Source organism: Notamacropus eugenii, chromosome 5, assembly GCF_028372415.1.
Source record: "Notamacropus eugenii isolate mMacEug1 chromosome 5, mMacEug1.pri_v2, whole genome shotgun sequence".
In the NCBI taxonomy this organism is placed as follows: domain Eukaryota; kingdom Metazoa; phylum Chordata; class Mammalia; order Diprotodontia; family Macropodidae; genus Notamacropus; species Notamacropus eugenii.
In genome coordinates this window covers 335080232-335368589 of record NC_092876.1, presented here as the reverse complement: position 1 = coordinate 335368589, position 288358 = coordinate 335080232, and the positions used below count along the sequence as shown (strand labels likewise).

Below are 288358 nucleotides of genomic sequence, written 5' to 3'. Positions count from 1 at the left end.
TATTTGTAAAGCTATGAATCTCAGAAGTGGAAGGGATGTCCAGGTCCAATGTAGGATCTCAGAGGAGAAGAGGCACTAGATTTTTTTCTGCTTGTTCTCAGAGGGCAAAACTAAGTGCTAAGGGTGTTGGTTTCAGAAAGGTAGAGTTGGGTCTACCTTTTCAAATGGTTGTAACTACTAAAAAGTAGAGTAGATTTTCTAGGATTGTAGTGGCTATTCTTTCATGTTCTCTCATTGGGGTGCTGTAGAGCATATTCTTGTTCAAGTATGTGTTGGATCTGGACATCCTTTCCAATTCTGAGATTTTGTGGTTCTAGAATTTCATCATAGTATGGTATTAGGAGTATGGAGAGACATATTCATGATTCAAAACCAGAAATGGGAGATGTGTAGCCAGGAGGAGAAAGGATATGATGGGGGTATGAATAATATCTTCAGGTATATGCAAGGATATTATGTGAAAGGGACTTATTCTGCTTTGTCTCAGGGGGCAGAACGAAGACCAATGAGTGAAAGTCACAGAGAAGTGGATTCTAGGTCTGTTTCAATTATATTTCCTAATGAGATGTGGTGTTTCAAGATGGAATGGGGAGTTTCGGTTGGCAGCTTTCCTTGACACCGATGCTGTTCCATCAAAGGATGGACAGCCACTTGAAAGGTCTATTGTAGGAAGGATTTATGCTTCAGGTAGGGATGGAACAAAACTTTTTCTGAGACCTACCCCCATTTTGAGAATCCCAGTTTGGAATTCTCTGAAGCAATTTAAAAGTCAGTAGAAGGCAACCTATATATTAATGCTGAACTGAATATAAACAAGTGCCAGGATGGATGTACAGAAAATAAGTGCTTTGATTAAATGGTCTTTTGACCACATTTCTATTGGGCCACAGTAGCTTATGGTTTTTTGCTCATTTTGGTCTATTTGTCTTATATTGATTGTCTAAATATCTTTGATAAGCTATGGCATGCACAAGGGCCCAATCCTGGTAAACTATCTTGGCAGATGAGTTAGACCAGGTTGAGGATAGCCTATGGTTCTCAAACCTGTCAGTCAGTTAGGGAGGTTGTCTACCTCAACCTTGTGAAGATTTCTCCTGGTGAATGAGCAGATGAGAACAATTTGTTCCAGTGGCCATGAAGGTGGCCAAAATAGGTGCTGTGGAGCACTTAGGGCTTGGTCAGGCTTCAAAATTGCCTAGATCAGCCACTGCATCCCAGGCCATTGATTTGTCTTGTCACTGGACTTCAATGACTCTGGAAGAGAGAGTGAAACTGATGACTTTGTGCAACTCTCCTCACTTAAATCCAAATCACATGCAAGTCAAGACATCATTCCATGATGCCATTGGTCCTCTTCAGAAATGAAGAATGAACATCACAGAATAATTATTATGGACACAGATAGTTGGGAAATGAAAAGTTCATGGAGGAACCGGGACTTTAACTGAGCCTTGAAATTACAACAAATTGCCCAGGGTCACACAGCGAATAAATGTCTGAAGTAGGATTTGAGGCCAGGTCTTCCTAATTCCAAGCCCAGAAGTCTATCCTTTACACCATATTTGTCATTGCCCTTGCTAACCCAGAACTGACCATAGTAATACAGATGTGCACTTATAACAACAGAGGATAGAGACATTGTTCTATTAATCATGGTCTCTGTGTTCTGTCTCCCATTAGACTGTGAGTTCCTTGAGAGCAGAGACTGCTTTTTACTTTTCCTTGTATCTTCAGTACTTAGAACAGTTGCTGACAAACAGTAAGTTCTTAATAGATGCTTAATGACTAACTGGGTCTGGCCATTCAGTTAATTCTGAATTGATCTAACTGTGTTATCATCTAGCCCTTATTCGAATTAGAAATTCTAGCCTTCTAGAAAAGAGTAGCATATAGAAATTTTTTTTAATAGAGATTTTGGTCTACATAAACAAGAGTAATCCAGCTTCCAGTCTCATTGCTGCTGTCTCATTCTTCTCTCACATGGATGATAATGCTTGAACTGATTGGTGTGGAGAAGGCTGTTGAAGAAACAGAAACTCTATAGGTCAAAAGGAACATGTCTCTCAATCTAGAAATATCCACCAAAGGGACCTTGGCATCAATCTGTTCCTTGTGCTCAATTTCTTCTGAGAGCCAGATGATTCTAAATCAAACCTATAACAAGCCTGCTAGAATATATGTAAATTATGAGTCATGTTTTCCTTTCAGTTTTAGTGGCCTTGTTATTCAGTTATGTGTGACTCTTTGTGACCCCATCTGGTGTTTTCTTGGTAAAGATACTGGAGTAGTTTATCACTTCCTTCCCCAGCTCACTTTACAGATGAGGAAACTGAGGCAAACAGGCTTGCCCAGGATCACACAGCTACTAAGTGTCTGAGGCCAGATTTGAACTCATGAAGATGATGAGTCTTCCTGACTCCTCACCTGGCACTCTACTCGCTGTGCCACCTACTTTCCCCCTTTAGTGACACAGAGGTAATGTTTAACACATAAATATTCTCATTACAGAACATTTGTTGCTAAATTTTGGGGAATGAACGGGAGAGACAGATCATCTTTCCATCTCTAGGAGTTAGTCCTACAAACCTAGAAAAATTGTCTGTATAGATATCATAAAACCTTGTCTCATACTTGGCTGAAATCCAAATTTGCTTTGTCTATGGCATTTCTTGATTTAACAATATAAAATCCTGTTCTCAAAAGAACATTATATTAGAAAGTGATGGTCCATTCTTGATGAAACCATGCTGGCTCTTAGTGACTAAGTCCCTTTATAAATGCCTACAAATCATCTCTTTGATGACATGTCAGAATTTGGCAAGCATCAAAGTCAAGTTCATTGACAAATTGTTTGAATGTTATCTTCCCCTCTTTGAAAATCAGGACAACATCTGGCCACCTTTACCTTTGGTATTTTTTTATTCTCACCATTTCAGAGATCAGTGACCATGGCCCAGCAACCATATCCATCAATTCTTTTAGTACTCTAGTGAGTGTATAGTTTGTGCGGGCCTGGTGACTTGAACTCATTGAGGGCAGCTCGTTTCTCTTTTAACCTTTCAATAATGTTGGATTTCAAGTCCTTGCTAATCCTTTGTGTTACACCTTCTTACTCTGGACTTTCTTCTTGTTAGAGAAAGCAGAGGAAAAATAATTATGTAATTCTGCTTTTTCTGTCACTAGTTTTCCTCATTCAGTCTAAATCAAGCAGCAGTCTTCTGTTTTCTTTGACCTTTTGTCCTCCTGAGCTCTCTCCCCTGGCTTCTGTCTCCTGGACACATCTTTAGGTTGGTTAATGAGCTCCATGTATAGGCACATAGATCTATTTATATTAGTGCCAGCTTTGTATTTATTATCTTGTCAGAATTTCATTCCTTACAGCATCCCATCCCTCTTGAATTGACTGTTCTTGTAGTCAATTCTCAGATCCTACTAAGGCTTCCTCACAACTCCTAAAAATCTGCTTTCTCTAAATCTAAATTGAATGTTAGACTATGGCCCTCTTCCCCCTTCAATCTATCACAAACTCTACGATGGTGTGCCTACTTCCTTTTCAAGGTTTCCACCATTTTCACTTGTCAAATTTCCTCATTGTTGGCCAGAATTGAGTCCAAAATAGCAGTTCCTTTTGTTGTTTCCATAAGAATGAAATTGCCGTTGAACTAGCAAATGATCATCCTTCCAAAAAGTCAAGAATACCAGAGTTCAAATCCTGCCCGAGACACTTACTAGCTGTGTGACCCTGGGCAAGTCACTTAACTTCTCTGTGTCTCAATTTCCTCATCTACAAAATGAGAATAGTAATAACACCTGTGTGGTAGGGTGGATTAAATGAGTTAACTTATTTAAAGTGCTTTGCATACCTTTAAAGCACTATGCAAATGCTAGTTATGGTTACTGTTGTTATTATTCAGAAGAAAAGGTAAAGCAGACTCTGATTCATATATTTGCTAATTCTTTTTGTTTCTGTCTTGACCGGCATCTGTCCGATCACCCCTTCTCTTTCTATCTTGCAGATTCATTCTCCAAGTCATACCCACTAAAGGTAGCTATACCCCAAGATTCTGTTTTAGGGCCTCCTCTCTTTTCTCCATATTCTTTCTCTTGGTAACATTATAAGCTCCCATAGATTTGATTTCTGTCTTATGACTGATGACTCCCAGAGTTGTCGAACCAAGCTTGACCTTTCTCCTGAACTTTGTAAATTTCTGGGAAGCAGGGACTTCTGACTTTGTATTCCCAGAATTGTGTACAGTGCCTGGCACAGAGTAAGCCCTTAATAAATTCTTGTTGATTGAAAATTTAAACAGTTTTGTCATTTCAATCATAATTTTTAAAACTGGGCAATCAAGATATTCTCCATGGACAAATTTATCCTTAACACTTTCTAAGCACTTTTGGGGATGGGATAGTGTAGGGGACAGGGCCTGAGAAATAGAAGTATACATAGTTTTATCCCTTGAGTAACTGTCCACTTAGGTGGGAAGACAATATTAATGCCCATGAAACAACAATAAAGATTAGTGGAAATATGACAGAATATAGGCAAATGCTAAATTGTATGCCAAGATCTATAAGAATTTCATACTCCACTGAAAGCAAAGGTTGATTTCTCATCTCTCCTCCATAAACGTCTCCTACTTCTCTCTTCCCCTCCTTTCCCTGAAACTCACCTCCCCTACCCAGGATTCTGGCTGCCTGCCTCATCTCTCTGAAAACTCCTTTTGTTTCTCCTTATTCATTCCTACGGTGGCAACTATCCAGTGGCCTGAAAGGGAGAGATGGGAAGGGAAATGAGAAGCTTTTATGATGTATCCTCCCTGAGAATACTTTAAGGCTGCTCTGGGACTAGTAATTCTTTGCTCCCATTTCCTCACTGCCTGTGGGTTTTCCTTTGCTACAAAAACAACACTTAGTGGTCAGCTGAAGGGGACATTTCTCTGAACTGCGTTGGTTCACGCAATAGCCTGGTCAGCTAAACCCAGAGATTTGTTTTCCACCCTGGGAATTCTCTGGGTTTCTCTTGGTTTCAGTCTTTTATAGAAGATGCTGGCCTCAGAGTTCCTGTTATAGGAACTTTGTCTTAGCAATAAAATTTCCATTTCAAGAAAGTCTGTGTAATAAATACATGTTGTGTTGATGGTTGTCCATATTCTTTTTTTGTTTCTTTTCTTCTCTGCTGTGCATTTTTTGCTCTGTTCTTTATCCCTCCTTCCTCCCCCTACTCTCAGAAGGCTACAGTTAAGCCTGGATATATTCATATGTTTATGGATATAGATATCGATATACATATGTACATGCACATATACATATATACACAAACATACATAGGTACATACATACGTGCATAAATAAACATGTAGTTTTCCTAACAAATTCTACTCCTCATCTTTATGTTTGTGTATATCTCTTATTTCCTATCTCTGTTGACTCCTCTGCTTCACTTCTACCCAGTACCTTGCCCTCCTATTATTTAATCTACCTCTATTCCAAGAATCCCTCCCTTATCCTCCCATTTCCATAAATCTAAACACTGTTTTATGCCCCTCTTTGACCTATTCCTTCACCCTCTCCTCTAAAGATCCCTCTCTTATGTTCCCAAGGATCCCTCCCTTATCTTCCCATTCCCATTGATCTAGTTACCCTTCTATATCCCCCTTAACCTATTCTCTCCTCCTCCCTTCTAGAGATCCTTCCCTTGTTCTCTTCCTTCTCCCTATCCCCTTAGCATTTTATTTCTTTCTGATTTTAGAAGACTTTTATATTCTTCTAGATGTGTATATATATAGTTCTATATATATATATATATATATACTTCTATATATAGAAACATATATATATATATATAGTTCCTTCTTGAATCCATTCCCAATGAAAGTAGGTTTCCAGAACTAATAGCCCTCATCCTCCATCTAATTTCTTTGTGATTGATTCTTCCTCTTGCACTTCATTAGTATAAGATCTTATACCAGTGAAGTGCAAGAGGAAGAATTTAAAGTCATATCATAGTCAGGTCTACCCCAATCTTTCTTACAAACTATCCAATTACTAATAACCATCTTAGACATACATTTTACATATGTAAAAGGTAAATAGTCTGTCCTTATTGAGTCCTTTAAATTAGTTTTTGGTATGTACCTTATATTTCTCTTGACTCTTGTATGTCAAATCTACTATTAAGTTCAGGTTTATTTTTTTTTTTTTAACAAAGTCCTGAAAGTCTGACAATTCATGAAATGTCCATTTTTTTCTGTCAGTATTATGTTTAGGTGGGTATGATATTTTCAGCTGGAACCCTAGTTCTTTTCCTCTGTGATATATAGTGTTCCATGACCTCTAGTACAATTTGGGGATGTTGAATAAAAATAAGGGGGTGGTAGAAGTGTAAGATAAGAAGAGAAGAAAATTTTGAAAAACCATTCTCTACATGCTTCATTTGTTGTGTAACAGAGTTGAAGTCATAGTGATTACATTATTTTCCAAATAAAGACACAAAATATACGTTATAACTCATAAGTGGTCAAGTCCACTGACAGGTCTTAATCAACAAGTGTTGGCAGGCAATTGTTTCATGTATTTTCGGGAAGTCCAGCAAATATTATTTGGTAATTTAACACAATATTGTATTATCAAAATTTCAATGCAGGAAAAAAAACAAATAAGCAATAAATTATTGAATTTATTGAATTTAAAATGTGTCATTCTTATATATTTTTAAAATGATGCAAATTTCAAAAAAAATATTAAAGGGTTAAAGAAAGAAGGAACAGAAAGATAGATTTTCAGGGGAGCACTGAATAATTTTTTATGAAAAGGGAAAAGTAGGTCAAATACTTTTCAGAACCTCTGATCCAAACAATTTCCTCTAGGTCTTTGTCTTCTGGCAAGATGGTCTAGGAGCTGAACTCCTTCTCATCAGTGATCATCCTCTTTGATGAAGAAATTCTCTCTGTTCCAACAAGTTCTCCAGAAACCAATCAGTTCTGAACAACAGATCTTGGATTTTTAGTCTTCTCTAACTCACAAAGTTGCCTCCACATATGGACTTTTCCATCTCAAGGTCACTGTAAGATCACCTATAGTTGAGAAAGAATGAAAACAAAACAGCAGCCAGAAGACCAAGGCCATGGCTTAGATGAATCCAAGCCAACACATGTGTATTAGCAGTTATGCATTTAAAGTTGGACATTTCCACCAGAATTGGGGAAGGACACAGCCCTGACACCGTTCTAGGAAGAACCTCAAGAATGCTTAGCATGGTAGGACTGTGACCTGGTGTTCTCTTCCTTTTAAAGATACACTGAATCATCAGCCCTCTCTGATCAGTGATCAATGAGGAGATTCGCTTTGTCAACCCAAAGTTCAAGGCTCTTTAGCATTTCATCACACATATTCCTGGGAGCTTCTGGGAAAATTCTACTAAATTCTCCATGGGATGTTTCCCTCATTATAAGATGATAGTTTTAGGACTGGAAGGCATCTTCAAAGTCATCTGTGCTCTAACTTCAAATCTGGTGCTTTCCCCACCACATCCAGGATTCCCCATGTTCTCTCTTTCCCACATGCCTAGTATTTATAACACTATGGTACAGAACTTAGTCTTTCAAGGTGCCTTCCTCCCTATTCTGTGCTCTTCACTTGGGGAGGTTTTCAGTAGCACGTTCTTGCTCCTGATCTGGATGTGCTAGCCCAAGTTATCATAAATCCCCAAAGACTTGGAAGATCAGAAATCTGAGCCATAAACTAAGACCCAGGCCAAAGGCAAGGGGACAGGAATGGTGGCAGCAGACTGGGAGTGGGTACAGTGAGAATGGCCTGGGATGCTCATCATCTGGAAGCCTTCAGTAGGCAACGTACTGCACAGGTTCAGAAAGGGGATGATAGGGTTGGGACTTGGAGTACGCTGCCTGTGGTGCCACTTCCTAGTCCTTGCACACAAATCACTGCTCTTATTCAATGATTTCTTTCCTTTCTAAACTTTGGGAGGTGTGAGAAAGTGAGTATGTCAATCAGAAAGACAGATAGACAAATCCTCCTTGAACTAATTACATGTTTTACTGAGTGATATGAAAGCCATTGTGGCCATAGTCGCTCAAGCAGAAAGAATGCAAGAAGAAATACGAATTCTATTCAATCTCACTGCCACACACTAGGTTTCAGTCTTTGTTTGACCCAAGGAGATGAACAAGTAATCATTGTTGGTCTGCTCTTCCAGACAAAAGCTTGACCGCTGGATGGTCTGCAGATGTTAGGGCTTGTGTCGTTTTATCCTGAAGCAGAGGAAAGAAACTGGGGCTTCTTATAAATGAAGCAATTTCTAGTAGGCTAGAGAAGCGTAAACAGAGGGGTACTAAACTGCCTATTCAGAGACAAGAACTCTTGGATATCAGTTATTCTAGCAATCTCTCTGTCTTCCCTGTGTGGAGGGGACTGATCCAACCAGCCTGTATCTTGGCAATGAGTGATGCTATTTTACAATTTTTATTTCATAATATTAAGAAGTTTTGCAAAAACAAGACCAATGCAGTTACAATTAGTAGGGAAGCAGGGAGCTGGGGAAGAATCTTTGAAGCAAGATGCTCTCTCATTTCTAAGATTTGTAAGGGACTGATTCATATATATTAGGTTAAGAACCATTCCTCAGTTAACAAAGAATCAAAGCATATGAACAAGCAGTTTTGAAAGGATTAAATCCAAGCTACTAAGAGGTATATGAAGGAAATGCTCTGAATCACTGATAATTAGAAAAATGCAAATTAACACAGTTTAGAGGTTCTACCTCATGCACATCAGATAGGTAAAGTACACAAAAAAGGAAAATGACAGATGTTGGAGGGGCTATGGGAAAACAGGCATGTTAATACACTGTTGGTGAAGTGAGTTGTAGATATTCTGGAAAGCAGAGGGAGCTAGGTAGGGCAGTGGATAGAGCACTGGGCTTAGAAGCCAGGAAGATTCATCTTCCTGAGTTTGAATGCAGTCTCAAACACTGGCTAGCACTGTGACCCCCCTGGTTAAGACACTTAATCATATTTGCCTCAGTTTCCTCATCTGTAAAATGAGCTGGAGAAAGAAATGGCAGACTACTCCATTATTTTTGCCAAGAAAATCCCAAAATGGGGTCATAAAGAGTCAGACATGGCTGAACAATTCTGAAAGTAATTTAAGACCATGTCCAAAAAGCTAGCTAAGTCTTTCAAGAACCTTTTGGTGATTTACATAGGAGAAGCAAGTAAAAAAATCATTTGTATTTGAATTAAGTCTTGACTGTTACAAAACACTTCTACTCATTGAATTCCACACATTCAATTAATACTGAATTCTTATAATACCCCTGTGAGGTAGGGCAGGACAGATATTAATATTCCACTTTTCTAGATATTCCTGGTTTTATAATCTTGTAGCTGTTGTTAGGTTATTTTAGTTGTATCTGACTCTTTGCGACCCTATTTAGAGTTTTCTTGGCAAAGATACTGTAGTGGTTTGCTATTTCCTTCTCCAGATCATTTTACAGGTGAGGAAACTGAAGCAAACAGGATTAAGTGACCAGGCCAGGGTCACACAGCTAGTTAGTGTCTGAGGCTACATTTGAACCTAGAAAGAGGAGTCTTCTTGGCATTCCACTCCACCTAGCTATTTTATAATATCACTGTTTTATAGAAGAGAGAGGGTCATTCATTCATTCAACAAACGTTCACTAAATACTCATTATATGCCAAGCTTTGTACTAAATATTGGGAACTGAGACAAAATTGGCATTTGAGACAATAATTGGGAATAGAGACAAAAAAGGAAAGGGTCCTTGCCTTAAAGGAACTTATATTCCATAGGAGGAAACAGTACATAAACATAAAAATAAATACAAAAAATATAAAAAGAAAATAAAATCAGTTTCAGAAGAGGGGAGCACAGCATCCAAAGGAAGTAGGAAAGACCTCATGTTGGAAGTCCAGAGTTTAGTTGTCTGAAGTCACATGACTAAGAAGTGGAGGAATCAGGTATATGCCTCAGGTTTTCTGGTACCTAGTTCCCTACTTTTTTTTTTAACCATTATGTCACCTACACTCAGGCAGCTAGTTGGCAAAATGAGCACTGCACTTGAAATCAGGAAGATTCATTTTCCTGAGTTCAAATCCAGCCTCAGACACTTATTGGCTATGTGACCCTGAGCAAGTCACTTAACCCTGTTTGCCTCAGTTTCCTCATCTGTAAAATAAGCTGGAGAAGGAAATGAGAAACCATTCCAATATCTCTGCCAAGACCTTCCCACTCTACCCCCAGTGGGTTCATGAAGAGTCCAACACAACTGAAACAACAACTACAACACCCACACTGCCTGATTGTTAAAAGGCTAATGAGTGCCCCAAAGTCTGAAGCAACCTCCCAGGACTCTTATTGGGAACAAAAGGTACAATTCAGACTTTCAGTTCACAAGCTCCCAGCTGAACAGTGTGAAGGGCACTGAATCTGGAGTCAGAAGGACTGAGATCGAATGCCCCTTTGCTGCTGTGGTGGGCCAAGCCCCGCTGCAACCTCCATTAGGCCTGATTGCTGTAGGTAGATAAGTAACCTAAGGATGGTGGGCATAGTGAGAATTTAACTAGGTAAGAATGGAAAAACAAGGTTGTAAAATAGAGGTAGGATGAAAAGTAAAAAAAAAAAAAAATCCACAGTCATCATATGTAAAATAGGCATGTGCCACAGAGACCCTTTTTTGACAACTGCCAAAAATTGTTTCTGCTTCTCTGACCTGGAGAGACCCTCCCCTCACACTGGCTATCATCAGGACCTTGGATAAGTCTCACTGTGGGGGACAGAGAGAGGCATCAGACAGTCTACTGACTGCAAATGTTTTTGAGTCTGATTTTACATCATGTGTCCTTATCAAAGTGCCATCTTACACTTAAAAAAAAATCCCTTGTTTGTATTTGATCAATCATATTCTTATGAAATGGAAATGACATTAAAGAAGAGCCAATCCCCTCTGCTTTGCTGCTGCCCCTAAGGATCATGGGACCTTTCCATCTGACTTGGAGCTAAAACCTTCTATATGTGCTGTCTTCCCCATTAAAATGTAAGCTTGAGAGCAGGGACTGTCTTAGTTTTCTATCTCCAATGCTTAGCATTGTACACAGTACTTGCTTAATAAATGCTTTTTCATTCATCCATCTATTCATTCATCCATCCATTCATTCACTTTTAAATTCTCTTCCTACTAAGAAGTAAGCTATGAATCTCAGAAATCTGGATCTTGAATTCACAGTGAAGCAAACCTATGCTCTGTTCTAGTATAAAGAATACTTTCTATTCTTGTCAACTGGTTTCTGCAATTAAATGAAGTCCTTCTTTTACTCAAATTGCCCCAGCTGTCTTGCACATCTACCTCCCTGACTGGAGGAACAATTCCAAATCCCCCATGAAATAGGATTTACTTCCTATGTAGGAAGTAAACTGCTGGTCTAATAGAGAATGTCTGAGAAGAGGATTTGGATTTCTAGGCCATAGTTGAAAAATATAGGAACGATAACATTCCTGACCAGGGATGTGGTGGACCTAACAAAGGCTGAGAAGCAAGTATTTGTCGCAGCCTTGTAAATCTAATCCAAGTGGCTAATCTAAACTGAAGAGAAAGAGCATGGGAAAAAAACTGCTTAAATATATCTAATAAGTATATGTCAGTGAGAATAGTTATAATATTGGAAGAAGTATAGGAAAAATATTCAGAAATTCACAGGAGCCCATGACTCTCTATGTCTGTATACAAATGCATAAGCAGGGGTAACAAGTGCAGTGAATTAGAGATTCTAAGCAAAAGGGCAAATTTGACTTTGAAGGTATCACTAAGAACTGGTGAAACTAGACCCATGATTGACTTGTGGCTCTGAAATGGGCCACCTTATGTAGAAGGAACAGGATAGGTAAGTTGGGATGGATTGGAGGTGGGATGCCACCATATATAAAGAAGATACTTTCCCATGTGGAAATCCAGGAACCAGGGGAGGGAGGCATTTTTGGTACACATCAACAGAGGAAGAAATAAAAGCAAAATTATCACTACAGAATAGCAGTATGCTACAGAACATTTGGATAGGAGAGGAAATGCTGAGAAATTTGGGTGGCAGATCAAATGCTTGGTATAGTGGCGTGAAATGGCCATTTTCTAGGACTTAATTTGGACAGTTAGGTGACACAGTGGACATGCCAGACTTGGGGTTAGCAAGACTCATCTTCCTGATTTCAAATCTGAAATGCTTACTATCTATGTGGCCCTTTGCTAGTCATTTAATCCTGTTTGCCTTAGTTTCCTCATCTGTAAAATGAGCTGGAGGGAAATACTGTTAGTATTCCAATATCTTTGCCAAGAAAACCCCAAATGAGGTCATGAAGAGTCAGAGACAACTGAAATGACTCAAAGACAACAACAGGACTTGATATCATTTTTCTGCCAAAGAAGAACAACTAATGATCTCTAGACTTGCCTTAATAATAATTCCATCCTCCAAAGGGTGAGGGAACCAACAGGAGGAAATGTTATTCTTGATCAGGAAACCAGGAAAAATTGGTTGCTTGGGTAGAAACAATGAGAACTTTGGTGATTTCATTTCACAATCAGTGACACAGAAGGAGAGAAGAATTTGACAAGCATCCTAGGAAAGTAAATTTCAAAGGATTAAATGGAAGGACAAGTAGGATCTGATGGCTAACTTGCCAAGCCTTGAGCTCTTAGAAATTATATTCTAAAGATACAAAAATAAAGAATACTGATGAGCAAGTGTAAGGGGAGTTATGTGAAGAAACCTATGTGGGATCCACAGAAATCATTGTTCTTAACCAACTTAGATTTTTAAAAGGCATGTTAAGAGGAGAGAAGTCAATGAAGGGAAACAAGGGATGAATACAAAAGCCTGGAATAGTAAGAAGCATTATTCTGCATTATTCAGGACTGCTAAAACATTAAGAATCAAGAGAAGTCAGGAGAGGATTAGAAAATACCTGACGATCCCTGATGACTTTAAGTCACTGAGCCCAGAGGAACAATCCTAAGCTATGAAGATAACTGAGTTGCCATCAGTGATCTTTGAACGATCATGGAGAATAGGATAGATACCAAAGGATGAGAGAAGTGCAAATGTGCCAATTTTCAAAGAAGGGAAGAGAATACATAGTCTGCAAACTATAAACCAGGGAACTTGATTTTTATTCCTGGCATTATGGAAAGCATTATTAAAGGGACAGTTTGTGAACTACCTGAAAAGGAAGCAGCAGTAGCAAAAAGACAGTCTGGCTGCACTTTGATAGAATTATTATAGATGAGAGGAATAATGTGATGTAGAAACATTGGACAATGTCTCAAGTTACTCTTTAGGAAAGTATGGAGAGAGATTTGGGTGAAACGATAGAATAGTTAGGCATCATTAGGTTGATTTAAAATTGATTGATGGCTAGATCCAAGGAATCGTTGTTACTAGTTTGTTGCCACCTTGGAAGGCACGCTCCAGTGGAGTGCGGTCAAAACTACAGTTTGAACTTGTGCTGTTTAATTTGTTTTTGTCAATAACTTGAATAAAGACAGAGAAACTACATTTATCAAATGATCTACAAGGGATAGCCAAGGATATATTGGTAAATATATAATAACAGTCTCTCTGGCAAAAAAGAAAGGGTAGAAAGAACTCACCTTTAAATTTAATCTACATTTTTAATACACATTTTCTTAAGTCTAGAGAATCAAAAATAATAAATTAAGCCCTGTTTTGTTAAGTTTGTCAATTTCTCAATTGGTTCTCTCTGGAGCCAGTTTGAGCTTGCTTCAGCACACCTCTGGGTATTGTGTTTTTCCTTCATTTTTGAAGACTAGCATGATATCAGGGAGATGATGACGTGACTTGCAATCAACTTTGATGTGAGTGAGAGAGGGCTGTGCAAGGTCACCAAACTCACTTTCTTCTCTAGAGTCATCTGGATCTAGTAGCCAGATATTAATCAGAATGCCTGGAGATGGCCCAGGAAGCAATGGAAGACCCTGGCCCTTTTAGGCGAAGGCCTTTTCAGGTTCTCACTCTGAGTGAGGTAACACCTACTCGGTGAATAGGCCTCTTTAAGAAGTGAGTCAAGGGATGACCCCTTTAATTAAAAAAAAAAAATCAAATTGGGAGTGGAAAACCCTCAGGATTACTGGCCAAAAAAAACCTGTTACCATTTACATTCACTCTGGGCCAGGAAGGCCCAAAAGATTGTCATAAAGTGGTGCTTAGACAGGGACCTATTCTTGTCCAATCTATTACTTCAGCATGAAATGGGTTTAAGGTTTGGTCTTTGAAGAAGAGGAAAAGAAGGAAGGAAGGAAGAAAGAAAGAATGAAAGAGAGAAAGAAAGAAAAAATGAAGGAAGGAAGTGCAATCTTAATTATGTTAATGAGAGTTAAAGATCTTCCCCATCCACTAGCGGGCCTGCCCATTGGGGAAGCTTGTTTTGTAGGAAGGACTACACCTTTCATATATTTCTAATGAGGCACCAGTCTCAAGGTCCTGATGCCCTCTGGCTCTGAAAAGTGTATATATATTCTGAGGTGAGGTTTTGCTTTGGGGCTTACTCATGGGAAGTGTTCATTTGGCCAGTTGAGGCTCTGGGTAGTCATTAAGGAGCCCCCCTCCCCAACCCAGCTTTGAAAACCCAGATGTTGGTGCTTGTCTCTCTGGTAATTATGTATGTATATAATGATCAGACAGTTGGATGTGTCTGCTGATCTGTGATGTATGTATTGCTTATGGTCAGACAGTAAGAAGCCCTGTCTGTTGGTCTTTATTTCTCTGCTTGTATTTTCTCTGTTGGTATATATAATTAAAGAAGATTGCTGACCCCTTTAAAGTTGTTTTCCTTAGAAAAGCAGATCTAAGAACCTATGCTAGCAGACCATCCTGAATGTGTCAGGGTTCTTGCTAATACAGGAAGAAAGAAAGAAAGAAAGAAAGAAAGAAAGAAAGAAAGAAAGAAAGAAAGAAAGAAAGAAAGAAAAAGAGAAAGGAAGGAAGGAAGGAAGGAAGAAAGAAAGAGAGAAAAAAGAAAGAAAGAGAAAGGAAGAAAAAAAGAAAGAAAAAAGAAAGGAAGGAAGGAAGAAAAAAGGAAGGAAGGAAGTTTAGAACATTGAATTGAATTTAATAAGATGAAATTATAAATGTAAAGCATTCTATTCGGGTCCAAAAAATTCAAAATCACAAGTATAAGATGCAAAGTGATAGCCAGGCAGCAGTTCATCTGAAAAACATCTGAGGACTACAACCATTTCATAGTGCACTAGAAGCTCAGTATCAGTCAACAGTGTGATAAAATAATTGAAAAGGCTAATGCCGTCTTGGGATGCATTATTGTTGTTTTTTTAGAGGACCAATGACATCTTCTGCCCCACCTAGCTGCCCAGAATAAATTAGTAGCCAATAATTTTTACATATTTATTTTATAAAGCACTTTATAAACAATTGTTTAATAACTGAAAAATTATTTGTTAATCATATGATTAGGGAAAGGGACTGAATTTGTGATTTTGTTAGTACAAGGAACTCCCAGTGAGGAAATTCCCTCCTCTAATGTTGGTTAGGACTGTCTCTGCAATTTCTAGTCTAAGAGAGGTGTTTGGAGCCCTTAGAGGTTTCCCCAGGATCAGACACCCAGTAAGTATCAAAGGTAGGCCTTGAACTCAGCTCTTCCTGGTTCTGCGGCTGGCTCTCTATCCACTACTCAATCTCTAGATTTTACCACCATGTCTCAGCCCCTTTTCTCTGTCCATCTGGGCCCTTTCTGCGATTGGTAAGTTCTTCTGGGAGCCTCCATTTTGGGGAAGGAACCAATCATCCATCACTCTAGACTTTGTCACCATGTCTCTCTCCCTTGTGGGTATCTGTTTCACCCTCCCTTTTAACTCTCCTTTCAATGAACAGCCTTTCCCAATAAGCTATTTGAGGGCAAAGATTATATTTCTTTTTTTTTTTTTTTTCATATCTGTACGTTCACCACTTATCTTGGAACATAGTAAGTGCTTAATAAAAACTTGCTGAATGACTGTTGACTGATTAACTCATGACTCAATTTTGCCTCTCTAATCGTGCATATATTATTATAAACAAAAAGGGGGACCATCTGCAAGTAAAGTCTGGGCACCTGGTATTTCATGAATGTTCCAGAAAGAATTTGCTTTTCTTTCATGGGCCAGTTCCACACCCTGTAGTAATTTGAGAGCATTAAAACCAAAGATGTCTGTTATTTTGTGACCAGACTATGAGCCTTTAGTTAAAATCTGAGGCAGGAAGTATGCCCTGAGACTAAACAATGATCAAATGGGATAAGAGATATGAAAGCATGATACAAAAGGACAATTATCCTCTGTCACAACTAGAAAGGTTTCTGTTTATCTTGGACCCCTCCTTTCAGAGGACTGCATAGAAGAAAATAGTGAGAAAGTAAAAAGGAGAGGGGGAAGAGCAAAAGAGAGGGAAAGGGACAGATAGAGTCAGAGAGACAGAGACAGAAGGGGGGGAGAGCTTAAACATCATTCTGTTTAGATTACATCAGGCCTTTACTTCAACGACAGGGGTAGTGGGGAAAGATAGTGTAGAGGGGAATGGAAAAGTGGAAAAGAGAGGGGTGGAGAGAGAGACAGAAAAAAAAGAAAGAAAAACACAGAGTGTTAGAATTGGAAAGGACCTTAGAAACCCTGAAGAGGTCAAATCTCAATCTGAACCCAAGGATCTTCTAGGGCCACTCCTCCGTTTTAGGATATAACTGCTTATATCCATCCATCTGACATTTATTAAGTGCAAAGTGTTATACTTGGTGTTGGGATGGTGGAAATATGAATATGGCACAGCCTTAATCCTCAAGGAATTTATGATCTTATGATTATAAAGGAAAAGTCTAAAATTTTGCCCAGAAGGTAGAGATGAAAGGATATTCCTGCCTTTTTTGTATAACTGGTAGAGAGTTGTATGAATCAAATAACCGGTCAACAACCATTTATTCAGCATTTACTGTGTGCCAGGCACTGTGTTAATGAAGTTCAGAAAGATAAAGAAAAAGCAAAAATAATCCCTAACCTCAAGGAGCTTACTTTCTAATGGAGGAAACTACACAGAAGTCAGTATACACAAAAGAAATGTAGGGAAGATAAAAGGGAATTTTAGAGGGTAAGGCATTCACATTTGGGGAAGGGGTGGGAAGGGTGATACTCAATGTTTATATATTATATTGATCATATATATCATATAATATATAATATATATTTATTATTTATTATAAGTACCAGGTTCAAACTGTTCAATTTGGACTTGCATAGCGCAGGCCAGAAAAGGGTGAATGAACTTAAAAACAACAACAAAAAAATCCCTCAAACCCAAATTTATTATATCTTTATTTTTCACATTCTTTTCAACATATGGACTTCCAAATTCCGTCCCTCCCCCAGCCACTAAGAAGGGAAAGAAAATGAAAACAATTACATATCCAAAATCATCAAAACATATTTTCACATTAGCTATATCATATACAAAGCAACAACAACAAAAAAGTAAAGCAAGAAAGTTATACTTCAATTTGCATTCAGAGTTCATCGGGTCTCTCTCTGGAGGTAGATAACTTCTTTTCTATCATGAGGCCTTTGACATTGTCTTGGATGATTGCATGGCTTATTACTTAAGTCTTTCACGGTTGATTATCATTACAACATTTCTGCCACTGTGCCCAGTGAATCTCTTCTTCTCACTTCCCTTTGTATCAGTTCATTTAGGTCATTCCATGTTTTTCTGAAACCACTCCCTCATCATTTCTTACAGCATGGTAGTACTCCTTCAATATCTTATGCCACAACTTGTTTAGCTATTCTCCAATTGATGAAGAGCCCCTCAATTCTAATTCTTTACCATCACAATAAGTGCTGCTATAAATATTTTTATACATATAGGAACTTATCTGTTTTCTTTGATCTCTTTGAGATACAGACCTACTAGTTGTATGAATGGTCAAAGGGTATGCACAGTTTAATAGTCCTATGCGCATAGTTCCAAATTGTTCTAGAGGGTGATTGAATGAGTTTACAACTCCACCACTAGTTTATTAATGTACCAATTTTCCTTCAAACCCTCCAGCATTTGTCATTCCTGATAGGTGTGAAGTGGTAGCTCAGAGTTATTTGAATTTGTCTTTCTCTAAACAAGCATTTTTTCCATTTGACTATAGATAACTTTGATTTCTTCTTTTGAAAACTGTCTGGTCATATCCTTTGACCATTTATCAATTGGGGAATGGCTCTTATTTTCAGAAATTTGACTTAGTTCCCTGTGTATTTGAGAAACGAGGCCTTTATCAGAGAAACTTAATGTAAAATTTTTTTATATTACTTCATTGTCTATGGTACCTTTTAGCAAAATGTATTTTCCCTGATTATCTCTTTTATTCAGGTGTATTTTTGCTTTTGGTTTGTTTGAGATCATGATAGCTATCCTGCCTTTTTACTTCAACTGAAGCATAGTAGATTCTCCTTTAGTCCTTTGGATTCTGGGTGTCATTTTATTTCAAGTGTGTTTCTCGTAAAACAACCTATTTTAGATTCTGGTTTCTAATGCATTCTGTGGATTACTTCGGTTTTATGGGTGAATTCATCCCATTCACATTCAGAATTAGAATTTTTTGTTTAGTTGTTTTCACTTGTGTCCAACTCTTTGTGACCCTGTTTGGGGTTTTCTTAGAAGAGATACTGGAGTGATTTGCCATTTCTTTCTCCAGCTTTTTTTACAGAAGAGGAAACAGAGGCAAACAGGATATGAGATATGCCCAAGGTTACACAGCTAGTAAATGAATAAGGAAGATGAGACTTCCTGAGAGCAGGCCTGGCACTCTAACCACTATGCCACTTAGCTGCTCACAATTATGATTATTAACTGTGCATTCCCCTATATCTTATTTTCTTCTGTTTATTCTTTTCTCTCTGTTTTTGCCCTGTCCCTTCTCAAAAATCTGTTATGCTTCTGCCCACTGCCTCCCTTAATCTGCTGTCCATTCAATAACACCCCCCATGTCTTTTATCCCCTTTTCCTCTTATTTTTTGAGTCAGATAGATTTCTATACCCAACTAAACGTGTGTATGTGTATATGTTCCTTCCTCTTTTAACCAATTCTGATGACAGTGAGATTCAAGCATTAGTACTCCTCTCTGCCTTGGAGCTGTTACCAGGGTCCCTGTTCCCCTGTGACTGATCACAAGTGCTGTCCTCTGTCCTGGAGCTGCAATCTAGAACTGTTTAGGGGCAATAGAGTTGCCAATCAGCACCAGCTGTACCCAGTGCAAGCAAATATCCCCCTCTTTCTGATGAGCTGTCTGAATAGACTGAGAGCTCCCAAAGCTGCTGCCACTATTACTGCTGATGTTACAACTTCCTGTCAGACCCACCATCATGGGTACTCCTGCCACCTGCTGGGCCCCGCACCCACTCTGGTGTTACAGACCTCTCTTTTGGACCCCCTAAGTTGTCTTAGGTAGGGAAAATGTCTCACTTTGACTTTCTGTTGATGCGGCCATTACAAAATTTGGTTTGCTTATTGTTTTAAAATTGTTTGGAGGGGAATGTTGGGAGAGTTCAGCATGGTTGCTGCCATCTTGACTTTGCCCAGGTGAATAAGCTTAATCAATACCATATGGCCAATGGCAATGATGATTCAGAAGAAGGCTCTCCCTTGGACGCCAAGGAGGAAAAGGATGTTATTGTCCATGAATTTGATTTTAAAAGTATTTATTAAGAGCCTGCTATGGGGTAGGCATCATAGTACCCATCATATAGAGACAAAAACCAAAACAATTCAGGAAGATCAGAATGAGGAACAAGGATGGCATTGCTTGGAGAAATTGGGAGATGAAACAGAGCTCTTTGGAAACAGCAGGAAGGAAGCAGGATACCCAAGCAATTTCCGTGGAATTTGGAAAGAGGCTGACTGAGGTTACCCCTCTTGAGCAAGCTGACCAAAGGCAGAGTTGTATAGTTGATAGCCAGTAGTTCTGGAGTTAGAGAAACAGGGTTCCAATCAGACTCTGGCGTTTCTGCCGTGTGATCATAGGCAAATTACTTAACATGGTTGGATCTCAGTTCTCTCTTCTTTAAATTGTTAGGGTGGGTTTGGGAGGGTGAAGAGGGTTGGATTATGTGACCTGTAATGTTCCTTCCAGTTCTAGATGTAGGGTCCTTTGGATCAGAGACTACTGTAATGTTAGACCTGGAAAAGAGCCTAGACATCACTGAATCCAAGCCTTTCACGTGGGTAAACAGAGCCTCAGAGAACTGAAGTGACATGGCCATTCAGCTTGTGAGTGACAGAATCAGAGCTAAAGCTAGAGTCCAGGTCTATCTGAAGCCTAGTCTGGGAAACCCTCTACTGTAGCATGAAGAATTTCTCCTCAACCCTTCCAAATTCAGTTCCTTTCAGAAAATAGTTAACAATCTATTTTAAAATGAATTTTTATTGAAGTCTTTTGTTTTCATGTCATTTAGATATTCCCCTTCTATTTCCCCACCTCCCTCTTAGAGAACCAAATTCTATTTTTTTTTAGTTTTAATTTTTAAATTTTTTTTCGATTAATGAGCATTTATTTTCTCTCTTTTCTTCCCACACCAAACTGAAAAAAAGGACAAAAAAGCAAAATCTTTGTAACAAATATGCATAGTCAAGCAAAACAAATTCTCACCTTGGTCATAATGCATGGTTCATTCTAGGCAGTTAGGTGAGACAGTGGACAGAGGGCTGACTGGGTCTAGAATCAGGAAAACCTGAGTTCGAATTCAAGCTTAGATACTTACTAGCTGTGTGACTGTGGGCAAATCACTTAATCTTGATTGCCTCAGTTTCCTCATCTGTAAAGTGAGCTGGAGTAGGAAATGGCAAACCATTCTAGTATCTTTACCAAGAAAACCCCAAATAGGGTTATGAAGACTAGGACAGGGCTGAAATGACTGAACAGCAAAAACAGCACATGAGCCACATTTTATAACAAAGAATCTTTTTAAAAAGGAAAAAAAATCAATAAAAATGAACCAACATATTACCCAAATTTGAAGTCATTTAGTCCGTTCTTGTGGGCCTTTCCCCCTCTACAAAGGAGTGAAGGCAAGTGTTTTTTCACATCTCTTTTTGTTGGTTTGCCTAGTTACTAAGTATCTACATACTCTGTGAAAGGTGCTGTTCTGCTAGGTAGTACTTGAATAGGTCTTCAGCTAAAGAAGCCAAGGTCTCCCATTGCATCCTGGGCCATCTCCAGTCATCCTGATGAATATCTGGTCACTGGATCCAGATGGTTCAGGAGGAGAAAGTGAGGCTGATGATCTTGCACAACCCTCCCTCACTCAAAACAAAGTCAAGTGCAAGTCATGTGATCATTTCTCTGATGTCATGGTCTTTGTTGAGAACAAAGGATGAACACAACCTGTGAGTAGACTCTGCTGCCTGAATGGGGACCTAGCTAGATCAGTAACTCAGCTCATCCTCTCCTGTCTGTCTTCCTCTCTCTTTTCTTCTCTTCTTCAAAGGTAGGTAAATTTGGATGGCCAGTGGATTTCCAGTTAACTTGGGGTTTACTGGCTAGATTTCTTTCTTCCTCTCCTCCCCTCCCCTCCTATCCCCTCCTCTCCTCTCCTCTCCTCTCCTCTCCTCTCCTAAAACCTTAAACCTACTGCACTCTGAAGCCCATAGATTGCACAACAATAGGTCCCTGCCCAAGCTCCACTTCAGGGCTGTTTTTTGGGCGCTCCTGACTTAAGAGTGATTATTAATAGTAACTGTTGTTCTTTCCCTCCAAGCTTGATTTAGTTATTTTTCTTTCACTCATTAAATTAAATTAAATTAAAGGGCCCAAGGTCTCCCATTGCATCCTGAGCCATCTGGATCCAGTGACCAGATATTCTTCTGGATCACTGGGGATGGCTCAGGAGAAGAAAGTGAGGCTGGTAACCTTGCACAAAGTCAAAACAAAGTCAAGTGCAAGTCACGTCACCATTTCTCTGATGTCATGGTCTTCTTTGGCAACAAAGGATAAACACAGCAGCAACCTGTTCTGTTAGGTGCTGGGGATATCCCAAATCATATTTGCTTTCTAAGAGCTTCCATTTTTCCAAAGAAAAGAGGGATATCTTCTCAATGCCCCACCCTATTCATTTTCCCCAAACAGATGGGGAAACAAAAGAGCTCATTATATTGACTCTGCCTTTCCCCAATGCCTACTAAAAAGCCTGGTTATTCTATCTCCCAAGGAGCAGCTAGGTGGCTCAAGAGATAGAGCATCAGACCTAGCATCAAGAAGCCTAATCTTTCTGAGTTCAAATCTGACCTCAGACACTGACTTGCTGTGTGATCTAGGGCAAGTCACTTAACCCTGTTTACCTCAGTTTCCTTATCTGTAAAACTCCAGTACCTGTGCCAAAAAATTCTCAATGAGGTCATACTAGTCAGATATAACTGAACAACAACAGCAACCCCCTCCACCCTCCAGGAGTCTAGTAGAGAGACCCTGCTAGGTGGTCTACAAGTAATCCTCAGCCTTGGTCACTTGCTCTTCCTCTAACTAACCATATAACTCCAAGGCATCTCATTCATCTCTGATTTTAGAATCATGGAATCCCTGGAAACCCTGTAGAAGAGATAAAAATGGACTTCCCCCTTTGAGAAGAGAGCAGTTGAAACAAGAAACCTTAATGTGTCTTCAGGTAGGACACAGCTCTAATAGAAGCCACAGAAATAGCCTTATTTTTCCAATTTGATTGAGCTGGGGAAGCAGGAGAATACGTTATGCTGATGCCGCATGCCAAAGCATGTCAAACACTTACTGACCTAAAGCCTGTCTCAATCAATGGGCAAATATTTGCATTAGAGCAGAGGGGACCATAGGGATCACCTGGTCTCACCCCCTCCCAGGCCAGAGGAGAGCAGAAGCCCAGAGAGGGGAAGGGTCTTTTGCTTCATGTAATTAGTTATTGGCCCAGTTACATATAGGACTGAACTCCTGAGTTCTCATTCTGTTTCACAACAGCCAACTCTCCAGGCTCCACATGAGTAGGTGGAAATCAAAACATAGAAAGCCATGGCCTAGACGTTCCCATCCCCAGGTCCTGCAAAAAAGCAGTAGGCTGACAGTCACTACTGCTGCTGCCATAGAAAGCTTTAAGGAGAGAGCTGGGACTTGGGATGGAGGTGGTGGTGGTGGGGTTGGAACGTGGAATCTCCTTCTTATTCTGCTGGTACCTTCTTTCTGGGATTATCATCTATCTACTTCCGGCTTAAACTACCGCACAGCCATTAGCCCTCGCTGGTTTTTTCCTAATTTATCAAGTGCTCAGCAACACCACAAATATATAACTATGAAGAAAGCATGAAATTAATATACTATCATGAGGATTCCATTTTTTAAAAAAATTACCCAAGAAGGCAAATTGCATGTACATGCTATATTTAGAAAACAACCCTTTAGCAATCTAGGTCTTCCTTTTGCTTGGCTCTCTTAGATGGTGAAATTCTGTTCCTAGTCTATTTCTGCCCCAAACCTAAATCAAAACCCTTAGTCTCATGTCCCCAGTACTAAGGATATAAATTCTGTTTTTCTCTGGAGCACAATCAATCCTAGGTTCAGGATGAATTCCGTCAATAGTCAATAAGCATTTATTAAGCTCTAACTAGTGTCGAGGCATTGGAGACAACAAGCAAAGACAAAGCTAATTAAAAACAACCCATTTCCTTCTCTCAAGAAGCTCACATTCTAGTGAGGGAGACCACACATAAATAACTGACACACAAGCTTAAGTATTTACTGACCCAAAGCCTGTCTCAATCAATCAATTGAAAAATATAAGAAAACTTTAGAGATCTCCTGACCTTACCCCCTCACAGCTCAAATGTAGTTTAAGCCCAAAGTAGATGGATGGTAATCCCAGAAAGAAGGCACCAGTAGTTGGGGAGTGGGGTGGGGGTGCCAAGGAAACTCCAGCAGAAGATGGGATTTGAGATGAATCTTGAAGCAAGCTGAGGAAGGTACGAAATGGAAGTCAAAAGAGAGAGTAGTCCAGGTAAGGAGGGCTGTGTGGAAAGAATGTTTTACTATATTGCTTGGAAAACATCTCAATTATTATGATGCTTAAATCCAACTTTATGTGATTCCAGAGCCTCTGCCTCACTTAAATCCAATTCAAGTGCAAATTGAGACATCATCCATTACATTGTGATGTCATCAGTACCCTAAACAAAGGACCAATGACAAGAAGGACAGCAATATGTTAGAGGTTGTTTGTGCCCAGAATATCGCCTGGGCTCTAACTCTTTTAGGAATGTTCAAGAAGGTTACAAGATCTTTTGGGTTCCCTCAGATTCTGAATCCAATTACATTAAAAATACAAACAAACAAGCACCCTAATCCCAAAATGAGATCCATTCCAAACATCAGCTGCCATGCATTGGACACATGCATGGTGCCTGCTTTGAGAGAAATCAACACTGATACAACCTAATCCTGTTTGGCTGTCTCAGATTGAACTCTGTAAGTTGATAACATGTAATTTGGAAAAAAAGTAAAATACTTTTAAAAAATAAAAAAAAATGAGGAAATAGAGGACTTCAAAGAGATGTAGAAAAAACATTTATGAAATGATTGAGGGGGAAGAAAGCAGTCAGAAGAATAATTTATATTATAATCTCAATATTACAAAAACAGAAACCCTTGAAGACTTCTGTAAACTGTGGAGAGTGAAATGAATAAAACTAGGAAAAACAAGAGAAAACTGTAAAGACAAACATCTTTGCAAGTTGTAAGAACTATGATCAATAGAGTGACCTTCATGGTTCCAAAGGACCAATGATGAAGCATGCTACTCACTTCCTAATGCAGAGATAATGATTCAGGGTGCAGAATGAAATCAATTTTTTAACGTATGAGGGAATTTATTTTGCTTTACTTTTCATATTTGTTACAAGGAATTATTTTTCTTTTATTTTTTTAATGGAGTGGCTGGGAGAAGAAGAATTAAATTATTTACTTTAAAAAATAAAACAATATGTATTTAATCCTTTCCCCAATTACATGTTAAACAATTTTTTAACATTTGGTTTTAAAGTTTCAAGTTCCAAATTCTATCCTTCCTTCCCTTCCTTTCACCCCTTTCTCTTCCTTGAGATAGTAAGCAATCAGATACAGGTTATGCATGTGCAATCATGTAAAGCATTTCCATATTAGTCATTTTGTATAAGAAGACCTAGATAAAAAAAGAATGAAAGTGAAAAATAGCATACTTTAATCTGTATTCAGACAATATCAGTTCTTTCTCTGGAGATGGATAATATGCTTCATCATTAGTTCTTTCGGATTATCTTAGATCATTGTATAGCTGAGAATAGCTAAATCATTCACAGTTCTTCATCATGCAGTATTGCTATTACTATGTACAGTGTTCTCCTGGTTCTGCTCACTTCATTTTGCATCAGTTCATGTAAGCTTTTCCAGGTTTTTCTGAAATCATCCTGCTTGTCATTTCTTATAGTACAATAATATTTCATCGCAATCATATGTCACAGTTTGTTTAGTAATTCCCCTGGTGATGTAACCCAAACATTCTTGCTTTGAGTTACCACAACCAGGACTTGTTTTGGGTCCACTCAAGTTTGTGTTTGGGCTTTGTCCAATTTTTTTTCACATGTACTCATATTCATCTCAATTTACTTTGCTTTCAACTTGCCCTCTAGGTGCATTTGCTGAACCAAAGTATGTGTCATTAGTGTGTGACTCACGAGTCAAAATCCTATATAATGTAAACTTTTCAGGACCTGGGGAGAGGGAGCCATACCTCCTTTCCAGATCACTCTCCTCTACCAAATGACCTAATAAATTTCTTCCTAAACCCATTTGAGATTTTGGGGTTTGTTCTCACATGCAACAATGTCCAGTGAAAAAGTGTGAAGTGTTATATGCAAGGACCAGCAAATAAGCCTTGTAGAAGCTGGATCATACAGTGTGTAAAGGGGAGTAAAATGTAAGACTAGTAAGGTAAGGAGAAACCAGATTGTGAAGGACTTTAAATTGGGTCCTGGAGGTAATTGGGAGCCACTAGAATTCATTGAATGGGGTGTGGGGATGACATAGTCAGATCTGTGTGTTATAGATGGTCTGGATGATGGACTAGACTACCTGGAGGCAGACAGACCCACCAGCAGGCTACTGCAACAGCCTAGGTGTGAAGTGATGAGGGCCTGCCTCAGGGGTAGGGTAATGGCAGAGGACAGAAAGGTTAGTTTCTATCTACTGATGTCCAGAGCAGGAAAAATTCCATCAGTTTCCTTATGATGGAAGTACAGGTGACATTCACTGGGTCATAGAGAAATCATAGAAGGTACGTTAGATTGCCTAGGCCAACTTTCCTTGTTTTTTAGAAGAGGAAACCATTACACTCAAGACAAGTGACTTGACCAGGGTCAGACACTGAGTTAGCAGCAGAACTGTGGTTAAAATTCTCTTGACTCCCAGTCTGGCCTCCTCAGTCCAGGGGTCTTTCATTGTACCTTATTGTAGAAAGAAGTCAGTTGTGAGATGTACAATACATGGTGGGATCTTCATATCCTGGTGATAGGATTGATTTTGTGGCATTTTTTGAGAGGCACAAAAAAATGACTGCCCCCAAATAATTTCACCACAGGCTTTTCCCTGTGATACATTCCTATATTTGTCATTCTCTTGCACTACAAAATACAACATTAACTCTTAGAACTCATTTGTCCTTGGTCTGGCAGCTACCTAACAGTTCACTGAGAGAATAGTTTGATGGGACTGGGGCCTTAGAAAATATCCAGATTATAGGGTACTTAAGAAGCGGGACTTTGAAGGGGCAGCATGGCTTGTCTGCAGTAGGAACCAGGAGGATGTGGGAAAGGAAAGGATGTTTAAAAAAAAGGTAGAGAAGGAAGGGTTTTATTTTAGTCCTAGGCTAGGAGTCAAAAGGCTTTGGGGTTCTAGTCTTGGGTATACCTAACTGTATGACGTTGGACAAGTCACTTTACCTCCATTGAGATTTTCTTGTATAAAATAAGAGGGATGCTCCCCAATAGGTCAAGGAAAGGGGGAAAGGTTACATATGTAACATATGTATCAGCTCTTTTTTGTGGTTAAAAAACCCCAAGGAAATTAAGAGAATAACCAATGATTGGGGCATGACTGAACAAATAATGGGGGTGGTAGGTAATAGAATGAAATTGTACTGTAAAAAATGACCAAAGAGATAGTTTTAGAGTAATCTGAGAAGACATATGTATATATAAACACATACACACATATTTATATCTATATATATCTATATACTGATCAAGAGTGAAGTGACAAGAATTAGGAAAGCAATTTATGTAATTAACAGCAACATCATAAAGACAAATAACTAGAAGATTTGAGAACTCAGACCAACACAACGGCCAGCTAGGATTCCAAATGACTGATGATGAAACATGCTGGCCACCTCCTGACAGAGTACAGAAAGAGGCTTTTTTTCATGGCCACTATGAGAATTTATTTTGTTTGATTATGCATATTTTCACAAGGGTTTTGGTTTTTCTTTTCCAATGGGGAGGTTGGAGAGAGGGAAAATAAGCTTTTGTTAGTTGAAAAAAATTAGATTAAAAGAAAGCACAAAAATATGAAATATTTGTTGAATGAAATATTAAGTAAAGCTGAATGTGTACAAAACAAAACTAGGAGGATGGACTGCATCAGATGATCTAAAGTCCTTTCCAACTCTAACACTAAAAGTCGATTTCACAATTTTGCCTGCGACTGTCCCTCCTAAGAAGTCCCTGAACTATGGTCTGGGTCTTGTCTTTCAACCTTTATGCCACTACTTGTCCTGAAAACCAGCAATCCTCCTCATACTGTATCAGGCCACTACAGGCTACAAACAAGCCACTACAGAGTACTGGTGTTCTCTAGCAAAGCTTACTATGAAAAATGACCTCTCTTCTTTCATGTGGAAAGTTTTCCAGGGTCAACTCCATTACTGAGGTCACAGACCTCTCCCCTTTTTCCTGTTGGCTTTGGGTATGGTAAGCCTTGGGCTAATCATTAACTTCTGGAGCAAATGTTAACCTTTGGAACCTTCTTCTATACTTACCTGTTGTCTCCTAAGCCAAAGTTTGTCCTCAACAGTCTTGGAAAGGGAATGGCCGATTTGTCCCTTAGTGGTTTAAGTAGCTACCCTGTTTGCTCCCAATAGGAAATAATTGAGAAAAGAGATACAGGTTTTTTCCCTAATAGATGGGAAGGAACCTAAAGAAAACACTGTATTCATTCCTCCTCTCCTTCACCCTCCTCACTCAAATACTTTTGACAGATGCCCATTTCCTTCCAACATACCACCTGAACTCTCTATAACTGATCCTTCCCCTAACCAGCCAGCCTTGTTTCCCACCACTCCCTTACATTCTTCTCTCAGTTAGGGTAGTGGTCCTCACTGCTATACAGAACGGTCATATTCATACCCTACTCTTAATCCCTAGAATCTTGTGGGAGTCAGTGCTGCTAAACAACAGAATGCACCTAGAAAATACAATAGGTTTATCTGATTTACTGGGAGTCCTTAGGAATCCTAGTACCTGTGATTTTGAAAGGTACCTCAGAGATGATCATCTCATTCAATTTAGTAATTTTACAAATGAGGAAAATGAGACTGGATGAGGTTAAGGAACTAGTCCAAGGTCAGAGAGCTAGTTAGTGACAGAGTTGAAACTATGAGGGTAAAGAGACCCCAAGGATTGATTGACATACTGAATTTCAAATTGTCTTTCAAGTGAATAAGCTTATTATAATTTAATGCAGGAAGAGGCTTGATTCTCGGATTCCCAAAAAGTGAGGAGAGACATGAGGAAATGAGCCAGTTGAATCTTAACCAGAGAACTAACTGTGAAAGTCTGCTTCCCTTTCCTCCATAGAAAGGTCATAGAGACACCTATTTCCCATGACCAAGATCACACAGTGTTGAGTTTTTTGTTTTGTTTTGTTTTTTTGGTCTTTCCATTTACCTTGCTGAAGTTTTGGTATTTCTTATTTTTTGTGATCTTTCTTGACTCTACATCAATGCAAGAGGAGCCTTTCTATTTCTTTGATGTTTTGATTCTTCATTTCTTATGCTTGCATTCCATTATATTACATGCCCCAATTCATTTAGTCATGTCCCATAAAATGGTCATCTACTCCGTTTTCAATTCTTTGCTACTATAAAAAATGTTGTTTTGGATATTTTGGTGTATATGGGATCTTTTTTTCTGTCTTTGACTTCCTTGGGTTATATGCCTTGTAGCAGGATGTCTGGATTGAGGGGTATAGACATTTCAGGCACTTAAAAAGGCAAAATTCCACAATGTTTTCCAGAACAGTTCCAGAAGGGACCACTCTACAGCTAGACCAACATTGTATGCTTGCCATTTCACATCCTTCCACTATTGACTACTTCTATCCATGTCATATCCAATCACCAAGGGTGTCTCCTCGAGCACCGTCTTGGGCTCTTTTCTCTTTTTCTTCTGTCCTATCTCACTTGGACATCACATCAGCTCCCATAGGTTTGCTTATCATCTCTGCACAGATGATTCCAAGAGCAGACATATCCAGCTCTAATTGATCTCTTAAGTCAAAGACCCATACAAAGAATTGTTTTTTGGATACCTTGAACTGTATGTCCTCTACTCAACATGTCCAAAAATAAAACTCATTCTTTCCCTCCAAATCCCACATCTCTCTTCCTAACTTTACTATTACTGTTGAGAGTACCACCATCTTTCTAGTCACCCAGACTCACAACCTTGGTGTCATCCTAAGCTCCTCACTCACACTTACCCTCCCATATCCAGTCTGTTGTCAAATCTCATGGCTTCTACCTTCACAACATTTCTTGTTTGTATCTCTTCTCTCTATATTCTGTCTTCTTTCACAGCTAGAATTTCTTCAGTTGGATAACGGTAACAGTTTTCTTCTTCCTTTTTCCTCTTAGCTTTCTCCATTTTATTCTAAACATAAGAAATAAAACATTTCCATAACATGGTGAAATAGAGAAGATGATTGCACATGAAACTGCAAATCTATTATGTACAACTTGCTATTCCTTTTAAATGTATAATAAAGTTATCATGTAACTTTCTTTTTTCCCCCTTTTTTCCTTTCCTCCCTCCCCATGGTTACCATTAGACATGAGTATGTATATATATATATATATACACACACACACATATATGTATATATATACATATATATGTAAAATCATTCTATACATATTTCTATTTATCAGTTCTTTCTCTGGATGCAGATAGCACCTTCCTTCATATGTCCTTTGTAGTTTAATTTGGGTATTTAAAATAGTCAAAATGCCTGAGTCATTTACCTTCTAATTGGTATCCCTGTCTTAAATCTCTCCCCATTGCAATTCACACTCCACTCAGTTACCAGAGTGATTTCCCCCACCCCCAAATATAGATCTGACTATGTCACCTTCCTTTATCCTCTCCTCCTGCCCCCTGCCCTCACTCAATAAGCTCCAGTGACTTCCTATTACCTCTAGGATCAAATATAAAGTCCTCTGTTGGACATGTAAAGTGTCTCATAATCTAAGCCTTTCCAGGGGGTTTTATTTTACTCCCCTCCATGGCCTCTGATTTAATTTTGCTGGCATAATGGCTGCTTTTCCTGGATGATACTCCACCTTAGCTTGTGTACTGGTTTCCCCTCACATCTGGGATGGTCTGACCCCTCATCTCTTCTTCTTTATTTCCCTGGTTTCATTCAAGACAGCTCAAATCCCACCTTCTTCAGGAGGCCTTTCCTGGTTCTCTCAGCTGCTAATGCCTTTCCCTCTGATATTAACTTCCATCTACTATATTATATGAGCAGCTAGGTTGTGCAGTGGTTTGGCCTGGAGTCAGGAAGGCTCATCTTCCTGAGTTCAAATCTAGCCTCAGACACTAACTTGCTGTGTGACCCTGGGCAAGTCATTTAACTCTGTTTGCTTCAGTTCCCTCATCTGTAAAATGAACTGCAGAAGGAAATGGCAAACCATTCCAGTATCTCTGCCAAGAAAACCCCAAATGGGGTCACAAAGAATCAGATATGATGGAACAGTCAAGGACCATTTTTTATTTTTATTTTTCGCATTTTTTTGTACCCTAGTGCTGAGCTACAATGTTTGGCACACAGAACAATTAATTAGTGAATACTGACTGATCAGCATCTCGCTCTCCTCCACCCTTCTTTCCCCTCATCAGATACAGGAAGGCAGGAGAATTCAGCCAGAGAGCAAGCTGCCTTCTCCTCCCCATGAATTCTGGGAGGGGCTACCAGAATTCCAGCTACTCTGCAGTGCTGACCAGTTGATTCATTTTAGACAGCGGACAGGAAGCCCACAGTATGGGGCAGAGAGTAAGAGGGCAACAGGAACGAGCTGATTTAGGCATACAGAGGGCCTTTGTTTGCCATTATGTCACTTATAAATTGAGCAATATTTGGCAACAAATATTGGCTCAGAGCGGTCCTTCCTCCACCAGGTCCCTCCTTTCTAATCCTCTACTCCCAGGCCCTTTCAGTTAGTTCATTTATTTTTGTTTTTAAGAGGGCCAGCCCTTGGACTGGCTTTAGTTTTTTCCTTTAAATTGTTTCAGGAAATTATTATTTTTCTGGAAGGAGATTTTGGGCAAATCTAAACCCTGTCCAGTAACAGGAGATGATGAAAAGTATGCAAATAGGTGCTGTATTCACTTAAATCCTTCTCTAAAGCTCTCTCTCTGTCCTCCCCCTCTCTCCCCTCTGTCTGTCTGTCAGTCTGTCAGTCTGTTTGTCTCTTTCTCTGTTTTCCTTTCAGCTTCTGGGTGAGTGAAAAGAATAACTCCATAAAGAGAAGAAGTTGGCATGGTGAGATGAGAATAGCCCTTGGATAGAATACTAGAGACCTGGCTTTGAATTCTAACTCTCTTCTTACAAAGAATTGTGTTATAAGGGGTTTCTTTTCTTAATTTTGGAGGATAGAGGAAATGAGATGAGTCTGAGAAGAAAAATATATCATATTCTCAGTTTCCTTATCTGTAAAATGGGGCAAATAATATTGGCAGAATTTTGGTCCTAAGTCTTGCATGGGTTTTGATGATACATGTAAATGGCTGTATGATTGCCAGTTTAATAGTGAGTTTAATGCAAGAGAATTTAAGTACCTTGAGGGTAGGGACTTCTTCACTTACAATTTTGCGTTCCCAGCACCCACCATAGTGCCTCGAACATATAATAGGTATTATTTGATTAGTTACTTTGGCTCCTGATAGAGGGAAGAGTAGCGACACATTTCTGGGGAATTGGTGAACTTTTTATATTTATTTTCCAGGTTATATCAGGAAGTCAGTGTTTTACCTCAGGTCTACCAATGTGGGGGACTGTCATTTCATGCCCATGTAGTTGTCTAGTGCAAAGAGAAATGGTTCTAGAGTCAGACAGTTTGGGTTTGTTCGTATTTCATCTCTGATGCTTCCTCCTTGGGCAAGTGACTTAATCTTCCTGGGTTCGTTTCCTCATTTATAAAACAAAGAGGCTGGATTGGGGGGCTTCTAACATTCCTTCTAACACTCTTATGTTTGCTCTGTTAGCTCTGGAGAGGGCGAAGGCAGCAAATGATCCAGCCTTTCTGAAGCATCAGCTGAGAGCTTTCTCCTGCATCACTTTTTGGGGAATGTGTCTATGTGTATGTTTTGGGAGGATGAACTCCCATCTAGTTTATACCTCCGGATTTCATGCACATAGACTAAATCTCTCTTACTGCTGCTGATTTTATTTAGTTCATCTGGGCCTCTCACTCATCTGAAGAACACCTATAAAATGCCTATGATGGGCAAGGAGTAGTGTTGGGTACTGAGGATATAGAATTAAAAAAAGGGGGCTGGCCCTGAGGCAATTATATTCTAATCTCAAAAAGAGATAGTGGCCACTCTGGATAGGAAGATGCTTTGACAGGTATGACCACAGCTGTCTGGTTTTATTCTTTAGTCATGTTTGACTCTTCATGACCCCCTTAGGGGTTTTCTTGGCAAAGAATCTGGAGTGGTTTGCCATTTTCTTCTCCAGTTCATTTTACGGATGAGGAAACTGAGGCAAATAAGGTGAAGGGACTTGCCCAGGGTCACATAGCTAATTAGTGTCTGAGGCTAGATTTGAACTCAGGTCTTGGTGACTCCAGGCCTGCCTACCTTTGCCTCTCACTATTAAAGCTTTTCACATCTTAGCTTCCTCATCTATAAAATGAGCATAGCCATACCTGTCCAAATAACTTCACAGGGTGGTTACAGTCAAATTACACAATGTTTGGAGAAGTGTTATAGCTTTGTTATAGCAATGTGAAGTATTATTGATTACTTCCTGTCTTAACATCTCTCTCTCTCTGTCTGACACACACACACACACACACACACACACACACACACACACACACTCACAGAGAACTGGCTTGTTTTAGATCTTCCAGAAATGGTAAATGTGGACATTAACATTTCATTATTATTACTTTCACATGGGTTATTTCATTAGCTTAAGGAAACTTTAGTACCAATGCCGCTTGGCAATTGATAACCTTAGAAAGTTGCAGGGACCCTAGAGATTAAGTGGGCCTCGGAAGTTAGACCTGAAATCAGGTCCTCTCCACCCTGAGGCTGGCCCTTTATTCATTGCTTCTCAGGAATTCTCTGTACTAAGTAACAAGGGACTCTTGCTCTCCTAGTGTCCTTTGCCTTTGCCTCCTTATCTTTCCCTCTCTTCTTCCCATCCCACCCCAAATGTTTTGCTGTATCTGGTGGAGGGGGGGGAGAGGAGAGTCTGTTTTCTGTTTAAGGTGGAGTTGATTTTTACCATATGCTTACTGAGATGGAGTTACCACACAGAATAATAATGTGAGGCCCCCAAGGACAGGGTGGGTTCCATTACAAAACAGGATATTGGGGTTGATTTTCTCTAGGGGAGTGTCCAGCCCTGCCTGATCTTGGTGTGACCTTTAGAGGACTGTTTCTCTTTAGAGGAACCTGGGGAGGCAGAGTTTGAAAGATTCATTGTGCAGACTTTGAGAGGGCCAAGTACCTGCAGTTTGCCATCCTCTCCCCACACCCCCTCCAGCTTCCAGCCTTGGTGGTTCCTGAGTTTCAGGTTACCTAAAATCCTTTCTCAGGTGCTCCAAAGTTTTCTGCCACACAGCCCTTGGAAAGACTGCTCATTGTAGACGGTGGGGGTCTTGGGTGGTGGGTGAGTGGAAGCTCAAATACCTCATGCCCTCTGGTTCTTTCAGTTTATTTTTTAGAATCCTTTTTATTATTAAGAACTTTATTGGCATAATAAACATGACCATGTCCATGTGCAAAAAGAAGAGAGAATTCTCTGATTGTTCTACTTGTCTTACATATCTCCCTTTCTGTTTCGTTGCATCTTTTAATGTTTCATTGATGTTCTTTCCTTTATTTATTTTTGGATTGCTATCACTCTCCTCTCTTCTCATTCTCCCAACTTCTCCTTTCTATTTACAAATGTCCTTCTTAAAATGTGCCCACTATGGAATACAATAATCCGGATGATTTATGATAAAGAGAACAATGGAACTCTGCCTTCTTGTTTCAGGAAGCTCAGCCTCTTAATGCAACACAAAGTCACATTAGCTTTTTTGATTGCTAATATGCACTGCTGACTCATATAGAGCTTGTGGGCCACTAAAACCCCCAGATCCTTTTCAAACTCAATGAAGTTTAAGCATATTTCCTCCACCATCTTAGAATTTTAGAACTCCAAGGGACTTAAGAGATCATCTTCTCCAACATGATAATATTTATAGATGAGAAAATTGAGGATCAGAAGACATGGCTGTTGACTCCAAGATCTGTCCACTTAGGGTCTTTCAACTCATCATGCGCTCATCTGAACAAAAGTCAGAGCCTGGGCAATTCATCAGAATGTGTCTTCTGTACTCAGGAAACACAATAATCCCCCAAACAAACCAACAAACCCACAAATCTTTCCTTTTAGCATCCCAGTCTCACTCTCATTTCTATCCGAATCAGCTTTTGATCTGGAACCAAGCCTCATTCTAGGCCCTTGTTCAAGCTTTTCTGTGTGCCTTTGAAGTGGAAGGAACACATCTGGAAGTGGAAGGGTAAGAATATGAGAGAGAGAGAGAGAGAGAGAGAGAGAGAGAGAGAGAATGACATTCTCCAACTGATCAGGAAACACTTTTCTTTCTCAAAGATGAAGGAACACCTGACTTACAATGATACTTCACTCTTGTTAAACCTGACAGGATGGAAGCCAAGTTGCCTGTTTGAGCACAAGTTTCACACTCCTGAGGATTAGTTAATTTTGTATTTCTTCATTGTCTTTGAAATAGCTTTTTTTGTAACTTCTTTATGAAATCAATAGCAGTGCTTGATGTTGCAACAAGGGCCTAGCAATCTGTGTTTTTACTACCCACCTGACTCAAAATACCTTTCCTAGGGTAAGGTAAAAAAGTTGGTCCTATAACTGAATTCAATTCATTTTAATCAATCTTTCAACAAGTGTTTATTAAGAGACTGTTGTGTGTCAAAGACTGGGAAAACAAAGACAGCAACACAACAGTCCCTATTCTCAAAGAATGGCCATTCTATCCTATGGAAGCATATATAGATTACATGCAAAGTCAATACAGTGTAATGGTGGACAGGCATTAGAAGCAAGATGATTGGAAAAAACCTCATGGAGAAGATGATGCTTCAGTGTAGCTTAGAAGGAAATTTGGGAGTCTAAGAAGTTAAGATGAAGGAGGAGTTAATTCTAGGCATGGGGAGTAGCCTAGATAAAGTGTGACATATAAAAGGTTTGAAAAATATAGTTTCTGGGTAATTAATCATTTTATTACTTATGCTAACAGATAATTAATAAAAGAGTCAGTAGCATTCCCCAGTGCCAAGACCCCTCATGGAACCCACTCAATGCTTATATGCCATTGAAAGAATGGGTGTTTCTGAGGGTGGAAATCAACTCAGATTGGTAATGACAGAATGAATATTATAATAAAAGGTGGGTTTATTTTAATGAGGGTTTGTGGGGTGTGACTCTGATCACTCAGTCTTGGTCAAAGAGACATATATATATATATCCATATTACCCTGTTTAGGGTAATCTAGACAAAAGAGAGAATTTACTTCTACTCAGACAGGTCTGAGTAAAACACAATGGGCCAGAATCCATCAATTCACCTAAACTAAAATTTCTTTACCTTTTGAATAGATCTTAGTTTTCCCAGTAGGGCGAGTCTGCCCCAGATTTCAAATCTTTATCATCTTTGCCCTTCAAAGGCTCGTTGAATAACCTGCAGGGGACAAGGAAATAGAAGGGGGAGGGAATCTTAGTTCTAATTCAATAATTGGTTATTAATATGAGAGAAATAATAATTTTTCTCAAAAGGGAATATAGGATCGTAGATTTAGAAATGATGTCTTAAACCCAATATGTCCAAAACACATTTCATTAGTCCTCCCCTTTCCTTCCCACCCCTATCCTTCTTTAAAACTTCCTTATTCTCATCAAAGGCACCATCATCCTCCCAGTCACCCTGGTTCCTAGGTACCATCCTCAACTCCTTACTCTCTTTCCCCCTCCCACATCCAATTTGCTGCCAAGTCCTATTGAATTCTCTTGCATATGGTGCTGTCTTTCTTCTGACATTGCTGCCACCCTGGTGCAAGCCCTCATCACCTCCTGCCTAGACAACTGCAATAGCCTGCTTTGGGGTTGCCCTGCCTCATTTCTCTCCTCATTCTAGTCCAGCCTCCACTCAAAGGCCAAAGTGCAGGTCTGACACTCTCACTTCCCTATTCAGAACAATTTAGTGGATTCTCTATTACCTCTAGGATCAAATGTAAGATATTCCTTTTGGGTATTGAAGCCTTTCCTACCTTTCTAATCTTCTAGTCAGGGGATATAGGTGTTCAGGGAGGACCAGCACCTCTAGTGTGATGGCTGCCGAGCCCTTTTCAGAGCTACTTATCCACCTTTGGTGTCCACCTGTCACCCAGCTCTCACCTTTGACTCCAAGAAGCTGTAGCATGTTCAGTGGTCATACCCCAGTTACACCATCTTGGCAGATGAGCTAAACCAGGTAACCAACAGGCCTCAATCCCATCCGTGAGTTAGGGAGGGATGTCTACCCCAGGCTTGTGAAGACTTCCTCAGGTGGAATGGGCCAATGTGTTCCACCAAGGCTGCTTAAGTAGGCACTTAAGGTGGAATGCTTAGAGCTTGGTCAGACATCAAAGATGCCAATCATCCATGGTATCCCAGGTCATCCATTGCCAGTGGTCCTGACTTTTGTCAACTTTGTGCAACTCTTTCTCACTTAAATCCAATTCACCTTGTGATATCATTGGTCCTCTTCTAAACGAATGAACAGCAGCAGTCTTCTTACATTTTACTGTATCAAGTGAGAAAATAAATGACCAAAAAGTCACAGAGGCTACACAACCAGTTAACTTTTAAAATACCAAAAGTTCATAGAGGTTATCACAACCATAGTTGTGATATAACAACAGTTAACTCTAAGAAATAAAAATGAAAAGAAAATAAAAAATAGAGTCAAAGGTAGCCATAAACAAAACACTTTCTTTACTCTGTTGGAGGAGGGAAACTAGTCGGGACCTCCTCTAGAAGGAGACCCCTTTTAGTGTGGCCAAATCTGAATGCAAATAGCAACGGTTACACAGTGAGCTGTAGCCCTGGCAATGAGGGGCAATGAGACACGTTTGATCCATAGCCGGGCTTCATGACCAGAATGTGGGTCCTGCAGGTGCTTGGCCAAGATCAGGGACCACCTTGTGCTCATGTGAAACAATTCTGGGATTTTGCTGTAACTGAGATCATCCAGAGGGTGAGTGCAAAGGAGTGTTGTTATGCCAAGCTCAGGGCACAGCTTGCTTGCTAGGCCTTAGCTCTAGAAAACAGGGCTTCTCCTAATAGTAAAAAGAGAGGGTTGGTCTTGCCATGGGAATCCTGAAAACTGCCCTTTACATACTGGCCTCCTGGCTATTCCTAGCACAAAATTCTCTTTGTCTTATTTCCGTGCATTTTCATTGACTGTTCCCCATATCTGGGATGTTCTCCTTCCTCTCTGCCTCCTGGTTTCCCTGGCTTCTTTTAAGGTTCAGCTTAAAACCAACCTCTGGCAAGAAGTCTTTCCCCAAACTCACCCTTTTGGAGAACTCATTTACTATTGTTTACTCATTCGTCAAGGAGTTTTTGTTTATTTTGATGAGGTTTACTAGCTGCTTATTTCCAAAGTGTCCTTTCATTTGAGGGAAGATTTTCAGCATTTTGTGGTAAGCTGGCAAGAAGTTAACTGTTACCTTCCCTTTGAGAGAGCTCAGGGTTGTGGCTTTTACTGAACCCTAGGGATGTTTGATGTGTGGATCTAATTCTGGTGTCACACACCCCTTGGAGATGTGAGAATGAGCAGCCATGGGGGTTGTGGATCCTGTCTGTCTCTCACCCATTAGGCTTTGGTTACAGGGGTAGCTGTCTCCTTACTGTCAGAAAAGATGGAAATTGCAGTCTCCCTTAGAGATAGGGGGGGCTAGATACCATGTCAGAAATCTTTCCATGTCACAGGTGAGCCAGCCATATCTTCATATTAATGACCCAACAACACATATACTTTGAGTATAAATGAGGAAACTCATGTCAAATGAAACTAATTGTTTTGCCTAAGGTCACAGAGGTAGTGACAGAAGCAGAATTTTAACCCAGGCCCTCTGACTCAAAAGCAAATGATCTTTCCACCATACCACACTGCCTTTATGTGCTGAATTTTGAAATGTGAAACTTGTCAAAACAAGGTTCCCTCACCATCACCACCACCTACCTCTCTGCAATGTTCTTGCAAAAATAAATGCCTTTGTCAGACAGACTTTCCACAGGAAATAAGTTATGACATCTCTCTAGGGATAGAGTTCTTTCATCTGTAAGATGAGGCAGGGGAGGGTCTTGATTTCTAAGATCTCTTCCAGAGCGGACCTTCATTCTATGATGTGCCCAGCTAGAGAAGTCAGTGCCTCAGTGTTAAAGATCTAATGTGTCCAGAAAGAGAATGCTGTGACAGGGGGAAGCAGAATGGTGCCTAGTAAAGAAGGCTGACTGGGTGATGCTCACTACCTGTGTGATGTGGGGTAGGTTAGCTAACCTTTCCAGGTTTCATTTCCTCTGTAAAATGAAGGAGTTGGACTAGTTGGTCCAGATCAATGTTTAGAATCAATGATCTTGTGTCAGTAGAAATCTTCATGCTCTGATAAATCAATGTGTTGTTGTTCAGTTGTTTGCAATCCTATGTGATGCTTGGTGACCCCATTTGGTAAAGATGTTAGTGTGGCTTGTCTTCTCTGACCCGTTTTACAAATGAAGAAACTAAAGCAAACAAGGTGAAGTGACTTGCCCAGGGTCACACAGCTACTAACTATCTGAAGCAGGATTTGAACTAAGATCTTCCTTACTCCAGGTCTTCAACTCTATCCCCTGCACCACCTCTCTGGCCTAAAGTTGATGTGTATTTGTGTCTTAGTCTCTCTTTTTTCTTTCAATTATTGTCTTTTTTATTTCTAGTACCTTTGTTTTTGGGGGTTGCCCCAAACTTCTACCAGAAACAGAGCACCATCTTAATATTTTCATCATTCCACCAGTGCCTTAGTGTGGCTGTGATTCTGATCGCTGAGGATTCACATCAGGATTGCTCAGAGGGCAAAGGAAAGGCTCTCTGTTGTGTAAGAGAAAGCTACAACAGTGAAAAAGTAAGGAAGTGAAAAGGTCATCAGAGAAAGGTGTGATCTAAAAACTTCATGTGGAAGGATTGTGGTATAACAGGACCACAACCTAAGCCCTTCAATGATATCCTTGCAATGTCCAGGGAAATCAAGGAAGGCCCCTAGCATGTGGGGTGGAGCCCCTAGGCTGAATTTAAGGGAGGCCCTGGACAAAGGAAGGGTAGGCAAGGATTGACTGGGATCTGTACCACTGGAAGGAGCATTCATGATGAAACTTCAGATTTAATTAAGGAACTTGAGGGTCCTCAGAACCTAGTAGAGCGTTGTCTGTATGGGAGCTACTTCAATGTTTACTGAACTGAATTCCAGAGCCAAGGAGAATGTGCTGAGATTGTGAACAGGGCTGTGAGAGAGAAGAAAGAGATGAGGACGCCTGGGTAACCCATAATGGGTTGTCTTTGCATGCAGCACCAAAAGGGAAATGCAACTTCAAGTGTTGTGGTCTCTGGGATCATGTCTCATTGCTTTACCTTCAATTGAGGTTTTTTATTTGCTTTTTGTCTAGTTGTTTCAGTTGTATCTGACTCTTTTTGACCCCATTTGGGGTTTTCTTGGCAGAGATACTGTAATGGTTTGTTCTTTCCTTGTCCAGTTCATTTTCCAGATGAGGAAACTGAGGCAAACAGGGTTAAATGACTTGTCTAGGGTCACAGAGCTACTAAGTGTCTGAGGGCAGATATGAACTCAGAAAGATGAGTCTCCCTGATTCCAAGTCTAGTGCTCCATCCACTGAATCACCTAGCTGCCATTTTTTTTTTTTTTTTTGCCTCTGGATGCTTTTATTTGCCTTTGGAAACATACTTTGTCGATAAAAGCAATTCACCAAAGGTTGTTACAAGCAAGGGGATCTGGTTTTGAATGTGCATCTCCCCTATGATAGCTGCATCTGAGGCCTGCTCTTAAGGCCAGAAATACCAAGGCAGTGCTCTTTGCTAGGTAATCTCTTTTCTTTTTCCACTGATCAGAATAACTTGAAGAAGACTGGGAGCCCACACAGGTCCAGAAAGCTAAGTTGCTCTTTGATATGCCATTGGGACATAGATACCCACCAACTCTGGACTCCATGGAGCCTCACCACAGTAGACTACTTGTTCTACACATCCCGAGCTTTCCCACTGCTATGCCTGGACTTCTTCTGTACCTTGTGCTTGGGACATCTTCTCTTCCCCTCTTTCCCCTGGTGAACTCCTACCCACTTCTAGGTCATGTCTTCCCTGCCTTCTCCCCTCTCCTCATCCTCCAGCACACACACACTAGCTGTACATCCTTGGGCAAGCCATTTACCCTTTGAGGGCCCCTAGACAACTAAGGTTGTGAGTTGTACAGCAATTGCTGATCTGCGTTGGTAGGGAGATTTTCCTATACCAATGAAATCTTGGGTCTAGATAGAAAAAAGAAATACTATTACCATACTTGACAGTATGAGGGATTAGAGAGAAGATCCATAACTAAGGTTTCTGCTTCCTGAGCACACAGCATAGTGCCTACAGATGTCAAGCCCTTAAAAATGTGTGTGGATTTGTTGAACTTCACTCAACCTTCATAAGTCCAAGTGCTTCCATGTTTTTCTAAATCAACCAGTCCATCATTTCCACATCACAGCAATATTCCTTTCTGAATTCAAGTAACATCTTTGTTCATAGGATCCTTTAGGTTAATTTGGGTATTTATAAAAGTCAGAATGACTTGGTTGCTCAAAATTGTTCTTAAAACAATACTTCTGTTTGTCACAATGTTCTCTTAGTGTTGTTTATTTTACTCTTCATTATTTCATGGAGATCTCTCCATGCTTTTCTAAAATTATTGAACTCATAATTTCTTATAGCAGAGTAATATTCCATCATAAATATATACCACAGTTTATTTAACCATTCCTCAATTGATGGGCATCCCCACAAGATGCCATGGGAGATGTCTTGATTCACAGGTGAATTGAATTTAAGTGAGACAGAATTGCATAGAGTCATCAGTCTTACTCTCTCTTCCTGAGTCATGGAAGTCCAGTGGCAGGACAAAAGTCAAGATGACTGCCAATGACCCAGGATGCAGTGGATGATGGTGGCCTGACTAATATTTTGCGAAGCAGCTAGATAGCTAGTGGATAAAGTGCTGGGCTTGGAGTCAGGAAGACCTAAGTTCAAATCTGGCCTCAGACACTTACTAGCTGTGTGACCCTGAGCAAGTCAATTAAGCCTTAATCTACTGGAGAAGGAAATAGAAAACCACTCTAGTATATTTGCCAAGAAAACCTCATGGACAGTATTGGTGGGCTACGGTCCACAGGGTCACAAAGAATTGGATACAATACAACAGCTGCCACCACCACTACTACCTTTTGAATGTCCTCCCTCCCTCAGTTCCAGCTACTTAGCTGCAGCCCATCAAAGAGGCTTCTGTTAACCAGATGGCAAACAAACTGGAACTAATTACAAAGACGTCTGTACATGATCCAAAATTCATGTGGGAATTGTTTCAGTGGCACGCAATGCATGTTAATAAGGACTAAATTTATTGGGCAGTCCTCAGATGAGTAGTAAAGTCTCTTTCATCCCTGTGACCTAAGGGTCCTAAGGTCTAGGATTTAGTTTTGATTCTGATACTTGCTAGCTGTGGGACCTTGGACAAGTCATTTGATTCTCTAAATCACAATTGACTGGTAACACAGAGGTGGTAATCATCTCATGACCCACCTTACTAGGTTGTGAGGGTTGAAGGAGAAAATATATGTAAGTTAAAAATACTTATTATAATCATGCTCAGAGAATTCTCAAGCTGAAATGGTCCTTATAGGTTCTACGTAGCTCATTCCCATCCTATAGGATTTAGATCTGGAAGGCATCTTAGAGATCATTTAGACCAATCAATCACCTTATTTTATGTTGAGAAAACTAAGCCCCAGAGAAGGTAAGGGAGTTGCTAAGATCTCCTGGCAAGTAGCAAAAACAGAATTCTTCAATATAAATCCTCTGATTCCAACTCCAACGCTTTTTTCACTTTACTGAGGTGAGGCCCAGAAGAGCCCAAGGTCATACACTAAATAATGATGGAGTCAAGACTAGAACTCAACTCTTCTGATCCCTAGTCCAATGCCTCTTGTTAGTATTGTGATAAATGTGTATCTTGTTCTTTCCACATGCCACTAAAAAGATCTCTACTTAGTGAAAAGAACGTTGCACTTGTTGTCAGGAAGACTTGAATTAAAATCCAGCCTTAGATACTAGCTGTGTGACCCTGGCCAAGTCACTTAGCCCTGTTTGCCTCAGTTTCCAAATCTGTAAAATGAGCTGGAGAAGGAAATGACAAACCACTCCAGTATTTTTACCAAGAAAAACTCCAAGTAGGGTCACTGAGGAGTTGGACATGACTAAAATGACTCAACAACTCTAAGGATATCAGTTAGAGTAGAACAAAAGAAACATTATAGCCCATTTGTCATACAATTTGACTTCACTTAAGCAATATTCAGGATTTTCACAAGAAGAGACAGCCCAAATATTGGTTCATGAGAGAGACGCTGGTTTTCCCAAATTAAAAATGAACAAAACAAGGACTGTGTCTGAAAAATAGGCCATCTGGTAGCCTGGCATAAAGCGTCCAAAGAATACCAAGTAATCCCCCAGCATCAGCAGCAGAAGGGAGTTCCTTGTTTATTTTTACCACCTCTAAGGTCATCATAAGGGAGTTCCCTAAAGTTGACCCTGGTATTTATTTTGGGTAGGGAGTCTTCATGAGAGGTGGGGTAGGTTTAGGAAATTCAAGGAACAGAGACACAAAGCTTCATGTTCAAATAACTATGTTATTTTATGTTGAACTCTAACTAGAGAGTAACTGAGCTAATGGCCTCTTCATTGCCATTCCTGGCTAATCAGTTTAGTTTAGTCTGGGGAAGGGAAGCTCCATGGCTAGATGGCCAAGACCCAGGCAACCAGGATGGTTCAGACATCTTTCTGGTTCTGGATGACATACAAATGTTAGGGGGACACAATCATCACCCTGGTTCAGGTCCTCTTTCCTTCTCACTTGGACTATCCCTTGGTCTTCCTGCCTTAAAATCTCTCCCCACTTGAATCCACCCTCCAGAAAGACATCAAAGTGATTTTCCTAAAACTCAGATCTGGTCATCTTACCCCCTTTCCCTTCTACTCAATAAACTTCAATGACTCCCCATTACCTCTGGGATCAATTATAAAGTCCTCTCTACAGAATTTAAAGCTCTTTACAATCTGGCCCCTCCTTCCTACCTTTCCAGTTTTTTTTTTAACCCATTACTGCCTCTCTACACTTTGTCATCTAATCTTGCTGATCTACTTGCCTCTTTTAAAAAAAATTATTTTATTTTTAATTTATGAAATAAAACAAGCAGTAGAATAAAAAATAGAAGAATGAAAGTAGAATAAAAAAAGATGATTGCTCATAAGACTGCAAATCTATCATGTACAACTTCCTATTCCTTTTAAATATATAATAAAGTTATCATGTAAGGTTGTTTTTTCCCTTCCCCCCAATGCTGCCCTAAAGATAACTACAATTAGACACATGTATGTGTGTGTATAGATATATTAAATATATATATATATCTGTATGTATACACACAGATATGTAAAACCATTCTGAACAAACTTGTATTTTATCAGTTCTTTCTCTGGATGCAGATAGCGTCTTCTTTCATATGTGCTCTGTAGTTAATTTGGGTATTTATAATAGTCAAAATGACTTATTTGCTCAAAGTTGTTCTTAAAACAACTTTGCTATTACTGTATACAATGGTTCTGCTCATTTTACTCTTCATTATTTCATGCAAGTCTATACTTTTTAAGATCATTGAGCTCATCACTTCTTACAGCACAGTAATATTCCATAACAATCACATACCACAACTCGTTCAGTCATTCCCCAGTTGACAGGCATCTCAGCAATTTCCAGGTCTTTGCCACCACAAAGAGAGTTGCAATAAACATTTTAGAACATATAGATTCTTTTCTTTTTTCCCTAATCATCTTTGGAAATAGACTGAGTAGTGGTATTGTTGGGTCAAAAGGCATTGACAATAACTCTTTGGGCATAATTCTAGACTGCTGTCCAGAATGTCCTGCTTTTACTCTTCCTGGTTTAGGTATCAATATCGTTTGTTTCATAAAAGCAATTTGGTAGTATCTCTCCTTTGCCTATTTTTCCAAATATTCTATTTAACATTAAAATTAGTTGATGTTTAAATGTTTGACAGAATTTGCTTGTAAATCTGTCTGGTTCTGGTACTTTTTTCTTTGGATGGTCATTTATGGCCTATTCAATTTCTTTTTCTAAAATAGGTCTATTTAGATATTCTATTTCCTCTTCTGCTAATATAGGCAATTTATATTTTTGCACATATTCTTCCATTTCACTTATATTGTTAAATTTACTGGCGTATACTTGGATAAAATAACTCCTTAAAATTGCTTTAATTTCACCTTCATTAGTGTTATATTTGCTCTTTTCATTTTTAGTACTAGTGATTTGATTTTCTTCCTTTCTTCTTTCTTTTTCTTACATCAAATTAACCAATGGTTTATCTATTTATTGGGTTTTTTTCCCATAAAACCAACAACTAGCTTTATTTATTAATTCAATGAATTTTTTACACTCAGTTTTATTAATCTCACCTTTAATTTTTAAGATTTCCAATTTAGTGTTCAATTGAGGATCTTTAGTTTGTTCTTATTCAAGTTTTTTTTTTAATTGCATCTCTAATTTATTGGTCTGTTCTTTCTCTATGTTATTGGTCTATGCATTTAGAGATATAAATTTTCCTCTGATTATTGCTCTTGCTGTATCCCATAGGTTTTGATATGTTGTCTCATTATTGTCATTCTCTTTAGTGAAATTATTGATTGTTACTGTGATTTGTTCCTTAACTCACCCATTGTTTAAGATCAGGTTGTTTAATCTTGAATTAGTTTTTAATTTATGTTTTTGTAGTCCCGTAGGAAATATAATTTTTTTGAATTGTGATCTGAAAAGGATATTTCTTATATTTCCTGCTTTTAACTATAAAATTTTAATGTCTTAATATATGGTCAATTTTTGTAAAAGTACCATAAATTGCTGAGAATAAAGGTGTATTCCTCTTTATCTCCATTCAGTTCTCCCTAGATATCTATAATATCTAGATTATTCAAAATTCTATTCATTTCCTTCTTATTTATTTTTTGGTTAGACTCATCTAGTTATTAGAGGGGAAGATTATAGTACCCCATTGTTATAGTACTATTATCTATCTCCACCTATAATTCATTTAACTTTTATTTTAAAATTTTAGATGCTATAGTATTTGGTACATATAGTTTTAATATTGAAATTGCTTCATTTTCTACAATACCTTTTATCAAAATGTAGTTACCCTGTTTATCTCTTCTAATTAAATCTATTTTAGCCATGACTTTGTGTGAGATCATGATTGCTACTCCTGCCTTTTTTGCATTGGCTGAAACATAATAAATTCTACTCCAATCCTCCCTTTAAATTCTATATCTCTCACTCTTAAATGTCTTCCTTGTGAACAACATATTGTTGGATACTGACTTTTAATCCATTCTGCTATCATTTTCCATTTTATGGGTGAGTTCATCCCATTTCCAATCAAAGTTATAATTACTGCTTGTGAATTTCCCTCTATTCTATTTTTGCTCACCATTGTCCTTCTCAGCCTCTATTTTTACCCTATCCCTGTTACCTTATCCTCTCCCCTTACTTTTCTATTTTTTATTCTACCCACCCCCAAGATTCCCTCCCTTGTCTTATCCTCCCACCCTCCTAAATCTTAATCTTCATATTTTTCTAAAAGTTCTCCCTCATCCTGTCCCCTTGTCGTCTTATTTTTTAATATAAATTTAGAAGACTGTTATTCTCTTTTAAAGATATAAGCTATTCCCTCTTTAACACAGATGCCATGACAGTAGGGTTCCAGCACTACCAGCTCTTTACCCCCATCCATGTTCTCTGTATTAGTTCTTCCTTTCATGTCCCTATTTGTATGAGATAGTTGTTCCTTTTTACCTTTTTCTTCCCCATTTTTAAAATCACTCCATCATATTCAACTCAACTCTCACCCTTTTTCAAACTGCTCTAATAATGATGACTGTCTTGAATACTGGTAATATTTTCATATATAAGAAGTAAACTGACCTTAATGAGTCCCTTATAATTTGCCTTTAATATTTTCCTTATATTTCTTCTGGATCTTTTATATTGAATTTTTCATTTAGTTTTGGTCTTTTTGTCATAAATACCTGAAAGTCAGTTTGTTAAATGCCCATTTTTTTTTCTATTCACGATTTTACTCAATTCTGTTGCTAAATTAATCTCATTTTCAACTACAGGTCTTTGAAGTATAATGTTCCAAGACTACAGTCTTTTACTATAGAAGCTTCTAGGTCTTGTGAAATACTGATTGTATCTACTTGTTTTTCTTCACACATAACACTCCATCCCTGTCTTTATGCTGGCTGTCCTCTATATCTGGAATCTTCACCCTCCTCACCTCCAACTCTTGGAATCTCTGGTTTCCTTTAAAACTTAGCTTCTGCCTGAAGCCTTTTTGGGTTCCCCTACCCCATCCCAGTCCACTCCTCAATCTGCTAATGCCTATTTTCTAAAACTGGCTCGTATTCATTTTATATATAGTCTGTAGCTTAAAACTGCACTAAGCTTTTGGGACATCTGTATATGTACATGTCACATCCCCCATTAAAATGTAAGCTCCTTGGGAGCAGGAAGCATTTCTTTTGTCTTTGTAGCCCCAGTGGCTGACACACACAGTCAGTGCTTAATAAATATTTACTGATTGAGTGATTTTATAATTACAACGTAGAAGAAGAGAGCTGGAACCTTTTATGATGGGGCCTGCCATCTTCCTGTCATTGCCACCTTTTTGCTACACCCTCCCCTGCAGTTCCTGCACCTAGGGCTTTTCTGTCTGATGAGAGCTTACTACCTCCACCTGAGAACCAACCTCCTCACCCCCACTTCCAATGAACACACATTTTGCCCCTCTTGCTTTAGGTTGTTATTCAGTCATTTTCAATTATGTTCAACTCTTCATGACCTCATTTGGGAATTTCTTGGCAAATATACAGGAGTGGTCTGCCGTTTCCTTCTCCAACTTTATAGATGAGGAAACTGAGGCAAATAAGTTAAGTGACTTGCTCGGGGTCACATAGTTAGTATTTGTCTGAAGCTGGATTTGAACTGTCAAAGAAGAGTCTTCCTGACTCCAAGCCCTACATTCTACCCCAACTGTACCACCAGCTGCTTTAGAAGGAGTGGTCAAATCAAGACTATCATTGCTTCTGGAAAGGGATCATCAACCACCAATTACCCTATGATTCCACTCACCATCTATGGGGCCTTACATTTCTTGGCCACTACACCTCTATATGTGCTATCTTTATTTAAAGATTATCTTACAGGACCTAATGCAAAGTGAAATGAGCAGAACCAGGAGATCATTATACACAGTAACAGCAATATTGTATGATAATCAACTGTGAATGACTTAGCTATTCTCAGCAATACAGTGATCCAAGACATTCCCAAAGGACTCATGATGAAAAATGCTATCCATCTCTAGAAAAAGAGCTGATGGCCTTTCCCCCAAGATGATGCCAAAGGCAAAGGAGGAAGCCATTGTCCCCTCCAAGACAGAAGCCAAGTCCAAGGCCTTGAAGGCCAAGAAGGTGGTGTTGAAGGGTGTCCATAGCCACAAAAAGAAGATCTGAACATTCCCTACCTTCCTGCTACCCAAGACACTAAGACTAAGAAGACAGCCCAAATACCCCCAGAAAAATGTCTCTCAGAGAAACAAGCTTGATCACTGTGTCGTCATTAAGTTTCCCTTGACCACCGAGTCTGCTATGAATAAGCTTGAGGACAACAACACCCTAGTTTTCATTGTGGGCATCAAGGCCAACAAGCTTCAGATCAAGCAGGAGGTAAAGAAGCTGTATAACATTGACATGGTCAAGGTCAATACACTGATCTGGCCTGATGGAGAGAAGAAAGCCTGTGTCCGGCTTACTCCAGACTATGATGCTTTGGATGTTGCCAACAAAATTGGAATCATCTAGACTATGTCCAGCTGTCCCACTGCACCTACAATGAAAAGCTTTCCCTGAAAAAAAAGGAGCTGATAGAATCTGAATACAGATGGAAGCACACTATTTTTCACTTTCTGTATTTCTTTTTCCTTTGAGTCTGTCTTCTTTCACAACATGACAAATATGGTAATATGTTTTGCATGGTTGAACACGTATAACCTATATCAAATTGTTTACTATCTCAGGGAGGGCTAAGATGAGGGAGAGAGAAAATCTGGAACTCAAAACTACTTTAAAATGAATGTTAAAAATTGTCTTTACATGCAACTAAGGAAAATATGAAATATTATTAACTCTCCCCCACCCCACTACTCTGAGAAGAATCCCAAGTCTGTCACCAGACACACAAAAAGGTTGAGAACCGCTGGACTAGATAGTCTCTCTCAGGTCCCTTCTAATTAGATTCAACAAATATTTATAAAGAGTCTGTTATTATGTGTGCAAAATAATGTGGATGCAAAGACTAAAAATCCCAACAATCACTACATTTAAGTCAGTAAATGTCTTTTAAGGGGCTACTATGTGCTAAGCACTGTGCCAAAGACGGAGAACACAAAGAAAGGCAAAAGATAGCCCCTGCTCTCAAGGAGCCTACAGTCTAATGAGACCACATGGGAATACCTGTGTACAAACAAGATATATATGATATAAATCGGAGGTACTCACAGGGGGAAGACATGAGCATTAAAGGGGACTAGGAGAGGCTTCTTAGCTGGGACTTGAAGGAAGCCAGGAGGAGGAGGTGAGGAGTGAGAGCATTTCAGGTGTCTGGATTGTTGTTATTGTTTGTGTCAGTTCTCAAACAGAACTGTGACATCAGGCCATGACTTGGAAGTGAATTGGATTTGAGTGAGGGAGGGCTGTGCAAACTCACTGGCCTCACTTTCTCCTCTGGAGCCATCTGGGTCCAGTGGCCAGATATAGATCAGGGAGATGACTCCAGATGCAGTAGGAGACCTTGGCCTTTATAAGGTAAGGTCTTTCTGAGTTCTCACTTTGACTGAGGCAACGCTCATTCAGTGATTAAGGCTAAGAAATGAACCAAGGAATGGTTCCTTTTACCGAATAAAAAAAAAATCAGTCTGGGAAGAGAGGACCCCAGGGTTTTAGAAACAATTACTATTTATATTCACTCTGGATCTAGGGCCTAAACCAAGACTCGTAAAAGGTATTTGGGCTGGGAATTATTGCTGGCCAGTTGATGAGAACGAGTGAATTTGGGTTAAGGCATGACCTTAAGAAAGAAATCTAACCAGATATCCTAAGATATCTTGCTAGGTTTTGCCCATCAAAATATACATTTTGCAGGTAAAGGCATGGTATCCCATGTGGACAGAGGGAGAGGAAGGAGGGAAGGGAAGGGAGGAGGGAAGGAGGGAAGGAAGGAAAGAAGGAAGGAGCTGAGTTGCCCAATTGGAACTGGTCAGTTGTGTCCCCAGTGGGGCATCTCAGACTACTCACAGGTTGCTGTTTGTCCTTTATTCCTGAAGAGAACCGTGCCATGAGGAAGATGATGCCAGGACTTGCAAGCTAATTGAATTTGAGTGAGGGAAGTCTGGGCAAGGTTACCAGCCTCACTTTCTCCTCCAGAGCCATCTGGGGTCAGTGGTCAAATATAGATCAGGACGACTGGAGATGCCTGGGGCAGGCATCAGACACAGTCAGTGAAAAGGTAGTTTTCTGTGTAGGGAGCATTAGGGAAGCCAGTATCTCTGGCTAATAGAGTACATGCAGGAGAGGAAGGTGTAAGAAGACTGGAATGGTAGGAAGGGATTATGAAAGGTTTTAAAAGACGGAGGACTTTCTATTTAACTCTGGAAGTGACAAGGAATAACAGGCATTTCTTGAATATGGAGCTTCCAGTGTGCTAGGAATGAAAATTTCCATCCTTCCTAACCCCCTCTTCTGGCATTTTTGGTTCCTTTGAATTGTTTTCTGCACACATGTTCAGGAAGGGATCAGATGAGGTTTCCTCTGGCCCACAGGAGGAGAAGTGGGGGATGCCTTTCTGACAACACAGCTACTCCTCACTGATTCTGGCTGTGATCACTTCAGAATCTCAGTGTTTCAACTAAAGCTGGATTAGTTTATATCTTCAGCACCAGAGGGCAAGTTTCTATACACAAAATCAGAGGCGAGTATTAATATAAGGGGATACACTTTTTTAAAGCAACTTCAAAACACTGTAGAAATTCCTGTTTACATCCACACCATTGATAACTCTCTTTATTGCCTATTACAGAGCATTAGAACTTGTCTCTGAAGGACCTCTATTGGACAACATGCCTTATTGGCAGTTTGTCTGATTCCTTGTATAAAACAACATTTTAGGGCAAGTTTATAGGGGCCTAAGTTTCCTCATTTATAAAATGAAGGTGTTGGACCAGATGCTTTTCAAGATAAAAGCAGTAATGAAGAAGAAAAGAATCCAAGTTTGGGGTTGAATCAGTGACATACACAAGCTGTTTCTCACACATTCTCCGTACAAAAGAGTTGTTAGACCAGGAAAGAACCTCTCCCACTTGGGTTCTTGCCAAGCTGATCTCCAAGGTGGGTTTCTCTCCAGCAGCCTTTGTGTGTGACCTGCTGAGGTGCTTAACCACCAGAGGCCCTCACAAAATATCTACTTCTTTTCCCTATTCCTTTTCCTCTGGCACCATCCCCATTAATCAACATTCCTTCCCCTGGCTACTGCCCTGCAGTGCTGTAACAGAGCCCAAGCCTTCCTGAAAAAGCAGTGATCAGAGGAGGGCAGGGGGAGGGGAAGGAGGAGGAGGAGGGGGGAGGGGGCAGGGGACAGGGGGAGGGAAAAGGGAAGAGGGAGAAGAAGGTGGCTGAGTGGCTATTGGGCAACAAGGAAGGACAAACATGTTGGGTCACTGATTCTGCTAACACAGCTCCTGCTTCTCTATAAAAGGACCAGGAGAGCAGCTAAGAAGCCATCACAGAATCCAGGGGGTCATTCTGTGATAGAAGCCCCACCACCCCCTTGCTGCCAGACCCAGGACCAACAAAGAAATGAGACTCACTTTCTCCGCCTTATTATCCTTCGGGATAATAGGTAAGTGGCCACTGAATGGAATGCCAGGTTCATTTTTGGGGTGGGGTGGGGGTATGTATCATTGCCCATTCCACAATCTTTCCTGCCCATTCTTTGTAGCCCTCTGCATGTCTCCTAGTGTGAACTTTCTTTGAGGCCAATAAGCACATTGGAGGGTGTCAGGGATTGGATTCCCAGCCCTGTCTTCCCAAAAGAAATGTGAATGAAGAGGACCCATACCGGGGTTAAACTGTCCATGAGTGCAGTCTTGAGATATCCTGTTCTGTTTTTCCCTTGTAGATTTAATAATGAGAAGTCATTATTTATATAGCACCTTAAAATCTGATCCTAAGCCCTGTGAGATGGGCATTATTATGATTTGCATCTTATAGATGAGGAAACTGAGGCCAGAAAGGGGTAAGAGGCTTACTAATAGACATACATCTAGTAAGTGTCTGAGATAGAATTTCAACTCAGGTTTTCCTTACTCTAACACTGAGTCACCTGGACATTTAGAAAGTTTCAAGTGACCTATGAGGTCCCTCAAACTGAGACCCAGAGAGGTTAAATGATTTGCCCAGGATGACACAACTTGTTTGAGGGGGATGGGAGATATACTTCACAAGTTTATTTTGTAAGAGGAGGACCTGATAGAAATGCAGAGGTTATCTGAGTTTTCCAGATCAATGCTGCAGCAGTCAATAACCTGCCTTAGGAGGATGTAGAACTCTCATTCTCAAATTCAGATTAAAAAAGAATCATAGAATTATGACTTTAGAGTTAGAAGGTGTCTTAGAGACCATCTAATATAGGGGTTCTTAACTTTTTTTGTGACAGGGACCCCTTTGGCAGTCTGAAGAAACCTATGGATCCATTCTGAGAATAATGTTTTAAGCGCATAAAATAATGTACATGCGATGACCAAGGAAGCTGGTTTTTCAAAATAGTCATCAAGTAGTTTTAAAAAACAAGTTCCTCAGCCCCAGATTAAGAGCTAGTCAGATCCTTTCATTTTGTAGCTATGGGGAAACTGAGGCTCAAAGGGAGAGGCTGAGATGGAGGAAAGCTAAGGACTCTGCCTCCAGTCAAGCTGGTCAGCAGCAGAGGCTGCTTGGCTTCTTGTTACCAGGACTCCCTAGGAGGCTGCAAGTAGATGTTTAGGAGTAATCAAGGGGCAATAGTGCTTTGCCATTTTTCATAAGGCCCTAGGAGCTCCTGTCCCAGTTTGCTTCTCCAAATTCTGAAGGACACCAGTGCCTTCTTTCCTTGTCAATGCCCTATTACTGAGATTTTATATCAATCACTCAACAAGCATTTATTAAGTGCCTACTCTATGCTACGCACTGGGGATAGGAATACAAGAGTGGAGGCAGCTCCTGCCCTCAAGGACCTCACCTTCTAACAGGGAGAGACAACTTACTACTGTGACTGCCACTGAGGGCCCCTCAAGAGTGGGGAATGTTTGCCTATTTTTAAATCCCCAGGGCTGTCTTAGACAATGACTGGAACCCAGTAAGCACTAAATAAGTATTTGCTGAGTGACTGATTTTGTTTGGGAAGTTATCAAGACAGTGAGTTTTCCAAATAACTCTTTGCTCCTTTTGTTTCCTGTTTATAGGGTACAAAAATACTCCTCTTTCTCCTGCGTTGCTTTCGCTTTTGATAATCAGTCAAATGAAAGTTTTGACTCTTTAGTCCCAAATGTGATACAGCAAATACAAGATAGGATAGAGTGGAGATAGGCCAGCTCTCAGAGGAGAGGCTACAACCATCCGGGAGGAGGAGAAAACGTCAGCAATTGAACCGGGCTTTTGATTGTTGAGGCCAGCTTTCTAAGTCTTAGCCCACTTGAAGAATGAAGGACAAACACCAAGTCTCACTGCTTCTTAGCAACTCCTTAAGTAGGAATTTTTGTTCCTTAGTCAAATGAGGAGAATGGGGCAGAGCTGCCCCATGGAGGGATGAAACAGAGATCACAGCAGGTCTCCTCCTGGGTGCTTCCAGGGAAGCTAGGGGCTTCTGTAGACAGGAGGAGGGTAAAGCAGGGGAAGAGCTCACAGTAGCTATCAAAGTTAACATCCTTTTTTAACTAAGAATTCTAGATAACTAAATTCTAAAATCCAGCATTGAAGGGACTGGCTGCAATATAGAGGAAAGACCATTGGAATAAAAATCAAAGGACTTGGGTTCCTTCTGGCTCTCTGGCATTTACTTCCCATGTGACCCTGGGAAAGGGCGGAGGGTTACTTCATTTCTCTGGACTTCAGTTTTCCTCCATATAATATGAGGTTGTTGGAGTTAATTGCATTCAAAATCTCTCCCAGGTCTAAATCTATGTGGAGCACCCGACACATTAGATTAAGTGCCTAACGTGGCACTTGAGCCTAGCTTTGAGGTGAACAAGAGATTGTAAGAGACAAAGGTGAGGGGGGAGGGTGTTCCAGGTAGGAGGGATAGCCTATATAGACATAGGAGAGGGAACATCATATAGGAGAATGGCAGGAAGGCAAGATTGTCCGGAAGGCAGAGTACAAGTCTGCAAAGGTGAGGGAGAACTAGACTGGGAAGGGATTTAATGCTCAGCAAAGGAGTTGGAATGGTATGGACCTTTTTAATCCTCTAAGATACCTTAGCGATCTAGCCCAAGCCCTCACAGATGGAGGAGATGAAAACAGATGAAAATACTTTAGCTGCAAAAAACTGTATTCATTCTGGGCAAACTGTAGAACACTTCTCATGAGGACAAAGATATTTTGGGATATTTCATGGCATATTTTAATCCATCTCTAATGAATTCCCAGACTTTGTGTTTTGGTTTTCTGCATATTTGTAAAATATACTCTTTTTCTAAGCTACTGAGCATATGTTCTCTTGTTCTTCCATCGTGTCTGACCCTTTGTGACCCCATTTGGAGTTTTCTTGGCAAAGATACTGGAGTGGTTTGTCATCTCCTCCAGCACATTTTACAGATGAGGAAACTGAGGCAAATAGAGTTAAGTGACTAGCCCAGGGTAAGATAGTAAGTGTCAGAGGCTGGATTTGAATTCAGGTCTTCTTAGACTACAGGTTTGGTGCTCTATCCACTGTGATACTTAGGTGCCCTCAATGGCTAAAATGGACAGGCTAGTCCCTCCACTAAAGTCCTCCTCTGATGCTTCATCTTGCCATGAAGGTGATACTGGCTTCCTAAAGCCATTGTGAGCTGAGTTCAAAACCTGGCAGGTCCCATTAAGCTGGGAAGATGTCCAGAATGGTTTTAGTGCTATCCTAGGACCACAGAGTCATGACTTCAGAGGTGGAAGGAATCTTAGATTATACTAAGAATAACTGACATATATGTTGGTTTAATTGTTAAAAGCATCTAGTCCAACTCCCTTATTTTATGGATATGGAACTTAGAGGAAGTTAAATGACTTGCCCAGAGACGCAGGTTGAACCTAGCCTTCCAGCTGCAAATCAGTTACTCTTTGTTATTAGTAAAACCTAAACCACAGACCAGCCAAGTGTGGAGAGTATAGAAGGACAGGGGATATAAAAAGGGTTCTGAAAATGAAGTGAGGTAACTGTGTGACCTTGGGCAAGTCACTTAAACCCAATTGCCTCCAAAAAAGAAAAGAAAAGAAAATGAAGAAAGGACCAATGCCCAGGAAACCATGGATCTTTGAAGTGCTGACTTGCACATCAACAAAGCTGATTTGAACTTCTCTTTGTCACTTTTTTAAAAAGGCAATCAGAATTAAGTGACTTGTCCAAGGTCACACAGCTAGTAAATATCTGGGGCTGGATTTGATTTCAGGTCATCCTGACTCCAGGGCCAGTGCTCTATCCACTATGCCACCTAGCTGCCCCTAAGTCGGGGATTCTTAATCTAAGTTTTGCAAATTTTTCTTTTTTAAACTATATTCAATATAGTTGGTTTCCTTTGTAATCCTACACGTTTTATTTTATGCATCATGCTGACTGTGAAAAATAGTAGCAACATCAGCATTAACAAAATATAACCCGCTCACTGCACCCCCTCCCCCAAAAGAGCCACTGAGGAAGAGTGAAATACCTGGGAGAGAGAGGGGGAATTGTCTTTTTTTCTATCCCCAGTCCTTCCTTTCCAGCTTCTGAGGTGGTGGGAAGGAAAGGGGAGGCATCTTGGGAATGAGTTCTTGTGCCCTGGATAATTGAGAGCTGATGACTAGCCGGGGGCTGGTTTGCCAGCCTCAGTTTCTCTTTGGTGGGGACAACTTCCAATCTTGCATGGAGGCCCTGGAGGTCTTATTCCTCTGTGCTCCCTCCTGGAAGATGACAGCTGCAAGGGATCAGGACCCGGGACAGGGGCACCTTCTCTGCTCCTGGTTGAGAGAGGGGAGTGCGTCCAGGAACTCATTCCCCTCTGACTTTTCTCCTCTAGGGCTGTGCCTGGCTTCTGCAGAACAAGTAAAATGGTGTGTCATATCAGAAAATGAGCTGAAGAAATGTAATGAATTTAAAGAGGCCATGAAGTCTATCAACCATCCCGGTCTGGCCTGTATAAGGAAAACTTCCCACGTAGATTGTGTCAAGGCCATCTCGGTAGGTCACAAGCCCTCCTTAGTGGTGTGGTGGAGTGTGTGTGATTGTCTGCCTGAGGGAGAATTGAAGAATGTTCTCCTTGTTCTCCCCCAACTCTCTTACTTTGTTTTATTACACTGATACCTCCCTTCCATAAGGGTCTCTAAGAAATTCTTGCTATTAATCAGTTATTCAAGTCATATCTGACTCTTCATGACCCCATTTGGGGTTTTCTTGGCAAAGATACTGGAGTGGTTTGCCATTTTCTTCTCCAAATCATTTTACAGATGAGGAAACTGAGACAAACAGGGTGAATGACTTGCCCAGGGTCACATAGCTAAGAAGTGTCTGAGGCTAGATTTGAACTCAGGATGATGAGTTGTCCTGACTTTACCCAGCACTCTGTGCACTATGGTGCCACCTAGCTGCCCCCAAAGAAATGATTAGTGCTCAGTAATTCTGGAAAAGTGCTTTCCCCGAAAGGGAGCCTTGGAAGGGAGATGGAATTACTTGTGCTGCTGAGAAAGCAGCTCTATGGAAAATAAAGGAGGAAAGAAAAATAAAATCCAAAAATTATAACTGTAATGGTAGCTAAATTACTTTTCAAAATAAAATAAAATATACCATCCCTGCTGTTGCCTTGTATTGGCACAGAAGGGACCCTGGCTTCTTTAAGGCTATGACAGCAAAGGGCGAGCTCTGACAAGGCCTGCCAAGCTGAAAAGGCTTCAGCTGAGGGAGGGCCCTTGGACGGGGTGCCTGCCAGCTGTGACTCAGCCCAGATCAGTGCCGTGATGCTCATTACCTGGAACTTAGTTACCAGGTGACCCACCCTCCCCTCCTCCCTTCCTTCCTTCCTTCCTTCCTTCCTTCCTTCCTTCCTTCCTTCCTTCCTTCCTTCCTTCCTTCCTTCCTTCCTTCCTTCCTTCCTTCCTTCCTTCCTACAATCTTCCAGGGGTGGAGGAGAACCTAGGTGAATGAAGAATTCAAGTACAAATGGGAAAAGATCATAGAATCATAGATTTGGATCTGAATGGGACCTCTGAGGTCACCCTCGTTAAGCTCTCCCGAGGTCATCCAGCTAGTGTGTAGCAGAGCTGGGATCTGAACCTAGCCCTTTGACTTCAGAGAGTATGGCTTATATATAATTAATTATTCAATGGATGTACAAATGAAAGGGAATCTGCCTCACTCCTATGCACTTACCATTATCAGTTTCCATAGCTTATAGATTTAGAGCAAGAAGAAACCTTAGAGGTTACCTAAATTCAACCTCTTCATTTTACAGATGAGGAAACTGAGGCCCAGAGAGGTCAAGTGCCTTGCCTAAGGTCCCACAGTAAGTGGAAGAGCCAGGATTTGAACTCCAATTTTGGCTTCTGATTCCATATCTAACTTGCTTTCTCTAGACTTCTTGAGGGTAGAAACCAAATAAAATTATTATTTTCTGTGACCATTTTTTATCAGGAAGGGTTTGGTAAATGCTGTTTGGTAGGCAGGGTAATTGCAGGCAGGGAGGGGGAAGGAGAGAGATTTTCTTTTTTTCATTTAACAGGAGAGAGAACTTTTGGCATGATTATCTACTATTATGTTCCAAGGAAGGTAGGAAGGAGCTAAGCAATTATTAAATCCCTACTGTGCTAAGCACTTTTGATCCTCAAAACAACCCTGAGAAGTAGAAGCTGTTATTATCCCTATTTTACAGTTGAGTAAATTGAGGCAGAGAAGGGTTAAGTAACTTGCCCTGGGATCACATAGCTAGTAAGTATCTAAAGAGAGATTTGAAATCAAGTCTTTCTGACTCCAGGCACGGGACTCTATCCACTGAGCCACCGGATAAAAGACAATGTAGCTTTGTGAAGGCTTTTCTGGTCGGAGTTTTTCTATGATTTCCTGCCAAAACTGTCCCTTACATGTGACCATACTGTTCTTATTGAGAGGTGAGGGACGTCAGTGATGTTTACACTCATCCCTTTCAGGAAAATGAAGCTGATGCTGTGACCATCGATGGTGGGTTGATCTACGATGCAGGTCTGGTCCCTTACAATCTGAAACCCATCGTTGCTGAGGACTATGGTACAGAAAAAGGTGAGTTCTCCTTGACTTGCACATGTTAAATCCCAATCCAGGATGGAAGATTCTGACAACTCTCAGGGTGCTGACAGGACCAAACCCTGAAAGTCCAGAAACTGAGGCTTGTGTTATCCTCAAGAGAGGCCATTGATGAGAGGGAGAGATTGGGCTTCGTCTGTGGGACAAAACTTCCAGAAGTTCCCTGATTGTAGCAGAGGCCCTTACGTAAACAACTCTCCCTCATCTTCATACATGTCTGCCCCCTGACATTGTTTTCTCTCTGTGCTTCTGGCTCTGAAGAATGTAAGGAGCAGAGAAGGAAAGAAAAATCAATGACAGATATCATTCTGGTCACCAAAACAATGTAGGAATTTTAGCTGAGAAATCACCTGAAAAGCTACTGCAGAGCTGGCCAACAGGAACTAGGGCCGTGCATTTGCCTGAGTGGAAGCATTGGAAAAATTCCCAGCATTGAATAATTTGAAAAGGGAGAGTTCTCTCTTTTTAAAAAAAAATTGTTATTTTTAATTTGTGGAACAAAACAAACATTTCCATCATATAGTATAATGAAAAAAAGATTGCATGGGAAACTGCAGATCTACTATGTGCAGCTTGCTTATTCCTTTTTTATATACACAACAAATTTCTATTTTTTTCTTCTGTTCCCCCCAAGATAGCTATCATTACACACAATCAGGCATTTATATGTATACACACATGCATATATGTTAAATTATTCTATACATCTATTTATCAGTTCTTTCTCTGGATGCAGATAATGTCTTCATATGTCCTTTATAGTTAATGTAAATAGTCAAAATAATTTATTTGTTCAAAGTCTTCAAACAACATTTCTGCTGCTGTATACAGTGTTCTCTTGGTTCTGCCCATTTCACTCTTCGTTATTTTGGGTTTTAAAATACTTTTATATATGTTTATATACCATATATGTATATATGTGTGCAAGTATGTATGTGTATATATGTATGCGTGCATATGTGTATGCATGCATATGTATATGCGTATGTATGCACATGTATATATGTATGTATGCATGTGCACATATGCATATATGTGTATGTATGTGCGTATAATGTATAATGTGTATATATGTGTGTATGCATGTATATATGTGTATATATTTATCTGTGCATGTATATACGTGTATGTACGTGTGTATATGTATATGTGTGTATGTATGTTTGTATATGTATAATGTGTATATGTGTATACATGTACATGTGTGTATATATTTATTTGTGTATATATGTATACATGTGTATGTGCATGTGCACACATGTGCGCATGTATGTGTGCGTGCATGCATGTATGTATATATGTGTATATATGTGTGTATGTATGTGTGTATATGTGTATGTATGTGTGTATATGTATATGTGTGTGTGTATATTTATTTGCATATGTATGCATGTATATATATATGCATATCTTCTTCTTTCTCCTCAGCACCAGACCCAAGTCCAAGGTCAGAGGTTTTCTGGGATCTCTGCCCCACCTTAGGAGATTGACTCCTCATCTTGCTGTGTCTTCTGTCTCTTACAGCTCCTCTGTCTCATTACTTTGCTGTAGCTGTTGTAAAGAAAGGAACTAATTTCCAAATCCAGGACCTCAAAGGCAAGAAGTCCTGCCACACTGGCTTGGCCAGGTCAGCTGGGTGGGTCGTGCCTGTGGGGACATTATCTGATCTTAAGTTGTTGGACTGGCCAGGACCACCAGAACCCATAGAGGACGGTAAGTTGACAAGTACAACAGGGACTGTGAATGCAGTGGCTTCTAGCTGTAGGATTATTATTATGAATTCCCCCCTCCCTCCCTCTCCTTCTACCTCCACCAGCGAAATGAATGCTCAGAGGGAAATTTTGTTTCATGAATGCAGAGGAAACTGTAGCTTGTTAGCTTAGACTCAAGGTACCTAGGGCATTAAGAGTTTAAGGGACTTGTCTGTACATACAAGACCATGAACCCAGGTCTTCCTGATTCAAAGGCCAATTTTCATTTTTTTCTTTCTTTTTTTAAAAAAAACAAAATATTTTAGTCCTCAGTATTACATGTTAAAACAATTTTTAAACACTTTAAAAAAAAGTTTTGAGTTTCAAATTCTGTTCCTCCCTTCCTCGCTCCCTCCCCTCCCCCCTCTCTGAGACATTAAGTGATCTGACATAGTTTATACAAGAGCAATCATGTAAAATATCAGAGGCCAATTTGAGATCCACTTTCCCACATTCTGTGTTCATTGCACACATATATTGGCTACATACATCGGAAACTGGCACGCTAAGGACAGTGATAGCAGCAAGAAAAAGAAGGATGATCATTTGACAGTAGCAACAGTAGAAAACATTATTGATTCTTGTCATCAGTCATCAGCAATCTTTATTTTATTTAGTGTGCAAAATTTGAATACGCATGATGAATGAAAGGTAAATTTTATGTCAAATTTGCAGAAAAGGTTATCTGGACAAATTAGAAGGAGGAAAAGTCTGGGCATGATGTATCTTTCTTTCTGCGACTGAAAAGTGTGCTTTAGGGGATGCAGTGGAGAGAACACCAGCTTTGGAATCAGGAGGACCTGGATTCACATCCTACCTCAGACACTCACTAGCTGCGAGTCACTTAATCCTGACTGCCAATAAAAAAGATAGAAAGAAAATGGTGCTTTGTAAAACTAATATTGGCTTTTTATTTTTATTCCAACTTCTTGCCTGAGGTCTGTGCCCAGACTTGGATGGCTGTGTGCTTCCTTGTAGTATGCTAAGCATTCGACAATGCCCTGCAGCAGAAACTTCTTCCAATCCAGGGGCTCTTATCCTTTTTTGCGTGTGATATATCCCTTCCGCAGTCCGGTGAAACCTATGGATCCTTTCTCAGAACAATGTTTTTAAATGCATAAAATAAAATTCAAGGCTCTTAAAGGAAACTAATTTTATTGGACTATAGGAGGCAAAAAATATATATTTTTAAAGTCAGTTCATGGATGCTCAGTTACTGAATTAGTAACTATTAGAAATAATTTATTCTCTTTCTTGGTTTTGGGACTTTCCCAGGAACCAAGAGATAGATGTACAGTTGGAGCAGGGTATTGACCTAGAATCAACACTTGAAGGATGAGCCCAGGAATTGTTAGGAATATAATTATTGTGCTTGGAAGTAGATCATTGATCTTCTTGTGGACTCATTCATTCAAAGTGAAAAGCAAACGGCTGAGGTCACTATGTTCATGCAGATGTCTTCTGGGAGGAGGGCAGGCCTCGAAAGCAATCTTTGGTGGACTAGCCTGCTGTCTCTGTGCGTCCCTCTACATGCCCTTCATGCCATTTACTCCTGCTGTTTCTTTCTCTCCATAGCCGTGGCCAGATTCTTCTCTGGCAGCTGTGTTCCCTGTGCTTTGGGGAAGAATCCTAAATTGTGTTCTTTGTGTGCTGGAAAAGGTAGCGACAAGTGTTCCTGCTCTGACAAAGAACCATATTTTGGCTACTCAGGAGCTTTCAAGTAAGTTGAACCCTCTCCATAACTCCAGCGAAACTTCAACCATCAATAGGTCTGTGAACATTCTCCCCAACTCCTATGATTTTCTTGGGTCCCATCAACAGTCACACCTTAGCTTCAATCATCCTCACCCCTGGTTTCCCAAACAAGTCAGGCAGGACAGCAAGTAATCTGTGCATAGGTGCCCTCCTTCCATAGTCACCTCTACTTTTATTTAAATGAGGTTAATTTATGTAAAACACTTTGCAGAACTTACAGCATTATATGCAGAGGGGCTGTTATTATTACTATCATTATTGCTGGTTCTTTCAGTTTCTTGGGCCTAGTCTAGGTCTGAACTGGAGGAAAGCAAAGGGCCTGACTGAAAAAGCTTTCTAGTACTCAGCAGTCCAGCTGATAGTCCCTGGATTATTAGAGACAGGCTGACTGCTTATGAAAAAACAGGCCCCCACCCCCAGGCTCACAGTCTGGCCTACTGAAAAAAAAAAAGACTCTCTTTTCCCTATAGGCCAGTGTGGGCTGGCCCTGTAGGGCCCTTCCATTTATCCCTTCTGGCTGCCCACTTCTGCTAAATTTCTGAAATACATGTTTCCTACTAACCAGTTCCCTCTCCTGATGCTCACCTCACACTAGGGCAGAGCTTCTCTATGTTTATCAAATTACCTGTGCTTACCAAAAAAGGAACAAAAAAATGGATTTTTAACTCAAGTCAGTTAACATGGGGCCCTTAGAAGATGTGAAGTTTTTCTTCCATGTTACAGTCTCTTAAATTGTTTTACTTTAAAACACACACACACACACACACACACACACACACACACACACACACACACACACACACACTCTTCCAGCAAAAGTTGAGGGATGGCAGAATCTTGGGTCAGTGTCTGAACCCCCTCTGCTCTTAATACACCCCTGGACATTAGTTACATGCCGAATGCCCAGCTCTGAGTTAGGGACTGTGAGAATACAGAAGTAACAGAGGCAGATTCTGCCCTCAAGAAGCTCACAGAAGGAACATTGGATTGGGATGGGAAATCTAGTGGTTCAGTCATTTCAGTCCTATCTGACTCTTGGTAACCCCATTTGGGATTTACTTGGCAGAGGTACTGTAGTAATTTGCCATTTTCTTCTCCAACTCATTTTACAGATGAGGAAACTGAGGCAAATAGGGTTAAGTGACTTGCCCAGGGTCAAACAGCTAGTAAGTGTCTGAGGTCAGATTTGAACTCAGGAAGACAAGTCTTCCTGACTCCAGGCCCCCTGCTGTGTGCATTATGGCACCACCTAGCTACTCTGGGAAGACTAGATTGAGACCTATAAAACAATAGTCAACCAATCATGGCACAATGTGAGAAGTCTCATTGGCCCAGTGGAAAGACAACTGGATTTGAAGTCAGTAGACTCCAGTCTGAATCTTGACTTTCCCACTTTTACTACCTATAAGACGAGTCACTTCTCACAAGTAACTTTGGACCTCAGGCTCTTCATCTTTAGGATGAGGGGGCTGGAGTCAGTCTTTTCTAAAGTCCTTTCTAGTTCTGGATCTGCAAGTAAGTGGGACCCTCCCCTTAACTGCAGTTAAGTTTCACACATCAATAGGATTCATCAGTATCATTAAATGCTGAATGGGGTCATGGGTGCTAGAGGAGTGGGGTGAGGGATGGAGACCTAGGTTTGAATCTTGCCTGTAGCTCTTCATACTTGTATGACCTTATGAGCCTCAGGTGAACTAGGTGTTTGTTCTCTGGGTCCTCTTGCTTTGGAAATCCTCTGTACCCTTCTCTGTCTGTGAGGGCTATAGGAAAGCATAGGACAAGCTATTAATGATGGGCTGTGTCCATTCTTGTGATTTTCTTTTTTCCCCAGATGCCTGAAGGATGGTGTTGGTGATGTGTCTTTTGTCAAGCACACAACTGTGCTAGGTGAGTACCAGAGTAGAGAAGCCCAGCTCCCCACCACCCCAAGCCTAATCTCAGGCTTGTTCTATTTTCTGCCCTTGTAGTCTTTCTTATAACCCTTTTCTGAAGAGAATTTTAAAAAGTTAGTAATGGTCTTATGGTTATACCACTTATGATCTGTAGGAAGATAGGTGGAATTTTCTGCACTGGGCTTTTCCGAGTCTCTCTTTCATTGATTATTAACCTTTCCTACTTCTACATCTCTAGTCATACTCTGATCATTGTAGATTAAAGTTACTCACCTTGGTGCCTGGTCACCCTGCTAGATTGTAATGTCCTTCAGAGTGAGAAACATACAAGGGAGACAAAAATATGAAAGGTGGAATCACTGAGACTCAACAGCCAAGGGAGGTGAGGGCTGGAGGGGGTGGGGAGGAAGGTTGCTGGAATGTTCATGGGTAATTGGTTACAGCCAAGTAGTACATGCAAGATTTCTCATGGGAAAGTCTGGTCCTCTAGAAAGGTGATATCTAATTTGCTCTTAGGCCTTTGTAGTGTTGCCAAGACTAGAAACATGACAAAATAGTTGGCCTAGCATCTCTTTGGCCTAGAATTCTGATTCTACTATGGATTTAGTCAGAGATTTCTTCTTCCTTTTGATCTTTTGTTTTCAGTCAAAGTGTGTATCTCATTTAATGACCATCATAGTGCTTTGTACACGGTAGGAGCTCAATAAATGCTTGTTCTGTTTGAGTTTGTTCTATAGTAGATCTGGCCTCACTAGTCTTGCCAGGTTCAACCTTGCAAGAGGAGATGCTGAGACACTGATTCAAGGAAACCTTGGAGCCCTGCTCATTTGGAGTTTTTGCTTCTTCTTGCAGAGAACCTTCCAAATGAGGCTGAGAGAAACGAGTATGAGCTCCTGTGCCTTGATAACACAAGGAAGTCTGTAGAGGACTACAGGGACTGCAACCTGGCCAGGATCCCAGCTCATGCTGTCGTGGCCCGAAGTGTGAATGGCAAGGAGGATCTGATCTGGAATCTCCTCTCCACTGCACAGGTATTAACCATCTCTTTTTCCTCTTTTTTTTTAAATTCAATTTTATTTTATTTTCAGTTCTAAATTCTCTTTTCCCACCCATTGAGAAGGCAAGAAATAGAAAACTCATTATAAATATTTTTGGTGTGAGATGATACTTCAGAATTGCTTAAATTTTCATCTCTCTAATTATTAACGATTTAGAGCATTTTCATATAACTATTGACCATCTTTTCCTTCTGCTAAGTTTTCATCATGTTCATGTTTCCTATTCTTCTTTAAATCTTTTTAAATTCTGGTGATTTCGTTCCTTCCACCAAAGTCAGTCAGAGAAATAAGTATCTTGACAGATGTGAAGACCATTGGCTCTGGGGTTAGAGGGCCCATTTTCATATTCTGCCTTCCTACTCACTCATTTTCATTTCATCTCTTTAGTTCTCAGTTTTCCTATCTGTACATTGGGAGTATTGGACCAGATGGTCTTGAAGTCCCTCCCAGCACATTAGACCTTTGATATTATAAACACATGACCTGACAGAGTACATTACAGTTAACAAAGTATTATCTCCTTATTCCTTAAGAAGGTACAATACGATGGAAAATTAACTCAACTTGAATTCAAAAGTCATTTCCCATCTCTGTCACAATCTGGCAGAGTGATCTTCAACAAGTTGCTAAACTTTATGAACCTCAAGTTCTTTGTCTATAAAATGAACTTAACACCAGCATTCTCTATACCCTGCAGCTGGCTCCCTCCAAAATTTTGGGTGGATGGTGAAAAATGCAGAGGTTACATATTTTGGGGGGACTGCCTGAAATCCTTTGGCATGCTGAAAGCAGTCCGTGGGCCAGAGGTTGTGCAAGCCTGCCTTATAGGAAGGTTTTAAGGTATACATGAGCAATTATGCAGAAAATTCTTTTGTGCCTTGGAAAGGGGTATCTGAGTATAGGCTATTATTGCTTCTTTGGATTCTCATAATAACCCTGTGAAGGGACCCAGGCAGGTGTTACTGTCTCCGTTTTAAAGACTGAGGAAACCTGATGCTCAGAGAGGTTTAACAGAGGCTGGACTTCAATCCAGGTCTTCTGACTTTGTCTCCTACACTCTCTACCTTCCCATAGGCCATCTGTACTCTACAGAGAGAAATCTACTTCCTGTATTGCTGATGCACTGGCTAGGTTAGGATCTTATAAGCCGATGAATCTGTCTTTCTGTGCTAATATGCCCCAGATAGATTCACTACTGATGTTCCATGTGATAGAAAGAAAAAATAACATTTTACATGGCCCCTTAAGATTTGCAAAATGCTTCAGTTATTCAGTTGTTTCAGTCATGTCTGACTCTTTGTGACCCCATTTGGGGTTTTCTACTGGAGTAGTTTAGCTTTTCCTTCTCCAGTTCATTTTACAGATGAGGAAAACAAGGCAAACAAAGTCACATTGCTAGTAAGTGTCAGAGGCCAGATTTGAACTCAAGAAGATGTCTTCTTGACTCCAGACCCACTACTGTATATACTACACTGCCAGAAACCATCCTCATTTTACAGATGAGGAAATTTTGAACAGAGGTTAAATGACTTGCCCAAGGTCATACAACTACTCCATATCCGAAGCCAGATTTGAACTTTGTTCTTCTGGACAACAAGTCCAATGCTGCTGCTACACTCCCTCTGTGAATATTTTGGAAGAATTGATCAAGAACAGATGATTCTCAACATAATCAAAGTTGTCTATGATCATAAGGGAGAGCATTTTTCAGAGAAAAGAACTGAGAAAATACTTCTCCTCCAACTGCTCTAGGGTGAACATTCTTAAATGTTTTGGAAGAAAATTAATTAAAAGAAAGTCTTGGATAAGAGAAATGGAGATAGATAGAACTGGGAGATTAATGGGGGCATACAAAGTAGACAAGAATATAAGGTATATAAGATGGAATCGCTGATGTTTAACAGCCCTGGGGTTGGCAGAGATGACTGGAATGTTCTGAAAAAGAGGTAAAATATAAATGGATTGCAGGATCTAATCAGTTCCTCTAAGGAACATGCTTCCTTCAAGTACTTTCATTAACTAGATGAAGGTAAGGTTCCCCACTGCCCTTTGCTGTGACCCAATAATTATATCTAATTTGCTGTTAGGCCTTTGCACAATCTTCTAAAAGAAGCTAAATACAATAGTAGCTCTATGGTCTTTTTGGTCTTGAATCCTAATTCCACAACAGATTTTAGTTAGAAGTTCCTTCTCCCTCTTGTCCTGTTATTTTTGCCTTCTGGTTTCTGTTCACTTTTTGTAGGCTGATTTTCTTTGTCCCTTTAATAATCCAGGGATCAAAAATCAGTTATAGTGTGCCGGCTTTGTGCCAGGTACAACACTAACTATGTGCTGGGGACATAAAGACAAAACACATACATATATATAGGTTTACATAAGACATATAAAATAGATACAAGGCCATATGGGAGACAGGGGCAGCTAGATGGTGCAGTGGATAAAGCGCTGGGCCTAAAGTCAGGAAGACTCATCTTCCTGAGTTTAAACTTGACTTCAGACACTTAATAGCAGTACAATGCTGGGCAAGTCATTTAACCCTATTTGTCTCAGTTTCCTCAACTGTAATATGAGCTAGAGAAGGAAATGACAAACCACTCCAGGACCTTTTCCAGGAAAACCCCAACTGGGATCATGCACAGACACTACTGAAAATGACTGAATAATAGCAACACAGGGGAGAGGTAAACAACAGCTGGGGGGGGGGGAGTCAGGCTTAGATTTCATGGAGAAGGTGCACTGAATCTGGAAGGAAGCAAGGGATTCTAAGAGGCAAAGGTGGAGAGAGAGTGAGTTCTAGGCAAGTGGACATGGTGATAAAAGATGACATCTTCTGTATTAACAAACAGCAAGGAAACCAGTTTGGACCCTGGAATGGGCGAAAAGGAACAATGTATAATTAGGCTGGAAAGGTAGATTGGGGCCAGCATGTGAAGGACTTTAACTAATAGAGTTTATATTTTGATCCTAGTGGGGATAGACAGTCACTGGAGTTTATTGAGTAAGGAGGAGAAACATTGTCAACATCGAGCTTTAGGAATATCATGTTGGCAGTTATGAGAAGGATTTGTTAGGGAGGAAAGAAAAATGAGAGAAGGAGACCAATTAGGAGGTTTTGCAATATTATAGGGGAGAAGTCGTGAGGGACCTAAATAAGGTGGTCTAAGTGAAGAGGGAAGAAGGGGACGCATATGGGAGAGGCTGTAAAGATCATAAGATTAAGCAAGGATTATAAAAGTTGGGGGTGGAGGAAGGGAAGCCCTGAGGAAAACGCCAAAGTTGTGAACCTAGGTGACTAGAAGGATGATGTATCTCTGGACCAAAATAGGAAAATTTAGCTGAGAAATGGGTGTGTGGGACAAGACCACCAGTTCTGTTCTGAGTCTGAAATGCTTATAGAACTGTCCAATAGGCATTTGATGATGAAAGAAACAGACTGGAGCTCAAGAGAAATGAGGGCTGGATATAGAGATTGGTGAACCAATGACATGGAGATGATCATCCAAAGCATGGGAGCAGATTAGGTTGCTAAGTGAGAGAATATAGAGAAAAGGACCCAAACACTGGGTTACCTCCTCCCTTGTGAGTAGTTTTCATTCACTGCTCTCTTTTTCCTTGAATAGGAAAGATTTGGCAAGGGCAAATCAGACAAATTCAACCTATTTGATTCCTCTCCTGGAAAAGACTTGCTCTTTAAGGACTCTACAAATAGACTTTTGAGGATCCCTCCAAAGATGGACTATGAACTGTACCTGGGATACAAATATGTCCGGTCCATTAAGCCTATTAAAGGTAAGCAGAGACTAGTCTATACCAGGGGGCCCAAGCGGTCTGATGTCAGCATGTGGGGTAGGCCATGATTCGAATTCAGTTGCAGGCATTATAAGACCTCATAACAGTTCTAGGCATTTGACTTTTGAGAATTCCAAAGCACTCTCTAAAGATCGGTGGCAACTGATAAGACAGAGAAGCAAAGACTCAGAGGGGATAAATGGCTTTCTTCTGCCAGTCTCCTATAGGTCAGCTGTTAGATCAGATAGTTCTCAGTATTTGTCATCTGAATATGGTAGCCTTTTAGAGGATTTCATTTGAATGAAGGACAGTGACAAACATTTCAAGAACTATATCCTGAGGCTATATTGCTTGGCACAGAGGAAACTTTCAGAATTCCCCTCCCCAATCATATCTATGATCATCAGTTCTACTTTCCAGGAAATCTTCCTTCCCATCACAGTTCCAAGAAGAGAATGTCAGGGATAGAAGGGACTTTAGAGGTCATATATTTGAGAATACACATTCATATATTTGAGAGATCATATATTTGACAATCTGATCATATATCAGAGAGTTCCAATGGTAGAGGGGACTTTAGAAATAAAATATATATGAATGTATATGATGTATGAATACATACAATATGTGAATATATCATATATTTGAGAGATCATATATATTTGAGAATATATATTCATCTATTCAAGAGACCATATATTTGAGAATCTGATCATGTCAGAGAATTTCAGTAATAGAAGGGACCTTAGAAATAATATATATGTGAATATGAGATAGATGATGAATATATGTGATATATGGATACATATAACATACGAATATATATCATGTATTTGAGAGACCGTGTACTTGATCATATATATTTGAGAATACATATTCACATATTCAAGAGATCATATATTTTAGAATCTGATCATATATCAGAGAATTTCAAGGATAGAAGTGACCTTAGAGATCATATATTTGCTTCTCTCCTTTTAAAGATGTGAAAATGGAGGCCATCAAAGGATAATGACTCTCCCAAAGTCATAGAGGGAGGTCCTTGAAAGGTCAGGTCAAATCAATTAATTAGGAAGTATTTAGAAAGTAAGCTCCTGGAATATTTTGGTTTTGTTTTTTAATTATCCACAATTTCTAGCACAATGCCTGGCACATAGTAGGCACTTAATTCTTATTACTTACACTTGAGGAAAGTGTACCAGAGTGGAAATGAAATAGAAAATGGTCTGTTTCAGGGATAGGAGATCTAGGTTAAAACTGATATTTACTACCTGCACAATCTTAGATCAAGTCAGATAACCTTTCTCTGCTTCTGTTTCTTCCTCTGCAAAATGAAGGGGTCAGAGTAGATGGCCTTCGAGGCCTCTTTCAGGTCTAGATCTGTGATTCTATGGTGTGGTTTGTATTTCAGTTCTCATCTTAACTGTGTGACCTTGGACAAGTCACAAAGGTAAATTAAACTGCATCCTTGAAGCTATTGTACAAAGTTTCTTAATCTAGGGTACATGCACTCCTATGGGATCTATGGATAAATTTCAGGGGAGCTGTGATCTTGGATAGGAAAATAATACATCTTTATTTTAACTAACATCTACCTGAAATTCGACATTTCATTCAATTATTTAAAACCATTACTATGAGAAGTCATCATTATTTATCTTTTGTTCTTGAAAGACAGCAAATGATGTCATGAGAGTGATGTTTTGACCTGTGCATTTGCCCAAACACCAAGCTGACCAAGACACAAAAAAGGGAAGGAGCCTCTCTGGTAGTAATGTGCCACTGTTGCCACCCCATGAGAGCATGGCCATCTAGTGGGGTGAGCTGCAAACTGAAAATCCAGAAATTTAAATTTGATCTGTATGCAGGGATCCTGTTTTGCTGCTCTTCCTTCCCAGCCTCCCTTAGAGATTAAAGGAGTCATTTCTCCTTTCTAAAGATTATGGGATCAAATGATTTGCCAGAGGGGACCTTGGAGATCATCTGCTCTTGTTCTCCTTGTCTTAAAGAGGAGAAGATGGAGGCCAGGGGGATTCTTCCTGGATTGTAATGGGAATGAGGAGAAGGTGATGAGTTCAGTGTGTAAAGGCTCTTGAGTTCCTGGATGTTAAAGGAAATGAAAGAGTTCTTCTGGTTACTGGATGGATGATAACCTTCTTTTAATGCCAGAAACCCCAACTTTAAGCAAATGGAGGTAATTGAGGGGATGAGGAGAGCAAATAGTTCATTGTGAGAATTGAGTGAACCACATTGACTCCATCTTGTGACTCAATTTTGGATATAGTTCAGTTCCTTCCTATTCAATTATGGGTCTAATCCAACTTCCATCTTATGAGAAAGGTTTATTCAATTGTGGAAACTGGGAGAAAACTTTACTGTTTTCTTTGAACCTAGTCCTGTTTGACTGGGAAGTTGGACCACCTCTCCTTGCCTCTTAGAGACCCTTGCCCAAGGACATGGGTCATTCAAACCAGAAACCCTGTCAGACCCAAAGACTGATGCAAGGAGTTTTTTTTACAATTACAAACTCAAGCAACTCATATGTTTTATCTGAAAACTGACCCCATCCTGATCAGTCAGTTATTATTTCCATGTTCCTTTGATTGCTTACATTTGAAGGGAATGGGACACCTCATTTTCTGTACCTGTTTGCCCTTTCCTTCCCAATTTGAAAAATCCCTAATCTTGCATCTAATTAGAAATTAGATGACATTTTAATAATAGGTGTATTGTTGTATTTCTTTCCTTTTAATTAATTGCCCTTATTGGAGTAATTGTTTTTAATATAGTAAAGTCTGTCTCCTTGTATTTGGGGTTCAGGCCTAAGCTGAAGAGTCTAGTCTTGGTTTATCAGGCAGTTGCCATACATTGTTTAATAAATCAATAAGCTCAGAAGATCAAATTTTTGTTTCCTTAATCATTTCATCGTTCACCGACCACAGCTCAAGCATTTTCATAGTGCATTTTAAGGATTAATTATCAGGCCAACACTCTGACTTCTCTTCCCAGGTCATGCCCTAGATAAGCTCCATTCCTTAGGGGACAAGAAGGTGAAGTGGTGCACAGTGAACAATGAAGAAAAGAAAGTATGTGACAAGTGGAGCGTGTTCAGTAATGGAGTCATTGCGTGTGAGGTGGGAGAAAACACTGAAGAATGCATTTTCAAGATCATGGTAGGTGGTTCCCATTTTGGTGCAGCATCAGTGTTTTGGGGTCCTTCAGCCTAGAGGATCTGGGTTCTAGTTATAGCTCTACTACTTACCAGTTGCATGAGCCTGAACAAGTTGCTTGGCTCATCAGGACTCAGTTTCCTTGTTTGTAAAATGAAGGGCTTGGCATAGGTGATATTGAAAGTATTAACTCTAAACACTTGTCATTAAAAGTAGGAATTTCCTAACAGAGAAAGAAGATGATGAATACTAATAATAATATTTCTGCTGAGTCTGGGCTACTCTGTTAGGATATAATGAACTCTTTAGGGTACTGAACACTAACTTCCCAGGAGCCAAGTGTATGGCTGCCATTATTCAGACAATCTGTTCTGTACTGCCACTCAACTGAGTCTCCATGCCCAGGAACTCAGTGGAGCCATCAGACAGACTAATAAATGAATGCCTTCTGGTGCTCATGGGAATCTGTGCTTGAGAAGAAAACCTGGTTCACTGTTAGCCTCATGACATGGAAAGAAATGAGCCAAAGAATTTGTACTTTGTAGATAGTGTCTGAAAACTTTACTCCCTGTCTCAATGAAAGTGTTTTCTTTCATTGTTGTGTGTCCACAAAGATATGTTATTGCCCACCAGAGAGTCATAGCCTTCCCTTAGTATAAAAGAAATCCATACCCTCCCCCACCTCCACCATGCCAAAGAGAGTGGGATTTTCTTACAATAAAAGATGTGCACTTATAAAGCATAATATTTCATACTGGGTCTCCTGTGTTGTATCCTAGACTATTTTCTTACTCCTCTATAAAATGAAGAGGTTGTATTAGATGACCTTGGAGGTCCCTTCCAGCTGTAGATCTATGGTGTTAGGAGACTTAGAAGTGACTTTCAACATGTGGAAAAGCACAGATGGGGTAGGGATGGTATCTGAGCCTTCAGACAGTCAAGGTCAATTCTGCAGATCAGTGAAAGATTGTAGTCTCCATCTCTACGTGAATGTCTGTAGAAGGTAAGGGAGGAGAGCGGTGGCTAAGGAAAAGCACGAAGTTAATGAAGGTAATAGTGATTACAAATGACATTTACATATAATGCTTTAAAGTATGCAAAGCATTTTACATATGTTATCTCAAGTATGTACGAGCTTCACAACAATTCTGTGGCATAGGTGCCACAGGTATTATCACCTCCCCCCACACCTCCATTTTATAGATGAGGAAAATGAAGCTGAGAGAAGTGTGACTTATAACAACAGAAAATTTCCTTCCCCCTCTGGAATGACCACTTCAGATTCACCATTAGCAGGTCACACAGAAGTCAGAAAGAGTTGAACTCAAATCTTCTTGACTTCAGGTCAAGGTTATTATGGATTTCATTCCCATACTGGCCAATTAGCACCATTATAATTTAATAATTTAATTTAATAATATTATAATTTATATTGGGGACAAATATTCCATAATCAAAGACTGTATTCCTTAATCCCAAAGTTCACGAATAAGTACAGGAGTCATAGGAGAATTGGGTGGGATATTCAGAGAGAACAGGTAGCTTAATAACCTGGGTAAGTGAAAGAAAGTTATGAGGTGTCAAACAATCAGAAAAATTGAGGTAATAAAACAGAGGACCTTGGTTTGAGACCTGTCTCTATTAGTTTTGTGATCAGCTAACTTCTGTGGTCCATGGTTATCTCATCTATGAGACAGGGATAATAATTTAAAAATTGCACGGTGCTAGGGATTGTCATCAGGAAAATGCCTTCTAAACCATAAAGTGCTATATAAAATGTGAACTATTATTTCCTCTACCCTAACTGTCTGCTATGTGAAATTGACATACAAGGTAATTTTTGGGTGTCAAACCCCACCTAAGTTCCTGGACTTCCCATCCTTCTCTCTCCTTCCCCCTCCCTAATCAGTCAATCCTGTCACCAAGCATGTACTGCAGCAGTCCTGATGGAGGACTACTAAGCTGCATGGAACAGGGACCAATCCGGATGTTTTGGTAATGATTTGCTTTGTCCCCACAGAAAGGGGAAGCTGATGCCATGAGCACTGATGGAGGATATGTCTATATCGCTGGCAGGTGTGGGCTGGTGCCTGTCCTGGTAGAGAACTACCGTGAGTAGAGGGAAGATTTCTCCTTATGCTTGACTCTCTCTGGACTCTGAACAAAGCTCTCAGTGGTGATTTTTTAGGCAAAAGAAGGGTGGGAAATATCAAAGGGATAAAACAGTGTAACTAATAATCATTTAAACATTTAAAGTTCCAAGATAATTGAGAGAGCTTGGGTTAGCCCCTAGCTATATACTCTAAGGTAAAATACTATGTCTTCTTGTTATGCTTCTGGTAGAGAAGGTTCTAATAAGTCCTGAAATGATCGAAAAGCAAAAGGAAAGAGAAAACATGGACCTGAGTCATTCACATACTCTAAGGGTGGGACCAAAATGAGCATGCATTTTTACCTTTCATGTTATTCTGAAGTGTGGAGAATCAAAGATTCTCCTTCATGGGATAATATTATAATAGGATAAATATGTATGCTTAAGGAGACTTGATATTTAGTGAATGCAGATGGAAAGTGACTCACTCTTCCATCTTCTTTATTCTTTCAGCACCTAAGAAAGGAGAAAGCCATGGTCCTGATTGTGTGAATAAAGCCGCTGAGGGTGAGTCTGAATGGATAATCCTAGGGGTGGAAGGAAAATTTCTGTTGTTATAAAATGCAAAACTACAAAAGAGCGCCAGCAGATGAAATGGGTGTAATGCCAGTCATTGCAGCACGCCTGAAGACTGCTACTGTGAATGATTTTAAGGGTCTAATCTCATAGTATAATGAACTCTCTATTCAGCACCAAACTAAACATTGTTCAATAAAGTAAAGCATAGTAAAGCATGACATTCACAGCAACATCCTTAAGCAAAACATATCATCTAATACGCATATGTATCTGATAATATTCAGTATGTCATATGGTGCAGAGCATGTATCGTTCCATCCCCAAAGTCAGGGGGTCCTAGGTTAGGGTCTTTCCTAGCATGATGCATCCTTAAGGGGTAGCAGAAAATGCCACACCATCCACCCCTAGGTCATTGTAAAAACAATCGACAGTCCTCTCCCATTTTGACTTGAGGCTGACTTCCAAACCTCCTCCTTCATGGGCCAACCACTCCCAGCTCTTGCCTGGGTTCACACACAGGCAGCTCTCTGCTCTGGTCCCTATCTCAGCTCAGGGAGACTTTTTCACTCCAAACTCTTTCTGCTTCTGCCTGACAGCAGGCTCTAGGGCCTCCTGCCTGCAGCTTCTGTTTCTAGGGAAAAAATGCTTAACAGGGTTATAGTAATATTTATACGCATTAGTAGCACCATCATCTCAATTCACTCATAAAGACCAACAGAGAGGGTTTCTGTCTGAGGAATTAACGTAGATCAACAGGCAGAGTGCCAGTATCACAAACAATCTTTCTATTAGGCCTCCCCACAAACAAGGTCCCCTCGTCCGCTCAAGTTCGCTTCTCCCTGTCAGCTCTGCTTCTCTCTGTATTCCCTCTTCTCCCTCTAAGCAATACTCTCTCTCTCTCTCTCTCTCTCTCTCTTTCTCTCTCTCTCTCTCTCTGTGTATCTATCTATCTATCTACACTGTTTTCAATCAAAGACTCTTGATCAAAGCCAAGATTCAGTCAAAGGCACTTGATTGGCTAAAAGTCAATTCAGAAAAACAGCAAAAGTTCTACTTTGCTTACCGTTACAAATGGTGGAAAACCAAGGTCAGGTGTTTTGGTTTTTTTACTGAAGTTTATTTTGAATTAACAAAAATTCACTTATTCTCCCACTAAAAAAAGAAAATAAAATTAAAAGCAAAACTCTAAAGTCAGTTGCAAAGAGTCACTGGGGCATTGCATATATTCCTACAAATTTCAAGATGTAGGACATCTTGGTAGAGTTTCATTTCTTGGTTGGGGTTCATTCTTATTAGCCCTGTGACAGGCTGAGAAGGGGATCAAACTCATATAGGTATTTTTGCTTAGGAAACAGTAAAAACCAATTCATACACTTTCAAGCATCCAGGATTAAATGTCAAGTAAGTTTCTCATCTCCCAACTCTGAGACAGAAGATTCTCCTGGAGTTAGGGAGGAGAAAAATTTCTGATCACACACACACACACACACACACACACACACATACCTCTCTGTCTCTCTCTCTCCCCATACATATATATGTATGCATATGAAAGAGAACATAAATAATATGTTAGTTGAATAGAGATGCATTTTATATTACACATACATATAACTACATCACATATACATGTGTGTATGCATGCATATTGGGTTAGCTAGGTGGCACAGTAGATGGAGCACTGGACTTGGAATCAGGGAGACTCATCTTCTTGAATTCAAATCTGACCTCAGACCCTTGCTAGCTGTGTGACTGGGCAAGTCACTTAACTCTGTTTTGCCTCAGTTTTCTCTTCTGTAAAATGAGCTGGAGAAGGAAATGGCAAACCACTCAAGTTAACTTTGTCAAGAAACCCCAAATAGGGTCAAAAAGTCAGATACTAGTGAAAAATAACTGAACATAAACAATTAAATGAAAAAGATTTCCTTGAGAAATAATGGGTACTTTTTTATTCGAAATCTTTTGAATACAGCTAGGATAACTACTTGTTGGGTCTGTTATAGTGGAGGTACCTTTGTAGCCATAAGAAATGAAGTAGCTGTCTGCTGAAGTCCTTCTAACTCTCTAGCTCCATAATTCTGGGGACATTTACATGCCTGTTTCCCCCAAAGGCACAAGGTAGGCTTGGTCTAGTGGTACCAGATGACACCTTTTGGAATGCCTCATAATGCTAACTTCCTTTTTTGTGTGTGTGTGTTTTTTTTTTCAAGGCTATTATGCTGTGGCCGTTGTTAAAGCAGGTACTGATCTTACATGGGATTCTCTGAAAGGCAAGAAATCCTGCCACACCGCAGTTGACAGAACAGCTGGATGGAACATCCCCATGGGCCTGATATACAACAAAACCCATTCCTGTGAATTTGGTAAGCTGGTTCTTTGAGGAAGGAAGGTCTGACTTTAGAGATGTGGAAAAGTTACATTGCAAAATCCCTTTTCACCCTGAGAGGAGGGGAGTGCTAAACATTCTAGCCATATATGGCTAGAATCAGGTTAAAATACATATCAAGGGCAGATATGGAGAAGAAAAGTAGTTACCAAAGGACCTAGGTGATAGTAGCACCATATAAATTGACTTTCTGTATGTGAGCTTTGAGTCATTGTTTTTTTAAATCACCATTGGGTGGGGTCGCCTTCTCTCCATGTAAGGGGCCATGTTCCTACCTGCCTGTCTCTTCATCTCTGAACGTCTGATTTGTTTCATGTTCTGGGCTTATGATCAGATGTCTTCACTTCACTGAGACAATTATATAGTTTAAAGTTGAGGCTTTTAACATGGAAAGTAAAGGGAAGTACTCTTGTATTGATTCATGTAGAAACAACTGTCTTTTTCCTCTATGCAGATAAATACTTTAGTGAATCCTGTGCTCCTGGCGCTGATCCTCATTCCAATCTCTGTGCCTTATGTATTGGCAATCCAGACTCACCAGTTTTGGATAAATGTGCTTCTAGTACCAAAGAAACCTACTATGGCTACAATGGAGCTTTTAGGTAAGGGTATTAGTTCTAGCCCTATTAAGAAACCAGCCCCGGCCTCTTCCCCTTTTTTTCTGGACACCTTTCCAACTCCTCCTTCTCCCTAACAGCTTGGGGCTATACTTAGAAGGGTACCAGCCTTAGGAAACAGACCTTCAAAGAGACTGAAAGATGTACACAATGGCATGGTCAGGGACTGAAGTGTCCCTGATACCTGAGAAATATGCTCTTTCTCCATAGACCCCCAAGATGCTTTGCTTTCCTACTGCTTCTGTATCTGTTCTCTTGAAGCCAAGCCTTTTGTCACCAGCTCTTCATTATTACAGCTTACAAACTCTTGCCGTAATGTAGAATTGAAAATGCTACTGGCACAGGATTAATGCTGAATTATAAAATCATAGATCAGAAAGAACCCTTATAGATCAGCTAGTCTTAACACCTTCATTTTAGAGATGGGGAAATTGAGACTCAGAAAGGTGATGTGACTTGCTCAGGATTGTGTAGTTGATTGGGGGGCAGAGCCTCAGCTAATAGTGAGGTCTCCTAACTCTCATTAAAGGCTTTAGAATAGGTCAATAGGATGCAGACAGATCCATGGCTCTTCACATTCGATCATTTGTGGGTCCTGACAGCACTGATAGATTGGTTGGGTTTTTTTCCTAGTAGATATAACACCGTGACCTACCAGCAATGTGGCCTTTTGTTGCCTCTCAGTTGGAGTGAAGGAAGTATAGATTAGAAGCTGAATGGCTAAAGAGAAAGGTGGCATACTGCATTGGAAAGAACCCCAGTTCTGGAGTCAGAGAATTTACATGCCTCTTCTCATGCTTATTTACCTGTGGGATGTAGGGCACATTAGACCTCAGTCTACTCATCTGTAAAAAATAAGTATAGATCCAAAGGGTTCCAAGTTCATTCTAGAGATCATTCTAGGGCTACAGTTGCTTTGCCTCATTTGTGATCATGAAATGAACTATTGAATCTCAGGATTAGAAGGGAGCTCAGTGATCATCTAATCCAATTTATATCCCAGAAAGAATTCTTTCCATAACATCTAAGAAATGATTTAGATCACCCCTGATCTAGACTTGGGGAACAGAAAGTGATATCTCCTCCTGAGGTGCTCATTCCACTTTGGGATAGATCTAAATGGTTATTGTTCAGTTGTTTCAGTTGTGTCCAACTCTTTGTGACCCCATTTGGGTTTTCTTAGCAAAGATACCAGAGCGGTTTGCCATTTCCTTCTGCAGCTCATTTTATCGGTGAGGAAATGGAGGCAAACAGGGTTAAGTGACTTATCCAGGGTCACTTTGTTTGAGTAAGGGTTTGAGACTGAATTTGAACTCAGGAAGATGAGTTGTCTTGACTCTAGTCCTAGTACTCTGTGCACTATGGCTCCACCTAGCTGCCCCAAAGAAATTCTTAGTGTTCAGTAATTCTGGAAAAGTGCTTTCCCCAAAGGGAGCCTGGGTGGAGACAGATCCATGATTTCATCAGTTTGAAACTCTCGAGTAGGAAAGTGCAGATAAATCTCTGATTTATAATTTTTAGTCTTGATAGTTGCCTGGAGCAGAGAATTGAGGTGATTTGGCCAGGACCCCACAGTGAGTAAGCTCGTACATGTACATGTACATGTAAGGGGAAGGACTTGACATGGGGTCTTCATTCTGATTGGAAGGCTAGCTCTCTCTCAACTTTACCTGGATGCCTTTCAAAGGGACCATAGAATCACAGACTGTTAATACTAGAAGAGTCCTAAAACCTTTTATTTTACGGATAGGGAAACTGAAGGGCTGAGAGTCATGTGACTTGTCCAAGGTGTCATATATGCTATAAGTAACAAAACCAGGACTTGAACTGAGGTTTTCCAACTCCTAAACCATCATACCTTCCATAGCATCCAACTTTGGGGAGTTCGTTGGGAAATAAAAAGTTGTAATGTCAGACAAGTTTATAGGATCTTTGAATCATAGCTATGAAAGCAGGAGGAACCTCAGAGGTCATATAGTCTACTCTCTTCATCTTATAGAAGATTGAGGCACAAGGAGGTTGTGACTTGCCAAAGATTATCCGTCAGCTTTTTTAGTGTTTGTTTCATGTAATGTTGTATGTTCAGCTACCATGTTGAATAAATTATGATTGGTCAAAGTGGATTGTGGGACTCAAGCATTGGCACTTTTTTTGGTCTATAATGAATCACTGACCAGTTTGACCATGCTCAATAAATGGTGCATAATGACTTGATTGTTGGGCAGTCTTGATTAAGCTGAAAATAAAATATTTTGCAAAGATTTTGTTTTATTATAAAATATTTTATTTATATAGAGAAATTTTTTTAAAAAGCATTTATTTTTACATGAATTTAAAATCTGTTCCTCTCACTGTCCCACTCCTATTGAAAAAAATAAGAAAAACTGCATAATAAACATTCATAATTCAGCAAAATACATTTCTATATTGGTTGCATCCAAATCTCTCTCTCTCTCTCTCTCTCTCTCTCTCTCTCTCTCTCTCTCTCTCTCTCTCTCTCTCTTTCTCTGCATTTTAAGTTCCTCTCTGGCAAGAAGTGAGTGGCATATTTCATCAGCAGTCTCCTTAGTTGAGGTTTATTACCGCATTGATCAGAGTTCTAAAGTCTTTTGAATATCTTTTAAATATCTTTAGAATGTTGCCATTATATAGTTAGTCTTCCTAGTTCTGTTCTCTTTTTCTTGCATTAGTTCAAAAATGCCTTTCCAATTTCCTCTGAAATTATTTTATAACTGCAACATTTCATCACATTCATATACCATAATGTGTTTAGTCATTATTCAATAGGAAGACAGCCTCCTAACTAAAGAGTTACCATAGTATTTTGGTACATATAGGTCTTCAGGAACTTTCATTTTATTCTTTATCTCCTTAAGGTACAAGCCTAACAGAGGGATCTTTGGGGTCAAAGGACAAGAACTGTTTAGAAATTTTCTTTGCAGAATTCTAAATTATTTTCTAGAATGGAACAAATCCATAGCTCCATCAACAATGAATCAGCATGTCCATTTCCCCACAAATCCTCCAACACTGAATATTCTCACCTTTGGTTATCTTAGCCAATTTCCTGGATGAGAAGTGAAACTTCAGGTGTTTTTTGTTTTGTTTTGCTTTGTTTTATTTTATTTTCATTTCTTTGCTCATCAGTTTGAAACAATCTGATGTAGTTATTAATGGTTTGCAATTTCTTCTGAGGGTTATTTGTTCTATTCTTTGATCATGTATTCATTGGGGAATGGCTTTTGGTTTTATATATTGTGTTAGTTCCCTTTATATCATGAAAAACAGAACTATATCATAGATATTAAATGCAAAGATTTTTTTTTATCCAGTTGACCTCTTAACTTTATCATTATTATACTGATTGTGTTCAGGCAAAAGGTTTTCAAACTCATTTAACTGACTTTATTATTTGTTTTATCTTTTGTGATAGCTTCTATCCTTTGGTTCATAATTCCCTCCTTGAACATACTGTGAACAGTATTAGGGTAGGTTGTTACTATTAATATTATACGCCACAGCCCATTATGGATAAGTAGATAACACTGAGATGTCTGGAGAGGCAAAAAAACAAAACTGTTAATAGACAGTATTCTGATGATGAAACAAATTCACCATTCTAGTTCTGGTATCAAATCCCAAGTAGAGAAGAAATGCAAATATGGGGATAGCCATTTCCAATTTGTTTGCTTTTAGTGATCTTGATGCTCTGTGGGTATTCTCTTACCACATCGAAAAATATTGTTCCATAGCTATGACAATTTTGTGAATGATTCACAAGTAAAACAGAAAATTTAAACAAGATTCTAAATCTGAAAGCCAAAAGTGATGAACAGAAACCTATTCATCCTCTTCTTTCTTGTTCTTTCTCCCATCTCTCTCTCCCCTCCCCCCTATTGGCTTATATAAGATGAAAGAGTGGACATTGCTGTATCTTACAAAGACAGCAACTGCATTAAAATCTTTCCCAATGTTTAAACACTTGTTGATGGCAAACAATTCCACCCTTCTCATTAAATAGTTTATAATACTGTTAGGTTTTGGGAAAAAGTCCTCTGAAAATAGAAATTTAAAATTTTTAATTTGTCTTCTGTTATTTGCTATCAGTAGTTGACATTATAATTTTGTTTTAGAGATTCTATTATACAGACGCTACTAGAATTTTGTAGGAAGTAAGGGCTTCTATCACTGCTAAAAGAATATGAAGATAGCTTTCTTACACCAACAAAATGAATAGAAATGTATTCTTGATGAGAACATGGGAAAGATTACATAAATATAGTGGTCTCAGCATGGCACGGTAAGGAGAGCACTAGTTCTGGAGTCAGAGGATTTGGTCCTTTCCTCGGGCTCAATTTCCTTGTTTGGAAAATAAAGAAATTAGACTCAATGACCTCTGAGGTTCCTTCTAGCTCTAAAGCGCCTAATCTTATAAAAGAAAAGTATATGACTCTGAAAAGATTTTCTTCAAGAATGAGGATTTTATTATTGACTTGCTTTTCATCAGATTGTCTGTCTCATCTTTTGTAGATGCCTGGTTGAGAACAAAGGAGATGTTGCCTTCGTGAAACACACCACTGTTCTAGAGAATTCAGATGGTATGTGATTACCTCTATTTTTGACTACCCATATAATCATGCTCTCCAATAGGTTGGCACCTTTCTGAAAGTGAGTTAGATATGTGGGGAAATCCATGACCTCCTCAGGGCTCCAGATACAGTTCTGTTCCAGTGAACCATGAAGTCAGGACCAAGGGTGGCACATGGACGCTTATACCAAACTTGCACAATTCAGTGTAACAAAGAGTGATTGAATATATAAGTTAGGTGGAGCACTGTGCTAGGTGTTAAAGGAAGCAGTGGATTGTCATGAAAAGAACACTGGATTTAGAGTTAGTCAACCAATTTGAACCTAAGTTCAAATCTTGGTGTTACTTATCATGGCATTGGGCAAATCACCTCTCCTCTCAAGGTCTTAGTTCCTTAAATTATAAAATGAAAGAGTTAGCACTAGTTGCTTTCTTAGGTCCTTTTGAGCTCTAGTATACATATGCCTATACACACACACACACACATATTTTATATATATAATATGTATATTATATATATAAAGCATAGATGAGATTCAGGCTGAGATCTCCTGCAGTTTACAGTTTGATAGCTTAATGTGAGGCATTGGACAATCGATAGCATCACCTAGGACTTCAAACAGCTGACGCTATCTCTGTTACTTACCTTAAGAAGTAGTGTTAGTCAATAAACGTCTATTAAAAGCCTACTAGATGCTAGGCACTGTGCTAAGCCCTGGGAATACAAAGAAAGGCAAAAGACAGTCCCTGCCTCAGGGAGCTCACAGTCTAATAGAGGAGGTAACATGTAAACAGCTATGTAGAAACAAGCTCTATACAGGATAAATTAGAAATAATTAACAGAGAGAAGGCACTAGAATTATGGGGATGGGAAGCCTTTCTGTAGAAGATGGAATTTAGTTAGGACATGAAGAAAGCCAGGAGGTAGAGATGAGAAGAGAGAGCATTCCAGGTATGGGAGACAACTGATAAAAATGCCCCAAGTAGGGAGATGGGGTGTTTTCTTTAAGGAGCAGTAAGGAGCCAGTGTGACAGGGATGTCAAATGTAAGAAGACTGGAAAGATTGAGGAGGGAAACAAAGAGACAGGTTACTGAAGGCTTTGAATGGCATTTACAGTATTTTTATCTTTGATCCTGGAAGTGATAAGGAGGCACTGAAGTTTATTGATTGTGTGTGTGTGTGTGTGTGTGTGTGTGTGTGTGTGTATTTTTTGGGGGATGTTATGTGGTCAAATCTGGCCTTTAGGAAGATCACTTTGGGAACTGAGTGGAGGAGGGAGGGACTGGAGTGGGGAGAGACTTGTGGTATAACACGCTCAGTTTTGGACATGTTGAGTTTAAGATGGCTATAGAACATCCAATTTGAGATGTCTAATAGGCAGTTGAAGATGAGAGCCTGCAGGTCAACAGAGAAGTTGGGGTCAGATAAGGAAATTTGAAAATCATCCACATAGAGACTATAATTGAATCCATGAGAGCCGATGAGATCACCAAGAGAAATTGTATCAAACAAAAAGAGAAGAGGGTTTAGGGCAAGACCCTGTATGATATGTGAGGTTTAGAGAGCATGACCTGGATAAAAATCCAGCAAAGGAGATAGAGAAGCAATGGTCAGCTAAGTAGGAGGAGAATGAGGAGAGAATGGTATCATGAAAACCAAGACAGAAGAAAGTCTCAAGAAGAAGAGGGTGATGGTAATACCAAAGGCTGCAGAAAGATCAAGAAAGATGAGGATTAAGAAAAGGTCATTGGATCTGGGAATCAGATCAGGAATAACTTTAGAGAGAACAGTTTTGGCTGAATGAGGTAAAAAACTAGACCAAAGAGAGCTAAGAAGAGAGAGGAAAGGAAATGAAGGCACATACTGTAGATGGCTTTCTCAAGTAATTTAGTCAAAAAAAGACAGGAAATATATGGGATGACAGTTAACAGGGATGGATAGATGGATGAAGGAAAGTTTTTTTTGAGGAGGGAGGGAAGGGAACATGGGCATGTTTGTAGGCAGCTGAATAATAGCCAGTAGATGAGGAGAGACTGACGATTAGTGAAAGGAGGATTTTAAAGGGGGAAATCTGGTAGGGAAGACAGGATCGAAGAGGATCACTTACGCACATAGAGGGTTTTGCTTGGCAAGGAGAAGGGGCCTACTTCTTCATGTGAGACAAGGCTAGAGAAGGAGACAGAAGACAGAAGGCATTTGAATGATATGAACTGAAAAGAGGAAAAGAGGGAGCTTTTGGTAAAGGGAAAAAGAAATAGATTTGGAGTATGTAGACCTGGGTTCAAATCTCAGCTCTGACATTTACTGCTCATGTAACACTGGGCAAGTGCCCATATGCGGAATGAAGGTGGGATTGGGAGTGGGAAAGGAGTCTCCAATGTCCCTTCCATTTCTGAATTCATGACCCCATCATCATCTGTTTATCCACCCATACACAATTGATTCTTGAATATCCATTCTTTACTTACACTAGCAGATGGAAGCAGAAATACACACTTAAAAATTTTTTTCTTTCCTTTTTTTTGTTGGGATCTGTGATCTGTCCATGGGAGGAGTTCTGCCAGTGCAGATCAGCATCTGTCCTTGAGTTGGTCTTTAGAGGGAGGTGTCCTAGAGCTTATCTTTACAAGGATGCCAGGGCCACTGAGAGGCTAATTGACTTGCCTGAATGTGTCAGAGATGGAACTTAAACCCAGAGCATCTTGATTCCTAAAAGTAGCAATAGCAATGACAATAAATATAACGAGAGGTAGCATTTATTTAGTGCTTTAAGAGTTATTTAACAACAACCCTGGGAGGTAAATTGTATTACTCGCATTTTACAGAAGGGAAACAGAAGCAGACAGAGGTTAAGTGACATGCTCAAGGTCACATAGCCAGTAAGTGTCTGACACCGAACTTGAACACAGGTCTTCCTGACCCCAGGCCCAACATTCTATCCACTGAGCTTCCTTGCTGCTTCCTAGGCCAGCTCACTATCCCTTACTCTACAATGCCTCTCAAAAAACTATTAATTTCCAGTTAATATACATTTAGATTGATATGAAAAACAGTTACACATCTTAGATGCTCACAATTTTAGGTTTACTGGGCCCAGTCACATACAGGAGAGGGCTTAAGGTTAACTTAAAGGATCCATAACTAACTGCCAAATGTCTGGTGTGGACATTTGTTGTTGTTGAGTTGCTTCAGTCATGCCTGACTCTTCATGACCCCATTTAGGGTTTTCTTGGCAAAGATACTGGAGTGGTTTGCCATTTCCTTCTCCAGTTCACTTTACAGATGAGGAAACTGAAGCAAACAGGGTGAAGTGACTTGCCCAGAGTGACACAGATAATAAGTATACGAGGCCAGATTTGAGCTCAGGAAGATGAGTCTTTCTGACTGCTGCCTGGTATGCTATCCACTGTACTATCTAGTTTTCCTTTAGACACATAATTCAGAATTCAGTTTGGACTTGGACTCTTTCTCAGAGGATTTTGAGAATAATGATGGTTAAGAATTGGATGAGGAAAGGAAAAGGAAATGGGGCAAAGAAGAGGCATCATGGAAAGTGGGACAAGCAGGGCCCTGGATTTCAGGCCCTAGGTTTACATTCTTTGTAATCTTATGATTATCACCTTTTGAACATTGTACTCTTTGTGTTCTGCCCCCGGGTCTCAGTTTCCTCATCTGTTAAGTTAGGAAGTTGAACTAGACAGCAAGAGGCCACTTTCAGCTCTAGGTCTCCCTATGATTCATGCCCTCCAGGGGTAAAACTCTTAAGAGCAGAATGAGGGAGGTATAAAAATACAAAGCTTATGGAGGAGGTTGATTTTTGACTAGAGTCCAGATTCACACAAAGGGATAATGGGAGACAACAGCAGTCCTTGCCTGACACAAGGACTTGCAAGCTGACCACAGAGGTGGTCAGCCATTTACATGGTAGACAAAACCATTAGAATGAATAAATGAATTCTCTCAGGGACCAAAGGGATGTAGATCTACAGCTAGAAGTGACCTCAGGGGTTATCTAGTCAAACTTCCTTTTACTGATGAGGAAACAGGTTCAGAGGAGGTCCACATCATGGTTAAGACCACAGGGGTTATTATGGATAACAGTCAGGATTTGAATTCAGGTCCTCAGACTCCAAGGACAGAGTACTCTTTTCACTGTCCATCACTTCTATAGCAGCATGACAAGGGATAGATTTAAAAAAATGAGAAGAATGATGACAGAATCTATATTCACATGAGTGTGCTAATGTACACAGATATATGGTATTCTTTGAGAGTTTGTGAAGCAGCTTTCAAAAATGACTTCCCAAAGAATTTCATCCCCAACTGGAGCCTGGCAAGTAAGGTGAAGAAGCAAATGCCAAATGTCTGGGAAGCAATCAGAAGGTTCAAGTTCTTTTTCTTTCTTCATTAATGCTGAGAGGTACTTGGAAATGGAAGACCAAATTACATTCTTCTTGGTCTTGAAAAGAGAGGTTTGGTTTGAAACTCTAGAAAAAGTGTGATGGGTGGAGGTGGTCAGGAGAGGATGAAGGAGGTCATGAAATCTGAAGTTGAACTCTCCTCCTGGGGGGCAGTAGATCTTTTTTTCTTTTCCTACATCACTGTGGCACAGATGCATAGATTTTTATAAAGCAATAAACTAAATCCATAGGTATTCATAGGTTAAAACCTATGGATTAACAATTAGCCAAAGTCAAAGTGTTTGCTGTCGATAGTCACTTTCATTCTCTTTTCAGGAAAGAGTACAGAATCTTGGGCAGAAAACCTGAAAAGCAAAGACTTTAGACTCTTATGTTTAGATGGAAACCAGAAGGAAGTGGAAAAAGCATCAGAATGTCACCTGGCTAAGGCACCAAACCATGCTGTGATCTCACGGAGAGATAAGGCAGATTTAGTTCGCCAAGTGCTATTGGATCAACAGGTCTGTATCATTCAGGGTCCACCATCCCTTTTCCTTACTTAATTGGTCTTGAATCAGTTCCTAGGGTCCAGAACCCAGTCACTTGTTCTTGCTTCTATTTAAATCCGAAAGCAGGCAATGGTTGTCATCATATGTCTATGCTATTGCTCTGTGATGGATCTCTATGTGGAAAGAAATGAGGAACACACAGGAACTCTGTGTCACCCTCTGTGGGTGAGCTTTCTGACTCAAGAACAGAGGAGTATGAAGTTTTTCTTTTCTTTTTTTCTTTTTTTTTGGTATGAGTTTTTCAATCTCTGTTCCTCCTTGAGATTGTTGAGAGATATTGGGAAGGTCACCCTTACTCACCTTATTTCACTTTGTTCTTTCCTTTAATTAAAATAGAAATAGCACTGGTAGAACTTAGCAAAGCACTGGGCACTGTGAAAAAGACATTGTCTCTGAATTCAAGATATCACAAGAATGACAAGCATACCAGGGAAGGTCTTTACTTGTACATTGGTAGAGCAGGTAGCTGCTGCCTAACTGTATGATTAGAGGATCCAGAAAACCCCTCTGCTCTTCCACTTGGATGACACACTGCCCCAGATTCTACCAATTATTCCTTTGGATAAATGCATACTATCTCTAAGAAAGCCATTTTAAATTTCCCTTTGATAGGATAATGCATTAAGTGGAAATCCTTCAGCAACTAGTAAGACAGTAGCATAGCTGTCAAAACAAGGCTCTAAGGAGAAGAGATAGTGGACAAGTCAGCTTTGATGAGTAGGAGAGGTGTTGTTGGTAATATTTGGAAGGGAGAATGTTGACAATGTATGAAGAAAGACACCAGAGGTCAATTTGGATTGGTTTGAAGCTTCCTCTAAGGCTGATCCTGAGCAAATCATTTTTCTCCCATTTCTCCATGGAAGCCTGCTGATAACGTATTTCTCTCTTTAACCCAGAGCCAGTATGGAACTTATGGGACAGACCGAGAGACTTTTACTCTCCTCCCCAAAACCAAAAACCTCCTGTTCAAGGACAACACTGAATGCTTGGCAAGACTCCCAAATAACATCAACTATGAACAATTCCTAGGACAAGAGTATGTCACAGCTGTTGGCTCTCTCAAGAAATGCTCAAGTTCCTGTAAGTAGAAGAAATCCTCATGGGGAAACAGGGAACAAACAACTAAAAGGATTCCTTAGGGATACAGGAATCATAAAGTCTGACAAATATTGACAAATATCGTGGGTTCAGCACTGTCCACGGTGCTGAAGAGGAGACAAAAAGTAATCAAATGGTCCTCAACTTCTGTCTGACTGTTTTTAATAAACAGCCATGTAGGGAAGTGGCTGGTGACTACAGGGACTTCCCTCTAGCTTGCTCTTGGCCCTTATCTTCCCTTTTCAGTCTTAGGTTGGTCTGGGATATAATCTATGGCCCCAGGACTGGTGGTAAAGAGGAGGGTAGAAGAGAATAACTTAAGGCATGTCAGCAAGCATTTATTAAACACCTATGCCAGGCTCTTAAATAAGAGCTATGGATACAAAGAAAGTAAAAAACCAACCCGAAAAATCCATCTCCTTGCTCATCACAACCCTTGGGCCCACCCAAGATCCTACTCCTTGACTTTTCTGACTGCCCCTCCCTGCAAAAGTACAAAAGGGAGAGTCTGAGAATGACTTTATTTTAAAATTCAGATAACTCTCCTCAAAGAACTACCATTTGTACATAAGAATGAGACTCTTTCTAGGTTATGCAGTGGACAGATTGCCATGCAACTCAGGAAGACTTGAGTTCAAATCTGGTCCCAAACACTTATTAGTTGTATGACCCTGAGCAATTCATTTAACCTCTGACTCAATTTCCAATACAGGGAATCATAATAGTATCTCTCTCCCAGGGTTGTTGTGAGGATCAAATGAGATAGTATTTGTAAGGGGCTTGGTATATAGTAGGTGCTTAATAAATGCTAGTTCCCTTCCCTCTGTAGAGAAAAAAAAAAGGAAGAAAGGTGGATGGGACACAAAAGGGAAGCTCCCTCTTCTTTTCTGCTCCTCTCCTCACCAATTTTGTCAATAGGAAAAAAACATCCTTAGAAAATTTCAAAAGAGCCACGTACTATAATATGGTTGTTTAGGGAAAGAAAGGGAGTTGATGCAGAAGAGAAAGAAAAGTGGACTGGTTCATCTTTGGGGCACCCAAGAGGAAAAGGAATATTTGCCAAGGCAGTGTAATGGACATGGGAAGACGTGTCCCTGCAATTTTCCACTTGCAGGAAGCTCTGGAACTCCATAGCTTTTGCATTCCCAACTCCTCCAAGGCCCTCTACAACCTCTGCTCAGGCTGGAATCACTGCCTCTGGCTCACAGGAGGCAGCTCCAGTGGCTTGGAGCTTAAGAGGAGCTTTGCACAAGGCAAAAACTGAACTTGATGACCTTATTGGTTCCCATGCAGCCCTAAAAAATATGTGTATACATGTGAGTGTGTATGAATGTGTATGTGCATGAGTCTGAATGTATACATCTGTGACTGTGTGCACATGCGTATGCATGTGTCCATGTGTGTATGTGAGTGTGTGTATGTATATATGCGAGTGACAGCAGAATAAGTAAGAAACAGACACAGGAAAATATCAGAATAGGAAACTACTAAACAGCCCAATGGAAGGCTGTGCTTTTGTGGTGTGTGAGTTTGGATAAGGGTGCTCTTGGCAATTCAGTGGAAAGGTGCGAGTGGTAGGCCATGGCAGGTACCTTATCCCATTAAGAGATGAGTGAGGGAGAATCTTTCTAGGCTCTTTCTTCCTTGACTATAATTTCTAGTATTCTGCTATTTTACATGTTGCAGGAAGGTGGGGGCAGAATCATTTTTAGCAAATAGGTGGCAGAATCAGAATAACTGTCTATCTCATTCTTTCCCCACAGCTGTCCTACCTGTCTGTGAATTTCACAAATTCTAGAAAGCCAGGAAGGTGAGACGCCCTCCCACAAGGGACTAGCCACCAGATTGCTGTACTGCTCTTCACTGCTCTCTTTCCTGGTCGCCAAGTGTGGTGGGGACCTCCTTCTCATTGCCTTTTAACAGATGATCCTAGAGGGGAATAACATCTTCAACTTTCGCACTTCCCTGCTGTCATCTGAATAATAAATAAAGTGGAAGAATGTCACTGATTCTGTGTCTTCATTTTAACCTTCCTTCACACCTCGTGGTTTTTCCCACGTCTAGACTGCTCTGCCATATTGCAATCTGATTTTTGTTTTAGACTAGACATGTGATTTTATTGGTACAAGGAACTCTTATTGAGAAAACCAGCTCCCAATGGAGACCAGCTCCTGTACCTATGTGTGTGTGTGTGTGTGTGTGTGTGTGTGTGTGTGTATTTATTTTTAGTTTTCAACATTCACTTTTCAGCTACAGTCTTAAGAGTAGACCAGAGACACTGAGAGCTTGGTTGGCTTGCTCAGGGTTACCTAGCATAACTTGCACTTGATTTTGTTTTGAGTGAGGGAGGGATGTGCAGGTCACCAGCCTCACTTCTCCTCCAGAGTCATCTGAATCCGGTGACCAGATTTCGTCACGATGACTGGAGATGACCCAGGATGAGGCAACTGGGGTTAAGTGACTTACCCAATGTCACACAGCTAGTGAGCATCAAGTATTTGAGGTTAGATTTGAACTCAGGTCCTCCTGACTCCTGCACTGGTGCTCTATCCACTGCACCACCTAGCTGCCCCTATCTAGCAAGAAGTAAAACTGAAACTAGCTCTTTCAGTCTGAGGCTAGCTTTTATTCACTATATCTTGCTATTGTTTGCAACACCAGATCTTGAATGCTATATTCTTTACAACCAGATCCCTTCTTAAGTTTCCTCAGATGTGGGGGTAAGCTGGTGAATGTTTAACAACTGACTCCCTGAAAACACAGAACATACTTTAAAATGTCATCTGCATTATTAACCTTTTCAATATCACCTTAATTCTACAAATCAACAAAATAATAACTCGAGACCTGATTTGTAGCACTTACTGACTTCTGAAAGACATAAATGCTCACAGTGAAAATTTAACAATCGGCTCAGTAAAAGCTGACTTCAGTGTACACCTGGCTCTTCTTGTTCTCTCACAGTACCAGGGGCAGCACCCTAGTCAAGTCATATAAGTGAGAGACAATCAGTTTCTGCTGACAGGGTCTAGGTCAAAGGTTCCCAAACTTATTTAGTCTACTTCCCCCTTTTCAAAAAAAAATTACTTAGGAACCCCCTGAAATCTACTTTCTTTAATTCTTTAATAGTTTTTTAAAACTTTTTTAAAAAGTTATTTTATTTAAATAATTTTTTAAAAATTTGCATCATTTAAAAAATCATAAATATTTCTTCAAATGATACATCTTAAAATTTAATAATTTTATTAATTATCATAAATTTGCGGTGTTTATTCCTGCATTGAAATTTTGATGACACAATATTGTGTCATGTAACTGTATAACATCATATTGCAAACAAGTTATTACATGCACATATTCCTGTTGATGCATGCTGGACTTCCGAACAATGCACCACACACTTGCCTGCCAACATTTGCTTGTTAAGACCTGTTGGTGGACTTGATCACTGATGGGTTACAAATTGAATTTTGTGTGTTTATTTGGAAAATATTGTAATCACTAAAATAATGTAATGGTTTTTCAAAAATTTCTTCTCTTCTTGTGCTTCCACCACCCCCTTATTTTTATTCAATGTCTCCCAATTTCACCCAAGGCTACTCTTGCCCCTCTAAATTGTTCTAGTGCCTTCCATTTTGGGAGCCTCTGACTGTAGGCAGATACTTTGAAGGTAGTGAAGGATATGGTTCTTGAAAGAGAGAGGAGAAAAATATAGGGAAAATGTCTCTATTGTGATCTTAAATTAGATGTAGCAAATACAGGGGAAAATCTTCACATTGTGTGAGACACAGGATAAAAAGGCTTACTGTGCAATCTTAAAGATGTCTAAGGATCATCAGTTTTCAATCTCACCAAACTCCCTGTGTTATTTTCTAAATATTATACCTTTCCTCTGTTAACATGGGCTCTATAATGACTATGCCAATGTGTCAGAATTACACAACAACTAGCCAATCAAAAAGACTTCAGAAGCCCAAACCTGCTTGACATATTGGTGATTCTTTGTGAGTGAACTCTAGGTGAATTTGGAGATGCTTGTAGCTGCCAGAAACCATACAATTCAAGGGCAACCTTGAACAGCAGCTGCACATCTTGCTTGGGACTTTCTAAACATCCTGGCTTATTGTGTCCACACGTCTTCTCCCTTCTCCACCCTACTTTTTACTGTGGTGTTTAAAGAGTTTCAGAGACATAATTTCCTGGTAATTTAATAGTTTTATTAACAATGCTAGCGTTTTTAATAAATGGGCCAGTGGCATTCTTGAATGCCAAAGGCAATCATGGTGGTGGGCTCATGGCCTTTATGTCCTTTGGAAAAGGGGTATTCCCAAAGGTGGGAACTCTCTTTGGTTAACAATTAATGAGAGAATGAATATTACAATGAGGGACTGAGAGTGACATCATGCTAAAGAGAGGATATCCCTATACCCAGACCACTCCCAGCTTTGGGCAATCTATTCCCACCCATACCTGAGTAGAGCACAATGGTTTCCCCACCTGGGTGGGGTGAACAAGATTTTTAAGAAAGTTAGTCCAATCTCATTATCAGTAATGTCCTTCAAGAGATTGAACTTTGAAAATCAGGGTTATAGAAAAAGGAGGGAACTCTGGATCTCCCCAATTCATTGGTTATTAATAATCATTTATCATTTCTCTACCTGAAAGCTTCTAGAAACTGTATTATCCCCCTTTTCCACTTCCCTTTGATCAGCTGAGAATTCTTTCTCCCTCTCTGCTCCCTTGCAGTATTTTCTCTCCTTTACAAGCCTTTTCTCAGACAATAAAGCTTTGTAATCTGTGATGAGACCCTGATTTTTTTCAAGTCCCTTTATGGGCCTGGAGTTCTTGTGTTAAGCCCTCATATCCAGGGCCCCCCCCTGCCTCCAGTTTGTCTTGCCACACTCAATGCTCAAATGCTACAAAGCTTATGTGATTTATTTGGAAATTCTTTCCAATGATTCAGGTCACAACTCATCTATTCTTTCTTGCCAGTCCTGTGTGACTCTTATTCATCTCCTTTCATAAGTTTGCCACAAGGCTTCCACCCAAAGGGCTTTAAGGTCATCTGCCCTTTCTCCTGACATCAAGAGAGGCTTTCAGTGGAGTACTTTGACTATGTACCTGTCATCTCTTTCCCTTGACATATGAACAACCCATCTTGTCTTTTCATAATATATTTTTGATGACCTTTAAAAATAACATTTGGAAATTCTGAAACCCATCCCTCAGCAAGATCCTTCCAAGTCACTGCTGAGCTTTAATGTCTTTTTTTCTGGGGGAAAGAATCTTTTCTGTATGTGCATGTAAGGGAACTATTTATCTCCTTGTTATTAAAATGGGAATGGGGAGATTAGAGGCTGAGAAGTCAATTTAAAGGTCAGAAACTTAACTTTAAAAAAATATCATTGGCAACATAAGTGAGCACAGCAAAAGATTAAAAAAAAAGGGGCAGAAAACCTTAGCCCTCTAGGCAGTAGGGATGTTTATCTGTTCCAAAATATGACTGAAGAAGGACCTTTTAAATATTTTTCTATGTTTCTAGGAATAAGTTCAAAGGAGGCCCAAATCATCATGAAATTATAGTTGGAGGGGACATAGACATCACCTAGTCCAACATCCTGAGGTCCCAGATAAAGAAAGTTAGGGAAGTGACTTGTCCAAGGTCATAGTTAGTAGAGTTGTGCTTTAATCCCAGGTTTCTATCACTATGTGCTGACTAGATGATGTTGAAGAACCCTTCACCTCTAGAAGTGAGCAACCCAAAGTGATTATATAAGGATGAAGTGCTTACATCCTAGTGGGGGAGATGTTACAAGGATCAACCCTAATATCATCAGGAGTCATAGAATGAGCTAAATAAGACAGAGGTCCTGTAAGTGATTTTGATGATCTTCAAAAGAAGAAAGGAAAGGAAAAGGATACACTAGGGAAGAAAGGTGAAGTAACGGCAGAGGTGCACAGGCAGAAGTCTATAGAAAGAAGGAATGGAAGAACAAGTGTCACTTGAACCTCACAATTATCTGAACTGATCAAAGAGGAATAGAAAGTACATGCGCATATATGTGTGCATGTGTATATACATATGTATATATAACATATAATGTATATATACATGTACATATGTATACATAAAATATATATATAATAAGCACACATATGTATGTGTGTATATATACATGTGTGTGTGTGTGTGTATATATATATATATATATATATATATAGAGAGAGAGAGAGAGAGAGAGAGAGAGAGAGAGAGAGAGAGACAGACAGACAGAGACAGAGACAGAGAGAGAGAGAAAGAGAGAGAGAGAGTTTAGAGTAGAAATATAGGAACAGAAACAGAATGCATTAAAGGGAAAAAGGAAGAAATAGTACTGAATCCTTTTGGGAGTACCATACACATCATTGGGACTTTTCAAAGTTTGATTTTAAGCTAGCTCAATTGCCCTAATGAGGAGTGAGTTTGTACCTTCAGATGGAATGCCTTATTGGTTTCAGGGTCCATTAGAAAAGCTACAGGTGTTTCTATGTGTTGCTGAGATCCAGAATAATTTTCACTCAGGTAGTCTGGTTTCTACCTGAAGGTAAGGGAAAAACTTTGGATGAACCTCAGGTACCCAATCCCTATTGGCAGTTCAGTTAGAACTAGACTTTCCCACTGAGATGGAAGAGCTCAATTTTCTTTTTTTTCTTTCTTTTATTGACTTGGATTGGAACAGGCCTTATAAGCACCAATACAGGCAATAATAATTTCTGGAAGTTTTATAGGTTGGTGATTTTTTGTTGAATTGCGTAACAATGATTTCATGGTGAAAGAATCTCCAGGTCTGCCAGCTATGATAAGTCTGAACCCTCATTAAAGAAGATTCATTTTTAAAAAATACTTTTTTTGTGTGATTCTGAATCTGAGAAATACCAACAAAATGACCAATTCTATATAAAAGAATGAAAAAATAGAATTGTACATGAAATTTTGAATTTCCATTACATACAGCTTTTTAAAAAAATTAAAGAAGGAATTTAATTTCCATAAATTTTTGTAAAATTTCACATTTCATGTATATTTTGGTAAGACTCTTTAGTCCAAGGAATTAGGTCAACAATTCTGAACACCCTTACATTATTAGAGAACTGTCCAAAATTGGTATAATGGACGATATAATGTGTGCGAGTGTGTATGTGTGTGTGTGTGTATAAAGTTGATTAAAATTTAAATGATCAAGTGACTTCCTGAAGTTCTTAAGTGCTAAGTTCTTAAAGCAGTTAATTGTCTACGACTTTACCCATGTATGGAGTTGTGAAGATCTTTAGTCAAGCTTGGTGTGATTAGTAGGCAGTTTCACTATTGGCTGGATCAAGGATCAGTCTTACTCCTGGTGGCCCTTCAAAAGGAAAAAGACACTAGTGAGTGATGAAGATGGGAGACAGCTCTGAGAAGTGTGAGCTCTGGCTGAAGAGGACAGAGGCAGCTATGAAAGCTCTTGAGACGGGATGAACCTTAACTCTGGGAGTGGGTGAGGGGATTTCTCTCTTCTTCCATTCTGCACAGGCCAAGGCCTCTTATAACAGATGCATGTACTTGGCAAAAGATGTGGAACCTAGCAGGAAGAGGGTTAGTGAGTCAAAAAAAGAGACAGCTCTGAGAAGTATGAGCTCTGAGTGAAAAAGAGATATTTGTTTATGAATCATTCTGCTTTCTTTGCTATTTGTCTTCCATCTGAATTGTTCTGTTTCTTAGAGAATTCATCATTTCATTGAGTCTTCATCTAGTGTTCAATTAAACAAACATTTATTAAATGCCTTCTATGTGAAATGACACAAATGAAATGGTCCCTGCACTCATTGGATTCTAATAGTTGGATAAAACATACAGGTAAGTCAGTCTAATATAGGCAAAAGTAAGGACTGAGAAAGCATTAACAAGTGCAGGTGGGTAGGAAGTGACTGGAATCTTCATCAAGGAGGTGGTACCAGGATTAAGCCTTGAAAGAAGACAAGGATTCTAAGAGGTAGAGAGGTGGGAATATATTCCAGCCATAGGGAATGCTTGGGAAAATGCACATGTGAAGATGGAGTATAGATGCAACCTTGGCTTCAAGTGCATAGCATTTGTATAAAACTCTTCTCATTGGTAGAATGATGACGATGGTGCATGCCTGTGTGAGGGATTAAATTGGTGCAGGAGTTTGAGAGAAATGTGCTTCCTTATTCCAGAGAGAATACACATGATTCCAGACTCTCTTTGGGAAGAAATCCAGAAGCAAAGAGAGTAGACTCTGGAAGGAAGTTATGTAGGTGAAAGTCAGGGCCTTACTATATCCCTGATTTCTAGCTTGGTTCCCTAGTGACTTGAAATTTCCCTTTGGGTAAAATCAGAGTCTCTTGGATGAATTGAGATAACTCCTTTATGGTGGGAGAGATTGTAGACTGCATATTAGCTGGTATGTTTCAATCCATATAGCTTCTACAATTTTTGCTTATGATCTGTTTGGATAAATGATTTTACTCACTATTCACTTACTGTGATGGTCTTTTGCAAAACTAGCATTTGGTCAGGAGGGAATAAAGCCTTCGAATGAAAGCTTGAGGAATACCTTTCTGTTTAAAAGACAGTGTCACTGTAAAATTCAACAAAGGTAGACTGAGGCATGTAGTGACTGAGCAATATAATATTTTATTAACAGGGAATAAATCTGAAAATAGACTGAGTCTAATGACTGCCTCAATGAACCAAAAGACCAAGAATTGAAGATGAAACTCATTTTTATAAGCATGGAACAAAGAACAGAATAGAAATTACACAATTGGTTACGGGTTTGGCAGCATCATGGGAGTGAGGAATCATGATGGGTTATGTTAAGGAAAGGGTCTTTACACACACATGTGGGCCCCAGAAAACCCCTCTCTGTCTTAGAAGAATTGTTCCGTGGATTTGTGGGATCCAACTGCATCCCAAACCATTGATTCTGGATCAGGGAAGTAGATTCACTGGTGCCTGAGAATGAGATAAGACCATCCTTTAAATGGGCTTAAGATGGGGTCAGGTCAGTTTGTATGATCTCAAGGACAGCAAACAATTATCATGGGGATTCTCAGGAGTTGAAGTTATGAGGGATAACAAATTTCCTTGGCACAAAGTAATTTGCAGGTGGTACTGAAATAATTTCATAAGAGTTAGTGTTTTATGAGGGCATTGAATCTCTAAACATAGCTCAGAGTTTTCCTTTAATTAGCAATGGTTGTGGGAAAACTTAAATCTTTGCATCTAACTTGAGAGAGGGAGACAGAACATTTAAACTCATGAGTTTCTATATTCAAAGACAGAGAAAAGTAATAGGTTTATTACATAGATTATAGAATTTGATTACAGAATAGAGTCAATTACAGGTTAAAATATAATATGAAATACAGAATCAATAATTAATTTTCACAAAAGTAACCAGGAAATCAAATTGAACTTTTAAAAAAAATCAACATTTAAGGGGGCAGATATTTACACGTCTAGTCTACTATCCCCTCTCTGAAAAGGACAGAGTGACCAACATTATGGTCATTTCTCCCGCTCCTCTCTAGTGGGGAATCAAAGTCTATTTTGAAGATAAATGGTCAACATTCTCAAGACATTTATCAAAGCTTCCCCACACATACCATTTGAATAAACCCATGGAGTTTGGAAGACAGTTAATTCAATTTGACTGGAATGTAAAATTTGTGATATAAGGGTAGAAACATAAGTGGGAACCTAACTGTATAGGACCTTAAATACTAAGCTATAGAGTATAACAACATGATATGACACACACTTATTAAGTGCCTATTATGTATCAGGAACTGTTCTAGGTGCTGATAATACAAGTAAGAAAAAGAAAGCAAGAAACACTTATATGAACTGATGCAAAATGAAGTGAGTTGAATCAGGAGAACATTATACATGGTATCAGCAACATTGTGCTATGGTCAACTATGAAGCACTATTTTCACTTTATTTTTTTCATGTTTTTTTCTCTTAGCCTGTTTCTTCTTTCACAACATGACTAAAATGGAAACATGTTTTGCATGATTGTACTATATAACCTATATCAAATTGTTTACCATCTTAAAGAGGGGGGAGGTGAGGGAGGGAGAAAAAAATTTGGAATTCAAAATTTTAAAAAATGAATGTTAAACATCACCTTTACATATCATTGGAAAAAATACTATTAGAAAAGGAAAAATAAAGGCACTCTGCTTTCAAAGTATTTATAATTTAATAGGAGAGGAAAATAAAGAAATAGAAACTAAAAATGGAGGAGGAGGGCTGAGGGTATATGGCCATGAGTTTGATTTGAAACCAAATAGAGTTGAACCAAGGTGTCAGCAGGTAGGAAATTAAGCCTTAGCTAGGCTTCTGAGTACTTTTTAAAGGAAGGCTTAGGGAAGCATATTTTGCTCCTTCCTTTAGCCCTCCAATCAGAGGGGCAGAGACAACTGAGGATGCTGATGGTACTGATGGGTGTAAGTACGAAAGATAAAGCATTCTCCATAATGGTGCATTTCTTGGTGATGAGGTTTTCCTGATGGTAAAATTTAAAATTCCCACCAGTTGGCTGGTGGGAAATAAATTTGTATTTTTTCCTTAGGCAATGGGCAACCACGGAAGTTTTTGATCAAGAAATGCCAGGGTAAGGAAGATTATTTGGGTAGTGGAGGAGAGGTTGAATTAATGATGGGGAGAAATTTAAAGCAGGGAAACCAAGATGGTGGCTATTATAGTTGTCAAAAAAAACAATGATGAATGCCTGAACTAGAGTTTATGGCTATGAACATAGAAGAGAAAAGTGCAAAAAATATTATGGAGGTGGAAGAAGAAAGATTTGGCCACTGATTAAATAAAGGGAGTTAGGGAAAGGGAAGAATAAAGGATGACTGTTAGGACTGTGGTTCCCTCAACAGAAATAGAGAAATTTGGAGAAAGGTTGATTTAAGAGATATGATAATGGATTCTATTTTGAACATGATGAATTTAAAAAATTTGCAGGCTATGCAAGAGAAGATAGATATCCAGCAGGCAGCTCACAGAATGCTAACCATGTTTGCCTGGACTTTAGGAGGCAGATGAGTACTGCCTAGATAGATTTGGGAAATTTCTGTTTGAGCTCCAAGAAAGAGCATAGAGAGAGAGAGAGAGAGAAAAGAATAGATCTCATAAACAGAGATAAAGAGTCAGGAGATGGACAATATTCCAGCAAAAGAGACAGAAGGTGTGTTCAGGCAGGAAGAGAACTGTAGGGAGAGCTGTGTCACAGAAGTCAAGGGACAAGTGAGTATTCAGGGGAGATGGCAGACAGAAACAATACCTTCAAAGACAACACTTGAGGACTGAAAAAGAGTCATTGGACTTCTTAAGAGAATGTTGGTAACCTCAGCTGAATATTGGGATTGATAGCTAGATTCTAAGAAACTGAGAAATTAGTGGTTGGTAAGAAAGGGAAGGCAATGAGTATACATGATTTTTTGGCAGTGAAAGGAAGGAGAGGTATAGAGTGACAGTTTTAGAAGATGGCAAGATGAAATGAAAGTTCTTTTTAAAAAGGGGATGAGTCAAAGCACGCTTGTAGATTATAAAGAAAGATCTAGTGCATAGGAAAGGATGAAAGATGAGTCAGAGAAAGAATATGAGATTAGGCCAGTTCCTGGAAGATGTAAGAAAGGATAGGATTGAAGAGCTGCTGTTTGGCAAAGAGAAGACACCTTTTTTCTCAAGGACTGAAACAGAGGAGGGTAGGGTGGATGATTCCTCTTCACACAATACACCAACACAGGAACAAAGTCAACTCAATCTAGATGGAAGTGAGACTTGAAGGGGAATCCAGTTCTGGATGAGACTTATACCAGATGTCTGAAGTTGGAAGAGAGGCCAACTGGTAGAGCAGAAACATAGGCAAAGGGAGTCATCACAAAGAAAGACTTGTATAAGATGCATGAAGCTATTTTGTCTGATTGGGCATGTGAAGTGTTGGGGCAGATGCTATGCTGCTGAAATCCTCTGCCCCATGCCCCATGCCCCACCCACTATAGTCTCTAAGTTTGTAATCCTATATCTCCTCTTGCTCATTTGGATCCCTCATAAAACACTGAAATTTTTCTATCCAAGTAAGAAGAAAGTATGTCTACTTTCCTTTTAAATGTTTACTTGTCTTTATAAATAGTATTAACCACAGGACTTTAGGACTTTGTTAGTCTGGGTAAACTTATTAGAAATTCAGCTGATAGAAAACAATGGTCAAGGAACATCCCCAGAGAATAGAAATCTTATTATGGATGTGTTTTGCCAGAGAACCTGACTGGGGGTTAGAACTAAATATATATATGTGCGTGTGTGTGTGTGTGTGTGTGTGTGTGTGTATACACACACACACACACACACACGCACATATATGTATATATATATTGAGAGAGAGAATGACAGGAGTCTTTAGTATAATTTCCCAGAGCAGAGAAGGAGGATTTATACTAGAATATTGCATAGGCCATGAGCCAGTAGTAGGGTGCAGTGATGATGGGGCAAGTAAGAATGTTTGAACAACCCTGTTGACTATCCCTACTCCACCACTGCATGTTTACATGTTGTTTTCCCCTAATAGAATGTAAACTCCTCAAAGGCAGTGACGGTTTCATTTTTTTCTTTATATTCTCAGCACTGAGCACAGTGAATGGAACACAGTTGTTTCAGTCATGTCTGACTCTTCATGACACCATTTTTGGGATTCTCTTGGCAAAGATACTGTTTGCTGTTTCCTTGTCCAGCTCATTTTACAGATGAGAAAACTGAGGCAGAGTTAAGTGACTTGCCCAGGGTCACATAGCAAGTAACTGTCTGAGAACAGGTTTGAATTCAGGAAGATGAGTCTTCCTGACTCCAGACCCAGCACTCTATCCATCTAGCACCATTGGTACACAATGGACACTTCATAAATACATGTTGCATTGAACTGAGTTGATATATGAAATAGAGATGATGGAACTCGTAGAAGAGAGTCTCTTTTTTCAATAAAGTATGAGATGAGGATATATTTTGAAAGAAGGGAGGAGGAGATGGGAGAAAGTATTGGGAGCTTAAGAAGTTACTTGAAATAGCTGCTTAGGAAAGTGGGAGAATCAGTTAAAGGAGAATAAAAGGATTGCATGAAGCTTCAAGGACCCATTTGAGATCAGATAACATGATTGTGTAATGGAATGTTTCTAGTTGTCCAGGTATACCTTTTGGCTGCTCTTCTTTCATAGATTTTAATTCCATATTCATAGTTTCCAGATATGTCTTCATTTCTCTTAGTGAACTATAAGAGATGAGTTGACTAAATGGAATGAAATTGATCAGGGTAGTACTCTGATCAATTTTATAAGCTTATTGGAAGAAAAGTCTTTGTTTAGAGCTTTTGATTGTCCAGACAGGGCTCTCTTAATAGAGAGTATGGACATGACCATTGGTGCCATTTTGAAAGACAAGCTTGATTAAAACTTCCCTAAGATGCATAGGCTTGGGGCTGACTCTTGATGCCTCCTGAAGGATGGGTTTTAGTGACTGGGAATAGTTCAGTTTTGGGAATAGCTATGAATTACGTTTTCTGAGGGCAAGAGATTTTTTTGTTTTTGTTTTTGTATCCCCAGACCTAAGCACAGTGCCTGCTGGCATACAGAGAGTGCTTATTAATAAATGCTTGTTGAATGATTGATTCAGGGAAGACAATGGCTTTATTATTTTATTTTTTCTTGACTTTCAACTGGAGAGATCAAGAGCTCTTCAGGAGAAAAGTAAGAACAGGAGACAGGATTTCTGCATGTAGGTCTGCTCTAGAACCATTAATGGCTTCCTTGGGAGAGAAGTACAGGTGATCTACATGTGTTCACCCACATGACTCTAGGGGAGAACTAATGCCATTCCTTTACTAACAAGGGATGATTTTATGGGCAGTGCCTATTTTATGAAGTTTTAGGGAGGGGGATACCTTCATTGAGTTGCTATAAGGTAAAGTGTGAGGGAGAGCAGAGAATGAAACTATCTAGCTGTATAGGGTGCTCATTCAGTCCGAATATATTCTGTTTGACTTGAATATGGCCTGAGAGGGAACATGGGGGAAGTCTTATCAGCATATACATGAAAGTGGGTTCCTGAGTGTCCCATGAAGTGAAAAGAAAAGATGGGCTCCTTGTCTCCCTGTCTACCTATATAAAATAATAAGAACATGAGATCAGACACAAATTTCAAAGATACACAGGGTGCTGATTCCTTTTTATAGAGGAATGGATGTTTATTTAATTTCTCCTTGGCCACCTTTAAAATATTTTTAGCAGGAATCTGAGCAGTGTCCATTGTGTCCTTGCTTCCTCTTCTTTATTACTGTTAGTCATCATGGCCACTTCCCTTGCAAATTGCTGTTGACTTTGAGATGTGGCCCTCTTTGATGCCTGGGAATAACTAGTAAGTATAAATTGAAGTCAGTTTGCCCTTGCAGGTATAGAGAGTAGAGAGTCTGAGTGTGAAGAAGTTAGAAAGGGTGGTGAGTAATATACGGGCCTGGACAAGCCACAATGGGATGCTTGAAGGTTAAAAAAGGAGAAAGGTGTTGAGCTCAGTACTTGAGGACAAATTTCACATTCACCCCTTCCTCAGAGCCAGGCAGATGTTTTAGTGTGGTCAAGCAGTTGTGCTTCCCAAGAATAATTTATCCTCTGAATGTGGAAATAACTATTTGGGATACAAGAGGCACAAATTGAATAGACCATAGAATCACATGTGTTGTATTGACCAGGTTGAAGAGCAGAGGTTTCTCTTATTTCTCAGCGGGAGAGTCTTCTTAGAGATGTCATTATTAGTTTTCTCTTAAAGGATAATATTGATGATGGATGGCATGAACAGTTGCAGCAGAGACTGTCCCTCCTTCAGTGATGGATGTTTGAGTGTAATTTAAATGCCATGGAACTTGTGTAGTTTCATTTCTCTTGGTCTGAAGTTGGAGATCAGATTTATTGTCATATTTTTGGTCAGAGCTCCATTTATCTTCAGGTTGACGACTAGGACTTGATGGAAGTGTGGTGCAACATTCTGATCTTGGTGGAACTTTTTCCTAATCATTCATATCGGTTGAAACTGTGTCCAGGGAAGTGGTGGAGGCTGATTTATTTTCAGTCTGGGTTTCAGGAGTGGTTAGAAAGTGATTGTCAGATCACAACTGAGCAGAGGTATGATCTCTTGATCTGTACTCAATGACCTTTTTGCTGAGTGAGGTAGGTCTGAAAGAGGTGTGTTTTGAGTTTGGTGGTCTGAAGCAGTTTCTGACTTTTGGTTGGCATTACTTGAGGTATGGCCTGAGAGTTGGAGTTAGGGAGTCTCGTATCTTCAGGGTCAATGTCCATTAGAAGTATTGCTCCATGATCCTGGTGGGAAGGACTGGTAGTCTGTTGCCAATGGCATAGTTTCCCAGTGGTCTAATTCTGGTTTAACTAAGACCTGGGCATTGGTGGTTGGAATGTCACTCACCTTGTAGTCAGTACTCTGTGGAGGAGTAACCCAGTGGCCAAGTCAAGGTGGGGTTTTGTCCTAGTTAACTGTGTTCTTTCATAATCCTGAATGATGAGAGCTACAACTTCCTAGTTTGTTCCTGGTTGATTTGCTTTTAAGTGAACTTGTGTATGAAATGAAATTTGGGCATTACTGTCCGATGCATCCATAGCCTGGTGGTCAGGGCATGGTGAAGTTGGAGTCTGGTCATCAGGTCCAAGTAGAGCTATGGGCTTGGGGTCTAAGCTAAGGAGAGATGTTCCTTCAGACCCCTGATCTATAGGAATTATGGTCTGGTTACCTGTTCTTAGGGTATTGTTTCCCAGTGTTTTGTTCTTTTTGAAGTATGATCTTGGAATTGGGATCTGATGGATCCTTGGAGTCATGTGGAGTTATGTCATGATTGTTAGAGTCAGGCAGAGTTTGAGATTCTGGGCTGGTGGCATTGTTTCCTAGGAGCCTATTCATAGTTCAACTAAGAAGAGCTGGTCTAGCTGCAGGTTAAGTGATCAGTGAAGATGTAGCCCAATGCATAGAGTTAGATGGAATTGTGTCCTCATGGTCTAAAGACAGGGAAGGTGTTGCTTCTTGTTGCTGGATTGTGAGATTTTTTATGGCCATGTGGTCTATTTCAAGGGGTATCAATTCCCAGTGTCCTTGTTCTGGTTGGATTATGGCTGGAGTATTGGGACCTGGTACATTAGTGTTTTGAGAGTCATGGATGGATAGAACCAAGTTTTGATTGTCAGGGCCAGGTAGAGTTGTATCCTGGTGATTTTTGCTCAGTGGAAGTATTACTTCCTGATTGTGGGTTGTGAGAATTGGGGCCTGGTGTTCTATTTCCTGTGGCATTGTTTCCTGTGAGTCTTGTTGAAATATGCCTTGGGCATTAGGATCTGTTATATCCTCAGCTTCATGGTCAGGGCTGGTTGTACATGTGGTCTGGTAATCAGGGTCAGGTTGCATCATGTTGTGATGTTCTATACCTAGTAAAGAAAGTGCATCTTGGTTTGTTGGAGTCACAACCTGATATTCTAGTGTTCTTGTCCAAAATATATCCCGGTCTTCTCGTTCTTTTTGAATTATTTTGGCTTTAGGGCCTGGAATATCCTGGGTCTGATAGTCATTATTGAGTGAAGGTGTGTCCTGGTAGTCCAGTCTTGTCCAAAATGTGTCCCAGTTATCTTGTCCTTGTTGGAGTGTGACCTTGGAACTGGGCTCTGGTACAGCCCCAACTTGGTGGTCATTGTTAGATGGAAATATGGTTTGGTGCTCAGGATTAGATAGAACTGTATTCTGGGGCTCCATTATTCCCACTGAAGGTCCTGTCTGGGAGTGCTGAATTGTGGGATTTGTTACCTCTTGGTCTAGTACTGATGGCATTATTTCCCATTGTTCTAGTTTTGGCTGGAGTGTAACCTGAGCATTGGGCTCTGTTACATTCACATCCTGATTCTTATGGCTGGATGAGGGTGAGGTTGTATGGTCAGTTTCAGGTGAAGTTCTGTCTTGGTGTTTTATGTCCCATGGGGATGTTGCCCAGAAAACCTTGTCTTTTAGAGTTGTAGCCTGCTGGTCCACTTCTGTTGGCCAAAATGTTTCCTCTTCACCTGATTCTTGATGGAGTGTGACTTGGGCACTGAGGTCAGTTACATCTGAAATGTGGTTCTCATGTCTGGAAGGAGGTGTGGTCCCATGGGTAAGGGCAGATGTTCTTTCTGGGGGTTTTTGATCCAATATGGATGTTGCCAGGTAATCTTTATCTTTTAGAGTTGTGACCTGTTTGTCCAGTTCTGTTGACCAAAATGTTTTCTGTTCATTTAGTTCTTGTTGGAGGGTGATGTGGACACCAAGGTCTGATACATGTGAATCCTGCTCCTCATGGCTGAATGGATATGTGACCACAGGCTGAGGGACAAGTAAAGTTCTGTCTTGGTGTTTTATGTCCCATGTGGATGATGTCCTGTAAGCCTTATCTGTTACAGATGTGACCTGCTTGTCTAGTTCTGTTGGACAAGATGTTTCCCATTCATCTAGTTTTTCTTGGAGTATGACCTGAGCTTTCAGGTCTGATGTATCTGAATCATTGTCCTCATGGCTGAGTGGGGTTGTGTTTCCATGGTGAGGATCAGGTAAAGTTCTCTCTTGCTGTTTTAGATCCAATGTGGGTGTTACCCAGTAAATCTTGTCTTTCAGAGTTGTGGCCTGATGGTCTACTTCTATTGGCCAAGATGTTTCCTTTATGCCTAGTTCTTGTGGGAGTATAACCTGGGCACTAATCTCTGATACATCTGAAGCTTGATCTTCAGTTCTGAGTGGAGGTGTAGTCTCATGAATAGGGTCAGATAAAGTTCTGTCTTGGTGTTTTAGGTCCCATGAAGTTGTTCCCCTACGAACATTGTCATTTTGAGTTGTGGCCTGTTTGTCTAGTTCTGTTGGATGAGATTTTTCCCTTTCATCTAGCTCTTGTTGGAATGTGAGCTGGCCACTGAGGTCTGATACATCTGAAGCCTTGTCATCATGTCTGAGTGGAGGTGTGGTCCCATGTTGAGGATCAGGTGAAATTCTGTTTTGATGTTTTAGATCCAATGTGGATGTTGCCCAATAAGCTTTGTCTGTTAGAGTTGTGGCCTGCTGGTCTACTTCTATGGGCCAAAATGTTTCCCATTCATCTAGTTCTTGTTGAATAATGACCTGGTTAATCAGGTCTGATACATTTGAATTCTGGATCTCATGGCTGGATGGATATGTGATCATAGGCTGAAGGTCAGGTGAAGTTTTATCTTGATGTTTTATATCCGATGGAGATGTTGCCCAGTAAACCTCATCTGTTAGAGTTGTGGCCTGTTTTGGACAAGATATTTTCCCTTTTTTTTCTAGTTCTTGTTGGAGTGTGGTGAGGACACTAAGGTCTGATACATCTGAAACCTGTTCCTCATGTCTGAGTGGAGGTGTGGCCCCATGATGAAGGTTAGGTGAAGTTCTTTCTTGGTATTCTAGATCCAATGTAGGTGTTGTACTGTCAACCTTGTCTGTTAGAGTTGTAGTCTGCTGGTCTACTTCTGTGGGCCAAAATGTTTCCCATTCATCTAGTTTTTGTTGAATTGTGGCCTGGGTACCAAGATCTGATACATTTGAATCCTGGTCCTCATGGCTGGATGGAAGTGTGGATCCATGATGAAGATCAGGTGACCTTCTGTCTTGGTGTTTTATGTCTACTTCTGTTGGATGAGATGTTTCCCTTTCACCTAGTTCTTGTTGGAGTGTAGCTTGGGCACTGAGGCTTGTTACATCTGAAGCCTCGTCCTCATCTCTGGATGGAGGTATGGATCCATGATGAAGATCAGGTGACATTCTGTCTTGGTGTTTTATGTCCCACAGGGCTGTGGCCTGGTAAGCCTTGTCTGTTAGAATTATGGTCTGTTTGTCTAGTTCTGTTGGCCAAAATGTTTCCCTTTTAACTATTTCTTGTTGGAGCATGGTCTGGGCACTGAGGTCTGATACATCTGAAGCCTGGTCCTCGCCACTGGATGGAAGTGTGGATCCATGATGAGGGTCAGGTGAAATTCTTTTTTGGTGTTTTATGTCCCACAGGGCTGTGGCCTGGTAAGCCTTATCTGTTAGAGTTTTGGCCTGCTTGTCTAGTTCTATTGGCCAAAATGTTTCCCTTTTAATTAGTTCTTGTTGGAGTGTAGCCTGGGCACTGAGGTCTGATACATCTGAAACCTTGTTTTCATGGCCGAGTAGAGATATAGCCTCATGGTGAAGGTCAGGTGAAGTTTTCTCTGAGTATTTCATGTCCTGTGGGAACGTTGCCCAGTAAACTTTGTCTTTTACAGTTGTAGCCTGCTTATCTAGTTCTGTTGGATGAGATGTTTCCGTTTCACCTAGTTCTTGTTGGAGTGTTGCCTGGGAGCCAAGGTTTGATATATCTGAAGCCATGTCACCATGTCTGGGTGGAGGTGTGGCCCCACAGTGAAGGTCAGGTGACGTTCTGTCTTGGTGTTTTATGTCCCATGGAGATGTTGACCAGTAAACCCCATCTGGTAGACCTGTGGCCTGCTGGTCCATCTTTATTGGCCAAAATGTTTCCTTTTCACCTAGTTCTTGTTGGAGTGTGGCTTGGGCACTGAGGTCTGATACATCTGAACCTTGGTTCTCATGTCTGGGTAGAGATGTGGTCACACAGAGAAGATCTGGTGAAGTTCTCTCTTGGTGTTTTATGTCTGATGGGGATGCACCCTGGTAAGCCTTGTCTGTTAGAGTTGTTAGATGCTTGTCTAGTTCTTTTAGACGAGATGTTTCCCTTTTGCCTAGGTCTTGTTGGAGGGTGGACTGGGCACCGAGGTCTGATACATCTGATGCCTGGTCTTCATGTCTGGATGGAGGTGTGGCCCCATGGTGAAGGTCAGGTGAAGTTCTGTCCTGGTGTTTAATGTTCCATGGGGATGCGGCCTGGTAAGCCTTGTCTGTTAGAGTTATGGTCTGCTTGTCTAGTTCTGCTGGCCAAAATGTTTCCGTTTTAATTAGTTCTTGTTGGATCGTTACCTGGGCACTGAGGTCTGGTATGTCTGGACCTTGGTCTTCATGTCTGGGTGGATATGTAGCCTTAGAGTGAAGATCAGGTGAATTTCTGTCTTGGTGTTTTAGGTCCCACAGGGATGTTGCCCAGTGAGCCTTGTCTGTCAGATTTGTAGCTCGCTTGTCTAATTCTGTTGGATCAGATGTTTCCCTTTCACCTAGTTCTTGTTGGAATATGGCCTGGGCGCTGAGATCTGTTACATCTGAAACCTTGTCACCATGGCTAAGTGGAGGTATAGCCTCATGGTGAAGGTCAAATGAAGCTCTATCTTCGTGTTTTAGGTACCATGTGGATGTTGCCCGATGAACATTGTCATTTAGAGTTGTGGCCTGTTTGTCTAGTTCTGTTGGATGAGATTTTTCCCTTTCACCTAGTTCTTCTTGGAGTGTGGCCTGGATATTGAGTTCTGACACATCTGAAGCCTTGTTACCATATCTGGGTGGAGATGTGGCTCCATGGTGAATGTCAGGTGAAATTCTGTTTTGGTGTTTTAGATCCAATGTGGATGTTGCCCGGTAAACCTGGTCTGTTAGAGTTGTGGCCTGCTTGTTCAGTTCTATTGGCCAAAATGTTTTGCACTTGTCTGTTTCTTGTAGGAGTGTGACCTGAGAACTGAGGTCTGTTACATCTGAATCCTGGTCATCATGGCTAGATGGAGGTGTGGCCTCCTGTTGAAGGTCAGGTGATATTCTGTCTTGGTGTTTTAGGTCCCATAGGGATGCTGCCCAGTAAACCTTGTCTGTTATGGTTGTGGCCTGCTTGTCTAGGTCTATTGGACATGATGTTTCCCTTTTGCCTAGTTCTTGTTGTAATGTGGCCTGGGCACTGAGGTCTGATACATCTGAAGCTTGGTCCTCATAGCTGGGTGGAGGTGTGATCCCATGAAGAGAGTCAGGTGAAATTCTGTCTTGGTGTTTTAGATTCAATGTAGGCATAGCCCAGTAAACTTTGTCTGTTCGAGTAGTGGTCTGCTGGTCTACTTCTTTTGGCCAAAATGCATTCCATTCCTCCATTTCTTGTTGGATTATGGCCTGGGTACTGAGGTCCCATACATCTGAAGCCTGGTCCTCATGGCTGGGTGGAGGTGTGGACCCATTGTGAAAGTCAAGTGAAGTTCTGTCTTGGTGTTTTATATGGCATGGGGATGTTGTCCAATAATCCTTGTCTTTTAGAGTTGTGATCTTGTTTAGTTCTGTTGGCCAAAATGTTTCCCTTTTGCCTAGTTCTTGTTGGAGTGAGCCCTGCGTACTGAGATCTGATATGTCTGAAGCCTGGTCCTCATGGCTGGGGGAAGGTGTGGCCCCATGGTGAGGATCAGGTGAAGTTCTCTCCTGGTATTTTAGGTCCAATGTTGTAGTTGCTAAGTAAATCTTACTAGTTAGATTTGTGCTCTGCTTGTGTAGTTCTATTGGCCAAAATGTTTCCCATTCCTCTATTTTTTGTTTAGATGAGCCTTCAGAACTGGAGACTGGTATATCCTGGGCTTCCTGGTTATTGCCAGGTGGAGGTGTAGCCTGGTGGTCTGGTCCTTTTGTCCAAAATGGGCCCAAGTTATCTGGTTCTTGTTTGAGTGTGGTGTGTACACTAGAGTCTTCTGGGGTATCATGGGGTTGGTGGTCATTACTTGGTGGTGGTGTGGACTGGTGGTTTAGTTCTTGTGTCCTAAAAGTTTCCCCTTTATCTGCTTCTTGATGGAATATGACCTGTACACTGTGGTCTGCTGGCATATCCTGGGCTTTGTGGTCATTTTCAGGTGGAAGTGTGACTTGGTGGTCCAGTCTTGTTCTCTGAATTGTATCTGAATCATATAGTTCTTCTTTGAGTATGATACGTACATTGGAATCTTCTGGTGTATCTTGAGCTTGGTGGTCATTGTTTGGTAGAGGTGTGGACTGGTGATCTAGTCTTCTTTTCTGAATTGTTTCCCATTCATCTTGTTCTTGATGGAATATGATCTGGGCACTGGAGTCTACTGCTATATTCTCAGTCTGGTGGTCCTTGCTGGGTGAAAGTGTGGTCTGTTGTTCAAGACCAGATAGAGTTGTGTCCTGGGGGTCTATTAAGCTCTGTGAAGGTGTTTCCCATTGATCTTGGCCTGTGCAATGTGTCACTTCATAATCTGCTTCTAGAGATATTGTTTCCAAGTCATCTAGTTCTGATTGAAGTATGACTTGGGCTTTGGGGTCTGGTTCATTCTCAGTCTGGTATCTTTGACTGAATGGAGCTGTGGCCCTCTTGTCACAGTTAGGTGGAGCAGTATCATTGTTTTCCGTGTTCAATGGGGGTGTTGCCCAGTAAACCTGACCTGTTAGCACTGTGAACTGGTAATCCAGATCTTGAGGCATCACTTCACAGAGGTCTTTTTCTTTCTGGAGCAAGACCCGGGTACTGGGGTCTGTCATGTATGGCAAGTAGTCTTCAGAACTGGGTGGACATGTGATCTGATGCTTAGGAGTGGATTGGGTTGAGGTCTGTTTGGCTGGAACTTCAGCCATTTGGTGTTGTAATGAGGAGGGCTCAGAAGTAGCTGTCACCCCTTGACTAGCTGATCCGTTGTCCCATGGTTTAACACCTTGTGATGAGTCAGATCTTGTCCTGGCCTGAAAGTTTGAACTTGGTGATGGTAAAGAAGTGCCTTTAGCACAATGTTTGGGGAAAGATGAGTTTGCAGTGGTTGCCCTAGGTTTCTGGTTCAGGTATGCAGTCAGGGGCCTGGAATGGTGGTCAATATATCTTAATAGTGATACTGTTTCCCTGAGGCGGAAGTCAGGATATGATGTCTTAGAAGCTTTTGCCTGGACCCAGTGGTCCAGGACTGGTGTTTTCAATTCTGTAGCCCTGGACCAGTGACTAAAACAAAGTGATGATGATGTAATGGTGGCTGTATGTCTCAGGTCAAAACTTCTTAATGTAGTAGCAGTTGCAGCCCTGACTTGGCTCTGAGGCCTCCTTGCAACTTTAGCCTGGTTACCAGGACTCATTGAGATAACAGATGGCTTGTCCTTGACCTGGAAGTCAGGATATATTCTTTCTTCAGTCATGGACCTATGGCCCAGGAATGAGGAAAGCTCGGTCTTATTGTCAAAGAATGATGGAGATGGGAGTTGTTGGTTGAAGGATAATAGATTCTCAGTTGGATGGTCATAGCTTGGGAAAATCTTGGGAAGATGGTCAGAGACTGAAGAGGTCACTTCATGTTGGAAGGATTTCAAGGCTATTTTGTCCTTGATGTCATACCTATTATGTAAGGGCAAGACTGAGGTGACTTTCTGGTATTTGCGAGTTGGGGAGACTTTAGAAATATCCTGGTGATAAAGGTGAGGTAAAGGCATAGCTTTAGCCCTGGCAAAAGACTGGGACAGTTCTGTAGCTGTGGCCAGATGTTTTAGCCATGGTGAGGACACAAGTTCATTCTGATAGTAATAAGAATGTGGTGGAGATTTGGGAGTGATCCTGGCCTGGTGGTCAAAGTGGTATATTTGCTCAGTCTGGGACAGATGGTCTTTTTCCCACAGTGGTGAAATCCGGTGAGGGGGACATGGCAACAGCACTGATGTGGCCTGGTGCCAGTGGCTATTCTGAGGGAACTGGACCAAGTCTGTAGATGAAGGGAATGTATTAGTAATGGTAAGGAAATTATATACATACAAAGTGTATGGGAAAGGGAGCAATGATGAATTGGGTGGCCAAGATATCATCTTAGTAGTACCTCACACTTTCACATGTTATGTGAAAGCTAGGTTGCTCAGTGGATAGAGCCCTGGGCATGAAGTCAGGAAGACCTGAGTTAAAATGTGGCCTCACACACTCACTAGCTGTGTGAACCTGAGCAAGTCACTTAACTTCCATCTCCCTTAATCCACTGGAGAAAGAAATGGAAAATCATTCCAGTATCTTTGCCAGGAACCCCACATAGGGTCACAAAGAGTTGGACATGACTGAACAATGGGCAACAGCAACGAAACTTGAGCAAATCACTTAATGTATGTTGCCTCAGTTTCCTCAGTTGTAAAATGAGGATAATAATAGCACCTACTTTACTTGTTATGAGGATCAAATGAGATGATTTGCATATAGTAGGTGCTATATGAATACTAATTATTACTCTTAATGTCGTCTCATTTGATACTCACCGAAGCCCATGGGATATCTTTAGAGAGGCCTTCTTTTCCTGACAATAGCTCTGTAAGTTAAAGAGTACAAGCATAGTCAGATGAGTAAAACAGACGGGTTAAGTGACTTGCCCAAAGGTATAGGGCTGGTAAATGGGAGATCGTCAGGACTCTATCCTAGGACGTTGGAATTCAGGGCACGTGAGTGCCTCCCAAGGGCACATCAACAGGAATTCTGGTCTTATTTTTAGACTGGTATTCTCACAATTACATTATGATGGTTCTGGGATCATAGCATCTGGGTCAAATGGTTCAGAAGGATGGATAGGATGGGGTCACCACTAGTAGATTTGGGATGATTGAAAACTAATTTTCTCACCCTTGGAAAATATCCTTTGTTTTCTTCCCATTTGGATACTGAAGGATTTCCTAGAAAAATGATTTTTCAACAAATAAGTACCAAGCACATTGATTCCTCTGACATTCCCTCCCCCCCTCCATGGGTGGCTTCCCTACCCATTATCCAACAACTGGCTATTATACAACAGAGCTCACTCTACTCTGCCTGTCTGAGGCACCTTCCTTTTAAATTCAATGAATTCCTCTTCCCCATCCCAGGTAATTAATTTTAGACATAGAGTTGTTCTTTCTTTACCTCAGGATTAATTTCAATACGAATGGAAACAGATGAAACATTTAATCATTACCTCAATGATGGACCTCCCACCTTCTCAATTGTTTCCTGTATCCCATGTTGCCCTTAAAAACTACCCTACAGAAAGAAACTGAGAAATTCATTTATTTACAGATAAAGGACCAAGGAAAGAATAGACTTGCTATCCTTCCATGGGCATTCTACTAGGAATTGAAGTCATAAGCAAAAAGGGTGAAACTTCATGTGTTGATCAGTCAAGTAACATTTATTAATTAACAACTATGTGCCAGGGCACTGTGCTAAGTACCGGGATTACAAAGAAAGGCAAAAGACCTCAGAGATCTCACAGTCTAATAGGGGAGGTGACATGGACACAACTATACACAAAAAGGATATAGAGAGGATCAGTTGGAGCTAATCAGCAGAAGGGAGAGGCCAGAATTAAGAAGGATCAGAAAAGTTTTCCTAGAAAAGGTAGGATTTTAGTTGAGACTTGAAAGAAGCCAGGAAGCAGAGCATTCGAGGCATTGAGTGGGATAGGTTTAGTGAAGACTTCTCAGATTGTAATTCTTCTCCCAGGGGTGAGGTAAGGCCTAAAGGCTCAAGGTTACTATATTTTTAGAACAGAATAATTCCATGTAAGGATATAAAACTGTGTAGTACATTAGGGTCTCAATGATTGGATAAAGTTTACCTAATTCTTCATTGTCTTCATTTCAAAAGGGATTGGTTAGATTTCGTGTCTAGAATGTAAGATCATATTCTCAGCTAATGAGGATAATGGTCAGTGGGGGAGGAGGGGCTTGCGTTAAGGTCTATATAAATCACTGCCCTTTTCTTTGTCTTTGTCTTTCCTACTCCTACAGGTGAGCCCCGCTTCTCGAGAATCGAATAAATCACTTTTCTGTCATCACTTTGAGAGGCCTCTGAGTAATTGATTTATGTAGGGACCTGAGCCATCCCACACACATGGGCACAGCCAGTGAAAATGTCCTGAGCCTGGAAATGTAGTGTCTTGTATGAGGAACACAGCAAGGAGGCCAGTGTGACTATATCGCAGAGTATATGGCAGGAGGGTGGTAGTCTAAGGCAGGGGTGGGGAACCTGTGGCCTTGAGGCCATATGTGGCCCTCTAGGTCCTCAAGTGTGGTCCTTTGATTGAATCCAAATTTCACAGAACAAATCCCCTGAATAAAAGGATTCTGTAAAACTGGCACTCAGTCAAAAGGCTGCACCCAAGGATCTAGAAGGCTACATGTGGCTTTGAGACCACAGGTTCCTCGCCCTGGTCTAAGGTATAAGAAGGCTGGAAAAGTAGGTAGTACATGTTTTAAAACCTTAAAACCAACCTTCATTTGCCCATTGAGGCAGCTGAAAGCTAGGGAGATTTAGATGATCACCCAGAGCATGAGCCAGGAGGCAAACCCCAGGTCCTCTGCTCGTCACACCAGCACTACAACTCACTTGACCACTATGATTTCATGGAACATTTTCTTAGTTGAAGGTTTCTTTTCCTAGCCTCCTTGAATCACAAGTTGCCTAAAACTGACTCTCATATTCTTTGATTTTCTAAAATGATCCTATAGTCTCAAAATCCAAGTCGGTTCTTCCCCTCCACCCTCCTCAAAAGACTTTTCTAATGTTCTTCTTTCCATGATGATTGGTTAATTAAAAATGAGCTGCATATCAAAAACTTTTGTTGAGATCTATTATGCTACGTCACTCAGTCTTTTTTTTAAAAATCCTCATTTCCTTTTTCTGTCTTAGATACTTTCATCCTATTGATCTACCTTGCATTGCCTTCTGCACAGGGAGCTCATCCCTAAGTGACTCTAACTTGTAGGAACTATAAGAGCAGGAGGCAGGGTATTTCAAATGTCCCAAGATAGGACACTGTGATATCCAATTTTAAAGAGCCCTCAGACTCCCTAATTTGTGAAGGCTAAGAGAATGTATTGGTAATGATAAGCAAACAGAACCAAAAAGACTAAGAAAAAAACTAATCTCTTCCAAAAAAATATTCCACCCAACAATCATGTCTTGAAGGAGGAAATTAGATGTGTTCCTTCAGATGCCTCTAGAGCAGGATTACTATGGTGTTGACCCAGTTGGGTATTTGAGGTATCACTGACATCACAGCGTAGCACTAGTGTCCACTGTCAACCTGGTGAACGTTTTTGTGTAAGAGGGAATCTATGACATGGCCCTTTTCCCATGGGTTGTTATTCCTGACAAAATAAAGATGATTTCTTCCTGTAACAGTTAAAAAAGGAATTTCTTGTTCATTTCCGCCAGTGGATTTCCCTTTAATGTCCTTTGAACTGAAACCTTATTATTCTTCTGCTGTGACACTCTGAATAGTCTGCCATGTAAATAAGCATCAGTCATTGTTCTTTTACAGAAATTTATAGCCAGACTTCCCTGTCAGAAAATAGAAACCATATACCCATCTTTGGAAGTTCTGGGGAGAATTAGTGCCCCAAAAAGCAAATATTCTCCGTGTGTGTGTGTGTGTGTGTGTGTGTGTGTGTGTGTGTGTGTGTCTCTCTCTCTCTCTCTCTCTGTGTCTCTGTCTCTCTGTGTGTCTCTGCCTCTGTCTTTCTCTGTCTTCAGAAAGTCCAGAAAAGTAACATCCTGGCATTCCTGAATAACAAATAGATACTATCTAGGATTATCATAGACTATCTACAAGTGGTCTTTCAGAAGGAGCTTTGAGGTTAATCATAAACATGCCTAGGCAGTATTAGATAGGCAGCAATCTACGAGGTGACCCTGATAGCTATTTATAGGGATGACTCACAGGCATAAAACAGGAGCAATAAAAAGAATTGTCCTGGGTTGACAGAGGTACCCTACCAACCATTTATAGATATAGAAAGCCTAAATAATTCCAACATAAGGTTGACATGACATTAAGAAATCTAGCCTCTTGAGTAGCCCTTTTAAGGTGAAATATCAGTTTAAAAATCTGGTTTACATGACCCAGGGTTTTAGACTTAAGGAGAAGAGGGAAAGATAGCATTGCTTACTTGGGCAAATCTTCAGCCCTCCAAGAATTTCATCCTATGACTTTGGGTTTGTAGTCTCTTAAAAACCATGCATAAATATATGCAGTATGAGATGATCTTCAGTCATAATTATGTAAATGGAGATAAAGAACACAATCTTTTTTTTTTAGCTTTACTTCCTGAACATTTTTCTCATTTAGTGAAATAATCTGTGCTAACCCCTTCTCCCTTCCCATCCACCAATACTCATACTTTTAGGTTGTTTCTGTTGAAAGCAATGTAATGTAAAGAGGACTAATGCTGGAGCTGGAGGAGCTGGAGTTTAAATCTTTCTTCTACTTACTGCATGACTTTAGGTAATTCACTTTTAACCTTCTCTGTACCTCAGTTTCCTAATCTGTAAGATGAAGCTCCAAATAGAAGCTGGAGACTATATGTTGGACATGTTATAGTGGGAATTCCTTCTATATGTGGTTTGGAACTAGAAAGCCACCAAAATCCATCCTAATTCTTAAATTCTCTGATTTTGTATTTCAGTATAATTGGCTTCCTTTGTAATCCTGTGTACTTTGTCTTACACATGAATTTTTTTTTCCTGAGGTCTAATTTTTTTCTTTCTTTAAAATTTCTAGTTCCAAATTCTCTTCCCCCTCTCAACCATAAAGAAGGCAAGAAATATATCTCTTTGTTTTATACATTTTAAAACATTATTCCAAAAAGGGACCCACGGACTGCAAAAGTCTGGCTTCATCAGAGTGCCAAAGGGGTTCATGACACAAAAAGGTTTAAGAACCTCTAAATTATAATTATAGGCAATAATTCCCTCCCTCCTTCTCCCCAACTAAGACAACTCCAACCCACACAGAATAGTTACCGCAAGACTTCTTACTAGTAAGAATTATTAGAAGAGCAGGAATTTCCAATGTCCTAAAGATCAGGAATCTCTCAGTACAATTCCAAACTGGAGGTTCTGGATGGTACCTTTAAGCTTCCCCAGTGGAAGGAAGCTAAGAGGCTAAGCAAGTCCCCAGTAAAATAAACAAAAAGCAAAATCCAGTCTGTTCAGAAAAGTAACATCCTCTCCTGAGAAGACTGCGTCCTGGGATGCAGGGAAAACTAGATGTGTATTCTCGAACACCTGGAGGAATGAGCCTCTGGTTCTTGAGTATAGGTAGGAGGTCAGAGGCCTCCCTGACGTCATAAAGCACCAGTTGTCTTTCATTTGCCTTCCATCAGAGTTGCCCCACCCATCTCTAGGAAACCAGTGGCATCGAAGGCTGGGTGTAATCAGTGACTTTTAGATAGTGGATATTTGCCTATGTTTGTGCTTAGCATTTTGAATTCAAGCCACCTGTCTTGAAACTATGTCAAACGTAAATTCTCCTTGTTGTTTTTTCTTTTTAAAATTTTGAACTTAAACACCAAAAAAGAACACTTTTGTACATACAGCAGACTGAAAAAGAGGATTCTGTATTAAACTGTGAACCTCCATTTTGTACCAGTATGTACCACTTGCTTTAAAAAAAAAAAAAGCAGTTAGCAAACAGTAAATTCTGCATGTTATTTTCAAAGCTGTCCTGCTGGTCTGAGCTTCCGTATAAATTTCTCTTCTGTGTATTTGAAAGATATTTTAGGGAATCTTTTGGAGCGCATGCCAATTTGCTAACCATTTCTCCCTCTCTCCCCTCTTCCCACTAGAAACCGAGAAAAAGAAACAACCCTTGTAATAAATCAGCATGGTCAAGCAAAATGCATTTCCATCCATGGAAATGCACAGTGACCATGTCAAAAGTATATATCTCTTTCTGCACCTTAAGCCTATCACATCTTTCTGTCAGTAGGTAACATTTTATCATGGATTCTCTGGAAACATAGTTGGTCATTGCATTGATCGGAGTTGTTGTTCTAGTATAAATCGTTCTCCTGGCTCTGCCCTCTTCTCTCTGGCAGTCTAAGGGTATGGTCCATACCACCCGGACTAGTTTTTGCCTGGATTACTAGGTGAGGCTGTGGCACCATCAATAATCATAGGCCTTAGGCTAATAGTCAATAAACTTATTAAGCACCTGCCATATTCCAAATGCTGTGCCTTTAAGTGCTAGGAATATAAATATAAGAAAAATTAATCCTTGCCCTTCCATTACAATCTAATGAGGGATGAGCACAACTCAAAGGAAACTGACAGAGGAGGGGGTGCAGTTACCTGACAAGGAGGATATGGTGGAGAAGTCAGTAAGAGAAGTTCTACAGAAGGGCAGCCTGGAAAGAGATGAGATGTCTGAGTTGGAGTCTCTTCTTAAGTGAAAGTTTAGAGTTCATGACTCCACTTTCCAATCAGAGAGGAAGAGGGCAATGATTCCTCAAGGTTGATGGGATCTTGCAGGATGATGTGGCTGAGTCCAGCATATGCCAGGTTAGTCTGGGAACTCAGCTGTGTCTCAGAGGCCTCATGTAACTTTTCCAAGCTAGTTAGAATTAGATTCATTTGAAAGGTTGGAACAAGTAGGACATTTGGCTAAAACTTCTGAGAAGAAACTGCTTGGGGTGGGGGGCTTGTTGTGAAGGAGAGGTCTTCTCAACTCCAGCTTTGCCCCAGGTCTCTGGCTGGAGAGGGACCTTGCAAGTGTTAAAGGGTGTGGAGGATTTTGAACTTCCCATCTTCCCATTGGTGGCCTGGATAGGCAGTTGGGTGTCACAATGGATACAGCCCTAGGCCTGGAGTCAGGAAGACTTCAGTACAAATATGACCTCAGACACTTAAAACTGTGTGACCCTGGGCAAGTCACTTACTCTCTCTGCCTCAATTTCCTCAACTGTAAAATGGAGGACAATAAATAGCACCTGCTTCCCAGGGTTGTTGTGAGGACCAAATGAGACAGATAATATTTGTATAGCCTGAAGCCTGGTTCTGGAATGGGGGCACCCTTGAGGAGCCTTTTGAGCATGCCCAGTTTGCCTGATGTGATGTAGAACAGGCTGAAGGGCAGCTAGGTGATATAGTGGATAGAATGCTGAGCCTGAAGTCAGGAAGACTCATCTTCCTGAGTTCAAATCTGACCTCAGACGGTTTCTAGCTTTGTGACCCTAAGCAAGTCACTTAACCTTGTTTGCCTCAGTTTCCTCATCTGTAGAATGAGCTGAAGAAGGGAATGGCAAACCATTCCAGTGTCTCTGCCAAGAAAACCCCAAATGGGGTCACAAAGAGTCAGACATGACTGAAAGATCACACTGATTACCCTACCATGGAGATGGGGTCACCTCTTTAATTTGCTACGTGTCTAAAATTGCTGAGACTGAGCGATTCTCTCTCTTTTCTGCTCTTTTCAGCTGTGCCCAGTGTGGACACCACGAAGAGAACTGATGAAAAGAGAATTGGGAAACATCCTCCCCTGCTTAGTTCTCTTTTATCCCTGGCTCCGGTGGTCATTGCTCCTATTTTGTGTTGTTCATCCTCAGCCTCAGGTGTGGAAGGTAATTCTCATGGGACCTGGGACTTTGAGCCATGGAGCCAGAATTGTGGGGAGATACAGGCACTGAATATGGTATATTGAGTAAAGGAAACTCAATTTATAATAATAACGTTATTATAATTATATGCAATATATTGTAATATGGTATATTGTATTATTTTTACTATACTTATTATTATAAGAAAGGAAAATTGAACCCAAAGATAATTCTCTTCCTGTCCAAACTTCCATGGAGACTCATAGGGTACAGATTCAACCCATAAGGCTGAAAAATCATGCTAACCAACTTCGAATGCTCACCAGCTCAGATATAGACACATAAGTCTATAAGGGTTCTGATGGTCAGCCTGCATCAACTACTAGCCCTGGTATAGAAGCTAAGAGATCCGTCAGTAACGAAAGAATTGTAGTCTATTAGACTAATCCCTTGGCTAGTGAGTAGCCTAATTCTAATGACATTGATAAATCTGAAAACATAATTAAATATATTTCTAGACAACAATGTCAGAGATTCCCCATGTGAAAATGCGCCTTGCATGTAACTGTATTTGTTTATCGCATGTTTTATTATGTTTGTTTCTTATTTCCTTTTTATGTCCATTTGACTATGTTTTGTGTTCTGTTTGTGCTACAGCAATGTCTGCTCATTCTTTTGCGTATATGCTACTGCTTATAGTTAAGTTGTATTTTTATAGCCAATAGCTAGCTTTCCTTGTTAGTTAGCCATGTTTATTGCTTTTAATTGATCGCTATGTACTGTTGTTGAGATCAGGGAACCATATGTTGAGGTTTGGGGTGCTTGGGACCTCAAAATACTGATGCCCGGAATCCTGCCCAAATGAATTTGACTGAAGCCTTCTTTCAACCAAAGAAAAACAAAGTTTATTAAAGTTTTACCATATTGGGTTGACTTTTAAGGAGCCTAAGCATTTGTGATGGTTGTATTGACAAGCAGGCCAGATTGAATCTCAGCTAGGTTGAATCTGAGCACCTTCATGGAGACAAGAAGGATCTTATATACAGAAAGGCTGTGGGAGGGATCTGGGGATGGTCTAGTAGTCTGGGATGATGGGAGGAGGGATTTTGAGGAAGGGAGGGTCTTGAGGAAGAGTCTAAGGAGGATCTTGATGGGTCTGGGGTGACTAGAGGTCAGTATCAAGAGCATGGGATTTTGAATGCCAGATCAAGTGGGAAGAATTCAGTTCAAGGGGGTTCCCAGAGTGTGTACCCCATCACTGTGGCTATGCACATACATTTGAAATGTATATATGTTATGTATCCTGTATGTTGTTAGGCATATTGTTACTGTAGTATCTTTCCAGGTGATGCTCTGTATAGGACCATATCTACTGCATGTACTATTAATGTGCATTTGTCTTATTTCTATTTCAACAGTACTGAAGGCTGGTTATCTGGCTCACCAGGAAAATCATCTTTATTGTTTTAAAGTTCTGAAACTTGTGTTTATATTGTATAGTTGCAGGTTTTGAATCTGCTCCAGATGATCTTTTCAAGGAACTGCAAAGAGTTTTAGCCCAGGGGAGGAAAGTAATAGTCCTGAAGTCCATTGTTTGGGGACTGTCTCTCCTCATTGGTTCAGATCAATGCCTTGAGCCTGAGTGAGGGGTAGGGTGGAGCTGGTGAGACCTGGAGAAAGGAGAGGTTGTCAGTTCTCTTCAGGATTTTCAGGTCTTGAGTCTTTTTCATGTTTCTATCTCTTTGGGTTTGAGTCCAAGAATCTAGATTTTTTGGGACTTCCTTGCTGACCTGGCTGGCTGTACCATCCCCCTACAATACTGCCTCCATGACTGGAATTCCTGGGACCCATAGGGGTCACCTCCAGCAAACAACACAGGAGGGCATCAGAAGACAAAATAACACAGATCAGAATCCGCCCCCCCCCCCCCCCGCCCCCCGGCCCATTTCTCCAAACCAGAATAAAAGACAGGTTTAGCAGGAAAGGGTTATTCCTTCCCTTCTCACTGGGCTCAGCAGAAAAAAAAAAAAAACAACAAAAGCAAAAAAATGATGGAAAAGAGAGTGAATGATGCACCATTTGTAAAGATGCAGGCATCCAATCAAAGGACTGCCACATCACCTATGTAGTAGAAGACTTAGCTGGCTCCATGTCAGGTAAATTGGACATGCTCAAGATCTCCCTTGAGGATGCCCATATATCAGAACAGGCATGTTAAGAAAAACTTGGGGTACCTTTGTAAAGTGCTTAGCTTAGAGACTGACACATAGTAAGCACTGTAGCAAGTCTTATTCCCTTCATCCAACCTATATCTTTGGATTAGTTGAAGACACTATCTGCCATAGGAGCAAAGTCTAGAGTGGATATAGATTCACAGCTCTGCATTGGAGCCTAGAAAGGAACCACACCAGGGCGTAGTCAAGTTAATTACATTGTTACCTGAAAGTAAGGGAAACTTCTTTGACAACCAGGAGTTGCAGATTATTACACTTACTACATGTGCTGCCTAAGCTTGAGTTTACTTTCCATTAGACTGTGTATGTACTTGAGGGAGAAGATGTCACAGATTTTTTAGGGGATGTTTTGTACTAATTATTACCAACTTAACAAAGGGGTATTCCTTTTCTAAAAGCTATTTAAGGCTGACTTATTAAAATGGTTATCAACTCATAAACTTGGGAGAAGTCTACCAGTAGAGAGTAGGCTGATGTCATTAGAGAATCACCACTTTCCAATTAGAAAGGAAGAGGGTAATGATGAGGAGGAATATCAAGGGTAATGGAAATGTACAAGTAGATGATGTTATCCCAGTAATAAGCATTTTGGAGTATGATGTCAAACAAAGAAGTCCCAAAGTCATGCATCCAGATAGGAAATGAAGAGTTTTGAAATGAGGACTTAAACTTCAAAAAATAGTCCTTACATTTGCAGGTAGCTTTTTCTCTGGGTGTTTCTACTCATGGGATTATTCTAGGGTTTTTTGTTTGTTTGGTTTTTAACCAGAAATCCTTGACAGGGATTATCATTCTCTAGTTCTATCCTGTCAATTATTTAGATTCATTTACTCAAATACCTTTAGACATTATAATAACTAAGAAGTGATTCCTAAATTAGCTTTGTTTGTTAATCAATCAGCTAATAAGTATTCGTTTTATTTTTTATTTTGAATTTAACAAATACCAAAAAGAAAAGAAAAGAACATTCCTTTAGAAGAGAAAGGGTATTATATGTGAAACTACATAATTCTATTAAATTGTGATTTTAAAAATAAGATGTAAACTGGGGCTTGTCTATTAGAATAAGACTTACCTCATTGATGGAGATTAATTACTTGATTGTCTATATCTGCATGAGGGGTGGAGTTGGAGAATGCTTGGGACAGGACAAATCCTTGTTATGGAAACTGACTTTCAGCTTCAAAAGTATGCATTTGGCTCCAAATCTTCAGGAAATAGTTCCTCAAGTGAGAGAGACTCTGAGAAGCCAATATGTAGAACACCTGGCATCTCAGTCTAGCCCCATCTCCAATTTATTCTAGGGCAGACCTGAACAACATATGACTGGAAGCCGCCGGAAGATTTCAGACAGAGAAACAAAAGAAAATAAAGATGTGATGAGTGCTTTGTCCATGCTCCGCTTAACTGGCTTTCCACTAGTCATTATTATGTCCCTCATATAACTTGGTGGGTGGGTTGCCACTGAGCACTCTTTTCTGTCCCATGACTCCCAACAACCAACCATGTCAAACTGTCTCTAGTCTGAGAGGAGCAGGAATCACATCTTTTCACTGTGTTTTTGGTTGTTACTGGCACTGAACAGCGACAAAGTGAGTGCAGCTACACACCAATGTAACTGAGGCCTGCTATGTGATAGGTGGCAACCACATAAAGGCTTCTTCCCCTCCCTTGCTATGCAGTCGCCCTCCAAGTCACATGAGTATGTGGCTCTCTCCAAGGTCAGACAGTTTATTTCTTTGTATGTGAGCCGTTGCTGTAGAGACTTTTTCTTTCTAAATTAAAGTTTTTGGGGTGACTTTGTAAAATGGATGATAAAGAGAATAGATACTTGTTTACTTACACAAGAGACAAAATGTTGGGCCTTGTTTGCTGAGAAGAAATAACTGTTCCAAAGGAATACAATCTTCATCGCCATTTTAAATCAAAATATCCTGACTTAAGCAAATCGGACACCAATGAAAAACAAATTACGGTGTCCAAATTGTTGAAAAATCTTAGTGGGGAACAATGATTTTTTGAGAAAGTAATCTCAAAAAATGAGGTGGCTACTAAGGTTAGTTTTCAGATTTCTAAAGAAATCTATTTCAAACATGATTCTGGAGTATGATAAACTGATTGCTGACAAGAAGTATAATATGTCCCATTAACTAAATGTGAACAGCAAGAAAACCTGAAAACATGTATTAAAACTTATACCATTTAGCAAAGCAACTTTTAAAACATTAATGTGATTTCATGATAAATAAAAATCTTTTTTAAAAAATTTATTTATTTAACTTTTAACATTTATTTTCACAAAATTTTGGGTTCCAAATTTTCTCCCCCCTTGTCCCTGCCCCCCACCCCAAAACACATAGCATTCCAATTGCCCCCATCACCAATCTGCTCTCTCTTCTATCATCCCTGTTTGCCCTTGTCTCCATCCTCTCCTCTGTCCTGTAGGGCCAAATAACTTTCTCTACCCCTTTACCTGTATTTCTTATTTCGTAGTGGCAAGAGTAGTACTCGACAGTTATTCCTAAAACTTTGAGTTCCAACTTCTTTTCCTCCCTCCCTTCCCATCCCCTCCTTTTGGAAGGCAAGCAATTCAATATAGGCCAAATCTGTGTAGTTTTGCAAATGACTTCCATAATAGTCGTGTTGTGTAAGACTAACTATATTTCCCTCCATCCTATCCTGCCCCCCATTACTTCTTTTTTTTTTTTAGTCAATAAACATTTATTTATTTATTTATTTTTAATGTTTAACAATCACTGCCATATAATTGAGATTTTATCCCCCCCACACTTACCCCCCACTACCCCCCTCCCTCCCCACGACTGCATGCAATTCTGTATAGGTTCTACATATACTTTCCTATTGAGTACATTTTCACTATAGTCATGCTATGTAGTTGGACTAAAATAAATGGAAGAAATCATATAACAAATCAAAACATGATACACAAAAACATACACATACACAAACATGATCTGCTACATTCTGCGAATGACTTCCATATTTCTTTCTCTGAGTGTGGAAGGCATTTTGCCTTAGAGAACCACCATTGGGATTTTTTTTTTTCAGAAGTTCTTGCGTTATTACGAAATTCCAAGTCTACCAGAAAAAACTCTTGCACACTGTGGTCGTTGCTGTGCACAAAGTTCTCCTGGTTCTGCTCCTTTCACTCAGCATCAGGTCATATAAGTCCTTCCAGGCCTCTCTGAAGTCTTCTTGTTCATCATTTCTTATGGCACAATAGTACTCCATTACATTCATATACCATAATTTATTCAGCTATTCCCCAATTGATGGACATCCCCTTGACTTCCAGTTTTTGGCAACTACAAAGAGTGCTGCTATAAATATTTTTGTACATGTGGGACCCTTTCCCATTTTTATGATCTCTTGGGGATACAGTCCTAGTAGCGATATTGCTGGGTCAAAGGGTATGCACATTTTTGTAGCCCTTTGGGCATAGTTCCAAATTGCTCTCCACAATGGTTGAATGCGCTCACAGCTCCACCAACAATGAATTAGTGTTCCAACTCTCCCACATCCTCTCCAGCATTTATCATTTTCTTCTTCCGTCATGTTTGCCAATCTTATAGGTATGATGTGGTACCTCAGAGTTGTTATGATTTGCATCTCTCTAATCAATAGTGATTTAGAGCATTTTTTCATATGATTATAGATATCTTTAATTTCTTCTTCCGAAAATTGCCTGTTCATATCTTTTGACCATTTATCAATTGGGGAATGACTTGTATGATTATACATTTGAGTCAGTTCTCTATATATTCTAGAAATGAGGCCTTTATCCCTGACCTTAGCTGTAAAAATTCTTTCCCAATTTACTACATCCCTCCTAATTTTGGTTGCATTGGGTTTGGTTGTGCAAAAACTTCTCAGTTTAATGTAATCAAAATTATCCATTTTGCATTTCATAATGCTTTCTATCTCTTCTTTAGTAAAAAATTCTTCCCTTCTCCATAAATCTGATAAATACACTATTCCTTGCTTCTCCAGTTTATTCATGGTATCAATCTTTATACCTAAATCATGTACCCATTTGGACTTTATTCTTGTGTACGGTGTCAGGTATGGGTCTATGCCTAATTTCCGCCACACTGTTATCCAGTTTTCCCAGCAATTTTTGTCAAACAGTGAGTTCTTATCCCAGAAGCTGGGGTCCTTGGGTTTATCAAACAGAAGGTTGCTATATTCCTTGCCTACTGCGTCTTGAGTGCCAAGTCTATTCCACTTGTCTACCTCTCTGTTTCTTAGCCAATATCAAGTGGTTTTGATAATTGCAGCTTTATAGTACAATTTGAGGTCTGGTAGCACTAGGCCACCTTCCCAAGCATTTCTTTTCATTAGTCCCTTTGATATTCTGGACCTTTTGTTTTTCCAAATGAATTTTGATATTATTTTATCCAGCTCTAGAAAATAATTGTCTGATAGTTTAATTGGTATGGCACTAAATAAGTAAATTAATTTAGGTAGAATTGTCATTTTTATTATATTAGCACGGCCTACCCATGAGCAACTAATGTTTTTCCACTTACTTAAATCTGACTTTATTTGTGCAAAAAGTGTCTTGTAATTGTGTTCATATAATCCCTGGGTTTGTTTTGGCAGGTAAACTCCTAAGTATTTTATACTGTCTACCCTAGCTCCTCCATTACTTTTATTCTCTCTTTTGATCCTGTCCCTCCCCATGAGTGTCGACCTCAAATTGCTCCCTCCTCCCCATGCCCTCCCTTCCATCATCCCCCCACCCTGCTTATCCCCTTACCCCCCACTTTCCTGTATTGTAAGATAGATTTTCATACCAAAATGAGTGTGCATTTTATTCCTTCCTTTAGTCGAATGTGATGAGAGTAAACTTCATGTTTTTCTCTCACCTCCCCTCTCTATCCCTCCTCTAATAAGTCTTTTGCTTGCCTCTTTTATGAGAGATAATTTGCCCCATTCAATTTCTCCCTTTCTCCTCCCATATATTTCTCTCTCACTGCTTGATTTCATTTTTTTAAGATATGATCCCATCCTCTTCAATTCACTTTGTGCACTCTGTCTCTATGTGTGTGTGTGTAATCCCACCCAGTACCCAGATACTGAATAGTTTCAAGAGTTACAAATATTGTCTTTCCATGTAGGAATGTAAACAGTTCAACTTTAGTAAAGTCCCTTATGACTTCTCTTTGCTGTTTACCTTTTCATGCTTCTCTTCATTCTTGTGTTTGAAAGTCAAATTTTCTTTTCAGCTCTGGTCTTCTCATCAAGAATGCTTGAAAGTCCTCTATTTCATTGAAAGAGCAATTTTTCCCCTGAAGTACTATACTCAGTTTTGCTGGGTAGGTGATTCTTGGTTTTAGTCCTAGTTCCTTTGACTTCTGGAATATCCTATTCCATGCCCTTCGATCCCTTAATGTAGAAGCTGCTAGATCTTGTGTTATCCTGATTGTATTTCCACAATACTTGAATTGTTTCTTTCTAGCTGCTTGCAATATTTTCTCCTTGACCTGGGAACTCTGGAATTTGGTGACAATGTTCCTTGGAGTTTCTCTTTTTGGATCTCTTTCAGGCAGTGATCTGTGGATTCCTTGAATACTTACTTTGCCCTCTGGTTCTAGAATCTCAGGGCAGTTTTCCTTGATAATTTCATGAAAGATGATGTCTAGGCTCTTTTTTTGATCATGTCTTTCAGGTAGGCCCATAATTTTTAAATTCTCTCTCCTGGATCTATATTCCGGAACAGTTGTTTTTCCAGTGAGATATTTCACATTATCTTCCATTTTTTCATTCTTTTTGTTTTGTTTTGTGATTTCTTGGTTTCTCATAAAGTCATTAGCCTCCATCTGTTCCATTCTAATTTTGAAAGAACTATTTTCTTCAGTGAGCTTTTGAAGCTCCTTTTCCATCTGGCTAATTCTGCTTTTTAAAGCATTCTTCTCCTCATTGGCTTTTTGAACCTCTTTTGCCAATTGAGTTAGCCTATTTTTCAGGGTGTTATTTTCTTCAGCATTTTTTTGAGTCTCCTTTAGCAGGGTGTTTACTTGTTTTTTTATGCTTCGCTTGCATGTCTCTCATTTGTCTTCCCAGTTTTTCCTCCACCTCTCTAGTTTGATTTTCAAAATCCTTTTTGAGCTCTTCCATGGCCTGAGCCCATTGAGTGGGCTGGGATACAGAAGCCTTGACCTCGGTGTCTTTCCCTGATGGTAAGCATTGTTCTTCCTCATCAGAAAGGAAGGGAGGAAATACCTGTTCACCAAGAAAGTAACCTTCTATAGTCTTATTTCTTTTCCCTTTTCTGGGCATTTTCCCAGCCAGTGACTTGACTTCTGAATATTCTCTCCACACCCACTTTGCCTCTGGATCCTCCCAGCCAGCGCTTGGGGTCTGAGATTCAAATGCTGCTTCCCAGTTTCAGGGCTTCAGTGGGGGTGGGGCTGCTATTCAGTGTGAGATGAAGTTCAGGTGCTCAGGTGGGGGCAGGGCTGCCTCACGGGCTCAGTTCCCTCAGGGGATTTATGCAGAGACCTTCAACAATGGATCTGGGCTCCTGCCTGCTTGGGGAGCCCAGGTCTGCTCCCGCCTCTGCTGCTGCCTCCCGAGGGGGCCTGAGTTATGGGGGCACCCCACTCCCCTCTTGACCCGCCAAAGAGACCCTCTCACCGACCCTTGTCACCTGTGGCTGGAGGGACCTGCCTGGCCGCTGGAGATTCCGTCCCCGAAGCCAGCTCAGATCTGCTCCTCTTGGTGCCTTGCAGCCTCTGGGCTGTGCTCGGCTCCGGGTCTGTCCGCAGCACGACGGACCTTTTGCGAGAGGTTTGCAGGCTCTCTGGAACAGAAATCTCCTCTGCTCTGTTGTTCTGTGGCTTCTGCTGCTCCAGAATTTGTTGGCAGTTCTTTTTTACAGATATTTTATGGGCTGTGGGTTCGGAGCTAGCGTATGTGCGTCTTTCTACTCCGCCATCTTGGCTCCGCCCCTTGATAAATAAAAATCTTAAGTAATAAGTATAATTAACTTATATTAATTGGAATTTCCCCTTTTAAAAAATGTGGCTATTTGTTAAATAGTTTAATCAATAGTTATATCTTTACTTGGGAAGTGAACTGCTAAAAACGTATCTGAAGCCTGAAGTTTAGCCTATTTTAATTTTGCCCCTACCTACTGCCAAGTTGTACATGTCTCTTCTAGAGACTTAGTAGAATTTTGCCTTGGGAAATTCTGGAACTCTGTCTTTCTTATGGTTGAACTGAGATATCTCACTCCCGGTGGGAGAGCTATTTTCCATTGGTTTTGATAATTAATTAATTTGATGTTCCTTGTGTGTAATCATCTTTGTAGAATTGGGATGTGGTAGGAAGAGAATTGAATCTTTGCATATATGTGTGTATATACATATATGTATATATATGTGTATGTGTATGTGTGTGTGTGTGTGTATGTATATATATATATATATATATATACATCTTGGAGCCTTTCTTCTATATTAAAGGGATTGAGATCAGGAGAGTGTCTTGAACCTAAAAAAAAAAAAATTCCTCTAGGTTAACAATATTTAGTGGGGCAGATAGATATATTTCTAGTCCATTACCCACATTACCCACTCTTTGAGGAATCAGAATGACCAGCCTTGAGAACCCCATCTCCTGCTCCCCTCCTAGCAGGAATCAGACTCCTATGGAGAGGAGAAAGAGGAGGAGATTTGAGAGTCATCTATTTATACCTTACTGCAACCAGACAGACCCTTGTAGACACACATAACTTTTGGGCAACCCAAAGACACTGTACAAAAATATATTCTAACAGTGCCTCTGGCAAGACTTGGATTGGAGACCTTGTGAAGGGATCTAAGTCATTAACGACTTTGGAATTGTACTTTCCACTTGGGAAGAGAGAACTCTACTGTAGGACCAGAATTATAGGGCGGAGTTCTCCACTATAGCTGCAGCTTTAAAAATCTCTGTGGATGAGAAAGAATTAATGGAATCTAAATGCAGATTGAAGCATACTTTTCCTTTATTTTTTTCTTGTTTTTTTTTCTGTGTTTTCTTTCGCAACATGACTAATATGGAAATATGTTTTGTATGCTTGCATGTGTATAACATACATCAAATTGCTTTCCTTCTTCATGAGATGGGGAAGGGAGGGAGGAAGAGAATTTGGAACTCAAAAAATTTTTTAAAACAAATTTTAAAAATTGTTTTTACATGTAATTGGGAAAAAAATAAAATCTCTCTGCAGGAGAGAGGACTGATGAATCCTGAATATAGATTGAAGCATATTTTCATTTTCATTTTCTTTGCAACATGACTAATATGGAAATATGTTTTGTTGGACCACATTTAATGGACATATTGCTTCCCTTCTCAATGAGTCAGGGAGGGGATGAAGAGAGGGAGAGCATTTGGAATTCAAAATGAAGAATGTTAAAATTTTAAAAATATATAATATAAATAAATATAAATGAAAAGTAAAAATTGTCCCAAAAATTAAAATATAAATTTGCTGGAGGACAAAAGAGGAGGAACAAGTCTTGTTGGGAGAGTGAGGCAGTCAGCAGTAGCTATGGTATATGAATGATACTTTCCAGAATACTCTCTAAACCTCGTAGTGGTCTAAAGCTCTTTCCTTTCCCTGGGTTATTTCAGTTTATTAAGAGAATCCAGCAGAGTAGACTGAATTCTGAGATCTTGGAGGAACTGTTAGAACAAGGTTGAATGTATTTCACTCTCTGTTTCTCTCTTTTGTTCTACTGTTATGTGCAACTTGCAGCAGGGCTCATTATTAAGGGTCTCATTCCCATTTAAAGTGTTAGTAGAAAAAAGAAAATTTTACTTGCATCCTGAGTTTGTGTTTTTGCTAAATTGTGATAAGAAGGGAAATCTGGGAATAACTGATTACATTAAATTTAACTGGGTGATAGATCACCCTCCCAGTTTGGCAATCAACAGATTGACTAGGGGCTTAGAACATTTTATATTTCTTCAATCCATATTTTTAAACTTTTTATTTTAAATTAAGATTTTATGTAGACCAGTTGTATCAAACTCAAATAGAAATGGGAGGCACTAAACATAAGGATCCCTTCAGGTCATATATTTGATGCAGTGCAGGGTGTTGGGAACCCTGAAATGTAAGGGTACAGGGCAAGTCTGCCTGGAAAGAATTCGAGCACTCAAGCCTTCTTTCAGTCAAAGTAGAGAGGTTAGAGTGGGCTAGATTCCAAGTGAATCTACAACTTCATGGTGGGGTCAGGGTAGCACTCATACTTATATGCAAAGAAAAGACTGTGGGGAGAAGATTTGGATGGGATTAAGGAGTGGTAAATAGCATGGAGCTGCCCAGGTGCAGACTGTGAAAGGAGTTAAGTGACCTGGGCTGGGTCAGAGAGTCAAAGTGAAAGGACTATTGAAAGGACTGTTATGTAAGTGGGTAGGGATGGGTCAGATGCCTCAGGTGAGATGCCAGGGACTGGGTTGCTGAAATGTATGGGAAAATTCAGGGTCCAAGTCCCATCACTCCATCACACTGACTTAGAAAATCACGCATTTTAATGTATTTTAAAAATGAATTGCTAAATATTTCCCAAATCATTTTAATCTCCTTATGAGCACTTTTTGCTTTGGACATTTCCGTTATAGATTAATCTTATTACCTCTAAGTGGTATTTGCTGTTCAGTTGCTTCTGACTCTTCATGACCCCATTTGGGGTCTTTTAGGCAAAGATATTGGAGTGGTTTGCTAGTTCGTTCTCCAGCTCATTTTACAGATGAAGAGACTGAGTCAAACAGGTTTAAGTGACTTGCTTAGGGTCACACAGCTAATAAGCGTCTGAGGCCAGATTGGAACTCAGGAAGATGAATCTGCCTCCAGACCTGGCGCTCACCTTGTTGCCCTACCTCTAAGCAGCCAATGGACTATTCATTGAGGGTCTTTGAATTTTTCCCTATCCCCTGAAGATAGAAAGACATGATATCTATAAAAGTTCCAGTGAAATCTTTATGTTTTTATATCTCTTGCCCTAGGATGAGGAATGAGTGTGTGCTGCTTTAGTTCTGGAAGTGTCAGAAGAGGCTCTAAGTGCTGCTCTAATTCATTTCCTTTGTGGCTTTTGTCTCCTCCCACCCTTCTCCTCTCTCCCAGACTTCAGCGTCTCCTTTCTTCCACTTAGATTTCTTTATGAGATTGCGATTGTGTATGTGGTTGTGGTTGTGGTTTGTCCTTCATTCTTGAAGAGGACTACGACAGCAGGGAGGTGATGCCATGACTTGCAATTGACTTTGATTTAGGGTGGGGTAAGGCTGTGCAAAGTCACCAGTCTCACTTTCTCCGTCAGAGCCATTTGGGTCCACTGGCCAGATATTCAGCAAGAGGATAAGAGATGGCCCAGGATGCAGTGGGAGACCTTGGCTCTTTTTTAGCTAAGGTCTTTTCAAGTTCTCACTTTTGAGTGAGGCAACACCATTCAGTGAATAGGCCTCTTTCAGAAGTGAATCAAGGAATAGCCCCTTTAATAATAAAAATTAGACCCTCAGGGTAGTTGGCCAAAAGAGAAACAGTTACCATTTACATTCACTCTGAGCCGGGAGGGCTCAAAAAAATAACCAGTAAGTGGTGCTGGGGCAGCCATCTGTTGTCCAATCCATGAGATCCAGAGTGAATTGAGTTTAAGGCTTGGTCTTTGAGAAAGAAATCTAACCAGCAAACTGCAAGTCAGGTAGCTTTTGGCCATCAAAATAACATCTGCCAAATAAAAGGTTCTCCTGCTTTCAGCATGAATCAGCTTGAATTCTTCTGAGAAGCCCCACTTTTAAGTCACAGCAATGAACCATGTCATACAACTGCTAACAAAAAATTTAACGGATTCAATCCCTAAAAGGGTAGAATTTTAAAATAACATAAAGTAAAGATGGCCCTCTACCAAGTTTTTGCAGCTTTATAATGTGTTCACTGACGAAATCATAAGACTTTTGAATCATTGAAATATTGAAGTATAGAGCTAAAAACCTGGGGAAGTAGCTCAGAACAAAGAGGTTTATGGATAATACAGGTATATTTGATTAAACCTTGTAATGAGGGAAACATTCATTGTAACAGAATAATATTATGTTATAGAAAATGACAAACATGATAGAATTTGAGAAGCATGGAAAAGTTTACATGGTCTGATGCAAAATGGAAATAAGCAGAGCCAAAAAATGACATACAGAATGATTAAAACAAGCTAAGTAAAAAAACAACCACCAAACAATTAAAAACTATCTTAATATTATAAAGAAAAAGGTTGGCCCCAGAGATGAGATATGAGAAGACTTCTCTCCTTGCTGTTTTGCGGAAGTGAAATATCCACAAGTATAGAACACTAATTTTTTAAATCATATTTTGATTAGTTTTGCTGAATTTTTCTCCCTTTTTTAAAAAAATAAGTTTTTAATAAAGGATGATTCATAGGAGGGGAAGGGAAAGAGATATGAAAGAAGAAATCTATGTGATTTTAAAGCCCTCTCCCCCAAAATATCCCAATAAAAGCCTATTTAAAAAGGGGGAAAAATCCAGACTTGTCTTTTCACTATATACCTCTATCTCTCTACATAACATTTAAAAATGAGATGCAAAATAAGACTCAAGTTTTGAAGTCACAAGAAGGATCAGTTCCTTTAAAAATATATAATAACTTAATTTCTCCTTTGTCTCCTTTGAAATCTCTCTAGCAGAGATCTGAAAAATCTCTGGGGTCCTCTTCTTGGTTCATCCTCATCTCTGTTCCTCTTACTCTTCTTGGGTGACTGTTGGCATCCAGTTTTACTGGCTCTGTCCTGAGGCTGGAAAAAATTGCTAAGACTTTTTGATTTTTCAGACTGAGGAGTTACAGGTGATGCATGGGAAAATGTTGAAAATGTTGATGGGTGATTGTGTGAAGACCTGTAGAAAGAAGTGTTTGGGGGATCAGAGAGGGAGTATGTCAATGTCTGGGGACATCTGAGGACAAACTTCACAGCTATGTCTTTCTCAGAACTGGAAACAATTGGTATAACAACCAATTGTGCCCCGCATGGGTATTTAATTATTCCACGAATATGAGGACAGCCATTTGGGATCCAGGAGGCACAGGCTAGACAGACCTTATATTTACATGAGATCTGTCCACCATGATGTTGAGTGAAGAGTTCCTTTATTCTCTGCAGGAGAATCTGCTTACAGATGTCATTTTTGATTGTCTGCTGAGGGATGGAATTGATGATGGAATGAACAGTTACAGTAGGGATGCTTTCCCCCCCTTCAATGATATCTGGTTTGACATAATTTAAAAGCTTTGGAGCTTGCCTATTCTGCTCAGGCTGGGTATGGTATAAGAGTTCAGATTCAATTTCATCTACAGAGTCAGAGGTCAATCCAGCCCCCAGCTTCTGGTCACCGCCACCTGTTAGAATTTCAGACTTATTCCTAGGACCTGATGGATGTCCAAATATAGTCCTATACTTTTGGGTTGGTGGGTTGGCTTCCTGATTATTCATCAGATTGATGGGAGCTATTTCCGGAAAGGTGGTGGTGAAATCTGATTTAGTCTCAGGGTGGTAATCAGGAATGGATGGAGGATCAGGAAGTATGGAAGTATGGAAATATGGAGGTGTCACTTGATGGTATGGTCTCACTGACATTTCCACGGAGTGAGGTACATTTGATGGAGATATTATCTGAGTTTGGTGTTCTGGAGCCGCTTCTGACTGGAGGCTGGGGTTGAAAGGAGGTGTTACCCAACAGTTGGGACCAGGGTCAACATCCATTAGAGGTCTTGTCTTATGATCTTGACTTTCTGGTGTTGAGACTTGTTGGTCTATGTCTAGTGGTTTAGTTTCCCAGTGGTCTAGTTCCAATTGAACCGAGACCTGGGAATTAGTGTCTGGAATGTCCCTGGTCTTATGGTCAATGTTTAGTGAAGGAATGATGCATTGTTCAGGGTTGGGTGGAAGTATGGCCATGGGCTTAGGGTCAGGTGAAGCTGTGTTCTGGTTGTCTAACTCTGGAGGGGGTATTGTCTCCTCATCATGGTCCATGAGAGTTGTATCCTGATGATTTGTTCCCAACATTGGCATTATTTGTGAAGGTCCTTGTTCTGTTAGAAATGAGAACTTGGCATTGTAGCCTGGCACATCCTTAACCTGGTGGGAAGGACTTGGGGTTGTGCTCTGAGTTTCAGATTCAAATGAAGTTTGGGGGTCTAAGTCTGAAGGAAGAGTAGCTGGATGATCCTGGTCTGTGAAAGTGATCACCTGAGAGTCTTGGGGCACAAGGATGGCCCAAGAGTCTTGTTCTGGTGGCATGGTTTCCCAGGGGTCTGATTCTGTTTGAACCAAGTCCTGAGCACTGGTGTCTGGAATGTGGTCTTTGGTTTGGTGGTGAGGGCATGGCAGAGGTGTGGTCTTCTCAGGTTCAGGTAGACTTCCTTCATTGCTGTCTAAGTCCAGTGAAAGTGTTGCTTCAGAAACCTGGCCTGTGAAAGTTGTGGTCTGGTGGTCCATTCTGGGTAGCATCATTCTCCAGGGATCTTGCTCTGATTGAAGTGTGACTTGATCATTGAGATCTGGTTTCTCTTTACTGTCTTGGTCAGAGCTGAATAAAGGTATAGCCTGGTTTTGGGATCCAGGCAAAGATGTGTCCTCAGGGTTCATGCCCAGGGTTGCTATTGCACCATGTTCTGTTGTCACTGAAATTTCAAGCTGGTGGTCTGTTTCTAATGGATTTGTTTTCCAGAAGTCTTGGGGTAGTTGAACTGTTATTTGGGCATTGGCATCTGGAATACTATTAGTCCCGTAGTCAATAGTCAGTGGAGAAGAGGTCACATCTTCAGGGCTGGGTGGACATAGAGACATGTCCTTGTGGTCTAAGCTCAGTGGATGCATTTCACCATGATCCTGGGCTGGGAGAATTATGATGTTTGGTTGGTGTGTCCTGGCTGGCTCTGTTTCCCAGTAGTACTGTCCTGTCTGGAGGGAAATTGTAGTCTGGACATTATAGTCTGGTATTTCCTCATCTTGGTGGTCAGGGGATAGTGAAGTCAAGGCCTGTTCTTCAGGTACTGGTGAAGTTATGCAGGGGTAGCCTTCACTATGCTGCATGTTTTCCCAGTGATCTTGTTCTCTTTGAAGTGTGAACTGGCTAGTAGGATCCTGTTTGTCCTCAGCCTCAGAGTCAGGGCTGTTTGGAGGTGTTTCCCAATAGTCTAATCCTGGTGGAATTGTTTCCCAATTATCTTGTTTTTGTAGGAATGTAACCTGGGCATTGGAACCTAACAAATCCTCATTCTGGTTGCTAGGACTGGGTTGAAGAGTTGTCCAAGACAGCATGGTATTGTGGTATTCTATGTCCAGTAGAGGAACCATTTCCTGATGGTCCTGACTTGTGAGAGCTGCTTTCCCATTTTCTACTCCTGGTGATGGTGTTTCCCCATGTCCTTGTTCTGGTTGGATTGTGGGTTGGGTCAGGTAGTATGTTACATTCATAGCTTGGTCATCATGACGGAGTGAAGACATGGCACTGGGATCAGGGCCAGATGGAGTTGTAACCTGCTGTTCTAGCTTCAGTGGGAGTACTCTCTGGGGAACCTGACCCAGAGTCATAACCCGGTAGTTTAGTGTCAATGGCATTGCTTCCCACCGATCTTGCTCTTGCTGGACCTGGCCACTCCAGGCTAATGTCTCCTCTGATATATCCAGTTGTTGTTCAGGGGGAAGTGGATGTGTAGCATGGTATTTGTGACCTGAAAGAGTTACATCATCAGGGTCTATTATACTCGGTGCAGTTTTTGCACCCTCATCCTGGAGTGTGGGAGCTGTTATCTGGGAGCCTAGTTCTGGTGATATTTCCCAGGGTTCCAGTTTTTGTTGGCATGTGATTGGATCATTTGGATCTATTATATCCTGACCTTGGTAGTCATAGTTGGATGGAGGCATGTCTTGGTCATCAGAGCAAGGGAGAACTGTGGCCTGAGGATCTAGGTCCAATGGTCGTGCTTGCCAGTAATCTTGGCTTACAGAATTTGTCACATGGTAGCGTAGTTCTGAGGATATTTCTGAGGATTCCAGTTTTTGTTGGACTGTGACTGAGTCATAGGAGTCTGGTTCATCCTGATCCTGGTAGTCATCATCAGATGGAAGTGTGTCCTGGTCATCAGGGTCAAGGAGAGCTGCATCTTGATGCTCTGTGTCCACTGGGAGTGTTTCCCACTGATCCTGGTTTATAGTAGCTATCACATGGTGGTCTAGTTCTGATGACATTATTTCCCAGGGTTCCAGTTTTTGTTGGTATATGACTGGGTCAGAGAGTTCTGGTGCATTCTGACTCTGGTAGTCATGGCTGGGTGGAGGTGTATCTGGGTTGTCAGAGTTAAGGAGACCTGTGTCCTGATAGTCTTTTCCCAGTGAAGAAATGACATTATGACCCTGATCTATGATAACTATGGTCTGGAGGTCTCTTTCTGGTAGTCTTGTTTCCCAGGGGTCTTTGGTAATTGGACAGACTCCTTGGGTATTTTTGCCTGATGTATCCTCAACCTGAAAGTCAAGATTGGGAGGAGATATGACCTGGCAGTCAGAGACACTACGTAGAATCATGTTGTGATGTACTATGTCCAGTGGAATTAGGGCTGTCCTATTACCCTCCCTTATTGGAGTCATGGTCTGTTGATCTTGTCCAATTTCCCAGTTGTGTGCTTCCTCTTGGAGTTTGATTAGGACACTAGAATTTGGCATATCATCAACCTGGTGATCCTTGATGGCTAGAGGTGTGGTCTGGTTTTTGGAACTAGGTGAAGTTGTGTCCTGGAGGTCTAGTGAGCCCTGTGGAAGCATTGCCTGCTGTTCCAGGATTATGGGATTTGTCACCTCCTGATCTAGTCCTGCTTTCCACTTGTCTAGATCTTTTTGGAGTACAATCTGGGTATTCGGGTCTGGCATATCCTCAGCTTGGTGGTCATGGCTATGAGAAGGTGTGGCTTGATGGTGAGGACCAAGTGCAATTATCCCTTGTTGTTCTATGCTAAGTAGAGGTTTTGTCCAGTGAACATGACCATTTAGAGTTGTGGCTACATTTGCTTTAGGTGGCACTGTTTCCTGTTGGTCTGTTTGTGCTGGTACATCTTTGACTTGGTCATCATGGCCAGGTTGAGGTAGAGCATCAGGTATATGGTGATGTAATGAGAATGGCACTGAAATGGGCTTTCTCCAGTGACCAGATATTTCACTGCTCTGTGGGGTAGGTTTTAACCTAGACTGGTGGTTTGGACCTAGTGATGGTAAAAGTGTGCCTTTAGCCCAGTTTGGAGGGTTAGGAGTCGTAGTCCTCTGATTCAGAGATATTGGATATCTAACCAGCGTCCTGGAGGGGTGGTCAATACATCTTAATAGAGATATTGTTTCCTTGAGATGGAGACTGGGATAGGATCCCTTGGAAGCTTTTGTCTGGACCCAGTGGTCCAGGTCCAATGTTTTCATTGCTGATGGCCTAGACCAGCATTCAAAACAAGGTGGTTCTGGTGTAACCATGGTCTCATGTTGCTGGTGGAAGAATTCAATTGCATCAGCAGTCCCTGCCCTGGCTTGGCTCCAGGGCCTTGGTGAAGTTTGAATCTGATTACCATGGCCCCTTGGCATAGATAGTATGTCCTTGGCCTGGTAGTCAGGGCGTGTTCTGGGTCTAGATACAATCATTGTTCTCTGATTCAGGAATTGGGAAAGACCAGCCTTGTGGTCAGCAATTGATGAAGATAGGGGCTGTTGGTTGGAGTGTATCAGAGCTTTGGCCACTAAGTGGTCATGTTTTGGGAAAATCTTGGGAAGGTGGTTAAGATCTGAAGGCATTTCTGCCTGATAGGAATTTGACTCTACAAAGGACTCAAGCTGGTATTTGGAGCTGAGCGGAGGAATGTGGCATTGACTGACTGGCTTTAAGGCCACAGAAGTTACCCTGTTCTTTGTGTCACGCCTATGATGTGAGAGCAAGGCTGGGGTGGCTTCCTGATGCTTGTGGTGTTGAAGGTGAGGTAATGGCACAGCCATTGCTCTGTGACCAGGGAGAGTCAGGTGTGGCACAGCTATGGCCAGGTGTTCCTGGAGCCATGAGGAGGGCACTAGCTTGTTTGTGTAGCAGGTGTAGGGCACTGGTCTTGAGCTAATTTCAGCCTGACAATTGAGGTGAGACATCTGCTCAGTGCTAGACAGGTGATCTTTTTCCCACAATGGTGAAATCCGGTGAGGGGGACATGGTAATAGCACTGACTTGATCTGGTGACAGTGGCTTTTCCGAGGGAACTGGACCAAGTCTGCAGATGAAGAAGGAAATGTGTGAATAAATGGTAAAGAATAAGTAGACATACAGGGTGGGTGGGGAAACAGCAGCAACGTAAGGAGCAGAGATCTGCTTGGAGTGATACCTGCCCATTTGGATTAGAACCTGGCCATTTTCAACATTCCTCATTTCATCATCAGAGCAAACCCAAGGGACACTTTGACCTTGAGAGAAAGACTTCTTTTTCTGATAACTACCCTGTGAAGTCCCAAGAAATAGTACAAGCGCTGCCATTTTATAGATGAACAAAGCAGGTTACTTAAGTGACTTGTCTATAGGCATGGGGAAAGAAAGGAACAAGTGTTTATAGAAAGTTTAGGTGCTTTACACATATTATCTCATTTGATTCTCAGTCCTGTGGAGGCATGTGTTGTTATTATCCCCCTTTTACAGGTGAGGAAACTGAGGCACACAGTGGTTAAGTGACTTGTCCAGGATCCCATAGCTGGAAAGTGTCTAAGGCCAGACTTAAATTCAGGTCTTCCTAACTCCTAGCATAGTGTTCTATCCTTTGCACTACCTGGCTGCCTCCACAGGGCTGGTGGTCAGTGGTGGATAGTCTAGGAGTCCATCCTATTAAAGTTTAGTAATGATGGGGCACTAATGATGGACCCCTAAAAGGCCCTGGACTTTCCCACATGGCCCAGGGTCCCTGGTGTTTGCCTGGGGAATCTGGCTCTTCCCAGTTAATAATCCTTTCCGCTGCCCTTTCATTGGAGCCCCCATTGTCTGCACCTGGCCCCACCCTAGATCCCCACTCCTTAGTTCCATCTAGACCCCTTGTCTGTTACCTGCTAGTCACCCCAGCCTATTGGCCACTCCTAGATCCCCTTGAAATTTTCCCACAAAATCTTTTTCCCTTATAAAAGAGGTCAGGTTTCTTTTTTGTTTGTTTTGTTTTGTTTTTTTATCAAATGCACTGGTTCTTAAAAGTCCTGCTCACTTTTATTGGTGAAACAATAAATCTTGTCTCTGAAAGAAGGTTTGAGTCAAATTCTTTCTAGGTGGGACCTGTATCTTTTGCCCTTGAATTTTGGGGTTCTCAGCACCCCTAGACCTCAAAAGTATGTCAGTGCTTCCCACTGGTATGGGTCTTGTAACTGGCAGAAACAAGACCATGGTTTGTTGAATCTTATTGCCACTAAAATGCCCAAAGCCTGCTGCTGTGGCACCTTCCCTCATCTTTCCGGTCTTGTTACACTTTATGCCCCACCCCCTTACTATTCTTTAGACAAGACATTGCCTCTCCTGCATCTGTGCATTTTCACTAGCTGTCCATCATGCCTGGAATTCTCCCCCTCCTCATCTCAGGTTCCTTCTTGGCCTCTCTGGTTTCCTTCAAGTCCCTACTAAAATACTTCCTTCCTTCTACAGGAAGCCTTTCTTGATTCCCCCATTAATTATAGTGCCTTCCCTGTATATAGCCTGTTTTGTATATAGTTATTTGTATGTTGTGTCCCCTATCAAATTGTGAATTTCTTGAGATCAGGGACTACTTGAGATCTTTAACCTTTCTTTATATCCCTAGTGCTTAGTGAAGTGCCTGGGCTGCAGGAGGCATTTAATAAATGCTTTTTGACTAAATTGGTCTGGGAACTAACAACTTCAAGTTCAAATGAGTGGAGCAACCCATACAAAGGCTCAGAAGGAGAGAGTTGATGGATTTAAGTTGACTGAAAATTGATGTTTTCCCACCATCTGCCACCTTCATTCCTACTCACATGCGGCTGAATGGAATGAGAGAAAATGTTGTAATCATGTTGCCTGGGTCCACTATGAATAAATTTTTAAGTTAATTTCAACTGGATGCACTGCAAACAAGGCAATCTGCTCCTCTTCACTATAATCGGTTCCCTATTCTCTTGTAGCAATTGTTCCAACCTTTCCTTCTCTCCTTATGTTTCCCATGACACTTCCTTTTCCACCCCCCACCTCAGAATGTAGCTTCACACTTAGTTGAAAACATTTTGGTCATTCTGAAAGAGTTTTCTCTTCTCCCTTCTTCATCTCATATCCCTCTCCAGCATCATCCCCTATTGTTTCCTACTTCACTCCAGTCTCTGATGCTGGCATGGCACTGTTGTTCAGTTGTGTCTGACTCTTCATGACCCCATTTGATGTTTTCTTGGCAAAGATACTGGAGTCATTTGCCATTTCTTTCTCCAACTCATTTGACAGATGAGGAAACTGAGGCAAGAAGGATTAAGTGACTTGCCTAGAGTCACACAGCTAGTAAGTGTCTGAGGCTGGATTTGAACTCAGGAGAGGATGAGTCTTCTTGCCTCCAGGACTGCCCACTACATGGGCACATCTGTGACATGGCATATCTGCTTGCTAAAATCTACTCTTTCACAACATGTAACCCCTGATCCCCTCCTCTCCCATGTTCAGTAGTAGATTGCCCTCTGTCATCCCCCTTTTCTCTCTAATCTCCAATCTCTCCTAGATCTACTGGCTCTTCTGCTTACAAACATGTCCACACCTCCTCTTTCTTTAGAAAACCCCCACTAGACCTGGAAGGACTTATATGATCTGATGCTGAGTAAAAGGAACAGAACCAGGAGAACTTTGTGCACAGCAACAACCACAGTGTGCGAGAGTTTTTTCTGGTAGACTTGGAATTTCGTAATAACACAAGAACGTATTTTAAAAAAAATCCGAATGGTGGTTCTCTAAGGCAAAATGCCTTCCACACTCAGAGAAAGAAATATGGAAGTCATTCGCAGAATGTAGCAGATCATGTTTGTGTGTGTGTGTGTTTTTGTGTATCATGTTTTGATTTGTTATATGATTTCTTCCATTTATTTTAGTTCGACCGCATAACATGGCTATAGTGAAAATGTACTCAATAGGAAAGTACATGTAGAATCTATACAGAATTGTATGCGGTCGTGGGGAGGGAGGGGGGTAGTGGGGGGTAGGTGTGGGGAGGATAAAATCTTAATTTTATGGCAGTGATTGTAAAACATTAAAAAATAATAATAATAAAATAAAATTAAAAAAAAAAGAAACCCCCCACTAGATCTGATCATACCAGCCAACTATCATCTTATATCCCTATTTCTCTTACTCTTAAAAAACCAAAACTGTCTGCTAGTAGATGGTCTGCCTGCCACAAATCTCTCCTCCTTCCAATCTATCTTCCACTCAGCTGTTAAAGCTGTCTTCCTAAAATGCATACACACACAACCCTCCCTCAATTCAATAAACTCCAGTGTGGCTCCCTATCACCCCCAGGATCAAGTGAAAAAAAATCCTTTGTTTGGCATTCAAAGCCCTTCCTCATCTGGCCTTCTTGTGCATTTCCTATCTTCTTATGCCTTCTACCCCTATGTACATTGAGATCCAATGACACTGACCCGCTGACTTCCTTCTTCCTCCTGAATCAGTGTATTTTCACTGGTTGTTCCAAATACTCATAATTTTCTCCATCCTCATCTCTGTCTCTTGACTTTTCTGGCTTCTTTGAAGTTCCAGATAAAATTCTACCTTCTACAGAAAGCCTTTCCCATCCCCTCCCTCTTTAATATTAGTGCCTTCCCTTCTCAGTTATTTTCAGTTTTTCTTGTCTGTAGCTTATTTGTACATATTCGTTTGCATGTAGTCACCCCATTGGACTATGAGCTCCTCAAGGGCAGGGACTATTTTTGCTTTTCTTTGTCCCCAGTGTTTATTACGTTTGGCATGTAGCAGACAAGTAATAAATGCTTATTGACTGATGCCTCCATTTACTCTGTTTGAAGCTCTTTACAATCTGGCTCCTCACCTCATCATTAAATTGAATGTTACTAATTGAAATGGAAAGTTACTAATAGTCTCTTAATTGAAAAATCTAATGACCTCTTTTTTCTTTATCCTAGTCCTTCTTACTCTTTCTTGCACCATTTTTGCTATTGACCACCTTTTCTTCTCCTTCTCCTTCTGGATACTCCCTTTTCAGAGTTTTCATGATTCTGCTCTCTCTAGGTTCTTCTCTGACTTACTGTTCAGTCTCTTTTGCTGTATCTTTATTTGTGTCATGCCTCGATATGGTGGCTGTTCTCAAGGCTCTGTCATTGGTTGGCATCTTTTCTCTCTATGCTCTTACTTAATGACCTCATCAAGTGGATGATCCCATGGCATCCAATTATCATCTCTATGCAAACCACTCAGATTTATTTACCCAATCCTAATTTCTCTCTCTTAAGCTTTACTCCCAAATCCTCAAATATCTTTTGGACATTTTTGAACTGATCATCCATTTGTAACTCAACCTCAATATGTCCAGTCAGAACTCATTCTTTCCCCCCAAAACTCTCCCCTCTTCTGAACTTCCTTATTACTGTAGAGATGACTTATCATCACTCCAGTCCCCCAGGTTTGCAGCCTCAGGGTCATCCACGATGATTTTTCTCTCTTACTTACCCTACGTATCCAATTAGTTACTACATCTTTTAATTCCTTTCTCTACAACTCCTCTCCTCCATAGGTTTTCTATTTCTCACTCACATAGCTACCAACTTCACGATCCTCTCGCCTGAACTGTTGTAATAAAGCTTCAATTTTCAATTATAATGATGCCTTCTGAGATTACTTTCCATCTACTCTGTATTTGTCTGGTATATTCTGATTTGTATATCTGTGATCTTCACTGTTAGAATGAAGCTTTTGTTTTTTCTTTGTATCTCCATCTTAGTCAACAAAAGCAAGTGCTTAATAAATTCTTGTCAATTGATGGATTCATTCTTACCCTTGGGAAATATCCGGTGTCTTCTTGGCATTCAGCTACTGAAGGATTTCCTAGAGGGAAATGATGTGTCAACAAATAAAGTGCTAAGAACTCTGGTTTCCATAACTATCCCATTCTCCCAACTAAAGTAGTAGCAGCCCAAGAATGCCCTAATAGCTAATTTTGTACAGTTTCAGTCACTTCTTTTTCTTCTTTTTAATCCAGTTCTCATTCCCTTCCTGGGTTTTACTTTTCAATGTAAAGTTAATATTTTCTTACCTTCGAACCAGCCTCCACATAACTGATTAAACTAATCAATTCCTTCAGGTCACTTTCTGTTTCCTCCTTCCTCCATTTCATATTGGTGGCCCTCATCATTAAAAGTAATCTAAAGAAAGGAGCTAAGAAACTCACCTATATGTCAATATAAGCAATGGAGGGGGGAAAAGTAGAACTATCCTTCTAGTAACATTTTAGCAAAATTTAGTGAAAAGGATGAATCTTGAAAGGTAGAAATTCATCTATTTCCTGTGATTTCAAGTAGCTTTTTCTTAGTGGAGGATGGCTGGCTTCTCCCAGGCTCCCTAAATCTCAAATTGTCTGAGTAGTTCTACAATTCTTTGTTTTGCAAAATCCTATGGACCCAGGGTCATTACTCCAATGGCTCCCATCTCCACTTCTTTCTCCAGAGTTCTCTCACATATATTTTTATTCTTTATTTCACAAGAGATAAGGTCGGTGTATTGAATAAAAAGTGTTGGCCTCTAAAGAGTCAGAATGACTGGAGTTGAGAGTCTTGACTGTTCTACCCAGAGCAAGCCTTTCTTAACCCTTTCAGTGACTTTAAGCAAACCAACTCTCTAAGACTAAATAGACTGAGTACCCATCTGCAATGATAAAGGGAGTTGCCTATATATTGAACATACTACCCACCTTCCAATATTTTTTAAATGATAATGAAATACGTTTAATATTGAGATAGGAGATAATTTTTTAAAACAAATTTTAAAACATCGTTTTGAAAAAGGTCACCAGCTATCAGAGGGGTCCATGACACAAAGAATCTTGCTCTAAACCCTCCCACAGTCTGCCTGCTTTCCCATCTCCTCTCAGGGTGAGAGGACTGAAAAGAGTCTCCCATGGTGCAATTTTATCCAGGAGCCAGGGGGAAATTGCTTTGAAAGTCTAAGCAATTAGGACCTAGAGGCAGTCTCAGGTTGACATCAAAGAGGGAGAGAATGTGATAAAGCACCTACTCCGTCCCCTGCACACTGCTAAAAGGCCTTTAAAAATATGTTAGCTCATTTGATCCTTACAACAACCCTGTGAGGTAGGGTGCTCTTATTATCCTTCTTTTACAGTTGAGGAAACTGAGGCAAACAGAGGTTAAGTGACTTGCCATAGAATCACTTAGCTAGAGTAAGTGGCAGAGACTAAATCTGAACTGTTGTCTTCCTGACTCAGTCTCTGTTCTCTTTTCTTAGTAACTTATAGGAGCAAACAAGAAAATCCATTTTGTATGTAGATAATGCTCAGGTGGCTTATGTTTTTTCCCCAGAGCCTATAGGAAAGGGTTGTCCCTTAAGAGATAACTGTGACCTAGTTGTTTCCAACGGTGAGGACAAAGGAAGAAAAATCATTTCCATCTCCTATTCCTGGCATAAGGAATGTCTATCACATTTATCCCTAAAGAAAATTCCCTCCCACAAAAATATCCTCATGACCCCCCGGATAGAAACTGTCCTAATCTCCCCATTCCCACCCTGCCCCATAGTCTGGTATCCCATCCAACAAAGCAGGTACCATCAGGCCTCTTACCTATAAGAACTTCTAGAAAAACAGGAACTAGGCACTGAAGGTCAGCAGTGTAGCCAGTCCATTTCTAGCTTCTGCTTCCTGAAGAGGAACTGCTTCTACAGAAAAAATAAAGTCAGTGTTTTTTCTTCTCTCTTTCTCTGTCTCTGTCTCTTCCCCTCTCTCTTTCTGCCTCACTGTCTCTCTCTTTATCTCTCTGTCTCTCCCTCCCTCCTTTCCTGTCTCTGTTTCTGTCTCTCTCTCATGCTCTCTTGTTCTGTGATGGAGAGAAAAAACTAGATATACTTTCTCAGCGGTACAGAGCAGGACTAATCTGACTCCTGGTTTTCCTAGTAAGGGGATCTGAGGTGGCCCTGACATCACAAGGCACCACTTGTCCTTTGTCAGCCAGCAGTTAGAGTTTCTCCCACTCACCTCTGTCATTTCAGGCCAGAGTAATCAGAGACAGATGGATGATGTGTAAGATGGCTAGTACCCTGAACACAAGCCACCCTGGCTTGAAGGGGTTTCAAACTAAATTTCCTACTCATTCTCATCAAATAGTTTTATCACTTTTCTACCCACAGAGCATCTCAATGTAAGACTGAAAAAAAACCAAACCCAAAACTCTTGTGGTTTAATTTCTAGTTCTCCTTAATAAGGGAACAAATACTTGTGCCCAGCATGGATAAATAAGACTATGACAGGCTTCTCTCTAAAGCTTTGGGACACGTATTAGAAAGCAGAAAGGAAAGCTGATTCAAGGACACATATGTGGTTTCTTTTGTGATGGGGTTTGAAGTTTGATAGGCTTTGAATTCACATATCCATTTTGGGGGTCTCATGAATGCAGAATGGCACACAAATACCGTAACTCATAAGAAAATTCACTTTTCCCTCCTCCATCCCCTCTTCTCCCTCCATCTCCATCATCTCTTCTCCTTCTTTCCTAACACTATCCTTCATCCCCATTCATGCTCTTGAACCAGATTTTTGTCTAAGAAGCAACTAGCTGGTACAGTGGATAGAGTGCCAGGCCTGGAATTGATACAGTTTCGAGTGCTGGGAACCCCAAAATATAAGGGTACAGGACGGGTGTTCCTTGAAAGAATTTGACCTTTCAAACCTTCTTTCAGTCAAAGTAGCAGGGTTTAGTTGTGTCACCAATAGAAGTGGGTTAAATTCTAAGTAAATCTGAGCAATTTAATGGGGGTAAAATTGGCACTCGTATACTAGAAAAGATGATCCTGAGAAGGTCTGGATGGATTAAGAAGTGGTAAATAGCCTGGAGTGGCCCAGGGGCAACAGAGAAAGGGTCTAGATGGGATTAAGGAGTAATAAATGGCCTGGGGTGGGCAGGTGCAGACAATAAGAGGAGTTATGTGGTTGCAGAGACACAGTGAAAGGGCAGTTATGAAGTCTGGGATGAGCCAGTTGCCTTAGGTGAACCCTGAGGGGCTGCGTTGTGTGGGCTTTTCCTTTTAGGGTCCAGGTCCCATCACCCCATCATGCCTGGGTAAATTACTTTAATCTTGGTCAGCCTCAGTTTCCTCAACTGCAAAATGAAAATAATAATCACTCCTATCTCCAAAGGTTATTATGAGAATGAAGTGAGATAGTGTTTGTATAGATCTTAGCCCAATGCCTGGTACACAGAAGGTGTCTATTAAATGCTTGTTATTTTCCTCCCCACCTCTCACCCCTGCCCCACCCCAGTCACCAATTTCTTACCTACTGAAACCCTCCTAATAGAAGGATAGAGGCCATTAACAAATCTCATGGAGAATTTTGAAAGAGGACCACAATCTCTTTGGGAGGCCCTACATTATAATCCTTTATATATTTATGGCCACTTGGACTCAAGGTACTCTTGCTATCTATTGGGTCAAAAGTCAGACTCCCTTTGACTTGCCATCATGTCCCTAATCAGAGCTGTTGACTGATGTTTCTGTGTCCTTTCTTATCATAGCTGTATACAGGAGCAGCTAGAAATAATAAATGCAGAAGAATGTTAGAATTAAGAAGGATCTTCAGATAGAAGGTGGGATTTCAGCTGGGACTTGAAGGAAATCAGGGAATGAATCCCAGAGGCAGATATGAGATAGGAGAAAATTCCAGGCAGGAGACAGTCAATGAAAATGCACAAGAGACAGGAGAGGGAGTGTGTTATCTGAAAAACAGCAGAGGCTAGTAACTAAATCTTAGAGTACTTTGAAATGGGTCACTAGGTATAAGAAGACTGGAAAGATGATGGGGTGGGGGCTGGGCTTGATGGGTGGGCTTTGGGTGTTTTGGTGACAATGAGATCTGACAGATCCTATTTCCACTTTTGCCACTTACTAGACATGTGCCTTTGGGAAGTACTGAATAGCAGAGAGCTCCCTCTCAGTGGATTCCAGAGTAAATGGGAGGAAATAAGTTATAAGAAGATTGGAAAGGTGGGTGAGTAGGGGCAGTTCATGAAGGGGTTTGAATGTCAAACAAAATTTTATATTTGATTGTGGAGGTGATAGGGAGCCACTGAAGTTTATTGAGTTGGGGGTGGGAGGAGGAACATAGATCTGTTCTTCAGGGAGAATAATTTGACAGTTGAGTGGAGGCAGGACTGGAGCAGGTAGAGACTTGGAGCAGTAGACTGCTGCTGCATGAGGTGATGAGAACCGGAACCAACATGATAGCAGTACCAGATGAGAGAAGGGCACATGTGTTAGAAATGTTACAAGCACCAAATCAACTGATCCAGTCAGGCAATAGACTGCATATGGAGGCAGGGAGGGTGGTGGTGAAAGAGAGTGAGCATTTGAGGATGATATCTAGGTTTTGAGTCTGGTTGACTGGGAGGATTAAATGACGTCTTCTGTAATAATAGGCAAGTTCTCAGTGTGGGAAGATTTGGGAAGCAAGATGATGAGTTCAGTTTTGGTCAGTTCCGTCCTGCTTAACTGTTAAAATCTTCAGCGTATTTATACTTCAGAATTTAAAGTCCTGATGTATTGTTCTGTGGATCAATGAAACCAAAAAAAATCAAACTTTTTTGTTTAAAGAAAGTGATGGAGAACATGTAAATAATGTTTAAAAGTTTAAAAGTATGTGCTGCTTTTTTGGAGAGGGCTACAGGGGTGATTCTGAGGGGAGAGGAGGGAGAGAGAGAGGAGAAAGAGAGAAAGGAAGAGAGACAGACAGAGGAAGGGAGGGAAGAGACAGAAGAGAAAGACTGAAAGAGAAAGGAGGGAGGGAGAAAAAGAGAGGATAAGAGAGAGAGGAAGAGGCAAAGACACAGAGATAGAGGCAGACAGAGAACTTAAAATAGGAAGATCCTATAACATAATATTTAGGTTAGCAAAAAAAGATTAGCATTGACCAGGAGATAATCAAAGTGGCCAAGACACCTGAGGAAAAATGATAAAATAAGCCAAGGTTTCTTGGCACAGATTCTTTTGTTCTAGATCCCCCTGCTTTTACCTCCTCAGAATCTGATATTTAGTAGAGATTTTTTTAAAAAGTGAGTCCACTATTCCTGGGACTACTTGCATTTTAAAGGGGTGAGAGGTAATAGAGGGGGCAAGATAAGCCATACTTAAAAAAAAGTTTCTAATGGTAAATATTTTTGACTTGCAGTGTCTTTGAGTGGGGGAGATTTTTGAGAGCTGACAAACCTTCCTAAGGAGTATCAAGTCACGGGGCCTAACCAACTACTAAATCTTCCTGTCCGTAAGACTTTATCACTTGTGGTTGTGGGGGTAGAGCACCAGACTCGAATGTAGAGAACCTCGATTTTGACCTGAGTTTTAACACTTACTACTGGATTAGCTCTGGCTAGTCACTCTACCTCCCTGAGGTCCAGGTTCCTCATCCGTTAAATGATGGGGTTAGAATATGATTTTTAAGATCCAATCTATGGATCTTTGGACATCTATAGAGTGACACAGAGGGTTGCTCTTTGTATAATGCTGAAAATTATATAGGAACTGAGACTATTGGAGGTCCAGAATTCCCAAGATGAAGGAATGGTGGTTTTTAAAGAAAACCCCATGAAGAATCTGAAAAATCTTTAGGAAAACTAGAAAGAAAAAGCCTAACAGAAATTCAGTTTAGATGACATCTTTCACCATTTATAATTAAATTTCAAATATATACATGACTTAAATGTGAAAGATCACAGTATGAAAAAAGTTCAGGAGAATCAAAAGTGGTATCTTGCACTTACTAAACAAATCCTACCTACTAACAAGAAGCCTTTCCCATTCTTCCTTAATCTTAGTGCCTTACTTCTGTTGGTTATCTCTAATCTATTTTGTACATAGCTGTTTGCAAGTTTTCTCCCCCTTAGACTGAGCTCCTTGACAGCAGGGACCATCTTTTGCCTTTCTTTGCTTCCCCAGGGCTTAACACAGAGCCTGGTACAATGGGAAGTGCTTAATAAATGTTTATTGACTGCTTGAAATAAGCCATAGGAGTTATCATACAATAGAAAATAGAAAATTTGAATTACATAAAACTACTTTGCAAGAACAAAATTATTGCAGCTAGAATTACAAGAGAAGCAGTCAACTGGAAAAAATCTTTGAAGCAATTATTTCTGATAAAGATATGATATTCAGAACGTATAGGGAATTCAAACAAATATAGAAGAACAAGAATCATTCCCCAATAGATTAGTGGTAAAAGGATAGGAATAGGGTGTTTTCAAAAGAAGGAATGCAAGCTATCTGCAACCATATTAGGGAAGGCAAATTAAAATTCAGAAGTTTCATCTCATAATATCAGATAAGCAAAAAAGCCAAGACAAAAATGATAAAAGTTGAAGGGGGTAAGAGAAGATAAGTATATTAGTGAACTCTTGGTAGAATTGTACCTATCCATGGACCCACATGCTAGGCATATATCCCAAGGAGATAAAAGTCAGTCAGAATGGTCCTATAAATATTTAATATTAATTTCATGTAAATATTTATAAAAGCACTTTTTTTGAATTAAACAGAGTGCCTATTCATGGCAGGCAATGGCTGAAAAAAAATGTGGTTATGTGATATGGTATCATATACCCTAAGAAATCAAATAAATAGCAAGCATTTTATTAAATGTTTACTGCATGTCAGGCACTAGGCTAAGTGATTGGGTCACAAAGAAAGAGAGAGAATCCTGAATTCTGAATTCAGATTTGGCTAAGGATAAGGATATTGTGTTTCATATCCTCCAGAAGGTCAAGGCAGTCAACCAAGTCTATTTTGGTTCAAAGGGGACATCTGTTTAGGCAGGGGGAGAGGGATGAATCTGGAAGTAATGTATTTCCTAACAAACACTCTATCTGGTGAGGCCACTAGAGAACAAAGGTCATCCACAGAGTTATCAAATAGTAGTTGTCAAGTTGGGCCATCTACAGGATTAGAATGGGAGCTGGGGGCCAGCAGGTCTGAGGATGCTTGACAGCCTTACAAAGGTGGGGAACTTGTAGTCTTGAGGCCACATGTGGCCCTCTAGGTCCTCAAGTGTAGCCCTTTGACTGATTCAGTCTGATTCACACTTGAGGACCTAGAGGACCACATGTGGCCTCAAAGCTGAAGGTTCCCCCACCCCTGGACTAGACCATCAAAAACAGGTTTGGGTTGAGAGTTGTTACTGTGTCACAGCAGAATTCTAGAACTCTGGCTAGGTTTCAAGAACAGTATAAGAAGCCATTGTTTATATTGCTAGATGATAGATACCTTTTTATGAGCTATGTGTAATGATGCACTATGTAACTAATACATGTTATGTGTTAACATGGGGGCTGTGTTTGCTTTGTGATATACTTCTGCTCTTGTATTATGCTTCATTGATACTATGTTTATATGCTAATGTTAGATATATATTATTGACATATGTATATGTTTGGTTACTATATACACTGCTATTAATTCTTAATTCTATTTCCTTCCCTCTGCTGATTATCCTCAAGTTATCCTCTCTGTGTGGGCAGTTGTTTATACGTAGTTGTTTGATACTTTCTCCCTTATTTGACCATGAGCTCCTTGAGGGCAGGGACTGTCTTTTGCCTTTCTTTGTGTCCCTAGGACTTAGCACAGTGCCTTTAGTGTAATAAGTGCTTAATAAATGTTTATTGACCCATGTGATGTTATGTGTTATGAATTGCATCACATAATTTCTGTTCTAACATACAGAATATCCTTAAATATGTTCTTACATACATATAGCCTTCCTAGATACTTACTAGCTATGTGACTGTGGGCAAGTCATTTCAACTTTGTTAGCCTTTGTTTCCTCATTTGTAAAATGGAATTGTGAGGATCAAATGAGGTAACTTACGTGAAGCACTTTGCAAACCTTAGTTGTTCAATTATTTCAGTCGTGGCTAATTTTTCATGACCCGTTGGGGATTTTCTTGGCAAAGACACTGGAGTGGTTGGCCATTTCCTTCTCCAGTTCATTTTACAGATAAATGAGGTAAACAGGGTCAAGTGACTTGCCCAGGGTATCTAGTAAGTATCTGAGGTTAGACTTGAACTCAGGAAGATGAGTCTTCCTGACTCCGGGTCTGGCACTCTATCTACTGTGTCACCTAGCTGCCCTGCAAACCTTAGAGTGCTTTATAAATGTTCACTCTTATTATAGATGTTATAGATTAGGTCTTTGTATATGCTATTACTAGTAGCAAGCAATTCTAATATGAATGTCATTTATAAGATAGCGGCATATGTCTTGTTCTATGCAGCTGGGAATACCTGTGATTATGTTATATACTAAGTTAAAATATTTATGGTGTAAATTGGCAGATGATGCTCAAATACACCCCATGTAATTTATAGTGACTTTGTGTATTTTTCCCTGGGAAAAGATGTAACTGATATGCGGATAGGGACTTGCCTCTTCTTTTTTTTTTCCCCAGGGGCTTCACCAAGCAAAAGTGTGTGAGAGAACTGAAGATCTTTCCCAGGAGGTCATTCTAGGCAGAGGTGTTTTTGAGGTGAAGTTATGGAGCAATGGTGCTGTTGGAGGTGGGGGTGCGGAGTTTTCTTCATATCCTGGCCTGCTTTATACCAAGTAAGGGAAGTTTCCATTCCGCTAGCAGAGAAATCAACAGGTTTGAGTAGAGGAATAGGAGGATCCAAGTGGTCCAGGTGAGTCAAGGAGGATGTGCTTTCTGGCTTCCTTTAAATCTCGACTAAAATCCCACCTTCTACAAGAAGTCTTTCCCCATTCTCCCTTAATAGTAGTGCCTTCCCTCTGAGATGATCTCCGATTGATTTGGTTTGTACATCGTCATTTATCTGTTTTTCCCCCTTTAGATTGTGAACTCCTTGAAGGCAGGGAGAGTTGTTTTTTTTTTAACATTTCTTTGCATCCCCCAAATCTTAGCACACTGCCTGGTATATAGCCCCTGCTTTTAGACTTGACTAATGCTGAAGTCTAAGTATGATTACAGTTTGTACCAATAATAGAATAATGACTCAATTCAATTTAAAAAGCATTTACTAAGCAGCTACTGTATACTAGCCAGTGTGTACCATGGATTAAAAAAACCCCCAGTACCTGCCCTCCAGATGCTTATATTCTACAAGGGAAGCAGGGTGATAATATATAAGTACATTTTGAAAATGTGCAAAATAAAATGCAAAGTCATTGGTGACAATATATAAGTAAATAAAAAATATGAAAATTTTTTTTTAAAGCAACAGTACCTGCTCTCAGGATGCTTACATTCCACAGGGGAAGCAGGGTGACAATATATAAACCTGCAAAATAATATAATAACATGATCAATTAATTTAATAAAATAATAGTATAAGTGCAAAAATATGAGAAATGCAAAGTAATCTGTGGGAAATACTAACAAATTGGGGGGGGGGTCAAGAGAGGCCTTTTACAGGAGATATAATATGTGGGCTGAGGCTTGAAGGGAGCTTAAGGTTAATGAACAAAGATCCTAGCACCAAGTAGTGAAGAAAGCTTGAGTAATTCAAAGCCAGTGCAAGTCAGGAAGTTTTCTTGAGTACGTTAATTTTCTGTTTATTATATACAAGTAGCAGGAGCTAATGGCATTGAGGAATCAAGGTGGGGGCCAGATGTGGGAGGCTGTTCCTGATTTTGAAGTGCACAGTATTTGTGCTGACCATCCTTTTAATGAAATCTGATTAAACTGTTTTCTAAAGTAAAGCTTCTTTGTGTAGAGGCTGTTGATTGACAGCCTCAATAGAGAAGATGGAGTTAAGTAGTTGGCAGCATGAGCCTAGTGATTTGATTAGATTGATGTCAGTGGATCCAGCTCCCTTTGCCCCCATTTAAGGCAGAGTGTAGCCAGTGGACGGTTGACAGGCAGTTGTCCTGTGGATACTGATTTAATAAAATCAATGGCTCAGATAATATTCACAGCACCCTCTGGTAGTCACATTTGAATTCCTACAGAAGACATTCATTACAGAAATTTACCAAGAACCCACTGACATTTTTCCTAGATGGAATCAGAGATGTGGGCCAGAGAGTCCAGGATCATCTAAGGAGTGCTGTTTTATGTTTTTCTCAAGTAAGAAAAACCAAAGTGGGATTAGGACATATGATCATCGTATGAATGCACTATCTATTGCTCAGGGCATGATGTCATTCCATAAACATATTAGTAAGGGAGATGAGAGTGCCAGACACTACCAAGGTTGAAGTGAATCTAACTTCTGGTACTAGAGGTGACACTTTGACTTGAATTTTGGACTGAAAGAACCTGTTACTGTCATTGGCATGACTGATCTTTTTGAGAACAGATACTCCCCTTCTAAATCAACCAAGGCTAATAAAATTGCAAAATCAAATAGTATGCTAGCTTCTTCTCACCCAGGAAGGCAATAGACAATATAGTAACGCAATAAGTGTGGGGGCTTTGGGAGTCTGGGACCCAGTCAATCAGACCAAAAATCAGGCAGAAATATGGTGATTTTATGAGAAAATTAATGATGTAGGAAGCTATCAGTTGTAATGTGGATATAAACCCTGAATACATTGTGAATGTGAGACAAGAATTTATGAATGTAAAAGAAGGATGATAATTTCCTTTTTCACTAATTTAGTAGGGAAAATTTGTTTTGGATCTCTTCTTTTTAGTCAGTTACTGTTTCTTTTAATAGAGATATTGTAAATATTTTTCTTAGTATTTTCATAGCATGCTATTAGTTTTAGGCAGATGTTGATTTTAAATATGTACATAGATTTTAGGTTTAGGAAATTTCTAATTAGGATTATTGTATTATAGTAATAGTTGGGTATTTGCTTTTTAAAAATATTAATAGAATTAAAAATACCCATTCTTTGATTTTCCTTGTTTAAATCATAATCACCTTCCCAATAGACCCCTCCACCTTCGCCATTTTTATAACTGCATAAGAATGGGATTTGGTCTTCTCTTGAGCATTGTTCATTGCTTAGTCTGTAATAACATAGTAAAGCACCTGAAAATTATTTTAGCTGCTTTGTTAAACAATGACACAGATGTGAAGTGACTGATTTTTTTTTGTGGTCTAAGGCCAAGGTGGCCCTTGAGGCTCTGTGATTTTCCAGTTTGCTGCCTCTCTGGCCAGGTTTCTACCAAGAGGATAATTCTGGTTCTTATCAGAAATTCTAGAAAGGGCATTAAACATCCATTTCACCTAGTCAATAACTCAGATAAAATGTTTGGATTTTAGGCATTGAACCACCAAATATTTCCTATTTACGCTTGTTTAGCAATAATGTTCACAAGTAACATAAGAAACCCCCCAGAGAAACGTTTCCTCAACAATCAATAAACCAATTAATGAGCTACTGTGAAATAGACCCTAAGTTAGGCACCAGGGATACAAAATATAAAAGTCTGCCTTCAAGGACCTTTCTTTTCAAATAGGTGGGAGGCAAGACCACACATAACAGGAGGAAGACAATTGATGTCTTTAGGGAGTTTTAGCCAGAAATATGTCTTATCTAAAAAAACAAAACAACAGCAAAAATAAAAACACAGTGCACGCATACACAGTGCACACAACATGCGCAATAAGAATTCCATTGTATATTTTTAAATCTCCTATAGGTTAATACCTCCACTAAAGCATTATCAGACACACAGATACATAAGTACAAGACAAGGCAAGAAGACTAACCAGAAGGCTGTTGCAATGGTTCTAGCTTTATTATACTGTCCAACCGAGATGGCTCTGGAGGAGACGTGAGGCTGGTGCCCTTGCACAGCTTTCCCTCACTCAAAACAAAGTCAAGTGCAAGTCATGTCATCATTTCTCTGATGCCATGGTCTCCTTCAGCACCGAAGGAAAACACAACAAATAGATGCAGCTGCCTGAATGGGGACCCAGCTAGCTGGGTAACTCAACTCCTCCCCTGTCTGTCTCCCCTTCCCCTTCCTTCTCCTCTCCAAAGGAAGGTAAATTTGAATGGCCAGAAGATGCCCAGTTAACTTGGGTTTCACTGGCTAAATTCCCTTCTTTTTCCTTCCCTTTGTGTGGGATGGCTCAGGTCCCTACTTAAATCAATTACTCAGAGGCCTCTCAAAGTGATGACAGAAAGTTTATTTATTCGATTCTTGAGAAGCGGGACAGTCCTATACCAGTTCACCCGGAGTAGGAAAGCCGAAGACAAAGAAAAGGCAGTGATTTATATAGACCCTAATGCAAGTCCCTCCTCCCCCACTGACCATTATCCTCATTAGCTGAGAATACGATCTTACATTCTAGACACGAAATCTAACCAATCCCTTTTGAAATGAAGACATCGAGGAATTATGTAAGTTTTATCCAATCATTGAGACCCTAATACACTACGCAGTTTTATATCCTTTTATGGCACTATTCTCTTCTAAAAATATTGTAACCTTGAGCCTCTAGGTCTTACCTCACCCCTGGGAGAAGAATTACAGTCTGAGAAGTCTTCACTAAACCTATTCCACTCACCTTCCCTTTCCTTTGATTTCCCAAACTAGGCACCTGCCTAAGGGCTGTCTTCTGGACCCTTCCGGCTTCAGAGTGATTATCAATAGTAACTGTTGCTGTTTCCCTCCCAACCTGAGGTCTTCATTTTTCTTTGCCTCGTTAAAGGGGCCACTCCCTAGCTACTTCTTAAACAGGGCTATTCAATGAATGGGCATTACCTCACCCTAAGTGAATACCTGAATAGACCTTAACCTAAAGGGGACAAGATCTCCCAGTGCATCTTGGGTCATCTCCATTCATCCTGATGAATATTTGGTCACTGGATTCAGATGTCTCTGGAGGAGAAGTGAGGCTGGTGACCTGCACAGCCCTCACTCACTCAAAACCAAGTCAAGTGCAAGTCATGTCATCATTTCTCTGAAGGCATGGTCTTCTTTGGCAAGGAAGGATGAACACAACTACAATTCTGAGGCTGCCACACAGTGTAGAAATCAGCGTATGTTTTTGACATCTATGTCAGGTCTGTCAAGTCCTACCAAACTGGAAAGACTTTAAATATTAATTCACAGAAGTGTGCCATGCTGAAGTCCTTGCTCCTTACTTTGCTGAAAAATATTGACTGAGTCAGATGGCAGAGTAGAAGGATAGACCTGTAGAAGCTCTCCCCCCATAGCCCATAAAATACCCATAAAAATAACTCCAAACAAATTCTAGAGCAGCAGAAGCCACAAAATGACAGAGTGAAAGAGAGATTTCCAGCCCAAGAAAGCCTGGAAGTCTGACAGGAAAGGTCTATTGCACCAGCTCAGAGGGGAGCACAGCCCATGGACCACAGGGCAGCCTTGGCCTTAGTATGGCAGGGACAGGACTGGAGCAGGCTTCAAGACTTGGAATCACAGGTGGCAGCTGCAGTTCCCAGATTTCTCAACCTACAAATGCCAAAGACAGCTTCAAAGGTCAGTAAGAAAACTCTTTCACCTGGGTGAGAGGGGAGTGAAGTCTGGCCCAGCCCCAGGGTGGCAGAAGTCACTGTGGCAGAGTTCATTTTTGGAGCCTTCAGCCTAAGTACCCTGGGGGAATTGAGAGGCCAATCTGCGTCTCAGTTCTGTGTGGTGGTCCTGAGATGAGGAGGAATGCTGGTCTGATGGAGCTGGTGGAGGCTTTGGAGAGGATCTTGGGCAGAAAAGCTAATGGTTGTTCCCAGACCAAAGAGCAAGTGAGGAGAGGAGTAAAGTCCTCTCCCTTGATTGTGCCACCTTGGAGGAACTGAGAACTCACAGGTCCCTAGAGTATGCACTCCACTTGGCAAAGGACTCAAAAGTCAAGTAACTGACTGGGAAAATGTCCAAAAAAGGGAAAAAAATAAGACCATAGAAGGTTATTTTCTTGGAGAAAATTTCTTCTATCCTTTCGGATGAGAAAAGAACAAAGAACACTATCAGATGAAGACATAAAAATCACAGCTTTGACATTGAAAATCTCCAAAAAAAAAAAAAAAAAAATGCAATGGTCTCAGGCCATGGAAGAGCTCAAAAAGGATTTTGAAAATTAAGTAAGAGAGGTGGAGGAAAAATTGGGAAGAGAAATGAGAGTGATGCAAGAAAATCATGAAAAACTAGTCAACTGCTTGCTAAAGGAGATCCAAAAAAATACTGAAGAAAATAACACCGTTAAAAATAGACTAACCCAAATGACAAAAGAGGTCCAAAAAGCCAATGTGGAGAAAAATGCTTTAAAAAGCAGAATTAACTAAATGGAAGAGGCGTTTCAAAAGCTCACTGAAGAAAATAGTTCTTTAAAAATTAGAATGGAGCAGATGGAAGCTAATGACTTTGTGAAAAACCAAGAAATTACAAAATAAAACCAAAGGAATGACAAAATAGAAGACAATGTGAAATATCTCATTGAAAAAAATAACTGGCCTGAAAAATAGGTCCAGGAGAGACAATTGAAAAATTATGGGACTTCCTGAAAGCCATGATCAAAAAAAAGAGCCTAGACATCATCTTCCAAGAAATTATCAAGGAAAACTGTCCTGATATTCTAGAACCAGAGGGTAAAATAGAAATGGAAAGAATTCACTGATCACCTCTTGAAAAAGATTCCAAAAGAAAAACTCCTAGGAGTAGTGTAGCCAAATTCCAGAGTTCCCAGGTCAAGGAGAAAATATTACAAGCAGTCAGAAAGAAACAATTCAAGTATTGTGGAAATACAATCAGAATAGCACAAGATCTATAGCAGCTTCTACATTAAGGGATCAAAGGGCTTGGAATATGATGTTCCAGAAGTCAAAGGAACTAGGATTAAAACTGAGAATCACCTACCCAGCAAAAGTGAGTATAATACTTCAGGGAAAAAACTGGTCATTGAATGAAATAGAGGACTTTCAAGCATTCTTGATGAAAAGACCAGAGCTGAATAGAAAATTTGACTTTCAAACTCAAGAATCAAGAGAAACATGAAAAGGTAAATAGGAAAAAGAAATCATAAGAGACTTGTTAAAGTTGAACTGTTTACATTCCTACATGGAAAGATAATATTTGTTACTCTTGAGACTTTTCTCAGTATTTGGGTAGTTGGAGAGTAGTTGTCTGTACATATAGAGAGAGGGCACAGGGTGAGTTGAATAGGATGGGGTGATATCTAAAAAAATAAAGTTAAGGGGTGAAAGAAGAATATATTGGAAGGAGAAAGGGAGAATTGGAATGGGACAAATTATCTCTCATAAAAGAGGGAAGAAAACGCTTTCTCAGTGGAAGGGAAAAGGGGGGAGGTGAGAGGGAAAAAGTGAAGCTTACTCTCATCACATATGGCTTAAGGAGGGAATAACATGCTCACTGAATTTGGGGAAAAGATGGGGATAAGGGAAGGGAGGGATGTGATAGAAGTGAGGGCAGATTGGGGGAAAGTGTAATCAGAATGCATAGTCTTGGGTAGGGGGAGGGGAGAGATGGGGAGAAAAATTGGAACTCAAAATCTTGTGGAAATGAAGGTTGAAAACTAAAAATAAATTAATTATAAAAAAAAGCACACACACAAAAAAAGAAAAAATTCAAGCAATTCACTATGAGCCCCCTTTCCTCCCATTCTCTTGGACCCCCTTGACATCACCCACCTCACCCCCTCCCCACTTTTGCTTCATCTTTTCCTCAACTTCCCAGTTTGAGGTAGCTCTTTTTGCTAAAGCCAATTGATTTTCATGTGCCCTTAATCCCATCCCCTCCCATCTTCTTCAGAAGATTTCTACTTCAACTATCCTCTTTCTTAAATATTCAGCCTTTGTCTTGTGGTTCTTTCACCTCTCCCCTCAAACATGTGCAAATCTTTCGAATCCAAAATACCACTCCCAAAAACTTCACTGGACCTTCCATCCCTAAGAGGCCCATAGCCCTTTTCACTTCCTCAGCCAGACTCCTAGAAAAAGTCTTCTATGGTCCCTCCAGTTTTTCTCCTATCACTCACTTTTCAATCCTTTGGCTTTAGACCTTGTTGTGGAACTGAAATTACCCTAAAAGTTATGACACCTTGATTGCTAAATCTGATGTCTTTTATAAAGAAAAAAAAAAGTACTCATCCTTCCTGAATTGGCTGTTGTATTTTACACTGTTTACCATCCCTTCCTCTTCTTCCCTTCTTTTTGGGGTTTTGTGATAGTACTTTCTACTTGTTCTGCTACTTGTCTGAGCCTCCTTAATTTCTTTTCCTGGATCATCTTTTACATCTAGCCCTTTAACTGTGAGTATTCCTCTGACTCCAAAGCCAGACTCTCTTCTCTTCTCCCACTATGTTTTCTCATCTGGTAACCTAATTATCAGTTCCCTAAAGTTTAACTATCATCTCCAAGTAGATACTCCCTCTTCCCCTTTCTGCCTCTCCTTCTCTCTCCCCTCTTCTATCTCTCCCCCAAACTTTCTCTCCCCCCTCCTTGAAATTTGGTCCAGAATCACCAGTTGCCTATCCGACATTTAAAACTAAATGTCCCACTTATGATGAACAATGATATCCATCCCCAGAGAAAGAACTGATGGAGTCTGAATACAGATTGAAGTATACTTTTTTAAACTTTATTTTTCTTGTGGTTTTTTGGTGGGGGGGTGATCTATTTTTTTTTTTTACAATTTGACTAATATGGAAATATGTCTTACATGACTACACATGTAAAACATATATAAAATTGCTTGCCTTCTCAATGATGGGGATTGGGGGAAGGGAGGGAAAGAATTTGGAACTCAAAATTTTAAAAATGAATGCTAAAAATTGTTTTTACATGTAATTAGGGAAAAATAAAACACTAAATATATAATTTTAAAAATAAATTAAATATCTTAGCAAGGTCTCACACTCAATATATCCTAGACTGAGCTCATTATCTTTTCCCCCAAACCCTGCTCTTTCCCAAACCTCATTTCCATCAAAAGATCCTCACCTCCTCACTTTCTCTCATTCCACATAGCCAATTGATCGATAATCTTGCTACTTCTGTCTTCATAGCATCTCTTGAATCCAACTCCCTTCTATTCACACAGCTACCATTTTAGTTCAAACACTCATCTAATCTCACCTGAATTTTTGCAAAAGCCTTCTAATTGGTCTTCCTGACTGAAATTTCTCCCCATTCTAGCCAAGCAATCAATTAAAAAATATTTATTAAATGCCTACTATGTGTGTAACACTATGCTTAGTGCTGGAGTAGTTCCATAGTGATTTTCCTTAAGCTCAGATGTCACTCCCTTTGTCAGTAAACTCCAGTGACTCCTTTTTGATCTTAGGATAGAATTTATATTACTGTACAGTAGAACCTCAGTTTACGAATTTAATTCATTTTGAGATTCTGTTCATCATGCGATTTGTTCATATTGCAAAGTGAATTTTCCCATAGGAAATAATGTAAAGTCAGATGATCGATACCATATCTCCAAAAATATTCATACAAATATAGTTATTTATAATTTTAAGTATGTATTTTATCCCTAATGTTCCTGAAATACAATAGCAATTATTAATACACAATGTAAACTGAAAATAAAATAAATTAACCTGCACTATTACCTTTGAGAAGAGTTGTGGCTGGTGTGAAGGAGACAAGAGCAAGGAGGAGGAAGGGTTATTGCTTGGAAGGAGATTCTCCTTCCATGAGAACATCAGATATGTCAGTATTGGGAGTGTTCTCTCTATGTTACTTTCACTAAAAGTAAGACCAGCACTATTGCCTTCACTTATTTTTCAGTTTTTAGAATCACTTTCATGTTTTGACTGATTGTTTTTCTTTACATTCTCTCCTGACTAGAAGTCTAACAATGCTTGTTTTTGATGTTTTTTCAGATTGTCACAGAAATGTGGTATTGCATTATCATTAAAAAATATTCATGGCTCTCATTGCTACAGCCTTATTTGGGTGATGTTTTTCAACAAAATTTTGAAGCTGTATTGCAAATTTTTGTTCATTCTGCAAGACAAATTTTGCAAAAACTTTTTCCTCATCCAGCAAAGCATATGTAAACTAGGTTACTCATAAACTGAGGTTCTACTATATTTGGTTTTTAAAGCCTTTTACTTTCTGATCCAATTCATTTCTCCAGCCGCATTGGTTACTTCTCATTTTGTACTTTGTGATCTGGTCAAAATGGCCACATACTGCTTCTTATATATGATACTCCATTTCCCATTCTTAAGCTATCCCCCATGCCTGAAATGCCCTCCCTCCTCACCCCCACCTCATCATTTCCTTCTCTTTCTTCAAGATGTCACTTAAGTATCTACATTAAGTATCTACGTTGTCTTTCCTGATCCCAACTGCTAGTGCCCTTCATTCCAGCTTGGCATTTCTAGTTATTCTTTTTGTTTATACATGCATATATGTATATATATATATACGTATGTATATGTATATATATATACATATACACACACACATATGTGTGTATATATATGTGTGCATATGAAATGTACTTGTCTTCTCCATGAGAAGACACAAGACATATGTTTCTTGCAAGTAGAGACTGTTTCTTTGTATTTTGTATCCCCAGTGCCTAGCACAGTGCTTGGCACATAGTAATAAATACTTCATTGACTTGCATTTAGATAGGCTCACCACCAGAAGGTTAGCAATAGGATGAATTTCTTTTTCGTCTTATTTAAAGGTTGAAGAATTATTCATTTGTGGGATAAAATGATAGACCTTTTGAATAACTAATACATTTAGAAGCATGAAACTGTGAGCATGACATCAACTTGATTCTAGCAAAATTGATAAAATGTCATACTTTTCTTATTTTAACAATAGTACATATAATAGTACAGTACAAATGGAAGGATCCAGATATTAAATGGTAGGACTCAAACCATGGTCCTAATGATTGAATGTCAACATGACATTATGTTGCATCTGTACCCCTTGGTGGCCTTCTTGCCTTTCCAGCTTTCTTTTGTGTATCGTCTTCCTGTATTAAATTGTAAGCTCCCTCAGGGCAAGAACTGTCTTTCTTTTTTCTTATATATATCTCTAGATCTTGGCCCAGTAGCAGCCCCATAAGAGATACTTGTAATGAATTGAAATTGAATTGAACCTGGAGGGTCTTTAGTATAGTGTCCCAGGGATCTGTGCTTGACTTTGTGCTGGTCACTATTTTTGTCAATGACTTGCACAAAGGGATAGGTGGCATTTGTATCACATTTTTAGATACTTGAAACTCAGAGAGTTTGTTGACATACTGGATGATATTTCAGGGTTCAAAAAGAGCTTGACAAGCTAGAACTTAGTGCAAAATCGAACAATATGAAATTTATTAGGGACAAATAAAATAAAACCTTATGCTTAGATTTAATAATTTGACTTTACAAGCACAGGATGCAAGAGGTTTGGTTAGAAAGCAATTTGTCCAAAAAAAATGTAAAAGATTTATGGGATTTTAGGGGATTGCAAACACAAAATGAATCAACAGTATGATATGACATCTCCAAAATTAGTATTATCTTAGGTGGAATTCGGAAGTATAGTTTCCATAAATGAAGAGGATCTGATCATTTTGTTGGACTCTACTGTGGTCAGACTACATTTTGTAGTATAGAATTCAGGTTGGGATATCACAATTTAGGAAGGAGACTGGTGGCCTTGAGAAGGTCCAAAAGAAGGCTACCAGGATGATGAAGGGACTGGAATCTGTGCCACTGAGGACTGGTTGAAGGAACTGAGAATGTTTAGACTAGATAAGAGAAGACACAGTATTGGAGGTGGGCCAAGGTGGAGTGGGAGAAGCTTTCTTCAAACATTTGAGAAGAGATTTGATTTTTTCCTGTTCATTCCCAAGAGATCAAAAACAGGAGTAAAGAGTGGATCAGAACCATAGAGAGTCTTGATGCAAGGGAAAAATTCCTAATAGTGACAACTTTCACAATGTTGAATGGTCTGCCATATGAGGTTATGGGGTCCTTTCAATCAATTTTGGAGTATATCATCGTGGAGAGTTTTGTGAAAATGGATCAGATTAAGTGGTTGCTGAGGTTCCTCTCCCAACTCTAAAATCCTGTGATTTTGTAATGTTTGTGTTTCCTTTGAAGGTGTGACTTAAGGAAATGAGCTAGGATAAAGAGTTTCAAAGATAGTTTAACCTAGGAAAACATTTACTAAGTTGCTATAACATAGAGTGTGAGGAAGGGCAAAGAATGAAATTTTTCTGGCCCAGGGGGAGCCATTAATTCTAAGTACAGTCTATCTGGTTAAATAAGCAAATATACTTGTGATTTCATTGATCTAAATAGTTCCATCAAAGATGTAGGTTGTAACCCACTCATGCATGCCCATCCTGTATGACTATTGTCCATGTTCTCCCAAGTGTATCATAGGGGACTGTTGAGGTCAGAGTTGAGAGAGCAACTTCAGATATGAAAGAATTCACTTGGACCATCTGTTTTGGGAGCTTTTTGGGAGCTTTTTATTTTATGTGAAAAAGCATCCTGGACCTCCTTAGCAAGGAAGTTAAATGAGATGCCAATATCTGGGGAAGTTATGCTTATATAGGTTTTAGAATGATGATACAGTTTTAGAGGTTTTATGGGGGTTGAAGATTAGGGACAGGATGAGGAAGATAGATGACACCAGATAAGGGAGACAGGGGAAATTTTATGACCCAGGATGGGGGGAGACAAGGAATTTTATGGTCCAGGATAAATGGGACATTTTATGGTATTTCAAGATAAGAGGAAGAAACTTTAGGAAGCCTTCAGGTTAGAGAATAAACTAGGGAAAAGCACCTCTTAACTCTTAGGGCACTGTTTGTATCCTCATCAGAGCTTCATAAACTATGGAATGAGAAAGAGAAGAGAACTTGGAGAATTTACTCCCTGCAGTCTGTCACCTCCTGAACTGAAAAGAAGAAACAGGTTTATCATCGCCCTTTGTAATACCTCAGAGAACAGTAAAAAAATAAGACACAAATTTCAAAAATACACAGGGGGATCAATTCCTTTCAAAATAAAGACAGTCATTTAGTTTCCTTTTGCTTCCACTGAAATCTTTCCAGGAGTGATCTGAAAGATGTCCGATGTAACTTGGCCTTTTCCCCTTCTTTGCTGCTGGTTCCCTCCTCAATGACCTGGTCTATGGACAGTTCCAGGCTTTTGGTGATGTCTCTTTTCCCTTGTGGGAGAGACTTGCCTAGGATGAAGTGAAGCCACTTTGGTCTTGAAAGAGCAGGAATCATGGAGTCTGACTGAGATAATTCTGCACTTTCTGTTGACTTTTTCAAATGACTGTGGATGTTTGAGGTGCTAAAAAGGGAGGCGACTGTTGCCTGGGGGCATTTGAGGACAAATTTCACATCAATCTCTTCCTCAGACGTGGGCACAGGTATTGGAATGGCCAGCAACTGAGCTTCGCATGGATATTTCATCCCTTCATGTGGGCAGCCATCAGGGATCCAGGAGGCACAAATTAAGCAGACCATATAATTACACGGACTGTATCCATCAAGACTCGGAGGGAGGAGAATCTGTTTACAGATGTCATCTTTTATTTTCTCCTGAGGGATGGAATTGATGATGGCTTGAACAGTTTTGTCAGAGACAGTCCCCCCCTCGATGGTGTATGGTTTGATGTAATTTAAACGCAATTCACTCTGTCTCTTTGGCGTCATAAGGAATTGATGTGGGGGCCCAGGTTCAACTTTGTCCTGGTGGTCAGAGCTCATCTCAGTCTCAGGCTTCTGGTCACAACCTGTTGGAGCTTTAGTCTGGTGACTGGAACCTGATAGCGATACAGTCTTGTCAGGGCTTGGAGTGACTGTTTCCTCCTCGGTCACATTTTCTGGTGGTATGCTTGGCATGTCGGTGGGCTCTGTTCCAGCTTCATCCTCATTTTCTGAGGTGGATGGAAGAGTGACTGAGAAGTTAGAACTAGGTGGATGTGTGGCCTGTTCTTGACCCTCAGATGATTTTACTGAGTGTTCTCTATCTGTTGGAGATACAGCCTGGGTACTGAGATCTTCAGCAGCTTCTGACTGTCTGTCAGGGCTGGATTGGTGTTTTGCACAGGGGTCAGGACTAGATAGAGTCATTTCTTCATGGTCTAAGCTCAATGGTGGCATTACCCTTTGATCCTGGTCGTCTAGAGTGTTGTACTGAAGCTCTGTTCCTGGAGACATTGTGTCAGAGGAGTCAGGTTCTGGCTGAAGTGACACCTGGGCACTTAGATCTGGTATATCCTCAGCTTGCTGGTCAGGGCCGGGTAGAGATATGATCTGGGGTTCAAGGACAAATTGAGCTGGGTCTTCAGGGCCTAAGTCCACTGGGTGTGTTGCCTCATCCTCCTGGTCTGTAAGAATTTTGATTTTTAGGTCTGTTCTTGGTGGTGTCTTTTCCCCAGACTCATGGTGTCTTTGAACCACATCTTGGGCAAGGTCATGTGCTGTATCCTCACTCTCTTGCTTCTGGTCAGGGCTGAGGGATGGTGGGGCCTGGTGGTCAGGCCAAGGTAGAGCCTTTTCTTGGTCATCACTGTTCAAGGAAAGTGGTGTTGCCTCATAATCCTCAACTATTTGATTTGGTTCCTGGTCCTCTATTCTCAGTGGCATTATATCTATGATTTCAAATTTTTCTTGCTCTATCACATCTGAGATAGGATCAAGAACGACTGGAGCAGTCTCAGTTTCTGAGTCTGTGCTAAGCATTAATGTATCCCAGAGATTTGTTTCCTCTGATAACGTTGCCCACTGTTGTAGTGTCTGTTGAAGTACAGCCTGGACATCAGGGTTTGATATGTCCTCAGCCTGGTGGTAAGGGCTGGGCAAAGGTGTAGTTGCCTCATCAGGGCTAGAAAATGTTCTCTCCTGGATATCCAAGTCCAGTGGAGGTGCTGTCTCATGATCCTCATCTGTTAATGTTATTTCTTGGTGATTGGATATTCCCAATAGAATTGGCAATATTTTTTCCTGGTACTCTTGTTTTATTGGAACTGACTCATAGATGATAGGTTCTGATATATTCTTGGTGTCCAGATCTGGGCTGGATGGAAGGATAGCCAGGTGATCTGTTTCCTGTGGCATTGTTTTCTGTTCTAGTTCTGGATGAAGTGTGATCAGGGCATTGAAGTCTGGCATATCCTCAGCCTGGTCAGGCCTAGATGGAGGTGTGGTCCACTGAGGAGGACAAGATAGAGTTATCTTCTGGGGGCTTGAATCCAGTAGAGTTATCATATCATCCCGGTCTGTGTCCTGGTCTGTCTCTGAGAATATTGTTTCCCAGGGATCTGGCTCTGTTTGGATGGACACATGGATGGTAGGCTCTGGGACTGTGTCAGTTTCCGTGTCAGGACTGGATAGAGGTGTGTCTTGGAGGTCTGTTCTTGGAGATATTGTGTCCCAAGTGTCTGACTCTGTTTGGACAAACACATGGACACCAGGCTCTGGGGTCATGTCAGCTTCCAGGACTGGACTGGATGGAGGTGTGTCCTGAAGGTCTCTTCTTAGGAATATTGTGTCCCAGGTGTCTGGCTCTGTTTGGATGGACACATGGACACCAGGCTCTGGGGTCATGTCAATTTCCAGGACAGGACTGGATGGAGGTGTGTCCTGAAGGTCTCTTCTTCGGAATAATGTGTCCCAGGTATCCAGCTCTGTTTGGATGGACACATGGACACCAGGCTCTGGAGTCATGTCAAATTCCAGGACAGGGCTGGATGGAGGTGTGTCCTGAAGGTCTCTTCTTCGGAAAACTGTGTCCCAGGTATCCAGCTCTGTTTGGATGGACACATGGACACCAGGCTCTGGGGTCATGTCAGTTTCCAGGAGAGGACTGGATGGAGGTGTGTTCCGGACATCTGTTCCTTGGGATACTGCTTCCCAGGACTCTTTTTCAGTTTTAACTGAAATGGAAGTCTCTGATGGTGTAATTGAGGGCTGTGCATCAGTACTGGATGAACATGTTTCCAGCAGGTACCTTCTCAGCAGCATTGTTTCCCAGTTGTTTTGCTCTGTTTGAACTGAGGTATGGGCAATAGGACATGGTGCACGTGGCAGGCGAGGATTATACCTGTATACAGTTGTAGACCTGTTTCTCCTATTCAGATGTGATGTAGGTACAGCTAATGGTCTAGGACGACGGTCATGGTATTGTAAAAAGGACACTGCTTCCCTGGGCCAGAGGTCACGTGATGCCTTCAGAGGTTGGGCCTGGACCCAATAGTTTAGGACTGATGTTCTGAAATGTGGGACCCTGGTCCAGAGACTATAAGGTATTGATTTTGCAAGTGGATGGAGTACAGGGTCCAAGTTGAAAAGTCCTAACAGTGCATTGGTAGCCTTGATCCGGCGCCTGGGTCTTGGCAAAGCTCTGGTCCCCTGTGTGGTGGTTTTTGTCAAAGGTCCATTGGTCTTGGCCTGGGTGTCAGAAACTATTCTGGCTACAGTAGTAGCCCTGGGCCTGTGGCTCTCACCTAATGGAACCTCAGTCTGATGGTCAGAGAAGGGTGGATTTGGGTTATTTTGGTTGATAAGTGTTGGATTCTCAATACCTGAATGGTCACAGGCTGGAAAAATCTTAGGAAGGTGGTCAGAACCTGAAGGATTCTCCAAACGGTGGTCAGGATCTGAAGAAGAATCATGCTGGTGTTTGGGACCAAGAGGAGGTATAAGGCATTGTTCAATGGTAGCCAAAAGTCCAGGAGTTTTTTTGGTTGGGATATCAGTCCTAGGTAAAGGCAAGACTGGAGCCACTGTACGATGCTTGTGATGAGATGATGGTTTAGCCAGGTGATGAAGATGGGGCAATGGCACTGCCATTGCTCTATTATCAAGTTGGGGCATCTTAGAAGCAACGGCTGGATGTTTGATCCTGGGTGGGGGCTCTTGTATGTTCTTGTGGTAGTGACGGTGTGGTGGTTGGGGAGTACCAGATGGTTGTTTGAGGAGGGATGTCAGTTCAGCCTTTGACCGGTATTCTTTTTCCCAGAATGGTGAAATCCGGTGTGGAGGACATGGTAACAGCACAGATGAGGCCTGGTGATAGAGGCTATTTTGAGGGAACTGGACCAATTCTGCTGATGAAGAAGACACTACATGAGTGAGGGCAGCCAAAAAATTATTTACATATGCAGCATTTTGGGCAGAGGCATGGAGGGGAAGAAGAAATGGACCAAAGGAATGGACTTTTCTAAGCATAGCAGCAACTAACATTTCTGTAAGTACTTGACAGTTTTAAAAATGTTTTACATTTATTGCTTCCTTTGATCCAGAAATTCACGTTTCTCAAGTAGATATCATTAACCCTATGTGATAAATAAAGGAGATCATATTTATATAATAATAATATTATTTTATATAGTTATAATTATATTATGTATAATTAATTATTGGCTTTAATTAATATAACATACTTTATATATAATTTACAATTATATATAATACATATAATTATAATATATTATATGATTAATAATATATTATATATAAGATGATGTATTTCTATATTATATAATTATATTATACTATATATAATTTATAATTATAAGTGTTGCTCTTAAACCGTTCACACAGTAATAATAATAATAAAAATATAATAGCTAATGTTTATACGGTGCTTTAAGGTTTGCATAGTGTTGTACAAATATTATCTGATCTTATCCCCACAATAGTCCTGGGAGCCAAGGGCTATTTTTCTACCTGTTTAACAGATAAGGAAACTGAGATAAACAGGGGCTAAATGACTTGCCCAGTGTCATGTGTCTAATAAGTGTCTAAGGCCAGATTTGAACTCTGGTCTTGCTGGCAACAACTCTTTTAGGCAGAGTGTGAATATTAAGCCTTTTTTACAGCTGGGACTAAGTGAGGCTTAGATAGTTAAGTGATTTGCCCAAAATCTACCAAAAAGATGGACGTCCAGGCCTAAAAGATAGGACACTGAAATTCAGAGATCTTAAAGTTTCTTAGTTCAAGGTTACATGGCTAGGACCAGAACACAAATCTTCTGATTTTTAGATGAATCTTCTTTCTACTCACTATATCTCGTTGGTTCTTAGCATTCATAGGATCATGACAGAATGGATGAATGCTACCACAAATGGTAAAAAAAAAAAAAAAAAGAGAGAGATGTGATTGTGATTTTGTGTATGTGTATATGTGTTTGTGTATGTGACTGTGTGTGTAAGTGTATATGTGTGTGTGTGGTGTGTGAGGTTGGGCATTTAAGATTGTTGAAAAACAAAGTTCTCACCTTTGGGAAATATCCTGTGTCTTCTCCCCATTTGGCTACTAAAGGATTTCCTGGGGGGGGGAAATAATTTGTTAACAAATAAGTGGCAAGAATTCTGGCTCTAATGTCCCTTTCCCCTCCCAATGGGCTTTGAAACGTTAACAGTCAAATAAATTGGCTGCCATGAAAATTGACCCTACCCTGCCAGGGCCTTTGGGCCATTTCTTCTCTAAACCTGATTCCCCTTGTCCCCATTCTACAGTCACTGCTACCCTATGGATAAATTATCTCCTTACCTTAGGATTAACCTCTTAAAAAAAAAGTGAAGCCAGTGTCTGTCTTCCAGGTCTTCCCTCTTCTTTTCCCCTTTTTCAACCCCATATTGACTTCTATCATTGGTACGTTTATGGATGTTCAGTTGTTTCAATTGGGTTCAACTCTTTGTAAGCCTGTTTTGGGGTTTTCTTGGCCAAGATACTGGAGTGCTTTGCCATTTCCTTCTCCAGCTCATTTTACAGGTGAGGACTGGGGCCAACATGGTTAAGTGACTTACCCAGGGTCATATAGCTAGTAAAGTGTCTGAGGCTAAATTTGAACTCAGGAAGATGAATTTTTCTGATTCCAAGCCTAGCTCTTTATTCACTGTGCCACCTAGCTGCTAACATTGGTAAAATCTTTTCTGAAGAAAGGAACTGATTAAAGGAGAAATAGTCAAGTAGGAGCAATATTTGCATGTAACATTAGTGGTAAAAGTCTATCTAAAATTTTGCAGAGAATTGGCACACATACAGGGAACTGACCAATACAACTTGGTGTGTATACATCCATATGCACATACACACACGCACACACACACACACACATATGTATGTATATATATGAATTAAAGTAGAGAAAATCAAATAACCATTCTGATTGGGTCCAGTACAAATTTATGTTACACAACCTCAACTGGGCCCTCACCCCTGGCTAGACAATCCTATGATACTTCCTTTATCAATTCACTGTCCCATTCTCCACAGCAGCTCTTCCAAATTTTTTTTATCATTCCTCAAACCTGCCATGGCTCTTCCTCTCCCTACTTTTTCAGTTGAGATCCTCACCTCCTATTTCACAGAAAAAAAATGAGACCATTTACCATGAACTCCCTCTTCTCCCTTCTTCATTTCCTTCTACTAGGTGCTTTCTGCCACATTTTCCTCCATTACCCCTGTCTTACATGATGAGCTAGATTTTCTCCTTACCAAGACTGACCCATCTATCTGTTCAAGTGATCTCATTTCATCCCATCTCCCCCAAGAGATTGTCCCCTCTATTATCTCTGCTCTTTCACTTATTTCTGATCACTCCCTTATCTCCTGACTCATTCCCTATATACTACAAATATGCCCATGTCTCCCCCATCCTCAAAAAATTCTCACTTGATCTTACCATCCCTGTTAACTATCATCCTACATCTCTTTGGCCCTTTATAGCTTTATTCCTGGAAAAGACTGTCTACCACAGGTCCCTCCACCTTTTTTTCTTCTCACTTAACCCCTTATAATCTGCCTTTTGACCTTATGATTCTACCATAACTGCTCTCTCCAAAGTTACCAATGATCTCTCAGCTGCTAAAGCCAATGACCTTTTCTTAAACCTCATTCTCTTTGACTTCTCTGCAGCCTTTGATGTTACTGATCACTCTCTCCTCCTTGATACACTCTTCTTTCTAGGACACATTTTCTCCTGGTTTTCCTCCTACCTATATGACCACTCTTTCTCACTCTGCTTTGCTGGGTCCTCCTCTGGATCATGCCCTCTAACCACAGATGTCCCTCAGATGGGTCCTCTTCTTGTCTCCTTCTATACTTCTTCAGTTGGTCATCTCATCAGCTCCCACGGAATGAATTACCATCTCTACACTGATGATTCTCAAATGTACTTTTCCTGCTCCCAACTCTCTCCTGACCTTCTATCTCCAAATGCCTTTCAGACATCTCAAACTGGATGTCCAGTAGACATCTTAAGCTCATGATGTTCAAAACAGAACTCATTATCTTTTCCCCAAACTCTCCCTGCCCTTCCACCCCCACCTTCCTTGTTACTGTAGAGAGCAACACCATTCTCCCAGTCCCTTCAGCTTACAACTGAGGAGTCAGCCTGAACTCCTCACTACCTCAGCTCCCATATCCAAGGCCTATTGATGTTCCCTCTGCACTATCTTTTGAATATGCTCCCTTCTCCTCTCTGACACTGCACCATTCTAGAGCAAGCCCTTATCAACTTCCTGCTGGACTATCACAACAGCTTGCTGGTGAGTTTGCCTGTTTCAAGTCTCTCCTCACCCCACTCCATCCTCCATTCAGCCACTAAAGTAATTTTCCCTAAAGTGCAGATTCGGCCATGTCATTCTCTTCTACTAGAAAAACCTCTGTGGCTTCCCATTGCTTCCAGGAACAAATAGAAAATGCTCTGTTTAGCATTCAAAGCCCTTCATCACCAAGATCCCTCCTCCCTTTGCAATCTTGTTACACTTTTTTCCTGACATATACTCTATAATCTGGTGACATTGATCTCCTGCTTGTTCCATGCACAAAACACTCCATCTCTTGGCTCTGGGCATTTTCTCTGACTATCCCTCACGTCTGAGGCACTTGCCTTTCTCAACTCTGCCTACTGACTTCCCTTAAATCCTAATTAAAATCCCATCTTTTACTGGAAACCTTTCCCAGCCCCCTTAATAGTGCCTTTCCTCTGTTCAGTATTTCCCATTTGTTCTGCGCATAGTTTGCTTTGTATGTATTTGTTTGCATGTGGTCTCCTTCACTGGATCCTGAGTTCATTGGGGGTCTGCCTCTTACCTGTTTTGGATCCCTAGCTCTTAGCATAGTATCTAGCACGTAGTAGGCACTTCGTAAATGTTCATTGACCGATTTGCATACTCATGTATGAGTATACATGGTGGAGTTTATGCATGTGTGTCTATATTAAATGTATATGTGCATATATTTAAGTCATCATAGATTATACATTTAAGCTATTAAAGCTGGGTCATTCTCCAACTGTGTATATGTATGTGCATGTGTGTGTGGAGGGGAGAAGAAACAGGGGGAGGGAAGGAGGGACTGGAGAGAGAGGAAGAGGGAGAGAAAGATAGAAAGATAGAGATGGAGAGAAAGAGACAGAGTCAAAAAGACAGATAGAGACAGCAAGACTTCCTCTTACCAGGACCTTTCTATGTTGCTCAGAGTGAGTGTAAATAGCAATTGTTTCCGAACTGGCTAGGATCTCTGAGGGTCTTCTCCTCCCAAACTGACTGCTTATGAAGGCAAACTGGGCTATCTTTTGCCTCAATTCTTACTTAGCCTTTAATTACTGAATGAACTTTGCCTCAGACAAACTGAACCCTGGAAAAGAAATCTCAAGGTAACATGTGGCCCTCTAGGTCCTCAAGTGGAGTCCTTTGACTGAATCCAATTATCCTGTGCAGTTTGGATTCAGTCAAAGGACTGCACTTGAGGACCTAGAGGGTCACATGTGGCCTTGAGGCCACAGATTTCCCACCCCTGCCTTAGCTTAAAAAGGCCAAGGTCCCCCACTGTATCCTGGGCCATCTCCAGTCTTCTTGACTTATGTCTTGCAAAAGGACTCTGATGACTTTGGAGGAGAAAGTGAGGCTGATGACTTTGCACAGCTCTGCTTCACTTAAATCCAATTCACTGGCAAATCAAGACATCTCCCTCCTGATGTCATTGATCCTCTTTAAGAATGTAGGACCAACAACGAGAATCCAGCTCTTTGAAATCACGGGTCTGGTCAATCTAAAGCCTATAGCCAACACTAAATAGAAAAATTTCTAAAACAATTTTGAAAAGAAAAATTTATAAACTATAAGTGATTTATGAAAGTGTTCCTTACATCATAAATAATAAACCACATTTTGTAAGTCATTAATTATAAGAACATGTTTCAAATATTGTAGTGAGAGAACTGCAAATTTAAATCACTCTGAGGTTGCATGCATTCTGTGAAGACTGACAAAGATAAGTCAAAGATAAGGGCAATCGGTGTTGCAGAGGTTGTTGCTTCAGTCAGGCATGCACTAGTTGATGTACCTGGCTGATGGAGCTATAAAGTGGTCAGCTTGGCATTATTCAAAGAAAAGTGATTAGAACTATCTCTTTGACCTGGAAATCCCACAAGCGGGCATATTAATATCTCAAGGAAGTAAAAGAAACAAATGATCTGACGAATGTCAAAATGTTCTTAGTGATTCTCTTTATCCTACCAAAGAACAGAAAATAAAGTATAAAAATAAAGTATATGTGAATTCATTAGGGAATGATTGAAAAAAAATGCAGTCTATGATTTTTACAGAATGCCACCAGACAAAAAAATATGAATAAGAGGAAATCAGAGGAATGTGGGAAGAAAATATATGTGATCTGATGAAATAAGCCTGAATGAAAAAAAATAATATGTGCAATAACTACAACATAAATGAAGAGATCATCAAAATGATGCTGAACTTTTAAGTAATGGAAAAGTCAAAGATCTTAGCAGAGACTAAGGAAATAAGGCTGGAGAAGAACTGGGCAAATAAATAAGTCTCTTCCTACTCCTGAGGAGTGTAGCCTAGGAAGCATGGAAAAGTAGATGTTCTCCCGTGAACATCTAGAGCAGCGTTGTTCTGGTGGTTCTCACTCAACTCAGAGCATCTTTTCTCTCACCTCTAGTCCATCCAACACACATCCGTCAAAGTGAAACCCTCCTCAGTCTTGAGTGGAGGTCTTGGGGTGAGGAGGAGCATTGGCATGGTGCAGCTGGTGGAGACTCTGGAGAGGGAATCCTACTCACAGATCCTGCTCAGAAAAGACCAGACCAGAGCGCAGGCCAGGAGAGAAGTAAGCTCCTCTCCCTTGATTGTGACACCTTGGAGGAACTGAGAACTTAACAGGTCCCTAGACTATACCCTCCATTTGACAGAGGACTCAAAAGTCAAGTAACGGGCTGGAAAAATGCCCCCAAAAGGGAAAAAAGTAAGACTATAGAAGGTTAGTTTCTTGATGAACATGCATTTTCCCCCATCCTTTCGAATGTGGAAGAACAAAGCATACCATCAAAGGAAAGCATCAAAGTCAAGACTTCTACATCTAAAACCTGCAAAAAAAATATACAACAGTCTCAGGCCATAGAAGAGCTCAGAAAGGATCTTGAAAATTAAGTAAGAGAGGTGGAGGAAAAATTGGAAAGAGAAATGAGAGAGATGCAAGAAAATCATGAAAAGGGAGTCAACAACTTGCTAAAGAAGACCCCTAAAAACGCTGAAGAAAATAACACCTTTAAAAAATAGACTAACTCAAATGGCAAAAGAGGTCCAAAAAGCCAAAGAGGAGAAGAATGCTTTAAAAAGCAAAATTAGTCAAATGGAAAAGGAGGTTCAAAAGCTCACTGAAGAAAATAGTTCTTTAAAAATTAGAATGGAGCAGATGAAAGCTAATGACTTTATGAGAAACCAAGAAATTATAAAATGAAACCAAAAGAATGAAAAAATAGAAGACAATGTGATATACCTCACTGAAAAACAACTGACCTGGAAAATAGATCCAGGAGAGATAATTTTAAAATTATTGGTCTACCTGAAAACCATGATCTTTAAAAAAAGAGCCTAGACATCATCTTCCAAGAAATTATCAAAGAAAACTGCCCTGACATTCTAGAACCAGAGGGTAAAATAGAAATGGAAAGAATTCACTGATCATCTCCTGAAAGAGAGTCCAAAATGAAGATTCCTAGAAATATTGTAGCCAAATTCCAGAGTTCCCAGGTCAAGGAGAAAATATTACAAGTAGTCAGAAAGAAACAATTCAAGTATTGTGGAAATGCAATCAGGATAACACAGGATTTAGCAGCTTCCACACTAAGGGATAGAAGGGCTTGGAATATGATATTCCAGAGGTCAAAGGAGCTAAGATTAAAACCAAGAATCACCTACCCAGCAAAACTGAATATCACACTTCAGGGGAAAAAAATGAAATAGAGGAATTCCAAGGGTTCTTGTTGAAAATACCAGAGATGAATAGAAAATTTGACTTTCAAATACAAGAATCGAGAGAAACATGAAAAGGTAAACAGGAAAGAGATGCCTTAAGGAATTCATTAAAGTTGAACGTTTACATTCCTACATGGCAAGAAGCTATTTGTAACTCATGAGACCTTTTTCAATATTAGGGTAGTTAGAGGGAATATATGTGTATATACATATACATGTTTTATATATATATATATATATATATATATATATATATATATATATATATATATATATATACATATATATGTAGGTGTATATGGGCATGTATGTATGTGTATATTATATATATGTAGGTATGTATATGTGTATGTATATATGTGTATATGCATACACACACATATATGTACATATATACATATATATATACACACACATAGACAGAGGGCACAGGGTGAGCTGAATATGAAGGGAGAACACCTAAAAAAATAAAATTTACTGTTGAATGGAATATACTAGGAGTACAGGAAAGGGAGAGGTAGAATGTAGCAAATCATCTCACATGAAAGAGGGAAGAAAGAGCTTTTACAATGGAGGGGAAGATGGGGGAGATGAAAGGAAATAATTGAGCCTTAGTCTCATGGGATTTGGCTTAAGGAGAGAATAACACACACTCTATTGGATATGAAAATCTACTTTACCCTGTAGGAAGGCAAGGGGGAAGGGAATAGGAGAGGGAAGATAATAGAAGGGACAGCAAATTGGGGAAAGAGATAATCAGAAGCAAACACTATTGTGCAAGGAGAGAATGGAATAAATGGAGGACAGGATAGGACAGAGGGAAATGTGGTTAATCTTTTACAGCATAACTATTATGGAAGTGCTTTGCATTGTTACACATGTATGACCTATACTGAATTGCTTGTTTTCTCAATGAGGGTGGGTAGGAGGGAGAGAATATGGAACACAAAGCTTTAAGAATGAATGTTAAAAATTGTTTTAGCATGCAACTGGGAATTAAACTTGGAGTAGACAATGGAGTGTAGAAATCTATTTTTCCCTACAGGAAAATAGAAGGGAAGGGGGATGGAAGAAGGGTGGGTAATGGAAATGGGGACAGACTGGAGGAAGGGGTGGATGGGGTGCATGCTGTCCTGGGATGGGGTTGGGGAGAGATGAGAACAAAATTTTGAATTCAAATTCTCTTGGAAGTGAATGTTTAGAACTGAAAAATTTAAATATATATATAAAAAATGATACCCTAAAGCACAAGGTCTGATCATGTGACTCCTCTGTTCAGAACGTTCTACAGCATCTTCATTTTCTGGTAGCCTGGGCCCCTTTTTCTTTGGTGGTCTTGTGAAGCCTATGGACCCCTTCTCAGAATAATATCTTAAAGGGCAAAATAATGCATAGGATTACAAAGGAAACCAATCATATTGAAATGTAGTTATCAAAATATTGGAAAAAAACCTCAGTCTCATAGGCCCCAGGATAATAACTCTTGCAATATAATTTAAACTTTTTGAGGACACTATTTGGTTTTTGGTTTGCGTTAATTTTTTTGTTTCATTTGTTTGCTTTTATATTATAGCAAATCCTTGTTGAGTATTTTCCTTTCAGACATTTGTAATATCTACCCTGTCAAAGAACCTTCATATATACAACATTTATCATCAAAGCAAATCTTGGCTTATGGTGCCCAGGGAAAACCTCTGGGAAATCCAATACTGTCCATGGGGCTTAGACATAAACTTCAACAGATTTGATCTTGTGATTTTTGCTTAGCAGTCTCTCAATAAACACTTACTGGAATGTCTTCACACAATCAGTGAGAATGAAAACAGAAAACATAATTATTAGAGTCATCTTTGGTAGTTTGGGTTTATTTTATTATACCAAATCTCTTCTCCCCACTCTGAATCCTCATATGCCAATCCCTTATTTTCTCAAGATACTTAAAGTTGTTACTTCTATTTAAAGATATCATGATGGTGATTTTTTTGGGGCAGAGTAGAGAATTACTTGAAAAACCATTGAAACCACTTTGGAATATCACACTCAGGATAAGGATCAATGATCTTAATTACCTCAGTTTAGAGTGTGAAATGACATTAAAGGCCATTAAATTTTGACCCTCATTTTACAGATGAGGAAACTGAGGCACAGAGAAGTTAACAGATTTGCTCATTGTCGTTGTTATTAAAAGTCTCTTAAGAACCCAGATCTTTGTGATTCCCAATCCCATTAACTATCTTATCTACTACACTTTACAGTGTAGTATCTACTACATTTTGCAGATAAGGAAACTATGAAGTGACTTGCCCAAGGTGCATTCGAACCAGTTGGGATTTGAACCCACCTGCTGTCCCCTTGACTCCAGAAAGTCAGGCAGAGCTCTTTTCAGTGTCTAATCCATCCTTTCAAATCCTTCCAACTCTACAGAGCCTTGTATTTGCTTCTTAGCTGCTTCTCTGCTGAAGGATCAACAGGGGCTCCCTGATCTAGGTTTTTCAAGCTGATAAGCATGTTCTTTTCTCTGTTGAGCACAGATAGACCTTCAGTCCTTTCCTATTTCCATTTCTGACTACAAGAAAATTTTATCATTTTTACAGCTGAAAAAAAATTCTTCCCAGCACATAGAGCAAGCCCCACAAGACCTCTTACCAGTTAAGAACTTCAGGAAGAGCTAGAAACAGACTATGTCCTTTTGGCAGCTTTTGGTCCTTGGTAGCAACAAGCTTTTCCAAGAGAGAAAGGCAAAGAGACTACATCGCCTGATACAAAAATAGAGTGGCTAAAAGTACTATCAGTCAATTAAGAAAAAGTGGCACTCTCTCCTAAGATGTCTGCATCATAGGATGCAGAGAAAGAGAGGCTTCATCAGTTACTTATAGTTAGACTGAGCTTTTAGGTACCTCTATCCCAGGTAAGGGATCTGAGTTGTCCTTGACATCATAAAATACTAGTTGTCCTTTGTCCATCAGCAGTCAGAGTTGCCCCACCCATCTCTAAGAGACCAGTCATTCAGGGATGTGCAGAGATAGGTATATAACTGGTTCACTGAATACAAGTTGCTCTGTCTCAGCGCTATATTAACTACTAAATTTCTTGTTGGTTCTAACCAATTGGACACCCATATCCCCACTAGCATCCTCTCCATCCCTCCCCGGACTGCTTTCCACAGAGGATTCACTTTTTATTGAGCATAAAATTCATGAGTTTTTAACTCCAGTCGGGGAGTCTAGGTGATAGAGCAGAAAGATTTCTTGCTTTGAAGTTACAGAAATCTGTGATAAAATCTTTCCTTTGCTGTTTGCTGCCTGTGTGACCTTGGGCAAGTCACTTCCTCATCTGTGAAATGAAAGTGGTCTCTAAGGCCCATTCCAATTCTAAATCTATGATCCTTAGACTGAGTGAATTTGGGAGCTCCAGTATCCTCCTCTTTCCTCTGAGGGCAACATTTGTACCCCGATTGTGGATAGTTAGGATAAAATGCATGTCTTATGCATGTTCCCTGAAGTTTTTGGAGGTGTGTTAAATGCAAAGGAGAAAAAGTTGATTTAAAGATGGGTATGTAGCTTCTCTTTTTGGTAAAGGCACTGAATCTTCACATCCATGTTGGGCTCTCTTGAACACAGAGGACAAATTTAGTAGCCCAGCAAAATCAATTCCTTTCCTTCCCCCATAATCAACACTTTAAAAAAAATTAATTAATTTATTTGTTTTCAATTTTCAACAATCACTTTCATAAGTCTTAAATTTCTGTCCCCTTCCTTTCCCCTCCCTCCCCGAGATGGTATGCAGTCTTATATGGGTTCTACACATACATTGTTATTAAACACATTTTCACATTAATCATGTTGCATAGAAGAATTAAAATGAATGGGAGAAACCACGAGAAAAACGAAACCAGAACAAAACCTAACACAAGAGAAAATAGTCTGCTTCATTCTGTGTTCCAATTCAATGTTTTTTTCTCTGGATATGGATGGCATTTTCCCTCGAGTCCTTTGGGAATGTTTTATGTCCTTCCATAACACTTTCTCCCAACACTGTCCTTCCTCCCCATTTGCATGCCTTAAACTTGATTCAGCCTTGTTAGAAAATCACCAGCTCATACTACCTCTTAGTAGAAATATAGACACCAATAACCAAAGTTTCTAGAGAGCAATAGAGGGGAAAATAAATGGTCTTTTGTTAGAACCCTACAAGTGCATCCCAACATCAGCAGCCCTTATATATTTTTAGTTACTTATTTATTTCACTTTTAACATTCATTTTCACAGAATTTTTGGGCTCCAAATTTTCTCCCCCCTTGTCCCCTCCTCCCACCCCAAAACACCGAGCATTCCAATTGCCCCCATCACCACTCCGCTCTCTCCTCCATCATTCCTCTCTGCCCTTGTCTCTATCCTCTTCTCTGTCCTGTTGGGCCAAATAACTTTCTATACCCCTTTACGTGTATTTCTTATTTCCTAGTGGCAAGAGTAGTACTCAATAGTTATTCCTAAAACTTTGAGTTCAAACTTCTTTTCCTCCCTTCCTCCCCACCCCCTCCCTTTGGAAGGCAAGCAATTCAATATAGGCCAAATCTGTGTAGTTTTGCAAATGACTTCCATAATAGTCGTGTTGTATAAAACTAACTATATTTCCCTCCATCCTATCCTGCCTCCAATTACTTCTATTCTCTCTTTTGATCCTGTCCCTCCCCATGAGTGTAGACCTCAGATTGCACCCTCCTCCCCATGCCCTCCCTTCCATCATCCCCCCACCCTATTTATCCCCTTATCCCCCATTTTCCTGTATTGTAAGATAGGTTTTCATACCAAAATGAGTGTGCATTTTATTCCTTCCTTTAGTGGAATGTGATGAGAGTAAACTTCATGTTTTTCTCTCACCTCCCCTCTTTTTTCCCAAACTAAAAAAGTCTTTTGCTTGCCTCTTTTATGAGAGATAATTTGCCCCATTCCATTTCTCCCTTTCTCCTCCCATATATTTCTCTCTCACTGCTTGATTTCATTTTTTTTAAAGATATGATCCCATCCTATTCAATTCACTCTGCACACTCTGTCTCTATGTGTGTGTGAGTGTGCATGTGTGTGTGTGTAATCCCACCCAGTACCCAGATACTGAATAGTTTCAAGAGTTGCTAATATTGTCTTTCCAGGACTAGGGATGTAAACAGTTCAACTTTTGTAAGTCCCTTATGACTTCTCTTTGCTGTTTACCTTTTCATGCTTCTCTTCATTCTGGTCTTTTCATCAAGAATGCTTGAAAGTCCTCGATTTCATTGAAAGACCAATTTTTCCCCTGAAGTATTATACTCAGTTTTGCTGGGTAGGTAATTCTTGGTTTTAGCCCTAGTTCCTTTGACTTCTGGAATATCCTATTCCATGCCCTTTGATCCCTTAATGTAGAAGCTGCTAGATCTTGTGTTATCCTGATTGTATTTCCACAATACTTGAATTGTTTCTTTCTAGCTGCTTGCAATATTTTCTCCTTGACCTGGGAATTCTGGAATTTGGCCACAATATTCCTAGGAGTTTCTCTTTTTGGATCTTTTTCAGGTGGTGATCGGTGGATTCTTTCAATATTTATTTTGCCCTCTGGTTCTAGAATCTCAGAGCAGTTTTCCTTGATAATTTCATGAAAGATGATGTCTAGGCTCTTTTTTTGATCATGGCTTTCAGGTAGGCCCATAATTTTTAAATTGTCTTTCCTGGATCTCTTTTCCAGGTCAGTTGTTTTTCCAATGAGATATTTCACATTATCTTCCATTTTTTCATTCTTTTGGTTTTGTTTTGTGATTTCTTGGTTTCTCATAAAGTCATTAGCCTCCATCTGTTCCATTCTAATTTTGAAAGAACTATTTTCTTCAGTGAGCTTTTGAATCTCCTTTTTCATTTTACTAATTCTGCTTTTGAAAGCATTCTTCTCCTCATTGGCTTTTTGACCCTCTTTTGCCAATTGAGTTAGCCTATTTTTGAAGGTGTTATTTTCTTCAGCATTTTTTTGGGTCTCCTTTAGCAGGGTGCTGATCTGCTGTTCATACTTTGCTTGCAAGTCTTTTATTGCTCTTCCCAGTTTTTCCTCCACCTCTCTAACATAATTTTCAAAATTTTCTGAGCTCTTTTTGAGCTTTTCCCAGGTCTGATCCCATTGAGTGGGCTGGGATACAGAAGTCCTGACTTCCGTGTCTTTCCCTGATGGTGAGCTCCACTCTTCCTCATCAGAAAGGAGGGGAGGAGAAACCTGCTCACCAAGAAAGTAACCCTCTATAGTCTTGGTTTCTTTCCCTTTTCTGGGCATTTTCCCAACCAGTGACTTGACCTCTGAATATTCTCCTCACACCCACCTCGCCTCCAGATCCGCCCAGCCAGCGCTTGGGGTCTGAGACTCAAATGCTGCTTCCCAGCCTCAGGGCTTTGGGCGGGGGCAGGGCTGCTATTCAGTGTGAGATCAAGTTCAGCTGCCTGGGTAGGGGCAGGGCCGCCTCACGGGCTCAGTTCCCTCAGGGGGTTTATGCAGAGACCTTCAACAATGGATCTGGGCTCCTGCCTGCTTGGGGAGCCCCGGTCTGCTCCCACCTCCGCTGGTGCCTCCCAAGGGAGCCTGAGTCATGGGGGCTCCCCACTCCCCTCTTGACCTGCCGAAGAGACCCTCTCACTGACCCTTGTCACCTGTGGGTAGAGGGACCCGTGTGGCTGCTGGAGATTCTGTCCCTGAAGCCTGCTCGGATCTGTTCCCCACTTGGATCTGCTCCTCTCAGCACTGGGCGGCTGCGGCAGGGCTGTGCTCAGCTCCCAGTCTGCAGCACGAAGAACCTTTTGCGAGAGGTTTTCAGAGTCTCTGGAACAGAAATCTTGTCCGCTCCACTGTTATGTGGCTTCTCCTGCTCCCAAATTTATTGGCAGCTCTTTTCTACAGATATTTCATGGGCTGTGGGTTCGGAGCTATCGTATTTGTGTGTTTCTACTCCGCCATCTTGGCTCCGCCCCCTTATATATTTTTTGAGCTTTTTAAACCAAAGTTCATAGGCAAAGGAATTCTCCCATTAATGATCTTTACAATAGCAAGAAAGAAAATGTTCATGATTTTATGCATTCAAAAGAATATTTATATATGAAGGGCTTTTAACCTGGATCTGTACATTAAATTTTGTTCTTATTATAACTGCTTTCCTTTGTAATCCTACGAATTTTGTTTTATGCATTTAAAAACCATTATCCCGAGAAGAGGTCCATAGGCTTCCCCAGAATGCCAAAATAGCCCATGATACAAGAAGGAGGCAGAACTGCTTTTACTGAGAGAGATAACACTGAGTCCTGCTGCTGCAGATATCTGAGGCAACTCATCTAGTGTTCCCTGCCTCCCAGAGCACCAACCTCACTCACATTTTTCTGAGAAGACAACTTTTTAGAAAATTATTTGTTTTTAATTATGAACTTTATAGATATCAGCAAACATGAGCATTTCTATATACAAAGAATAGAAAAAGAGATTTTATATGAAATTCTGACCCTCTTACAGACTACTTGTTTTTTAAAAATATATATTAAATTTAATATGATAGTATCAATGCTACTTTGCTTGTCTGTGTACACAGCTTAACTTCCTTCAACTCTCTTCTGTGTTTTTTAATGTTTTATTCACACTCTTTCCCTCACTCCTTCTTTTCCTTCCTCCCTCTTTCCTTCCTTCCTCCCTCCCTCTTTCTTTCTTTCTTTTTTCTTCCTCCCTTCCTTTTTCTTTTTCACTATTATCACAACTCTTCCTTTCTTTCCTCCCTTCCTTTCTTCTTTCTTCCCTCCCTCCTTCCCTCCTTCCTTTCTTCCTTCCCTCCTTTTCTTTTTTTCCACTATCACAAATCCTCATTTCCCCTCCCCCACAATTCTTCTGTACCTTAAATAATCTTTGTATTAATTAACATAGTGGAGGGGAAAAAATCAGCACATTGTTTGTATCTAAAAAGTGCATGTCTTTTTGTACTTATATAGTACATTACTCCTCTAAGAATCTGCTTTATTTAGTCTTCTGAAGTCATGGCTCATTGATCAAAATTCTTAAGTCTTTCAGAGTCTCTTTTCTTTTCATTACTGAGTTTTTTGCAGTTGTTTCATTCCTATTGGAGATTTGTTTAAATCTCTCTATTGGAGATTTATTATTATTTATCCTTCACCAAGTAGAGAACTTGAGTCACTGAAACTTCTTGAAATCAGACTTTGCCAATGTCCTGAACTGGGAGCTTCTGAAATGCCTTGGTTCCTGCACTTCTTGTATCTTTGTTCCTCCTGCTGGTGAGAAGCATTGTGGGATGGGGGTTCCCTGATGGTATTACCAGGATTGTTCGCTGTGTGAGAGAAGGGAAGACAAACGGATATTAGAAGTGGTCTGGGTAATCATATAAACTAGTTAATTTTTTAGTCCTCATTTTACAATGATTCAGCTTGTTTGTAGTTTCCTGAAGGATTGTCACCTGATGTTTCACATCTTTAATATAAAATGTTTTTGATTCCAAATGAATGAAGAATCCAGGAACATACAAAAGAACTCTTTGTCATGGATGGGAACAACCTTGCATTTCAAGCCTAAGATTGTGGGATCATTTTATAAAATCAAAGAATGTTAGGGCTGCTCTTGGACAATTTGTTTCTCAGGAAGGCTGTAGAGAAACACTCTCTCAACTTAGAAAATACTAGCCCAAATCTCAAAGCATATATGTGATGAGGGTGGAGAGATGGGGGGGGGGTGGTGACTACAGGAACTCCAAGACTGAAAATGCCTGCATGGGCTGTCCAGAGAAGAATTCATGGACTCAAGCACTGTTGAGTTCAAGATGGTAAAGATTTATTACACTTTTCAGTGGGCAAGTGTTTTGAGCAACCTTAAAAGGGTACAGGTAAAGTTTAGGATATTATATAGTAAAATGTGCAAAATATGCAAATTAGGTGATTCAGGGCAGGATTAGGGAGTGATTAAAGAGTGGTCAATTCTTAAAGGAACATGCACTTTTGGTGTCTACTGCACAGATATTTTACCCAGAATTCATTGGGAAATAGCACAAAGGTGGGGCTACCTGGAGGTGTGCTTTTAGGCCTGAAACATCAATAAGTCAAATAGTGGTCAGGACTGACTAAGGAATACCAGGCTGCTCTCATCTGTGTCTTGTTAGACAAGATAAATGTAAGGGAGCATACATACATCTAAGTCTAGGATACATATGATTGGTCAGTGAGTAGTAAATGTCATTATGACCCAGTACACAAAAGTTCAGCCAGTACATTATTACTTCAGACTAATAAGTTCTATAGGTGCAACTGGCTACTGTATCAGGAAGGAGATAATGATTGTTGCTGGGGCAGGCTGTGTCCTTGGGCTGAGGAGAAACTGTTTGGGACAGTGTTTTGAGGCTAGGGAGAAATGTGATTTTTAAAGAGAAATGTGATTTTAGAATTGGGGCCCAAGCACATGTACCCAAGCACCCCATCATATGTAATTCCTTTCTGAGATCTTCATGCTTTTGAACTTAAAGTTTTGATTCTTGTTAGCATGCCCTGTAAGAGGTAGCTCTGTCAGTCAATTAACAAACATTCCCTAAGTGTTTACTATGTGCTAGGTACTGTGCAAGAACTGGGTTTACAAAAGAGGTAAAAGATAGCCCCTGCCCTCAAGGAGCTTATTATGTAATGTGCTATATACAAACCAAGCTATATACAAGATGGATAGGAAATAATGAGCAGAGGGATGGCATTAGAATTAAGATGAGTTTGGAAAGGTTCTCAGTAAAAGCTGGAATTTTGTTTAAGATTTAATGGAAGCCAGGGAGGTCAGTTGGCAGAACAAAGGAGGGAAAGTGTTCCAAATACGGAGGGCAACCAGAGAAAGTGCCCAGAGCTGAGAGATGGAATGTCTTGTTAATGAAACAGCTAAGAGGCCAGTGTCACTGGGATGAAGAGTAAGGTGTAAGTTGACTGGGAAGGTAGGAGGAGTCTAGTTCATGGAGGACTTTGAATGCTAGACAGAATATTTTGTATTTCTTCCTGGAGGCAATAGGAAGCCACTGGAGTTGAGTGTGTGTGTGTGCATGTGTGTGTGTGTGTGTGTGTGTGTGTGTGTGTGTGAGAGAGAGAGAGAGAGAGAGAGAGAGAGAGAGAGAGAGAGAGAGATGATCAGATAAACACTTTAGGAAAACCACTTAAGTGGCTGAATAGAGGATGGATTAGAGTAAGAAACTTGAGGCAGGCAGAATCCTCCCCCTCCCTCACACCAAACAGACTATTGCAATAATTCAGGTGAGGTGATGAGGGCCTGTGTTAAAGTAGGTACAGTGTCAGAGGAGAGAAGGTGGTATATTTGATAGATGTTGCAGAAGTGAAATCAATAGACCTTGGCAACAGCTTGGACATGAGGAGTGAAAGATAGTGAGGAATCCAGGATGACAAGTTGTAAGCCTCAGGGACTGGGAAGATGGTATTGCCCTCTGGAGTAACAGGGATATCACCGGTCTTCTTTGAAAATGAAGGGCAAACAACAGCAACAATAGGGAAGATAGGTAGTGGGGAGAGTTTAGGGGGAAAGATGAGCTCTGTTCTGCACATATTGAGCATTAGATATTTGCTGGACATCCAGTTTGAGGTTTCTGAAAGACCATTGCAGATATAAGATTGGAGGTGAGGAGAGAGTTTGGGGCAGGAAAGGCAGATTTGAGAATCATCAGCAGAGACATGGTAGTTCAATCCATAAGAGCTGATGAGATCATTTAGTGAAGTAATATAGAGCAGAGCTTCTTAAACTTTTTCCACTTACAACCTCTTTTTGCCCAAGAAATTTTTATTCGACACTGGGATGTAGAGGTATATAAAATACGTATGCAAACCAAATATTTGCTGATAATAAATCACAAAGAAATCTATTTTAAAATAATTCTTTGGTGTACACATAATTTTACCATTCATTAAAGAGGAAAGCAAATTTGCATACAAATGAGACAGATGTGCTTGTTTATTTTTGTATAAAGAATTAAATCTTGATACTGCAGGATGTGGAGCATCTCTAACATTTTTCAGAGTTGATATTTTGATTTTATAATTGTCAATACTGAGAATGCCTCTTCACATAAATACTTAGTACAAAATGGCAGAAGTATAGGGTCATTTCAGAAATTGTTGGAAATTCTGTCCTAATCCCAAGCCAAAATTCATTTAATGATTTTTTTAGTGAAATTTGAGTTTTAAACCTGTGTCACTTGATAACTCGGCAAATTCTTCTTGAACTTTTAGTGGCAGGTAACTAATGTTTTATATTTAAATTCAGTATGGTTTATGAACCCAACTTAATTTTTTTAAATCAAAATTTGAGGGGAAGTGTTTCTGAAACTGTGTCTCCAGCTCTTCAGATGGTCAATTATGTCTTAAAATTAAATTTTTGGGAAGGTTGTTTTCAATTATAAAATCATCTGTAGCTGCAAACATTTCTTTTTTTATTATTTTTAAATTTATTTATTTTTAGTTTTCAACAGACAATTCCACAAGATTTTGAGTTCCAAATTTTCTATCTCTCCCATCCTCCCAGCCCGAGACAGTGTGCATTCTGATTACCACTTCTCCCACTCTGTCTTCCCTTCTATCATACCCCTCCCTTCTCTTATCCTCATCCCCTCTATTTTCTTTCAGGGTAAGATAGATTTCTGTACCCCATTGCTTGTATATCTTATTTCCCAATTGCATGTAAAAACAATTTTAACATTTGTTTTTATAGCTTTGAGTTCCAACTATTCTCCTTTCCTCCTTCTGCACCCATCCCCACTGAGAAGGCAAGCAATTTGATATAGGTTATACATGTGTAGTTATGCAAAACACTTTCGTAATAGTCGTATTGTGAAAGACTAATTATATTTTCCTCCATCCTATTCTGCCCCCCATTTATTCTATTCTCTCTTTTGACCTTCTACCTCCTCAAAAGTGTTTACTTCTAATTACACCCTCTTCCAATTTGCCCTTCCTTCTACCATCCCCCAACACCTGTTATCCCCTTCTTCCCAGTTTCCTGTAGTGTAAGATAGATTTTCATGCCAAATTTAGTGTGCATGTTATTCCCTCCTTAAGACAAATGTGATGAGAATAAGGTTCACTCTTTCCCTCTCACCTTCCCCCTCTTCCCCTCCATTAAAAAAGGTTTTTATGGCCTCTTTATGTGAGATAATTTGTCCCATTCTATTTTTCCCTTTTTCCCCTCAATATAGTCCTCTCTAGCCCCTTAATTTTATTTTTTTCAATGTCATTCCTATCTATGCAATTCACCCTATGCCCTCTGTCTAGATGTATCTAATCCTTCCAATTACACCAATACTAAGAAAAGTCTCGAGTTACAAATATCTTTCCATGTAGGAATGTAAACAGTTCAACTCTAGTAAATCCCTTATGATTTTTCTTTCCTGTTTACCTTTTCATGCTTCTCTTGATTCTTGTGTTTGAAAGTCAAAATTTCTATTCACCTCTGGTTGTTTCAACAAGAATGATTGAAGGTCCTCTATTTCATTGAATGATCATTTTTTCCCCTGAAGTATTACACTCAGTTTTGCTGGGTAGGAGATTCTTGGTTTTAATCTTAGCTCCTTTGACCTCTGGAATATCATATTCCAAGCCCTTCAATCCCTTAATGTAATAACTACTAGATATTGTGTTATACTGATTGTATTTCCACAATACCTGAATTATTTCTTTCTGACTGCTTGCAATATTTTCTCCTTGACTTGAGAGCTCTGGAATTTGGCTACAATATTCCTAGAAGTTTTCCTTTTGCGATCTCTTTTAGGAGGTGATTAGTAGATTCTTTCAATACCTATTTTGCCCTCTGTTTCTAGAATATCAGGGCAGTTTTACTTGATAGTTTCTTGAAAGATGATGTCTAGGCTTTCTTTTTGATCATGACTTTCAGTTAGTCCAATAATTTTTAAATTGTCTCTCCTGGATCTCTTTTCCAGGTCAGTTGTTTTTACAATGAGATATTTCACATTGTCTGCTATCTTTTCATTACTTTGGCTTTGTTTTATAATTTCTTCATTTTTCATAAAATCATTAGCTTCCATATGCTCCATGGTAATCTTTAAGGAGTTATTTTCTACAGCGAGCTTTTGAACCTTCTTTTCCATCTGGCCAGTTCTGCCTTTCAAGGCATTCTTCTCCTCACTGGCTTTTTGGATCTCTTTTGCCTGTTGGGTTAGTCTATTTTTTTAAGTGTTATTTTCTTCAGCTTTTTTTTGGGTCTCCTTTAGCAAGCAGTTGACTAGTTTTTCATGATTTTCTTGCATTGCTCCCATTTCTCTTCCTAATTTTTGTTCTACTTCTCTTCATTTTCAAAATCCTTTTTCAGCTCTTCCATGGCCTGAGACCAATTAATATTTTTCTTAGAGGCTTTGAGTTTGTTGTCTTCTGTTTCTTTACTTTGGTCTTCCTTGTCACCAAAGTAAAATTCTATAGTCTGATTCTTTTTCTAGTTTTTGCTCATTTCCCCAGATACTTACTTGACTTTTAAGCTCTTTGTCAAGGTAGTTCTCTGCTTCCAGTGTGGGTGAGGGGTGTACTGTCAGCCATTCGATCCCCCTACAATCTGTGGGCCTAGAGCTCCAGAAACAGTTACTGCCACTGCTCCTACTCTTGCTTCTAGTGCTGCTGGGGGCTCTTCCTCCCTGGGTTCCTCCATCCCCTCCACCACCCTGAGGTGGAGGCCTGGGCCCTCTCTCACACAGGTCCCACAGGTTTTTTCCACTGACCTTCCAATTTGTACTTGGAGTTTTGGGGTTGTGAAGTCTGGAAACTAATATTGCTTTCCAAGATTCAGTCCCCCCAAAGCCTGCTCAGGTCCCATCTGTGCTCTTCTCCTAGTGTGGTATGATAGACATTTCCTGGTGAACTTCCAAGCTGTTTTGGGCTGGAAATTTGCCTCACTCCATCATTCTGTGGGTTTTGCAGCTCCAGAATTTGTTTAGTCATTTTTTACAGATATTTGGCTGGGTTTGTGGGGAGAGCACTAGCAAGTTTATGCTGTTATTCTGACATCTTGGCTCTGCCCCACTGTAAACATTTCTAAAGAACAATTCTTACATATATTAACTTTTTTAGTAAAATTTTCAATTTTATATTTTAACATAAATATGTTACAATTTTTTTCTTGAAGCAACATGTTTAAATCGAGTTTTTCAAAAATATCCAACAAATAACAGTTTTGAAAGCCATTAAGTCACTATGAAAAAAATTAATAAAATTTGATTTCTGCTCAGTCAAAAATATAACAACTTTCTATTTCAGTTTTAATAATCTGTTTGAACTTAGTCTTCTTGTGAGCCATGTGATTTGATATATTTTCCTTTTTTTGTCAACTTGTCATCTTGCACTGCAACCTGGTAGTGAAGACTCTGCCACCTTGTCATCAGTATTTTTACCTCTTCTGTCTAAATTTAGGCATTTATCCATAACCAAAAAATATTTTTCATCCTAAAATATGAAGAAATATTGCTAACTTCTCAAATAAATACAAGTTTAGTTTATGAAATTTTTAATTTAAAAAATTGATATTCACACTTACACATACAATAGTGATGATGGAGAAATATTATTAAAGGACTTTTGTCTTTCCTTGCTTCAATTAAACACTTACATGAATATAAAATGAGATAGCAACAATTTTTAAAATCAAACATTTAACACAATATAATCCAAAGATATACTAATTTGATACTTACATTCTGAGGAATGACAGTAGGAAAATCTTAAAAGTCTTTATTTTCTGTAATTAAACAACTATGCTTCTGTAAGAGCGGAAACTGTATATACAGTAAGAACCCTGCATCGTAATATACAATAGTCACAAACCAAAGTGTTTCTGGCAGTGTTTACTGGCACTGTATGGTATGATGACATGTGCAGTGCAGAGTACACATAGTATGTGTTCAGAACCAAGGCTTCAGTGAAGTTACATGATGCAACATTGGCAGACTCTACCAGAAACACCTCAGATTCATTATGTATTTGATTTTGAATTAATTTTTGGTCATTGTACATTTAGAAACCTTTTACTGTTGCCAAATTTTTTGTGACCCCCCCCCCCCCCACATTCAGTTATGCAACCCCCATATGAGGTCACAACCCACAGTTTAAGAATCACTGGTATAGAGGAAGAAAAGAATAGGACCCAGGATAGAATCCTGAGGGATACCTGTGGTTAGAGAACATGATCTGGAGTATCCATGCAAAGGAGACTGAGAAAGAGTGTCAGATAAGTAGGAGGAGAACCAGGAGACAGTGGTGTCCTGAATGCCTGGAAAGAAGAGTGTGTCAAGGAGAAGAGAGTGATCAATCATGTTAAAGACTGTAGAGAGGTCAAAGAGAATGGAAACTGAGAAAAAACCATTGGATTTAGCACCTAAGAGATCGTAAGTAATTTTTTTAATTTATTATTTATTTTTAATATTCTTTTCTTTGTAATTTCTGAGTTCTAAATTCTCTCTGTCCCTCCACCCACTGAGAAAGCCAGCAATATGATAGCAACCATATGTGTGAAATCATGTGAAACACATTTCCATATTAGCCATATTTCAAAAAGAGGCAAGAAAAATAAAGAAAATGAGAAAACTGTACTTCAGTTTGCATTCAGATTTCATCAGTTCTATCTCTGGATGTGAACAGCATTATTTTTTTATCGTGAGTTCTTTGGAATTGTCTTGGATCATTGTGTTGATCAGACAACATTGCTGTTACAATGATCTCTGAGTTCTTCTCACTTCACTTTGTATCAGTTCATATAGGTCTTGCCATGTATTTCTGAAACCACTCCCCTTGTCATTTCTTATAGCATAATAGTACATCATCACAATCTTATGCTACAACTTGTTCAGCCATTTCCCAATTGATGAGCATCCCTTTGATTTCCACCCCTTTCTGTGTCACCACAAAAAGAGCAGCTATAAATATTTTTGTACAAGCAGATCCTTTTCTTTTATCCCTTTGGGATACAAACCTAGTAATGCCATTGCTGAATCAAAAGGCATGTACAGTTTTATTACCCTTTGTTCATAGTTCCAAATTGTTCTCCAATATGGTTGGACCGGTTTAGTATTCCACTGGCAATTCCTTAATATACCCATTTCCCCCTTTTCCTCACCAACATTTGTCATTTCTGATAAGTGTGAGATGGTAGCTCAGAGTTGTTGTAATTTGTCTTCCTCTAATCAATAGTGATTTAGAACATTTTTTCATGACTATAAATAGCTGTGATTTCTTTTTCTGAAAATTTCTTTATATCCTTTGATATAAACAGTTGGGAAATGGCTCTTATTTTTATAAATCTGACTCAGTTCTATACTCAATATATATTTGACAAATGAGGCCTTTATCAGAGAAACTTGCTATAAATTCTTTGATATTACTTCACTCTCAATATAGTTTCCCTATCTCTTTTAATTAGGTTCACTTTGGCTTTTGCTTTGTCTGAGATCATGATTACCAACCCTGCTATTTTTACTTCATCTGAAGCATATTTGATCCTGCTCCAGACCTTTAACTTTGTGTGTGTGTGTGTGTGTGTGTGTGTGTGTGTGTGTCTTTCTGTTTCAAATGTGTCTCTTGTAAACGACATATTGTTGGATTCCGGTTCCTAACCCATTCTTCTCTCTTCTTCTATTTTATGGATGAGCACATTCCATACACCTGCATAGTTAGATTTACTAATTTTATATTTCCCTTGATTCTATTTTCTTCTCTCTCTCTCTCTCTTTCTCTCTCTCTCTCTCTCCTTTTCAAAAGTCTATTTTGCTTCTGACCTCTGTCTCTCTTAATCCATCCTCCTTCCTCTTATCTCCTTTCCCTCTTATTTCTCTGTTGAGTAGGTTAAATTTCTATACACAACTGAATGTGTGTATATATTCTTTCCTCTTTGAACCAATTCTGATGAGAGTATAAAGTTCAATAATTACCTACTATTTCCCTCACTCATTTTTCTCTCGTAAAAACTCTTCCTTGAGTGCCTCTTTTATGTGAGAAAAATTTCCTTATTCTACTTCCTTTCCTCTTCTCTCAGTGCATCTCTCTAACCCTTTCATTTTTGGGGGTGATCATTCCAACATAATTGACTCATATTCATGACCTCCGTCTATGTCAACTCCTTTTAACTGTTCTAGTAATGATAAAGTTCTTAGGAGTTACATGCATCATCTTCCCACATTTGAATTGAAACAACTTACCTTCACTGAGTCCTTTATGAGTAAGCTTTCATGTTTATCTTTTATGTTTCTCTTGTCTTGTATTTCAGTGTCATATTTTCTATTCAACTGATCTTTTCATCAAGAATGCTTGAAAGTCCTCTATTTCATGAAATAGCTTTTTCCCCTGAAAGATTACACTGTTTTGCTGGGTAGGGCATTTTTAGAAATTGTAATCCTAGTTCCTTTGCCTTCTGGTATATCATATTCCAAGTGCTCTTCTCCTTTAACATGGAAGCTACTAAATCTTTTGTGGTCCTAAGTGTGACTCCATGACATTTGAATTGTTTCTTTCTGGCTGCTGGAAGTATTTTCTTTTTGACCTGAGAGCTTTAGAATTTGGCTATAATATTCCTGGGCATTTTCATTTTGGAATTTCTTTTAAGATGTGATCACTGAATACTTTCAATTTCTATTTTACCTTTAGATCTAAGTTCATCAGGGAAGTTTAGCTTGATAATTTCTTGAAATATGGTATCTAGGGTTCTTTCTTTGATCGTGACTTTCAGACAGTTCAATAATTCTTCAACTATCTCTCCTAGATCTATTTTCCAGGTCTGTTGTTTTTCAAAGGAGATATTTCACATTTTCTTCTCCTTTTTTCATTCTTTTGACTTTGTTTTTTATTCTTTCTTGAAGACTCGTGGTGTCATTATCTTCCACTTGCTCAATTTTAATTTTTAAAGAATTATTATCTTCAGTAAGCATTCATACTTGTTTTTCCATTTTCAAATTCTGCTTTTTAAGGAATTCTATTCTTTAGTGAATTTTTGTACATGTATAAGAGTGAAGTTGATGAATGGTGAGAGTTATCCAGGCTGAGACTTGACTGGGTGTAATCAGTGTTATGATAAGGGTGCTAGGGATTCAAGAGAGGATGATAGTGTAGAATTGAATTGGTTTACCAAGGGATCACAATGTGGAGAAGAGGAGAAAGTAGCTAGCAAAAGAGAGATGGTCTGGAAGAGAACTGAGGCATCAAAGAAATTGGAGGTCATGATGGGAATGAAGAGGAAAGGAAGAGGAAAGAAGGAAAGACAGGGAGAGGTGAAAAGGCAAGGATTATGGTTGGATGAAAAGAATTTTGGACTTCTTGAACATGGAAGTGGAACATTTGTGGATTGTGGCAATATTGAAGACAGGATCATCTTTTTGGGCTAAGGTGAGGTGAGTTCAAGTCATTTTCCTTTATTCCCCAATAAGTTCAGTACTTGGCTCACAGTTTTTCTCCCCTTCCTGACTGCTGCCCTCAAACTGAAGGGCTTCAGCATATATATTGACTTTCCCTCAAATACCCTAACTACACAGTGCCTCAACCTACATGAGCTCACAACCTGAAGGGTTTCAATAGCTACTATGATTTAGATTGACCAGTAGATTGACTAGTAGGGAAAGAACCTGGAAGTGCCTTTGGGGAACAAGGAGGATTACAACTCCTCTGCCTTCACCAGTGAGCTAAGGAGAATGAGTAAAGGTATTATAGCCAATACTAGAAAGTATGGCCAGAGAGGCTATGTTATAGGGAAAAGCCAGTTTTCAGTAAGAGCTAGTAGATGGAATGCATGAGAGAGGTAAAGATTTAAGATGAAGAGAAGTTTATTGTCTATAGAACAAGTATTCCAGAGGGTACAGTGGAAGGATTCTTTGGAATTAGGTTGAAACTTTGGGTTAAGAGGTAAGAGGAATGAAAATGAGTAATCAGGTGATAGAGGGTGAGGAATGAGGTAGTTTATATCATGTAAACAAGTCTCATGGCTCTTTTCTTTAGAGTAGGTTCTAATGAGGGTCAACCTGGTAGTGGAGAAAGGGAGGCCCTATATGGCTATGGTGATGGGGCCTGGACTTGTAATTTTGCTAAAACAGGGAATTCCGTCTACTGAGTTAGTCAGGTACCTTCTCTACCATTTATAATTGGAGAATTGTCTAGAGTATGGAAGGCTAATTAATTTTCCCATAGCTATACTGCTTTTGTGTGTCAGAAGGAGGATTTGAACTCACACCAAGTTCTTCAAGAAAGTCAGCTGTCTATCCACCGTGGGATACTGCTTCTGGCAATGGTGAGTTTTTCCAATTTTTCCAATTTTGTAGAGGTAATGCCTTACACTTTAGGATGAATAACTTTAAATACATTAGCAATGACCTGGAATGTGGAAGCAGATTTACAAATAAATGTTACAAGAGGGGTAAAGCTAGCTGTTCAGGCAGTCACTAGGGACTACCATCCTTTTGGTTTAGGGACACTGGGGCCAGTAGGCCTTGGCATTTATGTGCAAATATTTATTTGTAAATAGTGTTTTCTCAAATAAATTTTTTAAATAAATAGAGAAAAAACAGATTTACATCCTAAAGGTGAGAACATTGTTTTAAATTTTTCTTCATTGGGTCCCTAATACCTAAAATCACAGAAAGTAGCCATCTAGTTTAGTTCATTTATGAAAGAAATACATATCACAATAGACTGACCAAACAATTGTTCAGACTCTTCTTGAAAATCTCCAAGGAGAGAGAAACCACCACTTCCTGTGGTACTCTTGAGAACCAGGATCATGATGGTAGACAGAGACCAATCTTATAAAAACCAGAGGACCATAATTCTCATCTTGTTTCGGTCACTAAATATGCAGATGTCCTTGTGCATGCCACCCAAGTGCTCATCGGTTTTCTAGTTTTAAGTCCTGACCATGCACCATTTGGGCAGGCAGGTGGTCTATTGGATACAGCACTGGCACTGTAGTCAGGAAGACCTGAGTTCAAATCCAGCCTCAGACAGCCTGAGACACTTAGTGTCCTGGGCAAGTCATTAAACCCCTATTGCCTCAGTTTCCTCATCTGTAAAATGAGCAGGAGAAGGAAATGGCAAACTACTCCAGTATCTTTGCCAAGAAAGGCCCAAATGAGTCATGAAGAGTCAGATATGACTGAAATGACTCAATGACAAATATACCATTCTTTAGCCATCAGTAGTCCGCAACTCACTTTACTTTTCTGTATGTCAGATTTCCTCATCTAAATAATGGGTCTAGACCTTTTTGCTAGAACTTTAATGATCCTTGTCCACTATACCCATTGCCACCACATCCAGACCACCATGTCAGAGTATTACCTGCCTCTGATAACAAGCCCTTGTTGCTACTTACCACTGACCACACAGCTGAGCTTTCATCAGATCCCAAATATTCACATGTGTACCCACAATAGGACTGTATCTTCAAACAACATCTCACTCAGTCCCAGAATTACCAAATTTTGCCTGAACTCAAGATTGCTTATGAGGTCTCATGAGGCTCAGCAAGTGTTGGCTCCAAGGCTGAGGATTTTATATATTCCCAAGCCTAGATTATACAACAACTAGAACCAGATTATTTGGAAACAATGTCACTGAGACCAAATAATCAGGCCAAAATTCCAACAGTCCAGCATCACTAAGCAACATCTCAAATGGACATAGACCTTTAAGATATGACAATACTTGGCTCAACCACTGGGTCTACTCTCTACTCAGCCCTAAGAATGAGGCTGGGGATACATCAGACTCTAATATTGAAGTCACTCTTTTCTTTAAATGTATTTTAAATTTTTGGAATAAAATAATATTTCTGTAACATAGTATAATAAAATGACGATTGAATGTGAAACTGCAAACCTATTATGTACGATTTGCTATTCCTTTTAAATATATAATAAAATTATCATGTAATTTTTTCCTTTTTATTTCTTCTTTCCCCTCCCCCCCTAAAAAATAACACTATGAAACATTCCTGGAAATGGAACTCCAAGCTATCATGTCTAGGATCATAAAGAAGCAATTCTACTATCTTTATGATCTTAAGACACAAATGTACTTGGCCCTTACCAATGAAGCACACATCTACCTACTCTTAACCACCAAGCCACATCTTCACCTAGTTGTGACAATTAGGCTCAAGATAAACCAAGACCTCCAGACCCAGCTCACACTTCGACTAGAACTATAACCCTAGGAAACAATGTCTTAGGGAACAGACCACTAGATCATTACTAATAGGCCAAGACCACTGGGAAACCTTTGCCTGCTAAGTATATACCTACCCAGGAAAAAATTGTACTTGGCTTTGAGTACTAGATCACATTCTCAAGTTAGCCCTGACCACCAGGCAGAGATAGAATAGATCCCAATGTACTTGGTCTATATCCCAAAGAGATTTTAAGAAAGGGAAAAGGACCTGTTTGTACAAAAATACTTACAACAATTCTTTTTATAGTGGCAAAGAATTGGAAATTGAGAGGATGCCCAATTGATGGGCAAGAAAAGACAAGCAGTATGATTTCAGAAAAACCTGGAAATAGACTTAGATGAACTCATGCAAAGTGAAGGAAGGAAAACCAAGAGGACATTGTATACAGTAACAAAAATATTGTACAATGATCAACCAGGACGACTTAGCTATTCTTAGCAACACAATGATTCAAGACAATTCCAAAGGATTCATGATGAAAAATGCTATTTGCCTCCAAATAAGGAACTATTGGAGACTGAATGCACTTTCTTGTGTGTGTGTGTGTGTGTGTGTGTGTGTGTGTGTGCGTGTGTGTGTATTTGTGATTGATATGGAAATGTTTTGTATGACCTATATCAAATTGCTTACTGCCTCAGGGAAAGAGGAGGGGAGGGAAAGAGAAATAACTGGAACTTGGACTTTTAGAAAATGAATGTTAAAAATTGTTTTTACATGTAATTAGGAAAAATATTATTTGAAAAAATAGATTCCCCAGTGGCTAGGTCTCATTTCAACCAGAATTAGGCTGCTGAAAATCAGTCTCACTGGAAACATAGCACAAGAAAACAAACTAGAGTAAACTAGGATTATAGGTCAACATCTCTGTTAACAAAAGTGGATATTCTTTATCTGGATGAATCACTGGAATATCTCCATTCAGCCCTAACCACCAGTCAGATATTATAGCTCATACCTTTCAGCAATCTTATCAGTGGGTCTGTACCGCCATATCATACCCTTACCTCACTCCCAAATCCCAAGTCACTCCTCTACCTACCTGCGAAAGCCAGAGTGAGGCAGAATCAAGTACCACTACCCTACAGGGTAGAACTTCTCTATTGCAATATGGGGAATAGTTCCATTAAGTCAACAGACTGTGTCTCCAACAGGTTATAATGATCAGCCAGAGGGTCAACTGAGTTTTGACCTCGAGATGAGGTTCAATCTAGACTCCAATACCAGATCCAGTCTAAATGAAATAGACAAGCTCCACATTGTTTGAGTTACATCAAACTATCCAGCTTTGGGGTAGGACTGTATGATGAGGAGGACCATAGCAGCATAATTTTAGATTTGGAAGGAAGATCATTGAGTCCAACCCCCTCATTTCTACAGATAAGGGGGAGGAGGGAAGTAAAGGGGAAAAAAAGAAATTTACATGATAATTTGTTGTATATTTGAAAGGAGTGGTAAATTGTGCATGATAGGTTTGCAGTTTCATGTGTGTTTTTTTATATTGTACTGTATTATGGAAATGCTTGCTCTATTCCATAAATTAAAAATAAAATTTAATAATGATTCAGAAAAAAGAGAATGAAGGATCAACAACAACATCTTCCCCTTATAAGATAAAACTCATGAAGTCCACCTTTGTCTTAAATATGAAACTAACAGTCCTTACTTAATCTCCCCATAGTTGCCAAACAGTTATTCAATTTATAATCTGGTCAATTGTAAATTCTCAAGCTCTAAAAACAGTCATGTGCAAAACTGCTGAGGAACCACAAATCCCTGCAATTTTAGTTCCTTCTCAGTCTTTAAAAAGGTCATCTCAGTACATTCATTTGAGGAACAGTTCTCTATCTGCTCCTCCTAACACTGTGTCTCCAAAAGGAACACCCCCAAGACCATAGAAACTTTGCTTCACAAGTAAACTAGACCTGGACTGGGAAATAAATCATTAGAAATACAAAGCTCTTTATGTTAGCTTCCAGATGGGATTAGATTATCTAGACTTCCTTTTGCCTTGTTTTGAAGGAAAGAAAGACTGATGTCAGCAAAAACTCCTGAGAAAAGTAATGCCATTGGGTATCAGTGCTTAACTTTCTCATTCATTCACTCACTCATTCATTCATTCATTCAATCATTCATTCACTATGAGATATATATGTAAATAAGGAACATCTTTTTGAAATGTGCTGCAAGACTACAGCTTAAAATGAATGAAGAAGTAGCCTGCAGCAACTTGGTGTCCTGGATAGAGCACCAGTCCCAGGGTCAGGAAAGCCTGAGTTCAAATCCAGCCTTAGATACTTATTATTTGTATGACCCTGGGAAAGTCACTTAACCCAAGTTGCCTCAAAAAACAAAACAAAAAAAAGAGGGTGATGGGGTGCTTGGGTGTATGCGCTTTGACCTCAGTTCTAAAATCACATTTCTCTTTAAAAATTACGTTTCTCTCTAATCTCAAAACACTATCTCAGGCAATCTCTCTCCAGTTCAAGGACAGCCTGCTCCAGCAGGAACTGTTAGCTCCCTTCCTGCCACAGTAGCCAGCTGCACCTGACTTTATCACTTAGAGCCAGCTGCATACTGACTGAACTGGCTGTGCACTGGGTCATATTGATATTTACTACTCATTGACCAATCATATGTATCCTATATTTAGATATATTTGTACTGCCTTTTCATTAATCTTGTCTAACAAGACATTGATGAGAAAAGCCTGATTTTTCCTGGTCAGCCCTGACCAATGGTTGACTCAGTGACGTTTCAGGCCTAAAACCACACCTCCACGTAACTTCTCCTTGGCCTATTTCCTGATAAATTTTGGGTAAAATACCTGCACAGCAGATACCAAAAGTGCATGTTCCTTTGAGAACTGACCACTTTTTAGCCACTCCCTAATCCCACCCCAAAGCACCTAGTTAGCATACTCGGCACACATCTTACTATAGAATAATCTATATAAATTTTATCTATAACTCCTTTAAATTGCAGTTTCTTTAAGAACTCTTGCCTACTGAAAGGTGTAATAATAAACTTTTTGCCTATTTGACTGCCTGAGTCCAGTAAATTCTTTTCAGACTAGGTTGCCAGGGATCTCCAGTGGCTACTGCACCCTTCTGGACCCTCATCAGGGGTAGCTAGGTAATGCATTAGATAGAGTGCTTATCTTGGAGTCAAGAGGACCTGATTTCAAATCTAGCCTTAGACACTGGCTATGTGATCCTGGCCAAGTCACTTAACTCCGATTGCTTCCCCTCCAAAAAAAGAAGTAGTGCCAATAGTATTAAAAGGAGTTACAGTTAAGGTAGAAATGAAGGAGGGGAAATAAGAATCTTGGCAAAATATACAATTATCCATTATAGTTTTTGAATTTTGGTTCCTCCTCAGATTTGAAAGGCCATGAGTCCCTTGTTCACTTCAAAGCGCACAAAAGGGTCTGTGTACCTCTGAACCCCTTTCTTTGCAGAGGTAGGGAACTACAGGTGTGAGACACTGTGTAAAATGCCAGACTTAATAGATTAGTTTTGCCAAACTCCCTTTTTCCCCACCTCTTTTTTATTCTTTTTTTAAAAAAATAAGTCATGGCTTCCCAGGAAAAGGAGGAAAAGTATATATTGGGAAATTGTTGTTTGTCCTTCATTCTCAAAGAAGACCAATGACATCATGAGGGTGATGTTTTATCTAAAAACAAAATATGTCAATAATGTTTTATTTTAAAGGGAAAATACTTTCAGGTGCTTCAGTATTGTTCTTTATCTTTCCCTTGCTGAAATGACATATTATTGAAAAAAGAACAAAACACACACAGTCAAGGAAAAAAATGAATTAAAGATAGTTAGTTAGATGGTTTGGGATATGATTAGGAAATGCAGTATCCTGCCCCTGAAAAATTATTCCAGGGCATCTTCCCCAGTTGTTGGAATCTCATGAGCTCCAAAGCAAGGGGATAGGATGCTGAGGTTTGTTGTTATAACTGTTGAGTCGTTTCAGTTGTGTTTGACTCTCTGTGATTACATTTGGGTTTTCTTGGCAAAGAAACTGGAGTGGTTTGTCGCTTCCTTCTCCAGCTCATTTTATGGATGCTGTCACTTGGAATCTCTCCCTGTCTTCCACCTGGAATTGAACTTGAAAAGCCTCAGGGGAAGAGAAGGTGAGGCTAGGTTATAAACAACAAAGGAATTGATTTGGTTCTTTGGATGATTCTTGAAAGGAAATACATTTTAAAAAGTTTATGAAAAAGTAGAAGAGATGAGGGTCAAGAAAGGTGCAAGAGCCACTAGAGATCCCTGGCAACCTAGTATGGAAGGAATTCACTGGACTCAAGCAATCTTAAGTCAAGCAGGCAAAAACGTTTATTATTACATGCCTTTCAGGGGGCAAGAGTTCTTAAGGAACCTGCAGTTTAAAGGAGTTATAGATAAAGTTTATAAACATTATTCCAAGTATGCTAACTAGGTGTTTTGGGGTGGGAATAGGGAGTGGTTAAGGAGTGGTCAGTTCTTAAAGGAACATATACTTTTGACATCCACTGTGCAGCTATTTTACCCAAAATTCATCCGGAAATAGCCCAAGGAGAAGTTACATGGAGGTGCGGTTTTAGGCCTGAAATGTCACTGAGTCAACCAATGGTCAGGGCTGACCAGGAAAAATCAGGCTTTTCTCATCAATGTCTTGTTAGACAAGATTAATGAAAAGGCAGTACAAATATATCTAAATATAGGATACATATGATTGGTCAATGAGTAGTAAATATCAATATGACCCAGTGCACAGCCAGTTCAGTCAGTATGCAGCTGGCTCTAAGTGATAAAGTCAGGTGCAGCTGGCTACTGTGGCAGGAAGGGAGCTAACAGTTCCTGCTGGGGCAGGCTGTCCTTGAACTGGAGGAAGACTGCCTGAATAGCGTTTTGAGGCTAGAGAGGAAAGTGATTTTTAGAGAGAAATGTGCCGAGAATATCAGATTAGACTCTTTTCTCTATATACGTATGTATATGATTGACTTCCAACTGTATCTAGCATGAAAATTCAAGTTCTGAGTATGTTTTAGTAATAAGTTCTCAGAATTAGATTAAGGATTTTACATATAAAATTGTTTTGATTATTATAAAGAGAAGTTCTTTTCTCATTTTAAAGTTTGTCTGATAATTTTAAAAGGTAGAAGGGTTCATTTTACAAATAAAACCGCCATGAATTTTTTTATTCTTGTTTTTGATTCTTATATCAAGAACAGGGTTTGGGTAAAAATAAAAGCAGCAAATGGTATATAAAATCTAAAATTCTCTAAAGCCTCAGATGGATTGTGGGTTGCTAATTTGATGTTCTTATAGATCTATTGTTAATGGGTCTAGTTCCATAAGTTTTGAAGTGATTTTTTTACCACATTACTGGAAAATAAAATGTAGTAAGTTTTACTAAATTGTATTAAGTCTTGATATTAGCAAATTTTAGCAGAATTATCTAGGATAAGTGATATGGAGTCAATGAAACAGAGACCTCTTCAGAGTTGTCCTGAGAATTAGGCTTGGTTTAGAATGTCCAAAAGAAGATATTTCTAAGGACCAGATGACTACATGGGACATCTGGGATTCAAGACAAAATGTGATGATTAAATGGACACTGGGAGTGGGTTACTAGGACATAAGGAGACTCGATGATAGTCAATATGGATGCTAATCATTGCATTACTTTGATTTTTTTCCATAGTGTTTATGTTGAAGTTTTCTTGGTTACCTTGGTGACATGTAAATCTCCCTCCTCAAATTAGTCCAATATGAGTCTACTAAGTAGTTTGATCTATAACCTGACTTGGGTAATTCTGATTATGAAGGTAAGAAAAGCCTTATAGATTTGGCTATAATAGGAATTGAGTGAACCACAATGACTTCATCTTGTGACTCAATTTTGGATCTAGCTCAGTTTCCTTTCTATTTAATTATGGGTCTAATCTAATTTCTGTCTTGTGAGAAAACTTTATTCAGTTATAGAAATTGTAAGAAAACTTTATTGCATTGTTTGAACTTAGCCCTAAATTCCTGGGAAACTGGTCCACTTTGACCTGTTGCTCAGAGTCCCTTAACTAAAGACCTAAGTTATAATGACCAGAAACCCAGTCAGATCCAAAGACTGATGCAAGGAGTTCTCTCACAATTATACATCTCAAGCAACCTATATTTCTTATCTGAAAACTGGCCCCACACTGATCAATCAGTTACTGTTTCCTCGTTCCATTCATTGAATACAGACACTTGGGGGAGGGGAGGAGAACATTTCTTTTTATGATTTCAGGGAATCGCATCTGTTTGCTTTCCCCCCTCCCAATTTAAAAAACCTCTAATTTTTACTCCAATTAGAAATCAGATTACCTAATCTTATATACTGGTTCATATCCTGTTAATTGTTTGCTTTCAATGCATAAAAAACTCTTAACACCCCTGTTGAGGTTTAGGGTGGTGGGGACCCCAAAATGCCGACACACCAGGTCTTGCTCGAATGAATTCAACACAAACCTCCTTAAAGTCAAAGAAAAATAAAGCTTATTAAAGATTTTCCATACTGGGTTGACTCTTAAGGAGCCTAACTGTTTGTAATGCTCATATTGACAAGCGAACCAGATAGAATCTCAGCTAGATAGAGTCTGTGCTGGATTAAACCTGAGCACTTTCATGGAGGCGAGATGGAATTTAATACAGAAAAAGACTGAGGGAGGAATCCAGGTGTCACCATGTAGTCTGGGGTAGATCAAATCCAGGGAGTATCCTGATGTGGCTGGCCTGTAGTCCAGACAATCCACAATCCACAATCCAGGCTGGGCAACTTGGATGCCAAGAGAATGCTAAGTAGTCAGGAAAATCAAAAGAATGCTAGGATCAAGTGTAGGAATATGAGGAGAATGCTAAATAGTCTGGACAACAGGATTTTAATAAGATAGGAAGTATTGGGACTGGGAGAAATGGAAGGGGAATCCAAGGAGGCCCCCCCAACAAGATCAGACTTTCCGGGGCCCTTCCAACAAATGGGACAAAAACCTTCCCAATCCAAGGGAAAAAGGTCTTGGCTTGGGCTTGTACCCCATCACCCCACCACCGCCACTGTATTCAGGGTCCAGTGCCAAGCTGAAGAGACCTAGTCTTGATTTCTTATACATTAGTATGCATTGTTTAATTAAATCGATATGCTTCGAACCTCAAACCTTTATTTTCCCAGTCATTTCAGATTTTACATACCACATTGGATATATTTTCTCTTTTCTAACTAACATATTTCAAAACTCCAAGAAACAACCTATAAAATTCCTTTTTCTTACACAGGATCTGGGTATAAATTCTCCTTCAGGAGAGATAAGAATGTTGGAGGCTAGTTAAATACTGAAGAAAAGTTGTATTTGTCGAAAAATGCTGAAACCTTTGTTGAAAGAGCTTATGGGGCAGGGGATGGGGGGAAGAGAGAAAGGAATCTGACTGGTGAAAACAAACAGAAAATTCAGTGTTTAATACAACATCAAACCAGGGTTGCTTATATAACCCATATACCAGCACTGTTCAGTAAGTTGATATCATTTCTCTCTGAGCACAGCCACTTCCAATGACTAGTCTCCTAGAGATGTGGGAAAGCTCTGACTTCAGATGGACAAAAACAGCTGGTCCTTTATGATGTCAGATTCCCTTTAGATGGGCTGAGGAACCTGGAGCAAAGGATCAAAGATTCAGTCCCATTCTAGGTGTCTGAAGACAGAAATCTCATTCCAGGACACAGTCTTCTCATAAGAGGGAGAGTGTCATTTTTCTCAACAGACTTTATTTTTACTATTTTCTAATTAATTTTTATTAGAGATCGAGTTCCTAAGGCCTCACTTCTTAGGGAAGCTTGTAGTTTCTGAGAATCATGAAGTAGAATTGGCCTCACTGAGACTGACCTTCCACACTTGTGAGATATCTGTTTCCTGCTCTTCTAGACATTCTTACTGGTAAGAAATCCTGTGGCATGTGGTTTTGAAGGGAACCGTAGGGATGGAGCACTTTTCTAAGGGACAAATGTATTAGGCAGGCTATTGGGCCAAGAATGGGAGACTTATCTGCTCTCAAAAGTAAGAAGGATATACTCCTCAAATTGGCCCCAGGTAAGGGCTCAGTTTCTATTTCTTCAGCCTTCTTCTGGCTCCCAGGGAAACCTAGACCAAGGGAACCTATCTTTATTTTAAAATAAGTTTTATCTATATTTTATTATGTTATATAATTATATAATATAATAATATATTATGTTGTAATATATTATTATATTATACCACATATTACATATTATTATATAATATAATAATATATTATATTGTAATATATAATTGTATTATACTGCATTACATATTATAATATAATATGTTATATATTATATAATATATATGATTTATTTATATCATATTCATTTCTGTGCTTAATATCCCTATTATACAGAAAAAGACTTGTTCAGAGTAACATTGCGTCTGAGTCGAGATCTCAGCCTAGGTGTTTGTGCCCCCAAGTTAGCGCCCCTCTAAGCTTTGCCTGATTTTCACTAGGCCATCCTGCCTCTGTCATAGTCATTGGATCTTTGCCCTCCTGGTTCTATTGATCACCCCATATTTGTCTAAATTCCTCGCATTCTCAGTTTCTTACTGCCCAATAATATTCCGCTATAGTGATGACACAGTGGATGAAGCCAGTCTGAGAGTTTGGAAGAATGTGTCTCACCTCTGACACATACTGGTCAGATGACCCTGGGCAAGTCATTTATTTTCTAAGTGCTCAAAGCAAGTCTCTAAGATCTTTAGGTTGCACAGAAGGACTCATTTGTATTGATAAAGGGAAAAGGAAAGAAGGAAGGAAGAAAAGAGGGAGGGAGAAAAGAAGGAAGGAAAGAAGGATTTATTAAGCATCTGCTATGTGCCAGGCACTGTGCCTAACAAAGGATCTAGGTGCTATTATTATTCCCATTTTTCATTTGAGGAAACTGAGGCAAGCAGAAGTGAAATAACTTGCCCAGGGTGCCACAACTAGTAAGTGTCTGAGACTGGATTTGAATTCAGGTCTTCCTGACTCCAGGCCCAACACTCTAACAACTAAACCGCCTAGATACCCTATCTTTGATCCAAACAAAAAAAAAAAGCTACATTAATATACCATGAGTTTGTTCATCCATTTCCCAGTAAATGGGTACTCACTTTGTTTCTAGTTCTTTGCCATCACCAAAAGTACTGCAATGACTATTTTTTAAATATACTCATGATTTTTATTCTGCCTTTTACCGCCTTAGGACATAATGCCCAGTAGTGGGGATTGCTGGGTCAAAAGTAATTTCTGAATTGATCTCCATAACGAAAGGAGGTTTGACAACAGGAACTCTTAGGCTCAAAACTTGAAGGGTTGAGAGAGGAGGACGAATTCTGGATCAGGGATCTGATATTCCCAATGACTTTTTCCTTGCTGCCTTCCTCTTCCTCCAAACTCTCAAAGAATGGCCTTAGTTACTAGGTTCTCCATTTTAATTCAGAGATTTAATTTAATTCAGAGATCGCCACCTACATGCTATACATGTTGATTAAGAGATTCCTAATAAGAAATCTTAAAGACAAATTTACCTTTGGGGATTCATGTTTAATTTTCAAATCTCAGAGCTGCTGGATTTCCAAGAGTCTGCTCCCTTTATTCATTCTAAGCTCTAATGTCTATTAGTAGTTGAGATATAAGAAGTACTTCACATAGGAAAAGGGTGATCTCTTCTATGAGATAGTTCTAGGCAGACAATGGACACACTGGTGCTGCTTTGTGATGTCAGAGACACCTCAGAGGTCTCCAGTAGATGAGTCAGGTTGTAGGATTGAGTCTTATTTTCTAGGGGTTGAAAGACATGCCTCTCATCTTCTTTGACTGCCCAGGACCATAAAGTCCCTTAGGAGGAGCTATTTTTTTTTTCCTGACACAATCTTATTTTCCGAGTTGATTTGTATCTGCTGAGGACCTATTCTATCAGTCTCACCAATAAGAGAAGCTTCAAGACCCAGAAGATACTTGGAATTGGGCTGTTCTAGTGTCCTGTTACTTTTGAAAGATACTACTAATAGTGAGTATGTTCAAGGCTCTGGAGAACAATGATTCACTTTCTATATTTTTCCCAGCTAGATTGAGGCTCTAGTCCTAAAGTAATTGTGTAACTGTTAGTCAGTTAGTCAGTCAACAAACACAGTGTTTGCCTGCTACTGTGTTATGTATTAGAGATGCACAGATAAAAATAAAATAATCCATACCTTCAAGGAGCTCATATTCTAGTGGGTATATGACTAGATATAACTAAGTATATAATAGGTATTTAACTAGACACATACATACAAGATATAGTCAGAAAAAATGGTATAATAATAGGTATAGAATAGATATATAATGAGATACATACATACAAGATACAGTCAGAAAATTGATATAGTAAGTATATGACTAGATGTAAGTAGGTACAGAATAGATATATAACTAGATACATACATACAAGATATAGTCAAAAAATTGGTATAATAATAGGTATATAAGCACATGTAACTAGGCATATAATAGATATATAATTAGATATACACACACAAGATATAGTCAGAGAAACTGGAAAGGAATTTCAGAATGGAACACTAGGCTACAGCAGCAGGGGAGTGTTTAGTGGGGGGGCAAGAAGGGGGTGGGGAGGACCAAGAAAGACCTTCAGAAGGGAGTGTTTGAGCTGACCTGAAGGAATGAATCCAAGGAGTCCAAGAGGTGGATGGAGGTGAGGGAACAGAGTATTCCAAGCATGGGGGAATGGGGGACAGACAACAGGGATAAGGGAAGGGATGGGAACAGGAGACACAGTGGCATGTTCAGAGAATGAAGGGAGATTTTAAAGAAAAGGGAGTAAAAGGTTAGAAGGTTGGGGAGACTGTGAAGAGATTGAAGGGATAACTGAAATCAGAATTTCTAGATGCTTATTTGATAACATTGGGGTTTTTTTGTTTTGTTTTGTTTTATGTTTTCCTCCAAGGAAATCCTTCTGTGGCGAAATGGGGAGAAAACAAAGGATATTTCCCAAAAGTGAGAATTTTTATTTTCATTCAAATCACTTCTGTTTCCCTCTTCCTCCCCCTTCCCTCATCTCTCCTAATCACTCTATCTTTGAGTCTTGTCTGTCCATAACTTACTTTGGGACTAATTCCCTAAGACTTACTAGGACTCAGTTTATGCCAGTCCACAAAATGGGGATAGTAATGCTTTCACTCCTAAACTCGAAGGTTGTTAAGTGGGAAAAACAAATGCATTTATTGCTTTGGTTTTTGTAATAGACCCGTGATTTTATAAATTGGGTAGGATAAGGTGGGGAAAATTTGAGTTCCAAATTCTCCCCTTCCCTCCTGCTCCTCCCCCACCCACTGAGAAGGCAAGCAATATGATATTAATCACACATGTGAAATCATATAAAACATAGTTCCATATTAGCCATATCACAAAAAAAAAAAACCAAGAAAAAGAAAGGGAGAAAATTATACTTCAGTTTGCATTCAGAGTTCATCAGTTCTCTTTCTGTAAGTGGATAAGTTTTCACCCCAAGTCTTCTGGAATTGTCTTGGATAATAGTGTTAATCATAATAGCCAAGTCTTTCACAACTGATCATCATCTGTTACTGTGCACAATGATCTGGTTTTTTACACTTCACTTTGCCTTCTCACTCCAGCCTCTCAGAGTCAGGCCTTGGTCTTCAAATTCTGCTTCTTCTACCCTGCATCAGTGCATATGTGTCTTCCTAGGTTTCTCTGAAATTGTCATCTGGTCATCTCTTATAACACAAAGCTTTCCATCACTTTCTCAATTTGTTGCAAACAATAAGACAATATTTTTCTCTACATGGGATCTCTTATCTTATCTGTCACATGGTGTGAATGATATCTCCCTTGCCTGATCAGGGCTTAGTGCATGGAATCAGTGGAGTGATGTATGTGAAAGGGTTTGGAAAGCTTTAAGATACTGTCCCAACTGACAAGGATTACATCATTTCCCTTAGACTTACCCTATTACTCCTTCATGGTTGCATTTCCTATATATTCTCTCTGTGTAATGTGTACTTATGACATATATTCACTTTCAGATGCTTATGGAGGTAACTCACATCTCTTATTCATCTACAGACATGGTCCAAGCTCCTCACACAGGCCTCTGTTACCAGGCCAAGGTGGTGTGGTTACCATGTCCACCACATCGGGTTTCACCACTATGGGAACAAGATCCTTATTTGAGGGCTGAGCAGATGTCCTGCAGGGCCCAGGAGAGAATCATCCAGCCAATTCCCCATTTTCGCCCCAGGACTGAACCAGTACCCTCACCACGTTTCCAACATCCAGTTATAACCATCCAGCCACCTCCTCCTAGAACAGCTGCGATGCCACTACCCCATCTCCATCACCAGAGTACAGTAAATAAGGCACCCTCAAGTTCCAAGCACCATGTGGTCACCTCAGTCTTGCCCATAAATAGGCCTGACATCCCATCCACCACGCCTGCTGTGACTCTGACGTTCAGTAAACAATGTCCTCCACTTCGCCCCATAAATCAGCCTGTGATTCCGTTGGATCCTAACCACCACTCAGAAGCTTCTTCTAGCCCTAACCACTTTTCAAAGATGTTTCCAAACTGTGGTCAGCAGGCTGAGGACTTAAGTCATCTGAAACATCAGGCCCCATTCCCATCATTTGCTGAGGTCCCACCACATGATGTCCACAGAACCATGTTCATAGCTGTACCTCAAAAGGTCCCTAACCACTCAGTGAGAGTCACAACTGTAGCAGTGAACCCCAGTCAACAGACTTTGCCTAAGCCCAGGCGTAGGATCAGGGCCACAAATGCTCTTTTAGGATTTTTAAAACTGGAACCAATGCTTCATTCAGCTGGCTCGATATCCACTGGTCCAAATCACTGCTCCAGAGATACAGCTTCAAAAACATCAGGTCTGGGCTATTGTGCCCAGCCCAAAAGACCTTCATCATCACATCCCAACCTTCTCTGCCCTTGGAAAACAGTTTCACTGCTCTATTGTAATGACCACCTTCCCAAATCTCTGGGGGTACCTTTATCACCTCCAGATCAGAAAACCAGGGTTACAAATGCATTTGTTCCTCATCAGCTACAGCAGGCTGGGGATGCAACATACCCTTTGGCCCATGGATTATTTCAAATGGAAAAAAAGCCCTTGGAAACAATACCAGTAAGAACAAGTCAGGATCAAGGGGCAAGACAACTTCCACTCCGCTTACACCTCCAAGGCAAAACTCTGCATGTCCCTGATCCCCAGGTGATACCTCCTCCCCATCCAGAGCAGCATTCACGCCCTGTTGCCCAGGTCTCACTTCAAATGGAGAAAGAATACAGTAAAACAATGCCAATGAGAGCTGGTAACCAGGATACAAAGCCTACAAGACAGGCTCCCTGGATCATCCCTCCTTTCCTGGGCATGGATGGCCAGAAAACAATTGTTTTTGTCCCTCACTATCAGGCTGAGGATGTAACACGTTCCATTGCTTATCCCTTGAAAGCCATGCCACCAAGAGTACAGCCCCAGGCCACAACTATAATAGGGGTTGGTCAGGATCTTGGGACAGCACCTTCAATGGTGTCTTATAAGCAAGGCATCAATCAACTTGGCACCATGCCCCAAGCCACAAATACACTCAACTCTGACTACCAGATTGGGAAAGTTGCAAACCCTAATGCTCAACTGATATATCAACCAAATCTAGAACTATGGGGAACAGTGACAGAGGGAACAAATCACCAGAACATGAGTCCCTTTGTATGGAATTATGGGGTAACTTCTCCCCAGAACACAGCAAGCAAGGCAACAATTCCACCTAGATTTGACCACTGGGCCACACCTCCACCCCAGCCTGAATTTCAGCCTGAAGTTATACCTGACCCAAATGTTCAGTTTTCATTTCAACCAGAACCAAAACACCATGAAACAAGGCAACCAGCAGTAGGCCATCAGTCTACAATAATTCTAACAGGCCAAAATCAAAGGATAACTGCAAATCCCCGAGGTGTAGATGACCAGAAAACAACTCTACCTGGTCCTAACTGCAGGGTTCCTCCCAGGCCTGAGCAACAACCGGCTATGGCTACACCAGACCCTGATGCACATGTCTTGCTTCAGCTTGAACAAGGGCATGGGGAACCAATGCCATCAAAAATAGAAATCTGGTCCCCAGCTGTAATAGACCAGGCTCTCACTTCAGTATCTTCACTGGGCTTAGACACCCAGGACTCAACTCTACCCATCTCCAAACATCAAGCCACACTTCTAGCCAGCCCTACTCACCAGCCTGAGGATATACTGGGGTACCCTAAGGTCCAGGTCTCCCTTCAAGAAGAACTCAAACAATGTGAAATAATACCAGAGGGAATAGTCCATCAGACCCCAAATTCCACTGATCTTGGTCAAGGGGTAACACTTCCTCTGAGCACTGATAACAAGAAAACAACTTTCCTGAGCCCTGACCACTGCACAATATTACCACCCATCCCTGACCACCAGCCTGAGGATATTCTAGACCATAATGGCCAGGATTCATGGCAACTAAATTCAGAACACAGTGAAACAAGAGAACCAGTGACAGAGCAGCAATCCAGAAATCCCATTGGTAAGGACCACAGGGCAGCACTTCCTCCTTTGAGCAAAGATAAACAAGAAACAATTATCTGTGGGTCTGACCACCAGGACATGCCTCATCTTGGGCCAGACTATCAAACTGAAGATATACAAGATGCTACAAGTGACCATGATTTAGTTCAACCAGAAGAACAACACTGGCAAATGGTCCAACCTGGAACAGGTCAACAGATCACAAATCCCACGGGCCAAGATCACATTGAAATAAGTCTGACTCTGGGCCCAGAGAACCCAGAAACAATTCTCTCAGGTGCTGACCACCAAGCTATACTTTCTCTTAGCCGTGATTTTCAGACTATAGATACAGCAAACCCTGGCACTGGGGTCTCATGTAAAACAGGACAGGAAAACAAGGAAAGAATGCCACTAGGAAGTAAACATGAAGCCACGACTCTCCTAGGCTACAATTTGGAGGCAACAGAGCCTTCGGTGGACTCTGACCCCCAGCATAAAACTCTGCTTGCCCCTGGAAACCATGGCTCACTTCTAGATAATGCTGACCCAAATGTGGATATATCAGGGCCTATCACTGAGACCTTGATGCAATCGGAGCAAGGTCTCTGGGAGACAATGCCATGGAGAATAGATGAACAGGCCACAAATACAACTGCCTGTGATCACTGCATAATGCCTCCTCTACCTGGATCTGACCAGCAGGACACATGTCCTCTCAACCTTGACCTGCCTGGAGCTCACATCTCAATTCAGAAAGAACAGGAAACATTGCCAAAAGAAACCAGCCACCAGGATGCCATCCTTTCCGAAGTGGATATTATGCTCATGCCTACGTTGGGCTTTAACTCCCAAGACAAAATTCTGCCTGGCCCTGACAATAGGGCTACCCTTTCACATAGCCTTGATGATCAGGCTAAAGATGTAATAGATCCCATTGCCCTGACCTGGGTTCAAACAGAGCAAGAGCCTGGGGAAACAATGTCACTGACAATAGACCAGAAGGTCATCACTGTAATGGGCCAGGATCAGGAGGCAGCCATACTTCCCCCAGACTTGGAATCCCAGAACACAGCTCAATATGGCCCTGACTGCCAGGCCACACCTACATGTAGCCCTCACCACAGGGATGAGAATACAGCAGCTTTCAATGCCCTGGTCTCACTTCAACCCCCAGATAATACATATGAAACAGTGCCACCGGAAACAGGCCAGCAGGCTGAAATTCTAATGAACCTGGGTTTCAGGACATCACCTCCTTTGCTGAAACACCCTGAGGACCCAGCTCTGCCTGGTTCTGACTATCAGACCATACCTCCATTCAACCCATCAGAAGCTTTCTCCCCTCCTGATCTTCAAAATGCACCTCTATCAGATCCCCAGTGCTTAGCAGAATGCTTAATGAGTCCAAACCACCAGGTCACACACTCATCTAGTCTTGACCCCCAAGTCACTCTTTTTCCCAGTTCAACAAACCAGGGTGAAGCTAAATTAGACTCTACCAAACCCAAGGGCACAACACCAACACAGCTATGCAATCAGGAAACAGCTCTACTAAGCTTCACTAAACACGGCACTGTTCTGCCCTCAGGCCCTGGCATGAAGAATAAATGTCCAAGAAGTGATCGTTCCCAGGCTGAAGTTAGACCAAACTTTGACCTCCAAGTTGATATGCCATTGAGACTCCAATGCCAGACCCAGCCCACGCTAAACAGAAAATCTTCCGGTTTAAATTACATCAAGCCATATGCTGTGGAGGGGCAGATTGTTCCTGACAGAATAGTTCAGGCCATCATCAATTCCATCCCTCAGGAGAAAATAAAAAATGATATCTATAAACAAATTCTTCTACGAAAGATGAGAAAATTCTCTCACCGTTCTAGCCGATACAGTTCATCTTACTATCCTATATGCTTACTTTGCGCCTCCTGGATCCCAAATGGCTGTCCCCATGAGGGAATGAAATACCCATTTGAAGCACAGTTACTGGCCTTACCTACTCCTATGCCTGGTTTTGAAGAGCTGGGGGTGAGATTTGTCCTCCAAGTGCCCCAGATTACAGCCTGCTCCTATCTTGACTTTCCTTATTCCCACTATAGTCTGAGAAGGCACCCCCATGGACCACCAGCCTTTTCATCATCATCCAACCCTGACCTTGGACTCTGTAGGTCTTCTAGGCCAAAGTGGCTACACTTCATTCTTGGCAAGGCTCACCAGCCAGGGGGAAAATGCCATGACTCAGAATTCATAGGAGAAATGCCCCTGAGGAACCATAGCCACAGAGAAGAAGAGACCAGGGATGGGAGGACATTTTTCAAATCTCTGTTGGAGAGATTTCAGTGGAAGCTGAAAGATTAAATGACTATATATTCTATTTAGAAGGAATTGTGCCCCTCTGTATGGTTGAAATGTCATATTTTGTATCTCATACTTGTTATTTTATCTAGTAAGTTAGAGAGAGATGCTGAGTCAGTCTTTTCTTTTTTTCAATTCAGGAGGGGAAGCCAGTTAGGGATTCAGGGGAATGAAGAAAATATTGGCTGAAAAGAGAAGGATTCAACATGGCAGATGACAATGTTATCTAGGGACTTAGCTGGTTGCCTCCTTCCCTACAAATAATAATTTTAAAGCGTTTCCCTGAGCCCCGAGAATTTAAGTGACTTGCCTGAGGGACCCAGCTATTAAGTATTGGAGGCAAGATTCCAACTCGGACCTTCCTGACTCTTAAGTCCAGCACCCTATCCATTATGCTACCTAACTGCTTTCTATCACAACTCGTATTATCCATAAAACTCTTTACTCTGACCCATGACATAGGTGGTCTCAAAGTCAGGAAGGCCTGAGTTCAAGTCTTGCCTCTGAGACAATCTAATGGCTGTGTGGCTCTGGGCAAGTCAGTCAACTCTCTGGGATCTGGACAACTCTCTTAAGAATCCTGCATAAAAGGAGTCAGACTGCCTTTGATAGAAGGAGTAGAGGTTACTTAGGAGTTCTCTATATTAATGAGATCATATGTCTAGTTTTTATTTTCATGCTATTGTTTAGAAAACCTTTGTCAATAGAGGGTCCAAGAGTGTCTTATTTTATTCTAATCCTGAGCCTGATCCACCAGACCAGTCTGAGTCAAGCCTGATTGAACAACTGTTATCGGTCTTGATACCTTGCATTTCTTTCTCTTCCTCTTCCCCATATTTGATGCTTTTTATGATTTCTTTAATCTATTTTTTTCCTTACTACCTTAAGATGATATGGGGGAGAGGGGATTTAGCCATGATCCCTGTCATTCACCCATCTTCCCAGAAGTTGTTGTTTTTTCTTTATTTCGCTTATTTGGTACCAGTTTCTGCTGAGGATATTGAGTAGAGTCTATGTCTCATAATTTTGCAAGTGAATTTATGCTTTTTCTCCTAGACAGCATTATCATCTGCCATGTTGAACCCTTCCCTCCACTTCAGCAATATTTTCTTCATTTAATCTGTGCATGGTTTGTTAAGTGGTGAGAAGAGTCTGATTGAATGATTGCTGAGGGGAAACTGATTATTAAGCCGTAGCCCAAAGACATAAATTTGGTGTAGAATTCAGAGTACTGGTAGTGGACCCAGTATATGCAATAATTAGATGATGCTGGATACAGAATGACAAATCTGAAATTCAGCCTTCTAAGTATGTTTTCCTACAGGGAAAAAGTTATGTCCTCTCAATATTTCTTCCTTTTAATTTTTTCTGGTATTTTTGTTTATATATTGCTTTCATTTCCAAATATCTCCTTCTAGAAAATCATCACTTGTAACAAAGAATGTGTGTGTGTGTGTGAGTGAGAGAGAGAGACAGAGAAAGAAAGAGAGAGAAAGAGAGGGAGACAGAGAGAGAGAGGATAATTCTGAAAAACAAATCACATTATAAATGGAGTCTGACAGCTTATGCAATTTTCCATAGTCCACCTCTTCAAAGAAAGGAAATATAGACATTTCCTCTTCTATTCTTTGGAGATGAACTTGATCATTATGTCTACACACGTCCGGTTCTGTTTTGTTTTCTTCTCTCCATTTATACTGTAGCCATTGAGTATGTAGTTTTCCCATTTCTTCTTACTTCACTTTGTATCAGTTCATATAAGTTTTCTGATGTTTCACTGTATTCTCTACATTCATCATGATATTCCATTACATGCATGTTCCACAATTTATCCATTCCACAATCTACTAATTTGCATTGATATGATACTTTAGTCAGTGGGAGCTGATGAAATAGCCAAGTGAGAGATTGTAGAGAGACAAGTGGGACCAGGACAAAGTCTTGGGGAACATTTACAGTTAGGTGGCATGATATGGAAGATGAATCAGCAAAGACTAGGAAAGAAGAGCAGTCATAAAGGTAAGTAGGAAGAGAAATGAGAGCAGTTTCATAAAAAAACAGAGGAGAGACAGTGTCTAGGAAGAGAGAATGATCAACACAATTAGAGGATGCGGAGGTTAAGAGGGTTGGATATGGGATCAAGAATATCTCAACTAAGACACCAGCAGTGTGACCCTGGGCAAGTCATCTCTTTTAACCTTAGTTTCCTTATTTTGGGGGATGATAACACCTGTCTCACAGGATAAATGAGATAACATGTACAGTGCTTTATAAACCTTAAGATCCTACATAAATGACAGCTATTATTATCATAAATGCAGCAAAGGCATCAAGAGGTCTAAAAATTGAGAAAAGGTGAACAGGTTTACCAATCCAATGACCACTGGTAACTTTTTGAGAAAGCAATTTTAGTTTAGTGATGAGATTAAAAACCAGGTTGCAAATGACTAAAAGAGGAGTTGGAGAGAAATTAGAAGCAATAAATGCAGGCTTTTTTTTAGGAGTTTGGATATGAAAAGAAGAGATATAGCATGTATAGCTGGGGAGCATGATAGGGTCTAGTGAAGGTTTTTCCGGATTGGGAGGCTTTAGAACATTTGCAAAGAGTAAGATATGAGCTAAGAGACTGAGAGAGATTAGAGTTAAGAGACTGGGGGGATGATAGTGGGTGCAATCCACTGGAGAAGGTAGAAGGAGATGGGATCATGCAAAAGCTCTTGAGGGATCTGAATGGGCAAAAATGTTAGACACAGGCACATAAGAAAGAAGGCCATTAAAAAAAAACAACTTTGCTTACTTTGAACTGAACAGTGTTTGCACTCCTGAGCCACCCTGGCCATTTTGACTGTTGCTACTGTTCAGTCCTAATATTTATTACCTAAATATATTCTGTCATAGGAAACCTTCCTATCTTGGCAAAGTCTGTATGGAGATCACTCTGTTACTGCATTGTCAAGGTATTCACTGCTAGAGGCCATGTTATTTTTGTATAGCAACTATAGCTCTTTCCAGCTACAAATTCTATGACATCTGATCCTATTAAAAAGAATATAGGTGGGGGGGAAGGAGAAGGGGAAAAGGATCCTTTCCCTCATTAGATCTTTCTGGGAGAAAGTGGGGAATTTGCCTCTCCCGTGGCAGTATTTAGCTGCAGGAACAAGGAAGTGTTCAACAGAATAGCTTTGTATAACTTGTAGCTAAAAGGAGCATATAGGAACTTTTTCTTTTTTTTTTGTTGTCTTTTCTCTTGTGAAGTTGACAATCATCAACAACCGTGAACACTGAGATATACGAATAAAAACAAAACAGAAGTTAAAATGTAAAACTATGAACTCTACTGAGACCTTTCTCATGATGAATGCTAATTAGTCATCCTGGGTCTACCACATTTGAGAATGTATTGCAGGTCTAAGATGCCAGCCACTTCCAAAGAAGTTAACCCAAAGCTTTTTTCCCAGTCAAAGAACCTATTATTTAAAAGTGGGGGCACATAGCAGGGATAGAGGAAGGGCAAGCTGAGACAACAGAGCATGAACTAAAGAACCATAAGGGAGTAAGTTGGAATTCATGGATATATTCAATTCAAAAATTGAATAATATGGAAGGCACAGAGAAATCATCAGGACAAGGGGGCTAATTCAAAGTGATTCTACTGGCTATGGGCAATGAATAAAATTTATATTTTAATTGGCCAAATTGGTTGCTGTTGTGAGAATTAGATTTCTTTTCTGGAATTTTGCCTAGGACAGTTGGTCCAAGAAGCTCAGAAATGTACAAGGGCTACTGATATTAGGATTAAGTATTTTGAATGCTCTAAAGAAAATTTGTTGCTGGCCTCTGTGCTTCTGATTTGTAGGCTTAAGCAATGACAGACTGGTTATAAAACTATGGTAGCAAAGTCCCATTCAGAGTAGTTTGTAAAGCGGATGAAGGAGAGGGAGAAAAACTTATTCCAGGGTTGTGTATCATTCCATATTCATGAGCTCCAAAGGCAGAAGTGTAGATTCAGTATCCTACACAAAAAAAGGAAAACCACACATCCATCCCTGGATCATCTACTGTAAGAATGTGTAGAGATTTCCATTTTAAGTAGGACTAAGAAAGCAAAAAAAAAAAAAAAACAACCCAAAAAAACAAAAAACAGAAAAACAAACAAACAAACTATAGGCAGTTTGAAGCTAGAAGCAGTTTTTTTTTTTAATTTGTATAATGTCCAGTATGTTAGCATTGCCTATATTTTATGTCTTGGCAAATCCAACTGACTTTTTCCTATGGCCTGATTGGGGTGAAAACTTTTCTACATAACTTTCAAAGCCTTCATAAAAGATAGCATCTTTAGATAGCCTTTCTAACTCTGGCTAAGTTGGGGAGGCAGACAAGGCAAATAAGAAGGCAGGAAATCTTTTTTTTTCCAATATGCAGAAATTTATGGCACTGCAAACTAAATTAGAGATTAAATTTGTGACTGAAATATAATTATTGCGAATTTCCAAATTGTGGTTTGAATGTTTTTATAAATGCTGAAATATTTTAGTGAATTTTGGGGTACCACTCTGTAGAATTTCTTAAAGGAAAAATAAGAATAAAACTTTGTTAAAGTTACATGGAAATGGCACTTAGTCCTTTTTAATCACTCTTTCCTAGAGTGACAGATTTGTTGTTTTAGTGAAAGAGGAAAGTGATTTTACTAACTAAAAAAATAATGGAACTGAAAATAGTTTGAAAGTGTTATCAGTGAAGTTCAAAAGTTTTTTTAAAAATGGGCTTGCAGTCTGAAGTTTTAAGTTTATTTGGTACGTAAGACCCTCCCCCTGCATTGTTAAGTCTTCACTTGACCATGAAAAAATAGAAGCTTGTCTAAATCAGGAAGCACTTGAAAGTAAGTAAAATTTAATTTGGGAGAGTGTTCTATGTTACCACTGTATTTTTCTCTGTGAATAATAACACAGAACTTCACTGTTTAGGTAAATAAACTAAAAGTAAAGTCACCAAAAGAAATTGGAGTAAATTACTCCAATTTGTTAGATTTGTAAGCTTTTAAGACCCCTAAAAGGTAAATGTATTGCAATTAATTGATTATATAATAAAAACTTGTACTAATTTACAATGGAGAAATTCAGTGGAATAAATATTGGTTCTTTAGGCAGTCTGGGATATGATTGAGAAATAAAAACTGAAGAAAACTGAGAAAGTAGAAGCAAGTAAGTGAAGTATCTGATCAGAATATGAAAGAAAACAAGAAAGATGCACAGCTTTGATCAAAGGGGGATATAAAAAGAAAGGAGGAGAGAAAGTTTAAGGAAGTAGGGATGACAATGTGAATAGAGGATTTGAAAGTAAAGGGTTTGGAGTTTGGGAAAAGAGATTTTTTCTCACTGAGTTAAAAACCATGAGAAACTTGGTTCTACTTTATGATATGAAAACATAATAATAAATTTACTGCATGGAATTATTTGGAGATAGCATACCAAAATTCTGTCTTTGTAGAACAATGAGAAGGGCATATTTTAGTCCTTATACAAGGAATGTACATTCATGATTTCACTACTACATAATAGTGGTTATGCTTGTGATTTTCATGGTTCAGAAAATCCTCATGGATTCTAAAAGAGGGCTAATGATATAAGGCTTCCACCTCAAATCTTTGACAATAGACTAAGTAAAAGTATTAGGTCTTATATTTTGATGTGTTATGTAGCACAGTGAATAGAGCGCTGGGCTTAGATCAGGAAAACTCATGTTCATAAGTTCAAATTGACCTCAGACACTTATTAGCTGTGTGACTCTGGGCAAGTCACTGAACCCTGTTTGCTTCAATTTCCTCATCTATAAAATGAAATGGAGAAGAAAATGACAAACTATTCTAGCACCTTTACCAGGAATACCCCAAATGGGGTCATTGAGAGTTGGACATGACTGAAATGACTGAACACCACCAATTTTAGAGCATTTTGCTTAAAATTTTTCAATCAATATTCATTAATGATATTAGTCTACAGTTTTCGATCTATGTTTTATCCTTCCATGTTTTATCCTTCCCTCGATTAAGTATTCAGACTGTGTTTGCTTTATAAAAACATTCTGTTAGGGTACTTTGTCAATTTTTGAGAATAAAATGTGTAATATTAGCACTAATTGTTTTTAAAAGCTTGATAGAATTCTTCTTTGAATCCATTAGGACTAGGAGATTTTTTTATTTCACAGTTCCTTTACAACTAGTTTTATTTCCATATCTGAGATTGGATTATTTAAGATATCTAACTGGTCTTCTGTCAGTTTGGGTGTTTTATATTTCTGAAATTATTACTCTATTTCTTTTGTGCTCTCAGTTTTATAGGCTTAACATAACTGCATGTAGTTCTGGTTTTTTATGCATTTTGTCTGGTTTTGTGCTGATTTCATCTTGCTTATTTGCTATTTTATTGACTTTCTTACCTCTTCTTTCTATTCTGATTAATTAAAGGTTTATTAATTTTATGTCTTTTCAAAAGAACTAGCTTTTAGTTATATTTATCACTTTTATGCTTTTTGGGGGGAGTTCTAGTTTATAATTTTCTCCTGTAATTTTGACTAACTCTCAAGGATTACAAATATTATCTTTCCATGTAGGAATGTAAACAGTTCAATTTTAGTAAATCTCTTATGATTTCTCTTTCCTGTTTACCTTTTCATGCTTCTCTTGATTCTTGTATCTGAAAGTCAATTTTTCTATTCAGCTCTGGTCTTTTCATCAAGAATGCTTAAAGTCTATTTCATCAAATGACTATTTTTTCCCCTAAAGTATTATACTCAGTTTTGCTGAGAAGGTGATTCTTGGTTTGAATCCTAGCTCCTTTGACTTCTGGAATATCATATTCCAAGCCCTCTGACCCCTTAGTGTAGAAGCTGCCAGATTTTGTGTTATCCTGATTGAATTTCCACAATACTCAAATTGTTTCTTTCTTTCTGCTTGTAATATTTTCTCCTTAACCTGGGACCTCTGGAATTTGACTAAAATATTTTTAAGAGTTTTCCTTTTGAGATATCTTTCAGGAAGTGATTGGTGGATTCTTTCAATATCTATTTTGTCCTCTAGTTCTAGAATATCAGGGAAGTTTTCCTTGATAATTTCTTGAAAGATGATGCCTAACCTCTTTTTTTGATCATGGTTTTCAGTTAGTCCAATAATTGTTAAATTATCTCTCTTGGATCTATTTTCCAGGTCTGTTGTTTTTCTACTGAAATATTTCACATTGTCTTCTATTTTTTCGTTATTTTGGCTTTGTTTTATAATTCCTTGATTTGTCATAGTCATTAGCTTCCATCTGCTCCATTCTAATTTTTAAGAAACTATTTTCTTCAGTGAGCTTTTGGACTTCCTTTTCCATCTGGCCAATTCAACTTTTTAAGGCATTCTTTTCCTCATTGGTTTTTTGAATCTCTTTTGCCATTTGCGTTAGTCTATTTTTTAATGTGTTATTCTCTTCAGTACTTTTTGAGTCCCCTTTAACAAGCAGTTTACTCATTTTTCATGATGTTTTGCATCATTCTCATTTCTCTTCCCAATTTTTCCTCTACTTCTTTTACTTGATTTTAAAAATCCTTTTTTAGCTCTTCCGTGACCTGAGACCAATTCATATTTTTCTTGGAGGCTTTGGATGTAGGAGCTTTGACTTTGTTGTCTCCTTCTGGTTGTATGTTTTTTATCTTCTTTGTCACCAAAGTAAGATTCTATAGGCTGATTTTTCCCCCTGGTTTTTGCTTATTTCCCCAGCCAATTACTTGACTTTTGAGTTCTTTGTCAAGGTAGTTCTCTGCTTCTACGGAGGAGGAGAGGAGGGATATACTGTCAGCTTCTTGATTCCCCTACAATCTGTAGGCCTAGAGTTCCAGAAACATCCACTGCAGCAGCCCCTGCTGCTGCTGTGGCTTCTACAGGCTCCTCTGCCCCCTCTGGCACCCTGGGGCTGGGGTCAGACTGCACTACTTTCTCACACAGGTCCCACATATTTTTTCCACTGACCTTCCAATTTGTTCTTGGCATTTTGGTGTCAAGAAGTCTGGAAACCACCACAGCTGCCACTGATTCAGTCCCCCTAAGACCTGCTCAGGCCTGCACAACCCATTCTGGACTGCACTCCACTCCCAGCCCAAAACAATAGACACTTCCTGTTGACCTTCCAGGCTGTCTTGGTCTGGAAATTTATTTCACACCATCATTCTGTGGACTCTTCAGCTACAGAAATTGTTTAGATTAATTTTTTACAGGTATTTGAGGGGTTTGGGAGGAGAGCTCAAGCAAGTCCCTGCTTTTACTCTATCACCTTTGTTCTACTTTATCCATCCTCTCTGTCTACTCTAGACCATCATTCTCTGGTTTATGGCCTCCATACTTACCTAGTCCCCCTTTATTGTTGGCTTCATTGTCTATCAGTTTCTGTTATAGGGACAAAATTATATATGCCCTACCTTACAGAGTTAATATGTGTACATATTGCAATGACTAATGTGAAATTTTTGCTTTAGAAAAGCAAAAAAAAGATGAATTAAGGTATATTTCTTTGTTACAAATGAAGGTCTTCAAGGTCGAAAAGAAATGGGTATTGATAGTGATACAAAAAAGGTGTCAAGACACTAAAACTACACAGAAGAAGACATGACTAATATGGAAATGTTTCACATAATTTCATATGTATAATAGGTATCATATTTTTTGCCTTCTCAGTGGGTTGTGGTAGGGAAGGGAGAGACTATGAGATAGAAAATAAAAATAAAATTAAAAATACACAAAAAAGAACAGATAGAAATTCAGAAGGACACATGGGCAAGCAGGACAGTTTTGTTACTGCTGTGTTAAATTTTATATATATTTAAAAAACTATACATAACAAGCTCACTGTTTCATATACAACCTTGTTTTCTAGTCTTTGGCCACTAAAATATTCATATTTGTTTATTTCAGTTGAAAAAGAAAATTGATATTAAAATGAAAATCAAAATGCACTTTCTAGATGTCTAGCATTAGCATATATGATAAATTTTCACAAGGAACTGCTAGCATGAAATCCTAAGTTATAGCATACTGTTAATAACCCCAGTTTCATTCTTGCTTTAGGGGAATATCTGTATATGCTTCCTTTAAAAATAATTCCAATCCTGTTTTCAGGATTGTACTTCTCCTCTCATGGTATTTTCTGATGTCCTCCATTTGGTTTTGACAATACCTCTCAGCTCAATAAGCTTATTTTATGTTTTCATACACAGTATCTTATCAATTTCTAAAGTTTTATCACTTTATACCTTTTCTTTCTATCTAATCAAAAGATAACGGCCTCTAGGATAGTAACCACATGAACTTCTTTTGTCTCTTACTTCAGAACTTGGCAGAATCAGGTAAGTGCCTGAAAAAAAGTTGGTTGACTGATCAACCATTACTTCTTTTTTCCAGGGGAAGGGAGAAGAGATAAGAAAATGAAATTCCCTCCCTTCAGCACAGTTGTGAGAGATTACAGATTTACAACATTACATATGATGTCATGTTTGATTGGTGTGTTGATTAACTCTCCTGAAATTTTTTAAAATTCTTTTTTAAACTTTTTATTATATGCAATGACTTTCTGGAAGAGGAATATATTTGAAAAATGAAAATGATATAAAAATGAAAGATATCAATTCAAATAAACTTAAAAATACAAATAAAATAGATAAATATCTATAAATAGATAAAAATCTATGTTGTATGGTTCTCGGGATAATGAGGGTATATGAAAGGGAATCAGGATGGAGGTTCCCTTTGCTGATCAAATCTCACTAGGAAAAAATGAAGACTTTTAATCTTGGGAGCAGTCAATAATATTTAGTCTCTGGTTTGGGTTCAACCTATAGAATGACTTATTGGGGTATGGATGCACACAAGGATAATTTTTTTGCTCCAAGAAGCATGCTAGACTTCTTTCAGTAATGACTCTGATAAGCCATTTAAGACTTGCTACATCTGAGAATGTGCCATAGGTCCAGGTTCCATTGTCCTGCCAATGTGCCAAGAAGGAGTAAGGTGATTTCTTCTAGGAATAGTTACCCTGATCTTTCTTTCCCAACCAAAAACACTGTTGTTTAGAAATAAGGATGATTAACAGAAGAAAGAAGGATGAACTGAACCCAACAGAGCATGAATGAAAGACTAATAATGAAGAAAAACAGACTTTGAAGCTACATAGTGGTAAGAAATTGAAAGATAATACAAGATCACTGGATGAATAATTAGGGAAATTTATGTTATAACATCCAAATTGGCTGCTGCTATGGGACTCAATGGGATATCACTTTCCCTCTGGTCCACGGATTAAGAGACAGAGATAGACAAGGATTACTGAATTGAGTATTCAATAAAGAAATCCAACATGACATTGCTTTCCTTTTTTTTCAAGAAACTTTCTCCATTACTTCCTATGGGTAAGTTTTAGACCATGATAAACTAATGGTTTCTTTTAGAGAGTAAAGTTGAGAGGGGAGTTAGTAGTTGGAGCTCATGTACAGAGAAGGGTGGGGCAACTCTGACTGCTGGTTGACAAAGGACAAATAGTATTTTATGATGTCAAGGCCAACTCAGATAACTTACGTGGGATAAAGAGACCTGAAGGCTCAGTCTAGCTACTGGTATCTGAGTTAGCAGGAATGAGTGTCATTGTTTTTTAAACTCAGTGAATTTTATTCTAAGATATCTTTTTCTTACTAAGGACTTAGTCTCTAATAGCATTCTCCTTTGATGAAAATTTGTAACCAACAAGATCTACCAGCTAGAATTGAACTGGTTGAGACTGCTGATCATCAGAGTATGTGATATATATCCTATTTCCTGTTCTTGAAAGTCCTAGTGGTGAGAAGTTTTGTGAAAGTTATGGAGGTTGGCAGTGGGGAATGCCTCTAGATACAAATGTGATAGATTTTTTTCCTGAGTCCAAAAGTGAAATAAAAGAAATGAAAGATCTTTGATGGTCTGTGCTCAATAGTGAGAACAGTCTTTAAGTCAGTCCAGAGGCAGGCTTCAGGTTGGATTTCCTTGGATTTGCCTCTCTTCTGGCTTCCTTGGAAAACTAGACCAGGGGAACAGATGAATCAGACCCTATAAGGGGAGAAAGCTGGGAAACAAGGAGATTGTGTATTGGGAGGATCTAGAGAGGACTAGGTGACCTAGACCACTAATCCCTCCCAAACTACTTTGCATATAGTGATAATCATTTAACATCATTTTTTGAACTTTAATAAGGGCCAGAGCTTAAATTAATCAATCAGAAGAAGAGCCTGGACCTAGCAGTCTCTTTGTTCTCTGAAGTAAACTCAGAGAATACCTTTTCTTATGTCAACAAGGCCAGATGGGGCCGACTTAGCATTCTTTTTGAGACCCTTAACCCGAGATACTATCTTGAATAATGGGACTTTTTCCTTATCTTAATATTTGGTGGATATAAACTATGTTATGGTATGTTAATGGTAAAGGAAACACAGGTATCCTGGGTCTTAATTTCAATTGACACTTTGTCAACTCTTTTATCTTATTGTATTTACAACTTAGTCAATTAAGAAAATTCAGACACCCTTGGATTCTCCTAAAACAGATTTAAGCCTGGTCATGTCAGCAGTTTCCTTCTGGCTCCATGAACATGTAATTGCTAGCTTTAAGGGAATAAACAATAATGAATTTAGCATGTTTGCCTCTTTAAACCAAACTTTCAGGTTGACAATAGTCACATTTCATTTATGTTGTACATACTTTATATGTACTTTTTTCTCACCCATTAGAATGTAAGCTCTTTGCAAGTAGAGACTTTCTTTCTTTGTACTTGTTTTTCCTATGTTTAACACAGTGCCTGGAATGTAATAGGCAGTCAATAAATATGTGTTGTTGCTGTCCAGATGTTTCAGTCCTGTCCAACATCTGTGATTCCATTTGGAGTTTTCTTATCAAAGATACTAGAGTGGTTTGCCATTTCCTTCTCCAGCTGATTTTATAGATAAGAAAACTGAGGCAAATAGATTTAAATGCCTTGCCCAGAGTCATATAGCTAGTAAGTAACTGAGGCTGGATTTGAACTCAGGTCTTTCTGATTGTAGAGTAAATGGAATGGAGAGGATGATGAAGACAGAGTAGATCATAAAACGAAATAAATTTTGGGAACTAAAACTAAAAGTGAGAGTGTTTAGCACATTCAGATTGTGGAAAATACATTCACTTATTAGGCATTTTTTTTAAATTTATTTTTTTCTCCAGAAAGCTGGGGCAATTTCTTTTTAGTCCTGTGCAACCTTAATTTATGATTTCTTAAAATATAGTGGGGGCGGGGAGGCTTTAAAAGCCCTTTGGGTTTCGAATAGAGCTACTTGACTAACTTTTAAACCCAAATCACTCTGGCTTTCATTGAATGGACAATAGTAATACCCAGTCCAAGTCTCTGTGGCTCATTGTTTATATTATGATGGCTTAGAATGAGTATAAATAGCTATTGTTTTCTGTTCTGGCTACAAACTCTGACAGTCTTTCCCTCCTAGATTGATGTATTTGTAGTGGTAAATTAAGCCATTTATTATCTTAATTCTTTTTAAAAAATTTATTCATTTATTTTTAATTTTCAACCTTCATTTCCACAAACTTTTGAGTTCCAAATTTTCTCCCCATCTCTCCCCTCCCCCACTCCAAAACTCCATGCATTCTGGTTATGCCTTCCCCCAATCTACCCTCCCTTCCATCACACTCCTCCCTTCCCTTATCCACATCTTCTCTTTTTTCTTGTAGGGCAAGATAGATTTCTATACCCCATTACCTGTATTTCTTATTTCCCAGTTACATGCAAAAACAATTCTCAACATTCATTTCTAAAACTTAAATATATATATATATATATATATATATATATATATATATATATATATATATATATATATATATATATATATATATATATATATATATATGTTGTGAAAGACTGTATTTCCCTCCATCCTATCCAGCTCTCCCATTTATTCTATTCTCTCTTTTGATCTTATCCTTCCCAAAAAATGTTTACTTCTAATTACCCCCCTCCTCTCATTTGCCCTTCCTTCTATCATCCCCCTCACACCCCACTTATCATTTTCTCTCCTACTTTCCTGTAGTGTAAGATAGATTTACATACAAAATTGAGGGTGCATATTATTCCTTCCTTAACTCAAATGTGATGGGAGTACACTGCACTTTTTCCCTCTCACCTCTTCCTTTCCCCTTTCACTGAAAATGCTTTTTCTTGACTTTTTTATAAGAGATAATTTGCCCCATTCCATTTCTCCTTTTCTCCTCCCAATACATTCCTCCCTCACCCCTTAATTTTATTTTTTAAAGTATCATCCCTTCCTATTCAACTCACTCTGTGCCCTCTGTCCATATATATGTATATACAGTTCAACTTTAGTAAGTCTCTTATGATTTCTCTTTCCTGTTAACCTTTTCACGCTTTTCTTGATTCTTGTATTTGAAAGTCAAATTTTCTATTCATCTCTAGTCTTTTCATCAAGAATGCTTGAAAGTTCTCTATTTCATTGAATGACCATTTTTTTCCCTGAAGTATTATACTCAGTTTTGCTGGGTAGGTGATTCTTGTTTTTAATCCTAGTTCCTTTGACTTCTGAGATATCATATTCCAAGCCCTTTGATCCCTTAATGTAGAAGCAGCCAGATCCTGTGTTATCCTGATTGTATTTCCACAGTACTTGAATTGTTTCTTTCTGACTGCTTGCAACATTTTCTCCTTGACCTGGAACTCTGGAATTTGGCTACAATATTCCTAGGAATTTTTCTTTTTGGATCTCTTTCAGGAGGCAATCAGTGAATTCTTTCAATATTTACTTTACCCTCTGGTTCCAGAATATCAGGACAGTTTTCCTTGATAATTTCTTGAAAGATGATGTCTAACCTCTTTTTTTGATCACGGCTTTCAGGTAGTCTCATAATATTTAAATTGTCTCTGGATCTATTTTCCAGGTCAGTTGTTTTTCCAATGAGATATTTCACATTGTCTTCTATTTTTTCATCCTTCTGGTTTTGCTTTGTAATTTCTTGGTTTCTCATAAAGTCATTAGCTTTCATCTGCTCCATTCTAATTTTTAAAGAACTACTTTCTTCAGTTAGCTTTTGAACCTTCTTTGCCATTTGGCTAATTCTGCTTTTTAAAGCATTCTTCAACTCACTGGCTTTTAGGGCCTCTTTTGCCATTTGATTTAGTCTATTGTTAGAGGTGTTAATTTCTTCAGCATTTTTAGGGGTCTCCTTTAGCAAGTTGTTGACTCCCTTTTCATGATTGTCTTGCATCTCTCTCATTTCTCTTTCCAATTTTTCCTCCACTTCTCTAGCTTGATTTTCAAAATCCTTTTTGAGCTCTTCCGTGGCCTGAGACCATTGCGTATTTATTTTGGAGGTTTTGAATGCAGAAGCATTGACTTTTATGTCTTCCTCTGATGGTATGCATTGTTCTTCCTCATCCAAAAGGATGGAAGAAAATACCTGCTCACCAACAAAGTAGCCTTATATTGTCGTATTCTTTTTTCCTGTTTTAGACATTTTCCCAGTCAGTTACTTGACTTTTGAATTCTTTGTCAAGAAAAGGGTATACTCGGGGGACTTGTAAGTTCTGAGTTCCTTCAAGGTGGCACAATCAAGGGAGAGGAGTTTATTCCTCTACTGACCTGCACTCTGGTCTGGGAGCAACTACAAGCACTTTTTTATGCAAGTAGAATTCCCTCTCCAAAGCCTCCACCAGCTCCACCAGTCAGTGCTCCTCCTCACAACAGGACCACCACTCAGGACTGAGACCCAGATCAACAGATCAGTTCTCCCAGGGTCTTTAAGCCAGGGCTCCAACAATGAAAGCTGCTGCTGCCTGGGACCAGGGCTAGACTGCTGCATTCCCTTCTCCCCCAGGTGAAAGAGCTTTCTCACTGACCTTTGAAGCTGTCTTTGGCATTTGTGCATTGAGGAATCTTGGACTTGCAGCTGTTGCTGGTGGCACCTTGAAGCCTGCTCCAGTCCTGTCTTTGCTGTGGTGCAGCCAAGGCCAGGCTGCACTCTGCTCTGAACCCAGTGTGACAGACCTTTCCTGTTGGCCTTCTGGGCTGCCTTGGGCTGGAAATCTCTTTCACTCTGTTTTTTGTGGCTTCTACTGCTCTTGAATTTGTTTAGAGTCATTTTTACAGGTGTTTTATGGCTGTGGGAGGAGAGCTTCTAGAGGCACGTCCTTCTACTCTGCCATCTTGGTTCCATCTCTTTTTTCTTAATTCTTATCTAGCACATAGTCTTTGAATGGGTATTGCCTGGGACAAACTGAGGTCAGGGAAAAGACCTTTAAATTTAAAAAGGTCAAGGTCATCTACTGCATCCTGGACCATTGCCAGTTGTCTTGAATTTTGGGGCTGACAACTTTGCTTCATTTAAGTCCAATTCACATTCAAGTCAAGATATTGTGATGTCATTGGTCTTCTTTAAGAACAAAGGACAAACAACCAGAAGCGTTTGTTAAGAAAATAGAAAGCAGGAGTAATAAAATTCTTTATGTCAAATTTCCATCATTGGGAGCTTCTGGATTTCCTAGAAGCTGATGTTGACTAATAAGAATTCTAAACTCCTGGTACACATAAGTCAGTATTTATTCTGATGTTTGATCTTGCATCTACAGTGGGCTATTTACTTAACTGAATTTCTCGCTGTCTGGATGGTCTTTTGCTAAAAGTGTTTATTTACATGGCAGATGGTTGTTGCAATGACTCACTCTCAGGACAAGTAGTCTTGGGTCTGTTCTTGGACCTAGAGGCTCATTAACGTGGAGATATGGGGGCCCCTCCAAGTGATTATCACCTTTCATATTTCTGCTTAGTAACATTTATAATTAGCTCCAATGGCCTTACTTGGTGAATTTCTAATGCAAAGACAAATGCATTATTATTATCTTGACACATCCAGAGAGAAAATTTTCTTTTGAGCCATTCTCTCAGGGCGCCACAATCAAAGATGAAGATTTTTATTTCTCCTAGAATGAGAAAACTTACTATATAAGTTATTTCCTTTATGTAAAAATATTTAACTGAGTGCCTATTTTTGAGGCATAGAAGATACAATAATGGAAAAAAGAGGCATTGCTTGTCCTCCCTGTCCAACAGAAGTGACCTCAAGAAGGACAGAAATTTACGTCTTTTCATTGTCAAAAGGAATACTGGATTCTGTTTTGAAAGGGTATCAAGAGATGAACAGTTGACAAGGGTCAGTTAATTACATGGAACAAGTGGATATTGACTTTGGAGTCAGAGGACATCAGTCAATGATGGATGTTTAATAACTACCTATCCAGAGGAGAAAAGATACATGTGTGTATATGTATATATGTATATGTGTGTATGTATGTGTGTGTATATATATAATATATGTGAATGACACCTTTTTCTTCAATATTTTTTAAAAGACAATCAACAAAACAATTAATTGACACCTGATCCATAGTGTTTGCTAATTTCTGCGGTGTAAATGAATATTCACATTGAAAATTTCAACAATTGGCTTTATAGAGCCAATAAAGAGCTAGTTCTAACACACCATTGACTTCAGCTGTACCCACTATTCCTACACCATCTTGGGCATATCACCTCACATCTTTAGACCTCAGTTTCCTAATCTGTAAAATAAGCGGTAGATGACTTCCAAGAGGTCCCTTCTAGTTCTAACACCATAAGAATCAAGGAATTCCATTTTTAACAGTTACAAGCTCAGGCTGTTGGTGCTCTAGTTATCAGGCGAGTCCCTAGGGAAAGGATCCTCTCTTAAAGCTCTCTTACATGAAATGGGCCTACGTAAACAATCCCTAGCTTGTTCTATGATGTGAAAGGGAATTCCCGTGTGGGTCAAATGACAGGATTCAGTCTTGTTCTAGGTATGTTTGAGAGAGCCCATTGGGTTTTTGACATCTCCCAGGGCAAAATCCTCTTACAAGAAGCTATGAAACAGATTTACTTTCTCATTTATTTTGTTTCTACTGGAGATGAATTCTTTTCATCTAAGGTTATTAAGGAAACTTTGAACTGAAACCATTTGGAACTGATATTGTTCCTGTATGTTGATTCTGAAACACATGAGATACTTTAAGTTCTCCATCATGTAGTAACTCCTCCTGGTAAGAGAGATTGTGAGGTAACCTGCCTGTGTCCCTCCCAGGCATGCCCAAGCTCAACTCTCATTTAATTTAAAATTAAAGAACCCCATCTTGGAGCTTCTGTTATGATGAGAGTTAAAGTTAGAGATTTGTCTACTCTTATTTGCTAAAAATCCAAGGAAAGTTCTTAGATTGAATTTTTATCAAACACTTCAACAAGGCAGTGTGGTATGCCACCAAGATGAATTCCTTGAATGAAAAGGAGAAAAAGCAGGGTTAGAAGCAGTCTTAACAGGTGATCTAGGTAGTATTTCTCAGCTTATTAATATAGTCTATTCCTACTTTCCTTAGATAGTATCATGAAATTCTATATGATCTCAAATTGTATTACCTGGGAATAAAGAATATATACTTGTACGCTTTCTATATTCAGTCACTTCAGTCATGTCTGACTCTTCATGAACCCATTTTTCATTTGGGATTTGGGATTTTCTTGCAAAGCTACCAGTCAGAGATTTGCCATTTGCTTTTCCAGCTCATTTTACAGATAAAGAGCTGAGGTAAATAGGATTAAGTGACTTGCCCAGGGTCACACAACTAGTAAGTGTATGAGGTCAGATTTGAACTCATGAAGATGAATCTTCCAGATTCCAAGCCCAGTGCTCTAACCATTGTATCACCTAGCTGCCCCTGCTTTATATGTACAGATATGTGTGTATGTGTATATGTGTGCATGTACATACACACATGTGTGTGTATTAGGGGATTGAACCTGAGAACTTGTAGCATCTTTTTACAAAATCCATTACAAAAAATTATAAATGACAAAAATCAACAAATTATAAAAATTTTTTTTACAAAATCAAAGAATGTCTTAGGGAACTTGTTTTTCAAGGAGACTGGGAGAAGATATTTCCCATGAAAAAAATATCCCCTGAACTGACAGGATGATATTAGAAAATCCCAGATGTTGTATAATTTTAATAATAATAACATTCAAATAGTAACACTTTTGCATATGCCATTATCTATGAGGTAGGTGCTATTATTATCCCCATTTTACAGATGAAGGAAACTGAGGCACTGTGAATCAGCAGACTTGCCATGTTATAGAACTAATAAGTATATGAGGCACGTTTTAAGCTCAGATCCTCCTGACTCCAGTCACTGCACTATGTAGATACTTAGGACAGCTTTAATTTAAGGCCACAAATCCTGCTAAAATGCCCCAAGAAGGGCAAGTCTATATTTAGTTGGCTGTTTGCACCTCCATGTTAATGCATTTCTCTATTTCTTTCTTTAAAGAAGGCTTTCATAAAAGTGACAGCCAAAAAGGTATAGAATGTATGATAGGAATCAGAGTGGAGAAAGAGGGGAGGCCTTGAGCCCATATTTTGAGTCTCATCTATGGTAAGGTAAGCCTAGGACAATTCCCTTGCTAGGTGGCACCATGGTGCACAGAGTGCCAGGCCTGGAGTAAGGAAAACTCATCTGTCTGAGTTAAAATCTGGCTTCAGACACTCATTAGCTGTGTGACCCTGGGCAAGTCACTTCACCATGTCTGCCTCAGTGTCTTCATCTGTAAGTGACCTGGCAAAGGAAATGGCAAACTATGCCAAGAAAACCCCAAATGAGGTCATGAAGAGTTGGATAACACTGAAACAACTGAAGAACAGCAACTGCTAGAGAATTAGAAACAAGTGGAAAAAACATTTTAAAAAGAATTATCTCAGGGAACATAAGCCAGGCTACAAGGACAGTGTAGCTATCATAGAGTCTTTTCTCTTTTAGCCTTTTGGGAGCCTTTCTTTGGGGCTCAATGAAACCAAAACTCTAAGCATTTATTTGTCAGCATTTTATTTTTTTCCAAGGAAATCCTATAGACACCAGATGGGAAGAAGACGGCAAGGATTATTTCCTAATGGTAAGAATTTTGACTTTCAGTAATCTCAGATGGGAACCATCACCTCTCTCCTTCTGGACCATCTCTCCTCAGAATCCATTCTTGCTCAATATGTGACCTTGGGAAAGTTCACTCAATCTCCATTTCCTAGGTTTGAGTTCTACCTATCTGCTGTTTGTTAGCCTTTCAGCGAGACCTTTAACCTCTCTGGACCTCAGTAATCCTCTTTTGTAAAGTGGGAATGATAATACTTATTATACTCTTTGTTCTCAGGAAAGCAGGTCTTTTTAAATAAACAGGGGAAATGTCATTTTTATGATTTTGATATGCCATTTACCAAATGTGGATCAAATGAGGCAAATGTGAAAAGTACTTCAGAAATTATAAAAGTGTTTATTTACTAGGAATATGTCCTGGCTCTCTAATCAATAACTGCCTTTCCTGTACTTGCTGTATGTCATATTTCCTTGCTATCACTCACATGGTCTCTCCTTTAGCTGCAGATTTGGTCCATTTCCCTCGGAAAGCCTTCTTTAACCAGGCAACATCAGTGCTAGTACCCTGTCCCCCGCACTGGATTTCACCACTGTGGAAACAAGAATACCAGTCCAAAGTTGAGCAGATGCCCTACCTCAAACACGAGGCCAAAACTAGACAATCATTAGCCTATCCCTATCACAAAGCCAAATCTGTCCCTGCCCAATGGCCCAAACAGTCAGGCATAGCTGCACAGATGCTCTACATGGATCACAGGGCTGTGCCCTTACCTTTTCTTAATCACCAGGGTGTGACTAAAGCTTCTCTACTCTATAAACACCATACAGCCAACTCAATTTTAACTACACCTAAGCCTGACCTCAGATCCAAGGCAGCTGCTGTACCTCTGACATCTGCCAAACAACATCTCATACCTTCTCTGCTTGACTCCAAACGCCAACATGAGGCTCCACTGGACTCCAACCATAGGATGGAGGCTGCTTCAGGTCCTAAACACCTTCCCAAGATTTCTGCTGACTGTGACCATCTATCTGAGGATCTAACTCATGTCAACCAATATGCCTCGTCTTCAAAATTCCTTCATTACCAGTTTCCATTCATGGGCAACAGGACCATGACAGGAACTGGAACCAAAGCATTTCCTAAGTACCAAGCCAGGGCGGCCACACACAAACCAGTGAAATCCGTTCACTCATTTGAAGCTTTGCCAAAGGCCAGACTCCAAGACAGATTTCTAACCACTAAGCACCATCCCATAGGTGTGCCCTCATCATCTTGTCCTGACCATTGGTCCAAGCCCATATCATTTAAGGCATCTGATTTGGACTACTGGGTCCAGGCCAAAACTTGCAAGGTTTTACCACCTGAGCATGGTCCAAGGGAGACATTATCATTATTAAGATGCATTGACAACCATTCCAAAGATGGGAAAACCAGGGCCATGACTGCATGTCCAGCCTGTCCACAGCACTGGACTATAGCCACAGCTTTGCCATCACCAGGTCCAAGTCATCAGACCAGTACAACACTTACACCATCACAAGACTTCCAGCCATTAGAAACTCCTTCAACATGCCTGGAAGACCCCTGTGCTAAAACCACCTCTCTTCCTTTCATTGAGGCTCCATTGGGTCCTGATTATAAGGCTAAGGACACATCTGGGCTATCCCGACTCTCTAAATGCCAAGTTGCACCAGTCATAATTCCAGTCTGTTTAGACCACTGTAGCAACGCAGCACAAGACTCTCAACTTGAGGCCACAACTCTGCTCTTCCTGAGCACCAACTCAGGGTCTGACGTACAAGTCACACACTCACAACATGCCCCAGACCTGGATATCCAGACAGCACTATCCTTAGTATGTCACCAGGACACAGAAGTGATAGGAAGTCAGGATCATCAGGTTGAGGTTCTACCAGACAAGAACCCAGAGGCACCAACTTCTAAGGGTCTGGACCATCTGGCCATAAATCCAGTTGACCCGGACCCTTCAACAATGTCACTACCAAAGCCAGACTACAGGGCCACATTACCACCCAGCTATGAACTCAAGGCTATAGCTCTACCTAGAAATGAATACACAACTGAACCTGCTGCATCAGATCCAAATAACCCACAGACCACACCACCAACAGATCATAACAACCAAGAACTATCTCAACAAGACACAGACTCACTCCAGATTTTAACTCAACTGAACTGTGACTGTAGAGTCACATATTCACCTAGTCCTGATTATTGCCAGACTGAAAATGTACAAAACTGTCATAAACAGTTCACATCTCAAGATAAACTAGACCAGAGGGAAACAGAACCACCACCACCAGGTCACCAGGTTATAACTCTCACAGACCAGGATTATGAATATAAACCTTTAATAGATATGAAACACCAAGACAAAACAGACCAGGTTCATTGGGGAACACCCCCATTGGACATAGAACAAAAGGATACAAATCCCCCTGGTCCTTACTCCCAGATTACACCTCCACCCAGTCATGACTACAAAAACACATCTGTACCAGGTCCAGATGCCCTGGTCCATGAAGAACAAGAATGGCAGGTAATAATGCCACCAGAAATAGGAAATAATACCCACCAGGGGCCAGCTTCCACAGGCCAGGCAGAGTGGAAAATATCTCCACTGAGCATAATAGATCCCAACAACCTGATTTTCCCTAGTCCTGAACACCAGACAACACCTCCAGCCAGTCCTAAGCCAAGGATCATAGTGGCACACAGCCTTGACCACCAAGTTGAAGATACCCTGGATGCCAATGCCCAGTCCATACTTCAACCCGAACAAGATGTGTTCATATTTCAAAGTGAACAAGAGTGTGAACTATTGCCCCCAGGAATAAGCCACCAGGTCATGACTATTGAAGACTTATCACACAAAACAGTAACTCTTCCAGGCATAGATTTCCAGAACACAGCTCTACCTGAGCCAGAAAAGCAAACCCCAGTGCCACTACATGCTGACCAACAGACTGAGGATGCACTGGACAGCAATAGTCGGGTCTCACTTCAGACAGAACAGCATCATTGGCAAGCAGTTCCACTTGAAACAGATAATAGGGTCAGAACTATAGAAGTCTGGGATCACAAAACAACACCCACCTTGGACCTAGACCTAATGGACACAGCTCTACTTAACCCTGACCATAGGGCCACACATCCACTCAGTCCAGACTTCCAGGTCACTCCTCTACTGACAGCTGAGCACCAGGAAGACTTGGTTTCAGATGCCAATAATGAGGTCTCAAAGGTTCAACTGGAACAAGGTTCACAGGGAGCAATACTATTAGAAAAAGGCCACCAGGATGCAGCTCTTCCAGGCCAGGATCAGGGGGCAATACCTGCACTAAGCATAGAACTCCATGAAGTAACTCTATCTGGTCTCAGTTCTCAGAATGAACTGCAACCTATCTCTGACCATCAATCAGAGGCTGTCCTAGACCCCAGTACCCAGGTCATACCTCCATCAGATCTGCGCCACTCAGCAAAAATGTTAGTGGATCCAGGGCAGGTCATACCTTTATCTAGTCCCAAGCCCCTCTCTGTTCTTCTCTCCAGTCTTAAAAACCAAACTGAGGCTAAATCAGAGGTCACTAAACCCAAGGGCACAAATCCATGTCTAGATGAGGAGGAAATAGCACTATCGAGCCTTATATATAGGGCCAAAACCCCATCAGGTTCTAAACAGAGGACTGAGGGTACAATAACATGTGACCACCACCCTGAGGCTGAACTAACCTTGGAGCATGCAGATGAGGTTCAGCCTGGGCTTCGACGCCAGACTTTTTCAAGGAAAAAAAGACAAACTTTGCAGCGTTTAAATTACATCAAGCCATACACCACTGAGGGAGGTGATGTTCCTGAAAAAACTATTGATGACATCATTCGTTCCATCCCTCAGGATGAAATAAAAAATGATATCTGTAGACAGACTATCTTGCAGAAGATGAAGAGAGTGTCCACCCCTCATTGTGGTGATCAACAAAACATCCCACTGGATTATCCAGTGTGCCTAATTTGTGTCTCCTGGATCCCAAATGGCTGTCCCCATGTTTGGGGGATGAAATATCCTTGTGAATCACAGCTGTTGGCCATACCAGTGCCTCTGTCCAATTCAGAGGAGGAGATAAATGTCAAATTCATCCTCCAAGTACACCGTACAACCACATGTTCCATTTTTTCCCTCCCACACCCCTATTACAATTTGCAGGGATCCTTAGCTCGTCCATTGAATTCTCCAGCATCTTCCCATTCGGACCTGGGGCTCCCTGTGTCTGCCAGGGGAAAATGGCTTGGCTTTATACTTGGCAAGGACTCCCAGGCAAGAGGAAGGACCCTACCTACAAGCCAATGGCCTCACAAGGGGAAAATAGACATTAAAAAGGACAGTGGCAAAGAGGAAGCAACATCAAAGGAACACAGGACATTTCTCAGATCCATATTAGACATGTTTCAAAAAAAACAGAGGAAGAATTAAATGACCATATTTTCTTTCAGAAAGGAATTGACTCTCCTCCATATCATTGAAACTTGTTTCTGATTTTGTGTCTTACTTTATTATTCTACATACCTTGATAGGGAGATGACAAAACACTTGAATTTCCTTTTCATTTTGGGCAGGGAGAAACAGCTAGAGACTTTTATAGTGTAATGAAAGGAGAAAATCTTCATCCTTTCCCCTCCTTCTCATTCTATATTTTAGCTTCTAAGAAAGCAAATTTTTCTCTGAATGACTCCCCATAGAGGAGAATAGCCTCATTCTCTACCGCCCTCTCATATCCTATTTTATATGAATTTAGTGAATAAGTTCTTCTCCCAATAAAGCTTAGTAAAACGCAATGTATTATTAAGAAACCTCTTTACTCTGACCTAATTCCTCACCCAATCCTCACCTCAAATGCAATTGCAATTAAAATTTTATACTTGAATATTTCAACATTTCAAATTTCATGATTTCATTAGAACTCAATTCAGACCTGAGGGAATGATAGATGGACATATTCACCTTTTATTAAAGCCAAAACCATCCTACTTTTTTGATGATGAGCCCATGGTTTCACTAGCTATGTGAGATAGTTCACTGCCAGAATCTAAAGGGAGGTTTCATAGAAAAATTAGATGAACTTGCCAGTGCTGAAAGCAATCAACTCTTATTTGGAATGTTTTAGAACATGGGAGTAGGTTTTGTGGCTTAAGTAGAGATAACCAAGACTGGAAGCATGGAATGAAGAGAACAGAAATAACAGCGAAAGGGAGTAGGGCAGCATCATTTTTCCACTCCCATCCTAGAGCAACAGAAGATACCAATGAAATGGGACTTGGAAGAAGAGGGAAGGGATACTTCTAGGGATGTTGCCAAAGACTCAGGTTTGATGGTCCATAGGCCATGGCATAAGTAGGAAGGAGTCCACAATGGGTCTATGACAGGCCACACCTTAGATTCAGTACAACAACACACTAGTTCCATGGATTGGTCTCCAGGAAGTTTCTAGCCTGACAGATTCTTCAAAAGGTGGGAGTCACCTGGAATACTATCTCTTCCCAACTATGCCTCTCAGAATCCCTAGCTCCCTTAAAATTCAGTTAACAAAACCAGACTCTACTTGGGGCCTTTCTGGACACTCTTTCCTACCTTCCACTCTCTCCTACCCCCAACCAATAATTTTCTATTTCTCATTTTCTTTTTTTAATTTCTATGTACACAGTGTGTTATTCCAATGGAATGTTAACTGCTTGAGGGAGGTATCATTTAATTTTTGTGCCTAGCATAGTATCTGATAAATAATGTATAGGAATACCTCACTGATATTATGGATTTAGTTCTAGACCACCAAAATAAAGTGAATTATCACAACAAAGTGAGTCACATGAATTTTTTGGTTTCCTAATGCATATGAAAGTTATGTTTACACTACACTGTAGCCTAAGTGTGAAATAGTATTCTGTCTAAAAACACAATGTATATGCCTTAATTAAAAAATACTTGCTTTAAAAAATGCTAACCGAGGAGAGAAGTGAACACCTCTCCTTCAATTGTGCCACCTTGGAGGAACTAAGAACTTACAGGTCCCCAGAATATACCCTCTTCTTGACAAAAGTCTCAAAAGTCAAGTAACTGGCTGGGAAAATGCCCAAAAAAGGGAGAAAAAAATAAGAGGATAGAAGGTTACTTTCTTGGTGAACAGGTATTTTCTTCCATTCTTTCGGATGAGGAAGAACAAAGCATAACATTAGAGGAAGTCAAGGCTTCTGCTTCCAAAACCTCAAAAATAAATATGCAAAGGTCTCAGGCCACAGAAGGGCTTGAAAAGGATTTTGAAAATCAAGTAAGAGAGGTGGAGGAAAAATTGGGAAGAAAAATGAGAGCGATGCAAGAAAATCATGAAAAGTGAGTCAACAGCTTGCTAAAGGAGACCCAAAAAAGTGCTGAAGAAAATAACACCTTAAAAATAGGCTAACGCAATTGGCAAAAGAGGTTCAAAAAGCCAAGGAGGAAAAGAAAGATTTAAAAAACAGATTTAGTCAAATGGAAAAGGAGATTCAAAAACTCACTGAAGAAAATAGTTCTTTAAAAATGAGAGACCAAAAAATTACAAAACAAAACCAAAAGAATGAAAAAACAGAAGATAATGTGAAATATCTTCTTGGAAAAACTGACCTGGAAAATAAATTCAGGAAAGACAATTTTAAAATTATGGGAAAGCCATGATCAAAAAGAGAGCATAGACATAATCTTTCATGAAATTATCAAGGAAAATTGCCGTGATATTCTAGAATCAGAGGGCAAAATAAATATTGAAGGAATCCACCAATCATCTCCTGAAAGAGATTCCACAAGGAAAACTCCTAGGAATATTGAAGCCAAATTCCAGAGCTCCCAGGTCAAGTAGAAAATATTGCAAGTAACTAGAAAGACACAGTTTGAGTATGGTGGACAATACAGTCAGGATAACACAGGATCTGGCAGCTTCTACATTAAGGGATTGAAGGGCTTGGAATATGATATTCCAGAAGTCAAAGGAACTGTGATTAAAACCAAGAATCACCTACCCAGAAAAACTGAGCACAATACTTCAGGGGAAAAAATGGTCATTCAATGATATAGAGGACTTCCAAAAATTCTTGATAAAAAGAATAATTTCTGAATAGAAAATCTGACTTTCAAACACAAGAATCAAGAGAAGCATGAAAAGGTAAACAGGAAAGAAAAATCATAAAGGACTTCCAAAGGTTAACTGTTTACAATCCTACATGGAAAGATAATTATCTGTAAGTCTTGAAACTTTTCTCAGTATTTGGGTAGTTGGAAGGATTATACACACACACACACACACACACACAACATGGTGAGTTGAATAAGAAGGGATGATACCAAAAAAAATAAAATAAAATTGAGGGGTGAGAGAGGAATATATTAGGAGGAGAAAGGGAAAAATGGAATGGGGTAAATTATCACTCAAAGAGTCGGCAATAAAAAGCTTCAGTGGAGGAGAAAAGGGAACATGTGAGAGGGAAAAAGGGAAGTTTACTCTCTTCCCATTTGGCTTGAGAGAATGACATACTCATTTAGTTTGTTATGAAAGTATATCTTGCACTACAGAAGGGTAGGAGAGAAGGGGACAAGTGGGGTGAGGGGGATGACAGAAAGGAGGGCAAATGAGAGAAAAGAATAATCAGAAGTAAACACTTTGGGGAGGAGCAAGGTCAAAAGAGAGAATAGAATAAATGGGGGGCAGGAGAGGATGGAGAGAAATATAATTAGTCTTAAACAACATGACTATTATGGAAGTCTTTTGCAAAACTACACTTACACAGCCTATATTGAATTGCCTCCCTTCTCAGTGGGGATGCTTGGGAAAGGAGGAAGGGAGAGAAGTTGGAATTCAAAGTATTAGGAAAGAATGTTGAGAATTGTTTTTGCATACAACTGGGAAATAAGAAGTACAGATAATGGGGTATAGAAACTTATCTTGCTCTAGAGAGAAGACTGGGATAAGGAAAGGGAGGGGTGTGATAGAAGGTAGGGTATATTGAGGGAAGGGGTAATCAGAATGCAAGGTGTTATGGGGTGGGGGGAGGGGAGAGACAGGGAGAAAATTTGGATCTTAAAATTTTGTGGAAATGAATGTTGAAAACTAAAAATAAATAAATAAACATTAAAAAAATAAAGAAAAATTCACATTTTTGCATGAAAAAATGCTAATCATCATCTGAGTCTTCAATGAGTTATGATCTTTTTGCTTGATGGAGGGTCTTATTTTGATGTTGACTGATGAAGGTGGTGGTTGCTGAAGGCTGAGGTAGCTAGATCTTCCTTTCACTTGTTAAAATAAAATACTACTATGAATTGCTAAAATGGAAGAAATTCCAGGTCCCAAAGAAGAGCTTCATTTATTGCCTGAGAAGAATGCAAGCTGGAGCAGTAAAACAATTTTCTCACCTGTTCAAATGAAGTGAGAAAAAGTCTGTGTCTTGCTCTACAAATCCTTAATTCTGAGTCCTTCCAGACACTCTGACATTTCTTGGTCTGTTCTGGGGACTGGTTCGGAAAGAGACTGACTTGGATTTATTTTTATTTATTATTTTGATATTTATTCTGTGCATGCTTCTGTGTTATCTTCCCCATTAGAATGTAAGTGCTTTGAGAGAAGTGATTATTTTATTCTTTATATCTATCATGTCAGGCTTAAATAAGGGCTTAAATGCTTGATAGTTGATTGATGTTATAGACTACATTACTACATGTAACCTATGTATTTGATCTACTGTATGCAACTCTTAACATGGATGCTATATGCTATGTGTTTAAAAGAAACCTGTATATTTGGTCTACAATATAATATGCTGCTCTAACATGTATATTATATTCTATATGCCCACTTGTAATCTATATTACAGTATGAGACAATTTAGTTGTGACAATGCTGTTCTAAATTACTAGATATTAAATAATGGGTACCTATAACCTATATATATGCATTAGGCACACCTGGATTTTTGTTTTGGTGGGGAGGGAGGAGGAATTATGATCTACAATGAGCATCTGAAAACATAGGCCTCAGCTAATTTCAGAAGTTCCCAGTTTTGGGAGTGGGTGGGGCAATCAAGTCAAGATCAGTTGTGCTACCATTGAAAGCCCCCACAATCCCAGCCTAAGTTCACATGAGTTCACACAAGGAATTTTTCTATATAGGTTCACAAAGCTTCTGAAATACAGTCACTCAGGGATCGCTGGATGTTTCATTGGAGTCTCACTGAACATGGTTTTTTAATCTTTCAAATTCTGTTCTCCTATTTTTCTATTATTATTTTTCAAAAATTGGGTCTCCCTAGCTCTTCCAGGCTAGAAATATAGGTGCTACCCATGGCATGGGTTCACTCTGGTCAGCATGCGAGCTTTGACTTGCTCCATTTTTGACCCAAGCCAGGTCACTCCTCCATAGATAAGCTGATGGACCTTCCCCCAGTCACAGCTCCAGGAACTCACTACATTAATACCTCATTTACTACAGAATTCCAGTTGGTTTAGCCTACCGCATTTCTCTCAGGACTCCTGAGATCAAGTGATCCATCACTCTCAGCTTCTCTGGGAGAAGAAATTACAGGAATCCCCACCCATATCCAGTTGGTCATCCATTCTCACACCTCATAGACTTCCCAGATTCACACACAGAATGAGCTTCCTTCTTGCCTTCCTCTACAGTTTTCCGAACATTTTTATTTAAATAGTTAACCAGTGTATAACAATAGAGTTCCATGAGAGTGGTGCGTTGGAAAATGTTTAACAACCAGCTTTCTAGGGGAAAACAGTGAATGCACAATGCACTAATAATGCTATGTGTTAGATTTGTGGTGATAGCTTCCTGAGCAGTTGCCATCAAACTTGATTTTTACAACTAAGGAATATATTGTTTAGAAGTGGGGTTCCAGTAATAGAGAAAACAGGAAGGATAAATTGAACCCAATAAAGCATGAGTGAAAGACTGATGACAAGCCAAAGAGGATTTAAGCTTACATTGTCATTAGGAAGGAAAAACTTGAAAAGACATGGGAAAATCACCAGCTTTATTAATAAAACAGACAGGAAGATTCTTCTGGTCTTGCCAAAGGAGCCAGAGTTTGTAATTTTAAACTAGCTCTTATGACTCTGAATGGAAGTATTACTTTGCCTATAACCCTTGGTCCAAGACATCCAGGTGTGTACAAGATCTGCTGATGTCAGGATGCAATGTAAGGTCCCAACAAGAGATTGTCTTTTTCTAATGCTTCCCAGGGAATTTGTGATTAGTCTTTAAGCATCTGTTGGTTGAGGTTCAGGCAGTGACAAGTGAATAAGACTTGGACAGACAAGGACAAGTCAGGCTTAGGGATCTCAGAAGACAAAGACAGAGTTGTGGGGAAGAGAGGAGGAGAAGGTGAGAGAGAAGGAATTTTTGTTACTGCTGTTCTGTCACTTCAGTCATGTGTGACTCTTTGTGACCTCATTTGGGGTTTTCTAGGCAGAGATATTAGATTGCTTTGCCATTTCTTTCTCCAACTCATTTTACAGATGAGGAAACTAAGGCAAATAGGGGTAAGTGACTTGCCCAGGATTGTAAATGCTAGTAAATGTGTGAGGACAAATTTGAACTCAGGAAGGTGAGTCATCCTGACTCCTGGTCCTGGCACGCTATCCACTGTGCTATCCACCTAGCTACCCCAAAGAGGAATGGACAGAAAGTTTTCAATGGGCTATTCCATTAGTTACAAATGGAAATGCAAGAATGGTAACAATGCAATGTCCTACCAAGAAAAGAAACCGCATGTCCTTGGAGAGGACTTTTCTTTTGTTACTAGTACATATCCCAAAGCTCCAAGAAATAGTCCATAAAATTCCTTTGACCTACCTATGGCCTGCATATAAATGTTCCCTGTCTAAGAATAATGGAAGAGACTGTGGCTAAAAAAGTTATTATATTTTACATTATTTTATATTAATTATATTGTGTTACATGTTTTATTATAGTATATCCTATCATATTATATCATAGTATATTACATTATATGATGTGATATTATATATATTGTGTTATATATTACATAGCTAAGAAATATTGAGTCCAAAAGATCTCTAGAAGGGTGGGAAGGGGAGAGAACCAGCAGTAAATATAAGGTCTGATGTAACATCAAAGAAGGACTGTTTGTATTCAGTGTAAAGAGCAGCAGAAGAGTTAAAAACCATTATCACTATCTAGATAGATAGATGTGCTGGGCCTAGAATCAGGAGGATCTGAATTCAAATCTGATCCCAAACATTTACTAGCTGTGTGACCCTGGGAAAGTCACTGAACCCTGTTGGCCTCTGTTTCCTCATCTGTACAATGAGCTGGAGAAGAAAATGGCCAACCACTCCAGTATCTTAGCCAAGAAAACTCCCAATGGGGTCACAGAATCAGACATGCCTAAAATGACTGAAAAATACCAACAAATCACTTTCTGAACACTCCTATCAGCTCTGACTGTTCCCCTAGAGACGGGTGGTTCAGCTCTAACTGCAAGGAGACAAAGGACAACTGGTGCTTTATGATGGTCAGGCCACCTCAGAACCCCTCCCTGGGTTAAATGCTCAAGCGGTCAGTCTTGTTAAAGTAAATGTCTGAGGAGGCACATACAGTTTTCTCTGCATCCTAGGACCTAGTTTTTACAGGAGAGAGTATAATGCTAGTTTTCTGGGAATATTAATTTTATTCTGAGTTATTTTGTTTTTGCTGGGGACTCCCAACCTCTTTAACCTCCCCTTCTTGTTGGGGTGCATTTGCTGTTACCAAGAAGGAAAGGCAGGAAAGGGCCAACTAAGAGTCCAGGATCTCTGAACCATCTCATACTCCTGCTCTGAAAGCTCTTAATTGGGGAGAAACCTGGGGAGCCTCTCCAGTGGTCTTCATATCCCTCTGTTAAGCTTGTTTTCTCAAAGAAATCCTTGAAAATTGGAAAGAAGGATGGAGAAAAAAGCCAGAATACTTCCCAAAGGTGAGTACTTAGGTTATTTTGCGTCATCCTGAATGACGCTCCTCTCCCATTTCTAGAACATTGTTTTGACGGTGCTGAATCATATGATCCCAATTCTATTACACATCTCAGAATGAATTTGGTGAGTGGAAAGAATGTTTACAGTTATCCCTTTTACACAGAGACTTACCCCACTGCAGTTTTGATGTATCATGAGTTGGCAAAAGAAATTAAATAGGAATTTGGGGATGTTTTGTGGAATCTGCAGATGACACATAAAGGACAGCAGATGACACAGATAAAGTTTAGAAACTCAGAAATGCATAAAGTATACTTATGGAATTGTATAATATCAACATTTTGTCTTTTAATACCTTAAACATACACAATTTCTTTTTTAAAGCTAAAATAAGTATAAAGTTAAAGTTTGGGGAAAGAATGCAACACACAGCAGACAATACACAAAGTGTCTAGTATTTTTACTTCACGTTGACCTACATACAACCTATGGCCAAATACCTAATTCAAATTCTGCAGTAAGGTACTGTAAACAACCTATAAAAGAAAAAGAAAAAATTCAGAGTTCTCTGCTATGAAGGGAGGGCCAAAAAATTTTATTCGGATTTCCAGCTCATGGGGCACTGCTCCTCTAACCCCCACCATGTGGAAGGGATAACTGTAGTCCTGAAGTCAGAAGTCATGTGTTCTAATCCTGTTTCAGACACTTGAATAACTATGACCCTCATCAAGTTGCCCAAGTCCCCTGAATTTTGGTTCTCTATTTCTGAAGCCTTGACCATTTTATCAGCTAACTCAGAGAAAGTCATTTAATCTTTCTTGCCACCTCAGTTTTCCTTATCTGTGAAATGGCAGTAAAAATACTTCCATACCTTTCCTCTCAGAGTTGCTGGCAGGAACACAAGAGATCTGGAAAGAGTAAAGCAAGTGCTATTGTGTAAGTGCGATTTCTCCCTGACACCCACCTCCTGCCAGTGAGGTGATGGACTTAGAACTCAGAATGAGACACATTTTTGGACGTGGCTAATTGGTCATTTGTTTCCCTGGACAATGCATATTTTTTATGAGAGTTTTCTCTTCCATTTTTATTGTTCAGTTGGACAAAGGGGACAGTCAAAGAGGAGGAAGAGATAATAAATGCTTTTAAAGTAGATAAATGGGCAGCTGGGAGGCATAGGGGATAGAGCACTGGCCCTGGAGTCAGGAAGACTCAAGTTCAAATCCAACCTCAGACACTTACTAACTGTGTGACTCTGGGCAAGTTATTTTACTCAGAGTGCCTCCCCCGCCAAAAGTAGATGAATAATGACAATACAAAAAATAAAATTTAATACTGAAATAAAATAGAGACTCAGGAAAAATATATTTTTTAAAACATATGATTTCTTTTCTCACTTGTCAAATAAGGAGAATATTTGCTTGATGTACCCTATGGGCTTCCTGCATGGATCCAATATGTATCAATATACATATGAAAGTGCTGTGAAAACTGTCAGATTTATGTAATAAATGTCAGAGCGACTGTATCCTAGACGTCCTTCTGCTGCTCACCACTCCACAGATGCCTTTCACATACACAATATATGTAGAGACTGCATTTGATTATCTTCACTCATACAATGTCTTCTTCATTAGCAGAAGTGGTCCAGTACCCTCGAAAAGATCTCTATCAATGGACCTCGCCAGTAGTGTTATTGAGTTCCCTACATCAGACTTCACCAAAATGGAAACAAGGTCAAAAGTCCATGGAACAACTGCCCCAATTTGCCCTCCAAGCTAGAACTACCCAGTCATCATTTCATCCTTCCAAGTGGAGTGATTCAAAACCTGAACCATGGGTCAAACATCTGGTCAGAGCTGTACAACATTCCCACACTGACCATAGGGCAATGGCTGTACCATTACCCTATCTTCAACAACAGGTCAATGCTAAATCAACATTACACCTTAAAAAGAGTGCAGGTATCTCAGGCATGTCCATACCAAGGCCCAAAAAAATGGAGGGATCATTAATAGCCACCAAATACAGTCTTATACATCCACTCAGCCCCAAACATCAACTAGAGTCTCCATGGAACCCTGACTCACTGAACCCAGGGGATTCCCCAGGTCCTGACCACCTTCCTAAGATTTTTCCAGACTCTGATCATTCAATGGAAGACCTAATACAACTCCATCAGAAGCCTCCTTCTTCATTAATCCCCAGTCCCCAGACTGAAATTCCACCAAGTGAGGGCCATAGGTCCAAGACTGAAGCTGAATCCCAAATATGTCCTGACTTTCAAGCTGCAGCCATATCTGTGCCAATGAGGCCCTGCCAACAGGATAAAGCATCACCAAAGCCCAGATGCCAAGACAAGGCCACAACTTCCCTAGGAAGATTATACAGCCAGGAGGCCAAGGCCACAACTGCACCATCATCATCTTTTCCTGATGACTGTCAGTCCAGGGCCATACCTTTGAAATCATCAGGCCCTGTGGGCAAAGCCTCAAAAGAATCCTGTCCTAGCCTCAGATCCACAGTAGTGATGTCCTTGCTTAGATTATCTGACTACCAGTCCAGAGCCATGGCTGCATCTTCATCTCATCTAAATCAGAGAACAAGAGCCAGAATCGCAAGTCAAACTGAGAAGAGGTGCAGGTCTGTTGCCCAAATTTCCTTTCCAGTGGGGAAAAAATCCAGGGAAATAATTCCAGCAGCAAAAGACAACCAGGCCACAATTCCATTAGACCCAAATCATGAAGCTACCCTGTCTCCCCAGGCAGTAAAGCCACCAAAGTTAGACCACCAGACAATAATTTTAATAGACAAGGACCCCAAATCAAGACCTCTGGACTTAGACCAGGAGGAAAAAACTCAAACTGGTCCTGAGCCACTGACCACACTTTCGTTCAAAATGAACCATGAGGCTGAGGAAACGACACCAGGCTCCACTGTCTATTTCTCAATTCAAACAGACCAAGAAAAACTGGAAACAATGTCACCAAAACCAGAAAGCCTAGACACAACTTTGACAGTCTGGAAAGATGAGGCAACACCTGTAGTGGGCTTAGACAATCAAGGCAACATTGCCACTGGCCCTGAAAACCACTCCCCAACTCCAATAAGTCTTGACCATCAAAATAAGGACATACTAGACCACAAAGCCCATGTTTTATTTCCATCTGGTCTGAACCACTGGAGAACCATATCACAGGGAATAGACCAGCAGCTTATGGAGCCAATTGATTGGGATTTCTGGGAATCACCTCTTTCTCTGAGCATAGGCACCCAAGAGAGAACACTAATTGACCCCGACCATTGGGATACACCTGCACCCCACCCTGGTCACCAGACTGCAAAGAGACCTGGTTCCAATACTCTGACCTTTCCTCAAAGACAAGAATGTTGGAAAACAATACTACAGGGAAGTGACTATAAGGCTACAATACTGTCAGATCAAGATCATAGGGCTATCACATCTCCTTTGACCTCAGGTCCACAGGACAAAGCCCTACCTCCCCCTGACTACCAGAACATACTCCAAAACCACCTTGAACACTGGGTTGAGACTCTAGCAGACCCCATTGGCCATTCGCTTCAAATGGAACAAGAACCCTGGGAAATGAGACCATTTAGAACTGGCCACCAAGACACAACTCTGTCAAACAAAGGTTTTACAAGGCCTCCAGTGAACTTAGATCAGAAGGGCAATACTTTATCTGGCTTCAACCACCAGAGTATATCTTTCACCAGCCCTGATAAACAGCCTGAGGGTTCAGCCAATCCTACTGTCCATGCCTTCCTTCAAACTGAACAACAGCATCCCAAAACAATGCCAACTCATCAGGGCACAGCACCAGTAGTTCAGAATCACCCCCTATCATTAAACTCCCAGTACACAACTCTATTTGACCCTACACCTGAAGCCATACTTCTGCCCAGCCCCAATAAGCAGAAGGAAGACAAAGTCCTCGTTACTCATCCCTCAATTCCAATTGAATCAGACCACTGGGCAATAAAGCAACCAAGAACTCATCAGGCTCCAACTCTAACAGACCAGAATGAAGGGGCAGCAATTTCCCCGAGTTCAGATCCCCAGGACACACATCTAGATGTTCCCAAATACCCTGCCATAACTTTACCTAGTCTTGATCACAAGTTGGAGAATGCTCCAGACTCTCAAATCCAAGCCATGCCTCTTTCAGACCAATACCATGTCCAAGAATTATCAGCGGATTTAGACCATGAAGTTACTCCTCTATCCAGGCCGCAAATGTCTCTTCCATGCAGCTCTGAGACACAAGCTGAAGTCACATCCCATTCTGTAAAAGTTCAGTGCAAACTTCCAAGAAGTCTGTGTCATACCCAAAGGGCTTCACCAAGTCCCAGCTACAGGGTCACACCTCCATTGGGGGCTGGCCTCCAGGTTGAGCCTTCAAAAGACCAAAGCTATCAGAGTAAGATCCAGCTGAGCTCAAAGCATCAAGATCAGCTTCAGACCAAGTTCCAAACCCAGCCTCAGACAGTAAGAAACAGAAGAATTCCATGGTGTTTAAATTACATTAAACCATATAACATAGAGGGGGGATTTGTCCCTACTAAAACCATTCAAACAATTGTGAATTCCATCCCTCAGCAGAAAATTAAAAATGACATCTGTAAGCAGATTCTCCTGAGGAGGATGAGGGTGTCTCCCTTTTCTCGTAAAGGCCGACGACTTTTAACGACTTATCCAGTCTGTTTAATCTGTGCCTCCTGGATACCAAATGGCTGTTCCCACATTCAGGATGTGAAATGCCCTTATGTGGCCCAACTTCTGACCATACCAGCTCCTCTGCCTGGTCCTAAAGAAGAGTTGGGAGTGAAATTTGTTCTTCAATTACCCAAGGCCAAATTTCCTATTTACAAACACCCAAACATTCATTGCAAATCCCATAGGCAACCCTTGTACAATAGCACATCATCAGGCTACCCACCACATTCCTCTTCACCATCTGTGCCATCACCTTCACTAACAAGGGGAAAATGGTTTCAGTTTGCGCTTCATAAGGATCAGCAGCCAATGGGGAGAAACCCATCCAGAGGCCAAACTCCTTGTGTTGTAGGGGAAATGTCATCAAAGCGGAATGACAGCAGAGGAGAGGGGCTCAGGGCCCCTAGGACACTTTTCAGATCTCTAGTATATTTCAAATGAAGTAAAACGGGCATGACATTACCATCTTTTTCTCTTTGAAAGCAATTGACTCCTGGAGTGTATTCAAAACCTGCATCCTATTTCTTATCATGTTTTGTTTTGTTTTGTTTTAATGTAGCCAGCCAGAAAGACAGGAAGTCTGTCGTTTCTTGTCAGTTCATGGTGGGGGCCTATTAAAGACAGTGTTAGGTAAATCAGGAGAAAGGCCTCCATGTTCTCCCTTCCCTCTCGTGTCCTAGTCTAATCTCAGAGGGTCAGACAATGGACCCAGAATAGAGCAGAAAAACCTTCATTGCTTGGTTCTTCATTTTATTTTTTTAGCACCTTAATAAATGTCTTTATCCCTATAAACCTCAGTAGGGCATAGCTGTATTATCTACTCCCTTACCGATTTCAAAGGAAATTGTGTTCTTGGTTCTGCAATTCCATATTTCAAAAGGTCTACACTAGCTAATACACAGATGCTTCAAGAAGTGATGCCTACCAGTGAAAGTCCAACTAAGCTGAAATCAGTCAGGTTCGAGCTAGGGTCCAATAATAGAAAACTGCCTCTGTGTGTGTGTGTGTATGTGTGGTTGGTGGGGTGAGGGGAGGAAGGAGGGTGGAGATGAGAGGTGGGGAGACAAGGAAAAGTTCAATATGCCACTGAAGAAGAAATAAAGGTAAGATTTATTGTTAAAGCCTAGATTGAACCTGATTGGAGCTCAGTTCAATCTTACACTGATGATCAAAGCTTCTTGAGACCTCAGGTAGGACCTGATGAAGGTGTCCCGTAGGTGAGACTTAGTGAAATCTTTTGGAGGACAAAACAGACTTCTTAGAAATTTGCCCAGGGGGAGGTTGGTAGAATGTGACCTGGCTTCTGGAAACATCCAACACAGTTGAAAAATTTGTGAAAATGTAATTAGGTGATTTTCCTTACCTTCTACAAAGGTTAAAAAAAAATCCATCATCTGATTTTCTCTATCTTGGTGACGTTCCTATAACCACCAATGAGTATAACATACTTGTCCAGGTACAATACTTGAAGTCTTTCCAGTTTGGTTTAGTAGTTTTTAGTCTTGTCCAACTCTTTGTGACTCCATTTGGGGTTTTTGGGCAGATACCGGAGAAGTTTGCCATTTCTTCTCCAGCTCATCTTATAGATGAAAAAAACTGAGGCAAATAGGGTTAAGTGATTTAGCCAGGGTCACTCATCTAGGAAAGGTCCAAGGTCAGATTTGAACTCAGGCAGTCTTTCTGACTCCAGCATCCAGACCAGATGCTCTGTGCACTATGGCACCACCTAGCTGCGCTTTCCAGTTTGGTAGGACTTGCCAAATCTAGCAAAGCTTTCCAAATCTACAGTCAACTCTATGAAGTGACATCAGAGTAGGATTTTGCTGGAGGCTTTGTCATCTGGGAGATAGAAAATATGAAATCCTTACGACTGTGTGGATCTAAATTTATGAAATGAAAGTACGATCCTCTCAGTCTTTATGCCTTAAGTATCATTTGTAGAAAAACCTTCATCTGCTGCATTGTGAATCTGACTGTAAAAATCAAGATGAGTCCATAGCTCTTTGAGGACCCAACCTACCTTTTCAGTCCCTACTATCCATTTTGTTTACTCTGTAGTCTAGCAGATCTGGTCCTCTTACTGACCCTCATGGTTGACATTCCATCTGCCACCTCATCACCTTTGCATAGGCTTAGAATACCCTTCCACCCCACCACTGGTTCTCAAGCTCAAGCATGGCCTTCTCCATGAAACATCTCTGATATGTCTTCCTCACTCCACCGCAGCTGCTAGAGCCTTTCCCAACAAAAATTTACCTTCTATTTAAGCTATATATACTTTGTATTTATTTTTATTCATGTTATTTTGCCCAGTTAGTATGATCACTTGCTGTTATATCTCTTATCCCATAGCACAGTGCATAGCATATATTAAGTACTTAATACAGTGCTGATATACTTCTAATAACAATGCCTAAAGTACAAAAATCCCATCTTTTATTGATATAGCAGAACCAAATTTTCCTTTTCAAGGATTTCTGATTAAAATCAAAAACGACTCAGCAAAACTGAGTATAATACTTCAGGGGGAAAAAATGGTCATTCAGTGAAATAGAGAGCTTTCAAGCATACTTGATGAAAAGACCAGAACTGAGTAGAAAATCTGACTTTCAGAGGGGGAGGAGCCAAGATACACATATGCTAACTCTGAACTCACAGCCCACAAAATATCTGTAAAGAAGAACTCTCAACAAATTCTGGACAGCAGAAGCCACAGAACAATGGAGCAGAGGAGATTTCTGTTCCAGAGAGACCTGAAAAACTGACCTGAAAGGTTCATCACACACCGGACCCGGAGCAGAGCCCAGCCCTGCCTTGGCCACGTGGCACCGAGAGGAACAGATCCGAGCAGGCTTCACGGACAGAATCTCCAGCAGCCACACAGGTCCCTCCACCCACAGGAGACAAAGGTCAGTGAGAGGGGCTTTTTGGCTTGCTGAGAGGGGAGTGGGGTGTCTCCATAACTCAGGCCCCGTCAGGAGGCAGCATCAGAGGCAGCAGTGGACAGGGGCTCCCAAGGCAGGCAGGAGCTCAGATCCATTGTTGAAGGTCTCCACAAAAACCCCGTGAGGGAACTAAGCTCTGTGTGGCGGGCCTGCCCCCACCTAAGCAGCTGAACTTAATCTCACACTGAATAGCAGCCCCACCCCCTCCCAAAGCCTGGAGACTGGGAAGCAGCATTTGAATCTCAGACTCTAAGCACTGGCTGGGTGGATCTGGAGGCAAGGTGGGTGTGGAGAAGACACTCAGAAGACAAGTAACTGGCTGGGAAAATGCCCAGAAAAGGGAAAAAAAATAAGACCATAGAAGGTTACTTTCTTGGTGAACAGATATCTCCTCCCATCCTTTCTGATGAGGAAGAACAATGCTTTCCATCAAGGGAAAGACATAAAAGTCAAGGCTTCTGTATCCCCAAACATCCAAATTAAATGTTCAATGGGCTCAGGCCATGGAAGAGCTCAAAAAGGATTTTGAAAATCAAGTTAGAGAGGTGGAGAAAAAACTGGGAAGTGAAATGAGAGAGATGCAGGAAAAGAATGAAAAGCAGGTCAACACCTTGCCAAAGGAGACCCAAAAAAATGCTGAAGAAAATAACACCTTGAAAAATAGGCTAACTCAATTGGCAAAAGAGGTTCAAAAAGCCAATGAGGAAGGAGAAGAATGCTTTCAAAAGCAGAATTAGCCAAGTGGAAAAGGAGGTTCAAAAGCTCACTGAAGAAAAGAGTTCTTTCAAAATTAGAATGGAACTGATGGAGGCTAATGAATTATGAGAAACAAAGAAATCACAAAACAAAACCAAAAGAATGGAAAAATGGAAGATAATGTGAAATATCTCATTGGAAAAACAACTGATCTGGAAAATAGATCCAGGAGAGACAATTTGAAAATTATGGGACTACCTGAAAGCCATGATCAAAAAAAGAGCTTTCATGAAATTATCAAGGAAAGCTGCCCTGATATTCTAGAACCAGAAGGCAAAATAAGTATTCAAGGAATCCACCAATCACCGCCTGAAAGAGATCCAAAAAGAGAAACTCCTAGGATGATTGTGGCCAAATTCCAGAGTTCCCTGGTCAAGGAGAAAATATTGCAAGCAGCTAGAAAGAAACAATTCGGGGGCGGAGCCAAGATGGCGGAGTAGAAAGACGCAAATACACATAGCTCTGAACCCACAACCCATACAACATCTGTATAAAGTAACTCACGGCGAATTCTGGAGCAGTGAGGCCACAGAACAGTGGAGCCAAGGAGATTTCTGTTCCAGAGGGACCTGCAAACCTCTCGCAAAAGGTCCGTTGCACTGCAGACGCGGAGCCCAGCCCAGACCTGCCATGGCCGCGGCACTGAGAGGAACAGATCCGAGCAGGCTTCAGGGATGGGATCTCCAGCGGCCGCGCAAGTCCCTCCACCCACAGGTGACGGGGGTTGGTGAGAGAGTCTCTTTGGTGGGTAGAGAGGGGAGTGGGGTGCCCCCATAACTCAGGCCTCCTCGGGAGGCAGAAGGTGAGAGGCAGCAGCAGACCAGGGTTCCCCAAGCAGGCAGGAGCCTGGATCCATTGTTGAAGGTCTGTTCATAAACCCCCTGAGGGAACTGAGCCTGAGAGGCAGCCTTGCCCCGACCTGAGCACCTGAACTTAATCTCACACTGAATAGCAGCCCTGCCCCCACCAAAAGCCCTAAGGCAGAAAGCAGCATTTGAATCTCAGACCCCAAATGCTGGCTGGGAGGATCAGGAGGTGAGGTGGGTGGGAGGAGAATATTCAGAGGTCAAGTCACTGGCTGGGAAAATGCCCAGGAAAGGGAAAAGAAATAAGACTATAGAAGGTTACTTTCTTGGTGAACAGGCATTTCCTCCCTACCTTTCTGATGAGGAAGAACAATGCTTACCATCAGGCAAAGACACAGAAGTAAAGGCTTCTATATCCCAGTCCACGCAATGGGCTCAGGCCATGGAAGAGCTCAAAAAGAATTTTGAAAATCAAGTTAGAGAGGTGGAGGAAAAGCTGGGAAGAGAAATGAGAGACATGAAGTCAAAGCATGAACAGCAGGTCAGCACCCTGCTAAAGGAGACCCAAAAAAATGCTGAAGAAAATAACACCTTAAAAAATAGGCTAACTCAATTGGCAAAAGAGGTTCAAAAAGCCAATGAGGAGAAGAATGCTTTCAAAAGCAGAATTAGCCAGATGGAAAAGGAGATTCAAAAGCTCACTGAAGAAAATAGTTCTTTCAAAATTAGAATGGAACAGATGGAGGCTAATGACTTTATGAGAAAGCAAGAAATCACAAAACAAAACCAAAAGAATGGAAAAATGGAAGATAATGTGAAATATCTCATTGGAAAAACAACTGACCTGGAAAATAGATCCAGGAGAGACAATTTAAAAATTATGGGACTACCTGAAAGCCATGATCAAAAAAAGAGCCTAGACATTATCTTTCATGAAATTATCAAGGAAAACTCCCCTGAGATTCTAGAACCAGAGGGCAAAATAAATATTCAAGGAATCCACAGAACACCGCATGAAAGAGATCCAAAAAGAGAAACTCCTAGGAACATTGTGGCCAAATTCCAGAGTTCCCAGGTCAAGGAGAAAATATTGCAAGTAACTAGAAAGAAACAATTCAAGTATTGTGGAAATACAATCAGGATAACACAAGATCTAGCAGCCTCTACATTAAGGGATCGAAGGGCATGGAATAGGATATTCCAGAAGTCAAAGGAACTAGGACTAAAACCAAGAATCACCTACCCAGCAAAACTGAGTATAATACTTCAGGGGAAAAAATGGTCTTTCAATGAAATAGAGGATTTTCAAGCATTCTTGATGAAAAGACCAGAGCTGAAAAGAAAATTTGACTTTCAAACACAAGAATGAAGAGAAGCATGAAAAGGTGAACAGCAAAGAGAAGTCATAAGGGACTTACTAAAGTTGAACTGTTTACATTCCTACATGGAAAGACAATATTTGTAACTCTTGAAACTTTTCAGTATCTGGGTACTGGATGGGATTGCACACATACACATGCACACATGCACACACACATAGAGACAGGGGGCACAGAGTGAATTGAAGAGGATGGGATCATATCTTAAAAAAAATGAAATTAAGGGGTGAGAGAGAAATATATTGGGAGGAGAAAGGGAGAAATGGAATGGGGCAAATTATCTCTCATAAAAGAGGCAAGCAAAAGACTCATTAGTGGAGGGATAAAGAGGGGAGGCGAGAGAAAAACATGAAGTCTACTCTCATCACATTCCACTAAAGGAAAGAATAAAATGCACACTCATTTTGGTATGAAAACCTATCTTACAATACAGGAAAGTGGGGGATAAGGGGATAAGCAGGGTGAGGGGATGATGGAAGGGAGGGCAATGGGAGGAGGGAGCAATTTGAAGTCAACACTCTTGGGGAGGGACAGGATCAAAAGAGAATAGAAGTAATGGGGGACAGGATAGGATGGAGGGAAATATAGTTAGTCTTATACAACACAACTATTATGGAAGTCATTTGCAAAACCACACAGATTTGGCCTATATTGAATTGCTTGCCTTCCAAAAGGAAGGGGTGGAGAGGGAGGGAGGTAAAGAAGTTGGAACTCAAAGTGTTAGGATCAACTGTTGAGTAATGTTCTTGCCACTGGGAAATAAGAAATACAGGTAAAGGGGTATAGAAAGCTATCTGGCCCTACAGGACAAAAGAAAAGATGGAGACAAGGGCAGAGAGGGATGATAGAAGAGAGAGCAGATGGGTCATAGGGGCAATTAGAATGCTTGGTGTTTGGGGGGGGAGGGGATAAAAGGGGAGAAAATTTGTAACCCCAAATTTTGTGAAAATGAATGTTAAAAGTTAAATAAATAAATTTAATAATAATAAAAAAAGAAACAATTCAAGTACTGTGGAAATACAATCAGGACAACACAAGATCTAGCAGCTTCTACATTAAGGGATTGAAGAGAGTGGAATATGATATTCCAGAACTCAAAGGAACTAGGACTAAAACCAAGAAGCACCTACCTAGCAAAACTGAGTATAATACTTCAGGGGAAAAAATGGTCTTTCAATGAAATTGAGGACTTTCAAGCATTCTTGATGAAAAGACCAAAGCTGAAAAGAAAATTTGACTTTCAAACACAAGAATGAAGAGAAACATGAAAAGGTAAACAGCAAAGAGAAGTCATAAGGGACTTTACTAAAGTTGAACAGTTTATATTCCTACATGTAAAGACAATATTTGTAACTCTTGAAATTTTTCAGTATCTGGGTAGGATTACACACACACACACACACACACACACACACACACACACACACGCATGCATGCACATGCATGCACAGGCACACACACACAGAGACAGAGAGCACAGAGTGAATTGAAGAGGATGGGATCATATCTTAAAAAAATGAAATTAAGCAGTGAGAGAGAAATATATTGGGAGGAGAAAGGGAGAAATGGAAAGGGGCAAATTATCTCTCATAAAAGAGGCAAGCAAAAGAATTTTTAGTGGAGGGAAAAAGAGGGGAGGTGAGAGGAAAACATGAAGATTACTCTCATCACATTCGACTAAAGGAAGGAATAAAATGCACACTCATTTTGGTATGAAAACCTATCTTACAATACAGGAAAGTGGGGGAGAAGGGGATAAGCAGGGTGAGGGGATGATGGAAGGGAGGGCAATGGGAGGAGGGAGCAATTTGAAGTCAACACTCTTGGGGAGGGACAGGATCAAAAGGAAGAATAGAAGCAATGGGGGGCAAGATAGGATGGAGGGAAATATAGTTAGTCTTACACAACACGACTATCATGGAAGTCATTTGCAAAATTACACAGATATGGCCTATATTGAATTGCTTGCCTTCCCAAAGGGAATGGGTGGGGAGGTAAGGATGAAGAGAAGTTGGAACTCAAAAGTTTTAGGAACAACTGTCGAGTACTGTTCTTGCTACTAGGAAATAAGAAATACAGGTAATGGGGTAAAGAAAGTCATTTGGCCCTCCAGGACAAAAGAGAAGATGGGGACAAGGGAAGGGAGGGATGATAGAAGAGAGGGCAGATTGGTGATAGGGGCAATCAGAATGCTCGTTGTTTAGGGTGGGGGGAGGGGACAAATGGGGAAAAATTTGGAACCCAAAATTTTGTGAAAATGAATGTTAAAAGTTAAATAAATAAATTTATTTTTTAAAAAAGTAAGTTAAAAAAAAGAAAAAGAATATCTGACTTTCAAACACAAGAATCAAGAGAAGTATGAAAAGATAAACAAGAAAGAGAAATCATAAAGGACTTTCTAAAGTTGAACTGTTTATATTCCTACATGGAAAGATAATATTTGTAACTCTTGAGACTTTTCTCAGCTTTTGGGTAGTTGGAGGGATTATAAACACACACACACACACACACACACACACATACACACACATATATATGTGTGTGTGTGTGTGTGTGTATATATATATATATATAGACAGAGGTAAGTTGAATAAGAAAGAATGATACCTAAAAAATAAAATAAAATAAAATTGAAGGGTGAGAGAGGAATATATTGGGAGGAGAAAGGGAGGAATTGAATGGGGCAAATTATCACTCATAAAGGAGACAAGAAAAGGTTTTTCAGTGGAGAAGAAAAGGGAGGAGGTGAGAGGGAAAAAGGAAAGCTTACTGTCTTCGCATTTGGCTTAAGCAGGGAATGATATGCTCACTCACTTTAGTATGAAAGTATATCTTGCACTACAGAAGGGTAGGGGAGAAGGAGACAAGTGCGGTGAGGGGGGTGATAGAAAGAAGGGCAAATGGGAGAAGGGAATAATCAGAAGTAAACACTTTTGGGGAGGGTCAAGGTCAAAAGAGAGAATAGAATAAATGGGAGACAGGATAGGATGGAGAAAAATATAGTTAATCTTACATAACATGACTATTATGGAAGTTTTTTGCAAAACTACACATATATAGCCTATACTGAATTGCTTGCCTTCTCAGTGGGGATGGGTGTGGAGAGAAGAAGGGAGAGAAGTGGGAATTCAAAGTATTAGGAATAAATGTTGAGAATTGTTTTTGCATACAACTGGTAAATAAAAAATAAAGGTAATGGGGTATAGAAATCTATCTTGCCCTACAAGAAAAGAGAAAAGAAGGGGATAAGGGAAGAGTGGGGTATGATAGAAGGGAAGGCATATTGAGAGAAGGGGTAATCAGAATACAAGGTGTTATGGGGTGGGGGAGGGGAAAGATGGGGAAAAAATTTGGAACTCAAAAGTTTGTGGAAATGAATGTTGAAAACTAAAAAAAAATAAACATTAAAAAATAAAAAAACCAAAAATGCCCCTCTTAGGAGAAATTCATCCAGGGAAGCAGCAACCTGAAATATATATATATATATCACAGAATCTCAAGGAATGTCTTTTTTCCCCCGGAACATAGTCACTCCACCAAATCTGGAGATTTGTTCACCACAATGGGTGATATCATTTTCATGTAACTGTCCATTGAATGCTAAGAACTGGTGATTAAACCATTTGGCACAAGGATGCCTTGTAGTGCCTTAACAAGAGTTTGTTTTGTCCTTCTGACACTTTCAGGGAACTTGTCATTGGCTTTCATGCTTCTGTCCTGTCGATTTTGGGGAGGGACAAGCATGTAACTGATGAGAACCAAGAAAACTTAGGTGTTTGATACAGTTTAAAGGTGGGCTGCTTACTCTCGGTGTACCAACATGGCTCCACAGGCCACCATCATAGAGGTCTCTGAGTACCCCTGCCTGGAGCAACAACTGGTCCCCTGGAAATGGGGTGGGGCAGCTTGAGTGAAGGAGGACAAGGGAGAAACTGATGCTTTATGATGTCAGGGCCCCCTCAGATCCTCTGTCTGGGATAAATCCACTGAAGTTCAGTCTTGCTTTGGGTGTCTGAGGAAGCACACCTCTAGTTTTCTCTGAATCCCATGTCACAATCCTCTTGGGAAAGAGTGCTTATCTTTATGAAAAAACTAGATTTTGCTTTTAGTTACTTTATATTTGTTGTGGATCCTGTCCCCCCGCCTTTTTTTTTTCTTTTTTTTTTTTTTACTGTGGGTAAGGTGGTAACCAAGAAGAATCACAAGCGAGAATTGGGCTGGCAAGAATTGCTGAGTATTAGAACATCGTGAAATCCCTTCCTCACCCTGGCAGTTCTTACGGTAAGATCTTGGTCCTATGGAACTCCCTCTGAGTATATACAGTAAAGTACTTTGCACCCCTTGTAAAGTGCTATATAAATGCTAGTTACTATGATGGCAACCTTATATTGGAACTATTTAGGCTGGGTGGTAGATTTCCTTCACTAAACTCTCTGTTCAAACCCAGAGAGAAATTTTTGTTTTGAATCAGACCTTCGAGGTCTGACTTATATCCTCCTGAACCAAGGATAAATGCTATTTCCAAATTAAAAAAGAAATGCAGCTATTTTGGTTAATTATTCATATAAAATATAGTCACTTTTGTGCAAGGCTCTAAGTTCATGCAACATCAGACAAAATAATGGAAAAAACACTCGCTGCCTGTCCACATAGTTTACTATAGTAGTTGTGATAACAAAAGGGACAGGACCACTCCTACTTTTTGTTCTAATTGAAAGAAATACTGACTTTTAGTGAATGGAATGATGGAGCAACCAAGGACAAACATGAAATTCCATTTTTATTTTTCACGGAGTCGGAAGATTTTTTTTGTGTTTTGCGTCCCTGGAAGAGTCTTCCAATGGAAAGGAATCTTAAATCACCCTGACCTGAAAATATCCATATGGATGACAGATACTGTTTTGTGATGTCAGGACCTCAGGTCCCCAAAGCAGTCGTCCTATAAGGATCCAAGAACACCTAGTTTTCTCTGCCTCTTGGGATTCAACCTTCTCAGGAAGAATAATTTTTTTGATTTGTTTTTTTTTTCCTGAATAGCTTATTTTTATTTTCTCAGTTACCTTTTTCTGCATATTTGTTTTTAAGACTACAAATTAAAGAAACTTTACTATTAATTTAATTAATTAAAAGCCACTTTACTATTTTCGAGTCATTGGTATTAGGAAACACTCTGTTTCCTGTTCTCCTTGCAGATTCTATTGGTGAAAATGTTGAGGGAGAGCACAAATGACCTATAGAGATGAATAGAGTGTGGGGTCACTAGGATGGTTAAGAGAAAAAAAGAAGGGTTTTGAAGAAGCCTAGTAAACCCAGTCCTGCCCATCTTAGCTTTACTGGTGAAATAATCAAAATAGTTTCTGATTTCTTGAGGAGGGAATTCCAAAATTCTCCACAACTTCAAAATAAAATGTATTCATCACTGCGTGAAATAAGAATATGAATACATACAAGAAAACTCCTTTGGTGATATGGAGGATTGCAACAGGTCTTAGGGTGTGAGGCTGAGCTAGCCCATGGACAAATTTGTGATTTCCTCGACTCTGAGGAACCTTGATTTCTCTGAGGCTAGGAAGAGATACTGAACTAAGAAAATGCCACCATCACAGGGGTTTAAGAAATCTCTGCCATGAAGCTTTTTCCTTTTAGCTTGTTAAAAATGCCCCCTGTAAAGGGGATAGCTCTTCTCTTCTCAGTGAGTTTGTCTACTCACGCAAGTGAGTTTTTTGGATCTTTTCCTTAGAAGGAACTATTACTGGAAGGGGGCCAACCTTGGTTGAATAGAAATGGGATGGAATGGAAAGGGGTGTGACTTAGAGGAGGTTTGGAAGGCCTGGAAAAGAGAGACAGAGAGATAGAGAGAAGACAGAGAGAGATAGATACAAAGAGATAGAGACAGAGAGATAGAGACAGAGAGACAAAGAGACGGAGACAAAGAGCTGCTTAGTCAATTTCATCCATTCTATTGCTATTAGTGGTAATATAAGGCTAGAACAACTCTATCCCAAAATAGGAACCGCAATGATCCCAGGCAGACAAGGGTGGGGCTAGAGACAAAAGTGAAGTGAGGCATCACTCCAACCAGACTTTTAACTTAAATGATCTTTTGAAAAGTTCATCGGAATCCTAGCTCTTTACACTTTTCATTAACATATTATTTTCTCAAGGAGACCTTTTGGAAGAAGAATGGAGAGAAGATCTAGGATTTTTCCCAGAGGTGAGAGCTTTGGTTTTTAGTCATCCCAACTCTGTCCCCATCACATCTCTCCATCACTACTCTTTTTGGATGTGTGTGTATGTGTATGCTTATTCATCTGTCTGACCCTGATCCTGTTGAAATACTCAAAATAAAATTCAGTGTAGTGGAAAGACCACTGACCTTTAAAAAAAAATACCTGAACATAATGTTCCAGCCTTATTCTGTCATATTAGCCATATGGCCTTAGACCAGTCACTTTAAACGCTCTGAATTTCTATTTCCCAGGTCTGAGTACTGGCTGCCTATTATTTACTGTTCATAAAAACCTTGAGTAAGTGAGAGTAACTTCTTATAAAACTGATAATAAAAACTGCCTCTGGGGAGAGAGGGGGCAGAAAATGTATGGGGCAAAAGGGGAAAGGCAGAATATAATATAATAAAATATAGTCATGTTATATAACATAATAAAACATATAATATATACAGTATAAAGTATAAAGTAAATACCTTTCCTTTCCTCATCTGTCATATGGGAATAATGATGCACACATTGTCCCATGAGCTTTCTTTCCTATGTGGTTCAAAGGAAAGAAAGACACAGAGAGTGCTTTGAAAAAGGAAACAAGATGACAAAAAATTTCAAATATTAAGATGGCTTTATAGATAAAGATGCACACATATATAATATATATGTATACATATATATGTCATTTCATTTTAATTTACTAAGTACTTCTTTAGAAAGCCTAACTAACTGTCCTAGCACTGTGTTGGGTCACGCAAAGACAATCCACATCTTCTGTTAGGAGGAAACAACAACATAATATGCAGCTAAGGAAACGTAAACTATACGTAAAGCAAAAACAATGGAATTCCCAAGAGATTGGTAGGGGCTAGGGAAGGGAGCCAGCGTAGACACGAGAGAAATAAACAGGAGATCTGGTCTATGCAGAAAGTAGCAAATGAGCTAAGCCTTGAATGGAGTTAGGGACTTAAGAGCTGGAGATCCAAAGGGAAAGCATTCCTCCAGGGGGCACAGAATCCCAAGAGGCACAGGGGACCTGGATCGCGTGCACCAGGAACAACGAACTGATCAACTTGGCTGGAAAGTAGAGTATGATGAAGGTAGAGGGTGGGGCGGAGTAATAGGACATCTGCCAGGTTATGAGAAAATGACAAAGAGGAAAGCATTTGTGTGCTGTCTTAGGACAGTACAGAAGTTATTGGAGCTTCTCAAGCAGGGGAATTATTTTGGTCAAATTGGTGCTTTAGAAATATCAATTTGGCAGCTGCTTACTTGCTTTTCCCGTACAACATAGTAGATGTGCAGAGTGTTCTATTAAACTTATACCCATTATCTTCTCTACCAACAGAACTAGTCCATTTCCCTCGGAAAGGTCTCCAAAACAAAACACCATCAGTGCTATTACCTTGTCCCCCACATCGGATTTCCCCTCTGTGGGAACACAGCTGTAAGCTCAAGACTGAGCAGGTGCCCCATCTCAGCTACCAAACTAGAGTCATTGAAACATCATCAGTCCATACCTTCTTCAAGGATGCTGAGAGAGCGTCCTCAACACAGGTGCTCAAACGTCTGACCATATCTTCCCATGTGTCCCATATCGATCACAAGACAATGGCTGTGCTACTACCCTGTCTTCATCACCGAGGTCTGGCTAAATCATTCCCCCGCCATAGATACCATGCCTTAGCCACAGTCATGCCTTTTCCTAGGTCTAACTTTAGGGCCACGAAAACAACTCTGAGGTTAACAGTTGATGAACAATATCTGATGCCTCTACCAGGTCACCAAAACCAGCCTAATTGTGTACTAGACACTGGCTACCAGTTTTTGGATCAATCAAGCCCTGACCACCTTCCTAAAATTTTCCCAGACTACAAAAATTGGACTGAGGCTGTCACACACCTGGACCAAAAGGCTCTATCTCCAACAACTCCTTCCCACAAGGCTGAAGTTCCCTTATGTGAAGGTGAGAAGACCAGGTTAGGACCTATATGTAGACCCTGCCTAGAATCTCAGACAGAAGTAACACCTGGGCCATTGACCACTACACAACAGAATAAAACTTCCCTGAGACACAGAAGAAACCAGGTTAGGGCTGCAACTATGTTGTTAGGATTTACCAAGAAGGGAGACAGACCTACAGCTTCAACTTCTTCCTACTCTCTTAAAGACTGGTCCAGGGGCAAAGGTTTAAAATCACCAGACCTGGCCAAAGTGCTGAAAAAATCACATTCTGACCTCTACCCCAGGAATACGGTATCATTGGTTGGATGCACTAACCCTGAGTCCAGATCCCTGACTTCATCCTTAGTACATCATGATCAGAAGACTAGGGTTGCAACTGTACCCAATCCTGGCCATCAGGCTGAGGGTATACAAGACTCCACTGCTCAGATAATACTTCCAATGGAGGTAGAATCCTGGGAAGAAGGAACAGCCCCAAGGACAGATGACCAGGCCACAAGTGTAGCAGGCCAAGATCATGAAGCAACACCTCTACTTAATCAGGACAGCCCAGAACACTGGACCATACCAACATCTGTCTCTGAGGCTAAAGATTTGCCAGACCCAAATATTCATTTCACACTTCAAGTAGAAAAAGACCAACAGGAACAAATGAATGAAGAAACAGAACACCATGCTAAAATTCCAGCAAGTAAACATCTTGAGACAACATGTCCACCTTCAGTTCCACAAGCTTCTTCATCTGATCCTTGGCTCAAACTTACACCAAGCCCTCCTCACCAGGCTGAAGTTACACAATGCCTCTTTGCCCATGTCTCAGTTCAAACAGACCAAGGCCCCATCACCCACACCTCAGTTCAGACAGAACAAGAGAGTTGGCAAATGATGTCATCAAGAATAGATCATCAGGCCACCGCATTCATCAGCTCAGATCATGGGACAATACCTCCAATGGACTTAAATTCCGAGATGATATGCTCTGGTTTCAACCACCATCCTACACCCACACAGAGCCCAGACCACCAGGTGACTGGAAATTTAGTAGATACTAATCCTCCTGTCACACTTCAAACAGGGCAAGACCACTTGGGGGAAATGGAACAAGAAATAGACCTAGAGCGGGCCATATTTTTCACAGGTCAGGATCATGGGCCATTGGATTTAGACCCCCAGGATAAAACTATGCCTGACTCTGAAGATACTACAACATTGATTGGCCAGGATTCTGGGGCAATACCTCCAATGGCCTTAGACCCACAGAAAAAACTACAACCTGAACCTGACCAACAGGCCACATCTCTAATAAATCCTCACCACTTGGCCAAAGAGATGCAAGGCCATCTTGCCTGTGTTTCAGTTCAAAAAGAACATGAACCCTGGGAAATAATGTCAAAAACAGATCAGCACGATACAGCTCTAATAGGCCAGGATTGTGGCACAGCATCTTTCCTAGACTTAGACTCTAAAGTCACATTTCAACCTAATCTTGACCATCAGACTACATCTCCCCCTAGTCTTGACCATCAGGCTGAGAATTTTTCAGTATTAGGTACTCAACTCATGCTTCAAAAAAAAATACTACCCTGGGAAGAAATAGCACTGGGAACATACCATCAAACTGAGTTATTAATAGACCAGGATCCTGAGGCAACTCCTCCTTTCAATTTGGATCCCCAGGATAAATCTTTACCTGCCTCTGGTGACTTGGTTATAACTCCATCAGACCAAGACCATGGGATAACACCTCCGCTAACCTTAGGCCCACAGAACAAAACTTTGCCTGAACCTGATTCATTACGACCCACGCTTCCAACAAGCCCTCATCACCTAAACCAAGCTATTCAAGACCACACTCTTGAAATCTCAGTTCAAACAAATCAAGAGCCACCAAGAAGAGGCCAGCAGGCCAGAACTGTAATAGGCCAAGATCATGGGGAAACAACACCTTTACTGGTCTTAGATACCAGGGACACATTTTCACCTAGCCTTGACCATCAGGCCACATTTCTACCTGGCTTTGACCACCAAACTGAAAGTATACCAGATCCAAATGTCCAGTTCACAATTCAAGAAAAGCAGGACTCTTTTGGAGAAATGGCAAAGAAAACACACCACCAAACCTCAGTGTTAGTACATCAGAGTCATGGGACAATACCTCCATGGAACTTAGACCCCCAGTATGAAACTTTATCTGCCCCTGACCCTCAGACCACAACTCTAAGAGGCCAGGATCATGAGACTGCACTTTCATTCACCTTAGGACCACAGAACAAAACCCTGTTTCAGCTTGACCAACAGGTCAAGGATCTACAAAGTCATGCTGCCAAAGTCTTCATTCAAACAGGACAAGAGTCTTGGGAAATAATACCACCAAAACCAGACCACCAGGCCATGACCCTTACAGACCAGGATCATGGGGCTATCCTTCCTATGCATTTAGACCCCCAGGACAAATCCATTCCTGGCCCTGACCACCAACAGGCTTCAACTCCTATAGATCAAAATTATGAAACAACTCCTCTACTGAACTTAGGCCCACAGGACAAAACTTTACTTGAGCCTGAAAACTGCATCAAACCTCTACCACACCCTTACCAACTATCTGGGGATACTCAAGGCCAGATTTTCCAGGCCTCATTGCAAATAAAACAAGAACCCCAAGAAACAACGCCTGCATTAACAAATAACCAGACCACAATATTAAATGACCAGGATCATGGGACTATACCTCCACTTGTTTTTGGACCACAGAACAAAATACTATTGGAGATTAATCAGCAACTCTCCACATCACCACCACCTCACCACCAGGCCAAGGATACACCAAACCATGTGGCTAAAATCTTAATTCAAACAGAGAAAGAGCCTTTCAAAACAATACCACCAAGAATAGACCACCAGACCACAGACTTGATAGTCCAGGATTATGAAGCAACACCTCCAGCGAGTTTAGACCGCAAGGACGTAAGTCCTACAGACCTTGACTACTGGGCCATATCTCGACATAACTTTAACCAACAGGATAAGATAATCATAGACCACAATGCCCATGTCACACCTCAGGAAGATCTTAACCCCTGTGAAACAATATCCCAGGAAAAAGACCTGAATTATATGAATCTGATAGTTGAGGATTTCTTGGACTCGCCTCCTTTCTCGCCTCCTTTCTCAGGCATAGATAACCAAGAAAAAACAAAAGCTGTCCTTGACCACTGGGACATATGTCCACCCAGTCCTTACTGCCAAGTTGAGGATATGCAGCATCCTAAAGTAATGGTCTTACCTCAATCAGAACAAGGCCATTGTGAGTCAATACTACAAGGAACAGAACCCAAGGCCATAACTCTCACAAGCCAGGCAATACCTCCATTGGCCTCAGATCTACAGGATCAAACTCTACTACCCTTTGACCACCAGGCCATACCTCAAACCAACTCTGAGCACCCAGTTGAGGATATTCCAGATTCTGATGTTCATGTCTGTCCTCAAATGGTACAAGAGCCCTTGGAAACACCACCAATAGGAAAAAGACTACAGGCTGCAACTCCATCACAGCAGGATCCTGAGGCAGCACCTCTGCTGGGCTTAGAGGAGGATAAGATACAACCTGGTCTCTATCACATCACATGTTTATCCAGCCCATGCCATGAGTCTGAGGATACACCACCATCTAATGTCCATGCCTCAACTCAAACAGAACAAGACCCCAGGGAAACAATGACAAATGGAAAAGATCCTCAGGCCAAAGCACAGATAGACTTGGATCATGAGGCAATACCTCTTGTGGCTTTAGACCAGGATGAAGCTCTTACTGGACCCAGACTCCAGGCCATAGTTTCACCTAGCCCCTCTAAGCAGGCAGAGGATACACAAAACGCTATTGCCAATTTCTCATTTCAAACTGACCCAGAGCCCTGGGAAACATTTCTACCTAGAATGGACAACCACACCACAACTATCAAAGCTCAGAATAATAAGGCAGTATTTCCAGTAAGCTTAGACTTCCAGAACATAACTTTGCCTGACTCCAATTACCAAGACACAAATATGCTCAGTCTTGACCAGCAGGCAGGAGATAAACAAGGGCCCACTGCCCATGTCTTACTTGGAACAGAAAAAGAGTGTTGGGAAACAGTGTTACCAAGAATAAACCAACACCAGCACACAACTCTCAAAGGCCAAGGTAATGGGGCAATACCTTTACTAAGCTTAGACTCCCAGGACAAAACTCTACATGGCCCCTGTCTCCAGGATGCAAGTAAATTCGTCCCTGACCAGCACATGGAGCCCATGCAAAGTTCCAATGCTCATGTCTCATTTCAAACTGAACCAAAGTCCAGGGAAACAATGCCACCAAGAATAGCCCATCAGGCTACAAATCACATGGGTCAGGTTAATGGGTCACCATCTCCACTGAGCTCAGTTTCCTGGAACTCAAATCAATCTGGCTCTGATCACCAGGCCGTCATACCTCCAGTCAACCCTAACCACAAGCCAGAGATTTTTCAAGACCTTCAAACATATGCCACAGCTCCCTCAAGCAATCATCACTTGCCAAAACTGCCAATGACTTTCTATCACAAGGCCATGTCCAAATCTATTACCAACCCCAAGCCTAGGCAAAGTAAGCAGGATCCATGGTGTTTCAAGTATATCGAACCATACACTGTTAACAGAACAACTATTCCTACTGAAATTATCCACACCATCATTAATTCCATTCCTCAAGAAAGAATAAAAAATGATATCTCAAAACAGATTCTCCTAAGGAGGATGAAGGCCTCTTCTACTCTAAGAAGTGATCAACAGATCTCCTCTAGTTATCCAGTCTGTTTGATCTGTGCCTCCTGGATCCCAGATGATTGTCCCCACGTTCAGAGAATGAAGTCCTCTTGTGAGGCACAGTTACTGGTCATACCGACCCCTCTGCCCAGTCCTAAGGGAGAGGATATAGGTGTGAAATTTGTCCTTCAAACACCCCAGACCAAACACTTTACATTTACTCTTCCACAAATGCATTACCTTTCACAAATGCCCTCATACCATGCAGCAGAACCTTCACCATCTTCACACTTAGGATCTATGAGGGCATCTATGCTCCTGAAACATCGAACCTGTATACCATCCCCTATTCCCGAAAGGATAAAGGGGCTCAGCTTTTTAATCGACAAGTATCACCAGCCAGGGCAAAGGTCCACATTTAGAAGCCAGCAGCCGCTTACAAGCACAAAGCTTATGAGGGAATACCACAACAGAGAAGGTCATCCAAGGGCACATCCAATATTTTTCAGGTCTCTGCTAGAGAGATTTCAGATGAAGCAAAAAGTAAATTAAATGACTAACTTTTCCTCTTTGAAAAGTATTGACTCTCTGTGTATGTTTAAAGTTTGTATTTTGTTTTGTATCTTTTTTTTAATGTACTTGGATAAGTTGAGGATAAGGCTATCTTTTTAATTCAGGAGGGAGCCAATTGAGGACTATTTTAGGTAGTCAATGAGAAAACTTTCTGTTTTCCTACTTTGGAAATATGTTTAATATGATTGTTCATAGATAGCCTACATCAGATTGCTTGCTGTCTTGGGGAGAGGGGAGTGGAGGGAGGGAGGGAGGGAGAAAAAAATATGGAACTCAAACTTTTATAAAAGTAAATACTGAAAACTATCTTTACTTGTAATTGGAAAAAATAAAATACTATTAAGTGAGGGGGTGTGGGGGTGAGGAAGAAAAATTTCATGTTCTTCCCTACCTCTCACACTACTGCTAGCCTCTGCAGGGGTGAGGAACCTGTGACTAAAGGCCACAGGTGGCCCTCTAGGTCCTCAAGTGCAGCCCTTTGACAATCAAAATTTTGTGAAGTTTGGATTCAGTCAAAGGGCCACACTTGAGGACCTAGAGGGCCATCTGTGGCCTCAAGGTCACAGGTTCCCCACTCCTAGGTCAAACCAACTATACGCAAAATGAATGTATCTCAAAGCAGAAACCTGGTTTCATGAGCTGGCTCCCCATTATCAGAGATGTGCTGGAAAATATCCAACAACCAACTGTAAAAAAAAAAAAAAAAAAAAGGATGCATGATATATTTTTAAGCTTAGTTTGCATGATTAGAATTTTCTCATCACTTTTTAAAGTCTAGAAATCAACAAAAATAATTAATAAAGTTCTAATTTGTAGCATTTGCCAATTTCTGAGGGGTAAATGTTCAAAATGAAAGTTTAACAATCTGCTCGCAAGCTGATTTGAAGGGGCTCCAGGATACTCCTGCCTCCTCCCCATAAACCTTGATGAAATACCAGATCTTTGGATATGGTATTATCCATACAAATACTCAAATGGACCTATGATCTCAGCAATTCAGGAATTCCTGTCCTTGATACAGAATATAACCCATTTATACCTGTCCATCCCTCCTTTATCCCTGTACTTCCAAAAGTTCCCTACAAGGATTCCACCCAATATTCTGGAGCTTTTCCTCTATTTTTTCCAACATTGAGAAATAAACAGTGTATGCCTACCCTCCCATCTCTCACCATAGCCCTGTGACCAGCCCAACGTCTCTTCCTACCATGTAACTGCTTAATTATGTCCTTTACTCCTGTTTATCACAGTTCCTCTTGGGTAATAGGTTGTAGCCTACTCATGCCCACCATGTGCTTCTTCGTTGCTCTGCTGTGTGATAAAAATTTTTAGTTCTTTGGAGGAAGTGGTGGTCTATATATCATTGCTCTATAGTAATACTTCATGGGAAGATTGGAGTCAGCCAATGAGTTTTGCAGTTTCTAAAGGCAATCCAGCCCATGCTTTTCCTCCTGTCAAACTCTGGGGACAATTCATTGTCCATCTGCACTATCTGCTCCATATAGAGATACTGATGGATAAACTCTATAGAGAATCCATTCACATGCATGGTGAAATCTGATCAACAGATATTCTTCATCCACTTGGTCTTTCTTGAATGGATGGATAAGTCAATCTCCTTTGAGTGACTATAGATCTCTTCCAAGGGGCTTTGCAATGTTCTATACCCTGATAAGATCTGTACAATGTCATCCACAAAAAGGAGCATCTGGAAGACCCCATCCACATGGAATTCCTCTTTGACCTGAACTCTTTTCTCTGGATCTCTTCCTTTACAGTTAGAATCGTTCCCCTAGAAGAAATCCAACCTAAAAGGCAGCAACCCAAAAGATCACAGTTTTCACTAACAGTAATTATACCTTATTGTCAACAAACCTATTTATTCTGACCCATCCATCTCCTCATCTATAACCCTTTCCTTTGAGGAAATCATACTCATAGTTCCATACTTTATCATTTTAAAATTTCAAAAGATCTCTAATGATCTCAACTAAAACACTTCTCCAACAGACATATAGCAGGAAATTGTTGAACCGTAAGAGCTATTGCTAATTTTTACCTTTTATTGAATTGAAAAAATTCCATCATCTGTTAATGATGTTTATCCAACCATATTTGAGTCTTTTATATGGCATGGCACACTTTTCTGGGTTCATAACTAAAGCCCTTTCCAGCTTGGTAAGAGCAGCAAGATTGGGCAAAGTTTTCAAAACCACCCACATACTTCTATCTTGTGAAGTTGGCACCAGAATAGGACTTCATGGAGAGCAAGGATCTGTGGAACATAAAAAAGATATGCAGGGCAGCTAGGTAGCACAGTGGCTACAGTACCAGCCCTGGAGTCAGTAGGACTTGAGTTCAGATCTGGCTCAGATACTTACTAGCTATGTGGCCCTGGACAAGTCACTTAACCTTGATTGCCTCCCCCCTCCAAAAAAAAATAAGAAAGAAAGAAGAAAAAGGAAATATATGCTGCATGGCCACTTACAGATGAAACATCATTCTATCTAATTTCCCAAATGGTAGTATTTACTCTCTGTCAATCTTGGTACCAAAAGTCTTACATATGAAAAACTCATCTGATATTTGTGGTAATATCTTCTGCTGGGTCCACAACTCTTTTTCAGACTTCTGAAATCACCTGTAGATAGAAGGTCTGAACAAGCTTCTCTCCCCATTCCAGTACATTCTTGGGAGATTCAGCTGCCTCAGTTTCTTAAAGTGTAGGACTGACCAAGTCACTCCCACTAACTTCAAGTGACTTCCTATTATTTCCAGGATCAAATAGTTCTCCCTTTCTCCCCCTTTTGGCATTTAAAGCCCTTCCTGACCTGGTCTTTTCCTACTCTTTCAGTATTCTTATGTATTATACCACATGAGTACTCTGTGATCAGTGACACTGGCCCTCTTGCTGGTCTTCAAACAAAGCATTCTATGGGCTGACCCTCTAGATATTTTTACTAGCTGTCCCCCATGCCTGGATCTTCCTCCTTTTCATCTGTACCTGCTGGCTTCCTTCAAGTCTCAGCCGAAATTCCACCTTCTGCAAGAAAGCTTTGGTGTCTGCTTTCTAAGATTATCTCTAATTTATCCTGTCTGTATCTTGTTGGTACTTTGCTGTTTTCATGTTGTCTCCCCCATTAAACGATGAGCTCCCTAGGAGCAGGGGCTATTGTTCTGCTTTTCTTTGTATCCCCAGTGGGTACAAAGGGGAACATGCTAGGAACTAATAAATGCTTATTGCTGACTTAACTCTTCCCAATTATAATAATGCCTAAAATACAAAAAATACCATCTCCGTTATTGACGTGGTAGAACCAGAGGCTGGCAAAACCCTAGGAAAAAACCTTAAGAAGGACCAACATAGAATATCACATAACATCAGGAAGTATCTTTGTCCCAGAATACCCTGATCTACCTCTTTACAAGAAATTGTTTGCTGTTTGTTAGGAGTCTAGATGAGCTTTTACCAGGTGGACAGTAGCGTTTTGGCTGTAGAATCATAGAATGATATACTTTAAGGCAAGGAGACCTGCATTCAAATGCTGCTTCCGAAGCTTTTTAGCAATGTGACCCTGGGCAAGTCGTGTAACTACTCTAGGCCTTTCTACTCTTCACCTGCAAAATGAGGGGTCAGACTCCATGACTTCTAAGCTATGTTCCAATCTATAATTCTATGATTTTTTTTCTATTTCCACAAGTCATGTTGTGAAGAAAAAAAACACAGATCAAAACAAAACAAAATGAAGAACTCAACCAAGAAAGATAAAGAAAGTGAAAAAAAGTATACTTCAATCTACATTCATATTCCATCAGTTCTTTCTCTGGAGATGGTAGGCATTTTTCATTAGAAGTCCTTCATGGACCATTGTAATTGCTGAGAATAGCTAAGTCATTCACAGATGATCATCATACAACATTGCTGCTATTGTGCATAATGTTCTCCTGGTTCTGCTCATTCCACTTTATATAAATTCATTTAAGTCTTTTCAGGTTTTTCTAAGAGCATCCTGCTCTTCATTCTGATAGAATACCAATATTCCATCACAATCATTTACAACTTGTTCAGTCATTCCCAATTGATGGACATCCCCTCAATTTCCAATTCTCTGTCACCATTAAAAGAGCTGCTATATATATTTTTGTCCATATAAGTAATTTTCTTTTTGTTTTTTAATCTCTTTGGAATATATACCTAGGAGTGGTATTACTTGGTCAAAGGGTGTTCTTGGTTTTATAGCCCTTTGGGCATAGTTCCAAATTACTTTACAGAATTGTTGAATCATTATACATCGCCAACAGTGCACAAGTGTCTCAATTTTACCACATCCACTCCACCATTTGTCATTTCCCTTTTCTGTCATATTAGACAATGTGCTAGGTATGGGATGATAATTCAGAGTTCTTTAATTTGCGTTTTTAACAATCATGATTTAGAGCATTTTTTCATGATTATAAATAACTTTGATTACTTTGTCTGAAAACTGCCTGTTCATATGCTTAGACTATCGGTGGAGGAATGGCTCTTATATTTATAAATTTGACTCATTTCTCTATGTATTTGAGACATGAAGTCTTTATCAAAGAAACTTGATGTAAAATCTTTTTCACAGTTATGATTACTGTATATTTCCATCTCACTTCCCTCCCTATTTACCCTCTTCTCTCTCTCCTTTCACCCTATCCATCCTCAAAAGCATTTTGTGTCTGTCTTTTACCTACTCCAATCCAACTTCCCTTCTACCACAGTCCCCTTCTCTTATCCACTTCCCCTCTGCTTTCCTGTAGGGTAAGATAGATTTCTATACTCAACTGAATGTGTATGTTACTCCCTCTTTGAGTCAATTATGATGAGATTAAGGTTCATTCTCCCCTCCCTCAGCCCCCCCATCCTGCCTTCCACTGTAAAAGCTCTTCTCTGCCTCTTTTATGTGAGATAATTTACCCCATTCTACCACTCCTTTCCCCTTCTCCCAATGCACTCCTATTTCTCACCCCTTAATTTTATTTTTTTTAATCATCCCATCACATTTAACCTCATACCCATGCCTTCTCTCTACGTATACTCCTTCTAACTGCCCTAGAGTATATCAGAGTATAATCTACTATAGTATACAATACTAGTATATTATATTAGTATAAACTAGTATAATCTCAGTTCAGTACTAGTCTGCTTTCCATTAACCTTGAATCACTTAATTATTACAAAAAGCTTCCAGATGCTGAAAACTATCTCAGTCACCAACATTACTGACTCCGCTTTCAAGAAAAGCCTCCCCATTCTTTCCAGCTAGTCTACTCTCATGCACTGAACTGAGTCATAAGCATTTCTAAGCTCTGTTCCCTTTGGATCTGAAGAACCTACTCTTCCTATATAGTGGCAGATGAATATTTATTTATTCATTCCTTTTTTTATTGTTCAGTCATTTTTCAATTGTGTCCCATTCTTTGTGACCTCATTTGGGACTTTCTTGGAAAAGATGCTGGACGGGTTTGCCATTTTTTTTTCCAGCTCATTTTATAGATGAAGAAATTGAGGCTAACAGAGCTAAGTGACTTGCCCAGGGTCATACAGCTAGTAAGTGTCTGAGGCCAGATTTGAAGTCAGGAAGATGAATCTTCCTGACTCCAGGCCCAGCACTCAGTCCACTGTGCCACCTAGTTGCTTAGGTATTCACTCCTGCTTGTGGTAAATCCTAGGACATACTTTTGGTTGCACTTACAAACTCTCCTCCCAAAATTAGAGGATTTAAGGAGCATGAATTCACTCCTTGTTTTAACCCACAAGGAAATATTCCAAAAGGATAGGATCTTCTACTGATGAACAAGAGGTATTCTGTTTCCCTCAAGTCAGGAATATATTTTAAAACCTATACAAAATCAAAATATTTTACTCACATCTGAAGATAGTACTTTTACCTGAGGTTAAGGCTCCTGATGCTTCTTTTCCTCCCTTTTCTACCTTTCTCTTCCTCTGTCCTTGGCATTGGAAATTAGTGATCTTTCCCCAAGTAAACTCCTTGAATTTCTGATGTATATGTTAGAGCAGTAGCAGTCTGATCCTAAGGGCATCCAGGTGGTGCAGTGGGTAGAGTGCTGGGCCTGAAGTGAAGATGGCTCATCTTCCTGAGTTCAAAATCTGGTCTCAGACACTTACTAGCTGTGTGACCCTGGGCAAGTCACTTAAAGCCTGTTGACCTCAGTTTCCTCATCTGTAAAATGAACTGGAGAAAGAAATGGCAAACCACTCCAGTATCTTTGCCAAGAAAACTCCAAATGGGGTCATGAAGAGTTGGACATGGCTGAAATGATTGAATAACAGAATCCGATGCTATCTTTTTTTTTTTTTTTTTTTTACCAGTGAAGGACAGGGAAAGGAAAAAAGCAATATGGGAGCTTGGTTTTCTTTTGACTAGTTGCTCTGAAAGGAATCTACACAGCTCTCTGTTCATCTGTAATCATGGAACCCAATTGCTATCTGCCTTCAAATCTGATTATATGCTCGTCTACAGCTCAGCAGAGATCATATTCCCATTGTGTTTCTCCTTAGAGGTCTAGATATGCGACTAAACCTTGGTCTGTATCTGACAGGAATCCTCCTTTGCCCTGAATCAAACATGAAATCCTTGAAAGCAAGACATTTATCTAATAGGGTAGCAATTCTCAACCTTCTTGGTCTTGGGACCTCTTTAAACTTTTAAAAATTGAGGACTTCCCAAGAACTTTATGTTTTGGAGGGCTATATCTATCAATATTTATCCAAAATTAAAATGTCTTAGTATTATTGTGAAGGTAATTTTGACCTTTTAGGCTCTCTGAAATGATCTGGGGGAGCTCCAGGGGTCCCCAGGCTTTATTTTGAGAACTTCTGTAATAGAGGCAAGAAGTGTTTAGAGGTCATAAAACTTGAATTTCAGTTCTCCTGCTTTGTTGGGCTCAGCTGTCCTGAAGTTATCCAGACTATAAAGTACATAACATCATGTCTTCAGTGCATCACAGGACTAATTCACAGGAATTAAGGCATTGAAAGATATGAAATCACTTCAGAAAAGCAAATGGTACTTCAAAATATCAGGGAAAGGGGCTAGACTTATGATTTCATTGTGATAGGGAACTCCAAAGTAAGGAAATTCCTTCTGACAGGCCACAGGAGCAGAGGGAGCAGCCTCAGATACTCATCAGAAGTGTGGCCCTGGGCAAGTCATTTAACCTCTGGTGTCCCAATAGGAGAAAAGCCATAAAATACAGTAATAAGTGAAAAACCATAAAAAACTTATGGCTATGAAAGGTGGAAGCCTGAACATGGCAATCTGTTTAGAATCATAACTCAGGTACCAAATTTTATTTTAGACCCCAAGTAATAATTTAAAATATTATGACCTACGAAAGCCATAATAAGAGTAGCAGAACCTATATATGAGTGATACCCGATCGATACACAGACTTAGGTTTGGGCATAACATTGACTTAAATCCCAAGCTCATTACTCATAAAATCAAGCAGAAAACCAAAAATATCCACCAATCAGAAATGTCACAATCAATAGCTCTTCCTCCCTTTGTCTGTTTTCTATAGTTATCACTGGAATTTGTGGGATTCTTAGTGGGGACACACTGATTGGTCTGGCTGCTGCCCCAGACCAAGGATGATTAATATCTTAGTGGGGATCCACTGAACTATCTGGCCACCACCTCAGACCTAAGATTGCCCAGTTTTGCAAGTATTCATAGTGATTCACTAAACTACTATTTATATTCGATCTGGAGATACTTGGCCTCTTCCTTTGGTATTAAAAAAGAACACCTTGCAGTTATGGGGGAAGTACAGGGTTCCCCAGTCAGGGCAATTCTGGATCTTACAAATCTCCAATTGTCTCAGTTTTCCCATCTGTAAAATGGGGATAATTAGAGCACCTACCTCTCAGGGTTGTTGCGAGGATCAAATGAGGTGATATTTATAAAGTGCAGTTTCTTAAAGTGTGCTCTGAAAGGCAGTCAAACAAGGCTCATTTCCCTGTGTATTAAATAATAATAGTTAACATTTAGGTAGCACTTCGAAGTTTGCAAGGTGTGTGTGTGTGTGTGTGTGTGTGTGTGAGAGAGAGAGAGAGAGAGAGAGAGAGAGAGAGAGAGAGACCTTGTAAATTTTCTTAAGCTTTTCCCCATCAATCAATCAACCAAGCAATCAAAATATACTCGTTATGTGCCATGCACTGGTTGTTGAGATGGTGGAGGTGCAAAAACCAAAAAGAGGCAAAAGAAATTAAATGGGAATTTTGGAAGAGTTTTGAGGAAGCCCCAGGCAACACATAAAGGCCAGCAGATGACACAGAAAAAGTTTAGAAATTCAGAAATGCATAAAATATATGTATAATATTGTATAATACCAATATATTTTTTCTTTTTTTAATTATTTTATTTATTTTTAGTTTTCTACAATCACTTCCATATATCTTAAATTTTTCCTCCTCTTCCCTCCTTTTCTCCTCCCTCCTCCACATACATTCTTATTAAATACATTTTCACTTTAGTCATGTTGCATAGAAGAATTAAAATGAATGGGAGAAACCATAAAACAAAACAAAAGAAGACATAATACAAGAGAAAATGGTCTGCTGCATTCTATGATCCAGTTCCATAGCTCTTTCTCTGGATGTGGAAGGCATTTTGCCTCAAGAGTCCATTGGGAATTTTTTAGGTCCTTGCATTGCTGTGAAGGGCTAAGGCTACCAGAAAAACTCCTCACACACTGTGGTTGTTGCTGTCTTATTTTATTTCTCAATACTATAATACTTCAGACTTCTTCTCTGGTATGAAAGGAGAGTCAACACATTTGAAGTGGATTTTCCAGATCTCAGAGGTGTTACACCCCTAGACTCCATGATGTGAAAGGGATAACTGTACTTTTTTCTCCTGTCCTCCTATTTCTTAACTCATTTTTTGTTGATGTATTCATAAGGAGGAGCAGGAGATACTGATACTCCTACATATAAGGTCAACAGTTTATTGAAATCTTCATCCCCAGGGACCTTCCAATTATACCTCCAACTACAGAGAGAGACTCAAACCGTCTGTTCTACCATTAGAGTTGAGAGATTGGACTTGGAAGAAACCCAAATAACTCTAGTGGGAAGGGGAAGATGACTTACCCCAGAATCTGGCTAAAATTATTTTCATTACTGCAATATCTGTGTCCTGATGAAAAGTTTATTGTTTCAGTTTCAATTCATTGCCTGGTATATAGAGCCTGGCATCACCAATGTCCTCCAATGGGTTCTCTTCTGGACCCTCCTGGCTCAAGAATGATTATCAGTTGTAACTGTTGCTGTTTCCCTCCCAGCCTGATGTCATTTTTCCTTCTGTGCCTCATTAAAGGGGCCATCCCCTGGCTACTTCTTAAAAAGGCCTATTTGCTGAATGGGTTTTACCTCACCATAAGTGAGTTCCTGAATAGACCTTGGCCTAATGGGGCCAAGGTCTCCCAGTTCATCCTGGGTCATGTTCAGTCATCCTGATGAATATCTGGTCACTGGATTCAGATGGCTCTGAAGGAGCAGTGAGGCTGGTGACCCTACACAGCCCTTCCTTACTCAAAACGAAGTCAAGTGCAAGTCATGTTATCATTTCTCTGATGGCATGGTCTTCTTCAGTAACAAAGGACTAACACAACAGCAACAAGACCCTGGCACATAATGAATCCTTGTTGATTGTTTATTTTGAGTAGCATAATAACCAATTGGAAATCTAGGCTTAAATTAACTTCAGAAATTACCAGTTTCCAGACAGGATGTGGGCAAACAAACCATGATAGATGAATTATCAGTCAAAGCTCCATTGTGGGAAACCAGGCCATTCAGGTCCACAGAGCAGAGAAAAACATAAACTACATGGTGGGAGCTCCTCTGGAATCACCACTGATGATTCCAGGTCCAGCTGAGATTGCTTACTGTGAGTGTTAATACAACTATTACTTCACTTGTGACTCTAGCTCCAAAAGAGTCACAAAAGTACAGACAATTGAGCTCAGTGAGGGTCCTCTGAAAGGATTGTTCACCTTGCAATGTTCTTCTGGAAAGCTTGGGGTGGATTGATTTCAGGTAGTGTCAAATTGGCAGTTTTCTAGTGAAGCTGTCAGGGACAAGAGGATAGCATAGTATTGTGTTCAGGGGTTCAATTGGCAGAAATGGAGGGTGCCTCCATCCTTTGGAATCCTTATCTTCCTTCAAAGTCCAACTTGAGTCAATTTCCACAACCACAATTGATGGTGCAATAACTTTGTAAGTAAACTTCCTACATGTTGTGCATTTAATGATATGAGTTCCTATAAATTCCTCCAATAGAATGTAATAAGATCCTTGAAGGCAGACTGTTTCATTTTTGTCTCTGTCTCCCCAAAACCTAGCATGATGCCTGGTGTTTAGTTGGAACTAGATAAATTATTATTGTTTGGTTGGGTCTGACTCTCTGTGACCCCATTTGGGGTTTACTTAGCAAAGATGCTGGAGTGGTTTGCCATTTTTTTCTCCAGCTCATTTTACAGATGATTAAACTGAGGCAAGCAGGATTACATGACTTGCCCAGAACCATACAGCTAGTAAGTGTCTAAGGTTGGATTTGAACTCAGGTCCTCTTGACTCTAGGCCTCACACTATCCATTGTGCCATCTGGCTCCCAGATAAATATTGTTGAATAAATAAATAAATGGATAGGTGATAGAAAGGGACATGAAAAATTGGAAGTGTAGATTCAATGCCTTACTAAAAAGGGGGGCCATATATCTATGCATAAATGAACCATTTTTTCTTCTATCTCACATGTCTCAGTGCTTCAGGAAATAGCCAACTCTTGACTTTTTTCATATCTCCAGCACTTAGCATAGTGCCTAGTATATATTAGGCACTTAATACATGCTTATTGACTACTGATTATTGAAAGGGACTATATGAAAAAAGAGGGGGACAGCTAACTGATGAGAAACAATGGGAAATTGAGTGTTTGATATAGAACCAAGGCAGAGTATTGCTTGTATCTAGTATGTCCTCACAGTTCCATGGGATATTTTCATCTATCCCTGAGGGCCCCTGACCTACCTACACTGACTGGTCCCCTAAATATGAGCAGCACAGCAGCTCTGCCTGTAGGAGGAGTACAAAGGACAAGTGGTGTTTTATGATGTCAGGGCCACTTCAGGTCCTCTGTCCTGAGGCCAAAGGGTTCAGTGCTGCACTAAGTATGTAAGGAAAAAACATCTACTTTTTTTTTATACCAGCACACAATCCTCTCTGGAGAGAGTGTTTACTCTTCTGAAATGACTGGATTTTTCTTTTAATTACTTCATAATTCTACAGACCCAGTCCCTAAGTAAGCCTTTCCTATTGGAAAATCTTGTAACCACCTAGAATCACCAGCGAGAATCAGGCTGGGTGAGACTGCTGGTCATTAGAACATTTGAGATACCCTGCTCTCCTTGGAAGTTCTTAATGGTAAGGTCTTGGTCCTCTTTAGACTGACTGTGGTTACAGAGGAATATTTTCCCTGGGGACAAGTGGAATAAATATTCTTATGAGGCCAAAGGAAAGGGAAGGAAATGTGTGCTCAACAGTGAGAACACATCAGTGGACACAGCCTCAGGTTCCTGTTTCTGGACCCTACATTGCAGCTTCCTTCTTACTTATGGACAGTCTAAGACTAGGGCAGCCTCTGAATGGATTCTGACAATGGGAGAGTGGGGATGCTGGAGTGGAGGTGGAAGAATTGTGTCGGGAGAGTTTAGAGTAGGGGTTCTTAGCCAGTTTTGTGATGCACCCTTTTTAGCAGTGTAGTGAAGCCCATGGACCCCTCCTTAGAATAATGTTTTTAAATGTATATAATAAAAAAGATTACAAAGGAAACATATTGAAATATAGTTATTAATTTTTTTCAAGTTCCTAGACCTCTGATTTTAAAGGCAGGACTAGATGACCTAGGACAAAGATTTGAACTGTAGATGTAACATTCCAAAATAACTTCAGTTTAATATCATAGGGAGTGTCCGAGATATTCAGAAAATGAGGATTTTAATTTCAAGGTAGAATCAGAATAATTTCAAGTAATTTCTGAGTTAATTCAGGCCTAGTTTTCCAGTTGCTTATTATGCATTAAGTTCTGGTTATGGGCCAGATACTATCCTAACTGTTGGGAGTGAGGAGATGCTTTGAAAGCAATGATTAAATTCCATTCTTTTCTCCACACTACTGAAGATGGACCTAAATAAGGTCTTAAGTCAGCATATAAAGAAACTGTAAACCTAGGTAACTAGGTAGCACAATTAACAGAGCACCAGCCCTGGAGTCAGGAGGACCTGAGTTCAAATCCAGTCTCAGACATTTACTAGTTGGATAACTCTGGGCAAGTCAATTCACTCTAAACCAGTTTCTTCATCTGTAAAATGAGCTGGCGAAGGAAATGGCAAACCACTCCAGTATCTCTGCCAAAAAAACCCCAAATGCACACCACTGTAAATACTCAATAACAAAAAATTGTTAAAAATGATGGAGCAGGTAGCAGAAGAATTAGGTTTAAAAAGATATCTCATGTTGACTGGTTTTGCTGAACTTAGTTTTTTTTTTTCTTTTTAATTCTTTGTTAAAATTCTGGATATGTGTGTGTAGGTGTGTTGTATTTGGAAATGACAGTGATGTAAAAATAAAAGAAAGATATCAACCAAAAAAGAAAGAAAAGAATTGTCCCAGACAGGGTAGGGCTACCCTGTAGGGCCCATCAGTCTTTAGTAGCCATTTTGAGAACCAAAGAGAGAACTTTATACTTCTTCATTAATACGTTGTTTTCTCAAGGAGATCCTTTAGGGGAAGAATGGAGGTCAGAAGACCCAAGATATCTCCAGAAGGTGAGAACTTTGGTTTTCCATCATCTCAGCTGGGCTCCCACCACACAGACATGATACCACAGGGCAGTGAAAAGAGCGTTGTAATGAAGTCAAAGGGTCTGGATTCACCTCTCACCTCTCTCATTTTACTTTTGTAAATAAATTGCTTAATCTCTCAGGTCCTTAATTCACTTAGCTGCAAAACGGGGAGATTCAGACAAGATGGTTTCCAAGGTCCCTTCCCACTCAAGACGGAACATCTCAACCATTTCTTGTGTTGCTTGTCCGACTGTTTTAAACACTGTAAATTTCAGATATAATGTAGTATAGTAGAAAGAACAGTGGTTCAAACATCTAAAAACCTGATGTCTAATGCTGCTGTGGCGTAGACTTGGGTCAAATCAGACAGAGGCAGCTGTCTACACAGTGGTTAGAGTGCTGGGCCTGGAGTCAAAAAGATTCAGGTTCAAATCTAGCCTCAGGCATTTACTAGATGTGTGGTCCTGGGCAAATCATTTAACTAACCTTTGCCTCTGCACATTCCCTCATCTGTAAAATGTGGATAATAACAGCACATGTCTCCCAGGATTGTTGTGAGAATCAAATATGATATTTGCCAAGATATTTCAAGTGCTACATAAATGCTAGCTATTATTAGTAAGTTACTTAAATTCTCTGAAACTCAATTTTCTAGGTCTCCATTTCTGTCTGTGCACCATTTACTAACCATTTGAATAACCAAGAGCAAATTACTTAAGTTCTCTAGGTCTCAATTTTCCTCATTTGCAAAATGCCAAAGAAAAATGCATGCACTTCCTGCCTCACAGAGCTGGAGGAAAACAAGCATTTTTTGGTTTTGTGTTTGTTTGATTGGTTGTTTGGGTGTTGGTTTTTTTTTTTTTAGGGAAAAATAGTATTATTATGTAAATGTGATATCTTTCTTTGCCTGATATTTTCCTTAAGAATAAAAAATAGGTGTACGTGAAAGTTCTCTGAATATGATAAAGTGGCTGTAGTAGATGCAAGCTATTTTCCTCGCTATCCCTTCCACCGCCAAATGTCACATGGCTGCCTTTCCCATAGAACATATTATATGTATAGATACACACAAATTACATATGTGTAAATGCATATATACATATATGTGCACAAATGCATAAAATATATGTGCATATGTGTAAACATATAAAATATATACATGTGCATGTTTAAATATATAAAATATGTAATGTGTATAAATATATGCAAATATAAAAATATATACATGTGTATGAGTATATGATATATATAGATAGATAAAATATATACAGAAATGTGTGTGACTATACAAATATACATGTACATGTAAATATATACATATGCATATAAATATATAAAATACATGTGTATAGATATATAAAATATATAGTATAACTGTGTGATGTATAAATATATAAAATGTATACATATGTGCATTTAAATAAATAAAATATATACATGTATATAAATATATACATGCAAGTACATAAGATTTATACATATGTGTTTAAATATGTGACATGTGTATAAATATATAAAATATATAGGGCTGTGCGTGAATACATAAACATATACCTATATGTATAAATACATACAAATATGGAATATGCATATATGGATATGTAAAATATATGTATATTGTGTTAATATATAAATATATACATGTGTATAAATATATGAAATATGAGTGTATAGATATATAAGAGATATACATGTGGATATGAATATGTGGATATATATAAAATGTGGATATATATAAATACACACATATGTATGAATATATAAATATATGTATTGTAAATGTGTACCTATATGTATAAATACATGGAGTACACATGTATGGATATATAAAATATGTGTGTGTATATATAAAAATATGTATGTGTATGAATATGTAAATATATACATATGTGTGAATATATAAATATATACAATGTGAATAAATATATACAGATGTATATAAATATATGGAATAGATATGTATGAATATAAAATATATGTATATATGTGTGTGAATATATACATGTGTATAAATATATATACTTGTGTGTAAATAAATGAAATCTGAGTTTATGGATATATAAAATATATACATGTGCATATGTAAATGTGTATATATAAAAATATATACATGTGTGTGAATATGTAAATATATACATATGAGTATACATATATAAAATATGTGCATAAGTATATATATATATAAAATATTTGGTTCTCCTCACTCACATAGTTTCTCTTTCATCAACAGAACTGCTCCCTTTCTCTAGAAAGAGCCTCTGTAGCCAGGCTCCACCGATCCCCTTACCATGTCCTCCATACCGAATTTCACCACTGTGTAAGCAAAGTAATAGGTCTATGATGAAGCAGATGTCCCACATGAACCACTTATCCAGAATCATTAAACAATCATCCTCTCCCTGCCCCTGGACCAAAACATTGCCTTCGCCATGGCTCCAACATCTAGTTACATTAAATCCACAGGTGCCTCACACCTATCACAAAACAATGCTGGTACCATTAGGCCATCTTCATCATCAGGCTACAGCTAAATTATCCACACTCCACAAAGGGCATCCACTGGCCTCAGGCAAACCTTTTCCTAGGGCCAACATTGGAACCAGGAAAATCGATGTGTCATCAAAAGCTGATAAACAACATCTTATGCTTCTACTTAGCTCCAAACATCAGCTTGAATTTCCATTACACCCTGTTCACCAGCCAATGGATTCTTCAGGCCTTTCCTGTCATTATCCTAAGATTTACCAATGCCATGATCAACCAGCTGAGAACCTACCAAACTTCAACCAGAAGCCTCTAATTCCACCATTCCCCAACTACCAAACCACTGAGGATCCACCCTGTGAGGATCACAAGACCAAGGCTGAAGCTATCCCCAGTACATTCCCTGACTCCCAGGACCCCACCACACCTGCCACAATGAGCTCTGAGCACCAGGAGGAAACTTCACTGAAGTCTAGACAGAGTTTTATCCACCTGAAGCATGTCATAATCATACCATCTTGTGACAATCAGTACTATTCTTGGGCTGCAGCTTTTGAATCACCAAGTGAAGTCCAACATTCTAAAACTTCACATCATAACCTGTGCTCAGTCTCCCAGGAAACAACTCTCCCTGATTTCCACCAGGTATCATATCCACCTGACTGCTATCACCAGTCGGAAACTGCTCCAGACCCTAACACTCAGGCTTCATTTCCACCAGACTACATAAAATTGTCAGGAGGTCCAGAACACCACTTCACACCTACCCCCAACACTCTATCCAATCATGAAAACCAGGATAGGTCTATATCAGACTCCACTGATTACCAGCAGAATCACACACCTCCAATTAGTCTAAGTGATCAGGAAACAGCTCAACCAAGACCCAGTTGTAGGACTAGATTTTCGCCAGGTCCTAGACATCAGACACTAGATTCTAACCATCAAGACCAGGTGCAAAATGGACTCCAACAGCAGACCCAGACTGTACTGAAAAGACAAGGTCCATGGGGTTTTAGTTACATCAAACCATTCATTATTAAGAGGGGCTCTGTGCCTGCTAAAATTGTTCATGATGTCATCAATTCCATCCCTCAGGAGAAAATTAAAAAAGACATGAGCAAGAGGATTGCCTTGTGGAAGACTGGGCAATCTCCAACTCATTGCCCGGATCAATCCTTTTTCAGTAATTATATAGTCTGTTTAGTTTGTGGCTCTTGGATCCCATATGGCTGTCCCCATACAAAGAAAACAAAATATCCATGTGTAACACAATTGCTGGCCATACCAATACTGTTGCCTGGTTCTAAGCAAAAACTAAATGTGAAGTTTGTCTTCCAAGTGCCCCAGACAACAGCATGCAACATTTTTGGCCTCCCATATACCCATTATTGTTTGCAAAGGCCTTTACACCACCCATCAGGCTTTCCCACTTCTTCCCAAACAGACCCCGTGCTGTCTGAACCTGCAAAGAAAAAGTGGCTTCACTTCATCCTTGGCAAGAATTACCAGCCCAGGGAAAAGGCCAGAATCAGAAGCAGACAGTCACGCATGAAAAAAATGCCCAGGAAGAGACAAAGAAGCGCCAGAAGGGGCTCAAGCGAATTAAAACAGAGAGAAAATTAAATGACCATTTTTTCCTCTTTGAAAAGAAATAAACTGAAAATCTCTATCCAGTATATATTTGAAAACTGTGTTTCCCTCTCTCTTTTTCTCCCTCCCTCCCTCTCTCAAAGTATGCTTTGATCTGCTTTCAAACTCTATCACTTCTTTCTCTGTATGTAGATAGCATTTTTCATCATGAGTCTTCTGGAATGTTTTTGTATCCTTGCGTTGCTGACATGAGCTAAGTCAATTACAGTTGAGCATGGCACAGTGCTACGGTTACTGTGTACAATGCGCTCCTGGTTCTTTTCGCTTCACTTAGCATCATTTCATGTAAGTCTGTCCAGGTTTCTCCAAAATCTGCCTGCTCATCATTTCTTATAGCACAATAGTATTCCATTACATTCATATATTACATCTTGTTCAGCCATTCCCCAATTGACGGGCATCCCCTCAATTTCCAATCAGACACGATTTCTTAACCAGCTTTTCATCTCCCCATCTGTCTTTTCTTTCTCAGTCAATTGCGTTTCATCAGTAAGAGTAAGGAAAACACCACCTGTGCCCTAAGTTTTTGTTTGAAGGTCAAAGACTTTAATTATTGGTAATATTTTCTACCTTTCTCCTGGCAAATTCATTTATGCCTATATAAATCATCAGAATTGGTAGCAATCATCTGATTTGGCAAGACTTGGAAAGTCTTGGATATATTTTCTAATCTTGGATATATTTTCCAAGATGACATGCCTCTATAAGGATGATACAGCAGTCTAAGTCCCCCAAATCAGAATTATTCATCTCTTCTTCCTCTGACCCTTAATGGTTGATCTGTTGCTTAAGAGCACATGTGAGTAGATTCACACAGGATCCTATGGAGTAAAAAGCAGCTGCTTCCTGTTCCTAAGCTACAGCTCCCTCCTCTTCAGAAAGAATCTGTTTTCTTTTTAGTTAGTTCCAAGTGTTCTCTTGTCCTTCTTCCCTTTGCCGCTCTGCATGAGAGTCTCCCAACCTCCAACATCAAGTGAGGGTTCCTTTTTGCTCTTTAGATCTATTTTTTCTTCATTTTCACATCAGAGCCTTCCTCTCCAAGGCACAAAGTCTCATGGGATGTTAGTTCTTTGAAACTGAAGTCTGAAGAACTACTCCCTCTGAACAGTAGTAGCTCCCTTGGTTTTGCTATTATGGCAAATGATATCAGCTGGAGATGCAGTCTTATGAGTCCATCATGCCATGCTGCCTCTGACTGACTATGAATGGTATTTATATTATGGTGCGACTCATGAACTATGGTTTGGCAGCATCTATTTATTCCTAAATCCAAGTCATTGTTTAAAATGTCAAATTAAAATAAGTGGGGTAGTACACTGGAGGTCTCCTTTCAGGTTTACTGGACCTTTCATTTACATTTTGGG

At 40.0% G+C, this 288358-nt stretch overlaps 9 protein-coding genes and 2 long non-coding RNA genes across 21 annotated transcripts; 7 read left to right on the top strand and 4 right to left on the bottom strand.

The window, feature by feature from the left end:
• Nucleotides 1-21452: 21452 nt before the first annotated feature.
• On the top strand, nucleotides 21453-90467 carry LOC140506450 (lactotransferrin-like). 4 transcript variants are annotated; one of them, XM_072613636.1, is made up of 20 exons: nucleotides 21466-21560; nucleotides 22636-22733; nucleotides 51008-51156; nucleotides 51940-52083; nucleotides 56465-56625; nucleotides 58584-58692; nucleotides 60241-60429; nucleotides 62043-62187; nucleotides 64054-64109; nucleotides 64967-65145; nucleotides 68793-68961; nucleotides 71971-72134; nucleotides 74152-74242; nucleotides 74737-74790; nucleotides 77013-77165; nucleotides 77643-77790; nucleotides 82336-82403; nucleotides 87132-87316; nucleotides 88261-88444; nucleotides 90226-90467. In XM_072613636.1, the coding sequence occupies exons 4-20, from the start codon at nucleotides 52041-52043 to the stop codon at nucleotides 90258-90260; spliced, it is 2133 nt and encodes a 710-aa protein (XP_072469737.1). In that variant the 5' UTR covers nucleotides 21466-21560; nucleotides 22636-22733; nucleotides 51008-51156; nucleotides 51940-52040; the 3' UTR covers nucleotides 90261-90467. The 4 variants fall into 4 exon arrangements, with proteins under 4 accessions (XP_072469736.1, XP_072469737.1, XP_072469739.1 ...); XM_072613635.1 differs by lacking the exon at nucleotides 51008-51156 and having other exon boundaries at nucleotides 21453-21560; XM_072613638.1 differs by lacking the exons at nucleotides 22636-22733; nucleotides 51008-51156 and having other exon boundaries at nucleotides 21501-21560.
• Nucleotides 48525-48992, top strand: LOC140507929 (large ribosomal subunit protein uL23-like). The gene is made up of 2 exons (XM_072615745.1): nucleotides 48525-48602; nucleotides 48723-48992. The coding sequence occupies exons 1-2, from the start codon at nucleotides 48525-48527 to the stop codon at nucleotides 48990-48992; spliced, it is 348 nt and encodes a 115-aa protein (XP_072471846.1).
• Nucleotides 90468-102725: 12258 nt separating the features above from the next.
• On the bottom strand, nucleotides 102726-118982 carry LOC140506449 (uncharacterized). Of its 4 annotated transcripts, none has more exons than XM_072613633.1 (4): nucleotides 118561-118982; nucleotides 113074-113123; nucleotides 112716-112765; nucleotides 102726-112180 (listed from the first exon to the last, which is right to left on the bottom strand). In XM_072613633.1, exons 3-4 carry the CDS (start codon nucleotides 112723-112725, stop codon nucleotides 104502-104504), a joined length of 7689 nt encoding a protein of 2562 aa, XP_072469734.1. In that variant the 5' UTR covers nucleotides 112726-112765; nucleotides 113074-113123; nucleotides 118561-118982; the 3' UTR covers nucleotides 102726-104501. The 4 variants fall into 4 exon arrangements, with proteins under 4 accessions (XP_072469734.1, XP_072469735.1, XP_072469731.1 ...); XM_072613634.1 differs by lacking the exon at nucleotides 118561-118982 and adding an exon at nucleotides 117247-117264; XM_072613630.1 differs by lacking the exon at nucleotides 112716-112765.
• A 528-nt stretch (nucleotides 118983-119510) lies between these two features.
• Nucleotides 119511-169344, top strand: LOC140506448 (uncharacterized). The gene is made up of 5 exons (XR_011967935.1): nucleotides 119511-119828; nucleotides 148225-148319; nucleotides 149500-152999; nucleotides 156833-159248; nucleotides 169224-169344. It is a non-coding gene; the product is annotated as an uncharacterized lncRNA (long non-coding RNA).
• On the bottom strand, nucleotides 133245-146203 carry LOC140506446 (uncharacterized). Its single transcript, XM_072613625.1, has 3 exons — nucleotides 145906-146203; nucleotides 144109-144158; nucleotides 133245-139353 (listed from the first exon to the last, which is right to left on the bottom strand). Exons 2-3 carry the CDS (start codon nucleotides 144137-144139, stop codon nucleotides 133712-133714), a joined length of 5673 nt encoding a protein of 1890 aa, XP_072469726.1. The 5' UTR covers nucleotides 144140-144158; nucleotides 145906-146203; the 3' UTR covers nucleotides 133245-133711.
• On the bottom strand, nucleotides 165242-179386 carry LOC140506447 (uncharacterized). 4 transcript variants are annotated; one of them, XM_072613627.1, is made up of 5 exons: nucleotides 179143-179386; nucleotides 178838-179062; nucleotides 177736-177867; nucleotides 170484-170533; nucleotides 165242-169308 (listed from the first exon to the last, which is right to left on the bottom strand). In XM_072613627.1, the coding sequence occupies exons 3-5, from the start codon at nucleotides 177756-177758 to the stop codon at nucleotides 165263-165265; spliced, it is 4119 nt and encodes a 1372-aa protein (XP_072469728.1). In that variant the 5' UTR covers nucleotides 177759-177867; nucleotides 178838-179062; nucleotides 179143-179386; the 3' UTR covers nucleotides 165242-165262. The 4 variants fall into 4 exon arrangements, with proteins under 4 accessions (XP_072469728.1, XP_072469727.1, XP_072469730.1 ...); XM_072613626.1 differs by having other exon boundaries at nucleotides 178838-179014; XM_072613629.1 differs by lacking the exon at nucleotides 177736-177867.
• A 4546-nt stretch (nucleotides 179387-183932) lies between these two features.
• Nucleotides 183933-197043, bottom strand: LOC140506445 (uncharacterized). The gene is made up of 3 exons (XR_011967934.1): nucleotides 196870-197043; nucleotides 195731-195872; nucleotides 183933-184828 (listed from the first exon to the last, which is right to left on the bottom strand). It is a non-coding gene; the product is annotated as an uncharacterized lncRNA (long non-coding RNA).
• Nucleotides 197044-207710: 10667 nt separating this feature from the next.
• LOC140506443 (uncharacterized) lies at nucleotides 207711-219783 on the top strand. The gene is made up of 3 exons (XM_072613622.1): nucleotides 207711-207811; nucleotides 208747-208796; nucleotides 209886-219783. The coding sequence occupies exons 2-3, from the start codon at nucleotides 208766-208768 to the stop codon at nucleotides 214727-214729; spliced, it is 4875 nt and encodes a 1624-aa protein (XP_072469723.1). The 5' UTR covers nucleotides 207711-207811; nucleotides 208747-208765; the 3' UTR covers nucleotides 214730-219783.
• Nucleotides 219784-224408: 4625 nt separating this feature from the next.
• Nucleotides 224409-240539, top strand: LOC140506444 (uncharacterized). Its single transcript, XM_072613623.1, has 3 exons — nucleotides 224409-225537; nucleotides 233739-233791; nucleotides 234268-240539. The coding sequence occupies exons 2-3, from the start codon at nucleotides 233758-233760 to the stop codon at nucleotides 238260-238262; spliced, it is 4029 nt and encodes a 1342-aa protein (XP_072469724.1). The 5' UTR covers nucleotides 224409-225537; nucleotides 233739-233757; the 3' UTR covers nucleotides 238263-240539.
• Nucleotides 240540-260382: 19843 nt separating this feature from the next.
• LOC140506442 (uncharacterized) lies at nucleotides 260383-269958 on the top strand. Its single transcript, XM_072613621.1, has 3 exons — nucleotides 260383-260694; nucleotides 262578-262627; nucleotides 263983-269958. Exons 2-3 carry the CDS (start codon nucleotides 262597-262599, stop codon nucleotides 269931-269933), a joined length of 5982 nt encoding a protein of 1993 aa, XP_072469722.1. The 5' UTR covers nucleotides 260383-260694; nucleotides 262578-262596; the 3' UTR covers nucleotides 269934-269958.
• Nucleotides 269959-281167: 11209 nt separating this feature from the next.
• Nucleotides 281168-287020, top strand: LOC140506441 (uncharacterized). 2 transcript variants are annotated; one of them, XM_072613620.1, is made up of 3 exons: nucleotides 281168-281436; nucleotides 282790-282839; nucleotides 285088-287020. In XM_072613620.1, the coding sequence occupies exons 2-3, from the start codon at nucleotides 282806-282808 to the stop codon at nucleotides 286965-286967; spliced, it is 1914 nt and encodes a 637-aa protein (XP_072469721.1). In that variant the 5' UTR covers nucleotides 281168-281436; nucleotides 282790-282805; the 3' UTR covers nucleotides 286968-287020. The 2 variants fall into 2 exon arrangements, with proteins under 2 accessions (XP_072469721.1, XP_072469720.1); XM_072613619.1 differs by having other exon boundaries at nucleotides 282787-282839.
• Nucleotides 287021-288358: the final 1338 nt, after the last annotated feature.

Coding starts and splice junctions, on each gene's coding strand:
- LOC140507929 (XM_072615745.1), top strand. CDS start 48,525: ATGATGCCAAAGGCAAAGGAGGAAGCCATTGTCCCCTCCAAGACAGAA. Junction 48,603..48,722: donor AGGCCTTGAAGGCCAAGAAG/GTGGTGTTGAAG, acceptor AATGTCTCTCAG/AGAAACAAGCTTGATCACTG.
- LOC140506450 (XM_072613635.1), top strand. CDS start 52,041: ATGAGACTCACTTTCTCCGCCTTATTATCCTTCGGGATAATAG. Junction 58,693..60,240: donor GGACTATGGTACAGAAAAAG/GTGAGTTCTCCT, acceptor TGTCTCTTACAG/CTCCTCTGTCTCATTACTTT. Junction 68,962..71,970: donor GTCCATTAAGCCTATTAAAG/GTAAGCAGAGAC, acceptor TTCTCTTCCCAG/GTCATGCCCTAGATAAGCTC.
- LOC140506449 (XM_072613630.1), bottom strand. CDS start 113,104: ATGGGAAGAAAACAAAGGATATTTTCCAAGG. Junction 112,181..113,073: donor ACAAAGGATATTTTCCAAGG/GTGAGAAAATTA, acceptor CTTCATCTACAG/ACTTGGTCCAGTTCCCTCAG.
- LOC140506446 (XM_072613625.1), bottom strand. CDS start 144,139: ATGCCAAGAAGACACCGGATATTTCCCAAGG. Junction 139,354..144,108: donor ACACCGGATATTTCCCAAGG/GTAAGAATGAAT, acceptor CTTCATCTGCAG/ACTTGGTCCAGTTCCCTCGG.
- LOC140506447 (XM_072613627.1), bottom strand. CDS start 177,758: ATGATCAGACCTTGTGCTTTAGG. Junction 170,534..177,735: donor ATCAGACCTTGTGCTTTAGG/GTATCATTTTTT, acceptor TCCCCCCCCCAG/GAAATCCTTTAGTAGCCAAA. Junction 169,309..170,483: donor ACACAGGATATTTCCCAAAG/GTGAGAACTTTG, acceptor CTTCATCAGCAG/AATTGGTCCAGTTCCCTCAA.
- LOC140506443 (XM_072613622.1), top strand. CDS start 208,766: ATGGGGAGAAAACAAAGGATATTTCCCAAAA. Junction 208,797..209,885: donor ACAAAGGATATTTCCCAAAA/GTGAGAATTTTT, acceptor ATTCATCTACAG/ACATGGTCCAAGCTCCTCAC.
- LOC140506444 (XM_072613623.1), top strand. CDS start 233,758: ATGGGAAGAAGACGGCAAGGATTATTTCCTAATG. Junction 233,792..234,267: donor GCAAGGATTATTTCCTAATG/GTAAGAATTTTG, acceptor TCTCTCCTTTAG/CTGCAGATTTGGTCCATTTC.
- LOC140506442 (XM_072613621.1), top strand. CDS start 262,597: ATGGAGAGAAGATCTAGGATTTTTCCCAGAG. Junction 262,628..263,982: donor ATCTAGGATTTTTCCCAGAG/GTGAGAGCTTTG, acceptor CTCTACCAACAG/AACTAGTCCATTTCCCTCGG.
- LOC140506441 (XM_072613620.1), top strand. CDS start 282,806: ATGGAGGTCAGAAGACCCAAGATATCTCCAGAAG. Junction 282,840..285,087: donor ACCCAAGATATCTCCAGAAG/GTGAGAACTTTG, acceptor TTTCATCAACAG/AACTGCTCCCTTTCTCTAGA.